Source organism: Trachurus japonicus, chromosome 19 (genome assembly GCF_045865225.1).
Source record: "Trachurus japonicus isolate A0001 chromosome 19, Traja_1.0".
NCBI classification, from domain to species: Eukaryota; Metazoa; Chordata; class Actinopteri; order Carangiformes; family Carangidae; genus Trachurus; species Trachurus japonicus.
The window spans coordinates 24,873,671-25,161,933 of NC_140925.1; the positions used below are offsets into that span (position 1 = coordinate 24,873,671).

General features: G+C 41.0%; 1 protein-coding gene and 1 pseudogene across 3 annotated transcripts; one reads left to right on the forward strand and one right to left on the reverse strand.

Annotated features, from left to right (window-relative positions):
• Positions 1-12,070: 12,070 nt before the first annotated feature.
• LOC146968168 (uncharacterized) lies at positions 12,071-16,043 on the forward strand (annotated as a pseudogene).
• An 11,883-nt stretch (positions 16,044-27,926) lies between these two features.
• Positions 27,927-215,511, reverse strand: nrg3b (neuregulin 3b). Of its 3 annotated transcripts, none has more exons than XM_085761445.1 (9): positions 213,806-215,511; positions 120,776-120,908; positions 59,742-59,815; positions 53,010-53,036; positions 47,401-47,503; positions 44,913-45,039; positions 39,208-39,317; positions 32,629-32,811; positions 27,927-29,285 (listed from the first exon to the last, which is right to left on the reverse strand). In XM_085761445.1, exons 1-9 carry the CDS (start codon positions 214,635-214,637, stop codon positions 28,526-28,528), a joined length of 2,349 nt encoding a protein of 782 aa, XP_085617571.1. In that variant the 5' UTR covers positions 214,638-215,511; the 3' UTR covers positions 27,927-28,525. The 3 variants fall into 3 exon arrangements, with proteins under 3 accessions (XP_085617571.1, XP_085617570.1, XP_085617572.1); XM_085761444.1 differs by having other exon boundaries at positions 120,776-120,911; XM_085761446.1 differs by lacking the exon at positions 53,010-53,036 and having other exon boundaries at positions 120,776-120,911.
• Positions 215,512-288,263: the final 72,752 nt, after the last annotated feature.

Here is a 288,263-nt window from a genome sequence, read left to right on the forward strand (position 1 = left end):
CGCGCTCAGCAAGTCTCAACAACACTGGTTTAAACGCTGATGTTTAAACCAACGATTCTTAGACATAGCAATCAGAAAAAACAGAAAATAGAACAGTTTCTGCAAATATTAGATTCATGGCAGTGATTTCCAACCAGAACTAATTGTTTCCCAGGGGGTACCTCTGCAGCTGCCAGGGGGTATATGGAAAGATTGAAGTAAGAAAAAATAATTTTGAAAAAAAAAAAAAAAAAAAAAAATCATTAATACTGAGTCATCTGTAACACAACTGACTGCCAAGCTAGCAGAGAGGTGTAAACAGTAAGCTAAAAGCAGTAAGAGATAGGTGAAATATACCATGTTCTTATGGTATTTCTGGAGTGTCAAAAAAAAATAAAAAATCAATACTATAGTGAACTGAACTTAAAACTGTGACCCCAAAATCAAGCAAACCGTGCATGAACCGTTCCGTCCATGGTAACAATTTCCCACCTAACAGAGTGACAAATAATGTGTGGCTTCAAAGTGCTTTAAATGAATATATTTGTAATGTGATGTGTGTTGTGGATGAGGGAGCTGAGAAAAACTGGGAATGACTAATTGATGGCATCTGCAATGGTACATTACCTGTGTTGTGAGGAGTAAAGGGGGATGTTCACACTCATGAAATTCAAACCTCTTGATGTGTATTCAGCCAATCAAAATCAAAGCTGCTACGTGCTGCCCATGAATACATCAGGACTCTGCTCCGTGGTTGCCGCTTCTCCTCAACGGTTCTGCAGAATGTCTAATGAGCAGAAAATGTGAAGCTGAGAATAGCAAGTGTGATCAACAGTCCTGCCAGCAGTCAGAAAAGAGGGGTGTACATTGATACAATTGGCTTGCCCTTACCACTAAGAAATGTGCACTTGGTTCAGCCTTGCAGAGACTCTTCGCTCACACAAATTGGAGTTAAATAGAAATATGACAAAAGACCAAAGATCAAATATTAAGCAAAACATTTTGCTCATAATGTTTTCCCATCACCTCCAAATTTCATTTAGTGCTATTTTCTTCTCTCTTTCTCTGATGGGAATCAACTTACATCATCTGAAAGCTCTGTGAAGTGGACCCCAGCGATTTCTTCATTTCCTCTTCCTGTCTTTTGAACAACTTGCCTCAAAATCTTTATGTTTTTCATCTTTGCAAACTCATGGTGGATAATCTTATATGGTATGAATGGTGATCTATCTTAGGAACTCTCTGAGGCAAAGTTTCTTCTCGCATAAGAGGATGAAAGATTACTGCATGATTCCTGCCATAGTCAAGAGAGAGCTTAGGCTGTTGACATCATTAGTGTAAAGAATGAACAACATCTACGTCACAATGCCACGCCTGGTGAGTCTTTCCCTTCCCCTCTGCAATCACTGAAGCCTCTGAGCTCTCATTTCTGGCAACCCCCCCCCACACACACACACACTTTGAACACTGCAGTGAAAATGTTGGTCGTCCATTTGGTTGCGAACCTCTGTATCTATTGAGAAAGGCACAAACACCTATGATAATGAACATTTAACACATGCCCACACCTGTTGTGCAAATGAAGTTGTTGCAGTTTTGATGCTCTCTGGGGCTGGATAGAGATCGCAACACCTCATTAAGCAGCAGGATTAAGGAGTATCATCAGGAAAACAGAACGAAACACACAAAGAAAAGCTTAGTCCACGTATGAATACATTTCAGGATTATGTCATGTCTATTTTATCCTGGAGGCATATATATTTTACACATGGTTTCATCTTTGTCATCTTCCAGGCGTACATGCGATGTCGGCTCGTAGAAACCACGCATAGAGGTAACAATGAGGTGTATGATGATATAAAAATGTACGGAGATTTTTTTTTCTCTTACTGTACAACAAGACAAACTAGATTCATTGCAGCCACTCTGCAGCTATTGTAATTTTTATTTTGTTTACTTCACTGCCTCTAATCTGATTTAACCTTAGGGGCAGGCGGTAAATTACCTGATGTCTCATCGACTCACTGTTATGGAAATGAGCATATAGTTATAAGTTAAGCTCTCTATCTTGCACTAGGCCAGCTGAATTTGTGATGAGGGTAAATCTTTGTAACCTTGAGTATTAGTTACATTCGGGGTGTGTGTGCGCATGTGTTGACTTACCATTACTAATTGAGCAGCTGCCAAGAATGTACAGTCCAGCTGCAGAGTGAATATGTGTTGTTGCTTTAGGCACTGCAGGCTTTATGACCAAATATGAAAATAATAAATCTAATATGAGTAATAAAGTCTACTATATGACTTTTGTTCATGCACTCACCAGATGTGTAAAGCTGCATCCTATTGCTCACTTATTGATGAGACTCGGGTGAACTGAGTCAGAGTAGCTGCTTAATGTTGCATTTATAAATCTAGCACATCTTCCATTAACACAGCCTGGCTTGTCGGCCCTGCAGCTTGACTGAAGCACTGCAGTACAGACATACAGCTTCACTGAATGTGCACGAAAGGAATGGCAAAAACATATTTTACTCGCTCTCTCCCCCTCTGTTCCTCATCAGCTCTCGTGTTCTCTGGTTGAAACTCCAATTTCAGTACTCCAGGATTAAATGTTTATGGTTTTTGCATCCCTGTTGTCAAATTCATTCATGTATCTTATGTGTAGAAAAATGAATTTGGAAAAGGTTAGCTTTCCTGATAGCTCCATAAAAGAACCAGCAGGTGTGGGACCAAACAAACACAACAGTGTGTATAGTTTGTAACTCTAGCTTTAAGAGCAAGAAGAAGGGAAAACAATTCTTTCAAATGTGTTCATTGTATTGCTCAGCAATCCGAAACCTAAAGCTGCTTGACATCCACTTCACCGTGGATATTTGATTTTTAGGAGGCAGAGTAGTGGATGTGGATTTGAACTTGTCCATTAAATTTGGCAGCTCAATCACAACAAACATCACAACAACACAACTACATTTTTATGAACTTTTGTTTGAATTTCAATTATACAACTTTTAGAGCTGTGGGCAGCAACCACACTGTTTGCATCTAAACACCATTTGACATGTCATCCAATTTACTGTACATAGCAACAAGCAGCTGTCAGCATTAATACAGTCAGCAGTAGTAAAAAGCTGAATCGTATTCAAATTTTAGACAAAAATTACTTTTAGACCAGTAAAGAACATATTTGCTATTGTATTGTAAAGCACAGTGGCTCTTAGACTCTGGGGGCAGCAACTCTATTTCCATGATCAATTATCCACGAGCTGGTTATTTTTCCAGTTAACTGATTGCTGTATTTATTAGTTGCTAAAAAGTGAAAAAAGAATGAAAATGCCAATTAGAAGTTCCAACAGATTGTTTTGTTCAATCAAATCCTGAAACCCACAGACATCCAATTTATTGTAGAGTGATAAACAGACCAAAGCAGCACGTCCTCGTACTTGAAAAAAAAAAACACTAATGTTTGGCATTTTTGCTTGATTAATAAATTAAATGTTCAAATTGAAATTATTCATTTTCTGTCCACTGACTCAGCACAACTTTAAATCATTTGGTGTCTACTGGATCACATGGACATACGGTTGGGGAAAACTTCCTACACCTATGTTGCATCTATTCCTGCAGACATTAATCGCTGTGTTCTCATCACCATCTTGAGCTTGGTTGATAACATCCTTTCTAAGTTTTCTCTGCCTAAATCAACTTTTTTTCCCCCACCAGTTTAATCCTGAACTAAACATATGGTGAGACTCCTCTGATTACACACCTGATTTGCCGTGATGAGTGAGCAGCATGACTCAAAAGTTGTAATATCTAATCACTTGCTACTAGCGCATTTCTGATGCTCTATAATCATAATCTACATCTATGATTTAAACTGTATGGTTCATTCCTCTTCCTGGGATTTAATGATTGAGTCTATAGTAGAATCTTCCAAGAAGCTATAAAAAGTCTCCTATGGATTAAATGTCTAATTATAATACTCACACATTCAAAATCATATCCTCTTATGTGAAACGCTCGACACATTCTGCAGAAAAAAAAACAAAGTGCGGAAAAGGTGAAGAAACTAGTTAAGGAGTCGTTACTTGGCAGAACAAGACTTGAGAATTTTACATTCTCTCAGAGAACATGTTGTTAAATTGTGTCTAACTACAGGATATACCAGTGTTATCTCTGATCCGGGGAAACAGCGTGAAATCGTGAGCGAGGTAAGGCTCCGCTCATCAGGAACCCTGCTCACGTTCCTGATGGCCTAGTCCTCATCAGCATGACTTTTCTGTCCCTTCAGTATCAATTTTAAATTCCTGTTTGTCAATGCTGAACCTTGTCAGGATTGGAAAGAGATCAGAGAGATTAACGCCACAGAGCTGCTGAGAACAATTCTTGTTGTGATCACAAAAATCAGATATTTTTGAGACTGATGGACGAGTTTTCACCCAGAATATTTGTTAATATTTCTTGTCTTGTACTGGAGGCCTCATTCCAGCTGGGGTGGAAAAACAGAGTGAAAGAAAAGGAGGTCACTGGCATCATAATTACTCAACCGAAGCACTGAATAAAAATCGTATTGGTTCTTTTAAATGCTGGACGTGGTTTGTAATGACTGCTGTTTTGAAACTCAGTAATAGGCTCCCATGTGGTACCTGTTCCACAGGCCTTTCAGTTTCCATGCAATAAATGAGTTTAAATTTATATTCATTGTTTCCTGTTACATTTTTCAAAAACGTAGGCTACTTCGAAGAACTTAATTCACAAATTTCAAGCAAATATGTGGTGTGTATTCAAGACCCCGTTTCAGGAAGCAGGCTCAACAAACTCAAATCCCGAGCTCCGGGCTGACAGAGCCTGAGCTGGAAAACTTTTTGGTTTCAGAACAGGTGATCAGAGGGGTATTCCAGAAGGTTCAACAAACTCTAAGCCTAACTTTGAACTCTGAATTGACTTACTCTGTGAAGTGAAACTCTGAGTTTTTCAGTTCCAAAACAGCTGATCTGAGCTAGGTAAGTCGACTCAGTATCCACACTGGATCACACGTTCATGGCTTTACTGTAAGTGTGCAAGTGTGTGTCCCAGTTCTCCAATAACCAAAAGTGCAGTGCTCTTGATTTGCACTTTACCCACACTTACGTTAAGACTGCATTGGACCTCTCTTTCTGGAACGGATAACTCAGAGTTTCCCTCATCTCAATGGTAACTTACTCTGAGTTTTCATATAACCCGCTTTCTGAAATACCCCCATGCTTTCACTGTTGCTTTTGATGCCCTCTGCCTCAATAATATCTGCAGTGACCACACCTATATTACTGCAAATGACTGATGGTTGTTAAGGTTAGTTTAGCCTTGCATCACCAGGCTCTTCTCCTCTGAAGAGCCTGGTGTCTGTTAAAGCAGAAGTAAGTGATACGGTCGTTTTGGCTAACTTCTTGTCAGCCGATGGAGTTAGCAGTCCCCGCCCTCGTCATGGATCTATTGGTCCTTGTCCCCACGTCACCACATTCACGCGCATCCCTTGGCTGCACACACAGCCCTTCATGCCGTTCTCTCTCCTCATTGGATAAAGGTTGTAGGATACAAGGAAGTATACAAGAAGTTTTCTCCTCGGCATACAGCAGAGCAGAGTGACTGACAGACCCGTGTTTCAGACCAAACACTCTATGTAAGTGATTGCTGTCGGAAGATAGAACTATTTAAGACTTATATTAACACAAATATTCCACTTACTTCTGCTTTAACTCTGAACCAGAAATCACCAAATTCAGCAAAATGTTAACTTAATGACTCTGGGACTTTCTTGTAAATTATATTCCTTAAAATAAAGAGTTTCACCGCATTTTATTAGCTTAGTGCTTTTATTTTGACGGAAAGGCCTGTCTCTCTCGCCCTGGATCTGGTTCTTTACCAAAACAACAAGTCAACGGCCCCAGACTAGGTTAGTTAGGGTTAAACTTGGCTTTTTTGCAAACTGTTTTATGGCTTGTTTGCATTGCATGCACCCAAGTGACATATAGCTGAATAAACAAACAAACACAAACAGAAAATATTACATTAAAGGGATAGTTCAACCTTTTGGCAAATTGGCCCATTGCCATAATCGCTATAGTCATAGCAGTACTGTAGGTTTGTTACCTTTATTTGTAGGTGTAAGCTATTTTTAGAACGGTGGAGCAGAGCCGCGAGCTTCTCAGGGCCACACTACGGAAGCTAAAGGAATTTCTTGGTTTCCCTCATCAAACTCATCAAATACAAAATCCCAAAACTCCAAAGCGCTTTCGTGGACAAGTTGTGACCTGCACAATCACCACGCTATGAGATAATAATGGAACGTTACGAAACGGAGCCGTTTTCGAGGTAAATACAGGGTAAATACAGAGACTGCTTGCTGAAAAACTGTCCCTGAACGCAACGCGCATCAGCGGTTTTGCATAAATCTACCTCTAAAACAGCTCTGTCTTGTAACGTTCCGTTATTATCTCATAGCGTGGTGATTGTGCAGCTCACAACTTGTCCACAAAAGCGTTTTGGAGTTGTTGGGTTGTGTATTGATGAGTTTGATGAGGGAAACCAAGAAATTCCCTTGGCCTCCATAGTATAGCCCTGAGCAGCCTGCTCCGCCGTTCTAAAAATAGCTTACACCGACAATTAAAGGTAATGAACCTACTGCTATGACTATAGCGATCATGGCAATGGGCCAATTTGCCAAAATGTTGAACTATCCCTTTAACAGATGATCATATCCATTATGGAGGAAAGGTATAGGAGTCATAAACATTAAATAGTACACAAACACACACATATATTTTACATAGAAAATATATTGTGCAGCATTCAGCTAAGAAGGCTTGGATTTGATGAAATAAAACACATGAATGTTCACAACTGGCTGAGTATGACACAAAGTCGTTTCTTTTAATAGTGTCCTTATTTTCTGGAAATGAGAACAAAAATACCCTGAAACAAAATGAAATTGGTATCTGCTGTCAAAAGGCAGCCAATAATTTTAACTTGCCCATGTAAAGCTCAATTCAGTCAAATCAAACAAGAGGGGCACAGGCTCCACATTAATGAATACTGAACATGTCACGTCACTCTCAATTTCTCTCAACAACTTTATCTAAGAGCACAGTTCTACAGTTTTACCACCAAGAGGCACTATCTCGGTGTAGCCTTTAGTCATTAGTACCCACATGTGGTCAGTGGCGTGTGGGAAAGCATGCATTCACTCCAGATAGAGGCGGACATGCAGGCTCTTTTATATAGGGGATTCTCACCACCAGCTCCTCTCTCATCTTCTCATCCCTCCTGCCCAGATTCCTGCCCTACCTTGGCAGGCCTTTTCCTGTAGAAGATTCTGTGTGAAAAATGACCAGCAAGAGGAAATTAAAGAGAAAACCAAATGACAGAAAGAGGTGAGACGAGTGCCTGAGGGGAGCAGATTCATTTGAATTGAAGATTAAGCTGACCAGAGTTTAAGCAAGCAAAGCACACCTGAATTGTGAAGCAGGGACCATGTGCAAGTATCAATGCACGCGGCTACACATACACACATGCTATTCAACCCCAAACCCTGCTGTCTTTCTCGCCAATTTTCTAGTTAAGTACCTTCCTATCTGAACACTTTCTCCTTTTATATCTAAGATGAAAAGATTTTTATATTTCCCTTTGGACGTCTTCATAAACCATTCAATCATGCAATGGAATAATTCCTATGAGTCCAGTTAAAAGAACAGTGCGCTAACGCTAGAGAAAACACACCAACGGAAAATTGCACAGTGCTAAGATTGATATGGTTAAGCTCCTGTGCGTTGCGGTGTGCTCAGGCCTGATTCCCCTTTACAGTTAATGTAGCACATGAGTCAGAAGCCAGCCTGAGTTCCTGTGCTGCCCTTGAAGACTTGTTCCTCCCGCCGTCCTTCCACAGGTGACTTTCTGCGTATCAGCCCCCAGCTGACTTGACAGGAAGCAGACAATGTCATTAAAAACACACTGCATCTGCCGAGGGGGGTGGGGAGGAATGTTAAGTGTCCTGAGAGCTGCCACTTAATGTGACAAGGGCATTTCATCACCTGACACAGAGAAAGAGACTTCTTCCTAAATAAAGATGCCTCACTACAGGCCATGCTGTGAGCTGTACCTACAAATGATCTTCAGCCTTTTCATCGTTTTTCCTTCAACCATTTGTAAACATCAAAGCCTCATTTTCTAAGTACCCTCACAGCCTTTCATTAGGCAGAAAACCAATGTAGCCACAAACTCATGGCCAATAGATCTACCGTATATGAGGAATGCAAAATTCTAGCTGTGTTTCAGTTCATCTTTCCATCATCTTCTCTGGTGACATCATCTATTTGACAACATAATGCAGTCTTTCACAAGACTACAAACCGTGACCCAAATGGGAATCATATTTGTAGCACGACAACCTCTGTGTGGAATCAGGAATAACACACACAGACACAGACACACTCACACTCACACAGACACACACACAAAAACCCTAAATAAATAAGAAAACGTCATTGTCACCACTGTTAAGCTTCCCTGTCACTTGAAATGTCCTGCAGTGGTAAAGCCAATTCTCTCCGGCCTCTGTCTTCAAATACTCTGTAAACATGCCAGAAATTTGGGAAATTTGGGTGTCATTTTTGACTTGCCGTAAAAATTTGACAGACAAATAAATTCTGTCTTTGTACAGCAGTTGATTTTCTGCTGTTGGATTGACAGTGAAAATAAAACATTTTCATTCTTATCAATTTGATTCCTCACCTTTTTCTTCAGAGTCAATAGGAAAAAAGCAAATAAGTGTATTCCTACATTTTTAGTTGCTAGAGAATGTATTATAGTTATGGGGTTGAAGCCAATGCCAGCTGACATTGGGCAATGACAAGGTCTCGATACAAGCAATGATTCACTCCCACATTCACACCTATGGGCATTTTGAAGTTGCCAATTAACCTGTGCATGTCTTTGGATTGAGAGAGGAAATCAGAGTAACCAGAGAGAACAAAGGCAGAAAGAGAACATGCAAACTCGACACAGAAGAGCCCCAGAAGGCCAGCATGAATCAAGCATTAAAAATGAAAATTCTCATTTCTGAAAATGCACCACTGTGAAAATATAAAGTATTGACAAAGTGATGTGTGAGCCATTTTTGTAGTAGCTGGTCCACATGGAAATACACTATTCTAGATATAAAATGTACAATGTAGTCCAGTGTCATGTCCTAATGAAATATGGTATTAAGCTTAAAAAAGAATTGAGGTATATTGCTGAGTAGACAAATCTAACACCTCTCCCTGGGTGTTTATTTCTTTATACCATCCCCTTGATGCTGTAATGATGTGTGTGCAGCAGCAGCACTACTTCTGAAAAGGCATTTCAGTCAGACGTCTCTCACAAACAGATTCACTGAATGAATGGCTCCATGCACAATACTATCATTTAGGCACTGAGTATGTGAACATATCATTCCTTAACAAACATATAATTTAAAGGAAGCTCTCATGGCACGCCAGTCTATCTATAAATTCACTGGAGTAAATGCTAATAAGTACTTTGCGTTAAAAGTACTTAACGAATCATTTCATGAGATTATGCATGTAAATTGATGGCTGGAGTGGTTATTTGAACCATGCAGACTGTACATTCATGGAGAAATCTGATGTTATTTCTGTGGACTTTGGCGGCATTTTGAGAGAATATTGACGATAAACTCGCCCACAGAAGCTGCATCAGCTGTATATTTTCTTGGAGCATCCACCATGTGGCTGTGCTGATATCCCAAATGCAATCCATGCATGAAGGATAAGGCAAGGTCACTTTAACGTCACATGGAATTTTCTATGTGTGGGCCATCATGTGGCCATTACCCTGCTGTGCCATTTAAGTGTGACATATCAAGAGAAATCTATTTGTCGCCGTTCCTCTGATAAGCACTGTCCTGGTGGATACAGCATACACATGTTTAAATTGCACAGCAGTCCTAGGAGAAAATAAAGTAACATATGAAGGCCATTTAATTGAGTCACATCGGTGCAGCAAGAAGCAATTGCTGTTGTATACGAGCTGCTGTCAGATAACACAGCTTGGCATGACTTGTTGTTTTGCAACTCACTCAGTATCTTTTGCATCCTCCCGATTTCTCCCTGAACCTGAGTTAACCACGCTACCTAAGTGAAACAGCATTGGCAGTCATTTTGCATACGGCACATGCTTTGATGCCCTTCTCATCTGTGTCACTGCAGGACAGGAATTGAGTTTCCTCTGGAAAATAGACACATGCTGGTTGCTTTCATGTTTGTCAACAGCCCCTACGGATATCACAATGGCAGGCTGCTGCCAGTGTTGGACAGAATACTTGGGAGAATGATTTGGTGTCTGAGTACTGAAGGCTTCATTCGAAATTTGATCAGTAACTTATTCTGTCACAAAAGTAAAAAAAAAAAAAAAAAAGTATAATATATTCAGAATACATTTAACATCAGCCTCAACAGGTTTGGTCTGATGCGTTTGAGAAAAGATGAAAAAAAAAATTTCAATATGTAAGCACTGGTATAGAAATTCACAAATGGAAGAAAGGTACAGTACGTATGTTAAAAGCATTATGCACATATCTTTTTCATACCTGCCTCCTCTCTCCCGCTGCATCTTCAGACTTTTGAGCATTTGTTTAAAATAGCATCAGTCTGAATGCACTTTAACTTAACCCTAACGACAGTGTGTCCAGAGATTAAACTTCACCACTTAAATTTAATGAGCAAGTTTCTTATGTCACATGTCTCCGCATTGAACTAGACTAGAGAGACTTTAAAGCCGCAATACTGACTCTTGTCAACTAGGAATTGATTCTGATGGAATATCTTTAAAAGTTTCTCTCCCCCCTGTGTTATCCATTTATTTATTTCAAAGTCTGAGCCAGTAGCCAGACGACTTCAAAGAAAGCAGAACGTCTCTTGTGAATTCACTTTATCCAGAACATAAAATGTGAATCTTACAAGGGTGCATTTCCTGCTGCATCATCACTTTAGCTGGAATAAAACAGCCTTGTTTCTAATTACTGAATGACATGAATAATATATATTTGGTACAGTATTTCTCCTCTTAGGCGAAGAGGAGGCTTCCTTCTGCATCTAATCTGATTTCAGTGTGGGATCTGGACTCCTCAATGTGAGTCCAGTGTGACAGCTGGACTGAATCACTGTTGGGTTTGTCGATTAAACTTCAAATCTTTGGCTGTATTATTCAAATTTTCTCCATGACAACTGAGCAACTCCATCTGCTGAGGACAGTGATGACATGTGGCTGAAAGCTACAGGAGCAAGGACGAGTCATACTAAAAAAAACCATCTAATTACCAAAAATGTAAGTAATATGAAAAAGAAATGGCCCGTTTCCAAATAATATTTATGATATTAGTGGATTATGATTGTTGTTGATGAATTAACATGAATCACTTACTACATGAGGCTAATAAATATCTTATTTTAAAAAAATGTGTTTGTGCATTACATTTTGTATAATCAACCTGAATTGGAAAAATAACTGTTGGATAAATGTAATTTAGTATTTGTCTCTGATCTGCAGTGGAGTTGAAGTATAAAGCAGCAGAAAATGGAAATAATAAGATGATTTACCACAAAAATGTTAATGTACTTTTCTCCACTGGCCACATGCTTGTTAGCAGTAAGTATCTTGAACTGTACTGACTCGACTCTTCTCTGTGAGAATAATGGATGATGGCAAAGATCATATGTGTCGACTCAAACCTTTAAAAATTAATATAGATCATGAAACTGTCACATTTACTTGACATTCTTACATCTCATGTGTCTAATATTCACTTTTATCATATTTCACATGTTCAGAGAGGCGCAAGATCATTGAAAATGGGACATTTTGAGGAATACGTATGTAGAACATAAAGATTTTTTATGTAAAAAAACAACTGTGTGTTCTAGTGAGGTGAGTTTTAGTTTTGCAGAACTGATTCAGTCTCCTCCCTGAACACACATTTACTCCTGAAGTATTGACTGTGTCTGAGTAATCTTGGGTTTGACGGTTCAGCCAATTGTTTTAAATCTTCTGTCATTGCTTTGACACTTTGGCTTGTTCTGTATTGAGATATACGGCAACATGTTATTCATGGAGTTCATCAAAGGTAAGCCGATCCATTTACAGGCCCACCAGGGTGTTGTTTGGCACACCTATATATGAATGCACCCTCCAACACTGCTGGAACATCAGCTCATACAAGGCTCAGACTGCACTGGTGGCACAACTTATCAGGCTTCAGCAGGAAAGCAGGATCCCACCTGAGGTGACTGTTGAGGATATGACAGACCTGCTGGTGGAGCAGAGCGAAAGCACTCGGAGCGTGCGGCTCCGGCAGTTTGAACTCGAAGACTTTGATGATGCTGTTGCCAAACCTCTTCTCACGCTGATGTGGGAGGTGAACACCAGCATGAAGATGAGAGATGTTGGATTTGAAGCCAGGATATTTGTCAACGCACCAGAGGCCAGTCCTCCGTGTTTTCAACATCCTAAGATCATTAGAAGGGGAGGAGAGTTTCTGCCAACAGTATCCTGATGGAGCAGCGACAGGAGGAACCCGGCTACAAGCTGCTTATCCCACAGGATGGGACGATCAAGGTGGTTCCTCTAAGTCCTGCAGAGCCTCTGGGTGCCTCTTCCACGCACCGACTTAAACATTCTCCAAGACAACTTAGTGAAATAGCTGACAGGATCACAAAGGCCTTATAGTCCAGGTCGTCCCTGCTTTATCCACAGTGTTTCTCAACCAGGGCTGGTCAGACCAGAGTGGTACTTGGTGATAATGTAAGTGGTACTTAAAACGATGAAACCTTTACAGACATTTATCATTTTACTAAAATAGTGACTGGAGCTATTCTTGTCTAAACATAACTGGGCTTTTATTGTGAAATATCGCACAGGAAGATGGTGTAAAACTCACTAATGTGTAATGTTCAGTGCACAGCTACTTTTTGAAATTGCATATTTGCCTTCAGAACCGTTAATAATTATGACATGATGCAATTAAAGCAGAAGTAAGCGGAATGTTTGTGTTAATATAAGTCTTAAATAGTTCTATCTTCTGACAGCAATCACTTATATAGAGTGTTTGGTCTGAAACACGGGTCTGTCAGTCACTCTGCTCTGCTGTAAGCCGAGGAGAAAACTTTCCTTGTATCCTACAACCTTTATCCAATGAGGAGAGAGAACGGCATAAAGGGGCGGTCCTCTCTGTGGCCCTCATTTATGAAACTTGCGTACACCAAAAAAATGGGTGTAGCCTACACCAAATTCACCGCAAGGATCGGCATTTATTAATCTGAGCGTGAGCGTACAGTACGCACAAATCTCACGCCAGCTCTGACCAGGTGTACGCACATTTGGAACCAGCGTAGAACATGCAGGAAGGAGTGCTGCTGTGTCAGAATGATTATTAAACCATAGTCTAATAACGCAGCGATGTGGACCACATGTTGTTGTTGTTTATATTGATAAAAAGTTAAAAAGTAGCCAAAAAAGAGAAACGCTGTCCGTGTTGAAAATTTAACTCGACTTTTATTTTGAGCAACTGAGATGAATTAAAAACCACGACGTGACAGATGCTCATTAATCAGCTGTGTAAACAGAAACAGTCAATGACAGACAGACCTGTTATTGTTAGATCACACACACACAAACTTCCAACATCTCCTGCACCAGAGCATGACCGGATGGCTCCTCAGTCTCTCTCTCTGCCGGACACCGGAGCCGGCGGGGGGGGGGGGGGGCGCTACCTGTCCAGGTGCAGCTGATCTCCGCGGCGGAGTGTTTTTTTTTTTTTCCCCAGTCTTCGGGACCTGTCAGCGGGACATCGGGCCGGTGTTTCACATCCCTCCATCAGCCGAACCATGCCAGCGGTGCTGATGGTCATAAAGTCGCGTTCGCAGCAGTAATATGCCTATGATTTCTGCTCAGTCACTTGTGTTTAGTAAACTGCAGGAGCGTTTCATGAGATCGCTGGGTTTCCTGACGTGGTCGGTGACACGTGCGTCTGCAGCCTCCATCCACCGGGATGACGCTTATCAATCACAAAAACTATCAATCTATCAATGTCCAGATATTTAATGTTGCCGCCCTCTCCCTGTTCAACGCGGTAACGCCAGTAAAGTCCCTCTTCTTGGCCGTCTTCCGTGTCTCCATGTCGTAAAAGGGGCAGGGCGACGCCTCTAAAGCAGGAATATATCGGGGTGTGACGTTTAAATTACGCTCGTTTTCAGCCGCCGGATTTATCACCACCACGCCGGTTCTACGCCGAAATCAGCAGCGTACACACTTTTAGTAAATCACACGTGACACTTGGCGTACACTGATATTTACACCAGAATCTACACCAGATCCTGCGCAAGTTTGATAAATGAGGGCCTGTGTGTGCAGCCAAGGGATGCGTGTGAATGTGGTGACGTAGGGACGAGGGCGGGGACTGCTAACTCCATCTGCTGACAGGAAGTTAGCCAAAACCAGGCTTCAGGCTGCACTTGAAAATACGAATTTTGTTCTTAATTTGCTCGCCTGGTTAAATAAAGGTTAAAGGGATAGTTCACCCTAGAATGATATTTCGCTCATTATCTACTCACCCTCATGTGGACTAAGGGCTGGAAGAAGTTTCAGAGTCCTCCGTCCCTTCTCTGAGTTACAGGGGGTCTTGGTGTAGCAGTGCATGTCCATATAACGGTTGTAAAGGGACACCAGAGCTCTTCGTAAAAAAACACACACAAAAAAACATCCAAATACCTCCATGCTGCTCGTATGTAATGTCCGTCTTGTGCTGAAGCCCCAAATTGCGTAATTGTCCCGAAAAAAATTAAATAAGTCTATATTTTAAGCTTGTTTGTAGCGGAAGCTTCTCAAAGCTCCTCTTCCTGGTCCGTCCAAATCTCGCGTGATTTGCGCCGGCGTCAGTGCGGTTACTGCGAATCACGCGAGATTTGGACGGACCAGGAAGAGGAGCTTTGAGAAGCTTCCGCTACAAACAAGCTTAAAATATAGACTTATTTAATTTTTTTCGGGACAATTACGCAATTTGGGGCTTCAGCACAAGACGGACATTACATACGAGCAGCATGGAGGTATTTGGATGTTTTTTTGTGTGTGTTTTTTTACGAAGAGCTCTGGTGTCCCTTTACAACCGTTATATGGACATGCACTGCTACGCTGAGACCCCCTGTAACTCAGAGAAGGGATGGAGGACTCTGAACCTTCTTCCAGCCCTTAGTCCACATGAGGGTGAGTAGATAATGAGCGAAATATCATTCTAGGGTGAACTATCCCTTTAAATAATTTTTTTTTTTTTAAAACACCGGATCGCTTACTTCTGCTTTAAAGAGGCTATTTCTATTTCTGTTAAATTAGTTTGGGACTTTTTGCCCCCCACCACTATCCTGGCATGAGGTGGGCGTCTTCAGGGTTGCTAAAAAAATATGCAGGGGTCTAGTGCCCCAAAAAGGTTGAGAACCACTGCACTACATATACATATCAGATCACTCAAACAGATCCACCAGAGAGCTGGTACTGTCAGAAAAGGTAAGAAAGTGTTACAGTGAAGACGCCCTGCTCAAAGGCTCAAAGAAAAGTAACAGGTTGACCTCAGTAATGTGACTGGACTCATCCTCTATGACAATGTCCAGTCTGGTTTGGATTAAAACACAGACTCAACTAGTGAACCCAACTGCTGCTGTTTTGCGTCCAGAGACTCCTCTAACCCCAACAGCTAAAGCTCCAGTCAACACTGCAATCCAACATGGCACAGACCACAGCCTGTATGAAGCAGAGGAAGAGCCAGCAGAATCTGGCTCTTAGCTGAGCCAGATTCTGCTGTTGGTCCACCATCTCTTCAGATCCCCCCTTATGAGCCTCCTGTCATCACTCCAATGCAGCATGACATGACCACCAGCCGGCCAGACACAGACACAGAGCAGCGGGAAGAGGTGGAACAAACCTCTGACACCAGAACAGAGGTCAAAACAAGGAGCAGGATCAGACAAACCATTCCAGCATGAGAGAGGAAGACCCAGAGAATAAACTGAAATTAATTTTGATTGTTTTCAATTTAGATTTTTTTGTGCATTTCCATTCAAAAGAAATTGCATTGCAAAAATGATTTGTTTTTTATTCTTAGAATGTTCTGCACGATGATGATAATACCAGAATATCTGGATATCCCAAAGTGCAGAAAACTTATATGGAGGACTATTAAGAAACAAAGAAATTAATAAATAAATATATATATTTCCTAAACTTTATGGTAATGAGGGGATGTGTCTGGATTGTGTCACTTAACAGCAATTGGTTAATCCAATTGAGAGTTCATAGATCAGTTGTGTTGGTCAGTTGTGGAACTTGTGGTATATTATATTCATATTATAAAAGTTTTAATTTGTAGCATGCAGTAAAAAACAAACAAACAGCCGAATACCTGCAACACATAGCAAAAAATGAATTTCTTATAGTCCAGATGTTTAAAGAGGAGCCAGATGGACAGAAGAAGAGAGCAGAGAAAGAAGAAGGTGGTTAGACTTGATTGTTGCTGCTTATACACTATCCAAATTATTTCTTAATGCACAAAAGGTCAAAAAGGTTGAAAAACAAAAGACAGGCATAGAAAAAATTCTGATAAAATTAGAGAAATAAAAACGGAAACACCCAAATGCTCAACACAGCCAAAACACCCTGGGTTACAAAAGAAACAATTGTAATTTGGATGTTGTGCGTCATTATTCCAGCATGACTATAAAATTGAACCAATTTTCGACTACAGGTAAAATATAGTCACAGGCTTTTTCCTCTAGAGTCTTAGAAATTACAACTATTGTTATAATTAAAATCTTCAAGTTCAGCTTAGTAGGCTAATGGATTTTAAAACAACGGTTGCTATGTGCGGCGCATGTCACCTTATCAACCACACAACAAAAGGTGTGACTTGTGCTGCTGTGTCATAGGGTGTGTGCTTCATCCTGCAGTAAAGGAGGGGTCTCCATGGGGAGACAGTCCTGCAGCTCATATTCCATTGTGCCATCTGGGTTACATCTGATTGCCCTCACTTCATGCACAGTAGCATCCCCTGTTTCCTCTCCTGGACTGATTGATTTGCTGTGGCGGTGATTTTTGTAGGGTGAAAAAAACCCCCAAAAAACAGCTACAGGATCTAGGTTTGGCTCGTGCTTTCTTTACGGATGCAACACATCCAGCCTGGTACATGAACACCTTGATTTCTTTTTCCTCCTCTGTATGGGGGAGGGTCACGGTCCATTTGCATGTCACTTCAACCCAAGAGTGCTGTGGCTATTTGAGGACTTGATGATCCAGATGATGCAGGCTTGAGTGACACAGGCAAGTAATTTCCCATGCTGCCAAAAGAGCAATTTCCTCTATTTCATACATGTGACATCACTGTCAATGTAATGAAACTTGAGTTTTCTCACCGGGGCCTTTGTTTTACACCTATACATAGGTCCTATATCATCTATGGTGAGGGTCTGGAGTCCAGGGAACGCCATATGATTTTACAGCCATCGATATGGCGATGGGTCACTTAAGCTCTTCTCTTGATTTCTATATTCTTCCACTGTGGTTGGTGATTATGAAGTGATCCCCCCATTCATCTTCACTAATATCACCCCCTGTAAAAAGAGCAACATCTCTCACATTGATCCCTAAGTGAGAGGTTCGTCTGATAGAGTTCTTTCACAGAGACTCCTCAAAGAGAGGAGATGTGCTGACACACTCATGGAGTGTATCGAGACAGTAGAAAAGTGGTTACGCACTACCCCCCACACCCTGGTTGACCTATAGTATCAAAAATGCGAAGCTTTCAATGCATCTTGAGGCTTTTTTCTCTCTACAAACGGATGCTGCATGGTTTTGCTTCTCAGACTTCTCAGGCTCGGTACAGGTCACTCCACCAAACCACAAAGTGCCAGAGACATCATCTTGCGCACACTTCTTCCTTTTTTCAACGTCTGCATAGTGGGAATGAGATGATCCCTCTCTAGACCTTTGTCTGACCTACATTAAGTGTCTGAGTATAATCGACCACCCAGCCACATAAAACCCATTTTCAGCCAAGAACATATTTTTCTAAAAGTGCTTGAAAATCTGTCCATCTCTGCTGAACTCGGTGCAGTATCTTTTTTTTTCTCCAGCAAAGGAAAAGCCTCATTCAAAAATTCAGAATTTAATGTGATAATGGCCTAATGCAATAAAAGTGGAACACTCTGAAAGGATTTATTTCCACATAATGATTACTTTTACCACCGATATCTCACTACATTTCACTTACTTCTGTACACATCTATGTTTCAAAGAAACAGACATCTCTGCTATTGCTCTATTGTGCCTATACATTATATTCATTCACATCTGGTCATTGATGAAGAATTATTGACCATATTTATCACTTAAGTTCATGCAATACATTTTCTTACAATTTAAAAACATGCAGAAAACTTGAACTTTTTAATGCTACATCCTCACTTCACTGCTATAATACAAGACTGACAACATTTCAAAGGCAATCGATTTAATTGAAATTATTGATTATAGTACATTTATTTTGGAACAAGACTTGTTAAAGCTGTTGCAGTCCATCTGTTGCCCTGAGACTATGGACGGATTAGAAGACAACAGGCCTCTGGGCACAGACATGTCAAAGTCCCCCCACCCCCTCTACCACATTATACAGAAAGACACCCATTGAAAGAGACAGAAACCATTTTGCATCTAATTTTGGTTGTTTTGTCCCTCTCTTTTTTTGTCATTTTTTGCAGTATTTCCCCCCAATTTTGTGTCTCTTTATGGTCCCTTTACATCCCTTTGTAGTAATTCCTTGTCTGTCACACTTGTTTTTTTTATTATCTCTTTTTAGAGGTCCTGTGTCTCTTTTGGCTCTTCTTATGTGGCAATTTTGCATCTATTTTTACTCATTTTGTAGCTCTTTGTAGTCATCGTGGGGCAAGTCACGCTCGTTTTCTGTGCCTTTGCATGTCTTTATACTTGTTTTGTGTCTATTTTTACTATGTGTGTCTTTGTAGTTGTTTCACTGACTTTCCAACAAGAAAAAAAAATATTAACAGGGGGCCTTTCTGACCCTTTTTGCCCGCTACACCTGCTCAGTAATCCGTCCATGCTTAAAAATGTTCATTCGCAAGGTCCTCAGGTCAGATCAGAGGGAGGGGTAGCAGCGTGAATTGTGAATCACCAGAGTCAGAGATGTTCTGCACAAGCAAATAAGCAAGGTGGATGATTCAAGACTGACAGGAAGCAGACAAACGTAGACTGAAGGGATTGGACGCACTGGTTCAGGGAAACAGACCACCTTAACAAAGAACTGGGTAAAACTGCTAAATAGTGGCTTGAAAGAGTTTAGATTGCAAGACAGAGCAGCAGAGTCTTGTTTTAGAGCCTCCAGCTAGAATGACAGGCAGCTCTGACAAACCAACAAGAGCAACAGGAGAGTCTGCCTTACACTGCAGCAATTACATGCAGCTGGTGGGGACTGAGGACAATGCAGGGCAGGTGGGGTTAAGGTAATCCAGGTAGACGCAGCTTCGGCTGTGACCCAGCATTAATCACAATAAGTCATTTTCAGTTGTGGTGAAATGTTTGATTTAAAACTTCAAATGAGTTTCCTCTTTTTGCAGTTTTATTTTACATATTTATTGATTGATAAGGTAATTGAAAATCTATTTACAGGTGTCAGAGAGCACAGGCTGAATTTGTGGAGCATTCTTAGTTGAAAAACAGTAACATATGATGTTGTTGTTACTTCAGTGTTGATATATTTTGGAGAATTTTAGATGCCAGAATTGATTAGGGAGTCTTCAGGGAGAAGATCATATACCAACAGCTGTTGTGCAACATATAAACTACGGATTATATGTATTGTGTTGAATTAGATGTGGATTTGCAATCTTCATTGTTTTTACTTATTTATTATTCATAAAATAGAGAAGAAATATCAGAATTTTGAAGAACAGATTCTTTGCTTTCCTCCTACTGGTCATCTGAATTTCTCCCACAGTCTTTCTGAACACAGCAGAATAACAAAGTGTGCATCTTGACAGCCTGTGCATACAGGGCATTCTGATTATAGCGGGGACCACAACAGGGTCTGAGGTCAGGACCACAATCTTGCCTCGCAGGCTGAGTTGGTCCTGAAGGCTGACTTGGGAGTCCCAGAGGATCAGAGAGCCTTGGCCTGTCGATGCCCCAGCAATCATAGCCACCCTTAAGGTTTATATGTGCTGTGGGAGATTCATATAAAAACGTGCTGCAGTGCATGCTTGTCTTCCCTGCATGTCAGCGCTTTAGCTGAGTTTAGAAGATTGTTCTGTGAGGAGGCAATATTTTAGTAGGCATCCTGAAGGATTCGAGAGGAGGAGATTTGCTATTGGTTAGTTATTTGTGGTAAGGACATGTAGTCTATACTTAAAGTCCCACTCCCGCAACCCTTTTCGGCCATTTTAAAAGCAGCTCATTAGCCATGCACATTAGCAATGCACCTCTGGAGGGTGGGCGGAGACTGCGCTGCTCTGCACCCGCCCAGCCACCTCCTCGCACCCCACCCCCCGCTTGCTGACAGCTGGACATTGTACAATTACAGATTCAGCGCGTTTAGCGTAAAACTCCACACTGGGATTTGATCCCAGACTGGAACATAGTCCTTGCACACAGTGCAAGCTGCTCTACCAGGTGAGCTATACCTGTTATACCTTGACAGCTACACCGAGCTATGAAACCTTTCACCTCTGAGCCAGATGCAGAGCAGGGCGGGAGCTTGTAGCACTAGTGCCCTCCCCTGGAGCTGTGACACCCTCAACTCCAGTCTCCCTGAAACTGCCAGTTTGCGTCTGCCATTGGTTCACAGCAGTTTGAAGGCAGAAAAACTCAGAAATGCAATTTTGCACTTCCTTTTCTGCTGATATGTGCTCTAACACAAGAGAAATGCCACAGGAACATGTGAAAAGCTCAAAAAACACGATTTTCACGGGAGTGGGTCTTTAAAGGGATAGTTAAACATTTTGGCAAATTGGCCCATTGCCATAATCGCTATAGTCATAGCAGTAGGTTCATTACCTTTAATTGTAGGTGTAAGCTATTTTCAGTACGGCGGAGCGCAGCAGCTGGCTGCTCAGAGCTACGCTATGGAGGCTAACGGAATTTCTTGGTTTCCCTCATTAAACTCATCAAATTCAACATCCCAAAACTCCACAGCGCTTTTGTAGACAAGTTGTGACCTGCACAACCACCACGCTATGAGATAATGACGGAACGATACGAAACGGAGCCGTTTTCGAGGTAAATACAGGGTAAATACGGAGACTGCTTGCTGAAAAACTGTCCCTGAACGCAACGCGCATCAGCGGTTTTGTATGAATTTACCTCGAAAACGGCTCCGTTTCGTATCGTTCCGTCATTATCTCATAGCGTGGTGGTTGTGCAGGTCACAACTTGTCTACAAAAGCGCTGTGGAGTTTTGGGATGTTGAATTTGATGAGTTTAATGAGGGAAACCAAGAAATTCCGTTAGCCTCCATAGCGTAGCTCTGAGCAGCCAGCTGCTGCGCTCCGCCGTACTGAAAATAGCTTACACCTACAATTAAAGGTAATGAACCTACTGCTATGACTATAGCGATTATGGCAATGGGCCAATTTGCCAAAATGTTGAACTATCCCTTTAACCTTTATTTAGTCACTCAGGGGTGGTGTAACAGAGCTAACGGGGCATACTACTACTACTACTGCATTTTAGATTTTTTGAAGATGGAGAAATTGTTGAAAGGAAAAAAAAACAGCACCAACACAGTAGCATTAACCTCAATTCATTGTGTCAAGTGGTGTGGCATTATTTGGTGATCATTTGGGTCAAAGTCATAGAGCCACAGGCCACAGACCTTTGACCAATACCAGCCTATACACGCTTGTGATTGTTGTGATGGCGGCAGTTAGCATGGAGCAAGCGGATTATTTACTTTCTTGTTCATTTTCTTCAATACTTGGAGAAGACATTATCCCAATGATCAACAAACACGTTTTTCAATCTTTGTCAATAAAAGGAAGGTTTCCCTTGCTTACCTGTTTGAAGAGACACGGCTTAGACCCAACAAGAAATTCCAGAGACAGACAGACATTTATCTAACAAAATTATAAAACCTGTAACCGTTTTGTTGTAGGACATTTAAATAGTGAGGTTTATAGTGTTGAAGCTAGATCTTGGTATCTTGGATGTGATGCTGTTGTTGATTTAACACGGACACCTTGAGGCATCACTGATGCCATAAGTACTATATAGCATTTAAATGCCATAAATCACATATATTTAATTTCTAAAGAGTGGAACAGGAGTAAAATGAAAAATGAACCAAACATGTGCATTATCTTCATTATCAAACATCTAAATCAGAATCCATTGTGTCCTCCATGTCATAGCTGACCTACAGATCAAATGTACATGATCTCAACTGTTTTTCCTGCCCTCTACTCTGTAAACACGATGTAATTTGTTGAAGGGGACATGACCTTTGACATATTCGATCCGCCAGTAGACTATTCCAGTATTATTTCTCTGTACAGAGCCCGTTTACTGCAGTCTTTGCAATAGGTACCTAATGCTCATTATATTCTATGACTTTGGCCTGTTGGGTTGAAGGTCAGATGTTTCTGAATGCCATTAAGCCTAGAATACATGCAACAGCAAACATGACAGTAAGGGCAACATTGTTATCCCACAAACTGTGATTTCACTGTTTTTTTTTTTTGCCCTTTCATGTAAGCCGAGTGAGAAGCCTGTATGTTTTTATTTTTCGATAAACACTATACTAAGATACACAAAGTGTGTTTTTCTTGAAACATTGCATTTCATTGCACTATAGTCCGGCTTATTCCTGTAACCAAATGAGACGTAAAACATGGGGTAAGTTTAGCCACAAGCCAAGCAGTTACATAACTTGAGAACTGATTAATACATGAGCTGCCTGCTATATCACTTGATGATGTTTGTGTCAGTGAGACCTAATGATTCAGAAATCGCCTAAAACACACTGGACATTACTCTTGATGTGAGTGTTTGAGGTTCTGCGTTTTGCTAAACCCAAAGGAAGGAGCTCTGTCCAATCAAATCGCTTAAGATGTTCCCCCACATAAACACGTCTGAGTCGGTCATTAAGCGATTGTGATGTCAAAGTTTGTTTAAAAAAAAAATATGTGAAAAGATGATTCCCACTGGTGTGCTTAATGAGTTGAGTGTGTTTCAAGATGCTTGTTGCTTTTGCACTGTGGATTTCAGAAACCTCATAAAAAAACATGCCTGCTGGTTCTTTACAGAAATGCCAGAGCTTGTGAAAATGTTTGACTGACCACTGTTTGCCACCAATGAAGCCATGAAGCCTGAAGTCAGACATTTGTGTGCATTTCTGACTGTAAGTCATAGATGTTTCTTGTTTTATCAGAGTTTTCTCATGGAGTTTGTTCTGCTCAACATGACTAAATGATCAGACACGTTTAAAAAACATTCTATTCTTTTGCCGTGTCACACTAGAGAATATGTCTGCAATGATGAGGCCTGTAATTAATTAACATTATTTGCTGTTACCAACCATTAGTTTACTGAAACTATTGTCAGAGCAGATGGACTATCCTTGCGTTGAAAATAATAAAACTACCCATTAACTATTGTACATTACTCTGTCAGTCTATTCAAATCCAAATACACCGCTACATCTGGTCATATAGTGCAAAAGATCGTAATGGAAAAATGAGCCCTTGTCTAATTCACATAGATAACAGACTATGTGTACAATGGGATCATCATGAGATATTTTCAGAACAGCTATATTAGAATTAATAAGGAAGAAAATTAGCTGTCAAAAAGACCCATCTTGACCTTATTCTGTAAAGAGCATTGAGATAATGTATATTATGATTGGGCGCTGTACAAATATAATTGAATTGAATTCTTCTTCCCGCTCCACATTTTGCACAATTGTTCAGATGTCACTCAGAGAGCAGCCTCTTATGTTAAACAGTTATGTTAACAGTGGCCTCAGAAGATCTGAAAATGCAGACACAAAATTGGTAACGCTGTGTCACCCTTTGACAGAGATATAGTGGATTTTCTTTTCTCGCACAATCACACAAGATCAAAGGTCTACAATCAAGTTACTAGCTATATCAGGACAGTGCGCTGAGCTAAATGCAGATGTCAAGATGCTAACATCTTCATATCCAGGATCACAAGTCAACTCCTTATCACATCCAGACCTCTATTCTCTTTATCCCACCACCAGAGTCTAGACCTCCGGGGTTTGTAGTTTGCATAGTTGTTAATTTGTTTACCGAGAATGAAGTCACTCCTGATTGAACTGAAATTGCCAAGTAGATCCCACCAAGATAGCTGAAACCAGTTTTATTTGAAGCCTATTGTAAGAGCCTCAGCTTTGATCCAGACCCAGCCTGTGTGTTACTATTAAGTGAAATGTTCCACCACAGTGACCTTTGACCCCGCTGTGTTTGGACCTCACTGCCGAGGAGGGTTGTGATTGGGCGGTGTGCAGTGCACTGTCCTGATGATGATGATCTGCTCTGGGATGGCAGCAGCTACAGATGCTCTAGCGGAGCATGGAGGGCTATGTCTGAGTTGATGGTCTCCTCCTGGTCCGTGTCACCATGGTCACCAGGGCAGTGGTGGTGAGTGGGCTCCGGTTTGAAACCCTGGATGATGGAAGCAGCTGTGGCAGCATCAGTGTTGGCTTGAAATAATTGGACATTAATCAGCTTCATAAGAGAATAATTACACAAATATCCTGTGCAGCGCATCCACACTTTTCCTCACACTGTGGTGCAGCTGGTGGAGTTGTTGTAACTTTACATTTTCAATATATATATATATATATATATATATATATATATATTTGTTAAAGATTAGGCATATGGCAGACTAAGCAGATGGCATGACAAACAAAATAACAAACTTTATTACTTCTATTACATTAAACATTCATAAGTGTTACAAAGAAGCGACACTGATGCATCGTGCTATGACAGACGTGCCTATTTTACCATTTCAGTTTTTATTTGGTGGCTGGTTGCTAAAAACAAGAAAATCAGTCAGTATTTGATTTTGAGGGAGATAAATTGTCACTGGTGTTAATACAGTTGGATGTGTTAAATATTACCTGATACCACATGGAAGAGCTGGTGAGGGATGATAGCAGACATCCACTCTGGTGCTGCTGCATTACACATGCCGGCCTGCTGTCCTCATAATCTCCATGCCATCTGCCGGGGAACCTCACTGTCCCCCCGCACCCCTGCTACATTAGTATTCCTCTCACACTGAGCGAGGGAGGCCAGTGGTGTGTGTGACATTCCTTAGTAACATAAAAGAGTCAGCACCAGGGAGGATTAATGGAAGGGCTACAGGGCCCACCTCCGACAAACCTGGCTCATTTCAGGTAATGAGAACACTTACTTTTTAATCTTCCTCGTTGTTGTCCTTGCTTGGGTGCATTACAGCCCCTTCGCAAAGTCGGCATCCTCTCATGTTGTCCACAAATAGAAACTAAGAATTTTTGACTTCACGCTTTTGCAAAAAAAAAGTGTGGGCTAAGATGTTTTATTGACACTGGTAAAAATGTAATCCCTTTGATGTTCTTGAAAAAATGCCATCTTTTGGAAAGTGACTAATATAATCCTTAATGAAGACCTAAACGAGATATATATATACGTATATATATATATTTATATACAAGCGTGGTATCAAAGTTATATTCATTTCCATTCACTGAACCTTAGCTGCTTCTTATTCACAGCACTCTCATTTCCAGCCTTGATTACAGTAACAGCTACAGTTCACCAAGTCACGTAGCCTCGGGCGTGTATCGCCTGGTGCCACAGCTCAGACTACTCATTTATTTATTTTTTTAAGTTGGAGAACCCGGTCAGCAAACAGAGACTGGGACTCTTTCGAGTGGTACTTCAAAGAGTGTTTCCAGTGTTCGGTATGAGCGCTGATCAAAGACCAATCCTTTCCTTTTCAAATCCACATGGCCTCTCATTAGTGCCACACTGGGAGGAGACTTCTCAGACAGGAACTGATGGTAGTATCATTATCTTCAGCTTTACATTGGAGTACAATGCTGGATTTTTTAAAAAGGTGTTGCACTTTAGGGAGTGCTTTCAAATTGGCAGTTATCTGAATTTATTATTAAAGGAGGGTGAGCAATAACTTATGATGTCACTATTGGCTCTTCTCTATGAAAAGGGATTAGTGATTTCTGGACTAGCCACTGTGAGGATGTGGTGACCTGCTGGATGAAGCCACTTGTAAGTATATTTAATTTCATTATCAGAGTCAGCAGAAGAGTCAAATGTGACACAGCAGAAGCAGCATTTTCAAATTAAACATTACAGAGTAATTCTGATGGTTGCCTAGGATTTCTTTGCACCCTTCACATCTGAATCATGATGCTGTGACTGGACAGTGATGTGTAGAGAGGGCAGTTTCAGGCTGCAAGGAGCCTCTGGGACATCCTAAGTACTCCTTGGAATATGTTCAGTCTTCAGACAGCTTTCTGGAGGGATGAATACCATTCTTCCAAAATGTTTGAGGTCTTGAGATTCAGTCAAAAATCCCCCATAGGTGTCCTGTTGACAATGCATATCACTCACATCAGGAAAAGCTATCAGCAGTGAATGTGAGAGCATCCATATTCATTTAGTTTCTCCTCTTATTTGTTCAGGTTTTTCCTTTAATTTGGCACTTGTCTAGGTCTGCAACCTTGCCTTTGTGGTCTTGCACTGCAGGGTAAATACAGTATGTAAATCCGTAAACATCAGAAAATTCAGTGAAATGCGGTGAGTTCTGTCTAGCCAACAGTCTCTCTGTGTGTTTAGACTCCTAAATATTTTCTATTTATGGTAATTTTATCTTTACTTTGCAGCTGCCTTGGCTCAATTTCCCCTCAGGGGATCAATGAAGTTCATTTTAATCTTCAGAAGAACCTTCTTATAGACTCCAGATAGTTTTATTCTGCAGAGCAGTGATGAAGAAATCTTAATAATACCCATTTGTAAGTCCTGTACAACTTAACTTGGCGGCGGCGTCGCAAACCTGAAAGGGCAGAAACTCAGATATAGTGAATTTGACTTAAATGAGGCATAAATGAAGAATCTTGCTCTGCTTGTGTGCGGCTCTGCTTCATTTCCAGCAACAAACCTCATGGCCATTGCTGTAATTCAGAACAGTAAAGTGGTTCTTCCTTTGTGTTTGTAGCCTATGGGCATGGTGTAAAGTGCATCATGGGAAATAATGAACATGCTGCCTCCGCAAGAAAAATTTCCGAAGCGTTCTAATCATTCACAGCATCTCAGACTTTTGACTTGCTCATGCTCCAATACCAAACCTTTACCCATGATCCTCTGCTCATTTGGTACCACCATTATTAAACACACATGGAAACTTTTTTTTTTTCTTTTTTTGCCTAAATCTGAGAATAGGAGAGAAGATCATTTCAGGGAAGAACTTCCTCCTTTCTGTTGCACATTCTTTATCCTCATTAATTCCAATGGACCTCCCGCCGACACACACACAGACACACACACACACACACACACACACACACACACACACACCTGAAGATCATCAACCACAAAAAAACACCTGGTAAAAATCTAAAGCAAAAATAATGAGCTATACTTAATTAGTGCGGCTGTTTATAGGGTCAGGATATGGAGGGATAACTAAGCATGATTAAATCCACTCTAAAAGAAAAAAAAGGAAGAAGAAGAATGTGCCTGCTACAGGTGTCTGTTGCCAAGGAGATAAAGCCATTTGTCCAAATATTGTCATATTTTAAGTTTGATGTGATTTGACCATCTTTGGTATTTATATTGTTTATTTTACACTGTATATTATTGACAACAATTAGCAAACACAAGCAGAGACTTGCTTCAGATCAGTGTGGTGAGGATGGATTGAGATGAACAAAGCCCTTAATTAACACTGTTATCTTAGTCTTTATTTTGTCACAACTGTATGTCAAATATATATACGTCTATATGACATATATTATATGACATATATAATTTCATTTCTTTACATTAGAGAAACAACATAGAGATGACACACTATTTTGGTTTCTAAGTAGAAGCTCCTTTTAAATAGTGGCATTATTTTTTCAATACACTGTTAAAGTCAAGCTCCCACTCAGGTCACGGTTTTTGTTTTTGTAATTGAGTCACATTTATTCACAATGTGTGTTTGTCTGTCTCTTGTTCGTTTATAACTTTGTCTTTTGTCATGTCAGAGTTTGTTTTTTTTTGCTCCGCAGTTCAATCTGTTCGTGTTCCTTCAAAATGGACGGCCATCTGTCATTGGTCCGTGTGGCCACACAGATGCTCACACCTGCTAACCATCCTGTGCCACTAGCAAAAGGTATACAGTTATTGGGAACGGTGTCTTTTGAAGCTTTACAGAGTTAATCCAATCAGCTTGCAGACGGCTTGGCATGAGCGTTTCCAGTTCCTCTGCAGCTGGGTCCTTTGGTGGCCAAGGAGTAGTCTGCGCCTCCGTACACGAGGGATGTCTGACCTTGGCACCGTCCCTGGGCTTCTCTTTGGCCTGCTGCCTTCAAACCTCTGGTCCCAGCGCCTGTGTGCTGAACTCTGGCTGGATATTGGATGCTTCTGCGTTCCGACTCCTGCGCAGTTCCAGCCTCGAGAGTGTTTGTGCCACCGCTGTGGATCTCGCTGTGAGACCCAGACATTTTCACGGAGCTGGAAAGGCTTTTCTGTTTTAATTCCTGCGCGAGTTCCACTGTAATTTCAACGGAGCAGGGTGTTTGTGCGGAGCAAGGATTCTTCTCTGTCCCCGGCGGAGCGGTGGAGGTGGCAGAGGGAGGTCTAACACTGCCGGGCATAACACCACCAGGCGCCAGCACTGCAGTCTCACATCGGGGAGATGGAGAATTGCTAATGGGCACCGTTGCCTTTCCAGCCAGCGCAGGGTGCCACTTGAGGAGCGCTCCCTGCTTCCGCTCGCCCGTGTCCACGTGTGGCGCTTCCAGGTCGCTGGCTTGGAGCGAGGGGATGATGGGCACGGAGCGGGTGCGCAGAGAGGCCGGAAGGAAGGTTGTTCCCTTATCCAGGCGGGTGCAGGGGACCTCGGTCCATCCTTTTCTGGCCGCAAAGTGAGTGAGCGAGGTCCTGCTGAGGAGGGCGCCGACCCGGCCGCTAGTAGAATCACACCTTTAGGCAGAGGAAAGAATAGAAATGGCAGGGTGAGAATGAGAGAGAGAGTGATTTATATTGTGACCTTTTCGTCCTAGACACTCATTTCCTAAGAGGAATAAAAAAGCATGAGTAATAACAGAATATGGAGATAAAGCCTCCATCCTCTTTAGCTTTTCACCATTTCGCCTCAATTCCACAAAAAATCCCATTTTGCACCAATAATATTACTATTTTTTGAATGATTAATAATTGTTTAGGTATTGTTCTTTCATAATCTTTGTGTAATTATTTATAATCCTCAGCATGAGCAGCCTGCATTGTTGCTGTATGAATGTTTAACTGAGAAATCCCTTCTCTCATGACTGCCTTTTCTAGAGATTTAAGGCTGTAGCAACACAGCTGCAGGATTCTTGACCCTGACGGGGTGGACATGTGGAAAAATGATATACTGCCTCCTTGGATTGGTGCATTTGTGTTCTAATTTTTGTGCTCAAAAACAAGACTCATTATATAGCGTTGCTGCGCGCCTCGTCTGGCAGGCTTGTGATGTGACATTGGGGGTGAATGTGGGTGTGAGAATCTCAGCGTCTACGTTTGCATCGCCGTGGCGTCTCCTGCAATCACATATTTCAAAAACATTTGGTGATGAGCTTGAGAAGCATCATGTTCAGTGTGAAAATAATGCTGCAGAGCTGGAGAACTTATTCACAGTCAAGTGGATAAGTGTGTATATACAATGGATGTGCACAAGAGTTAATATTGTTACTGAAGACTCAATTCATATTTAGAATCACCCCGGCGCAGCCTTAGGAGACAGCCAGTGTTATTGTCGGCTTTCAGAGACTGTTTGTAGCATAACCAAGTTTTAATAATTGAATTACTTTCCCACTCCTCCCTCAGTATTAGAGGGGCGAATGAGAGCTGGAGGTAAATCCGGCAGATCAAAACATATCTAAAAATAACTCCCGTGGCAAATTTGCCTTCAATTCTGTCCTTATCTGCAATGGGTAAATATATGTTTTGACACTGGATAATTAAACTGACAGTATTCTGCGGGGATTTGTTGTCACAAAATGGAAAACATGGAGAGCATTCTCATGTTTGTTTGCTGTCTCTCGCCTCTTTTTCCTTTTTTTTTTCTTATTCCCGTCGAAAACACTTTCTACCACACTACACTCCGTGCCTCCATCTTTCCTTCGCTGCACTCTCATCATCTCGACACAATCTTCCTCCTTTCCTCACTTTCCGACTCGCGTTCTCTCACTCTCCTTTCCACCTCCCGTTTCTCATTTCCAGAGAGGAGAGGGTGTATCCATGGCAACAGTATAGAGGTGGGGGATGGAGGAGGAGGAAGAGGAGGAGGAGGAGGAGGCTGTATAAGCTTGGTAGCTTGGTGTTACATGGCTGGTAAGTTGAGAAATAGGTCATTTCAACCTCCTGAAGGCCAGTGAACGCCACATTCTGCTGACAGATCTGCGAGAGGGAATCATCAATGGCTAATCACATCTAAACTGTTCAACTGCACAAATGTGAAGCTTATTCCCAGGAAGGTGAGAATCCCTCTCATTCTAGCTCCTCTCCTAAACACTTGAAAAAGCTGTGTTAGAGTTAATTGCCTATAGCTTACAGATTTTACCTTTGTGACTTTAAAAAAGAAACCTCATTAGTTTCTTTATTAGTTAGTTTGTTTCTTGTTCCCTGTGTGTGTGCTTGTGCACATATGTGTGTGCGTGTGGTGAAGGGGAGACTGTTGTGGTCCTGCCGGATCTCTCCGCACAACCACTGGAAAAGAACTGCTGAGCTCCATGGAGCTTTGTTTAAAAATGTAAATTATGGAAATAGGTCACATAAAGAGTTTGGCAGCATGCAGTGTATCTTACAAGTCACTGTAACACGCAGGCAGGTTGGCATGCTAATAGGAACATTGCGAGGCACTTTTAAGTGTGTGCAATGCACGAGGGTGCGGCGACTGCTTCAATGACAGACGTTTCTGATAACAGTGCCATCACTCAAGTTTGCACACACAGACAGCAAATTAGGCTGTTTCTGAGTAATATGCTAAATAGGTCTGCCTTGCTCAGGCTTTAAGACGTTCTCCTCTGCATCTGTAAATAAAACCTAAAATTATTCAGTGTTTTCGGCGTCACTTGTTTAAGAGGAAATGTCAGTGGAGCTGCTTGACTTTCTGCATTATTCTACTGTGGGAAACAAGCACCTCAATGAAGAGTGTAAGATACATATTTCCCAGCTTTGGTAGCTGTTACACAACAATCACTCTTATTTATAATCTCTTAAACTTGGAGAAAAGTTTCAACTGGTTTGTGAAACTTTGTCTCTACATGGACGTAATCTTTTCCCTTCTCGAGGAGACCAGAGGAAAGAGAGAAAAAACGTACATCTTCTATTGACAACAAACGTGTCGGAGAGGATTTCTCATCAGGTCACCTTTTTTAAACCCATGCCAGTGAGGATCATCAGACTGTACTTGTAAAATGTAAGTTTTTTCAGGCTTCAGATAGCCAACTGGTGAGAGGTGGCTCTGCCAGGAGTCCTTCCTGCTTTTTAAGCTCCCTGAATCAGCGCCAGTAGCTGTGCTTCACTTCTGATAGCCATGGAAATGGGGGCAACTTGCTGTCCTTACTTGACACCAGGATGAGCAAGAGGAGAATTCAAGAAGTGTAAACGCCTGAAATGAATCCTTTGCAATTTGTAGTCTTGTTCTAGTGGGCTGCATTCACCCAGTATGGCTCCACTTTCAGCTTGTAAACGACAGAAAATTAAATTATTTCTTTGATATGTGGACCATGAAGCTTTCACGTAATGCTCAAGCATTAGCCAAAATCACACCATTCAGGAGATCTCGAAATTCGTGTTAACTCGGGTATCAGCTGATAATTAGCTTAGGCACAGTTGTTGTATTTTTAACCACGATGAAACCATGCAGATAAAACAGATTCCCATTCACAGCAGCAGCCTGGTGGCAAGTGAGGGGAGGATAACACACAGACTCATATCTTGGACTTCCCCAGCACCATGATACTGTTGAGCGGTTGGGATCAAGTGCCTCCTCCAAATTAATTGTGACAGTCCCAGTTGAAGGAGGGCACAGCAGATTTCATTTATTTCCCTGGATCAGATTTCATAAACTAGTTCACAGATTTCAACTGAGAGCATTTCAGCCATAAACTCATTTCTCACAAAATTATCTTCTGCCACTCCAACTTAACCTCAGTTAGTCCGGGGGTCTGCATCGCTGAACCGGCAGTTTGACCTCGGTGTGGAGAGAAGCAGACAGAATTTCCTCTTTGAGGACTGAGCAAACATGAGAAAACTAACAAAACACCAGAAGAGGTTTCACCTTCTTATGGACTCCATGTCTGTTGACTCGTCTTCCTGCAAATGTTTGTAGACATGTCCAGCCACTCTAGATCCATCGATGAGATTGGTCGATATCTTGTGTTTCCCTCTGGAGATGGGCGGAGTCCTGAAGTAATTAGTCTCCCTGCGTTGTTGGGCAGGACTGAGTGAGAGGGAGCTGCTTCTGCAAACCAGAGGAGAAACAAATAGAGAGTGGGGGAGGGGGGAGAGGTAAATATCACTCATTTAACACACTATTTCACAAAAGCTGCATCACATCACACAGTGCCCACTAATTCATTTATTGCATCAAATTTGTATCATCTTCTCTGTTCATTGATGTAAAATGGACTGAGATGAACTGACCTTTCTGTTTGATGTTTTAGAGGAAGAAAAAAAAACAGAATATTCCACATTGAGTTGACTCTGTGCATTAATTAATTTGGGTATTGAAGTCTTAAGTTGCAGACTGGGGTATCAGATAGATGAGTATAAGAATAGTAATTTACCAGTAAGCAATGCAATTTACATGAACATTAAATCATTTGTTATGGCTCAATGGAGCTGTTGTAGAACAAGTGTGAGACTGCAGCCATGCTGGCAGCTCTGTGAGCCTGTACTTAGCCACTTACTTATACATTCTGTGCTGATGATAATGCTGGATTAAAAGTCAGGGGATCACCAAAGTCAAGATTTTTTTTGTACCCATCCATCTCAGGGAGCTAATTCAGGGTCCGCTTAGAGAAAATTAGCTTCCTTTTTTCTTCTTCTTCATCTTTTTTTTTTTTTTTTACATTGAGAGATATTTCCCTGAATAAGCAGGAGTGATGTTAGAGAAAAATTGAGATCACTAAAGTCATTAGGATTTACCCTCTAGGGACCTTGAATATGTGCAGCAAATTTCATAGCAATCCATACAACAGCTGTCAAGATGTGGAGCAGAGTGCTGGGCTGGCCGGCTGATACCAGACTAGCATATGTAAAACACCAAATGTTAAAAAGTTCTCTGTTTGTGGACTTAAAGATGCACTAGGTTTGTGTTTAACGATATGTTTGAAAACAATATTTCATACGCCCATGACCATGAAATGACCAGCGTGTATCCACACCCTGCTGCAGTTAACGATCAGAGCAGCTCTTTAGAGACCGTGCTCTCTCTCCCTGGGAAGACTGTTTTTAAATTGTTCTGTGGCCAGTAGGTGGTCGATTTCAAAGCAGATCCCTGCACGTCTGCTGCAATAAAGCAATGACATCAAATGTGAATCAAAGTTATATTGCACTATACAACAAGCTGATGTGCAAGTATATGGCACAAGAACAAACAGCTCAAACGGCATGCGTGAAACACAGCCCTGAATTATTTGTTATTAGATGTATTTGAAACCATTCTTCATGTGTCCCTGCTTCTGAGCAGTCGGTCACTTGATTGTGTCGAGTCAAACTGGACCACAAAAACTACTTATTGACTGCTGGGTGGAAAAATGTGTTTGTATTGTAACACACTAACACAAATCACTGACGCTGACAAGCCATTCTCACAGCTTGCCTCTAGCTCTTGGTTGGAGAGTGTGGACTGACGTCTTCTTGGTGTTTAAATAGTGATCAGTCTGTTCAAACTTTCCCAGCTTGTCCTTAAACTGAACTCCCAGTCACATAGGCAGTCAACTAAACAGTCCTGTGGATATGTGCTTATTAATTGATAGCTGAATGGAACACTGTGTAAATAAAATAAAATAATAATAAAAAATTCAGCTGTAATAATTTCAAAATGGCCGTGGCTGTGCAACAATAAGCATGGCTAATGTGGGCTCTAGTCTTTGCCAGCATTAGCTTTTGAATCGACTGATGTTGTAAAAAGTTGATATGAATAAAGCCGAATTATGTCAATTTTGTTGCCTATTAGCATGCTGATATTTCAATTAAGATTAAGCAAAAGCTGGAAAAATTAAAGTCTGTTTCTGTGGACAAACTCACCAGGCTATAGTGACTAATGAATGTTAAATGGTACTGTCTTAAAAAAAAAACCCAACTGAACAGCAGCTGCTTATCTCTACAATTCACCAAAAATGTACAAATGTACAGCCTCCTGATGCTGAATGGGTAAGAGTGGCCAGGAGTGTAATCCTGCACATGTTTTAATCAGTTCCTCTCTTTTCATGCATTTTTTTGGACATGTTGGAAAGAGAGAGAGAGGAAGAGGGGCGGTGATATGTAACGGTATGTGGAAACGCTCTCGCTCACTGACAGCATTATTGATCAGACCACAATTTCCACATATTTCCCTCCAATTGTGACAAAGGACTCTTAGTGATTGATCAAATTCTACAATAGTACAAATGAAAACAATGATTGACCAGTGGCAGTGTGATGATTACATATTGACTCAGAAGGTGTTATTTCCGTCTCATTTTGCTGGCAAAGCATCCGTAGGAAATAGTGTGTGTGTGTGTGTGTGTGTGTGTGTGTGTGTGTGTGTGTGTGTGTGTGTGTGCTGGTCAGCTCCTTTAGGATGTAGTGAAACTGTAAATGATCTGTGCTAAGTGAATGATTTGTTCATTTTCCCCGGCTACGCAACACAGGTCAGGTGTGACTCTGACTATTTAAAGTGTAAATGCAGCAATAGAATTGTTTTTAGCCATATTAACCATATGGCTCTATCAGTCTGTCAGCTAGACTGTTGCCATGGCATTTTCTTCAGATATTCACAGTCCCCAGATGATACATCATACTGACTTTGACAATCCCCCTGATCCTCTAAAGTATCTCTGTAGCTGTTGGATGGATTGGGAGGATATCTTGTTCAAGTCCACCTCAGTCACCTGCCTTGTAATTTTGGTGATCCATGTTTTTGTTTTTGTTTGGCACCATTGTCACATATCAGGGAGCACCAGTATATTTCCTAGTGGCTTAATAGTTTATCTGGCCTTGAACAGTCAACTTCACCCATGAAAATACAGAAAGTAACGTACATTTATCCTCTTATCTGGCAGCAATGTGCTCACGCCTCTTGGTGATGCACAGTAATCCAAAATATCAAAGCTCTAATGTTTTAAATATGCTAATGCAGCCATGTGTTTACATCCAGTTGCAGGAAATGGGAGGTCACAATAGGAAATGTATGAAAGATGGAGCACAGAGGGAGACAAAACAAAAAGCCCTTGCCACAGATACAGCTTTACTGCAACACAATGATAAGATCAGATATGAATGACACCAAATATAGTTCATGTTATAAAAATTCTGAATAATTGATAATAATTCTGATAACTCTCCTCCTTAATTAGCATGGTGGCAAAATGTATAATTGTTATATCAACAAGCCTTATACTGAGCCTACAATTTCAGAGGCCTGATGGTCTGCGTGCAAAGGGCTGTCTGGAATGAAGTCAGAGTCTCAGCTTGAATTATTGTCCCAGTCTGCCACTGGGCATCATCAAGTCTAAACACTGGTCATATTCCGAGCAGCCTGTATGTGTTTAGGGCTAATTAGCAAAGGTTTGCATGCTAAGACATTATACAAAGATGGTGAATGTGGTAAACATGACACACATTAGCATGTGAGCATGATAGGATGCTAAATTTAGCATTTATCTCAAAGCAGTATTCAGAGTTCAGGACTCACCATTGCACTCTATACACACTTGCTGGTTTTATCTCCCTTAACACCCGGAGGTTACAGCACTGGTATATTCTAATATATAAGGCTATTTTAGGCAAACTGCCTCCGTACGTCTGCTCAAAGTTTACTGCTGTTCAAATTACACATGATGTTAGAGCTTAGCTGGTTGCGATTTAAGGTTCCCTTAATGAGGACAGAGTTAGGGATGAGGACCCTCTCCTACTTTGGGCCTTGGTCTTGGAATGACCTGCATGTCAAGATGAGGATGGGATCTCTCATCCCTCTTTCTAGCTTTAAAAAATCTCTCTCTGAACTATTAGTCACCAGTTGCACCTGTGACTCTTAGCTTTCAAATTGTACTGCACTTTTGGGGTCTCTTTTATTGTAAAATTTGTATTGTTTTATTATCATTGTCTGCTATATTATCATTGTCTGCTACCTTGCTCCTGCTATGTATTTTCTCGCTTGTTGTTGATTGTTTGTTTTGTAATGCTTCCTGACCAGGACATCCTTGGAAAAGAGATTGTCGAATCTCAATGGATCCTTCCTGGATAAATAAAGGTTAAATAAAAAATAAAAAATAAAAAGAGAAGACTGTTCCTCTTGTTGAGTATACATTAGGCTACGTGTGTGTCTGTGCTGTGAAGTCTATATTTTCAGTGATTTATGTGATGTCTTCACCGTCCTGAACAGAAATTGCACTTCAACAGATATAGTCTGCATTCAAGCAGGTGAATCAATCTGCACATGGTCATACGCCGTGATAAAGCCGATGATGCACAGGTAACCTTTTGCAGCAATATTGATGGGCCATATTGACATGTTTTTATGGGGCATTTCTCCTGATAGCTCACAATGTGGTCTAGTTTCTCAGGTCAATAGCTGAAAGCATCTCGACATCATCCATCACAGTCTAGTTCTCCCCTGCCTCCTCCGACTCTGAGAACATGCTGAACAGATGATTGACTGTCAGCCGCCCTCCATGAAGCACCTGCATGACACCGTGGAGAATAAAAAAGCCAGGACAGGTTGGCAACATCCCTGTGGCCACACATGACAACCTTTTAAAAAAAAATAAACCTAACTTTCCTCTGTGACACAGTTCGGGTCCATTAAAACAGAGAACAACTGGCACCTCCGCTGGGTTTTCACTGAAGTTTTCAACGTAGTCATCTAGGCATCTAAAACTCCCTCTGTATGAACACACAACCTCCATTATGTCCCCAAACACAGCTCCCTTTACTGTACATCCTGTGCTATATGTTCTCATGGCGTTACGCTTAAAGGGATAGTAGCATTTTTTAAAGTGGGGTTGTGTGATCTACAAATAGCCCCTAAGTACTTTAATTGCAGTAGAAGACTCTCTGCACTCCTCCCGTTAGCAACGCCAGCCCATAGCCCTGCCCAGAGATTTACAACATACAGTGTTGTGAACAGACCCAAAGAAACGGCCTATTTGTGCGGCCTAAAATAGGTTTTACCTGAAAAAAAATACACAGTTCCATTGTTCGCTATAATATAATTTCTCCCAGCCCCTCAAAGTGCATGAAAAACGCAGTTTTTATTTGGACCTAACCAACTGCTGATCGGCGGGCGCTAACCCTGGGCGGAGGGATACGTGAGTTGGTTAACACAGATGGTTAAAACTGCGTTTTTCCTGCACTTTGAAGGGCTGGAAAAAATTATATTATAGCGAACGATGGAACTGTGTATTTTTTTTCAGGTAAAACCTCTTTTAGGCTGCGAAAATAGGCCATTTCTTTGGGTCCATTCACAACAATGTATGTTGTAAATCTTTGGCCGGGCTATGGGCTGGCGTTGCTAACGGGAGGAGTGCAGAGAGTCTTCTACTGCAATTAAAGTACTTAGGGGCTATTTGTAGATCATACAACCCCACTTAAAAAAAATGCTACTATCCCTTTAAGGCTTGTCTATTGCACAAAGTAATTAAAGCTGGAAATGAGTATTTGGAGCCTTATGCATTAGGCTGTTCTTTTGCATTTATGACACTTTGATCTAGAGTTCCTCCCAGCTCTGCTCGACACAATCACAATCAGGTGAAATGTAGATTTACCAGCAATCAAACACTTTGCTAGTGATTTGCCAACAACGACTGTAGAAGGCACAAAGAGAAATAAAGTTTTTGTGAGATTGGTTCTTTCACGTTGTGTGGCTGAATGTCATTAATTGTCACAGTGTCCTGCACCCATATCATCAAGGCAAATGAAGCCTCTCTGTAAGGATTCCAGCGTAGCACACTCCATAGACGCATCCCTATGTTCTTCTGAGGATTTGGGAATGGCTATGGCTTTTGATACTGACTGCTGTGATCACAAAGCACAACTGCCTCTGCGATCCCTTGTAGCACAGTGTTGTTAATTTTGTTGAATCTTCTGTCATTTGAAGGATGGCATGAAAGGCATTTGGTTGAATCAATGTTTAACTCTGCACATTAAAATTAGCTTCTCCTCACAGGAGGTCTGCTCCCCCCTCCTCTGTATGCTCTTCCCTATCAGTGTGCAAGTAGTCATTTCAGAATCTGCCTGAGTACACATTTAATCACTTTGCACAATTTACTGGACACGACATGTAAATAAAGACATCTACTTTTTTTCAACCATTCGGAGAGGATCTAATTTTCATTCTGTGGAGTTAGCCAAACCAATAATCCTCCTATAAAAGGCCTGAATCTGATTAAGGGTATGCACAGAGGCAAAGCTTTTGGTGTTTGGCAGTGTATACAAAATGTATATTAACGCTGGTTATAATCACCATAAATCTGTCTGAAAATGTTTACAAATGATCTGTTTATTACTTCAAGGTCTGTATTTTCCAACATATTGCAGGGTGATTAGATTTCTCCCTTGGCTGCCTCCTGTATCGGACTATATTGGCTGACAGAGAGAAAGACGCTGTGTATATGAAAGAGAGGCTTGGAATAAGAGGATGCCACATTTTTACCTGAAGCGTTTCCCTTTAGACAGCGCTCTGCTGAGAATAGGCGGGGCTACGGTTGATGTGCCTGCTGCCACGCTGCCGCCCTTGATAGACGATCCATGAGAACCACAGCCCTGCAGAGCAAAAAATACAAGATAAGCAGCACATAGAGGAAGTGGTAAAACACTATAATTGTGGCTTTGGGATGTAGCTTCATTATTATACTCATGTTGTGTAGTGCACCCTTAAACGGAATATTCTTTATTATAGCTTAGCTTGGATTCTTTTGTTATATGATGAACCAAAACAAAAACACAGTGTTGAGGTGTACTGTAAATGATTATGTGAGTCAACACAGGAGAAAGCTCAGAGTATAATGTATAATGCTGCTGATACTATATATGGATTAGCACCAAGTCTCTACTCAGGTTACTTGAGTTCCCAGTCAGGCTGAGGATGTTGTCTCACTAATGCAACCCCATAATAATAATAGTGATAATAATCTTTATTTACAGAGCCCGTTTCTAAACCCACGTTGCAAAGTCAATGACTTCCAAACGAGCAGATCACAAAAACAATTTCTGATAGAGTAAGAAGCAAATCATCAGGCTTAGTGTCTGCGGCAGAGTGTCTTTAATTACACTTTACATTTTAAACTGGAGATTAGACGGGGATGCTTTGTGAATAAACTTCGCACTGGCCCTTACAGCACTCCCGCTGCACTCAAGAATTAATCCAACACAAGATTACATTAATGGGTTCCTAAAGTACCCCCCCTCCCCTCCACCACCCTGCCACCCCAATTCTTCCCCTTTATTCTTATCAAAATGAACACCATTATCTTACAACAGGCCCCAGACAGAGCTGTGGTAGCAGCCACCACCAATGCTCCGAGAACCAGAACCCCCCTGTGAAACACTACGTCAGGAGATAATTCTGTTATTCCAGCTGCAGTACTTCCTGTCCTGCCTTCTCTCTGTCTGATTGTACATCATTAAAGCAATTGCATGTGACTTAGAGCTGGTTCAAGGTCCTCATGCCTGATAAGCCACTCTCTCTCTCTCCTTTACACCCTGACTCCCAGAGGGAGCTGTTACTGCTGTTCACTAGTTGTGCAAGAAAACAGGATCATTTTTGGCCACTCTCTCGTATGCCCCTGCGGGTGGAGAGTGCTGCGCTTTCTGGAACAATTGATGTGGCAAACTTTCCTGGAGGACACTATCTGTGCCAGGGGACTGTGGCAGACAATGGTGAACCAGCATGGCGCAACCAGTTTCACTCATTCCCTCCGATCACACTTTTGCCTTGTTTTTATGCCACTTGTGAAAGCCTTGGACAAACACAAAGCATGGGGACTTCATTTCAAAGATAGGCAGCAGGAAAATGCATGAGCCTGACAAAATAATAGAAGAATCCACCAATCAGTTGACAATCAACCACATAATTCAGTCAGAGCTGCGTTAGTCCTACTTTGATTATCATGAAATCACAGGTCCTGAACTGTGAATAATGGGATATTTGATCATTCTTCAACAAGAACAGGGTCACAAAACACCAGCAGACATTCTGAGTTAATACTAAAACTGAGCAATGTGTCAACTCGGTGAACCAAGACGTGACAGCTTCTAGTGGTAAACACAATTTTGGCTGTCTGATATCAAAATGTTAATCATTTGTTTGCGAATTATCCACAGGTATTCACATTAGCATGGAGTTTGTAACTGTTGACAACATTATTAATTTCCTAGCTGCACTGGCCTGTTTGTTATATTAATCATGGAGATACATAAAGACACTTTAATATCGTCCCCACCGCTGTCACAACACCTGCTGAACATGTGGATAATAGTCTTCTGCTGTTTTCTGCACCGTGTCTTCAGTTTTTTTTATTATAATAAAAAACAGAACTTGATAAAACACATAGCTCTTCCATCCATATGAAGTCCACATATTTCTTCAATTCAATAAGGAAAGAAGACACCCACTTCACTCAATACATGTTGCAAGCCTCCAGTATGTAGCAATTCCAACTAACACAATCAGCTGGATTTGACTGAAATTAGCCACAATAAGCCACTAGTCACACCAGACCAAGGAAGGCTGTAGCTGGAAAAACCCAGAGTGTTATTATATCAAGATCCGTTTAACTTAACACCTGTCAAAGAATGTATGCACTGTTTCCTCTTTACAGACTCGCAGTGTCGCTGTAAATCTTTTTGGTTGATGTTTCTGATATTTTTATTCCACAAACTGCTCTCAAACATAGTCTTTCTGCTTTTGAAGCTCCTTCTTTTGCTTTTTGGTATCTCTGTCAACACACTTTGAAAATATACTTTTGGTGTTTAGAAATTGGTGCAGTATTGACTCTTGGAAAGAAGACACAGTGTCTTACAACCTCAGAATTTTATAAAATTGACTGTGGTGTAACAGAACACAGCCTTGTGGCACATTAGAGGGTGTTTTTTTTTTTTAGGTACACTGTGCTCTGGTCTGTGGCCCGACTCGTTCCCTTTCCCCATGCAAAATTCATGCAGTATGCTCACCCATAGCTTTGCATCACTCCTGAGGGTGACTCAGTTTCTTCTTGGAGTAAGACTAGAATAGTTAGTTACCACCACTCATGCTTCCAGCATCTGGGAATTGACTTTCTGTGTCTACTCTTCCCAGCCTGTGTGCCCCTATTCCTTCACGTTAGTGCATGTCTTGTTTCAGTGGAGAGAGTCTTGTGGGTGCATACTCTCATTACTTTTTATTTAGACAGAGTGTTGCTCCCACAAACGTGTTGATTCAGATCTCAGATGAGGTGAGAGGCGTTTAACTATGCAATTACATTCCCATTTCTCTTTCCCCCTTTTTGCCTTAGAATGTGTTTTGAAAGGAGTCACACAATCATACATGACTGAACCGTTTGCAAAATCTGTGCATTTATATTGAAGTGTGGGATTGTACTGTATGCCTTCCACACCGCTTTTCTCACTCAGAGTTGCAGATGGAGGGAGCATATGCACAGGAATGTTACCAGATGTGCAAATATGTATAGGTATTTGAGATGGCAGATGGAACACATAAAGAAATATCTAACACATGCTGCATATGCCAGAGCTGGTGCACAAAGAAGTCAAGATTCAGGAGTTCAGGGATGGAAAATACAGACAGTGTAGAGACACTGCAGGTGCCTGTTGAAAAAAAGATAATAAAGGTCTCTAACTTATTCTCTTAGTTGGATTTGACTTGAAGCATTGCTGCAGAAATCATTGTTTAACAATGATGTCAGAAAATACTGTAAAAGGCTTTGCACTGCTTCTCCACACACCTTCCGCTCCGGGAGTTGACACGCTGGTTTAAAGATACTAGAGCGGTGCTTCGGTTTATCATAGAGATGCTGTGCAAGGCACTGACCAAAATGGACTTGTGTTTCATCCTCCCCTCTGCACCTGTCTCAACAGAGCTTTTGTTTCCAGCTCATTGTGCTCATCCTCCACCTTGCTGCCTCAAATGCACACGGTTGAAACCCACTGTGTTGTGATGCCGAGCAGTTATGCAGCACGCACAAAATGTTTTTGAACCTCTGTGAGAACACTCTGCTCTGTTCTTCCCTTCCGTTGCTCAGTCAGTTTAACTTTAAAGACGAGCTGGAGGAACTTGTAGGACGGCACCACCCACAGAACACGTTCCCTTCTGTAGATGGCTGCAAGCTGAGGGAGTGGGTGGAGAGAAGCTGTGGTCTGGGGTCAGCCTGTCAAATGTGTGGAAAAATAGGTTTCACTTGTTAATCTTCCTTTTCTGACCCCCCTCCTGGGTGCTTATAGTCAGTGATCTTTCACACACCCAACCTTAAGCTTCACTCACACTGCTCCTTTATAGCTTCTGTCTCTGTGCTCTTGTGTTATTACTGTCTTTTAGTTTCATCTTTGCCCGGTTGGTTTGATCTGTGTGTCCAGCTCGGAGAAGAGTTTTGTGGCAGAATTCGAGGCTTCACATATTCCTGTTGGCACATTCTCATCACCGTATATAATAACCTGCCATTGTGCTATGGGACAATAGTGCCTGCGTCTGACTGAAACACATTACACTGGGCTCTGATGTGCTGAGAATGGTTTGGTGTCACTGGAACTTTTGGAGCTCTTCACAGCTACAAGGTTCCTCTGTAGTGTTACAACGCATCTGTGCAGTTGTGAAATCCTAAGCTGTGCTCTGGCTTATTTGAATTTTTTTTCATTTTTTCCCCCATGTCACTTAAACACAGCTACTTAACAGCTACAAAATTTACATCAAATGTTGTATCACTTCTCAGCTGTCAACCGCTCAGAGCCATAATTTTAAATGACACCCTCGAAAAGCTTTCAGATTGTGCCAACTGCAGTTCCGTGGGTGGGGCTAGCTTCAGGGGTGTTTGTTTCAGTGGGTGACACTAGACACTGTTGCATTATTAAACAGCCTCAGCACAGGCTACACTTGGCAAAAGCTGAGATGACAGAACAAGGCTGAACCTGAATGAAGAATTTCAGATGACAACAAATACAACTGTGTCTAAAACAAATGCGTTGGAAGATACATTTCCATGTCATCCGCCGCGCGGCTTGTTTGTTATCACTACTCAAATTACCAACCTTTAAACACACACATATTTCCAGTCTTGTAAATCGCTGGAGGAAGGAGTGACAGATTTATCTATGTACCTGCAATTAGTGAGAGTGAGCAACACCTAGATATTCCCGCTTGTTAGCACAAGTATGTGATAGGAAAGGAGTAACAGGACAGAACAAATAACTCAAAAATGAAAATTTAAAAAAAAGTGCAGGTGCAAATAACACGTGAACAGAATACGTGACCATTTTAGGGTACATCCAGGGAAGTGCTAATGCGTTATGGCAATTGCACTCTTTATGAGACCTTTACATGGGTGCATTAGGCTGCAATTACCTCGGGAGTCAGTGAGACATCAGCCTCATCAGGGCCATCTACATCCTCCACCTGCTCCGCTGTCAATGCCTGGGTCACTTCTCTCTCCCGCCACTGCTTTTATCTCAACCGGGAGTTCCTCTTTGTAATTTTTTATTGTGAGGTGAGATTTTTTTTTATCCCTTGGCCCCCTGTGCTTTTTCATTTGAAAATGTCTTGGTTTGTGGTTCTATGCAAATCACCAATTTGATCTCATCACTTGAAGAGCTGGAAACTTCTCTTTTTTTTCACCTCTGCTTTAAAATATACAAAAAAATAACTACAAAGGTATCTCTATTTGTAAAATCAAAATGTCTCATACAGCATAATACACTCTTGGTATTCTTAGTAGCAGAACACCCTTACAGTAGCAAGGTGCCGTTTGACATTACTTGTCCACAGTACAGTATTGTTGCTGCGTTTGCATGGTGACTTCAAGATCCCTGACACGCCACAGATTAGAATTTCCAATCTGCAGTTTGTCACTTGAATCTGTCATTTTGAACATGACAAGCAGATTTTTCCTGTATAACACACGAGGCATTTATTTTAAACTATAATTCCCAACTGTATCTCAGCTGGTGTCAGCCGTGAGTATGAACAAAAGGCTTCAGCCAGTAGAGAGATTATTAGGACATGTATCATACATCATCCTGTCAAACACTCTATAAACTCACTTTTCTATTGTTTTCTTAGAGAAAAGCTGTATTATATTAAGATGAAAATGGTGATAGTAATTGTGGAGCCATGGAGTAGAAATGTAATATTGTTGTGTAAAAAAGGCTTACCTTCTGGATTTGAAGGCAGTATTGAAGCCTGGGAGCAGATTTGGACATGAGGCCAGAGGCGTTGACACTGCAGTCCCTCAGGCTGCGACTGTCAGAGAAATGAGCCTGGAGTTTCTCTCTGTGTCTCCTGTGGAGAAAAAGGAAGTGTACAGAGAAACAGAGGTGGTAACATTATGACTAAAATAAAGATCAGAACAAGAGAGGGTTTCTCGACAAACACAGTGGTACATTTCACCCTAACCACTATAAAATGTCTGTTTGCTTTACTGTGTGTGTGTGTATATGTGTGCAAAACCAACACATATACTGTGCATAAATCATGAGATAAGCTTTGCACATAAACTGTCACATCTCTTCATTACAGACAGGAATGCTTGTTAGAAATGTGACAGCGAACACGTATACATTTTTATAACTTCTCTGAAAAACATCTCTGACAGTTCAGGACTTGTGATTTGCCTTACAGCGAAACGACGAGATCAGACAGACGTTTGTCAAACGTTTTACACTTTGAAAAGTAAAGGTGACAAAATGAGCACCAGTCAATTTGCATTTTTTTTTTTTTTTTAGCCTGAGCTGTAACTGAAGGTTTGCCGGTAGTGAAAGGTTCCCAGAAAGGCTACAAAAAATAGTGTTGGAGAGAAGATGTCTTGCACAAGTGAAAATTTAATCAAGGCAATGTTCCGTGAAACGTCAATTTCATGCCTTTGTGATAATATTCTGGCAATAGAAAGTAAGAAAGATTTTCCAGAAATACCAACACAGAGTCTAGAGTTTTGGATTCTCACTTTACAAAGAAACTGGTTGGTATCATGTTTGGGTGTTATGGATGATGCACAAGTATGTATAATCAATTGGGCATTTCACATCCCTGATGCTGGTACAATGGTTTATAATCTATTAGTACAGTTGGTGACTTCAGCAGATATTCAGTCCATAAAATATCTTCATTTTGTCACTTAAATATATACATTCAATAATTTCCTACTAGCAAAAACAAAAACAAAAACCACTTCTGAACAAACAGCAAGGTGAAAGAAAAGTAAAATGTCATCTTTTAGCTACACCAAACATAAAATTTGGGAATGTTCTCTCACTTTGGATTAAACTTTGATTGGATTAAAATTTAATTGATGCTTAAAACTTTTGGATTAAATGTTAATTCACCATTAAATGTTCATTTTTAAATACTGGGTTGCTGAACTCTCTCTGCAGCTTGGGCCCTTGTTTCATGTTTGCTGCGCAAAGGACACGGCAGGGAGTTCAAATCTGGAGAGCAAAAGTCTAAACTGTGATTAACCATACGACTTTTCTAAAATGAAACAGTGTGTAACAGATCAGGCAAAACGTTAAAAACCATCAGTTTATATATATTCACTGACTATTTCTGTTTTAATTCAGCCGTGCTCAATTATTATAGAGAAGCTTACTACATCATCTACTGTACTATAGTATAATATAGTACGGTACTTATTAGATAATCAACTTCATTACAGTCCAGCCAATGATAATCAGCAACTGACGGTGCACATTTTGCAAGCGTCAGCACTTTTGGTGATATGTAGTCCCACTCCTACGTCCTTCCTAATTACTAAACTTTATAACCACATATAATTAACTTGACTTTGATTTCCATTTCTTCTGGTCTTTAAAAATGTACAAGTACATCTCTTATCTCCGACTCCTCGCCGTAGTCTTCAAACCAAATCAAGTATGCAGCCGTGCTAATCTTCTGTGTGAGGCACTGATATGATACAAATAGAATTTTAGGTCTTTGCTGAAGAGCAGAATGAACGTTAAGTATTAGCGGGAGAAGCGTTTCTATCTGAGCTGCATTGTCAAACAACATTTGGGGATTGGGGGAAAGAGATTCAATTTAGCAAGGTTTCTGCTTTGGATCATTTGCGCTACATTAACTCTACCGTTGCGCGGGGGCTCTTGGGTCGTGCTGACCGATTGGAGCTGCACTATTCACAGCTCTACAGTGCTGAAAATAAAACCCATTTTTGTTTATCACGTCCAATTCAATCAACTGAACCTACATTAGCTCCCCTCTTTACACTCTGCCATTACTTTTCTTTGTCTACATTCCTTTTCTTTCCTCTGCCCTGCAGTGAGTAACTGATTTTGACGGGTTGCTTTTCGTGCTGCCTGCTTCTCACACACATAGTGTATATATACACACACATACACTCAGGGTCTAATGTTTTTGAACCTGATCTAGCTCTTTGCCTTGTCTGTGTGTTTTGTTTTGTGTGGAGTATTTTGCCGCACACCTGCTCGCTAAAAGCACTTTACAAATAAATCTTACATGAGAGTATCTGTCGCAAATGTATCCTACACAATTTAGGTCTGATGCCTTGCTAAAACATCCACTAGCTGACTCACACTTAGATTTTCATTGGGCTCCACGCCATGATAGTAAAGTGCTCTCTCTGCACAGCCGGGGGCATACTCTACTAATGTGGTGCAGGCTGGCATCACTCACTTGTTGCGGCGGTAGAGAGCCATACACGCCACTCCAAGAAGACAGATCCCTGAGGCGATGCTGAAGATGGACAGCACCTGCCTCTGGTAGGTGTCACCGCTCTCTGTGGACGACACAAGACAGTTCAGGCCATTGCATTTCTACTGTGACACAAAGGATACAGGGTGTGATTGAGCCGGGGAAAGGAAGGAGTTGTATTGCGAATTAACATACCAAACACACACGAACGACGGGCGGACGTACACACAGCCACACACAGACATCCACCCACAATCTGTATTAGCATAAAGCGACCAATGCTGCTGTCAGTAAATGTCAGTGTTTGAGCATGGGATAGGGACATGGCAGACACAAGCAGGGCTCAGTGACATGTGCTAACTGAAGTGCGATAATCATTTCGTTCAGACAAACCCAGCAGGCAACACCGATGGACTGTCTCAGCACAGCGGGGGCCACACCAAGTGAGTGTGTGTGTGAGCGTGTGAGTTCTTTATGTGTGTCAGTATTCAGAGACTGATGGCGACAGGGAATTAGCAGCAAATGAATGCTCCCGGAGCTTCTTGTCAGACCCCTGCACATCAGCAACAGAGGCTTAAGGTCACAAGCAGCTGGGACAAGTAGCAGTTGATCCCAGCAGAGATCTGTCTGTCTGAGCAGCACCGCCTGCTGGGGTGCACAGAGCAGGGAGCAAAACCTTCACCTGACACCATTTCCGGTGGTCCAAAAAAAAAAAAAAAGAGTCAATAAATAAAAGTGTCCGTCTTAAAGGGATAGTTCACCCAAAATTGAAATTTCACTCATTATCTACTCACCCTCATGTGGACTAAGGGCTGGGAGAAGTTTCAGAGTCCTCCGTGGCTTCTCTGAGTTACAGGGGGTCTCGGCGTAGCAGTGCATGTCCATATAACGGTTGCAAATGGATACCTGTCTTCGTAACAAAAAGACACACCTTCCGCTACAAACAAGCTTGAAATATAGACTTATTTAATTTTTTTTCGGGACAATTTCGCATTTCGGGGCTTCAATACAAGACAGACATTACATACGAGCAGCATGGAGGTATCTGGATGTTTTTTGGTGTGTCTTTTTGTTACGAAGACAGTTGGTATCCATTTGCAACCGTTATATGGACATGCACTGCTACGCCGAGACCCCCTGTAACTCAGAGAAGCCACGGAGGACTCTGAAACTTCTCCCAGCCCTTAGTCCACATGAGGGTGAGTAGATAATGAGTGAAATTTCAATTTTGGGTGAACTATCCCTTTAAAGCGGTTACTCGGTACACAACTAATGCTGACATCCACTGTCAAGAGTTGGAGTGACTTCTCTTTCCTGCCCTCGCTAACGACCTTGAACACAACATCCTGTGACATCACTCCGTCTCTCAGCAACAATAAATCCTCCTGTGGTTGATCTCACCACCTTGACAGCTGCAGGGAAAAGTGCAGAAAACATCAGCGTAACCTGTTCATGACCTTTGAGGGCTTGTTCATGGCTTTTGATGCTGTCAACAGAGAAGTGTCCTGGGAGGTCTTCTTCATCCCTGCCTGTCTGCCCAGGTCTGTCAACTTCCCCCAAATTCTTCTAAGGGCACAGTGACTGTTGGAGAGCTTCCCGTGTTCAAAGCTTACAGTATAGCACAACTACGCTGTCCGTTTGCCCCATTTTTTTTTTTATGTTATCCACTCTCCTCCAGTGCTGCATCAACATATACTGTATATATATTGGGGGGGGGGGTACGGAGGAGCTGAGTTCAAACCGGAGGGAAACCTTTTTAATATAAGAATGCTTCTGGCAAAAGTTAAAGATAACATCTGAACACATCCTGGAGTTATAAAATGCGGATGTACTGTACACACACACACACACACACACACACACACACATATATATATATATATATACATCACAGGTCCAAACTGCCCACTCAGCTGCTGCCAAAGGTAGAACTGGAGTTGAATTAACCCTTAAATGGGCAAGCATACAGTATATAAAAATTTTGGAAAAATAAAAAAATGTTATTTCTAATGTTTCTGGGGTAGAATAACACAATTTTATGATTTTTTTCAAAATATGACCTTTATTTTTCATTTTAGAGTTTGTATCTCCCAAGATACATTGCCCGTTTAGGGTATAAATTTGCCATTTACCAATTTATCAAATATTTCATTTATGAACTTTTAAAACATATTATAAGCAATTAATTAGCCAGTCTCTGTGGCTCTGTGTGTGTGCAAGTGTGTGTGTGGAGGATAGGACCACTTGGTGCGGGATTCAAACCAGGGTCGCCTGCAATTAGGACTATAGCCTCAACACTGAGCTAAACACCACCCCACAACACATCATGTTTTGTTGCAGACAGATGCTGTATCCATCACTGGATCTTTTACATAAGAATTCACTATACTACTCTAATCATGACCTGAACATCCTCCCTCTTTTACTGTCGTTCGCGCCCTTTTCTAATTATTTGTTGCCTGTCTTGATCAATAGATGGTGGTATTCTAGTAATATTCCATTTTCAACCTTTAACACCTTTATATTATTGATTATCTGTAGAGTTTAGGCTTCCAAACATAAGTATATCTGAGAGTGATTATGCCAGTTTATATACCCCTGTCTGGACAACGTATCCCCCAGGATACAGACATTCAATGCCTGTTTATCAAAGTTGTGTTAATGGTATTCATTATTTTTCAACAAGAATACATAAAATTATCCTTAAAGAGCAATCATTTCAAAAACAAATCCCCCCATAATGTAATTAACAAGAAAAACCAAAACACTTTACTTATGTCCGGTGTCTCTGTCCACATAGGTGGCCATTTTGGAGTTTGACATAAAAGTATCAATTTAGTTTTGAATGCTGCCATAAAGTCACATGACCTGGGTACTTGACCCATCCCCCCTTAAGACTTTCTCACGATATTAAGTTCAGATACTTAATGCCCCCCCCCCACAGCCTGCCAAATGTCTGTATACCCCAGGATACAGAAACTGTTAAAGGGTTAAAATAGAGCAAGTCCAAAGAAATGCTGCAGGGTTAGATGTGACACTTGCTATTTCTTATTTAACACCGGCAAACAGACAGATTGCTACATGGCTAATTCTGCTTGCGAATCAAAAAATGTCTAAGATACATGATGCATGATATTATGAGGCTTTGCTTTATTATGACAAATGAATAAAAGGTTTGAAATTGGGATGAATGTTACAGCTTAGCCATTTTTGCTGGCATAATGTTTTTTTAAAGAGCAATCTGGTGTGTGGTGCTGGATCTGTGATGTTGACATCAATATTGACATTTGAGGACAATAAAAATGGAATAATACCTAAAGCCACTCAAATGTACAACAAATATTTTTGACCAGAATCCAATTGATACGGTTGTAGCAAGAGCTGTGATGGAGTTTTTAGTGGCAGTATATGTTTCAACAGAAAAATCAACAAAATTAGTTAATTTCATAAGCTATAGACATATTAATGTCATCCAATGAAAAATGTTGAAATTTAAAACATAAATAAGACATAAAAAATACATAATTAGAATTATAATCACTTGAATAAGAAGAAGTGAAGAAAGCACATAAACAAACACTATTTCAGTCCACTAAAATATTTATGTATATGGTAATATATACAAGTATAATGAGCCAAAAATGGTTTATAATTTCAGCTCTGAAATCAGTCTGTCAGGTTCTATCTCACACGTGTGACACTGTTATTGTAAAAGTGGCGGAACAAGTTGTTGACTTGCAGATGCTGGACCCGTCCTGACGTCTGTTTGAAGGCAACAGTGAATGTCCTCGAGCCGCGATTTGCAAATGAACAACAGAAGTTGCCTCTGGTCTTTGTAATATAATATTCCACGTGTTTATCTGTGTCACTGTAAACCCTCCAGCCTTTACTTTTCATTAGTGAAATGACCTCTTGGTTGAGAAGTAAACATGGGAGAAGTCCTTCCATGCTGCCCAATCATCGCTGCTCATGTGGAGCTACACCTGAGACAAGCCTCTGCCTTTTTTTCTGGGATAGATGCAATAAGCTTTTCTAAAAAATCTGAACATAAAAACAGCTGTTGACAAAGCTCTGCTGAATGGCTGCAAGGAAAAGCCAACATGCAGTCTGTACATAAAACCATTACAGGCCTTTCATGCCTGATGCCTACGAGGCATTCTTGAAATTAGATGCGAGCGCACATTGGGAGAGGGAACAAACTGAACAGCCTCAGCTATACTGACTAAGCCATGTCATATTAAAACAAGGACAAGACAATCCCATATGGCCAGCTGTGCCATAGCAACCACTCTATACAATGCTAGAATGAAGACCATGCTAAAGTATCCATGACAAGCTGGGGTATTGAGCCTGAAATACATCTGAGCAAACTAGTGAGACACACAGAGCCGCAGCTGCTGGGGTAAAGAATGCAAGAAAATTAAAAGACAAGATCATGTTTAGAGCATTCAATCCCACTTCAAACACAGACTGACGGTCTCAGACTCTGACTGTCACACCCTGGACTTATATAACTATCAAAAGACTCTTTGCTAAAGGAAAAGTGGAAATCATAGCCGAGCACAATGAACAAGCGAGCGAGCATGCACAGAGTGTACCTGCATAATATATATCAGTGCTTCTGTCTGTCGTCTGTCCGGCTATCTATCGATCAATCCACTTCTCATTTGCCCTCTAATGCATCCGCCCACCTGCAGTAGCATTCTCAACTAATTTAGACCCCAGATTAAAATCACTGAACTGAGGAATGTTATGTGCAGCAGGGCCCGGCTTCCCTTTCAGACCGTCCTCTCTTTTCCTTCTATTTCCTGGAGCAGGCGTGTGATGTGACGGCTGTGTATGAAGCCATGTTAATGGAAAACTTCACAGCATGCAGTGTTGGTTTTTATGTATGCACAAAAGGCAGTCAGAGAGCGAGGACGAGACGGCAAGGAGAGAAAATGAAAAACAGTGCAAGTGTGACAGAGAGAGATGTATATGTGTGTGTGTGTGTGTGTGTGGCGGGCTGAGATTGTGTATTCCCTCTGGACAAAGAACAGTGTGTCACTATTAAAGGAAGAGGGCGAGATAATTTGGTTCTTAAAGATTTGTTAACCACCTGGAAGGTGGAAAGGTACGTTAAGTAAGATCAAGGGAATTCCAAAGAGGTTTAAATTGTATTTCCACCACCTCCTACTCTATTGGAAGAATTTTCTCTATTAGTGTTTGGCTTAAAATGATTTTATTTGCAAATCCAGATGAAGTATGTGTGATTCAAAACACAAGAATATTATTTTCACACTCTGATGTAACAGCCTCAGCTTCCACATACATGTAAGGAGGCAGACACATTCATACATGAACTGCAGCTGTCTGACTTTATTGCTTTATTCTCATTACACAACTCCTCTCTCACAGTACTGCTCCTCATGCAGACAGAATACACCTAATTCACCACCACGGTGTTTCCATGGAGACTGGCCCACATTAATTTTCCAAGGTGAGCGGCCTTGTTGTGCTGGATTGTGTGTTTTGTGTGTGGTATTCCATAGACATGAGGCACATTAAAGATTGAGCACTCACACAGCACAGTCAATGAAAAGTTGTCTTACCCATGAACTCGATCCCAAGTTCATCCGCTGTTCCATTCAAGGCCGGGTAGCATGAGGAAGGGAGGGAATAGGTAAGCAGAGGGAGGGAGAGAGAGAAGGAGAGAGAGAGGGAGAGAATGAAACAGTTACAACATGATGCGCCTCCATCTTACTTAGAATTCACCTTAGGGAGACACACATGCTGCAACACGACCATAAAGTTGGTTTGACGGCTTCCTCTGACATGGCTCTCCCTTGTGCAGCAGGTAATGAACCAGCCATGCTTTTCCATGATACACTGTGAATTCACACAGTCTGCAGAAGCTTTGGATGAAGAAAGAAAACAACAAAGATACGGGGGCTGAGAGGATTAGAGGAAGGATCATGAAAATAAAAGTTGAAAATGACATATCATATGGCTTTATGTCACTGACACTGCTTTTCACAGGCCTTTTATATTGACTTGAGCCCGAGGCATTGCAGTAATTGTTCTCCACTGTCTCTAAGCATAGCTTTTCAATATTCACACCCTGGTGACATTAGGATGCATCACACCGACACACACGTTCACACGCACACACACCCAAAGGCATACAGTACAGCACGTCGTTGCACTCGTCTGCGCACACACACTGTGACACAGATCTTCCCTTCGCTCCGTCTTTCTTCACACAGCTCAAGACTTTCCCCCTCAATGCCAGAGCTGGGGAAACAGATAAAAAATAAATAAAAGAGGAGCACTCGTGTACTTTCCATCCCGACAGTGCCCCCTTTTCATGTCACTGTAATGTAATCTCATTTAAATTAAAATGAAACCCTCACTAGTAATTGCTTTTCTGACAGAGGTGGCCTGAGTTTTAAATAGAAAACGGCCCGCCAAACCCCTGACAGATTATACGGTGGACACCCTATAAAAAACACAGGAAATAAAACATGTAATTAATAAATAATAATAATAAAAATATCTGTTCAGGGATGCGTTTGATTGTACTATGGGGAAATCTGTCAGTGCAGTGGCTTTACACATTTGAGGAAATAACAACCACGGAACCGGAGTGAGGTTAAGAAAGGAAAAAGACTAATGAACATTGGGATGAATGGATTATAATAACAGAGTTATCTCGCTCTATTAAGGGGGTGTGATTTGAGGAAATATGTCGGTTTTTTATTGTGTAATATGAAATCTCGTGCAAACTTACGACACCTCCAGAAAGTTTCAGAGAATGCAAATGATATTATTAAATACAAAGCCAAGTTTGTCATTTTCCTCTCAGACTGCCTGACAGATTCTTAATGAGGCGAGGGGGTTTTCATGATTACGGTGATAACAGGAGAGAAATGAGGGGGAAAAAGCCTGAAAGGCAGAGTCTGCAATTCCCAAATTAATCAATCAATTAACAAATTAATTCATCTTTGTATTAAAACAGGAAGGAATTGTCATTGTGTCTGTACTGAACACAACATAAGTTTATCATTTCCCAATTTATCTCCTGTAGCCTGGAGGATTATTTAACAAATGCAGGCATTTATCATTCACTCCTACTGAATCACAGTCAGTCTGAAGCAACTCACAAGCTAATGATTAAAACAGTTAAGAGTCTATCAATTCTGGCCTGTAGACATAATACGTTTTTTTGCCATAAGGTGTTTTGCATGATTAAGATACGGTCCAGACTTTTGTGACTAAGTGCTTCTACTGTCACTGTGGCACAAACACTTGCCAAGGCCAGAGAGGTGAATGCAGCTTCTTAGTGATGTTGCCTGATCTGTGTTATCCATTCAAGCCTTTCCCTATGATTGCCCATGGCAACAGCGAACACTTTTCCACTCCAAACCGCCCTGACTGTCACAGCCTGTGCAGATGATGTCATTACAACACTGATACACATCCCTTCCTCTGGCACTGACTTGTCTGGAGACATTCACCAATCATAATATGTGCAGGCTCCCAATCCCTCACACTGGCAACACAAAGCACCCCGGGGAATCATTTACGGCGTCTTGTGGGAGGCCTTGAGGAAGCTCGGAGAATACCTGCTCATGTCAGATGCTTTAAAAGGCAGGAATCTGGCAGGTGGGAGAGACAATGGCAGGAGTGAATCAAATCCTTAATCCCCTCCTTCACTTGGGTGAGCAGGGAACTGGGAAGCCAATGTGTATGTGAGTGTTTGTTTGTCTGCCTGTGTGTTATTGAACCCAATATCCTGTGTAGCTACTTAACTCCAGGCATAATATCTACCAGAGATAAATAGTTCAAATTAGCCTTGCCTCCTTCCTCTTTGTAACTCAGCTGGGTAAAACCAAAGGCTGGCTCACCTCCCTCCACCATTCTTCAATCTCCCACCAAACATCAGCCTGTGGTCTCCAAGGTGCCACTGGCCCAACAGATCATCATTAGTGGCCTGATCTCAGCTCTCTCACAGTTGAGGAAGAGAAGGGTTGCAGCTGTTTATCTGGTATAAGCTAAACTGCAGCCTTCCCACACTCCCATGCTTCCAATTAAAGCCCCCCCCCACCCCCCACCCCCCCTGCTGCCACTGTACACCGATATGCAAGACCCCCAAGCTCCGTCTCCCTTCCTCATTTCCAAAGCTGAGCACACAGCAGTATCGCTGCAGCACCTGGCAGGGAGCCTCTTCTCCCCTTTGTCCCTGGGCTTTTGAGATGTGCACAACAGTGTGTTTGTCTTTCTACCTCTGTAAAGATGTGAGTATGACAGAGTGGCACTGCGTGCAAGCCAATCCAAACTGCTCTTCTGAGTGGCTGTTTTGTGGCCAGTCAATATCAAAACAAAGGATGAGGGACGATGGATGATTTGTGACTGTAAGGTGCACAGAGATTGACTACAGAAAAGAAAGAGGGGGGAAAAAATAGGTGAAAGGAGAAGATTGTGCATGGAAGATCAAACTTTCCTCACCACGGGGTGTGATTTGTGACTCAAGCTGCCACATCAATTTCTGAGAATGTAAAATTAAATGGTGCATGGAAACATGAATGTAAAAACAAACACACAAACGCAGCCAATCGGATTTCACCACAGTTCGTCCCAGTTGTAGTTGTGGCCGTTGTTAGTGCGCGCATGTATGTGTGTGTGTTATTACATGACTTGGCTTTTGAAAGCAGGATAATCCTCCAAACCCCTGGTAATCTGGGTAAATTTTAGATTACTCTGTATCAACAGAGATCAAAATAGGCTTCATTCCTCTTTCAAATCTTCCAGGGTACACTTATCTCTTATGGCGGCTCAGCGACTGTGGCCACAGCACAGCCGTCTGTGGGCAGCAGGTGCTTGGCCATACAAAACAATTTGGATACAGTTCTGTATTAGAGATGTCAATATTTTATTTTCCTCTCCTAAAAAAGGTTTAGGTCACGATGAGGTAATGGCTCAAAATTACTTAGAAAAAAATTACTAGACAAAAAAATCTATTTCCATGGTAGATATTTGATGGAAGTCATCGCTATAGACATAGCGATCCTTCTAGTATTTAAAATCCATTTTACGTACCAACTTATTCTAATGAAACATTAAATGATATTTAGTATGCGTAACCATCATATACTTTAAACTGACAGGGCCAGTCATATTTCCATGGTGGCTCTTAGGAACATAGCATAAAAAAGAAAACAAGGCAAAAGTGCAAATGGAACTTTTAACTCAACGGAAGTGAAGAGCGGGCACGTACACAACCTTGGTGTGTGGCCTTTAAGCTCCCAAATCCTTCCGTTAGATGAAAGCAAAAGCTTATATAACCATGAAAGATGGTCTATCCTCACTTTCCTTGTGATTTTTATATTCATGACAGGTCTGGCAAAGCTGCGGTTTAGATCATATCATAGGGACAGCTGTATATCTGTATACTGTATAGATATGTACACTATGTGTAGTATATTGGCCATGGGTGGATGGCTCCTCGCTTTGGAGCCCTCTGGAAACAAGCCTACTTTAACATCTGCGATGGGCGGTGTTTTGCATTCAGTACTCTACATATGACATATAGCACTCATCCACCTTCTTCCTGTACTACAGCAGCTTTTCCACCTACAGCAAACACTCCGTCTCTGTGCTAGAACACCGTATCCATGTGTACATTCAGCACCATCTGCCACATGTGGAGACATCATTTAATATATGAATTATTTAGGACTCTAAATACATTTTGCATTTTCACCTGGAGGAAAGTGTCCACATGAAAGTATTCAGAAACTTTTAAAGTTTTTCTTTCATCTTCTGTCATTGGGTACAGAAATTATAAATAATAAAACTTACGTTTCTCCTACTCAAAATTCTGTTTTTTATTCTCATGCTCTAATCTTTGGTTTTCTGTGCATATTAATGAGTCATTTTGTGTCAACACACGTCTAGAAATGATGCGAAATTAATCAATTTGAGAAGAAAACATGACTCTGACTAATTGACTAATCATATGGAGTCTATGAGCTCAGAGATACGATGGTTGTTTGGGGTCACAAGATGAGAAAATCACTGTAAATCACCAACTTAAACAGCACTGCAGCAGTATCTCACTATAACAGCAGCCACTGTGCAAATAAAGCTCTTTACCTTGGGAGACACTGCTGCTGTCTGAGATTTCTGCTCTGACGTGTTGCGTTTCCCAACATGCTGATCAAACTGCTTCACAGGCTTACCTTCAGCTACTGTCAAACATGCATGTCCCTGATGCACAGTTTTAACCCTCTGGAAGGTATATTGTATGTTTTATCCAATACTTCAGTCCTTTTGAAATTAGGCATTCACGCGAATAGAATAATAGTAGGAAATATATATAGCATATTTTACTGCCGAGTTTTAAAAATTTACAACATGCATAAAATAACATAAAAAATGCATTCTCACATTAAGCAAACCCTCTTCATATTTTACCTTCTGAGGCTTATTGTCTCTTATATTTTAGGTATTTGAAAAATGTGGTATAGATGCATGGTAATCTATTTGTTTCTGTTTGTGTCCATTGTTGTTGCAAAACACAATACGGTGCAGCTTATCTCTAAAAGAATACCATAAAAATCTTCTGATCTGGGCACGAAGGAAAATTGATGTCTGCCGGTAGAAGATAAAATAAATCCCATCGTGAAAACGGGGCGTCATAAGGGAGCATGAAACATACTTCCTGACACTGGCTTGTGACCCCATTAATGGACTCTCAGTGGACCTGGTGGCATCAAACAGAAGGCAATAGGAGTTAAGTTTTCACTCTGACTCTTGCTGCAGAGGAGCCAAGTCACTCCATAAAACAGTGTGAATTGGTAAAGCCGCAGTCTCATGGGAAAGGCTCGGGGGCCTCCAATTTCTCTTCCTTGTACCTCTGACTTTTGCTTTATTTTTTAACTACACTACACAGCTGTCATGGGGATTCAAAGACTTCAGGGGAATTTTTCATGAACAATAGGAAACTGAAGACTTTCCTTCCTTTTATCTAGACTAAAGCAAAAGGAAGATTAAAGACTATAATAAAAGATACAGGAGGGTTTATGCGCAGGATTTAATTCTAATATCTTCACTGTAGCAAAGGGCTAAAAAAAACACAGGATCATGATTTTCATTTTGACTGTGTTTAGTAACTTAATAATGTTTCATATTGTATGATAATTGCTCTTCCACACACACCACAACAATATTGATGTGTGGCCACCATATAAGCAATGGTAGAAAATCCAGCAGCTGAAAACATCTACTGTATATTCTTATGAATTAAACACTCCAATAAATGTATTATAACACTTCCTCTTATATTAGTAAACTGTAGCTATGTAGAGAACTATGTGTCGGGTTTTTTTCCCCCCTCGCCATCAAAACACAAGTAAAAGCATTTTAAAGGGACAACAAGGAGTTTCTATTTGGTTATAAAAAAGTCTCACGTTAACGTGGATGAATCTACGCTACCCACACTTGTTAATGGGCCCATTTTCGATAAATATATCGTTTTGTCTCTATCGTTATTTTGTTATTATTAGTGGTGGTGGAAATGCTGGGCGAGCCGACCAGCGTTTCTTTACTTTCGGTTTCGTGGCGAGTCATGAGAATAACGCCGCTGAATCGCCGTTTATGGTCGGAACTACGACGGTATCTGAACCTCTTTGAACCTCTGACTTTAATTCTTGATGAATGAAAACATGAGTCCGTCTTGCGCCGGTCAAATAATTTCACAGTGCGCGGAGGCTCATAAATGTAATGTGAAAACGCTTCGCTTTTCCAAAACTCCTCGTTGTCCCGTTAACATTTTAATGAACCTGATCAAAACTTTTTATTTAGGCAGTTTTCAAGTTAGTTTGTCCATGAGTTTGGAACCACTTTGTATTTATTTACCTGACAGTGTTTTAACCAATATGCCTGAGTAAATAAAAGACTTTAATCTAACATCTCTGTGGCCAAGAGTGCCAGAATGTTTTGTGTCCTTAATGTTCCTAGGACTTACTATAGGTGAAACGATGCTTTTTATTGTGCACCAAGAATGAGAACTACCACACTATAACTACCATATATGCACTGGGAACCTTAAAAAAATACCCAAATGACTGTTAAGATTTCTCTTTACTAGAAACTAGATGTTATTCAGTGTTGTGTGCTGCAACTGTTATCTAAGACTTATCTCACTGGATTTATATTTATGGTACTATAGAGATTCACTCGAGGCCATGCAACATGCACTGGCTATGGACTTGTTTTCATGTTGCAGATCAATACAACACTACTGTACGATGAAAAACAAACAGACAGAAAAAAGAGCGTACTTGGATCTGACAAGATAGCATCTGTCTTGGGTACAAACTGGTCACAGCGTAGTCCATGGTAACCTTCCTTACACCTGAAGGAGAGAGAGAGAGAGAGAGAGAGAGAGAGAGAGAGAGAGAGAGAGAGAGAGAGACAGAGAAAAAAGACAGATTTGAGATTAGAAGTAAGACAAACCAAGCAAAAAGTGCTGAGGTACAACAAGAAGACTTTCAGATAAGGAAAGTAAAGAACAGGAAAACCGAGACGCAGAAGTGAATGGACGGTTGAAGAAAAAAAAAGAAAAAGAAAGTGAAGTGCTCACTGAGGACTGAGGTGGCGGTGGAAGATACACAGAAACTGTGGAGAGGGGTGGGGTGAGAAGAAAGAGAGGAAGGGGAGGATAGCTGGGCAGGCCTAAGCAGCGCCTGCAGCCTCACTGATAGCACATGACTGACAGGAATGCCAGGTCCCAGTGGAAGACATGGGCTACTGGGATGAAGAGTGTTTGGCGTGATGCAGACGACGCAAAGATCTACAGCGGACGGGAAGCTGCCATAGTTGGAACAGCCATATAAACAAAGTTCTGGCAGAGTCCAGATATTTGCCTTCATCACCAAATAAATATCCCTCTACTGTCGATGCCTGCAGATCCCCCAGCACCTGTCATAAATATACCCACTCAAATGATGTCATTTAAAGTCTGGGCTGTCTATGTTGCAATATTTTATAAAAATCCTTAAATATACAAGAGCTGTGAGATTTGGTTGTACATTATAATTAACCTATAATTCCTCTTAATTAAGGATTTCATTTTCATTTCTTTTACTTTTGGTTGTTGAAAGACTTGAAGAACAAATTGTACTTTGAAAATGAAAAAAAAAAAAGTTACAAAAGACAAAAATTAGAAAGTTTGAAGCGAGTTCCTCAGGACGCAGCCCCACTTTGGCACAATGCTCAGTAGTTTTTCTTTTTCTTTTTCTCAAAGAGGACTTAAGCATTTTTCATTCCTGTCCTCAACATGGCCATACTGCGAGCACATCCAGTGGGCTGATCCATCCCTCTGCTCGTTCACAGCTTAGGGGAGACAATTGAGGGATTTGCTTTGATGTGTCTGTTTCAACATAAACTTGTACATGAGTGAGCGACGTGTCAGAATTGTCCGCATTTTCTTTATTCCATCAGTCAGTGACATATTGTTGGTAAACTGGGGGGATTTGCGCTCTCACACATGTGCTCCATCAATATCTGTCCACCACATTTCCACCTGCGTCACAGATCCTGCATACAGTGTAATGCTCTGGGTGACAGGCAAGAAGTGGACCATTCGCAGTCTCACTCAGCTCGGCTTGACCTGATAAATGAAGACAAAACAACACGGCCGACAACAAGTGAGCTATGTAAAACGAAAAGAGCAGCGGTGGAGATCACAAGTTAATGGTTAGGGCTGAGATCACAGTGAAAACTGTGATAGATTGTCATCTTTCTTTTACTTCCTTTCATTTTTTTTTTTTTTTTTTTTTTACACCTCGAGCTGTAGTTTCAGCTCCATTTGTTCAGTGTGCCTCAGCAATATGTGCTGTTTGTTATCTTTTTCTGTTTATGCTGTGATGCAGGATGGAACTGCAAAAATGATGAAAATAAATAGAATACATGGTCCTCTAATTTCACGCTGGCTCAAAGCTGATGATTGTGCTAATGCAACTGCATCAACACTTTCACTTTGTCAGTTTTCCTTTTCAGTTTGTCTGTTTACTGTTTTTTATTTTTCTATTGCTGCTCCAAAGGAACCTGCTCCTGCCAAAGAAGGCGGAGCAGCAGAGGTGAGGCGAGGTGAGCACTAGAGTTGTGCCTTAGTGCTCGGGTGATTCAGTGCAATTTTGGCAACAAATGTATTTCTACTTACACAGAGCACTGCATAACAAGAGATTGAAAAATAATTCAGTGGGGTATCCAGCATTTTTGATTTGTATCAGCTGACTTTTCGTTAGTACTATTGCACTGTTTTTCACAAAAGAACTGTGAAATAAAGATGTAAAAGTGAAGGGCGTGCTCCCGAGTGAATGTGGAAAGCTTTTCAAAAACACGGTGCCATTCACAGTGATCAGCGGCCCCGTCAAGCTGCAGGGCGTGATCGTTGAAACGGTCATTCTGTATTATGTGGCAGTAAAAATCTCTCTAACAGCACCTTTAAATAGTGGCTCTCATTACTCTTCAACCGATGTGTGAAAAATATCCTTGAATTAAGCCCTATAAATCTTCTATCGCAAACTGTCATTTCATTTCCAAAGTAATAAGCAAAACACACAAAACCTCCACAGTGCTCTGCTCAGGCAAAGGAGGGGATAAAGAACTGGATTCTCCGCTGTGACCGTCTCTCCTGCAGACATCTACCTCTTAATTAAACAGAAAAAAATTACTACTTCAAACATCCAAGCGTCCTCCAAACTCTGTCTCTCATCCTCCTCTCTCATAGACAGAATATGTTGCGTTGTGTTGTGTTGTGTTGTGTGTGTTGTCCTACAGAGCTGCACACAGAGCTATATGAAGTCATTTTGTTGGGATCATTACTGCTGGAGAAATTTTTAGGAAACAATTATGATATGATGAAATGAGGGATTACAGAAAAAAAAACTGTTGTCATAAGTCAGATGATAGCTCCATTTAAAGTATTCATGGTATTTATATATTGGCCATGCTGCATAATTACATTCATAATACAGCATCTAGCATAACAATTTCTAGCCTCAGTTGGATTCCTATGGTCATTGTGATGCATTCAGTATGCATTTTGGAGAGCAAATAGGCGAATGGCAACATGATTTAAGTGATCTGAAGATGGCTCGTCGATGAAATAGAAAGGGAGTATCCATTTAAAACGTTATCATTAATCACCAGCAGAGATAGTCTATTAAAACAGAGCAAACATTGAGCTACAGTGAAATTGAATATGCAAAAAGAACATGCCATATGATGCGTAAAGCACCAGTCCAAATGACTAATGCAATGATATCAGATTAATTACCCAATGGAAACTGCTTTTGTATGGTGGAAATTAAGTCAGGGCCACAGTGGAAGAGGAGTGGAGTATTGACACGTGCATTCATCTTGCATTGGATGTGAAAATTGAATGTTTGCGTTGAACTTAAGTTTCCACATGCATATCAAAGGGAAGAGGGAAGCTTTTGAGTTGAGTAATGTTCTTGTTGCTGGAGCTGAAAAAAATCTTTGGGCATCCCCATGTTTTTCGCTGAATCCTTGATTAGATACAAAACACACGCACTGTCCCTTCAGCACCCTTCTTTATTGTCAGTGTGCCAGTCTCAGTCAAACAGCCAATGATGCATCACAAAATCCAGGGAGGCACCCAAGGCAGCCAGTCAGATTTCAAGGGTACATCATTCCTCCCCTTGCATCACTTGCCTCTGCCCTACCTCACACCTTTTATCCCTGAGAGTGAGCTGAGAAGCCTTGTTAGTATTCTGAATCACAAACCCAAAGGCAGAAAGCCTGTCTGGCTATCTGTTTACGTCTGGGCCTGCTCTCTGTTTGTCTATGTCTCCATCTCTCCCCTCCTACCATCTTTGTAGCACTGTGAAACAAGCTCAGCCATCCCTCAATGAGATGCAAACAATGCTTTGTAATGTGTTTGTGTGAACATGGCGTTGAAAGCTTGAATAGATGATAAACAATATGAGATAATGACACGCTTTGAGTGAGTGTTTGGGTGTGTATCTCCAACACACAGGGAAAATGGAAGAATAAGAGCTTGTAGTATATTTATGTATGTGTGTGTTAGTGGGGGAAATATCTCACTGTGAACCCTGATGTTTGTGTATCTATGTGGGCTGGGACATACTGTATGTGACTGCTTCCTTGTGCGTGTGCGTTTCTATCCTGCAGTCACTGTGTGTATGAACAGCAACTATAGACTGGGAGCATGTTTTCCCCCACTGCTCCAGAGCTGTCTGTGACTACCCAGCTGCTTTTAACACATGTTCCAGTCACAGGGAAAACACACCTCTAAATCTGGAGGATGACAGAGGGGTGGGGAGCACTGCCTCATGACTAATTACCATCCTCCCTGTTAATTAGCGTGAAGAAGAAGGAAAAAAAGCGGATAGTCTGAGTGCAAGGGGAGGGAAACGAGGTTCAAGGAGGAGAGAAGGGATGGGGATGTGATCAAGTCAACCAAACTTTTCATTTAGCTTCTGACATCCATCCATATTAGCCTCCACATGTTCTATATAATAAGCCTATAGGAGCTACAACTGTTGAGGCATCATAGCTCACTGTTAATTAAAACTGCCTCCAGAGTGTTGAGGACTTGATGACAAGACTGCATCAGGCGTGTAGTTCGTAGTTTTAACAGGATCAATTGTGAGATGCAGGATTTAAAAGCAGCTTAAACCCTACATTTTACCAGAAAATTGCAGTGACACAGCTTATTGTGGTTCTACAGTTAAGTGCTATAACGCAGTTAAGGTTTGACAAAAGACTTGAGTCATTTGAGGTAAAGTTCAAAGTTCATTCTTGGCTTTGAACACAACAGTTTCCACCCCACCCCCCCCCCCAAACACTTTGAACACTTTTTCTCTTTCTGCTGAAACTAAGATGGGAAGATCAGTCCTGCTCACATCACAAAGACTGGAAACAGGGAGAAATTGTGTCCTGCAGCCAAGAAACAGTCACACACACAGTATGCCATTGCCAACCAGAACCGGTGAGCTTTAGAGATGCTGCAGCGCAAGTTTTGCTCCCTTAAACAAACTGAGGTGAGACGTTTGCTCTCATTTCCAGTCTTTATGCTAAGCTAAGCTAAGCTAACCAGCTCTTGGCTGCAGCTTGAAGCAGCAGCAGAGAGCTGTCCACATTCTGTTTCCAAGTGGTATTAATGTTGTTCCGCAAGGAAGCATTGCAAAGAAAAATATAGTACATTTCAGCACTTTTAGAAAGGTCACAGCCAAAATATATGCTCATTGTCTAGATTATCAAACAGACAATGAATCATTTGTTTCTGGCTGCTGGAGCCTCAGCAAAATGGATATCATGATCAGCCTGGCTACTGTCTAATGCAAGAAACTCAAATTACTCAAGAAATCCCTGATCGCACAGCTCTGATGAAGGGCAAATAAAACACTTGGTGGGCTGCCACAGACCACCACATTGGCAGAAGAAAATAAAAATCTATAAATTCAGTCCCAGCTGATCCTCAGTTTCTGTCACAGCTGCAGCTGTCCGTCATTTCCTTTTCGTTGGGGAAAGCCACCAATAGTTGCACCCTGTGCTGTACAGTAAATTAGGCATTGATTTTTCTGCAAAATTTCATTGTTGATCTCTAGACATTACATTGTGCAATCAACATTTACTTCAAAATTATTAGTTAGCCTACAAAAAATGTTGTTTATTGGCTCCCTAATATCACCTCTACAGCCACAAGGCTGGTAAGTCTTGAGTAAAATTGCCTTGTTCAGTTTCTTTTTGCAGTAAAATTTGGGTAAATTGATACATAATGTATGTGTATTCATTTGTATTTTACTATGGCAATAGCAAAAAGAAATTGAATATTTCATTACATTACATAATTTAGTACACACTGTATAGCTTTATACATAATGTATGCACCTGTCTTATATGGAATTATAAAGTTTCTTTTTTATTGGTTTCTATATTTCTGGGCTTTCTAGTCTGATTGAAGGGAAATGGTTTTCAATGGGGATATACTGTAAAGCTGCATTGAAAAGCCCATCCCTATTTAGAGCATTAGGCATCCTGCAGCCTTCATTAATAGCTATGGTTATCTCATTTTAAAAAAGAGAGGGTCAAGCACAGCCAAACTTTAGCAAAGTGAAAAGCTCTCTAGCAGCATCTCAATTTATTTGGATGACATACGTACAACTAAAGCTGGTGAAAGCCCTGAACAGCGGGACTTAACCATCACCAGCTTATACGTGTTGGCTGTTAGTGCCAAAATGAAATGAATAACTTTTTCTGGTGGTATAAATACACGACACAGAAGCTTTAAGTAAACCAACGAGGGAACACACACTGCATGCCTTTGAAATGTTGGCACTTGAGCTAATCTATGCTTGATGGTGATTAGGTTAAGTTAGCAGAAAGTATCTACAAATAATCTGAAACACAGCTAATGTTGGACTGAATCCGTTTTCTCTTAATTATCCGACTTCTTGGAAATCTCAGTCTCACTATCTAAGGCAATCATTATTTGGCAGCAGGGGTTCTCACCACACACTAGACACATTTATTTCACTGCACCAAGTATTTTGACTCACTGCCACATTTCGTATGGCACACCAACTGGTGCAGTTGATGCTCTTGAGTATTTCTAAGTTGGGCGTTACCCCTAATTTCCATAACTTGACCTATAAGTCATGCATAGTAAAATCAAGATTAGCATATGCATGGGGATCACAGATGCAGTATGGCATTATGTTAATTGGTAAATATTGAAATAAATTATTCAAATTTCTTTCACTGTTGTAGGTTGGCCTATACTGTAGTATTCTAATTTGCCCATTTGTGAGATATGGCATGTGCTGCCACCCATGATATACACCTATTTCATCAAGTGTATAAATACAGCATTGGAGAAGGCTGAGGGCATGCCGCTGATTTAAGCTGCACTTGCTTTCTACCGCAGCCTAATTTTTACCACTGGGAAGGTCTGAATGACTGACTAAAATCCATTTTTTATGAGGAGGAAAAAAGTAGATCTCCAGTGGTCTAATTTCTTTTATAATAAGAAACACACACATACACATATCACGCCCACCACATGCCGGCATGCATGCACACAGGCATACACTGCTTCACTCTCAATATCACGGCCTAATCAGCGGCTGACACTTCTCTCATTGTTATTGATGGGCTGCGAGGGAAGAATAGGCTATGAGTTGGCTGCAATCTGGCCAGATTGTTCTATGGGTCCCAAAAAAAACATACACACAAATCAAGGCCAAAATGCCTGCAATAGACGGTTTTCTTCCTTTATCGCATAAGCCATACATATTGCTATCTGTCTTGTGCAGCAGTGCAGCGGGGAAGGTAGGCTGGACATGATTTATACCTTGAGTGAATTTGATGGATGTCTATTACTATGTGTGAGCTGTTTACATACAAGAGTGATATGCAGCTGCCAGGATGTGTCTGTTGAAAACTTAAATGCCTTAGCAAGAAGAGGCCAAAAAGATGTAGCGCTTGAAGGCTGGCTGTCACTGAGGAACTTTTCTTACTGTGATGCGACCATAGCGGTTACATAATTGGCATCATAAATTTGAATGCATTTAATTACTTTGATGACAAAACAGCACAATAATGAAGAGATTTCATTTGCTGTGGACATGGAGAGTATGATGTGTGATATAAAGCTCTATAATATTGTGATTAAAATCTGGCCTGTCAGTCACACATCTGTAGTCTCATACATGCAAATACAACTACAACTAATTAGAATTTCATTTTGGTTCGTACTAATGAGTCTCTTTACTGTAGCAATAAATACACTGTATAAACCCAAGAAAGGTTATATTGTCCTCATTTCTTTCAGAAGGTTTCACTACTTTTCAGTTCTTGAATACATTTAGCAGCTCTTGTAACTAGTGTCTACAGTATGCTGCCTTTTCTTGGGCTGTACCCTGGTGTAATTGCTGCTGCAATGTCCCCATTTTGCTGCAGGGATCATTACATTTTCATCAGCTAAGACAGTAAACAAGATGACTGCAGCCATTTCATTCATCAAGATAAACAAACACACTTACGCAGTCTGACTATCAAATGTCATCTGAGCTAACTAGTGAAATTAAATACAAAAAAAAAAAAGAAAAGTACTTCAATAGGTGCATGGCACAATGAGAGACGCAAGGCACACGGTGTTCTGGTCTAGTGTGCTCAATCTACAATGCTCCAAGAAGTCATTAAGCTGGTGGAGGATGAAGATGTCCCGGCTTGTTTGTGTGTCAGCGGTGCTGAACATGGAAACCGGGAGCTGGCACTGTATCACGCAGGAGTGCACACTGCATCATGACGGAGCTCCCAAGCTGCGACTCTGTAACAGGTGCTGTTTCAAAGGACTAGAGATAACAGAGGGGAAAAAAGGGGCGAAGGGAGACGGACACAGTCAGAGAGAGGGAGAGGGTGGGGTGGGGGTGCTGCTAAAGGGGATGTATTCCTCTTCATCTTCAGAGATTCCTCTCTGCTCTCTCTTTCGGGGTGTATGAGTGTGTGCGTGCGTGCATGCTTGTGCACACGTGAACACAATAGCAGAGACACAAATAAATATATAAATGAAAAATACTGGCAGACTGGGAAATTCTATTCTGTTTTTGAAGGGAATAATACTTTAAGCTCCGCTCTTGAAGATTAAGGATGAATTTCTACCAGCAGTCCATACAGGTTAAATATTCATAAGATTTGCACTTCTAACCTGGTATAATACCAGACACCTGCATTGTGTACTGTTACGTACTACCTGCAAGTAACCTTCCACTGACACATTTTTATCATTTTAGCCTCTCCACTTCTCCTGATCCATAATTTAGAGGTTTACTGGAAAAAAATGCTTGTGTGCTTCTGCTTCCACACTGGACTGAAAGAAAAACAAAAAGAGATTCTCTTTGCTGTGGGGAACAAAAGACCTTTTTTTCCTGATGTATTTTCTAATGTCTCTTGTCTCCTTATCTCTAAATATAGGCACAGAGCAAGCCTAACACAGGCACACTGGAGGGAGGGGGGTGGATAACTTTATCATCCATCAAGTCTATTTATGATGATCATCTGGTGTGTTTGCAGAGGGCTTGCTAAACATCATCAATTAATATATTCTGTGGAGAGTGGGAGCAAAAACAATCGACGGCTCTTATTCTATAGAGTGAAAACAATATAGATAACCAGCTACAGCAGATACATGCTGCTGTTTGCTCCTGTGCTCCACTAGTTAGATGTCCAGTATTAAAGTTATGGCCTTTTTAATGTGTTATTTGAAATCTTTCAGCAAATGTACAGAAGAAGTTTGACTATGGGGATGCGGAACTGAGATTACAACCTTGCACTCTCTTTGTGAAGCAATTAGGTAAAGTTTATAGTTGTGGCCCTTTGCATTCTAATCTAATCACTTCAACTATTGCCAACACTGATGATTGTATTCGTCATTCAGGTAATTTGGGACTTCCCAGATGATAAGAGAGCTGAATGTTTGGACTAAACCCATCCTGTCTATTTTTAAAGACACCAAAGAAGCTATGAGAGCCATCACAACACATCTTCCTGAATCACCAGAGACATTCCTGTGACTTTTATTATTCATTAGACTTCTCCTTTTGCCAGACAGCCACAAAAGCAGACTTGGCTTCCTTTGCTATGATGCACCGCATTACGAATTTAGCAGGGGTGTTTGAACTGTACCTTGAGAGGACATAATGCGATTATTAAACAGTAATAAAGGAAGATGGCACAAGACAGAGAGGGGGGAAAACACCACTAGAGCCCCCGTTTGTCAAGAAGGTGTGTAAACGTTTATCCTCTTTGGTATCATTCACAAAGCCCCTTCACGACTGACGCTATGAAAAAGTAATTAAGTTCATCTGTGTTGCCTGGATCTACAATAACAGATTGAAAAATGCATTTGTGACATAACTCATTTCTTGCGCGTGATTGAGTTGCATATTTATTTGTAAACAGATCTGTATGACTTTACCAAAGGTGCCAAGAATTGTAGTAGGCGCGGCAGATTACATCACCACAGCAGGAGCTGAGTGACCTGAATAATTCACCTCCTTCTGGTAAGTAAAGCTGTGTGTATCATCGCATCATTGTCTTGTATGCACACATTGTACAAAATGGGGGGGGGGGCTTGTCTCTGAGCCAGTGATCCGCTCAGAATAATGCAGATTCACTTGCATGTTCCATACTGGAAACATGACTTGAGTGCCTTTGAATCTTGAATGGATTTTAATGTGTAACAGCTTACAGAGCAGGAAGAGAACTCCTGTTCATTTGACACGCATATTGCTTTACACGCTTTCAAATGTACAGTACATGTATGTTGAATCATTTGAGGAGGTAATTTGAAAAATTGAATAAAAGTGTCCTTTGTATGATGGGGCGCATTATTTACTAAGTCTGAGTAAGAAATATCTTTTTCCCTTCACTCTTTTGGAAAAGAACAGTAGACAGTGAGAAATGACCTTTACCCAAACAAGTGCTCTGGTTTGTAAATAAGCGAGGCATTAAATGCAGAGATCTCTTTATAATCATGAGGTGAGATGGATGCTTTGCTGTAAACTGGTAATTTAGTCTTAAAGGAAAGGGCACTGATTATAGGTGGCAAGCTGAGATCTTTTGACATGTAGTATCAGTGTCTCCTGGAGAACTGTCATTTTCTATCTTCTCTGGAGCAAAAACATCAACCTTACCTTACTTTTGAGTTGACTATTATTTCATATGCAACTCACTGTAATAAAAAAAAGGAAAAAAAAAGACTACTTTGTGAGATAATGGGTATTGTATCGCACTGTTTTTGCCTCTGTAAATTTACTATTAGTTGGAAAAAACTAATGTTTTGCGGAAACCTCCTCAGGCTCTGAAAATTAAAATTCCTCCCTATTTTCTGATATTCTATAAACCAAACAACTGTGAACAATTAATCAGGAGAGTAATCAGCAGATTAGTTGATAATAAAAATACTTTGTCACAGCATGAACAGAAGTCTTTATTATTATTATGTTAAAAAGGGGGATCCCTTTGAGTTTCCTCTCCATGACTGGATCAATATCATCGTGTTCATAAATCCAGTTTAAGACGACATTTGTTTTGCGACGTTTGAATTTTTGATCAAATACAAAATATTAAAACAGCTGTTTAGCACATGTGTCCCGCTGTTATGAAATACATCAGCCTCATTTTTTATGTGTCAAACCAAAACTCATTTTTGGTGAACGCAAACATGATAAGATCATGTCATCATGGTACGATCTCGCTGAAATTTGATAAACCATGACATTGAATTATCACCCTGTCAAAACCAGAGTGCTCCATAGTTTGGCCCTTTAATGATGAGGCAGTGAGGGACAGACAGAGAGCGTGGGGGTGGATGTTGTGATCACAGGATATGAGAACTGCCATGGAAATACATTATTTGACCAATCAGTGATTAATAATTTAAAAATGAAATGTTTTCACTGCATGTAGCAAAATCAATATGAACATTTTACATAGAATAATAAAGGCCAAGGTTGAAAAAAATCTAATACCAACAACAAACTGAAAGAGATACAGTAAATAAAATACCAGTGCACAGATAAATATGAATGCACACACATGCATCTATTTGTATGCATACATTTCATCGAGTTCAGATTCTATTTCAAGAACAAGACAAAACTATAAAAAACACTTCGGGTTGTATTTGTAGCTGAATATCGGCGTTAAATATGGTTAAATCTAGCATGCTTAAGTTTCCTGTTGATGGTTGTACCACTTGAACGTTGACACTTATGTTCACACTTTTTGTCAATGGCGTAAACAGGATGGTCGGTCTATGACGTGCTGCCATATACAAAGATTTTTACACCAGAAATGGGTGTGAAACACTGAATGCCCCCAAGAGCTGTGAATAAATACTACTATCATGTGCACAGGATTATGCTGTGGTTTTCTCCACGAACGTCAATGATATTAGTTGTGGCCGTATCCTTGCTTCTCGTCTTGCCCTACATTGTACAAATCTGACTCTGGTGTTTATGTATCAGAGGGATCATTCTGCTCTGTGATGCATAACCGAGTGCAAAACCCCCGACGCCACGTGGCTCCAGGTGTTTCCTCTGCTCTGTATTCATATTAGGAACTCATCAAGGAGGTCGAGCTGAGCTAACTTTCCTTCTTCCCACAGCTGATCTGCTCTGTATTCTTTTGTATTCTTTTGTATTTTGTATTCAGGCCCACTCACCTGTTCACGGGGTCACTGCATGTTCTTTTTTTTTTTTTTTTTCGTTTTTTGAAAATGATTTTCTGTAAAGAAAGAGGACAGCGCTGCCTTTTGTGTCCGATGTTTTGGATGCTGCTGACATCTGCTGCTACAACCTTAATCCTGTTGGCTACATTCAGCATGATTGAGTTCAGATCATTGCAAATGCTAATGGACTCCAAAGCACCTATACATAAACACTTGCAAATATACACACAAACAATTACAAATACCCAAACACACACAAAAAGTCTAGGCAGAGCTTTGTCTGTAGATGAACTGACTTGAAGCCAAACCCTCTGGCTCAGCTACAGTATCTGCTGTAAAAGATGGATTAGGGTCCTGTATAACTACTCTCACACTGAGGCACAATGTAATAAGTTGTGTGTGCGTGTGTGTGTGTCTGCCTCTGTGTGTGTGGGGATGTGCTGGTGAAGAGAGGCTACATCTTAAAGTGGCTGGCTACACACAGCTACACACTGTGCCTCCTCTGAGTTGAATGTGGTATGTTTACTCCTGCAAGCTGCCTACAAGTGCAAGAGGTTTAGAGGAGTGTGCTCTGATAGAGACGGCTGGAACAGCTTACACTGCTCTCTAACAGAACCCAAACAAGTGTCTGGGGGAAAGAAGAGATTGCTCCCATTGTGATCAATCTGACTGCCTTAGCCAACCAGCCTTGAATAGATGGTCACATTTCTTTACTCTGCAGGCAGACGCTGCCATGCAGCACACTGTCATACACAATGAATGGCATCTTAGCCCAGCTTAGAATCTGTCATTAAACTCATATTGTGCCTAGTGTCTTTATAATTACGTCTACACAGTATCTCGCAGTGTAATACCGGCTGAATGCATCCTAAATGTTTCCAGTCACAAATGTGTATGAGTAAAGAAAACGCAGTTTAAAAGACCTGGATGTTGTTTGGTTCCTATATCACAATTTCAGTGATGTATTATGTTCATACTGCTGGGTGCAAATGGAAAAATAATTGATTCCTACAGTGAAAACTGTGCTTATTTCAAACTGAGACCTTTCAAGCTTGTCGCAGAAGCTTTAAGAGCTTTAGAATCAGAAACAACCACAGCATTTTATCTGACAAACAGGGACAGGCTGCTGGTTTTATACATTTTAACCTGTTAATCATCTATTTTGCATATTCCCTTTTCCACCAGAATTCTTATTGGGCATTAATTTCTTCAGACTTTAGTTTTTGCAGCTGTCTCATTTAGAGGCAAACATCTAAATGTGCTTATTCTACTCTAGCATTATGTGGGTAATATTCTGACTTACTGATGATTTTACAAATGATACCACAGCTCTGTGCATACATCGACTGCCTTAAAGAAGTCATTTGCTTTATTTCATGCTGCTATGAACCTGCAGTTAAGTCATTTAAGTCAAGTCAATATGGCCACACTCGCCCTGTGCACAAGAGGAAGACTGCATACTTGAGCAATATAGTGTAATGAGTTCTTTTACTACTCCTATGTCTATATTTGTAATACTAGACCCAAGATAAATAGTATATAAGCTTTGATATTAACTCTTGAGAGTTAAGAATTCATCTCCCTAAGCAGGTCAATGCTTTGACACAACACAAATCTGAGCCCTGGGATCCAGCTGGAACACAAAACAAATACAGTCCTTAGGCAGTGAGAAAACAAAATCCCCCCCCTAAAAGATTTAAGGAATGGATTTCACATTTAGAAATGAAAAATGAGGCAGCAAGGCAAAGTTATAGCTGCGATGCTAATTGGAAGAGAATTGAGCCAGAGAAATAACCTCACAGTCTCACTGCAGATGTCAACCCTATAGATTTTTTCTGTGTGGACAGTGATCTATATTTACTATAGACTCTCTAAATACACCAATATTTTATGATTTACCTATCAGTGAGTTTTTCATGTAAGCAAAGGCTATTTTTTAACTCGTGGACAGCTATGAATTGGTATTGATTAAATTCTTATTCAATCCCCCCAGTTTTGCTGTTATTTCTGGCAGAAGCTGAGATATACTGCCTGTCTAGGTAAATGTGGCCAGAGTACAGAAATAGATGACCTCTGTTGCTTTAATTACCCTTGATCCCATGCAGTTTGGTCAGTCTGCTCTTTCTAATTTGCTGGACTATATTATTTGCATTCATTATACTGAAAAAAAAAAAAACAGAATTTCAAAGCAAAACTATCCTCAGTAGAGATGCTGCACATGCACCTGGTGGATATTTCACGGCTGATCTGGGGCTAGTTTTCAGGGAAATGACAACGTTTTAAAGGAATGCAAAAAAATACAGCAGAGAGATCCACATGATTTTGCTATAATTTGTTTCACTGGGCACATAAAAAATAAACTCAGATCATGGATCCGTCTGAGGCGAGCAGCGCTCCAGCTATGCAGTTGTCAGTGGATATGCTTCCACGTTTAGCCTTTGGTTAAATTCACTATATCTATCTGTGTCACACTTCAGAATCATGGCTAAAAGGATGAACATGAAAGTGATGGGCAAAAGAAATGAAAATGAAGGGTGGGTGAGCCTGGGAATTATAAGAGGCAAACCGTCAACGTGGAGTGCATCAGTGTCAGTCAAGCTCCAACCCCAATGATGGTGGCTAATTATATTTTCCTATGCTCAACAAATCATGCTGATAGGGAGAAACATTTTGCAACTCAATAGCCAGCTGACATCCACTGATAGCATTGTCAACAGAGTCAGCTGGGCTGCCTGCTAACATGGTTCGAGTGGAAAATTATGGTTGATCCCACAGATCCATGTTCTGTTTACATGCAGCGACGGGTACTGAGGAGGAGAAAATGAAGTGAAATGAATGAAAGAGGAATGAACGGACAACCTGAAAATAAATGATAGGAATAAAGGAATAAAAAAAGAATAAAGAAATAGAGAAATAAATAAACATGCCAAGGCATTGTATTGTGTATAGACTCTTATATACTTCAAGGGAAAGTGGTCTGAGGCTTTTGGACTCCACTGTATATATCCACGGGTAATGCAGCATGCACTCCAGCACAATTTTATCTCATTGGTAACAGCCTCAATGTTTAGTGTTCACACTGTGCTGGAGCTCTATTGAGTTAATGCTAATTGAACATTTCCTGCTGTTGCTGTTTTTGTATTAAAAGCATTCAACTGGAGAAAAAAATAGGTGACTTTTATTGTGAAGCAGTCACAGGAAACACAGTGTGTTTGTCTGATGATCTCCTCTGTACGTAGGAACCATCCACTCAGTTTGTTTGGCTTGGACAAACACAGGAGCTGCGCATGTCGTGATTGCTGCAGTATTAAAGTCCACTTCCATTTGTAAGCGCATGTGCTGCAAAATGAACCAGAACTGAAATGACGAAGCTTTCCCTGCTTGGAAAATAGACCTTTCACATTCAGTAATGTGTTATTTAATTGCTGATTAGTGATATCAAGACTTTTTTTCCCCCTCTGAAACAAACTGCAGCGGAATCAACACTGCAAAGGACGACAGTGCTTCCCCTGCTTCTCAGTGTAGAGCGTCTGAACCCCTTGTTTTCATTGTTGTGCTTGTTATGTGCCGAATGTCAGCACATAACACCCACATACAGTGAAATTATTTAGCGTTTTGTGCCATCTATCTGAACCTCCAACCCATCTGCTACATGAGTGATGTTTGTCCTAAATTATTCATTTCCATCTCCTCACTAATCACAGCCTTGTTTGACCTTGATACCGCAGACAGTGTTTTAAATGTTTTAAAGGAATTTAGTTAAAAACGAGCTCTAAAGCCTTTAATAATCTGTCAGCCTGGATGCCCTACATGCTGTTGCTCGGAGCCTCTCTTACAGTCTTCCACCCAGTCACTACTGCTGCATTGTTGAGGGGTAAAAATCTTCCAATTGTAGTCGTCTTGGCAGGGGCGTAATACTCATCTGGAAACGAAGATGCCGGAATTCACAGCAGGTGCTTGGCTTGCTCTTTAGAATTACAATAATGAGAAGAAATAAAAATAACAAAGAGACTAAAGCAGTACAATTCAAACTAGCCAAATAAAACAAGAAATTATGGAAGCCTGCGATACACTGTATATTCAAACATAGACGTTTGTTTGATGGCTTGTAGTATTTTACAGTGGTGGAAATTTGCAGCTTTCCTCTTTCTTTCTTTTTTCACCTGTAACTGTCAATATTATGCACAAATTCTCTCCTCCAACTGGCTCATCTTGCATGTGAGTGCTGCTGTAGCTTTTAATTACTTTCTTACACACTGCTGATTAGCTTTGCCAGCAGCCCAAAGCTCCTAGTGTGCGTACGTGTGTGTGGTTGTGGCATGTGTGTACCTGTGCAAGGATCCTAATCACGTCTGTTGCCACTAACATAACAACACATCTGCAAAATCAGTTTCATTGCACCCATTAAATAGCCATTTTTAAACAAAGATGAAGAAGAAGAAAAAAAGGATCTGCTATAAAACCAACGATCCCTGATGCATGACCGCGTGTGATTTCAGGATAACTGATCAGGCGTCTGCTGAATTAGCAAGAGGGTGGCTCAAGATCTCTCACTCTATCCTTCTGCTTTGAAGTGGTGGTGATGACGAGATTACATCGTGGGGGTAATGAAGGATAACCTTCAGTGTTTTATCTCTACACATTCGCCCGTTTGTCCGCATCTCTGGCACGGACATATTCACCTGGAACGTAGCAGCGCCAGATGTCTGAGCTTATTAGCACTCCAACCATTTCAAGCGAGGAGTCATTTCTGTTGTTTGGTTTGTGTGTTGAATGATCATTTAACTCATATATTATTTCACGATAAAGTGCTTTGTGTGCTTTTTAATTCAATTTCAAGTTTGAGAAAAAAGAAATCATACTACGACCCTCATTGGTAGAGATGCTTATTTGGAGTTTGGCCGAATAACATTTATGTTAAAGTCAAATCACTGACATACTGTAGGTGATGTGAAATTAAAACTTGATCAAATAGCAGAAAGGACACATTCATTTGTGATTGGCGGTGGGTTGGGCACCAGCTGCTGCAGCTCTGTCCGCTAAGTGGACGCACAACATGAAGAGACCAGTTTCTCAGCTTTTCATTTTGCTTTCATATTTTCACTTTCATGTGTATATCTAGATGAAAACAATGCAATCACCTTTACAATCATTTAGATGTAACCCTCCTGTTTGTTTGAAATTGTGTTTATATTACTTTTATTTCCCTTCGTTTGTTTTCTTTTGTTATGACCATAAGTCACTGTTATTACACCAATAAGCAGCTATCCAAAGTTTTATATGGTGTATTACTTATTGCTTTGTTTACTTGTTTTGGTGGTACTTATGATGGGACCTCATAGAAATAAACAGTTATCACACCGGAAATCTAAATGTGTGGTACAGTATGGTTGTGTTAATGAGCAACCACTTACATATATGGGGGCATCCCTATCTATCTTTAACTTGACAGCTCATTTACACCTCTGACACCGTAACACACCTAAGTCACACTTGCTATGTGCCACTTTACCCGATCTCCTTGCAGTCAGATTTAGCACAACATGTTTACCCCCAAGGTATGAGGAACCCCAGGGGTCCCTGAGGGGGTTCCTGGAGGTCCTCAGGAAAAAGTTAGAATCATTTATCATCACTGTAATTCCATCCAGCAACAGCAGCACAATGACATGCATGCAGTGCATGACTATTTTGGTTGAGTGTTTCAACACGTTCTGTAATAAAACATCTAAAAGCCTAAATCTAAGTAGGTCTTTGTGGTCTCATTTTTGCCAGTCTAGGGGTACTTGTTGTGGATAAGTTTCAGAACGACTGTCCTGTTGTACTGAATCTCAAATGAAAGTATCAAGAGTCAGTGCCAAGTGAGTAAATGTGAATTAAAAGATTATGGACATATGAAAAACCATTTTATCTAACCATATTTACAGCTTCTGTTCTGTCTATGAAAACTAATGCATTATTCCCTGTAGAGAACCTCTGAAAAAATGTTAACAATAAAATCTCATAAACCTACAGACAGTCACGATGTATAAACCTGATAAAATACTGATGGTGAAGTATATTTTTGAATCAACATGGCACCAAACAGAGAATTAGATTTTAAGTAAGTATTAGTGTGGAAAGTATAAAGCAAGGCCAACAAAAATGTTTATCACTGAAATGCGTGATTATCTCTCGAGAGTATCCAACCATATTATTCCTTGCATGACAGCCTCAGTTAAACAGGTAAGCAAAAATAACAAAGAATAGGTTTTATCAAGGCAATTATCTGAGCAGAGCTGCGGCTGTGAATGTATTCCACTCTTGACTTCTCTTTGATGAAAGCAGCAGGAGCCTTCTCACTCCCTCCTTCTTATCACACTGTCAAGCCAGCTTGCTTGCTCCCACACTGCGTTTGCCAGCAGAAAGGGCACCGCTCGTTAATGCCAGCGAGCTGGAAATGAGTCACAGCACCTTGTCACGTGGCTGATCTCTACCCCGATGGCGCCCTCTGCTCAGAAACTAAAGAACACGGTTTTCCCCGCTCGTTGACATTCAGCGCTGCTATCATGACTACTGTTCTCATCAAATTGAGGGAAAAGAGCAAACGCACATATTGAGTAGGATGTGCTGAGCTGAACTGAACTTGCCTTGTGGATACTAGATCATCTGCTGGTTGTACGGTTTGATGTTTATTTCGCATTTTATATTCTCCTCTATGGATTTACAGCTTACTGATTAACTTCAAGCTCATGGCAGATTTCAAATGACTATAATTAACAACACAGCCATGAAAACTAGAATTACCACCTTGTGGTTGTATGCCTCTGTTAACCAGTCAAGTTGCAGGAATTATGATCACAATCTCCCCTTTGTTGCTGAATCGCAGCATTAAATAATAATATTGGGGTTTTTCCAGAGGATGAATTGACCTTTGACCATTTGGATATCAAATGTCATCTCTCATCTCTGGTTGGACATTTGTGCGAAAATAATTTGCATATGAATTCTTGAGTTATGGACAAAAACATGTTTTGTGAGGTCACAGCAACCGAGACCTTTGACCTCTGACCACCACATTTTAATCAGTTCGTCTTTAAGTTGAAGCGAAACATTTGAAGGAATTCCCTCAAGACTTTCCTGAGGATGGGATGGACGGATGGACAACTTGAAAGCCTAATGCTTTCACAGCTGTCGCCATGGCAGTGACATAAAAATTCTTGGATTCTCTTTGACACTTCTAAGTATTGGGTAATAGCTGCTAATCAATTAATGTCTACTCACACTGTTGTACAGTGCATCACCAATGTGTGACTTGTATTCACTGCTTTCCAGAAGTTCATTTGTGGTAAAGTGTGTAATCATGTAGTCAGTGTTTTGGCGTACGCACTTGCGTCTAACTGATCTCTGTCTACTTCATTAGGTCTCTGTTGGAATGGGAGGTAAGCACTCGAGCTGAGTCAGTGCACTAAAGCTGTTGTTAAGCAGTACTCAAGCAGATATGTATAGGGCTGGAGATTACCCAAAGGAGCTGACATCACTGAGGTTCAGACTTCAACAAAATTTCTTTTCTATTGTGCAGTGTCTGCTCTGGGGAATATCTGGCCTAAATATAAAGTGGCAGTGTCATACACAGCTGAGTGTACAGTGTTATTTCAGTAATTTATTAAAAGTATCATTATGTAATTATCAGGAGAACATATGCATAGTCAATCTTGCTGGGAGGATTGTGCAAAATTTGAACAACTAGCATAGTGAAGTTATAGTCCTATACACATACACTGTATTTCTATTTTTCTTGATGCGCTTGAAAGTAAAATACTTAAACGTACCACATTTAAAACAGGGCAATGGGCCAGAAAATACCATCATCGTTCTGATAGAGCAGGAAATGAGAGGTACATGGTTACCTCCTCGAATTTGCTGTGTGTGTATCTATTTAGCAGACATCCACCACCAGATGTCCCTGATTGTCGGGTGTAATTAGGTTATCAGCGGATGCCTCCCTTTATCCTGCTTACATGAACATACATATGGGAAGGCACTGTGAAGGCCGTCCTCAGAGAGCAGCCCAGACTGCTGCTGCCTTCCTGCTCTCAACGCTCCGCGAATTAAAATAGAGAAGATGTGTCACAGATATCTGACAGAATGAGTGAAAGGCAGGACTGATGGTGGCGCTAGAGAAAGAGTCACAGACCTACCAACATCATTAGGATTAATCCTCTGGGGGCCACAGAGGTCTTTTTTAATCCACTCAGTAGTTAATACTGAGATACCTCAGTCTGGACTGACTGACTGACTAGCAGAAAAACATTGTTATCCCCAGAGCCTTGCCACCCAGCATGGGTAAAAACCAGAGCCAAGTTCAAACCATCACTTTCACAGCTCCTTGGTGGTCCATCTCGCCTTACTCTTCAGAAAAGTACACCGAGCACTGACTGTGTTTCCTTTTCTCAAGGCTGACTTCATCTATGATCTTTCCCTTTTGTTTTCCTTTGAAATCACCCACATGCAGCAGATGAAATATAGAGAGAACAGTGGGCTTTCTGAAAGTGAATTGTTAAGAAGACTACTACTTGAAGAGCTTATTCTTCACGGCCAAGGAAGTGTAATTTTTTAGATATAAGATGGAGAACTGGCTCTAAGACACTGGGTAATGCTCAGGTTAAAAACAAGGAAAGATATTCATGTAAATATAAGTTTACTATTTCTGAACATCCACACAGGGAGCTCAACTACATCCTGTAAGATGTTGAACCAAAAGCAATCTGTAAGCACTCAGAGGCTCTTGAGAAATCTTTCATCTGTTTTCTTTATGTCCAGTTTAAATAACACCAAGCGCTGTTTAAAGGATAAGCCAAAAAGAGGTAATTTAGCATGCCTTGTCCTGCAAATTGATTTTACATAGTGGCATTACTCAAAGCAGCAGTCCTAATGAAGTTGTGTGTCCTCAGCCAGGTCTAATGGAATGATTGAGGGAGGAAGACTTTGAAGTGTGAAAGGGCTGTTTGTTGGAAAACGGAAAAATCAGTGTTCATGGTCAAAGCGAATTACACGGGTAATGTATTCAGTCTAAAATACATACCAGCTTCAGGAAACCAGCATGCACTAAAAGCTCGAAAAGTTTACTGTGATTGGTTGCATTGAAATACATAGGCAAGCGGCAAATACTGTATTCAGCAGCATCGCTTTGAGAACTGCTGTCAAGAAAATTAAAGCCATCACACTTGGGCTAGTGCCTGGTAGTCTGAGCCCTTTCAGTGATTCATTCATTTTGCGTCAGAACCTCTAAATGACTCAACCTTTTCCTGTTGTTGAGGGTTTTTTTTCCGGAGATCTCTGGTCGCCTCGGAGTCTGTTCACTGTCCCTGCATCCTGTGGATTATTTTTTATTTTAATTTACATACGTCACATCTATTTCATGTGTCCTATCAGCTGTAATGCATGGCCTAGAAAATGGGGTAGTGTGTTTAGATCCGTCTGAGTTTAAAGCTGTGTGTAAGCAGCAGGATGAATAGCATTCTTCTGCCAAGACCACTGACCAGTCTCCAGTAATTGCAGCAGATGGGAATATATGTTTTACTCAGGCTGGTGTCTGAGGCACAAAAGGAACCTCACATACTTCACTTCCTCCACATACAATACATTTCCCAACATGTACAACTGCAGGCTGCTGGCTCACAGTGTGAACACACACATTAAATGACCGTATTTCTAGTCAAGAGGTTTGAAAAGTGGGAAAGGAGAAGGAAAGCTCAAGCAGGAACATAACCAGTGTGGCTCTCTCTTTCCTGACCAGAGTCTACTGACCAAGCAGGCCAAAGAATTGAGATTTAACTTATTAAATATCTACTTTATATGCTTCTCTGCATAAAAAATTACACACTTGTTTATGCTGCAATGATTTATCGCTGCTTTAGGTGTAATCCAACAAAGTCAGAAAAACAATACACACACGCCACACGTATCATTAACACTGCTGGGCTGCTAATACATAGCCCGCAACACTGTTTACCCAGCTAATACGTAAATCCCTCAGGCACGTAAACCTGCCTTCACTGTCCAACAGAAACTGTTTCGAAGCCTAATTGGTCAGTGAACACAAATAGATCTGTGCTGAGTAATGAAAGCGGGTACCCTTCTTTTGCTGTGCCACCGTAATAAATATAGACAAGTTAATTAATACAGTTTTAGCCTTTACGTCGTGGTGAGAAAAAATGATTAACTGCAATGACAATTTAAAGATGCCATGGCCCAACTTATAATGGATGGTAATTAAATGGGTCAGTGGTAATTGCATGATGATTACTGATGATTAAATTAATCAATATTTCAATTAATTCTCTTTTACACAACTTAATTAAACAATTTATTTAACAATTGGCCAAACCGATCGGATAAATGATTCTGTATTGATATGTGGTTTGTGTGGGTCTGTGTTGTCAACAATGCGACTAATATTTGTTATTTTGCAATTGCAAATCGAGCTGCTGGAAGTCGACTTCAAATGAAAAGCAGTTACATCTGATTTATATCAGAGAGACATCAGAGATGACCAGGTTAGCCACGGGAAAGAGTTAAGCGCTTGATCAACACTACATGTCAGTAAATGGAAATGAGCTTTGTGCAAATTAGTGATGTTAAGTTTTCGGAGCTGCTAATGATCAGATTAATAGATGCAAAACTGGGGATCCCTCTGGCATGGTTTGAAACCTAGGGACTGGTGGTGTGAAAGTAGATTAAACCTAATTTAAGCATTGAGGCGATTATTCATGGGTTAACTTAGCTTAATGTAATGCAAGCAAATAATGCGTTTACTTTCAGCTAATTCGGGTGGCCCAAAAAATATCCCCCCTATATACACAGAAGAATAACACAGTTCAAACAAACCTGATTAACACCACACACCACACTGCCAATAAGAAACAAGACACAGCAGAGCAGCTTTATTTTGTGGGTATCAAGACTTTACACAAAAAAACCCAACAACAGTATTTTATCTCAGCACTTCCTTTCTTTAGTCGAAGGCCTTGTTTTGGTCTGCATGTTTGTTAAAGGCAATTGTCTCTCTCAGAACCTTAGGAGTCTCATTTTATCAGAAAAAACAGAATAAAATGCAGGTTTATTTAGATGTTGTTCACGACAGATTTTTAATTAAATTAAATTGAATATGTGGTCGTATATGAACGGTAAAAATGCTGCCATCTTGACCTCACATATTTCAAAGAGAATAATTTGGTCTCTTCTAAGCAATTCTAAGCCTGTAGACTTAATTTTGGTGGTACTGGATGAGGCCGTGGCGTGAAGCAGTCTGATTAATGACATTCCTCCTGTGTTTAATGAACCTGTACGGCAAACACAGACACAGCCTTTGAAACAGTTACTAAGAATACTGTGTGTGTGTGTGTGTGTGTGTGTGTGTGTGTGGACTGGAAATAATAAGGGCAGCTGCCTTGATGTGTGTTTTAGGACAGTAGATACACATGCAAACTCTCAAATTTCCATTTTACCAACAAGACTGACTTTTTTGGTTATTTCATTATCATTTTTAAAAGCTACACTTGTGGCCAGTCCCCAAACTGCTGTGTCATGTAAAAGTGTCACGATTAGCAACAAACTCACAGAGGATAAACACACCTGACTGCATTTCCTGTTATCTTTAGAGTGCGTTTTAGCATCTTTCAGCACTTTTGTTAACTTTGCAATTTTGGTTCACTCTTACTTCTTTCATTAATTGCAATCAAACCAGGTCACAGTGTTAAAAGATAAGACTATACATCAGGGTGTCAAACGTATGGCCTGTGAGCCAAACCAGCACCACAGGGTCCAATTGGCCTATGGGATGAATTTGCCAAGTGTGAAAATGACATAGAAGACAGAAGAGGCATAATGTTGTTGAATATGCATGTTGTATTTTCCTCAAGAAATTTTAGGTTGTTCATAATGTTTTGTAGGGCGATAGTTCATTAAATGTAAACATCTTAATAATGTACTTTTTTGCACTCGAACAAAGGGAATCATTTATAGTTCTCTTTATGTATGGTTATACTGTAATGCTATTATTTTACTGGTCCAGCCCACTTGAGATCAAATTGTGCTGTATGTTGAGTTTGATACCCCTGCTATACTGTACACTATACACTATAATTTATCACTTTGGAATTGAGGTGATGTTTAACATGCATTTCTTACTTCACCTGCACATTCTATCCTTTAAAGGGACAACGAGGAGTTTCTATTCGGTTATAAAAAAGTCTCACGTTAATGTGGATGAATCTCCGCTACCCACACTTGTTAATGGGCCCATTTTCGATAAATATATTGTTCTGTCTCTATCGTTATTTTGTTATTATAAGTGGTGGCGGAAATGCTGGTCGAGCCGACCAGCGTTTCCTTCGTGGTGAGTCATGAGAATAACGCAGCCGTATTGCCGTTTATAGTCGGAACTACGACGGTATGTGAACCTCTTTGAACCTCTGACTTTAATTATTGATGAATGAAAACATGAATCTGTCTTGCGCCGGTCAAATAATTTTACGGTGCGCGCGGAGGCTCATAAATGTAGTGTGAAAACGCTTCGCTTTTCCAAAACTCCTCGTTGTCCCTTTAAAAACAATATACAATGTACTTTTAAAGTTTTATGTATGCAAATACATTCAAGAAAAATTAGTAATTCAACACCAGACAGAATAGAAAAAAAATATCAGCCTGCAGTGAAACATTGCAAGTAAAAGACTGATATTTTTTCAGTAGGAGGAGAAGAAACTAACTGTAATGGATAATGGACAAGATTCAGATTCACAAGAAATGTCTGTACAGTAGGTATATAAATGTATGTATATATTCATATACATTATCATACAGGTCTCTATGGGCGAGCATATTATTTTGTTTATTCCATCTCAAAGTAAGAAAAAAGCCATTATGTTGACAACAATGGCTGACAACTATAACGATATCCTATCCTGCAAAATCTGTGACCTCCAATTAGCACTGATTTGTGAGGTTACCATGGCAACACCATGAGCCGCATCAGGTATCTCTATTCAGAGCCACAGAACAGGTGATAGCCAATGAAATAATTATGTAAATCCATTGCTGCATATTGAATAGCTGCTCAACTGATTGCCTATGCACCTGACTAAGTCAAGCAATGCGTGGCCCTGACAAGACAAATAGAAAAAGAAAGAAAACATCTTGCCTAGAAAGTCATTTCCGAGAACAGGTGTCAGGGAAATTGTTAGAAAATGGTCTTGGAAATTGAAATGGAGTATAAAAGGTTATATTGTTTGACCATCCCCCAAAAAAGTTATTAAGTATATGAAACAAACAAAAAAAGAAATAGTTGAACAGGGTCTGTGTTTGGATGGGCAAGTTGAAGGAAAATGTTGAAAATGAATGTTTCCAGCTATCAAGACTCCCTCCCATATATAGGCTAGAGGATGTGAAAGGAAATTAATGAGATAAGAAGACACCTTATTAAGTACAACAGCAGTGGAGAGTGTCAAGGGATTGTGTGATATCTTTGCAAAAAAAAAAAAAAAAAAGTTCCACGTCTTCAGGTGAAAGCTGGTTTTATCCTGCTATAGTAACAGCACTATGTCCATAATTTCTAACAGTGTTTATTTTATTAATTTTTTCATGCAGTGAGAACACAAGCAGGTCCAGAGATAACCTCTTTTATCCTGCCGGCGACACAGATGCCCCCTCCACCACACCGGTGTGCAGAGGGCGCCCCAGGTAGCTCTTATCAGCACTCTAACACTTCCCTCTGCCAGCCCCAGTCACTTCAACACGCATGGCACACAGCCTGCAGTGACAGCACAGCAACCTGAGGAGCGTTCAGCCCAGAGAGGAAACCAACAGCCAAACAGCAGGACGCAATCATTTGTTGAACTGACTGATTAGGAGATGGAAAAATGTCAGATTGGTGTTGTGATTTTAATGATTAATGGGCAAACTGTGATAATCCATTCCCACACACGGGCTCAAAACACAACAGAGCTGAAACAGAAAAAGAATCAAACAATTTCTTTAAAGCAGATATCAGTGGCAAGGCCGTTTCGGCTAATGCTGTGTTCAAGGCAGGCTTTTGAAACCGTAAGTTACAGCTTCAAGTCACAACTACGACTTGGTAGCGTTCCAGGTAACCCGTAGCTCGTGTTTTTACCGTCCTGTTGTCTGTGAAAGTTCCCTATAACGGCCACTCGTAACTTCCGACCCGTGAACTCGTACCAGATCGAACTGGTATGACTTCACAGGAAGGAAAAACACAAAGTACGAGTTTCCTTGAACGCACCATGAGTTAGCAGCCCCCGCCCTTGTCAGGCATCAATTGGTCCTCGTGCTACGTCACCACATTCACGCGCATCCCTTGGCTGCACACACAGCCCTTCATGCCGTTCTCTCCCCTCATTGGATAACACTTGTATCCCACAAGGAAAATTTTCTCCTCGGGTTACAGCAGAGCAGAGTGACGGAGAGACTCGTGTTTAGGCTGAAATACTTCATGTAAGTGATTGCTGACGGAAAATAGGACTATTTAGGACTTATATTAACAAAAACATTCCACTGATATCTGCTTTAATTGATGCCTTATCATTTGTTGGAATGTTGATTAATTTGAAGGTTATGCTAAATTCCAAAGTTTCCAGATATTTTTTCATGGGAAGTGTATTAGAATGAATTGAATTGAATTTATATTTATTTACGTGTCGTGCACCAATTAAGGCGCCCAGCCTATAAGGGCTTACAAGACACATTTAGACACCAAACAAAATCATCAAAGCACAGACAAAACCAAACAAAAACAAAAACCACATGGAATTCACATAAATAATTCACTTTTTCTTTTTGACCAGGCACTTTTTATGAAAGTAGCTATAGTAAAGACTTATTTTCTGAAGAACCATTCCAACTTTACCTCATCATCAACCCAAAACAACTCAGGTTTCACATTTTGCATTTTCTGAAACAAAAACTGCCTGGCTTTGTCATATAACGGACAATGAAACACAAAATGCAGTTCATCCTCAATTACATTTAAATTACATAATGTGCATAGTCTTTCATCCTCAGGTACTGAGTTAAACCTACCAACTTCTACTGCCAGAGGGAGAATCCCAGCCCTCAACTTGGATTGTTTTGGAAGACCATTTGTGTATGTGTGTGTACTGTATATAAATATACTTCAACAGCTTATTAGAATTTGCACTATGATATGTGCAACCACAAACTACATTCATTCTCAGTATAATGTTGGAGGTGCAAATATGTACAACTTCTGGCTCTCAGTGATCTATTTGTAGAAGTATGTGCAAATGTGTAGATCAACTGAAAATTACACAGTGAGCAATGTGTCAAACAAATATTTCTGAAACACTGAACACTGTCTGCTGATATTCTATATTTTCTCATTGCAGACGCACCCTGATGACAAGTCATCACTGCTGCTGCTATAAATGCTCACCAGAGTTGTACATGTACAGTCTATTAATCCGCCAGTGAAAATAATATAATAAATGCACTGTTTTCTGCTGCCTGAGAACATGCTAGAAAATGCAGCGGCCTGATGTTTTGGGGAATAACTTACAATGTTTTGAAACAAAACTATGTACAGTATTTTTTCAGCTGCTTTTAAAGATTTATGTTTTTGGTGAGATCACTTGATTTAGGGTCAAGTGCAGGGCAGGGAAAGTACTGCAAGGAGGAAAACAGATTGTTGACTATTGAAAAATCAAAACTGCACAATAGCACTGAGCTTGTTCTTGAAGCCCTGGTATTAAAAAAACAACAACAACAACCTGAAATTAATAAATCATATTGGCATGAGAGGGATAATTACAACAAACTGCATGAGGCTTATAATTTATCAAAGGCACAAGTAGCAAAAAATAAGTAAATATTTTGCATTGACTGATTGATTGATTAATTTATAATTCAGTCATCTCTCAATATGTTCAGGCAAACCACAAGAAATGCACACATCAGATATCATCCAGATAATATCACCCTGCCATCTATGTTGCATCTCTGAATTCCAGCTTTGACATTGATCTGGTTCTGCTCAGCTTGAACTGTATGCATAGGAGTTACTTTCTGCATGTTTATTACTATGTGCTAATGTGCCCATGCCCATCATGATTGATCTCTTCCCCTTTTCACAACCTCCCTTTCACTGGCAGACAACCTGCTGATGAATAATTTACGCCGCAGCTAACGTCCTCAGATTAGACAGAGAAAATTGTTTCGGGAACACATGAATGTTTAAAGACGAGCCACTGAACCTCTGTGGCGTCTGAAGGGGCCTCGCTGGTGTCATTAATTTGTGCCCAAACTGCTATCAGAGGGTTGAAATGACAGCATGAGGCTCCATGCAAATTCAGCGGAAAGAAAAAAAACAACAACTTCGATTTGATGCAGGGAATCATTTGTTCCTGTGCTGATACCTTCCCAGACTGATACAAATGAGTGAGAAGCTTTACATTTCAGTGCAAAGTGCCAGGCCGCTGTCATCTTTGGAGGGGGGAGGGTGGGTAGGCGAGCAAATTTTAAGCCACCTCTTAGCATTGTTGGCAGTGTATCTGCATGTTTTGGCAACGTTCCCTATAAGCTCTGCATACAAGGATTCACTGTGCATGTCCGTACGCTGTGCATGTGCACACAAACTCCAACTCTTATCTCTGTCCCAGTCCTGTGCAGGGTATTTACATTAAAATCAAACGAAATGAGAAATGAAATTAGAATATAAATGTCCCTCCGAATGTTTGCATGCCTCGTGCGTGCACAAGATTCCCTGAAGAGGTATCGGAACGTTTTTTTTTCCCCCATACATGATGCTGTTTGTCCGTCGTTGGCTGCCTTGTAGAGCAAAACTGAAGTTTTATACAAATCAGATGTTTCCTTTGTGCTTCAAATCACGTTAGACGTCTGCTTGGTTTGTATTTTCCGACCAACATCTGTAAACATGGTATTTCAAGTCCATGACTATAATTTAATACCTGTTTTTAGGTGTATTGCAGCCAACCTTAAACTTAGATGGGTCCACTGGGAAATCTGTGGAAGAGATCTGCTCTGATCCTTTTTTGATTATTTCCAAATATTTGAATTCAGAAGCCTTTTTTTTTTTTTTTTTTGCAATTTTCTTGCTAAGCACCAAAAGAACATCACAGTCCAATGTTCTGACACATCTTACAGTAAACATGATTGTAAATCCACATAAAGTAGGAATGTTCTTAGATTCCTACGGTTGCCGCCTGCCCACTCACACAAGGTTAGGAGCATCTTACAAAGCCAAAACACCTACAGGAACAACTCTGAACTAAATATTCTTTGTAGAATCTTTATTGCTCGACTCTTACATGTAATATGTTGGGAAGTCATACAGTATGTCTTACATAACACAAGAAACTAATAAAACTTTTTGTTTTCAATTCTTTTTAAATAGAAATTCTTCACCACTCTTGTCTACAATCTTAAGCTGCTACAGGCAGTGTTGATGTACAGCAGAGTTCTCACAGTAATAACTAAACTGCACTTTAATTGAAAGAGGAAAAAGAAACTGGATTTTGGGTAAAGTTGTGATATACTTTCATTTCATCTTTATTACTGCAGCCTTTGATTAAAGGCTCTTCCTCAAGAATGAGTCTCCCAGCTCCTGATACGTGGCTTCTCCTCATCTTCTGTTTGCGATTTCGTTGTTATTTCTCTCACTAAATTCATCCCTCAGCCTGCTTCATAGAAAGGTTCTCAGGGAACGTTATTTTGCCATTTAAACACTCCTAACCTCACGGGTCAACCTTCATTGGTCTAATATATCAGGCTACAAAGCACTGCTGCCCAGGTGTGTTCCTCCAGCTCATCCACACCCACTGCTTTTCCTTTGTGTGCACAAATGAAACTCTGTGGAAATTCATTTCATATGCATGATTCCTGGCAAACCCATTCAACAGCATTAATCGTACAGTTTCTCTCTGAGCTGCTGCATTTTTCACTCGCCAGGTCAACATGCCTCCGCTGAGAGTTTCTATTATCTTCAAGGAAGAAGAGGCGAGACAAGAGATGAGTGTTAATTTTTGTTCATATTGTAGTAAATCTTATTCACAATTGTATTTAATATCATATTATTGTGAGATGCAAGAATGAATGCAAACTGAGTCCCTGCATATTAGACCATTGTGAGAGTCCAAGGACTAAATTCACAATGATTATAAAAACCTATTTTCCTTCCTTTGCTTACTCCACTGCTTTTGGTCATGCACCAGTAGTTTCTGATACACTCTAATGGCTGCACATCTATTTTTTCTGTTTGCTAGTTTATATTATATTGCTGAATTTTAAAAGTAAATATATAGCCACTGATCTTGTTGTGCCGTAATTATACATTATTATTATTACAAAGTATTTTCCCTCTTTGTACAAAAGATTATTAAATTCCTGGCTCTAACATTGTGCAGTGTGCTGCTGTCCAGTCCAGACAATAATGGAAAGTGATTCCATCTGACTATGGTCGCCTTCTAAAAAAATGTATTTCTTCTTGATACTCTCTTTGGTTTCAATTATTGGCTTTGATTTTGTTGGAGGAGTGAGCTGTGATAATTCATTTAAGTAGCAACTTCCTCTGTAAAATACATAATCATTCAGTGCTATGCATATGTATACTCTGCATGTACTGTATGTATGAAAGCACTACAATTGTCAAATGGAAATCAAGTTTTAAACCATAACATGTCCATATGGTGTTTTTGATGTGATACATAGAAATAACATGTGTGAAATAATCAACCAGCTCCATGGCTTACATGTAGTATCTACAGCATGAAACTGCAACAAATGAAGACACAATGACATCAGAAAGGCTGGGTTTCATGTCACAAACCTAAGGAGCCAATCCCATAAGCTTTCTACTGTATATGGTAACTTTATGTCTGCTCTTCATAACATGACTTAAACAAAGCTAAACAGAACCAATGTGTTTGTGCACCATACAGTAAGTTAAAGAAACACATATTCTCATGAGAAACCTCCTGGTGGTAAAGTGAGGAACGATGACATGGGCTGTCAGCTGAGGTATTTACAGTTAGCAGTACTGTCAGTGTAAAAGCTTTCTGAGCCGACTACTCAGAGCAAATTGATATACGATTACAGCTCGTCCACCCTCTGCAAGCTCGATTCATAAAGATCCAAAAATACAAACCCATTTATACAGTAAACAACCCAAAATAGCACATAACTGCACTGATTCATCGGAGTGGGGTCACAATGCACCGCCTGATAATCCAAAAAAACAGTGGTATTAGTGGAATTCATTTTTTGGGAAAAAACAATATTTAACTGATAAGTTTCTGGTAAAAGGATTTCATTCAGTATGAGAATTAACGTTTAGCATAATCGGACCTTCTATGTTTATCAATCCACCATTTAGACAAACTCAGTGGTTTCAAATTTAAAAGCCATTCACTAAATAAACTGATGAGAGCCTAGAGCTTCAAGTGACACTTAAACTGCAATTATCACATCAGCGCAATACTATACTCATCTGTGGTCATGACTTATTAAAGTCCTTTTGTTCTTAACACTGTCTGTTCATTCTGATGGTGTTTGCATCTGACTGCAGTGCTGCAGATGGCTTGGGAGAAGAGCTTATTTAATGAAGAAAATCAGCATCATTGTCTCAACAGAATCATCTATCAAGTACGAGGATAAACTGATTGCTCAGACGGCGTTCCGTATTTTGCAAGAAGGCTGGAAAACTTTCGATGATCAGTTGGAAGTTTGTTTAGAGAGCGCGGATTAAATCATAACAACATTTGTTGCATCTTTAACACAAGAGAGACTGTTAACAGATTATTATACAGTTGATTAATGTGGCTGCTTCTCTGTGTGTGTGTCACTGTTTTTACACAAATATTGTGCACAAGCGGCCCACTGCTCAACACTTTGGTCTGTTTGTTTGCAATCAACTCCAAGTTTTCTCTCAGATAAACACGGCTCTTTGAATTTGAACAGATAGAGAAGTTTAGTGGGAACACTGCAGGAACACACACGGGGCAATTACTAATGAGTGTTAATGAGTGTATCCATGTATTGTTTGTATATGACAACAGAAAGAACAGAGCTGCAAAATTGAATTGAAGTTTGAACATGAAACTAACTCTACTGCTATGTCCGGTTCAATGCAGTATTTACAGGAAATATGAACTGTACTCCTAATGATTTGAGAACTTTTTGGATTGGTTCATTGTAAACTTCTATACAGTAGAATTTTGGAATTCACCTCAAAATGTGGCAACCAAACTGCAGTCGTTGTGAAAGTACTCAACATATTAACAACTGTTCATATTCACATGCTGTTAAAAGTGAAGAGAGGGGAAAAAATAAAAAATAAAACTAGCTACTTCCAACTTTCCAGAAAAAACAGCTTTCCAAATGTTTTCTCTTCTGGTTTTGTTCATACACCTTTGAAGGAAAATTGAGCACAAATCAGCCTCCAATCAACAGTGTGCATCTCGCCTAACCCATATACACTAGGCTGGAAAGTGAAGAGACGACCATCTGCTACCCACTAGATAGTCCAAAAACATGTTTTGGTGGTCTCAGAGAAGGGCCAACAAGCTGTTAACTGAAGGGGGGAGCTATAATTAGAAGTACTATTGTGTCATTTTGGAAAATCTAGCTACTCTTCAGAAAGTGGGACTTCATGAGGGGACATTTTGAAAAGATGAGATATTTGATAGAATCCAGAGACAGCTTGTGGCCTCCAGCTAGACAGCAAGAGGCAAACTGCACAGTAACAGTGAATTAAGATCCATACTTTGAATAGAGCACAGTCAAGCTTCTAAATCACTGTGATGTTGAGATGACTGCGATGCCACAATTAGCCGTGATAATACTTCTAGAAAGGACAGCATCCTAGTGAAACTCCATTTCTTTTTCAGAAGACTCTTTTACTTGAATATAGCAGTTCTGTAGCAGCTGCAGTCTGTGCTTCATATTATATTAAAAGCAGAATGTCTTGTCAGTGCCATTCCCAGGCAAGAGACTCAGAGACAGACAGAAGGTAGGTTCCTGCCAGATTACATAACAATGGAGGGTGAACTCCAAGGCGGGGATATGAAGATATACCCATGCTGAATACTTCTCTTCTACACGTGCAGAAGATCTCTTGTTTCCTAAGATCACCCTCAAGCACAACTTTGGTGTCTCGGTCCCTGTGATCCATCTCGTGTCATTACCAGTCACAGGAACTAAGTGGAGCATCATTGTTGCAGTGATGTGTCACCCAGTAATTCTGCTCAGTTGTACTACAAAGGGTTCCTGTCACAAATGTGACTTTGGTGCTATAGATTTTTAGGTCAATTTCCAATGCAGTCGGAAACTCTGCTCTACTTTAATATTTCCTCGGAGCAGATTAAGATAAGCATCTCCCTTCCTGTCCTAAATTCAATGAAATGACAACCCCTAGTGTGCCCCTGATTCTGACAAGAGAGAACAGAGTCGGGCTGTGCCATGTCTTGCTTAAGCAAACTGGCACTGGATTTTCAACAAATTTGACCTGGGTCAGATATAGCTGTGCCTAACCTCAATCCCAGACTTTCAAGCACATTGAACAGAATTTCGCTGAATAACCTCACAAAGGGGGAGGATAATTAGGATGACTGGAAGTGTTTTCAAAAACACTGCAGTTCTTTTCATTATGACTTTCCTCTCACAGTCACGCCGGGCCGGATACGTTCACTGACAAATCCACATACATGAGAATCTGACTGAACTTGCAGTTTTTACAGCATCGTCAATATCAAAAATGAACGTGGTGTCCTTGCTTTGTGATTAGAAAATTTAATTTTCTGTCTGCGTCATTCCTGGATTTTTTTTCTTTCTTTCTTTCTTTCTTTTTTTTTTTTTTTTTTTTACAGATATTTGTCAAGAAGACATTGTGAAGGAGAGCAGGAAAATAAAGAAATACAGGCACAGATCTAAAGGCAGCCTTTCTTATTGACAACAATAGCAGCCATTGGCAGGCATTTGCATACATAATGTACAATGCGTACTCACAGTATCTTATCTCCAGAGTGAGTTACATAAAATCACACATGGATGATGATAACAAACAGAAGCCTGAACAGCATTCAGTAGGAATAAAAAAAGAAAATACACCCCAGTGTGATCCAAATTTTATTTTCCGTTTACAATAGCGATCTATTGTGAGCACAGAGGGACAGCAGGTTACTGTTTGGTTGCTCATCTTGGGCCTGAAATATTATTCAGTGGTTTTAGTGGCCACAGTGAGCAACACAGTGTCAACCTTTCCACGTCACACAAATTTTATAGGGAGAATCAAGCAGCTCTCGGTGGCCACTTGGAACTCCCCTGCATCGTATTGATCTGTCACTGACATGGCTGTAATGCAGGACACTGGTGCTAATGGAGGGCGATAAAGTAACTATAAACCCACTGGAGCTCGCTAGTGCATCACTGTAAAGACTGATCGTAGCAGACAAGAGCCACAGAGGCAAGAAGACTAACAAATAGGATTTCTACTATTTATTTATTTTTTATATGTACTCCCTCCATAAACACAAAGAGACCTTTTATGGATTCTTTGTGAGGATGACAATAAGAAAGCATTTCACCGCAGAGAGCAACAAATGTAAAGTGTACAATTTATACTTTTATAGACGCCTGAGACTGTGAGCTCAACGTAGTGGTTGCTTTCCACTCGTGCCTTAAATATGCATGCGCTGAGAGCACGGTGGGGGAAAATAGTTGGCCTTTTTGTTTGTTTACCATGTCTCAGGGGAATTTTTCTAAAATGGCTGAAGAAAGCTAATTGCCTTTTTTGTTACTCCTAACCTTTCACATTTGGATGCATGTAACTTCCTGCAATTACACTGTGTGCCAAAGGATATGTGATTTTTCCCATTTGGTTTCAGTAATCTGTTCCCTTTGGAGTAAATCTGCAGTTATGTGCAGTACACAAGGCCAGCAGGATTAAGCGACACTATAATCTGAAAGGTTTCTTTGTCCTTACCAAATCTTATTTCTGTCAAGGCTCAGTTACCATCACCCGTCAAACACGTCACCTGTGAAATGACTGTGTGATAATTATTGATCGCCGGGGAGGAAGTCAAATTTCACATTTGATTTCTTGCTGCAGGGTCATACTAAGCTCTGCTTTGTCCAGCTGAATGATCATCTGCCTAGCCCTCAGGCTATCCTATATAAATGTGACCACATATTTACTGCTTGTGATGATGGTGGAAGGAGAGAGGCAGAGCTGTCCGACTCTCCCTGCCTCCTCACCGCTCACCCACCACCCTCAGTTTGAAAATGCAGGCTTCTTGTTAAATATTTGACGTCTCTGTAGCTCAAGCCATAACCCTGATAACATCATTAGCATTATGTTTTATTAACTTTGGAGAGCTCCCTTCAGAGCCAAAGAAGACATTACTAAATGGTTTTTGCAGGCTGAATAATATTCTTCATTATGAATAAACTGAACTTTGCACGATCAAACAGCGGCACTGCCTCTTTAAAGCCTAGCAAATGTATTGAAACAGTCTTTACAGAGTAACACAACAATTGTGCGAAAACTGACATGGGGGTTATGACTCAGGGGTAATTACATCACATCAGCAGGTGCACATTCATTATGTGTTGGGAGACTCACAAGCAAAAGCCTCATCACAGCTACAGATATCTTTTAGAAAGACTGGAAAATGATTTTAAAGGGGGGTGGAGATGCATCAGCTCTTTCGGTAATGTAGAGTATGGTCTGAATATGACAGGTGTTTTCTGGATAAAGTGCAAATGGAAAGTCAAATAATTATTCAAAGCAGGCCGTAGTGGACATGATCAGAGTGTTGGTTTTTACAGTATCCACCTAAAAGAAGCTGAGAGTCAGGGCGAGGGAAAAAAAGACAGAATTCTTGAGGAATCAGGATTTATAAGCTGCTTTTTAACCTTATACAGGGCTGTATTTCATTTAACAAGAGCTTTAATTTGACTGAGGTTACCTCCAATTATTCAAAGGCTACAGCTGTCCACATAGTATTTATGCAACAAAAAAACCCAATGGCGTCCTTGAAGGGTAGCACTTAACAGAAAGGGTCCAGCGGAACATGCATTTCATCATGTTGACTGACAGCTGAGTTAGAAGCAGCGGTGTCATTGGCTGCATAGAGTCACAGTGGATGCTCCAGAGCTTCCAATCCAGTCTGTTAGATTTGAAGTGGCTCACGGAAGGAGAAGACAACAGCTGATTGCGACATATGTCTGGGATGCATAAAACACATATGTTAATGTACAGCGAATAAACAGTGCATGGGCGTGTACAACAAGCCTGTCACCGAAGCACTGGAGTGACACAGGCAGATTTGATTCACGAGCAGTTTTAAATCAATTTAAATGCATTGGGTAAATCAAACTGATATACTATAGAGTATTTGAGCCTTATTCAACCCAACAGACACCTCCATACCCTCAGTCTCAGAATATTAGCGGCACAGCAGATAACACCGGCTGAAAAAGCTTTTGAAACTCAACCCATTAATTGAGCTTTACTTGAGCATAGAAGTAACATACCAATCCTTAAATTGACTGCGACCAACCCTCCTATTTTCCGTGCTGCCATCGATAGCTCTCATTTCTCAAAGACCTTCTGCAGTTTTAAATGGATGGCTGATATAGATTTCTATTAAGATGGTGGAGCAAATTTTATTTTTCCTCTAAACCGTTCTGTCAGACGCTTTCACACCATAGTAACATTCGATATAGTGTCTATTTTTTGCTCCATTTAACTCCCAAGATGCTTAGGTTCAATATACATCATGCTTCACACTATCACCACCTGGCAAAATAGTCATTGGCATCTTTCCATCCTCCTTGTCCACCTTAATCTCACTTCCTCCACTTCACACCCCCGTCTCTGTGATCTGACTACAGTAAATCCATATTTCTATCTGCCCCCTCTTCTCCTTTGACCTTCTCTGTTCACTTTCTTCTGGACTTCCCTGTCAATCCGACTGCCTCTTTGCTGTCTGAAGCCTTTGCAAATTGAGTGAACAAGGGTTCAGGTTACCGAGAGAAAGTGGCTCAAATCCGCCTTGTCTGATGACCTCTCTCGCTCTCGAACGCTGCTCACCTGCTTATCGACATTTATTTCAGCCGCTACCTCAACCCTCTCCGTCTAATTCCAATCCTGTGCTTCTAACCTCAGCAAATAATTCTCTGTGTATCTCTCGTCACCCCCGTGGGCTCATGCCTTCCTGCCCTCCTCCCTCTGAGGGTTGTGTCACCTGTCTTGACAGGAAGTTAGACGGTGTTCAAAGCTCTTTCTCTTAACTACCCAGTGGTCCTGTCCTCAATTCCCCCCAAACTACTTCCTCTGCTGACCTTACTGACTTTGGTTTAAATGATCTGTCTCTCTTTCTCCACAGATGAGGCCCTGAAACAGATCCACTGTCTTGCCACTTTTTCCTGATTGCTATCATCAGCACCTATGTGACTGCACAGTGATTACTACATCTCTCCTCAAGTCATGATAAGTGCTGCTATGGGAACACTTCACAATAATTGAACTTTACAAAGTTTAATTTACTTAACTAGATTAAATAAATTAATATCAGTAATACTATACTTATGACACTGTAACATTTGTAAATTTCTATATGGGACAGAAAAACCTGATGTTTTCACCTTGTCTGACTCTTAAATATGATGGGACCTACATATACAGTACAGTATATAGGAAGATACTGATTTTGAAATATTTTTTAATAAATATTCATCACACACATCTGCCTTGCCACACACCATTTCATAACTCTTTGATTCAGGTATGGTGGTAGGTATGGGAGTGACGTAAGACACTGTTTACATCTGCATGCCGTTTCTAGCCAACTGCATCAGTTTGCTATCTCTAAGTGAACGGCAGTGATATACAGAAATTAGGCCTCTATTCACAATCTCACTTTGTTTACAGTTGCCCATCTACAGTGCTGCAAGCATGCAAAAAATAACTACATTCTCCCCTGTGCTATGACAAGACTGTCATATGATGCCACATGATAATGAAATGTATTAAGCTCAGCTTGTAACATAAATCAGCATCAGGCTGTATTGATGCTTAGCCATTTGCTCTACATGTGTGTATTGGGGGCCTGAGCTACGTTGGCCATGCTCCATCAGGCAGGGGGACTGCCAACGGAAATTAGCCTTTTGGCTATAATTGGGTGCATTTACATTTTATTTTTTTAAAATGTTCATTGATGTACACTGTCCCTCTTAAACAAATAAAGGAAATTAAATTAAATTAAATTAAATGTGCAGCAGACCAGGTGAGGCCATGATAACATGAGTATGGAGATCCAAATCTGTATAAATGACCACTAGATATAACATAACCATGATGAGTATTGTATATCTTACTATACAGTAGTAAAAGAAAAGTATAATACAATGAGATTACTAGATCTGTACTGACCAATATATAAACAATGGCTCTAAGGACTATGTATGAACCCGCACATTATTATCATGCAACTGAATTGGCTATAGCCCAGGCAGGACACAACTGCATTGATAATGAATAATTATTATAATTAATTAATTATTATTATGAATAAATATAATAATGATAATGATAATCAAAATACAGATTTTGAATTTTGACATTGATTCTCAGAATGAATCCAAACTTCTAAATATTTCAATCTTATTGTACAAGATTGCCGCTCTATCTTTTGAATGTATCCACAGATATAAATGTTTTCGGAAAAAAAAAAAAGTAATAGGATCCTTTTGTGCAACATTCCTATCATCATAACAAAGGATCCCCCATCCATCGGCTATACTGTTTCTCTGTGCAGGATTGTGGGCCACAAAAGATCAGCAATTTATAAAACAATCGTGTAATAGGGACTTCATTTTCCAAAGGACATTGATATAAATTTGAGGAACAGAAAGAATACCAGGAAACCTACAAAAGCACCAAAGGCAGATAAAGGTGGAGCGGTAACAGCGGTTCTTGTCAAACATAAACAAGTTATTTCAGCAGCGAGACGCCTTAGAGAGAGAGAGCGGGGGAGAGGGAAAGAAACACAGCTTATATAAGACATAGCAAGCAAATCATACACCCATCCAAGCAGAAGTCTACAGGCCTACGGTACCAACTCTAGCAGTGAAGACCAGGAGCAACTGATATCAGGTTGTCTGACCTGTGTACAAACAGCATCCTAAAAACACATTCCAACAAAACTTTACTACATTTACTGGAAATTAAACAAAGGCATACAGTAGTTCAAAGATGAGGATGCTTGACAAATCTGACTCAATCAAGTTAATAACATTTACGACTAATCTTCTGATCAACTGAATGTTTCCTGTTAAGGAGAAAATGTTGTAATGTCCCCAGAAGTCATTAGACATCTGAAGCACTTTGCTAATCCATCTGAATACAAGAGGTATAAACCTGGTATGTACAAATTCCAGATATAATGGACAAGAAAAGTAATTAAACAGGGGAATTGATAAAAGAAAAGGTTAATAAATACAGTGAGTGAATTTATTAAGGTAGTTTGTGTCACATTTTCTATTTACTGAAAATAATGCCTATATTTATTTTAAACATTGTTTTTTGGTGCATATAGCATATTAATTTATTTATTGTGTCAGCCATATGTTTCTTTATTTCATCCATACACACAGTAATTATATCAGCGTGCGTCACCGCCTGTGCAACGTGCATCACTGGTCATGTGAAACTGATTCTCGGTCAGTGTTTTCGGCAGCTTGGTAGCCAGATAAAAGCACTGCTCAGCCTAAAGTGGACTGTAAGGTCACATGAGCTCACCTTGTTAAAAACAGCATTAAGTGATTTTCCACTTTATTCTTATTTCCCCCTCTCCTCTCCTTCCTGCCTCATCTCCTCTCAGACAGACTACACTTTCTTAAAAGGCATAACAGCGGTCAGTTTAGTGTCTTGAATGTCTTCTCTGCTGGTGAGTCACTTCTTTCAGGATCTTTTTGATAAATCTTTATTTCTATGTGCATTTGAAGCATCAGAACATTATGTTAGCCATCCAGAAGGACCTTGAGAACGTACGTACCTTAAGTTTTACCCTGCCTGATGTGTTTAGCCATTCACAGACATGAAACATCCTCCACACGACCTGCACACATTCCTGCACTGAAGGATGAATTTGGTTTTCATCACTACACACTCTTTACTTGTGCAACAGTTTTAACTTCCATTAACACCGCTTGTTTCATATTGCAATCATGTTAAGTTGATTTTTATTTCACTCACATTACTAATCACATGCTGTTATCAAATGTGACAGTGTCCTCTCTTGCTTGTTATTAGAATTAAGAGTGAGATACTTTCACCATTGGGTTTTTCCTATCTCACCTGCAGTTACTGTTAATTTGTTTCCCATTCCTGTCTCCTCACCAGCATCTGTGACGACACAGATCCCAAATGTCTTTTCTTCACTTTAGTTCGCATTTGCACAGTTATTTGATGCTAAACTGCAAGTTACTAAACTGGTGTCAGGGAACAGGCAGTCGTTTGTTCCTCATTTCCCAAACTCTTCAGAGTGAGTTTAACTTTATCTCATAACAAGCATCGATGTCACATGTGCATTTAAGAGATATAGCAAATGTAACAGGCTCAGATGCACTGGTTCAGAGCAAGTATCTGTGCATATAACCATGGTAACTGTATATGTGTGCACTGCTCTGTGTAATACGGACACCATCTGTAGAGGGAAGTGAAAGATACACTGCATGGCAGTAGATAAAAGAGACTGACTGACAAGGTGGGAGTTAAGGTGGGTTGTATGCTGAGCCAAATAAATGGAGTCTGGACTTAAGTACTGAGACAGTGTCTGGTTCTAACTATTGTGGGAAGCTTGTCCTCATAGAGGGGTTCCTATTGTCAAAGGGTTTTGTTCCCTAGCTGTCTGTTCTTTTGGATGCAGGCATGAGCCGAGGCCATAATCGATATGTGCATTTCCAGAAAGTCAGTGAAGAGAGACTGTGGATTGTGTTTGTGTAGATGTTAGGGCGGCAAATATGTGGATGGCTGATTTCTGGTGTGTGTGCATATACGTGTGTGTGTGTGTGTGTGTGTGTGTGTGTGTGTGTTTGTGTGTATGTAGAGGAGGCCTTTGTATTGCAGGGGTTGGTTCTCTGGGAATCTCCTTTTCTCAGCTGCCGAGGAAAAAGACGGAATGAGTAATCCACACATAATTTAAGATGTGTTGTTTGGCGAACTGCTGCCAATAATAATAATCAATGTAATGTTACATGCCATGTTCATTCAAGTGAAAACCAATACTGTAATCATTTAGAGCAGTGTTTCCAAACCTTTTCCAATTCTTGAAAATCTCCAGAATGCAGGCAGCCCACATCTGCCCCAATAACAATATTGAGGCTAAATAATGTGTGGGCCTTTTTTTTTTTTTTTTTTTTTTTAATTTCATGAACTTCTCACTAGAATTAAACTGTTTTGTCAGCCCACCTACAATTCGTGCAGCCAAAAGTTTGGGAACCATTAACATAGTGTAGGCTATCATATACAGTAGTGCTGGACTTGTTGGAAAGAATCCTAACACTGAGTCCTCGAACTGGAATTTATCGATTTATTAGTCACTACTTGGCAAAACCACTTGAGAACAGGAGGGAGGACGCCCACAAACCAACAGCATCAAAGGCTACAGTACACCTGAGCCTAAAGCAAAGGCCTGGTCAACACAGCAGCTTGTTTGTCTCTTTCATTAAAGCTGTCTCAGCCTATCACTGCTCTCAGAGGTGACAGATACTGAACGTAAGTGGTCTCTCTCATTTTTCAGACTTCAGTGTTGCTGATGAGCTTTTTTAATTGTGTCTTGAAAACTGTGATTTTGTCAAATAAGGAACAAAATACACAATGAAAAGAGAAACATTTAGAAAGATTATCAAGAGTTTTGCCCAGGGAGGGGAATCGTTCCTCTACTGAGTTTCTGGGGAGTTGTCAATTCAGCAGTGCAATACAAGAAAAGACCGCCAACTTAATAACAGTGTTATTTTCTTAATCCACTGCTGTCCCCAAATTATTGTTTGCTTGAATTTGTATTTTCCTGGCAATTAGTAGCTAAGAGCGCATTCAGTCCACAACATGAGGCAGTCAATATTGGACTTTTAAAAGACACTGACCTGGTCAGCAGAGACACTTGTATTTATTCAGTCGTGCATAAAAGTGTGAACAAGCGACAAAAATCTCCAAAATCAAACTCTCACTATTCTAAGAGTCCATTCAAAGCAGGACGGTGACCTTTATGATGGACACTGGTTCTCAACTAGCATGTCAAGCTGAGAGCACTTTGTTTTCCGTCAGGCATGATGAAGAAGCTGATGAAGAAGCATCTGTAATAGATGAGTGTTAAAATGATGGTTTGACGCAGTTTTGTGTATTTGTTTTGGATTTTCTGTAAAAACAGTCGCAGCATGTGGTGACATTTAGATTTTTTCTCTTAGAAACACTGACAGACTATCTCTAAGAACTAAATCACAAAGCATTTAAGCATTAAATAGACTCTTAATATCAACAGCGTTCTTCCTACACCTGGCAAAGGCAAACGTTTTTTTATCTTCTAAGTCTAAGATAACATATTTAACATTACCATGAGGTCATGTGTGGGAAAGTTGCTCCTCTTCCTGCTGAGAATCAAACTCCACTTCTGTGGATGTTTGACTTTTGGATTTTTGGTGTTGAATTTCAGCTCATTGTTTCCACTGATTCCCAGCAGTTCTCACCAACACCCTCATGTATTCTGTGTGTAGCGTTATCCTACAACACACACAGTGAGTGGACTACTGCTCCTTGTGTGTGTGCAAGCACACACATACACACACATGCATGACATGCTACTTGTACAGCTTGAAAGTTTAAAAGAAGTGAGCAGACAGATAACTTTGAAAGAGTTCCGTGGTTGTTGACTTGCACTCAGCAGATGTAAAGAAAGAAGATTCCAGTGCAAGTCACTGAATAAAAAACTTGATTTAAACTAACCTTAAATTAAAGCAGATAACAGCGGCACGGCCGTTTCGGCTAATGCTGTGTTCAAGGCAGGCTTTTGAAACCGTAAGTTACAGCTTCAAGTCACAACTACGACTTGGTAGCGTTCCAGGTAACCCGTAGCTCGTGTTTTTACCGTCCTGTTGTCTGTGAAAGTTCCCTATAACGGCCACTCGTAACTTCCGACCCGTGAACTCGTACCAGATCGAACTGGTATGACTTCACAGGAAGGAAAAACACAAAGTACGAGTTTCCTTGAACGCACCATGAGTTAGCAGCCCCCGCCCTTGTCAGGCATCAATTGGTCCTCGTGCTACCTCACCACATTCACTCGCATCCCTTGGCTGCACACACAGCCCTTCATGCCGTTCTCTCTCCTCATTGGATAACACTTGTATCCCACAAGGAAAATTTTCTCCTCGGGTTACAGCAGAGCAGAGTGACGGAGAGACTCGTGTTTAGGCTGAAATACTTCATGTAAGTGATTGCTGACGGAAAATAGGACTATTTAGGACTTATATTAACAAAAACATTCCACTGATATCTGCTTTAATTTGAAATATATGAGCATTTTCCAAAGACAGTCCTCCAGTTTCGGCACTAAATATAGTGTTGAACTGAACAGAGACATCTTTGAGTTTATTTCTCAGAGTAGCTTGTTAAACTGTAACCATGCTAGGCATCTCCTCACAACTAGTTTCTGCCGAGGCGACGCACACTGCAGGAGCTTCTTTTGTCTCCCCCGGTCCTCGCACTACATTTTGGTTATAGAGGCCATGCTACCACGAAAGACACATCCATCCCAACAATCGAATGTGAAATCCTCATTAGAGGCTTGGTCGGGAGTGACGGTCAGGGCATATTTTTACAGATTTATCCATCTGTCGTCTCTAATTGACCTGTGGACTGTTCTGAGCCGCACCGATAAACGGGGAACTGCCGCGTATCGGCAAAGTGCGTGAGACTTTAAAAGGGGATCAATGTTTCTCACCTGCCGCCGCAAATTCTATTTTCTAACGCCGCGTATTAATTCATTGTGGCATCAGTATGCATATTAATGCCTATGTGCTGGAGCAGGATGCTGTGAGATTACAGGTCTTGACGTCAGTGACATATCAGGAGTCAGGGGGATTATCTCAGATACATCATTGTGTGTGTGTTGCCGTTTTTTTCCCCCTAGTCGTCTGGTGTGTAAAGAGTCCCAAAAAAAAAGTATTCTCATGTGGCCCTTTGTATTTGAAAAGCAGCTGCTGTTCTCAGTCTAACATGATGTTATATGTTTTCCCTCTGGTCTGAAACCATCGTTCATCTTTGTGTTGTGCAGTTGCTAATTGTTTTGTTTTACAAGCAAACTTTTATTAAAGTTGTTAAGTGCCACCAAATGGATTAGTTTGCCATCTTCCACACCGGCCATGGATTGTGGTGTCAGCTAAGGTAATTGGATCATTGATCTGTTCATTGGTCCATTTATTTGTCTTGTCATATGTAGTAAAACCGCTCTCTCTTGAAAGTTTCGCTGCATTATACAGTTGGTGTTTTGTGTAATTAAGTTCAGCCTCATCAAGTTCAACCACAAGGCCCCTCCCCCTATATACATAGACAGATTATCACTATCAGTATGAAAGCGCTACTTTATTTCTTGAGCTAAATTACTTTTAATTTGATTTATAAATGTATACATTAGACTTGTCACCAAATACATATTGATCACAAAAACATTTGACTAATTTAGAATTACATTAATTTGAATGTGGAAAGAGACACTGTCCTGGTTGGTTTCCAGTGATCTGGACTACTGCTAATAAAGTTAAAAACACTCCAACTTCCTCAAACTTCCGCTATTTATAGACAAACACCAGCGAGCGAAGAATTTCACTCAGCTTCAAGTGTTCGGAAAGAGTTTTAGGGGGTGGGTGCACACTCATTTGCACACATTTGCATGTCATTAGCACTTCAAACCTACAAACTTGAAAGGCTTTGCTTGTCAAGACACTCTAATCTTCCTCTCTCTCTCTCTCTTGCTCTCTCTCTCTCTCTCTCTCTCTCTCTCCATCACACTCTTTCCCAGGTCTCTGCTCTCTCACACAGGCAGTGATTAAGGAAGCTTGGGACATCAATTAGAAAGTTTAACCTTCTGTTCAGACTTATGACAAGTTCGTGGATGATTGAAATCTAATGATGTGCTTTTGTTACGCCTGTGACTTTGTGCGAGTTTACAGCTTGTGCCACACGTTTGTCAAACATGACACACAATGCCTTGATAAACCCAAGCATATCAAGTTTCATACAAAAAAATAAAACAAAACATGTTTGAATATCAAATCAGACCAAGTTGGAGATTTCTGGGAAATTAACCTATGATTAGCTCAATAAAAGCTTCTATAATGTGATTAAATTAACTGTGTGACTTAAGTTTTTTTTTTATGGTCTCTCGAATTCCATATGTATGTAGATAAGACAGTGGCTTTAATGTATCCTTTAATCAAAAATCCCCAGTGTTGTAGCTTCAGTGTGTGTGTGTGTCTTGCCTTCCTGTGAAACTTAATTTTCTCTTTACTAGTATTAATAACCTACCAGGCGAATTAACTCAAAAGACTGGATTTAATGATTTTTTTTGAAGATTACTTTTAAATAATCTCTTCCTCGCCCCCTGTATGTGTGTGTGTGTGTGTGTGTGTGTGTGTGTGTGTGTGTGTGTGTTAGAGAGAGCAGTGTAGTATTACTTTACAATCAATCATTCAAAGCAACCTAATTATTTTTAATTTGTTGCATCCGGCAGGCTTTGCAACTCTGATTAACTCTTTCAACAAAGTTAATACAATACTAATTGAATTTAGACACGCTAGTATTAAATATAAAATGAGAAAATCAATGATCATGAGTTAAAAACACAGTGGCAACTATGGACCTCATCAAAGATTAAATCAGCTATACTGTACTTTTGATTATACAACTTATGATTATATGAGTGTACTTGTATTAATTTATTAAGTTTGACATGTAAAAGCCCTGCTGTTCTGCAATGCACCTATTTTCAAAATATTGTATGAGCTTTGGTTTGCGACACAATGACAACACCTAATTAGAGGTAGGACCTTTCATAAGCCCAGATCTGCTGAGATCCATAGAAACAAGCGGGAGACTGGCACGCGTTGCAAAAAATATCAACAAAGCTTTGACGACATCAACATCCAAAAGCCCAAAGGCGTTTCAAAACATGTAATCACTGTCATGATTCCCCGTAAAATGTTCATATCCACTGAACTGTTTGGAAAAGTTTAGACAGCTCCACTGGAAGGAACTTCTTGGAGCAGACAAAAAGGGAATGCAGTAGTGATATGAGTGGTGCATTATCAAGGACTTCCTGTGGCTTGAGCAAAAAAAAACCTTTTCATGTTGACGCATGTTGTGATTTATTAATTACACTTACATTTATCCCTTTGTAAACGTTAAGTCAATTGAAGTATTTTATTGACGTTATAATCGCATCTTTATTATTTTTTTATATGCACTTTGATTTTACTTCTGAGTTTAATGATGTCAGCAAGCAATTTAATCAAGGTAAATTTTAATGTAAAATGACAATCCTCGCATAGCGTCTGATTTATTAAAACATGATGAGATTATATTTCACACTTAAGTTACTGGGAATTCTAATACTTATGTACTTTGTAGAGTGAAAAAAGCAGGAGATATCTTAGTTTACATTTGGATCATAACACGAGGCATTCAGCCACACACTGGGAGACGGACACAGCGATGTTTTCTATGACATGAAACAAAGCTTGTGGCTGACCGCAGGTTCAAATATAAGCAGAAATAGCACAATCACCAATAAAACCTTAAGACCTACTGACCAATACAGTCCTGATCAGCCCCTCAGATTCCAAGCCAACTCCTCATGCCAGTATTTACTGTGCCAAAGGTTGTGCAGCGGTCAAGCCGAGCATGGAGCATTAGCTGCCATGTCCATTCATCAGAGATAATTTAAACAGGCCTGGATTTAATCCCAGTTTCTTTATCCTGATGAGGTCAGGCTCAGTCAAACTAAAATAAAACCTCACTTTAAAATGTGATTCCATCAGAATGGGAGGGTTTAATCAATTCCCAGTAAACAATACAATCACCAGACATCATGTCATACATACCTGTCATACCTGAAAATGCACAACACATGCCCATGCAGGAACACGTGCCGGTGTAAACAGGAACCAGACTGTTCACTCTGCAGTTAGTTGCAGAAAACACCATGAACGAGGATGAGCAACAGCAGTTTACAATGCAGAATTTAACAGCACAACAGCTGCTAGCAAAGACAACAGTGTCAGACGCACTTAATGTAATGTTATCCATGGTGCATTCACCACTGGTAAATCATGACTAATAAGATCCCATCAGTAGTCTAGACTGCAACGCAACCCTGGAGTTTTCAAAGTAAAACGGGGTCAGGAGCGTCTCCCAAAGTCTCTGTTTTAGAGTCGAGTGGGAGCCAGGCGTTAAAATACAAAAACCAAACTAAAACGTATTAGTGTGGATGTTGCCTAAGAGGTTTCTGGTTGACATAAGCTGCCAAAATAAACAACTGACCTGATTTGCTAAAATCCCAGTGACGGGGTTAGTTTACCAACAACATCAATTAGTCCTCATGCCTGACTATATTTACACAGCTTTTTCTCTTCCTATGTTAAAAGTGCTGGTTCTTTATTTAGTGCTACATGTGGATCAGCTGCATTTTTTTGATGGGTACTTTCACCCTAAGCTGCAGCCTTTTAGTTATAAAGTGCATATTTAAGACCTCTGCTTATAGCTGCAGTGATATAGAGAGGCGGGGCTTTGCAAACCATCAATGAATCACTGCCATTGTTGTTCTCCCTCCATTAGTAGCTCCACAGAGTTACAGTGTGACCTATTCACTTTTCACCTCCCATAATAATTCGCCAATACAACCTGACATGCCTGCTCAAGAACTCACTACACAGCAGCATTTCCGCCAAGTACTCTGTCACAAAGAGAAAACACATACATTGTGTAGCTTTCTAAAAAAGGTCCCTGAACTGAGATTTGCATATAGATAAGATGGCTTAGCCTCGAGCCGAGTGCACACACGACACACTCACTGCGGTTACGTCACACGTGTGAATCACCAGACCTGGCTGCCGGTGGGAACGGCCGTTAAAATCACCATCACATAATTACTGTATATGGAAAAAGTGAACATTACAAGTTTCAATAATAGTTACATACTCAATTAATTGTTGTATTTTTTTTTTAACTTTGGTGTCATTTGGAGTTGTTTTGACGAAAATTAGCCCCAGTGGAGCGGCGCGTATATCCGTATAATGCAAGAGCACGGGGCATGCAATGCAGCCTCTAAATAACACATCATCCGCCGCAAAACTCATTCATTTCACCAATATTTTGTTATGATACACTAGTGCTATTCCCCTCCGAGCCCGTGGTGGCATGTTATCAACATCCGGGGTCTCTAGGTTGACTACTAACCTCTGACCTGGATGATGTCATCTCCGACCGCTGCCCGGCTCATTCTGATAATAATCTTTCCGCTTCGGCATTCAGGTCCATTTTTATCTCAACTAGCCGGAGCTTTAGTGAGTCCAGGTTGCGGAGAGGAAGCCTGTGGAAGCTGAACTTCATCCAGCTGCTCATTTTGTTCTGACAAGTCGGAAACACGCAGAAACGAACCATAGCATTAGCGGTAGCAAGTTAGCCGCGCCGCGGTCAGAGATGACATCATCCAGGTCAGAGGTTAGTAGTCAACCTACAGGCGCCGGATGTTGATAACATGCCACCACGGGCTCGGAGGGGAATAGCACTAGTGTATCATAACAAAATATTGGCAAAATGAATGAGTTTTGCGGCGGATAATGTGTTATTTAGAGGCTGCATTGCGCTGCTCTGTGTACTCACATTATACGGATATACGTGCCGCTCCACTGGGGCTAATTTCGTCAAAACAACTCCAAATGACACCAAAGTTGTCTGGGTGAGTAAAATGATCTTATTTTATGCTAGAAATAAGGTCCAGGTTGTAAAAAACGGAAATTATCCTTTAAGAAATGTTCCTTGCATTTAGACTGAGTGTGCACATCCATTGATACATCCAGCTCAGTTGGCTACGGTATATAAGTAGTGCTGCATTACTACTATTAGTATTACTAAAGAAGCCTTTGTAAGACCTGGCCAGGGACAACAGATGGAAACCAGCCTTTTCGCTAAATCTGGCATAAGTGTTTATTGATATGCTCTGTTCCTGTCAAATAAACAAGTAAATAGATACTACTAAAAGACATTAATCAAGTTTCTTTTTCTAACTTCTAAATGCTGTGCTACCTCAAGGTCTCATTTGTTATAAAAGTCTTAGATGGCAAGGGAAAACACCTGCATATAAATGGGTGGTGATATAATTTAATTTTGTTGACTTATGCTCCACAAGGATTTGGAGACCTATGATTAGTGCTGCTTGGCTGGTCATTTTCCATATTGATCAGTATTTCATTAGTACCGTTATTATTATCATTAGTTCTAGCATTTTTCAAGTAAAAATAAAATCATTTCTTTTTTTAAGGAGTAATTCAAATGAGTGTTTTTCTCTGCAGCGAGAGCTTCCTCCTTCTGCCCCTGCTCGGTTAGTTAACATCTTTCTGTATTGACAAACAAATATTTATCCCCAGTTTGCTTGTTGTTTCCAGATAACATGGATTAAACTGGTCTGTTGCTTGATAATTGTTCTCAGCCTGAGACAGGTTGAGGTGGAACAAAGGGATTTCTTTCAGCCTCTCCCTGTCTCTTTCCATTTGCTACTTTACTTAATTACATTTAAATTCATTTCAGGAGCATTCTATCAATAAACATGGACAGTTCTCCCAATGCAACAGCAAAGCAAAACCCTCCTGTGAAAACATGCAGAGTGCAGCACCAACATATCAGGGAAAATATAGAATCGCCTCAGATCATTTGATGATGACACATCACCTTGGTTAAGCTCCACCAGCTGCTCCTATCTCTTCTCTTTTTTTTCCTGTTGTGTTTCCTATTGCTTGTTCTAGTGCTCTCTTCTTATCTGTTTTTGCTCCATCCTCTCTCTGCCTTGTGTTTCCCAACTAACTGATCTGGTTATCTTATTTGACACCACTCCGAAGATAAAAATGTACAAGCTACAGCTCAGGTAAAGCCAGTAAAGATCCAAAAACAGAGGGTGCAAGTCTTACTGTACAGAGCTGACAGAGAGCGAGGGAAAAACGAGGAAGACAAAAGACTATTTGAGCATCTACCCCACTGAATTCTGCAATTTTTTATCTTTATTTACAGCAAGTATATAGAAAAGGGAAAACACACACAGACATCTAAACACCTTTGCATTCTTGACAGATAAAGAATCCTAAGCAGAACAAAAGGAAAGGCGAGGAGGAAAGGAGCTGCATTCAAAATGTCTCTTCTCATGAAGTTTCTACCTGTAATGATGAAATCAGCAGAGCTCCCTCTGGTGGAGGACAGGCGACAATCCTTACAACAGTTGAGGAGTGCATTTCAACTCTGAACTGTACCTGATCCTCATCTGAGAGATTCCAGCAACTGATACTCTTGAGATGAGAGGAAGCTACATTCTCCTCACCCCGTTGTTTGCCTATTAAACAAAATATCACATGTAATTATCACATACCAACTAGCACCTGTCCCCCCTCCTCATCCTCCTCCAGTCTGGTCATCTAATGATGGAGTAACAGACACCGTGGGCGGTCCTCCAGAAAAGGAAAACTCCCCCAGAGGAACCATCTGCATGTGGTAGCTACCGAGTTATCACAATCAGTTGTCAGTGTTGTCTGGGCTGAGACATGATAATGTAGCTGTTTGGTCTCTATTCTGTGTCCACCGGTGAAAATCATTGAGTCTAAACGTCAGTAATGAGAAGCAGCTGTTATTCTTTGCCAGCTGAGCTCACAACCAAATGACAAGTAAAGTGCAGCAGGAAACTAACGGGGGCTGCACCGCTGCTTTCAAATCCAATGCAGCCTCTTTGTGGTGGTTACATTCAAATGCTCTGTCATTACTTTATCGAAAGTCTTAGTGTGCAATTGATGAGGGCCAGAGGGAGCGGCGAGAGAGGTGGTGTGTTCGCGTCTGTGTCGGTTTGTCTCTCATCTCATCTGTGATGTGAGGTTTTTCAAATGTATTTGTGCACAGCTCCCTGTGAGTGGCTTTGTAATTGGGAGTATACTGTAGAGTGATAAAAAGAAGGGCAGTCCATGGTGGTTGTAAGAGGACTACATTTTCATCCGTCTGTTGGGGAGGGTGAAGTGAATTGAAAGATTTTTTTTTTTTTTTTTTTTGTCTGATTTCAGATTCAAAGGCATCTCAGCAGTGACAAAGGCGCATGTGTTTGTGCTTAGACCTTGGGTGAGATGTCTTCAAATCCAACTGAGTTCTCACTTTTATGTGAGGAAATATTGATATAGCAGCAGTTGTGCATATTTTTCAGAGTTTGTGGTAAGACCAAAAGCATTTTCTAAAACACACTTCTGAGCCTGGGGGCGTTTTGCATCATAGCGTTTGACCAATCTGTCAATATTCCCTGGTGGGCATTCAGCAAGAGAGCAATGAAAAATATCCCCAATGGCCCCAAAAAAGCATTTTCTACAGACCGCCATTATCAAAGTAATGTCTAAAACAGTGTTGGCAGGACACCTGGAACTGCAAATGAGGTCAATAATCACTTCATAATTACACAGAGGATTTCCTGGCAACAATTAATTTAATTTCAGTTTCACTTTAAAAAGGGTTTTATCACCTTGGGGCAATTGACATTCCGCTACCTCCTATTACGCTGTTACACAAGCTTGCATGGCTTACTGCTGAAATCAAAAAAGCAATTTAATGTACTTTTTTTTTTTTTACAACTAAGCTGATATGTTAAAAAGTAAATCATAGACCAACAGCGTTTGAAGGCTTTAATTGTATGCAGCCATGGTGGATTTCCTGACAGCATGTCTGTCCAATGCTTATTAAGTCTTGTAGCTTGGAAAAACAAGGCAGCCTTTGTTAGCTCAACATGGACACGTGAGTCTTTCATCTGCAGTGTTTGTGACGGGCCTGCAGAATGTAAAATACAATGCTAGAAGAAGCAAGAACGGAAGGGTGGACGGTGAAATCACATGTATATATTAATGTAGTATGCATGTAGTAGTGAGTAGGTGTACTGTAGGAGGAGTAACAGTGTTGATTTGCAGAAGCGCATTAATAACTCATATTAAGATATGCTGAGAGATATTAAGTGTCTATTTGTTGGTGGTCAGGAAAGGAAAGGAGGAGACAATGTGCAACTATTTACCATTTGGGGCAGCAGCTTTTTTTTCAATTAATTAACTTGAATCAGAAACTTAATCTGCCAACTGTACTCAGTTCCAAGGCAAGATGATGGGTCTGTCATGGTATGTTGCCAGCAGGTAAGTCTGCTCCCACGTTTATAATTGTGTTGCTTTCATACAGCAGCTGGGTGGGGTAGTGGGGGACATGGCCCATTGGCTTTTAGCCTGGAGAACGTCCTCCCTAGCAGGATGGATCAGCAGAGGAGCGACAGCATCGTGGATTAGTGCAGCCTGTCAAGGTCTGACGGTGCAGTGACAATTTAATCGCTGAACTGGCTCCCCGTAGAAAAGGGAAGATGAGGGGAAGAAAAACAGGAAGGGAAAGTTAAGAGGCTGTGGTCTTCATTTATGTGATTCATTTTGTCATATCAGATTCTGTTAATACTGCTGTCAACGTCCCCTGGGTCCTGGGAAAACACCAAAAAAATAAAAACAAGCTCATAGAGACACAGACAAACACACATAGTCGCTCTCAGCCCATCCTTAAGCTTTAGGGACTTGAGAAGAGCAGAGGTTTTTTTTATTGCTTTTGTGTGATTTCATGTGCTTCTTCATCAGGATAGATGAACATGTCCCCCAAGGCATTCGGATGCATGCGCGCGCACGCAAACACAGCATGTGCACTTATGAGACACTGGTTTCACTAGTTATCCATCTGCACAGATGGGTTTTGAAGGAAGGAACATAAAACAAATCAATGTTCGTTTAAATATGAGCTAATATGTCAGCAAAGCTTTTGTTGAAGCAATCAAATGTGCAAATTTTTCGATGAATTATTCACGACAGCAGTCATTCATACCATTAGCTGACAGTTATTCTAATGTCTGATCAATCTGAATAAATGCACAGAATGGAAAGCAATAGCCAAGTGATGATAGAACATTTGAATGTAACTGCCTTTGCAGGCGCACCATGAGTGAGTCAACAACTATTTTTTTTCTTCTCCTTCTGGCTTCATACTAATGAGGGAAGAAGTTACCATGGTAATAGTAGACACGAGCTACCTTGAGCTTTGCCAGGCTTTTAATGCACATACGCACAAAGAGACACACACGATAGTGATTTCATCCTTCATGCTGAGGTGAATAAAACTGAAACCATTAAATACGTACGGATATTTAAAGGCACGGTAAAAGAAACCATCAGACAAGTCTCACTTATTCCCCTATGATCATCATTATTAAAGGCAGCAACAAATCTCAATGTCAAACGAACGAGGCAGGGTAATTCCATTTGCTTTGACTTAAACTAAACCTATAATTGGTGCAAGAATCAAATTGACATAATCTATAATGCAAACATCCGTTATCATGGGATCATTAAATCTGTATTTAACTCTTTGTATACTTGTTGCACACCTTCTTTAATATGGTCTGTAACCAGCCAATAAGTCTTTGATAATAGAAATATCATGCAAGAACAGATGCATTTCAAAATCTTAGCAGTTATTAATTTACTAAACCAGTGTTTTTCAACATGGGGTCACCTGGAATGTCTAGTAATTGATAAAAATAATTGTTTTAACTTATTATTATTATTTCAAAATTATGATTAAATACACCACACACAATCTTAAACAACTGTATCTATATTCAAGTTCAAATAAAATGCAGCATATAGAAATATCTGAGCTGGCGCATCTTGATTGATGGCTGCAATCACATGACTGCACGTGACCGCGGGGTTGCCAGAAATTTGTGATGTCAAAGTGGGGTCACAAGCAAAAAATGGTTGGGAACCACTGTACTAAACTTAAATATAATGAACCCTGTTTGATCTGTGTAACCATCTTCCCAACTTTGGTTTAACACAATAATTTAGCTTATTTTGTATGGTTATCAGGGCTTTTAATCAGTTAGTTAAAATTTTCCATGATATTGGTTCACTAGATGTGTAGAAAAACCCAGAATATCCATACACAAGTTGTATTTCTTCCTCATGTTTCTCCTTTGGCAAGGTGGCAGCATTAAGCTGCTTCAACTACACAGCTAACTTGCAGCAGCTTTGCATCATCTGCACACAACTGAGCCTCTGTGTTATGGGTTGTTGATACAATGCACATACAAGTTAGGAAGCATTATGTTGAAAGCAGGCGGGGGAAGAGAGACTATTTTTCCGACTGATATTTGCAATGTTTTCCATTTTATAAGCTGAGAAAAAATGACTTTGCAGCATGAGATGATGTTATTTCAGGAAAAAAAACCCATGGTCTGAGGAAGCTGAAACTCTGTATGCGAGTAGCTATTATTTGTTTATGTCTGTCTGAACAATCAAGAATTCACTTCTTTGCTGGATATTGCGACCGCTGAGCACGGCATGCACAGCTTCTCAATGTCTGAATGTCATGACCACTGCTGTGTGTCACCAAAGCAACAACATGATACTGCAGGTGGCGGCCACTGCTGCACTGCACCCTCAATTCCACCTAATATATTCCACAGCGCCCTCCATCCATGGCTAACTGCATGCTGTTGGTTTGCTGAGCACATGTCAGACTGACACTGCCGAGCCTTCACTTCAAAGTGGAAACCTGCATCACTGAACAGGTCCAATATTTTTTAACTAGAACCTGCTAGGAGTGATTGTACTGAAAAAAGAAACGCAGAAAGAAGGGTACCCAGGTTGGGGCGAATCATCGAGAAGAGCTAAGCTGAATGAAGAAGCGTCCATGCGGAATGATCAATTACAACACAGTTATTTCCAAAAGATATTATCAGAGGCCATAAGGTCCTATTTTGTCTCGTGCCCAGGGAAGACTTTAAGTGGCTCTGGCAGGCTCTGCTTCACTGAATTACACACATGCTCTCCTGTAACTCATGGACCTTGCATACAGACTGAGCCAGTGCTTTACTCTTTCTACCACCAATTAACCTCCCAGTAAATCTACTTGGACCTTGTTCTTTTTTTTTCTTCTTTTAAAGGGACAACGAGGAGTTTCTATTTGGTTATAAAAAAGTTTCACGTTAATGTGGAGGAATCTACTGTACGCTACCCACACTTGTTAATGGGACCATTTTCGATAAATATATTGTTTTGTCTCTATCGTTATTTTGTTATTATTAGCGGTGGCGGAAATGCTGGGCGAGCCGACCAGCGTTTCCTTACTTTTGGTTTTGTGGCGAGTCATGAGAATAACGCCGCCGAATCACCGTTTATGGTCGGAACTACGACGGTATGTGATCGTCTTCAAACCTCTGACTTTAATTCTTGATGAATGAAAACATGAGTCTGTCTTGCGCCGGTCAAAGAATTTCACGGTGCGCGCGGAGGCTCATAAATGTAGTGTGAAAACGCTTCGCTTTTCCAAAACTCCTCGTTGTCCCTTTAATGTAAAAATTAAACTGAAAAAACAAATTTGATATTTTGCTACACCTTTGTGGAAGCACTGCAACAACATGGTTCTGCAGCACTGAAATCCTGCTGCCATTAATTACCATAATCACCCTTATTCCACCCACCTATATAGATCACAGCAAGTGCACTGTACAGTTATATGCTGGTCTTTTAAATACATGAATACAGCCTCATTGTGGCTGATATGCGAAAGCAATTTCAACTTGAATCCCTCATCTAGGGGGGAAAAAATATAGGAAATGATTTTGGTCATAACTAAATACACTTGTGGAGGTGTGGTATGATTGTTATTTAGAGCTGTTGGTATGCACCATTATGCACAGAGTGACAGTTGTGGAGGTAGCTGTTATACTCTATGGCTCTGTGGAGCACTAGGACTCTGCTGCTCTGTTACAGCTAAAGTGTCTCAACAGTCGGCTGCAGGTTCCTGTTTGACTCTGAACATTCACACCGGGCCCTGGTTCTTGTAGGATCACAGGAACATGTTTTAACATTACCAATGTTGATTTAATTTAGTGCTGCGCGTATAGAAATGCCTGTGGTGATTGGCTCCCTCTGGCATGAAGAGATATTTTCTACTTGGGGGGAAGAGGCTTTAGAGCTGGTTTTATTCCATACTTGCTATGAAATGAAAAAAAAAAAGTGTGAGTGCTGTGGTGCCAAACACTAGAATAGAAAAACAGCTGACATGATTGGGTATGACGGCCAGCTCCACTACACCTCCTGATAATGTATTCCTCCACCTTTGGCTTTTTTTATATTTTCATGGAATATGTGCATTCTACTTTTGTGCCCTCAGCGAGTCTGACATCTCTCCCAAAGAAAAGTGTGTCATCATCTTATCGTCTCGCCTTCACTATCAGAGGTGCACGTCAAAATCGTGTTTCTCCTCCTCCTGAAGGCGGATTTGATACCCCTAGATCTACACCAGGACAACGCTGAGATTTACAAGTCCTCTTTGATTCGTGCCGTGTTTGACAGCTGATGCTTGACATTTCAAGTTCTTTATTTTTAGATTTTCTATGAAGTAAACAGATGCTGCATTGACACAGCACTTCAAATTGCATGAGTACATTTTAACAATTTATTTTGGAAACATGAAATTTGTTTAAATCTTTTTCTTTTTTTTTTACATAGTGCAGTGTGTTTGGCATGTGGCATGTCACAGCACAAGTTTATGTTGTGATCCAAAAATGTAGAAAAAGGACAATATATTGGGATCTACTTATAAAAGACCTTGAATAAACCTTGATTGAGAATGGTTTAACTTCTAGTGATAAGTGTGTTTGTGACTGGATCTGAATCATCATGTGCGGAGCCACCGCATATCACAGGCTCTTTAAATCATTGTACATTTATTGTACTTAGTGTATAAGAAGCCACTGCACTGATGTGGAAGTAGGTCTTAAACTCACATTTGCATGTTTATTTTGGGATCCTTATTAGCATTGGCAAACATGAACATCCGGCAGAGAGGGAGGGGTTGAGAGAGGGAAGGGGGCGCAACAGTGAAGGAGGAGAGCAGGGGAAATGTTTCATAACAAAATAAATTGATTCCCACAAGTTGGAAAGTGTGTTCTTATCCAATGATTCAAGTGTTTAAAGATTGTTCTGACATCTTCACTCGTCTCATGTTGGAAAACATCCAACCATCCATTATGCACTTTGCACTGTAGCATGAAGGAGAGGATGACATCGGTATTGTTCAATCTTTTTTTTTTTACTTTATTGTCATGAGGGATGGGAACAGCAGTACCTCCTGCACCCTAACCCTTTCTGTTTTAGCTGCATCCTGGAATCTGGATGGACAATATCTGGGTTTATCCGCTCACAGTGTCTCTGACAGGGAGAGGGAACAGAGGATAACACAGTGTACAGCGTAGCACCAATACAGTAATGGCACAGCAGCACCTCCACAGCCATTTGCAGCCTTCAGCTCACTGTTTCTGTTTGTCAGTCCATGGTTGAAGAACCCCACAAAAACAAAAACAAAAAAAATCAAAATAAATAAATAAAACGTGGCCAGCCATTTTTAGCAAACACAAGTTGACTGTACGTGTAACTGCTCAGCGTGAAATGGCGAAGATCTGCAGTAAACAAACCACTGGTGAAGAAAGTCAACATTTCACAAGCCAGAAAGACACAGATACAGTAGTTTACTGAGGAGTTGGTGAACCAAAGAAAAGAAAATAGATGAGGAGGACAATTTTATGTCACGAAAAAGGCAAGTTTTAGAGGTATTAAAAAGCTTGATAGTATAAGTTGAACTGTTTTATAGAAGTAGGGCCCTGCTTCTCTGAAGTTCTAGTGGTCATAAATAATTTAATGCACCTTTAATAACAGAATGTTCGATTTTCAAATTACTCACTGCAAGGTGCCATCAAAATAATTCAATCCAGTGATTACTGTCTTGCAAAAGCACGTCTTCAAAAACAGAGGCCCACCTGGAGTTCGAACCACGTGGCAACGACATTAACTCTGCAGAGATTTTTGAATAAAACAATAATGTTCCTCTGAGTTACTGCTGGGACTTCTATCTGGCAAAAGAAACAACCTTTCAATAAAAGATCTCACAAACCTGTAATCATTCTTTCACACAACAGGCACTCAGCTCAAGAGAACTGGGCCGACAGCAGCCGCTGCAGGTCAGACCCTCCAGTCTGTCCTAAGTCCAATCACATCCAGTCACTGAGCCGCTGCTAATTATAACCCAGGGTAGCTGCTACAGGTCTTCAGGGTTTCTTGATGCTGCTGCTGAACAGGTGGCACATTGGAAATAGTTGAGCCGGCCACTGTAACATGACAGGAAACACTCGCCTCCTTTCATTTCAATATTCCTCACCGTCTCACAGTGAAAATATCATATTATTAAATACACAAGTGTCATGGAGATTTCCTCTTATGTCTTCTATGTCTTCTATAAAATGTTGTATATGTAGTGAAATCTCGGTCAGTGGGTTTTATTTTCAAAGCACAATACATTGATTATTTTCAGCTTTGCTTTTCTGAGCAACTTGGCTCATCTTAATGTGTTATTTATGCTGCACCTTTTTATTTTTAAAAGATAAAGATTTGGACCCTTTAATTCCAGGTACACAGTAAATTTGCCAGTGTCAAATATGCAGTGTCAAAGTATTTTAATTCTTTCAGAGTTATTCCAACAATGGACAGAGTAAAATTGAACAAGAAAACCTCCAGTGTTGGTGAAAATAACTGGAGTACACAAAGCTTTTACACTGTCAGTGTCACATGTTGAGTGAGAGTTAATTTTACACCTATGAGAGTAAAATAATTTCCAGTGTAAAAAAAAATTGACTCTGAATAGCCCCGCCCACCAACCTCCCCGGTCAAACTGAGAACGTTGACTCTGGCACTGCCATCTTCCTCGCATCGCAAGACTGAGACAAGACAAGAATCATTTTGCCTAAAATGTGCTCAGCCTGTACTGGTTCGTTGTTTCCTGATGATGGCAAAGTTTGTTCTAGGTTGAAAGTTGCTGAAATCAATCTGTGTAGCTTTTTAAATGCACTTTAAACACATTTTCATGAGAAATGTCAAGATTATGCAATTTAACATGTACCAAGAGATTTTCTTGATCATTCAAACTGAAAATATAATTTTATAACAGAGACTTTGAAAATGTACATGCTGTTTTATGTTAATGCTGATATTTTAATTTGAATAAATATTGGTATTGAGGTATGGATATAATTGTGTTCTTGTTTTTCCCTCTGCAAACATTTTAAGTTTTGTGTAACACTGTTAGGAGTCAGTTCAAAATCAACACTCTTTGGAGTTAATGTAGTGTTAAGTAGGTTTAACACTGGAAAATTATTATTAACACTTAACTCTTCAGTGTTGAATGTGAATAACACTATTCGTGTTACTTCTTACCTAGTGTAAAACTTGATTAACACTTCTCAGTGTAGTGTAGTGTAAAATATTAACTCTTACCAGAGTAAAATTAACTCTGGAAATTTAACTCTATGTTCAGTGTACATTTAACACTCTGTAGATAGGGACCATATGTTCACTGAGGTAGTGTTAAAATTAACTCTTTAAGTGTTATATTGGTGTGCTAATGAACCGTTTGTCAATTCAGCACCATTCAGTGCAAGTCTTCAATCGGAGAGTTTCTTATCATGTATTTTTCACAGTGATACATCAGAGTGATTGCAGAGTGGAAGCGGTGGTAGTGTGCTGTGGGCTGCAGGCTGGGCTGGGCGGGGTGGGGTGGGGGAGGGGCAGAAATGCAGGAATATACTGTATCAAGATGAGAGGGGTTGAAGTTCTAAGCAAGGACTTGCAGCGACAATAATTAATGGCAAATGCATGTAGAGAAATCTTGTAATATACAGTCACATATGAATTAGTTATAAGAATGCTTCCTACAGTAGCACGCCTTTTTAACTTTGAAAACACAACTAGGTGGCCTGACAGGTAAACAGTGCAGGCTTGCTAACGTAGGCAAATAAGTTGTCAAAGGAATACTTTGTTGTGCTTAGAGTTGTTTATTTTTTGGCATTTTAATTATCCCTGCCACATTATACAATGTGTCAAAGTGTGTCAAGGGTATATTAACAGGAGTAACCTGTATGTATTCACATGGGCAGTCAGGGTTTGAGTGACTGCCTGCGGCAAACAAAAGGGAAAAGAAAGAAAGGAAAACTGAGAAAAAAAAATCAGCTGCTTTTAAGTATGATCAAAGAAGGCGCTCGCAAGAGCCCCCGTCTTTACACCTATCATTAAAATGCACCTTATACCAAAGAGGTCATATCAAACAACATTCATGCAAGGTTAATACACGAGGAAAAAGCCTTTTTAGAACACTGCTACCGCTATTAAAACTTTTGTCAGACCAAATTGAAGACAGAGGTTTGATCACATTTAGTCCCCATGTGTGTCCTGTAGCTGAATCTGCATGGAAGCTTTTACTTTCCCATTTGCGTCGCTTGGGTTGTGCAGATCAGAGAATCCGCTGCATCTAATGCAGCCAAAGCACCTCTGATCCCCGGGTTAATGCTTTGGGTGATTATAGATCCTCGGTGCATTTTAGGTGCATTCACACAACGATTTTCCTTTGTTTCATCACTCTAAGAACACAGTCTGTCAGACTGGAGACAAAAAAAGCAACTTGAATGAAAATGACCCCAAGGTTAGTGATTGGAGGGGAAGGGCAAAGAGAGGAAACATCAATGCTCAGAAAGTAACCAAATGCCTCTCTCACACACACATACACACACACACACACACACACACACACACACACACACACACACACACACACACACACACACACACACACACACACACACTTACCTGCAGTGTCTGTGAACCCCAGCCACGGTTTCAATGATGGAGCACTCTCCCTCGTTGAGACAGAAGGCCAGATCCTTGTCTTCCACACACGGCTTGAAGACTTCTGAACGTAGACTTGGAAGTGTGGGAGCCACTGCTGGAGACAGAGGGAGACGGATTTAGTTACAGTTGGACAGAAAAACTAAGAAGAAAGGGGGGGGGGGGAGTCTCTTTCCCACAGCTTTGCATCTTGAACATTTCTCATTTCTTTAATCTTTTTGATGTGCTGCCTACTGCAGATGGTCGTCATGGTTGTCGTTGTTCTACTGCAGTGATGTCTTTTTTTCTTTTTTACTAATATGACCATTCTCCTCAGACTGAAAGAGAAGACATTATTCCTTCCTCCTTGATTTCTGAGACTCAGCGGGCTCGGGGCAGGATAGCCCAGGGAACTGCTCTCTTCATTACAGCCGGAGTCAAATTTGCATTTTCTGTCTCAAGATTTGTGACTTTGACCTGATGCAAGAGAGAAAGTGAAATACAGTAATGATGTAGGACCTGTTAGTATTTAATACTTTAGTGTCATTATCAGTGCTGCTAGTTTACAGTATATGTTGATGCTTTTATATGCAGTTTAACCCCAACTCCTCAGTCCATTTCGCAGTCTGCTGCCTGAGTAAGAAAGATGTAAGAGAAGGGAGACGATAATAATGTCACACTGCACAAAGGAGAGATGGGCCTGCCTGGCGATGTAGCTTTAATTCTCTTCTTCTTACTCTGACCCTGAGCTGCTCTCGCATCAAGAGCATGGCTGCCATGTTCCAGCACTGCAATGCAGGGTTCTCCACCCTGTGAAATATGCACAGCTGTCAGGCATGTGGTCAGAGCCACGTATAAATAATGTGTGCTAGCATGTGCAGCCACACGCTAATGTATGCAGATATTCTATCAAACTCATTCACGCACGGGTACACACGCGCATGCGAGTGAGCGCGCCCGCACACACGAGTACAGTACAGTGACACAGAACTTATCACCAGGAGCTCTTTCACTCCATCATGTAGTCAAGCATAGAAAATTGGATTGACTGGTATTACGCTCAATACCTTGCCAATACAATTGGATTACACATCTGATTTCTGCTTTCATCCATTTATACTGTTGCATGCAGACACATCATTTAAATGCACAAACATGCGCCTCACACGCCATATTCTTCAACTTGTCATTCACGGCCTATTTCCATCATCCTTTTTCAGCCAGTCTGCCAAGTCTTTGTTGCTTTCTGCTGGCCATTGGCCTTTTTTTTTTCTTCCAGCCCAAGCTTTCGCCACCATTCGCACGTCGGTAGAATAAAAAGTTGGTAATCCGTTTGTTGTGCCCCAGCGCCCAGTTCAATCTGTGTTTTGTTTATGGTCATTGATTGATAAATCTGGGGCTCTTGATGTAAGGCCCAGGAGATGATGAGAGATCAGAGGGAACACAAAAAAAAGATATGTGGCTCTCCTGGGGCCAACCAAGACTCCACTCTGTCAGAGCAAAAAAACTTTGGAAGATATCATTTAAAGCACTTACTGTAGCAGCTCAGATCATATCTTCAGACACATTTGAGGTCACTGTCTCATTCTTTAACCTCATGTAAGAGGATGTACTAAGACAGATAAGACAGGTAATACGTTCAAGTCCCGTATCTTTTGCGCGTTTTGCATTTTGATTGCTTCTTAGAATTATTCCTGGATCAGATCTTATTTATCTGTCCCTCGAGTGTGATGCATATGAAAGTAGGCCTCGACCCCACGCTGACTCCCTTACTCTCTAGGCTTTAAAAGACACTGCATTACATCTTGTAATATTAATTCCGCAAATTCCCTGAGTGGATTGTTCAAAAGGTTATCTATTCCAAGATGCAACTTTAATAATAGAAAATAGAACACAACATCCCCCTGTGGTACGCATGTCCGTGGCAATAATTGTCACAGTGTTTAAAGGAGCTCGTAGCTTTTTCCTTAGACAGCAGCAGTGACCACACATGAAGAATATCACATTCGATATACAAAGACAGTGCATGCCATGTTGGGTCAGTGGTTCAGGTTTAAGCGCAGGGCCAGAGCTTTTCTGACAACAGAGAAAATTGATTTTGTGCTGTAAGCCTACACATTGATATATTTACATTAGAAAAGCCAAGGTCAGGCTGATACCAAACACCTTTTTAGTACCTGTATCACAGGTAATCTTATCTGTGCTCAAGCGTTTCAAAATCTTCATTTTTTATAACTTATCATCTTTTTGTTTTCTTTTTTGAGCCAAAGGAGCTGAAAAGAAGCTTTTGCTGGAGCTTTGCTGCTGCAAAATTGTTCATTTCATTTGTCACATGTTGTTGACAGAGCAGAGAGGTAGGATCTGAAATACACAAGGTCACCGAGCTATCCGTGACGCAGCACTGCGAGAATCAATGATGATGTATGATGTCTGCATACGTTTTTATTTTTCATGTGGGACAAAGCTCTCACAAAACTGCACAGCCCATTATAGCAGCACCTTTTTGTATATTGGTTTCCTTCTCCATGGAGTGAACAGTAAATGTGCCCGTTTCATAGCCAGAGGCAGGCAGGCTGACATGAGTGGCTTAAATTAAACATATTATGGCATACTTTGAATGTGCAAAGGGTTTCCAGAATGGCTGATCTTTCAAATTTCCTGTGGTTTTTAATATTCCACCTATAGCACTACCCAGTGATTCATGTGACTTGTATAACATGTGAAAGTAAATGCACACATTACAGCATTATGTCCTCCATAAATCAGAACAAAAGCTGCTAAGGTTCTCACCTGTCGACAAAATAAAGGCTGCTATTCTTTACAAGATTTCTACTAAAAAAGGGGCTCCACTGATTAGCCCCTTAGAAATCTGCTAAAAGACCTCTTAAGCCTTAAAGGATTATCTCCACTCTTTTAGGCCTCTTGGCTACATCGAGGAACAAGCCATCTTCAGATATGTTTGGCCTCCAGCAATAGAGCCTGTCAATTTCTTACGGGTTCCCTCTTCATCACTTGTGACAGGCAAGAAATGGTAACAAAAAATCGGCGGCGTAGCAAGTGCAACTTGGGCACTTTTGAACGAGCATCTGTCAAACAGGATCCTGTCCAAACGCTGCGTTCTTTAAATATTCCACTGCTGAGAAATAAAGCGAGTTAAGAAAGTAATTAATCAGTTTCATCAGCTTGTCAGAGCAAAGCGGTGATAATGCAGACTTGTATGTTTTGATGTGATTTTTCTCTCTCTGCGCTGTCATTTGTAAACTACCAAGGGACTGACCCTGAACAAATCAGTGTAAAGTCTGTAATTGATCCGAGCATGCAGACCAATTAAAGCAAATTTTGAAAAAGATTTTTGATATGAAATCAGTAGTGAAAGTGAATCCCACTTGTCCAATTTGAATCTTCATCTTCATTATTGAGGTAATAGCTGATAAATGATGTGTCCCTTGCCTTTAGTTAATATTAAGATGCGGTGTCAAGACTAATTATGACAAACATACAAGTTGCCATGCGGTTCATACATTAACGCTTACAATGGAGCCCCTTTGCAAAATAAAATCCTCTCAATGAGAGCAGACTCAGGCGGTTTTAAAAACACCATTAGTTATCTTTAAGAAAAAAAACAAAATGGTGGAGAATGTGCTAATAAATGATAGCTGCACTGGAGGCATGATTCATCCTGGACTCTTTGAAATCATCTTCACGTCTCTCGCTCTCCCCGTTGCACAAAGGCAATCCAGATTGCCAATTCCCTTGGTAACTTTCAAGGAATCTACTGGCTGGGGATCACAGATCCGGATGATGCTTGAGAGATCAGAGTTATCTGAGAGGAATACTGAGGCTAGAAGTTCTCCTCAGTCGTTACTATTGAATCACTTTCAATCAATAGCTTGAGAAAGTCTCTAACAGCTTAAACCTAAATATAGGATTTTGTTCATTCTGAAAATTATCATCATTTCTGATTAGGGGGTGGGGGTAGTGGCAACATGAAGGTTTCAGTAACTCCACAGTAAAAGCAAAGTCCCATGAGAGTTCAAACAGCAACTACACAATCTGAATACAGGTGAATGTTAAAGACACACGATACTGACACTGTTTTTGTACAGTAAAATAGAAAAAGGATGTCACAGTGCTACATGTTCCTCTCTGCATTCACATAGAGCTAATCAAAGTGCACAGAAAGTGGGCCAGATAGTGTGTGCAGATGTGATGCTGCACAGTGCAGCGTAGATCTGAGTTCCCGTGCTACTTTCCTGCCATTCAGACATTTGTCAGTGTTTTCCTACAAACTTTGATGGTTTGGTAGTGCACTATAACAATCGCATCATTTGGAACAAACATCATTTCTATCCGATGCACACGCCTTGACATGATAGCCATGAAAATTTTGGGTAGGATTGTGATGCATCACTTCTTCATGCCCCGTGATTCGCTTGAATGGAATAAATGGGGAACGCTCCATTCATAATGCTTTGCTCCTGTTATTGTCAGCGGCATATGTCACCTCTGTTTCACAGTTTCACTTTCCAACTTCAGTGCTTGATTACTTTCAACTGTTAATTATGGTGCAGTGGTATTATTACAGGTTTTTTTCAGCCCTGATTAAAATCCAATTTAAGATTTCACATTATACTTCCATGAAGTTGAAAAAGAACCCAAAAAAAGCTTTTTAGTAATTGTCCTAAGAAGGCCTGTTTTTTGTTTCTACTCATATTAAATGTATATAGACATGCACTCTTACTGTAGACAGAATGTGCCTTGGTACAGACAACACAAGAGACAATTCCATTTACAACCAGCATTTTCCCTCTATGGCTTCCTTCTAATGTGCTCATTAGTGTTCTTGTGCTGAGCCTTATCCCCCAGGAGACTGTGGTCGGGCAAGAACTGCCTGTGTTTACTGCAGCACACATCAAAGAGGGCCTTACTACGTAAAGGGAGAGTCCTAAGAGAGCCTTGCTGATTGCTTACCCATCATGCAACGCTGCCTTTCGGACACAATCAGGTTCAGAGAAATATAGGACACATAGTATTGTGGTGCATATAGAAGAAACATTAGCCTGGGCAAAAACGCAAAGCATGTTTGCTTAGTTATGTAAATATGCACCTGTTGATGTAGTTTAGCTCTTTCCAGCCTATGAAAAAAAGAAATATATTGTTTGTGTCATTTCTGTGTTGACATAAAACATGACGCCAGTTTAGCCTCCTAAATGTGAAGAAAACAGCAGCAGCTGTCAAGTCGTGCTTGACTGAATTACTGACCCCCATCACACCACTCATTCAATTACAGGGAACTACTACAGAGTGCAAAGACTCAAAAGTATGAATCGATATGTCTAATATTTCACAGGTAAAACATATGGCAACAAACAGAAGCTGATCTACAGGAAATCTGCGTTAACCATGTTTCCCTATGTAAATGAAAAACAGTCAAAGTCAATACTAGATTGTGAGTCAAAGCACTGTAAGCTGGCCTTTTTAGTCTAACTTGTGAAAGTAATCTATTCCACCTACAGCGGGACAAATGGCAGAACCCTATGTGCTATATAGTGTGTTATGTGTTACATAAGCTTCACAGAAATCAACTGTGGTGTGAATGCCATACATGATCATTTCAAGTGAGAAAGAAAATGCACAGAGGGAGCGTGAATGACTAGAGGACCTTGGAAAATAAAGCTAAGGGCAAAACATACAGCAGAGAGCGGAAAAATAGGAGATGTAAGGACTTCTCTTAGCTGCCTGGCATAGTACTTACACAGCCATGGTCAATATTATGTAAACTTACAGGTCAGTGGACACACATGTCAGATGTCACATGCACACACACACATGAACACTAGACACAGGTACGTGCGCATACATTCTGTCGTGTACGTCTTGCATGTTTATCGAGACGAAGCCATGGGAGACCTCCTGTCCCTGTCCCTGACCTGACACAAACAAATGGCTGTTGACCCTCGGGACATTTGGTTAAAGGTGGCAGTCGCTGCTGGGTTAAAGAGCATGCGGCCTTGGTAGCCATGACAGCCCTGTGATAGGCATCCGGGAGGACATTTGTCACAGTTACTCTGTTTGTCCTTCACTTCATTCCCACTGGTGGTAGTGGGTTTAAAGCCCAGAGCTGTGACGTGGTCTATTTACTGTACATGAATTGCCTAATTATTTTGCATATGTTCAAATAAACAAGCCGATTGCGATGTTTATTCTATCTATGGGGAAGCAGACTAAAATGTGCCTGAAAGGTTCACAAGGGAACAAACAGATATGCAATTCAATTCCCTTCTTCATTGCAGGGTGCGTTGAGGAGTTCAGAGTACTCTTTGTCCTCTTGGGTCACTGTGACACCTTTGAGTCTGGTCATTATCTAATTGTGTCATTACTGGACAAACTGACAAAGATTTTCAGTGTGTTCACAATGACAAGCCCAAAGCAGCAAGTTAATAAAGTTGACCCCAGAAGACATCAAACATGCATTAAACCTGAAGGGAACGGTTCAAACAATAATGACAAGTTTTAATTATCTACATTATATTTTGACCTGGTGTCAGCTGAATCTTGATTAAAGTTTGGAGGATCTGTCCACACAACAACCCCTCCTCCTCCTCCTCCTCTTCCTCCTCCAGAACCAGCTCCAAAAACAGATTATAAAGTGACCATGAAATTTCTCCTCACAACCCACGCAACATAGTGCAAGGGTTTCGCAGCCAAGACACAGCACTGTATGTCCAAACCGTACTGCGTTCTATCACTAGGCTCAGCTTGCTTGTTGTCTGATGTGCACTATACATCTCTGTCGGAGGTGCAATGTGTCTACGCTGTCAGACACAACCTGCATCTCCAATTGGAGAAGCTGAGCAGACATCAAGTGTTGGGGGCGGGGGGGCGGGGGAGGGAGTAGGTAATTTTGAGTCAAACTGTTACTTGGGGAAAAACACAGAAAGTCGAGGCACTGGTCTTCTTTCTGTAGAAGAGAGAAAAGACCTGAAGCTTTTTCTCCTCACAACAGCTTTAATGACGCTGACGTCACGTTAGTTCTGATCATGTATTCACTGAGAAACTCTTGTTGAACAGATGTGAGTAATGCTTGACAGACCTTGGACCAATGTATACGCTGTAGTTAAAGTCATCATAAAAGTACACTTGAGAACATACAAAGAACAGAGTTCTATATGAATTAACAACAATACTGCCAGGATATTATCAGTACCCCCAGATAAATACTTCCTTTAAGTCGCCTTTAGGGCTTTCAGAAACAGTTACATTTTTCTGACTCAGTGGTGGTGACGAAGCCACAATGCCGACCAGCTTCAAACGGGGATCATAACAGCGGCCCTGTGACAAGACGCAGCGGTGACTCCTTTTACTTTCAACCTGCAGCATCCCACTGTGCCTGCTTCTTGGCAATCAGGGTCAGAACGTAATCCGTCAGATACACACTTCCTGTTTAAAACCAGAATCTGTATAAAAGGTTTAGAAAAATGCTCAAACCAAGAACAATATTATTAGATGTAATTTCTGCAGTGATAATGTGTCTTCACAACCCATTTGCAGTAATATGGAACCAGACAGATAATTTATCCTGATTCATTGATTGTAATTTGTGGTGTAATTATCATAATATAGCACCAGGAGGGGTAAAATTACATTACTGATTATCGTCTCAGAAATGACACAAACATGCAATTAACTGCATTGTATGTAGTTCTTATTACTTTTCCCATATTTCTTTATTTTGTGTCCGTATGTTTTTGGATAGCTGTTAATGGAGATTAGCTACATGACAAAACTACAAAACGTTACTGCTGCCGCTATGAAAATTAAAGATGTTATGAATGGGATGAGAGCTTCCACCGCTTATTCAACAATGGGCGATGTACTTTACCGCCATTATCTCCATTACTTATAGTGCAAATAACAGGATAACCAGCAACCGGAGAAATAAATCTGAACCTATCAAATGTATATTTAATGAGTGAGGTTGCTTTAGTGCTTTTGCCACAGCAATGATATTAAATTTAGATTTGGATTCCAGGACAGGACGCGCGAAAAATGAGACGCAAATTAAAGCTTGCTGGAGTTTTGTTGAAATATACATACCTGTGGTGTTGCTTGAGGAAAGACTTGGAAATTAATAATTCAGCACTATTTACAAATGGGACATCATGAAAGAAGCTTGAAAACTAATGAAAAACACACAACTCATGCACATAAATGTGCAAGAAGGCATGAAAGCGATCTAGAGCACCCATGGCCAGACAGGCTTACAAATTAAATGCAGTGTGTGTTTGATGTTTTGTTTTTTGTTTTTTTTTGACATTTTAAGTAAAACACGTGACCTACAGCAGTCTATGTTAGAGGCAACTGATCAACTATTAACAAACATCATTATTGTTATTCTTGTGTTAGTGTGTGTGTACGTGCACAGCATGTGTCCGTCAAAATATGTTATTTATTACCATGAAGAGTCTTTTGTTCTCCATTACAATTTATTAACACTGCTAACAAGCCATTTATCAAATGTGGCATATTTGGCTTGTTAATGTGCCTCTAACTGTTGCCACACTGCTGATACCACACTTGGTCTTGTCTTGGCAATGTCTGTCTCCATCTGCCTTTTTTCTTCTTCTTTTTTTTTAAAGACTATATTTAAAAAGATGGCATAAAATTTTTATCCTAGAGGTTCTAGAGGATTATGCTGTGCCAGCAGAACCTGGCAGAGAGACACAGAGGTGTAGTCGAACGAGCACCTGATTGTGTCTTCATTTACTTACTGTAACTTCACTGTCATAATGGTTGAAAAAAAATGCAGATTTCTTAACACTGATTAGATGGGATGCAGTGTTATCAGCTGTGTGTCACCCCACAGTCGCGTTAAAAAAAGCTCCCTCTTTATGCTTGAAAAAAGTATTTGAATTGGAAATTACTCAGAAATCTGTTTTATGCAGCACTTGTCTTGAGATGTGAGTTTGCACATGCAAACAGATCAAACAGTCACAAAGAGGGGAAGAAAGGCGGAAAAGGAAAAGTTAAGACGCCTAATTTGCCTCGACCACGCTGTGTAAACCAATAAAGCCTGAGAAGCCGTTTTGATCGCCAGTTATTGATGCTGTTTATCTCCCTTGTTTTCCTGTGTCTCTGATTTTCTCTCTTTGGTTAATCCAACAGGACGCGGACAATTATTCACACCTGAGAGACACTGACAACAACAACAACAACAACTGGGACGGGATGGCACGCAAAGCAGAAGGAGCTGACGAGAAAAGACAACCAAACGGCACTGGACACATTCCTATTTTTAAGGCGCAGTGGTCTTTCTTTTCTCTTCTGCCTCATCTTCCTCAGGGCTCAGATTCCACTCCTTCTCTGCCACTCTCCATCTCCCTCAAGGGAACTCCGAGATGGTGCAGGAATGCAACATGCATCCCCATGTCAGCTGGAGCGAGAGTAAGAGGAGAAGAGTTGAATGATTCACCTACGTGGAGCAGAGAGTAGCTTCCTGTCAGCCCGCTTGATTAAAATTCCTGGGACCGAGAACGCGGGGTGTGATGTACGACGAGCAGGTGGTGTGGGTTTAATATGCATGAGCGGACGGCTCCTGCATCTGCAGACTGGCAGTCACTGAGCTTGCCTGTCCACTCCCTTGGCAGCTCTCTTGGCATATGGAGCTACTGAGGGCATACATGAGCATAGCAGGGGGCCTGGTCTGAGCACCCACTGATACCATTTACTCTCTTTGTGACTCCTGAGATGAGTGGGATGGCAGCTAGTTCCTTTTGGTGGCTTTGGTCTGCTCAAAGTAGCCAAGATGAAGGTTAGAGGAGAGCATTTTTTTTTTTTTTTGCTGTATATTTTATTGATTTTATACAAACAGCAGGAAACATCAAAAGGGAGAGGGATTAGAGGAGCCGGTGTAAAAATTGACTGAGATGGGGTTTGGGACTTAGGCTTACCGGAGGGAAGCTGTGATTAGCCCCTACACCATCTCAACTGGTGATTCTATTGATATGAAAAAAGCAAGCACAGTCCTACTCTAGATATTGAAGGAGTGCGATGCGAGCCTAGCTAACAGTGCCTCGCACTGCGTTTGACACATAAACGCTGCCTCGAAATGGTTTCGCTGTGTAAGTATTTCAGGAGACTGCACAGAGTCAGATTCTAAGGTTCATGCGGGTGCATTGCAAAGTAATATTTTTCAGTGAGTTGTGTTTTTTTATTTATTTCATGCCAGGGCCTGTTTGTTATTATGGTGATTCAATGTGCGTATGTGTGCTGCAATGGGAGGAGAGGCTCAGTAGGGGGTCCATCACTGGCATTCCTGCACTGCACTGTAATTTCACTGTCAAGTTTGCCCAAGTTTGTATCATCTGTGGCCCACCTGCAGGTCAACAGGGAGCTACACATGGCACATCCATGTTTTCATTACATCAGTTGGTTACACACTGACACACAAACCCCCTTTTCTCAGTTCGTGTCTGCTTCTTTCTCCACTTCAAAGCTAAACAATGTGGATAACTTAGACAAGTTAAATTACAATTACGGCACTAACACCAGGAAAGATTAATACCTACTACTGTGGTGTTTGAGCCAGGATTGTCTGGAAGGAGATCAAACGGGCTCAGCAGTACTTTTCGGATCACTACTCCATCCAAGGAGGGTGATAAACAACAGTACAAGAACTGTACACCCAACGAGAGCTGCAAAATGATACTTTAAGGAACGAAAATTTAGTGTTTGGATTATCATTTTAGACACAACTTTGTTTTGCTTCGGTTATTCTGAAGGAGATCGACCACACAGCCTTTTTAACACGCATAAACAGATCTATCAAATCATTATTTTTTTAAATTCTGCTGTACCTAAAAACTGATTTATTTGTAGGTAGTATTTATTGATAATAGCAACACTGGTGTGTTATCTTTAAAAAGTGGAATTCTACTATATTTGTGCGTAGTTGTTTGGTTAGTATATCATTTAGTTGTTCTTACATTATCCGAGCAGCTGCTACCTACCAACTACCTAGCAGCTGTTATGCTCCAATGCACAGGGTAGGATTATGATTATTCACAGGTAGCTGATAAAAAGATTACTGACTCACAAACAGTGACTCTGATGTTTTTTTCCCCTCACTTATTAATAAACTATCTATAATTAGCAAATAATGTTGTAGAAGCTAACTGTGTTCAGTTAACTGGGTGTCCTGACTTAGCTATGTATAGAGGTAACTCATGTTAGCTCCAAATTATGGGTTAGGGTTACGGTTAGTGTTAGGTAAAGCCAACTTTCAGCTCTTAAATGTTATCCAAGTAGAGCTATCTTAACATATTAAAAAAAGTAGAGTTGCTGCTTGTTCAGTCCAAATATTAAAGCCCTGCTAGCAGCTCTGATTCTGCATGATTTGGGACAGCTGCCTGGGCACAAAAAGGTTACACTGGTGGGTTTTTGTCACAATGATAAAGTCTAACTCAAAAATTATGCTCTACAGCTAAAAAGCTGTGTTCAGCCTTTCCATCCAGCAGAGCAACTATTTTTGGTTAGCAAGTGTGTTTCATCTGCACTCTCTAATTTGAGTGATGCACATTGTCAAAGCATGATTGTGTGCGCCAAATCCATTATGGATATTGTAGTCAGGCCTGTGCAACCAGCTCCAGACTTCTGCAGTGCAGCTACACAAACCCAACGACAAACAAACAAAAACAGCTGTTTCCAGAAATCTTCCAAAAGATAGGCTATTCGTTGATTTCAAGGTCTCAGAAACAATTCATATCCATGTGTTGTTGCTGAATTGGAGCATACTGTATGATCACACACAATTTAAAAGAACGATGAACCAAAAATTAATTATTAACATTACACTAATCTGAGCATAAATGTGGAATGAAGTATATCAAGTGCATCTGTTTACTGAAGGTTGATAATTGAGTCTACACCTGCACTGAGTCATTTAGAGACAAATCTGTAAACACAATGAATGTACTAATTGGATTACATTAATGATAACCAGCTTGGAAAAACTCACTAGGGGACATCAGTTAATCCCAATTATAAATCCCACTAACTGTGCAGCTCATGGACAAAGCAAAGCCCTGATGAGTTGTGCTTTCCTTTAAACAAGGCAGATTTCCCCTGTCACACCATACAACTCAATATAGCCATCCATATCTTGGAGGTGGTTGACTACCTCCCTCTTTCTCTCTCTCTTTCTCTCTCTCTTACACACACAAACACATGCACACACACACACACACACACAAAAAGTTTCTTCAAATTCGCCCTGGCATTACCACCCCAAAGTTCTACAGAAATAAACACAGGTAGATACACAAAACTACACACAGCAGCAAACGCCTGCTGCTCTCCATGGAGCAGTGGGAACAGGATTAAACTCCTTTCACACTGCTCACTCCCAGCAGAAAGACACAGCTCTGATCCAATCACGGTGACACATGCAGAAAACGAGGAGAAGGTGAACCCCCACGGGAGCCAGACTGTCGTCAGCGTTACTTGACAAGACGCGGAGAACGCCGACGTGACAGCGATGATGTGACCATGTAAAACAAATGTAACCATGACGATGAGTGAGGAGTGCACTGCGACAACAAGTTTGGAAAAAAGTTTTATGAGTACATATGTACCCACAGGCTTTACCCTGAGCAAAGCTGCCAAACGCACACTGTGCTGTATGTCCAACTGCACAGAAGTATCAGAGTGGTTAATGCAGTGGGACTGGCAGCATGGCCCCCAATGCTCCATCAGTGGAACCCCCCGCCTTCAGGGAGTGTCTGCCGTCTGATTCAAGCCAAATCATGGCCTGTTTAACACCTCGCCACCTGCCTTGTTTACGTGCATGCGTGTGAGTGTGAGTGTGCGGGAGAGAAAGAGAGGCACAATTGTGTATATGTGAGTGTTTGTGTGCTCAGTGCTAAGCCGAGAAAAGTATGGTGATTGTTCAGGAGTGACCTCGTTCTCTCAGATCAAGCACGACAGCAGGACACACACAAACACACACACACACACACACACACACACACACACACACACACACACACACACACACACACACACACACACACACACACACACACACAATGGCAACTCCTACACTTATTCTTCTACTTTCCCATAAAGCACATGATGTAATTGTTACTTTTCTTATTATATGTGTGTGTAGCTATGTTTACTTTCTATCTTGAATTATTTCATAATTGTCTCTCACTTGTTCCAGTGTGCTTTTATTGCCTTTGTAAATGCCCTTGGGTGTCTTGAAAGCTTATGAATCAAATTGATTAGTATTATAATTATTATTCTAATACCATCATGCATACACATATGTAGTGTTAACAACATGTAGTTCTTTCAATATCGTCAATTAATTGCATGGCTTCAGAATGAGCAGCACGGTCAGTGGAGTTTAATTTTAATGTATGAGTCACCCAGCATGAGTACATGAAGTGATTAATGGTGATGATTTCTCCTGACACATAGGAGCTGTTAAAATCCCTGTACAACATATTGCTTCCCCAAAATATTCTTCTCCATTCTCCTCTACGGCCTCCATCAAAGGACGTACCAAAACATTAAACCTGACGGACAAAAATGGTGTGTGTGAATGATGGTTGTGTTTTCATAAAGTGGTTCTCCCCGGTGCATAGCGTTCTCTAACAGAGATATTAATCAAAGAAGTTTTTGCTCAGAGCCATTTGGGGATGAATACAATGCAGTCCCCTTCATTTCTCCACACAACAATGCTACCTCTGCTTGATATGTCACTCTCAATGAACGCTGCAGGCGTTATATATTTTACCGACTGGATGTGTGCCTTAAAATTACTGCACACACAAAAAAAACTTTCTCTGTAGGAAACAAAGTAGAAAAGTCTGGCTTCATGGACAAAGTGTGAAATGCTGGTGTGTCTGTTTTTTGTTTTTTTTTTGTTTCTGTGGAATTTGGCACGTTAGGAGCAGAAGATACTGCACGTTGCTCAAAGCTGGGAACAGAAAATTCCCAAGCTGAAGCACAAGATAAAGTGCTTTGAATGGCAAATAAACAGAGCTTCACTGGAGAGTGGCTGGGGATGAATCATTGCAGGAAATGACAGCAAATTGCGGCGACAATTGCCGCTGACATTCACGGTCACCTTAAACTATGACCATGTTACAAGACAAATGATTCATTACCGAAGCGAAAAAAACAAACAAACACTGTACGATTACGGCGCCGTAATTTACGATTTTCCCAATGCGATTAAAACATTTATACTTGCATGAGAAAAAAAAATGCAGCTATCAATAAAATCATTCAGACATTAGAATAGGTATAACGGCCAAAGCATCATGACATTAACAAAGTGATTAACCTCATTGTCATTATTATTTTAATTGTGACAAAACAGCCATACCAACGATTTTATTACTGTAGAGAAACTGGTCTTACTTGTTGCATGTGCTATGGGAGGAATTATGAACCATATGATGATGATAGAGAGAGAAAAACGAAAAATAGCGTATTATTTGGAGTATTTTAAAACCTAACTTTTAGCATCACAAAGAACTGAATTAATCAGACCACAGCATATTGTGTTTCCATGTCATTATTATTCTAACAACAATGCAAGTGCTACATTATTCAGGTAAAAGCTGGAAATGGCAATCTCACATTGTCACTATTGACAAATAAGGGAGTAGAGCTTAAGAAATGACAAAGTGTGCTGCATACCTTAATCCAGTTATACCACAACAGCAGCTGACACTGCCGCCCTCACTGCAATACTATAAAGTGGCAGCTCACTGATCTTTCCTTTGTGCCTCCAGACCAAAAACAACAATTGTCATGAGAAGGGGGAAAAAAAAGCTCTGGTAAATAAGCTGTCAGAACTGATGCTGATTTTAGTTAATGGTTAATGTGGCCTTTGTGACTTGACAGGACGACTGCTCTGCTGTGACACCCCGACCAGCCTGCAGTCTTTATTCCTGTCAGACGGGTGGGTGTTTTAGCAAAAAAAATGGGAACTTCGGCCAGAACCTCAGCTTGTCATGTTCACTATTTTCATTCCGGTGAGAGGAAAGGTCAAGTACGACTGCGACATGTTCAGATTACGAGTATACGGCTGGGCACTGGCTGGGAGCAACTATCTGCAATCGCTTACATAGCTGACACTGATGTTTTTCTTATTGGAACTCTACTAGTGATGGATGGGGAAGATAAAATTGAACATAAAAGGAAAAAAAGAGAAAAAAAAACAAGCTGACTTTCAAGCAGTATTTATGCATCATGTCTAAGTAAAAATACCTCCACTTTGTATAGAGGATAGAGATTCATTTGTAGACACAATTCAGCAGAATGTATCCCCCAGCAAACAAGAGCTGGGGGAAGTCGATCCTCATACTCCACTGGTCCAAAACCTGACTGGGTGGAGGCGTCAGAGAACTTGACACTTTTGTGTATAGAGCGGAGTGAGCATTTAGTGAGCAGGCAGGAGCTTAGTGGCTCGCTTTGATAGGACAAATGTCTGCTGATGGACACAGAGGCTGCTACGCTGCTTGAATCGACACTCCCCTGGGACAGACACTGGGACCGCAGGAAAATTATTAAGACAGAACTTCCTGTACACAGCTGTTATAGATGAAGTAATCGAAGACTTAAGCCGAATGACAGAAGGGGGAAAAGGCACTAAATTCATGCTGTATGTGTCATATTATCATTCTGCATATATGCAGAATGATAATATGACATGATGTGCCATTCATTGCTATATATAGCAATGAATGGCACATCCCTTAATGAATTGTTATTTATACAATATATAACCCTCTATAGGGTATACGGTATATCAAAAAATATATGGATTCCCTTGAAGCTGTCTGGGGCATGCAAAAAGATATATAGTGCTCTTGTAGTACCAACCAGTGCTGCCATCTATGACAGCAATCCACAGCCAGGCATAAGTAAGATAGAGGAGCTGGTGGAGGATTTCTAACAAAGCCAATGACACCTGTCACCACAAAGCATGAGAGAGGGGTGATGGTATACATAAATAAGAAACTGGTCAGACTGACTGGACTGATAACATGGAAGCATTAGAAGAGAGAGGGCAGAGAGGGATGTTGTGCTGAGGAAGAGTCACAACACAACAAGTCTGTCAATCATTGGAAGCCCGCGCCCCATTGTCTGCAGTCGCATTCCGCAGGCTGTGGCATGAAATCTGAGGCCGTAGGAGCGATGTGCAGACAGCCGGGAAAGCTATGACGCACTGCAGGTAGGATTAATGAACCATTAAAAAAAAAGTGTAGGAACAAGTATATTTACTATTCTAAAAAAAAACAGTCTGAATAAGTTGTGGAACTCCAGAGTGTCTAGCTGATCATTAAACGTATAACACAGAGTGTATAAGGTGCTCATTTGTGTTGACAGCATTCAGACCATCTGCAATGGTTCCAACCCAAACAGTCCCAGACTCAGCCAATTAACAGGGAGCTGAGGCAGGATGCTTTCACTGCCCTTCTGAACTATTCAAGATTATTTTTGTAGTTCATATTTTTCCTTTTTCTCTCTCTCTGTATGCATGGCATCTGTTGACACAGAAATCCAAACTCATGTGGCTTGCAAGATCACATATTTCTTTCACATTTTGATTTCATACAATTCTTTTTCGTCCTCCAATGAAACCAGCGTGTGCAGTGGCGGGAGCCTTGCTAGCACACTGTTGGGGCGTGGACGCTTCACAGTGTGAAAAGTTTCCGTCATCACTCACATTTCCTGAATTCAGCTTAACTTGGCTTGGAGTATGTCAGCAAAATGTTTATGTCCTATAGAAACTAGCTCATGCCTCTTTCATTTGGTCCATGTGAGTGAGCTAATAAAAGACTGTGGGAGTGCTACATGATAAGCCCTGCAGCAGACGCTGTAAATGACATATCATATTAGATTTATAAAGCAGGTGGCTGACCAATCAGTGCAGGCAAAAAAGTGCCACCATGCATAAATGTCATTACATCAGCCTCGCTACATAATTGAAGATGTTAACATAAAACCTCTGCCTAACAGGATTCCTGCGCATGCTGTTGCAGAAATGTCAGTAGGACGGGTGCTCAAAACAACCAGAGGCTGTGAGCATCTGGAGCTCAACGTAACCTCAATAAATATTAGCTTATCTCTATCACATCATTCTGTCGCTCGATGCCTCTGTGATGTGGAAAATCCAACATGCATGGCCGTTGGTTTTGTCCTTTAAAGCCAGAATCTTATCTTCAACCTTTAAATTTGTCTAAATGTAGTATTCATGATCAAGTTTTCTCTGAGTAAGAGCTGCCACCTTCACTTGTCAACACCTCAGACGCTCCTATATCCATCTAGTTAGCTGCTTCGGGGAGTAAATGCTTACAGCCTAAAACTGTCACACTGAGACAACATTCGCAGCATGCCGTCGGATGATATGCATTTCTTTGACCACCAGCTGGTTTTTCTGAAATAAACAGGGCTAATGAATGTGCACTGTTCAGCCAGGAAAGAAAAGAAGCCCATGCACACGAATGGCAGTGAATCAACACAACATTGCTTACATCTTGCTTATGGCTGCTGTTATAATTCAGCACGTATCTGTCAGAGCGACGCACAGTTTCTAAATCACAAAGAATACACCCTACAGTAAAGCTGTGTGTAGCTTAAAGTGATCCAGAAGCCTGTGCATACACACACACACACACACACACACACACACACACACACACACACACACACACACACACATACAGCAGCCTGGCCCTCTGCAGCCATCAATTCACAGCAGTGAAGCTGACTGCAGCCTACCCCTTCCTCTCTTCCTCTCTCTCTCTCTCTTCCCCTGTACCAGAATTAATTTTTCCCCAGAGCTGATAGGCTACGCTCTACTGCAGCCAATCCATATAATTAGGCCGTCAGCAATGTAAACCCCTGGCTCAGACTTCAAGTCCATTTCAATATTAGGTGCAGACATGACAATGGCTTCATTAAATGCAAGTTTTTCCTGTATTAATTTGATAAATAGTTTGTTCTTAGCCTTCTACGTGGCTTATCACCACACACAACTGGCTAATGTTTCCGTGCTGTACACCAGTTCCTCTTTTGGGGGTGAAGGGGAGGGAATATTTTCCCCACTTCTATGGCACAGAGTCCTAGATGCGACCCCGCCTTCCTCCGGGTTCGATGATGCATTTAGTTTCTTATTACTAATGAATCATTTGCAAGTGTTTTAATGAGCATTTAATATTGGCGAATGCAGAGACCAAGGTGTCCGCCCTCGCTGAGCTCGCCCTCCCTCTTTTTTGAGCCCGGTTACCTAAGTATTCTTCCTCCCTTAGCCAATTATGTCGGGTTTTGACGACTGATCTCACTCCATATGGCGACAGCTCTGTTAATCGCAACCTCCCAGAGAACTGCTGCATGACAGCCTGTGTGTCAAAATCACTATCAAAACGGTGAGGCGTGGAGAGAGGAGGGTGGCAGCTGAATGGGATACGTGTCTATGCATGTGCATGTGCATGTGAGCGTGTGTGTGTGTGTGTGTGTGTGTGTGTTTTTGAGGGGGTGTGGTGGGGGGGGAATTAGCCAGAGAAAACAAAGTCAATGAGGCATGAAGGAGGCTTTCCCTCTCCTGTGTTTGGTAGAGGTAGTCGTGCCTCCTCATCCACTGGTGCTACCACTCCAGGGGGAGAGGAAGAAAACGACAGCTGAGGGGTGTGAGTGAGTGAGGAGGGGCGGGTGGGGTGGGGTGGGGGGGTTTATTGGAGAACAGCGAGGCTGTAACAGGATTCTTGGTGTTTACTTGGTCTGGTTGTGGTTGTTGACTGAGGCATCACAGGCCTCCAATCCTCTGCCCACATGCAGACGTTAAACTGAAGGATGCATTTGCATTTTTCATCTTCCCCTTCCTCTCCCCACATCATCCAACCAACTGCATCTCCTCGGATTGAAACAGACCTTTGGGATGGGGGTGTCAACAGGGCACATTGTGTACAATACAAAAAATATCAAGGTACGAAGCTATTACGCTCACAATGACTTGCTTTGTGCGTTGACTGATTACCACTGGGGTAGAGGGAAATAGCCTGCATCGGCCTAAATCCCCTTGTTGGACGTGTTTACTTGTAGAAATTTATGATAATAGCTGTGTGATCCTTCCAGACAAAGAAACACAGACATGTCAATTTGTTGTTAAAGAGATACCACATGTTTGCATTAAGGACAAAACAATGCTTAATCTGAGATTACACTAACATCTGGCTGCAGATGTGTAGAATATAATTCCTAGTCGATTGCAGCTGCACAATGTTTGAAATGTTGTTTTTCCAATGTCATCAGTTAATCTTTTGGCGATTTCAGTCTGATATAGGCTGTATTTAAAGAGATTAAGCCATCAATACTTTCCTGCAGTCACATCCCTCCCTCGTCCCTGGTAAGCTTTCCAAATCACGACATCATTATCCATATCACACAGGTATCGCCTTAGTATCATTAAGCAGGAATAAAAAAAACATATGCGGAATTAGTTTAACGGGAAGTCGATTGGTTGGTTGTTGCTCCTTTGTGAGCTACGTGTCACAGTGATTTGGGCGCCTCATATACAAACCACTATGGTAATTTATCTTCCTTCTAATCATCATTACTGTTTTGATAAGTCTAACCTTTAGAGGCAGGTGGGGAGAGACAAGCTTAATTATACCTCCTGACACAGCAGGGTTTTGCTATTCCCACTTTTGAAATTTGAAGGTAATTCAAGGAGGAAATTATTTTAAAAATAACGTGATTTTTTGTTTCACCTTTTTTGTGTAAATACTGGAAACGGGTGAGAGATAATAAGGATGAGGAAGATCAGCAGCATCAAGATGAGGGCGCATTTTGGTGGAATGGCAACATAAAGTTGAGTCAAACCTATAAATCTTCTATTTTTACTCTAGCAGTGGAACACTTCACTGCACGCACACTGTACACATCCTTACAGTTACTTCCTACCTTGCCAGCTGCTTGCGGCGTTTCCATCTTTGGATTGCTTGAACATGAATAATCATTGAATTCTCTGAACCATGTCCAGCGTAACCTTTCTAATTCCATAAGTGAAGCTTACTGGAAAAATAAATCACGAGCTGCTCAGTGGTGTGGGCATGGTCAATGCTGGGTAAGCAAAAAAGTACATAGCACAGTTTAGTCAGTGTGCAGCATGGGTTAAAGGGATAGTTCACCCAAAATTCAAATTTCACTCATTATCTACTCACCCTCATGTGGACTTAGAGCTGTGAGAATTTTCAGAGTCCTCCGTTCCTTCTCTGAGTTACAGGGGGGTCTGTGCAGCAGTATTTGTCCATATAATGGTTGTCAATGGATACCAACTTTCTTCGTCCAAAAAGATACACCAAAAAACATCCAAATACCTCCATACTGCTCGTCTGTAATGTCCCTCTGGTATTGAAGCCCCAACATGAGAAATTGTTCCAAAAAAAATTAAATAAGTCTATATTTTAAGCTTGTTTGTAGCAGAAGCTCCCAGTGTCTCAGTTCACTGCTCTTCCTGTGCACTGACCGACGGAACAATTTCTCATGTTGGGGCTTCAATACAAGAGGGACATTACAGACAAGCAGTATGGAGGTATTTGGATGTTTTTTGGTGTGTCTTTTTGGACGAAGAAAGTTGGTATCCATTGACAACCATTATATGGACAAATACTGCTGCACGGACCCCCTCCCCGTAACTCAGAGAAGGGATGGAGGTCTCTGAAAATTCTCACAGCTCTTAGTCGACATGAGGGTGAGTAGATAATGAGTGAAATTTGAATTTTGGGTGAACTATCCCTTTAAAGCCTGACTGAGTCACTATGGCTCATGTCAGAAGGCCTTAGACTTTGCCACCTCACGACACACACGCCTAAGGTCAGTGTCACCGCCCTGCCAAGTGTTGACCTTTGATCAGTTAGAGGAGTGCTAAAAATTGCCCAAAGGTCTCTCTGGGTGTATCTCAGAGCAGTGTGTGGGGGGGCAGGTGGTGGTGAAAGGACAACTACAACAGCCTTTAACGAGCCCAGCAAGACATTTCCCTTTGAGTGTAAAAACATTAGCATGCTTTGTCAACATGCAGTAGTGCTCTGCAGCAAAGCACAACATGAGCCAAATCTTTGGAGGTAGTGCAGCGATCTGTTGGTGGAACCACTCCAACAGTGAAGTGACAACAGGATGTTTTCATTCAGTAGCCTGTATGCGGAAAACACTGAAATTCAGTGAGCTACAGTTTCGGCCACAGTCATATCACAGACTGTACGTAAAGCAAAACCATTTCCTGTGATGTCTTTGAACCGCTATGAATTTTACAAAGGAAAAATGATGCATGGCAGCTATACTGAAGATAACATTTCTGTGTTTTTTTTTTCCTCGAAGAATTGGGGGAAAAAAAGCATGTTTTACTCCCTTGGCCCCAACACAGCCGTGCTTAAAATCACTTGGTTAAAAATATACTGGCCCCTACAAAGGGACTGCTGGCAGAAAACGGAAAGGTATCTGTTTCACATCAAATGCTGTTTGAATCCCCATTGCACACAATCAGGCCAGCAGATATCCCTTGTTCAGCAACAAGGAGGAAGGTAAGGTACTGCTCCCTCACACATTATAAAGTAGCTTTTTCACCTTCATGTCTCCATCTTAGACTTTCTTGAACAGCCTCACAAACAAAGCCACGAAAGCAGACACCTACGACTCTGAAGAACATTAGAATATTTGGCCAAGGCTATAATCTCATGGATAGATTTATTTCAGGAGGGGAGAGGTCAACAACAATTAACAGGAATAAAACATCCAAATTGTTTTTGAAAGAGCCTGTCTTATATTAAGTATTACAGCCTGTGTGCCAAGTGGTAAATACAATCACCAGATCTGCCTCATCTCTCATGCTAATTATTGTTTCGCGGCTTCAAAGTGTTTCTGTGTTGTGCTTTTGCTGTTTACTGCTGCTGACTAGACACCAATCAAGCTCAACTCTCCTGTGCTGCTATCAGAAGCCTGTCTTGACCAATCAAAATGTCTCGTTGTTTACACTAAAGTGTTGTGGGAAGCAAAACTCAGCATTTCCTACTGTGAAGGTTATTTTTAGAGTCCATCGGAGGGGGAGGAAAAAAGAAAGACCAGAAATGCATGTGATATTACATTTCCGACTTGCACCCAGAGCGGAGGGTGTGGGTGAGGGGGGGCAGGGTGAAAAAGAGACAAGGAGGAGAGATATTGATGTTCAAGAGAGGCATGTGGAGAAAGATGGGGAAAATGGAGAGAAAAAGGAAGAGATGAGAGAGAAAGAAAGCAGGAGGGAGAGACAGTCACACTTGGTTTGCCTCATCTCTGGGCGTATCATCTGGCTTGCAGGGGGAAAATTACTGTACCAGTCCCCCAAGGGCCAGAGTGACTTCCTTAACCACTTTAATAAACTGGAAGAGTGTGATTGCCCAGACAGTGCTGCTGTCAGCGTGTTAATTAGACACAGTGCTTTATCAGAGCTGGCCACTCATGAACCGACCAAGCATATTGCCATAAATGGTTTACTATCAGCCTGCATGGGAAAGCAAACTTAAAGCATATAATCTAAATCAATTGTCATTTGGCAAAATTATATGTTCTGTGCTGCATGAAACAGTATTCGAATCGTATATTCTAGTCTACCTCAGCTCCGCTGCAGACGTTTTAAACAATAAATAAACATGCTATATCAAAACTGCATTTGTTTTGAAGAATGAATTTCAAATTAAAAGTAGTCTTTGAACCATTCCATATTTTGCTTTCCTCATTTCCAAACCAGCTCTCTTTCTCATTATCCAGTATATCCTAATTACGTACATGTTCACGAACTCTGTTTACTCTATGCAAGTGCTTTTTTTCCACCAACTATGTCCTTATCAGAATATGTTTAATCCTCAAATTATCACCTTTCTAATTTAAGCCTGTGTTTCAGAATTTTTTATTGGCTGTAAAGCACAGTTTGCTCACAGGGCTTGCATGCATTTGTTCACAATCACAATTAAATGTGATAGACAGCTAATTAGGATGTGTGAACCTGATAACAATTAAAAAAAGATTCAAAAACCAGAATGTATCGGGTGGAGACGACTGTAAAAGTTAATTGAAGCCTCTCTGCATAATGTTTAGGCAGCGATCAGCTCTGTAAGATCCTAATTTAAATTTAGGTCTTCCGTTTGCAGATAGGAAAACAGGATAATGCCTAGGATCATTGCAAATGAGATAAGATCATACAAATTAGTCACTGTATAGGTCCATATGTTCTCACTCAATAAACAATCCCACATTAGGCAGATGTGCAAAGAGACAACCTACCACCTAAAGAAACCTCACCTGCACAGTCAGTTCTTCCATTTCACACATTTAAAACCAACTCACCATACAGCAGCTAGCCACAGCTCGCAGCCACTTCATATTGTAGCTGATATATTCATCCTCGGCACGCCCAGGAATATACAATAGGGGGTGAGCAAAAACAGTGTTTATTCACCCTGAAGACAGTGGATATAATAATCACCTCCAGCCCAAGTTTTTTTTTCCCCGCAAAAAATGAAACTAGGCTATTGCATTATTCATGAGCTCTGAGTGTGTGTCACAAACTCAGCATTTAGCTTGAGGAAACCGTGGGCAAACTCTGAGAGGGATACTATTGTTCCCCTTTCATCTCTTGTGTGTAACTCTGCTCGGTATATTTAAAATTCACATCTTCATAATGAGAGAAAAAAAAGCTGCATCCATCCCAAAGGATATGTGTTTCACTTGGAAACTGCATGTCACTGACATAACAACAAATGTTACAAAAAAAATCTAGGTTTTGCATCTAGTTTATATATATATATATATATATGAGTGAAATGCGAGCTACTTGATGTTCACAGGAAAACATGCTTACACTGAAGCTATAATCCTTAAGGTTTTCATGAAATGAAATCCACCATTGCTAATACTATTTATCGTCGGCACGTCCTCCTTCAATAGCCATTTGATGTATTTACACTGAAATTATCTCTCTAGACAGTAGTTTTCATTGTTAGTGGCAAAAAGTGCTTTCTGCCCCAGAATTCTGGGACCTGAAGTATTAAATGCATCTGCTTAAATTTAATTCCAAGGGCTGTCACTAAGGTAACCAGGAGTGAAATCTGAGAAGGATTACAACTTTAACAGTACGAGGCACAATAATAAAAAAAAAAAAAGCCACATACTATATCATTAATACCTAACTATGAACACATTGATCCTGATGATGATGATAAGTACAAATATGTGCTGGGATAAAAAGTTTTACAGTTTGGGAAGCAGTGGTGTTGTTGTCTATGTATATTGAGTGATTACCAGATTGAAGCATACAAACAAGAGAGTCTGTGTATTTGTGGAAGAGATTATGAGGCTTAGAGATGGCAAACTTGTCCAGCGTTGAGGACACTACCTCACAGTTTGAGAGGAGCTTCGTACCGTCATACTTTCGTACGTCCTCGAGGTTGCAGAGTCACCTAAGACAAACCACATGACTGTTTATTTTCCTCTCAGATTCAGAAGATCTTTATCCATCCCCTCTGCTTGCCTTTTGTTCTGAAATCTATTTGCTGTTAGATATTGACTGAGACGCTTCACAAACAAGCAGAAGAATGCCCACAAATGCTAAGTGTGTACCTTTCCAACAAGCACTGGTCCAAAGGTGGAGAAGGAGGAGTGGACCGGTGGGTCACAGAGGTAAATGCACTCAATTAACCCTTCTTCAAACCTGGCCTGGTCTCAGGAGGTGCTGCCAAATGAGCTATGGAGATAGGATGTGATTTGATTAAATGTGAAGCAGCAAAAAAAAGGACTGCGGAAGTACAGCTATATAAGAGTACTGTGTTGAGTGTTTGAGTTCTTCCTTCAAGCTCAGAATTTCATTTTATTGGTGAATGAAAGGCAGCGGACAGAACAAGAAGCAAATCTCCCGTGTCTTTGATTCTGTGAAGCTTGAGCAGCTTTCAGTGAGCTGCTGTTAATGGCGGAAGGCTTCTGAACTCCAAAATGTTTCGCTATAGTGTCCACATTAAAGTGGACTGAATGACTTTGGAATTTATTTGGAATTTACGAGATTATGCTCAAGTCTGTTTTGTAAGATTGAATGTTATTCTGGTGTGTTGGGAGTTGAGTAACACTATTTCCAACACAAGACTGAAAGAAAAAAAAGTTCAGACAATAGCATCTGTGGAGGTTATATCTTGAATAAAACAATTTTAACCAACAAACTAACACAATGACATGCTTTATTGAAGAGAACAGAACAGCACTAGATAATGTAATTGGACATAGTGCACACAGGGGTTAAACTAATTTTGAAGCCATGTTTGGGACCTGTGCCTGTCTTACTGCTTTGCCGCCTGCCTGACTGACAGCATCACCTGGCAAATTGTTCAGTACTAAGCAAAATTGGTGTCTGGCTGAAAGATGCCTCCTCTGATTTCTGATTCCCTCCTGCTGTTGAAATTACTGCGGGCTTTTGCAAAAAAATTGTGCTTTTGGAAACCAGAAATTCCTGCCCAGAGGGTCTGGAGCCACTGCTAAGGAGGGGGGCAGTCTGGTGGGGGAGCATGTGTCAGCATAACACAGCAAGCCATGTTAGCGGTGCATAACTCCATAGATTCCCCCAACTCATCAGGGTTATGTAAGCTAACTGGATCAAGTGGGGGCACCAGTCGGTGGAACAAGCTCCATCCTCGGCTCACAGGTGCAACGGAGCATATTCGAGGATTCTAGCTAGGCAGAGCTGCTAGCGTTACTACAAGTGTCCAGCAAGCTAGAGATGTTAACCGCAGGGGAGCTTACCATGCCAATCGGCCACAGCTCCAGCCTTTATGGGAAAAGATTTGAACCGTTAATGTCAGATGCAACTTCAAACGGCAGTGAGGATCGCCCAGGGTGGCCCAGGGTGGCCCGGGGTGAGGAATAATGTCACAAATATGACAAAGAGCAGCACAAGGCCGATTGTGGGTCTAATGCGGCTCATATGGGTAAAAGGTCAACCAGTCAGCAGCACTTGGCCGTGAGCACAGTCCTCTGCTCCTTGGCGACTCCACAAACTGTCAATGCAACTGGGGCTGACATGAGAGAGTTAATTCTGTCAGAGTACAAAGCGATCAGTCAGATTACTGTGGCTGTTGACAAGAATGACATGAAGAGGAAGCAACAGGAATTCTTAAAGAAAGATTTCCCTCTACTACTCAACACACTCAGCACATTTAAAGGACAGATATTCATTAGTGGCCCACTGCCAGCCGCAGGGAGCACTATGTTCTCTTGTTCACTCAGCTTGGATGCATGGGCTCCAGAAAACATGTTTTCAATTAAACCTACATTTTATTGACAACTTTAATGTATTCTAGGGGAGGGGGGGGGGGCTGAGCTTTCTAGATCAAATGGCTTGCTCCCAAACGGAACTGGAGCAAAAACTCATGTTTCACACCATGTGCCAGGGATTCAGGTGCCCACCGAAATACCGCAAGGGGGGAGGGGACTCTCTACTTGCAACCAAACAAAAACAGGACGACAAACTACAGCCAGCACACTTATTGCCCAAGGAGATGAACCTGACTAGGCCGCCACCTAATGGCGCCATCAGTGATTATATGGCTGTGTTTGAGGAACACAGTGGTAAACAACAGCCTCTATATTGTCTGCCCAGAAACGTGACTCAGGCTGGATCACACCTCAGGGTGAGAGCTGTGATATACCCCGGTCACCTGCAACAGCCCTCTCTCTCTCTCTCTCTCTCTCTATCTCTCTCTCTCCACATCCCTGCACTGGAGGTTTTAAGAGAAAATGGAAGAAATGGTTTGCAATGGCAAGTCCACAGTTTCTCCCACATTATGACCTTTTCACTCTCTGCAAACAGAATGATCTTTATGCGTTTATGTCGGAATTAACAGCAATTAATGACAAAATTCTTACAGACATAATGCGGCATCTTAAACCATCTACATGCTCAACCTTTTTTAAAAAGGGTTTGTAGCTCCTTGGCAGTGGGATTGCTGCATATTGTAAATGGCTTGCTAGTCTCAGGAATCTTTCCAGCATCACTAAAAACAGCACTTGTCTGGTTCCTCCTGGAAAAGACAAACCTGAATGCTTCAACACTAAACTCAAAATATTCCCTTCATGAGATGGTAGTTGTTAAACAAATCAATAATTTCCTGCAGAGGAATGACACCCTTCACAGTTTTCAATCAGGTTTCCTCCCACATCATAGCTCTGCAACTGCTCTCAAAGACTTTAAATGACATTTGCCTGAAAAATGATTCAGCGAGTCTAACACTCCTGGTGTTATTGGATCTCAGTGTAGCATTTGACACTGTGTATCATAAAATACTTCTAAATAGACTGGAAAATTTGGTTGGGCCCCCGGGAACCTTTCTCAGGTTATTCAAGTAATATCAAGAGAGCGGCGGATATAGTCAACATTGGAAATAATGAATGTGAAATAATCTGATCTCAGGCTCTTTGTATTCAAACTTTAGATGTTTGAATTCTGCAAGGTTGTATCTATATATCGATATCTATGCAGATGACACTCAGATCTATCCATCTCTTGCCAATTGACTATGGTCCCATTGACTCACCAAGTCTGTGCTTTAAGACTTTAAACTATTTGATACAACACTGAAATAACTTCTCAGCAATAAAGACAGGAAGCTGGCGCTCCACACTTACCTTTATTCTAGAGTACTAAAACACACCAAAACACCCACATGAAGAATCCTGGTCTAGTCATTGATGAGGGTTTAAAATTTCAGTGGCCACATCCAAGCTGTAACAAAATCACCATTCATAGCTAAAATGGGAACCTTTCCAAGAAAGATTTGGAAATTGAAAAATATATTTCTTGGGTGGACTACTGTAAAGCACTTGTTATTGGCCTCCCCAATAAAACACTCAGACAGCTGCAATTCATTCAGAAGGCTGCCGCTAGAATATTGACAAATACAAAGAAGAAGAAAAAAAAGAGGAAACACATTTCACAAATTCTTAAGTTTAATATATCCTAATTGATTTCAAGGCTCTACTGACTGTCTACAAGTCACGTAATGGCCTAAGGCCAAAATATATCACAGATACAGTATGTTTGCTGAGTACAAGCCGAGTAGGTCTTTCAGATTTGCAGGGATCAGTAAGTGATGCCCAGAGTCCAAACCAAATGAAGTGAATCGGCTTTTAGCCATTCTCCTGCCCACTGCTGGAATCAGCTCCAGATATGCCAGAGCTGTAGCCAAAACTAAACTAAAGACTGTCTTCTTTTCCACTGCAATTAATCACTCGTTATGGTATTTCTTTTTAAATATATTTTATGATTCACTTTTAAACTCTTCTATGCTATGAAACGTATCCATACTTTTATTCATCTTTTTTATGCTTAAAGGGACAACGAGGAGTTTCTATTCGGTTATAAAAAAGTCTCACATGATGAATCTCCGCTACCCACACTTGTTAATGGGCCCATTTTCGATAAATATATCGTTCTGTCTCTATCGTTATTTTGTTATTATTAGTGGTGGCGGAAATGCTGGTCGAGCCGACCAGCGTTTCCTTCGTGGCGAGTTATGAGAATAACGCCGCAGAATCGCCGTTTATGGTCGGAACTACGACGGTATGTGAACCTCTTTGAACCTCTGACTTTAATTATTGATGAATGAAAACATGAGTCCGTCTTGCGCCGGTCAAAGAAATGTACGGTGCGCGCAGAGGCTCATAAATGTAGTGTGAAAACGCTTCGCTTTTCCAAAACTCCTCGTTGTCCCTTTAAATCTTTTACGTATTTTTGTTTTTCTTATCTTTCGCCTGTAAAGCACTTTGAATATCCTCTGATAAAGGCGCTGTACAAATACACTTGCCCTGCCTTGCCTTGCCTCACCTCGCCTGTGGTGAGGACAAGCATAATTTAATTTGTTTGTGAACTACATACAATGTTCTACATACAATAAATTTGTCTTCAAGACACTCATTCAAGCAAGACATTCATTTCACTAAATCCCACTCTCTATTACAGCCTCTGAAAAGACAAAAGGCATTATCATCAGTGCACAGGCATAAAATGTATTGCAGGGTCTCGAGCTGTGATGAATTTCTCTAATTAATGAAGTGTGATGGCACCAATACTCACAAATATGGTATCTTGATAGTGAATATGACAGTCTGCTTTCATGGATGGCCTTATACAATTTCAAGACTCTTAGAACTGAGCTGCTTTTGACAAATAATCAGATGGCAGACTCTTTATTTGGTGCACAAGTTCACATGACCTTCCTTTAATCTATGCAAAATGTCCTTCACAACATAATCAAACAATCACGCAATAATTAAAATGTACGACAATGGCAAGACAATGCTTTGTCTTTACAGCCCTTAAACAAACATCAAGCTCAATGCGCCATGAAACAATAACCCACACTTCAATACTTAATCAGTCATAAACATTAATTGTGGCATCTTTCATTTGACATAAACTGTAATTGAGCATAGAAATGAGTTTATGCAAAGGGGCTTGTAGAGAAGGTTATGAATCTTCTGTTTTCTGATGGGTCTGTTTTCAGTTTGTGCTCTCACGACCATGAATATGTAAAGATCATCATTGTGGTGCACCTCCTGTTTTCAGATCAGCCTCAGTGTTTTCTTTGATTTTCTGAGTGACAGAATCAGTGGTGGCTCGTCACACCAGCTAGGCCGACTACCCTGGATCCAAGCCGCCGTTTCTGCCCTTTGGATTGTGAGAGTGTCTCTCCCCAGCACTCCCACACTCCTCTCAAGTGAGATTGTCTGCTCGCGGGGTGGGTGGATGAGACATGATCTCAGTCTGGTAGGTGATGACATTGACAGGAGCAGCCAGTCACTCGGATTTGTTTAAACAGAGTTGAAGCGCAAGATATCTGTGGCCGGGGGTGGGGGTGGGGGTGGCTGAGAGGGGGGAAGGTGGGGGGCGTGAGAGGTTGATGATCCACTGGACCAGTCAGAACAAACATGTCCACTTATGGGTAGATGATGCGATGTGATGTCTCCGCTGGCCATGGAGACTGAACATGCAGAGTCATGACCTGGATTCATATCCCTTGGCGACATGGAGCTCTGCAGTGTTTATCATGAATTTCCATTGTTTGCGGGGTCCTCCTCAATGAAACTGTACTTGCTTATACTTGCCACTGCCAACATTTGACTTGATTTAAATTGACTTGTAGTTTGAATAGATTTTAATTTCAGATTTTTGCTACAGGGCATAAAAGGGGAACAGTCCGTTGATAACTTACTCCAAAACGGGAACGGTACCTTTTCTCATCCAATTTCAATTAATCTTTTCTATATGGGTAGAAGTAACATATTTCAAATTTAATCGAAGTAATAAGGATTAGAGAGAACAAAGTCTACATTGATGACTGCAGGCACACTTGAAATATCCTTAAGAGAAAACATAAGTAAAGATCCAGTATCTTTTTTTCCCTCAAGTGATTAAAAGAGACATTTTGTTGGGCCTAGACGTAGCTATATGTTCTTCATTAACCTTATACCTGTTAATATTCATTCAAAGCTGTGCTATGCAGATCAGCTCATGAATGTGTTTTCACTGGTGCACTACAGAACATTGCATCACATTTGTTTCTCTTCTTTTTTTTTGTTATTGTTTTCTTTTAACGACTGCTAAAAAACCACTGTTAAAAAGAGAATGCTGAACATTACTGAGTGACTGCATTTGGAAACATTTCTGCAGGCCTGAGAAACTTACTGTGAAGAGGCTTGTTTCTGCCTTGGGGATCAGATGGAAACACCACCGGGGTTGTTTTGGCACGATTTTGAAATTGGAGTAATCATAATCCTGAGGGCTAATAAAAGAAAGACAAATTTGAGGAGCACAGGCTGAATATGAAATGCATTTGGACGGAGGAGAGAGTGTGTTCTTTCACAGGAGCTATTTTTAAACCATGACGTCTAATGGTGAGCAGGGGGTAGCTTTCTTTTCTGACGGTGCTCGCTGCTTTTTGACTGGAGTCAGCACCTCTGTTTCAGATCACATGGATTAGAGGCCAAGAATGAACAATGTGCGCTGGGCTCTGGCACAGACAAGCGTCAGTACTGCCAGCACACTTCATCCATCCATGCTGGCAGCCCGTCTATCATTCATACTCTGCAGTGGGGCCCACACCTTCTAAACACATCACCAAAGCAAAGATTACTTTTTGGAGACACAATCCTGCAACTGATGCCATACACCAAACGCCCTGGCCACGCGGAGGATCTACATACACAAACATGCTGCTGCAACATCTGGTTTCAGCACCATGGTCAGCGCTCTGCTTTTCTGGTCACTTACGTGTTTTATTCTATCTAGTCTATTGGCGGCATAATTCACAGTTACAGAGACATTTTGACAGCCCACCTGCCAGCTAGCCGTTGTGCTCTTACCAATAACCACTTCAGACCTCACTGTTCTCGGGTGAAGTGTCTCTCGACTGCTTTAAGCATCTACCGCTGCTTTTTTTTTTCCTTCTCTCTCCCTTGTTTGCTTAAGCTGCAATTTTTTAAATGGAATCAACACAAAGGTTGGCAAACACGCAAGCCAAATGAGCGCACAATCTCTACAATCTTATTTGACCATTACCATCTCCTTCACATCAGTGCTACATAATTTGGTGCCTACATTTCCTGTGTTCCCCTGTGTTCTCATTATCTGCCTTTTATAGGATGCAACGCTGCTGCTCAGCACCAAACAAATTCACTGAGCTTGTACTAAATACAGGCGACTTTGCTTTTGATACTAAAGAGGGAAGTGTTCTGTGGTTTTGGCATATTCCTCACAACTATTTCATGGTTAACAAGGTTTTTTCTCCCAGAATGTAGGAGTTTGTCTGTTTGCCAATTAGTGAGATGTCTTTGGTATTGCGCAGTGTAAATATTTAGTGTATCTTTAGCAGGTGAGACACACAAAAAATCTTTACTGGTGTCAGAATATAGTAACTGGGTATACTTCTTTAATTCCCAAAGGCACTTTCCACATAATAATGTTTTCAGGTTTGTTTTTGGAGGTACAAAGATGATTCTGTTTATGGCATGAGTACTTACATTTACTCTGTACACACATGACTGTCTCTTATTACCGTTGTTCCAAGATACACAGATTTTTGAGGAGGAGCAGATTGGTATAAAATGGCTGTGCTTTCTACTAAGATGCTGACTGCTGTAGTTTACAGTAAATGAGATCCTCTTGTCAGCTCAGAGAATCTTCAGGTATAGAGAGCTTAGAGAGAAAATGGAAGGAAAATGCAAATGAGTTGTTGATTGTGTGCTGAGTTCCTTTAAGTGGGCAAGAAAGATAAATTTAAAATGAGATTTTCAAACATATTTCTTCATCCAATTCAAAATAAACACCAGTTGCCAGACTTAACCTTAAACTTAAACTGAAAATATTGAGCCCTATCTGCAGGCAGGCTCTTACTCATACAGCACATGGCAGTATGTTTCATATTCTCTTGTAAATGTATTAGTCAGTGCCCAAAATGTTGGATATCTGAGTGAATCTAAAAGTGGTGAGTGAGTAAATTCAGTGTTTCCTATTGTATCAGTCATGTCCTACTTGACACTTTGATTTCTGTCCAGAAATGGCACTCAAGAACTGCACTCCAAACCTTTTCTCTTCATCAACACTGCCTGCCCACTGCTTATGACACCTCATTTCTTGTAGCAGCTCATCTGCCCTCTCGGAGCACCGACTCCTACATATCATATGAGATGAAAAGATCACTGGAGGAGCAGAACACCCGTTCAACTTGCACCAAAACACAGATCAGTAGCTGCAGTCGTAACCATGGCGTTTGATTTTTTTCAGACTCTCCTCCGCTCCACTGTTCAGCAACTGATCCTTGATGATGGATGATTATTATTTACACGAAAAAACCTGACATTTATCTTGTGTGGCTTCATCACATGTGTCCACTCCCATTATTCACTCCATGCACCTTCATTTACATTGTGACAGTGTGAATTGAGTGTGATATTGTTATGGGTTACATGCAAGGGAGTGTGCGCGCGGCGTGCAATAGCTTTAAGGGTTAGCAGCACCCATTATGAATAGCCATGGGGACAGCCATTAAAAATGGAACCAGTGAGTTTCTTGATGTAAGTCTATAAAATATACATTCAAGCAGTGTGCCATTTCTGTAGGAGATATAGGCTACATACTATATAGGCTAGGGCAAGAAAAGCCCTTAACCTTCATGTATAGTCTGTCTTAGAAGCTTAAATAAAGACTCTGTGTTGTAGTAAAATGTTGAAAATGCAACTCTCCAGAAGAATTTTACTCTTGTTTTGTTTTAATGAGCAGAATAACTCACAATAAAATAAATTTTGGATGTTCATTGAAGAAAAGAATATTGGTACTGGGCTGAACTGAGGTCTGAAATAAGTAATTCTTTCATGACAAAGGTTTTGTATTAAAATATTTAGTAATGATTTATTCAGCTATCCCCTCAGTGAAATGCAACTGCATCTTCCTCCATCCTTGAGTATTTCTTATCAGTGTTTGGTGAATAGCACTGAGCAGAAATGGCTCCTTCAGTAGACACTTTTTTCATCTTGGAGAGCATACAGGGATATGTCTAAGCACTCTCCCAGGCCCTGACTGACGCCCGTGATTAATTGACACGTTGATTGACAACTCAAACACCAGAGACTGTCATTAAATTCAGCATTCACCTCCAAGCTGGGAGAAATCTCGCCTCGCCTTTCGCTGGACAGACACACACTTGATAGAGTGGTTTCGTCTGTCAATTTCAGACATCATGATCATCTCATTTGTCCTCAAATGGGTACAAATCCAGTCAAATTTGCCACAGCAAATTAACAAGACTGTCACAAACACATCATAAAAGTATTGTGGCTCAAAGGAATTTAGGAAGTAGTTAGCGAGCCAAAGGCTATATGCCTTTTCTGAAACCTGTTTTTTCAAGATATAACTTGACAGGTTAAAGTAGCCAAAAGTTAACGGTGAAGATGCGACTTATACTGAAAATAATACATGTAGGTAGAGACAGAAGGCTTAGGCTATCTTAAAGACTGAATGCAGGAAGAAACTGTTTGCTTGACTACTTTTAACCTAAATAACCTCATAATTCAGAATAGTATATTTCATTCATTTATCATCATTTAGCAGCATACATTATGTATACATATATGCATTACTACCGCATATAGAAGGAGAAGCTGGTTAGCTTGGCTTAAAAACTGAATGCAGAAGGACATAGTTAGCTTTTTTACCAGTCACCTTGACAGCTCACAACTAAACATATAATTCATTGATTTAGCAGCTCCCATCATGAATAGCCAAGGGAGCTCATGCCTGCAGTGTAAATACATAGCTAGAGATAGAAACTGATTAGCATAGGTTAGCTTCAAGACAAGAAGAAATAGTAAGCTTGGCTACCAGGCCAGCTAATGTGAAAACTCAACTCAACACATGTATTAAATGTTTTGCATTTGACTCCCAGCTTTGGAAAATTAATTTAATTTTACAAAAAACATAAATTGCATAATGAAAAGGCAATCCAAAAACGTAATGTGATTGGAATTGGAAGAGCTGCAGAGGCAAACTAATGCCTGTCAGAAATATTATGAGATTCCACATTATTACAGAGTATCAGATACACATAGGCTACACATAATTTTAGATTTTCCTGAAATAGATATGACAAGCATTTTAAGATCACCTCTTGTTTGCTTTTTAGAGGAGCATCACTGGGGAGGGGAGGCTCAGACAGTAGTACATTTACCCTGCAGGCCAGATTTCAGATGTCATTTTCAAAAGCTATGATTGTCGAATTGATGTTTGTTTTGTTTCAACACTGACATAAAAAAGTCTAAATAAATATACCAATGATTGTGTCATGAGCCTGCAATGAAAGCAGACGTATTGCTCAATGCTTCATTTCGGAGTATCACTTCAAAGTCCCTGAACATGCGTTTTATACAGTCGCTGATATAAAGATAGGAAAAAGGGTTGAAACTCAAAAGCAGAGAAACACAAAGGCTCGTTTAAAGGTATACCATGGGACCCTGGGTCGTACTATGGAAGTGCCCGTTCTACACAGAGTCCTGATTGCTGCTGCATTTTTTAAAGATCAAACTCTCCGTGACCCCGTATGTCGACCACAGAAGAAAGCTGCCATGATTGAAAGACTGAGTGAGAGCAATGGATGATGAAGAGCAGGACACCAAACTGACAGCAGAGAGCCAGATTAAAAATTGGGGAGAAAGGAAGCCAGGGGCTTACTCTGTTTTTAATAAGCGGATGCAGGTTTAATTTTTGCATTCGAACATTGCTGCACCCCCTGCCGTCTTCCCATACCTAATTTCATGTGGGATGTTTTGTAGTTTTTCTTTAACTGTTGTGTTTGCTCATTACTGAATTGCTCACATGGAGCCATCCAGGAGCAAAGTGCCCCATATTAGTCACCAAAGGGAGGTTTTTTGTTGGTTAAGAGCTTTTGACTGGTATCAACTTGTCCTACGACACTGCATTGCTGTCCCATTAGTCGAGGGCAGGTTGGCACAACATCCAACTACGGAGATGGCGTACAAATCCATCCGTGTTCTCCAGACAGTGATAATCCCCACTGATCTCCTCTCTGCCTCTCCCCCCATCCTCCCCAACCATCAGACAATGGAGAGGGAGGGAATGAGGGGAAGGAGGGAGGGAGAGAAGTCAGAAAGAGACTGACAGTAAGGAAATAATGTCAGAGAGTAAGAGAGGGGGAGGGAGGTGAGGAGAGACAGCATGGGAGAGACAGAGGGAAATATGGACTAAGCAGCCCCACACCAGCCTCCCCCGTTATGTTACAAAGGCTCACTGCGCTGCCATGATGCACATGATATGCTGGAGAGGATTAAGCAGTAATCGCAGGGGTTTGGCTGTCCTCACAAGGGAGTATCTAAATCCCTGCTCTCCCACCAGCAGTTGAGCCCTCTGCTGGCTTCTCTGACGTATGTACCAGGGCAAATAGTCAGTGTTGTTGCAAAGGATTTAAAAGCACTTCTAGGAAGAATTTAGAGGCCCCTTAATAGCAAACAACATAAGTGGTTTGTCCTCAAAAGAGAAAACACCTACAATGAATGTAAAAAAAAAAGAAGACAAAGACGACATAAAAGACTGTTTGTTTGTTTTTTTAAACAACTAGGGTCTATTATCCCTACTTATTCAGAAGAACAAATACACTATGTCCACTAGACCTATTTCTTTTATAGTTTTTGAAGCATAACAAATTTTGCCTAACAAGGTGAGTTGCTCTTCAAAAATGTTGGACATTTTCACATGCTTCAACCTCATCGCAAACCATATTTTAACCACATTATCTAAAATCAGTTATTTGGAAGTGGAAATGAGGGTGAAGGTCAAAAAGGCACTTGTTTAAAACCTGTCCCTTGACATAATGGAGTCTATTGTGCAGCTGTGTTGAGTAGAGTCAACACGTCCTCGCATTTCAACAACTGCTGGATAAAATGTCGATGAGTCAGTGATCTCAATCAATACAGTAAGAACAAAAGTAGGAAAATGAAAGTTAGTGGTTTAAATGCTTCATCTACAGTGTCCTTTGTACTGTCATATTAATAACAATGTTTTCACTGAGAAATATATCAGAAATGCTTGTCCTGTGTGTTGGTGGATTATATGGAACCTTTAGGAGTTATTTGTTTAATACTATACATACATACATGAAGTTTTTGCATTGTTTAATGACTGAACTTGGTGCCTCATTTTGAAACTGTTCAAAGGCACATTGATCTATGACAACAAAGGCCTATTCATGACGCCTTATATTATACTGTCAGTCATCATAGATGGAGTTATATAATTGATGATTAAGTTGATGTAAACCATTATGATCAAAGGCCAATCACTGCTTTATATTATACATAAACTAAGGAGTTCTGGTTGTCAAAATAACTTTTCCTATCCTCTTCTGTAGCTGTCATACTCATATGTATGAATAATAAATTAAAAGAAACATTGTCATGGACATAATCCAGGGTTTTGTCCAAAACCGATGTCCTCCTTGGCAAGTGGGCAGCAGTTGCTCGAATGCCCATCACAGCTGCTTGGTCATTTTGTCTGTTGCCAAGTGCATTTCTTTGTCTTTGTCTTTGAACAGCACGGAATATCTGGGCTCGGATGGGTTGAAATTAACACCATCCATCCTACAAAATGTGGACCAGATTCGACAGTAGGGAGTGACTGTGTTGTTTCTATTCTCAGTTTTGGTTAGTTGTGTTTTCTCTACCGTTGTTCCCAAACAATTTCCTGTACAGGGAGTTTTACTAGTGTGATACAAGCTCTCAGGTTTCCCTTAGTAGTCTGTTTGGTGTCTTTCTACAAACCGACCACATCCATTGTTTATTATTCGCCATGGGAATAGTTAAGGTGTCCACAGACAACCCAATCTGTTCACTTTTGTTTGACATCCAGCCAGAGCACACAGCAGCACAGCAAACTGCAAAAAACGGCAAGAAGAGATTGTGAGGATAGCCACATTCTGATAAAAGAAATAGTCTTATTTGCCCTATTTCTCACCAAGCTGCATGGAGCGGATCAGCTATAAGGAAGCTCCCATACTCTGGAGAAGTGAACATAAACTATTGAACAATGAGCCTCCCCACATCTCAGCCGCTGTCACATCATTACCTCACAGTTATTCCTGCAAACACTGCACAGTTGTGATATGTGTACAATGCTTTCACTCTTGCACTGCAAGCCTGAACTTATGTAGACATTAAAATGTATGTGAGAACGTAAATGACGGAATCAGTTGGATGGGACATTAAACAGACTTTACCCCCGTCAGCCACCTAGTGCAAAGTCAGCGGAACGTGGATTGAACTGATGTGGGAGCAGAGCAGTCGATGGCGTCTCTGCCCTGCCTCCTGTTGACTCTACCCAGAGCTCAGCTAAACCCACATGACACCAGTAGCCAGTGGTGGACAGTAACAGAGTAAATTTACTTGAGTACTGTACTTAAGTACATATCCAGAGGATTTGTACTTTACTTGAGTATTAGATTTCTTTGGTACTTATTACTCTTACTTGAATACATTTCCAAGACAAATATTTTTACTTTTACTCAAGTTAATTTCTAGGCAGGCTGAAAAGTACTCGTTACTTTCAGGTCTGCTCTTTTTTTTCTAAAATCCTATTGGACACAAGCTGTGTTTGTCAAAGAAGGAAACCCTAACCCCTAAAAGCAGCACATCAGTGCAGGTGGTTTCAAAGGGTTAATTCTCAGAAACAAGAGTTAAAAGCTCCTTAAATTCATTCAGAAAAAATATAGTAATTCATTGATGTGAAAAATAAAAAATGTACTCTTACTCTTACTTTTACTTAAAGTAAATTTAAAAGCATGTACTTTTGGATACTTAAGTACCTTTAAAAGCAAGTACTTTTTTACTCTTACTTGAGTAACATGTCGACTGAGCTACTTGTAACGGAGTAAAACATTTTTACCAGTAGTATTTGTGCTCTTACTCAAGTACTGGGGTCGAGTACTCTGTCCATCTCTGCCAGTAGCTGAGAATGCATCCGACATGGACACTCTGCTACTTAATTCAACATGTACTCCTGACAGCCCACGCTATACGTTTCTTTGATGCAAGCTCCTGTTTTACTTTCTTTCCTTGAAAATTGCTTGACATTTGTCTGAACCTTTATGGGGATGAGAGGTCACCCTTCCTAAGCCACTGAGTAAAGAATGTCTGGAGGAAGACAGCTGGTGGAACCCACCCCAACGTCATTGGCTTAATCTCTGATCCCTGGTAGCTAACATGCCTTCCCCACCACCCCGCCTCCCCCCCTCACTCAACTTTCAATCATGCACTGTCTGCCTCACCCCACCCCACCCCACCCCCAACTCCCTCTGCCCTGATAACCCTCCTTCTGTTGAATTTAGAGCTTCATACAAACCTTATTGCAGTCTCCCCCCAGACTGGGCCACAGCGGCACTTAAGCCCTTACCTTATACTGCAGAAACCAAACTCCTCTATTAACAGTCTTCTCAGGAATACTGTCCATGTGCTGAACTGTGAAAATTATGTGTCAATATACAGTATACTGCTAAGATCAGAACTTTGAACTGATCACAGTGTCACAGATTAGACAGGAGACACAGTGGTAGTGAAAAGAAAGATAGAAATGGAAAAAAAGAAAGGTGTTGAAGTAAAACATAAAGGGGTAAGAATACAATATGTAAATGAACCACATTGTTTTTCAAACTACTGAAGCAGAAGCAATCAGTACAAAAAGGCGACGAGTTGTTCCCAGATGGAAGTTTGGAAGGATATTCCCCCTTTGGTATGCTATGAATATTTTTGATCTTGATGCAATTGCAGATACACCACACTGCCATTGCATTTAAAACAGTGCTGCTACCTTTTATTATGTGATAAAGATGAATTATTGTCAGCACAAATCAGACTGGGCTCTGTTGTATTTTTCCTTAATGAGGTGACTGGTAAAGAATGCATATATATAATTATTATGTTGTACATTTGAAGGCAGAAAAAACATGATACACAGCAACACTGATCTTTTGTTTCCCTGTATGATTTGTTTGTTTCCATATATAACATGGCACTTGTGAATTTCACTGTAGCGGCCATTTAGTAGTTGTTGTCACATTTAAAGAAACGACTTCTCCAATAATGGCAGCCTCTCTTCTGTCTGTCCCTGTTAGTAAAAGTAAAAAAAAAAAAAACCCAAAAAACCTGTGTATCCTTTGCTGTTTTCCTGTTTGAATGATTCTAAATGTATTTTTAATGCCACCTCATTCCATCTAAAATGGAAGAAAGTGGGAGTCCATCCCGCATAATCAGATCAGGCAGATGACTTTGGTCTTCAGTTCATGCTCCCTTCCATCACATTCACTGTTACAGACGCCTGTGAGTGGATTTTGATAACTTGGGAGAATTGACACTTTTCACAACAGCACTGTGCCATTTTCAAAATTACACCAGAATAACAGGACAAAGAAAGGTCTGAGCGGCTGTGAGGCATGGTGCATCCTTTGTGGAAAGGGAAAGTTTACATGTACCGTTCTGTGCTACTCCTTTCCCTTCTCTGATACGGTCACTGGTAAAGGTGCAGGGGAAAAAAAACAACAACACAAAAACAAACCTGAAATGAGAGAGCACGGAAACAACATTTGGGAGTGGTGCAGCCCAAAAGTAAACAGCAGATCTGATAATGGAGGTGCAACACGAACGGGCATCTGGTGCAAGTCACAGGATGAAAACGTCATTCTTTTTTATTTTTGAATACATTTTTATCTCTGGCCCTGAGAGAGTGTTGCGGTTCATTTTATCACATCATTAAAGGTGCAGGACAGGCAAGCACCGAGGGGTTAAGGTGAGAGCTGAGGGAAGAGGACTCAACTTTTATCTTCCATCTATCATTATAGGCGAAATGAGAACACTGTTGAAATAGAGGGGTGAACTTGCCGTCCTTTTTGGTCAGTACTCGCGGGGAATAATGAGTGAGACTAGGGAAGAATAGCGAGGCTTAATGTGCCTCACGATGACATAGCTACACAGAAATACATCAGACTCTGCAGCTCATGGAAGCCCTCCAGAGCTGTTGCAGAGTGCAGGCTGACAGAAAGAATGAGACTGGCGAGGGAAAAGCAATGTGGTTCTGCCTTTTTTTTTTCTGTGACAACAACAGATGTTGTAATCCCGGCTGTATAGCAGCAAAGGCACATATCGGTGGCTGGAATGTTGAACCGCTGGCCACAGGTTTAAAGCAACACTACTTTCACGAGCCATTGCTCTCATTGTTACCCTTCTGCTGTCAGCGCATGCAGATGCTCTGCGTAATGTCGTGCACTCTGTAATCGCGGGATTACAACTACTGTAACCAGGCGCCATCATGGTTTCAATCATGCCTCCCACTCCTCCATTTTCACAACTTTCCTGGACACATGGCTGTCGATTGTTTAAATGTAGAAACCATATCAAATGCACTTTTTTACTCCAGATCTGTGCTTATTGGTGTAAAAATCAGTAATTATTACGTTTATGACATCTGCTCTATTTTTTTCTGTCCTATTTTTCTGCTGCAATGGCCACACTCTCCTGTTGCTCACTCGAGCTCACTCTAATTTTAATCTTGCTAAATTTCCAACATTTCTTTTCCAACGGTGAAGTTAAATAAGGAGCAGCAGAGATGAATAAGGAAAGAGAGGTACACCAAAATGCAGCATGACAGAGACGTGGAGAGAGCAAAAGAAAACACAAAACATTATTTCTGGCAGCCTCTCCAAGCGTCCCCGTCAGTCACTCTCATTACCATTCAATGGTGAGAGCAGGGCTACTCCATCCCACATAGTGGAACACATCTTGGCAGCTGTAGCACTGCAGGACAAGCCAGGACTCCTCCACTGAAGCCAGGTCTGCGCCTTTGGCCCTCTCTGTTCTTGTACCTATGCGACTGTATCGCCTAAAAATGTCATTTCACGGCTACCGGTGTTCACAATTCTCATCATCTGTGACTTGATTTGCGTGAAGTGACAGCTGCCCTTTTCCATTTCCAGTTCAGCTCTATTATATGCTATGATATCATGTACAGGCTGGCGAGGAATTAAAGGAAAAAAAGATGAGTAAATGAGTGGGGAAACATAACGAATGCAGATGACCCCATGGACTCACACTGCCTGGTACAAGGAAGCAATAATCATCCCAGCATCCTCTGCGGCCTGTGGATGGAAATGCTGACCAGGCACAGTTGATTGTGATTTTGTATCAAGTTGGCAAGAGGAAAAGATCCAAGAGACTTTGAAAGAGGGTTCATTGTCAGGGCATGGACGGCAGGAGCTTCAGTCACAAAGACTGCTCAACTGTTTCATGCTTCTGTGGAGAGAGTGACGTGACATCTCCATTTAGATCTTTGGGGAAGACGTCAGTAAATAGGTTCAGAAATTGTGGTCGACAGCTTCACATTTGATGAGCGCCATGCTCAAACAATGGTGCAATATTTAAAGACAGACGCAGGAGCAACTCTTCCTCAGGTAACTGAGAATGCCAATGTAGGATGTGATCAGACTGCAAGAGTAGACCGTCGAGAATATTATATAAAAGGGACATTATAACTGGGTTTCAGTGCATAAATGCCTCATTAGAAAGATTAATTCACATATGAGTGTTCAATATGCAATAACCATACTGGTCAGAGCAATTATATCTGATGAGTCCTTGACCAGTCGATGAGCACATGTGTGGCGTCCACCATGAGAGCAGAACACGGCCTGAATACACAACTGTGCCTATGGATCTGTTAGTTGTGTTATACTATGGATATGGTTACTGTAGATTCCTTTTGCATCACTGCAAGTCAGTGCCAAGTTGTTCTGAGTGTTCACCTTTGCCCTACTGTATGATGAAACATTTCTAGCTTGATGGGAGTTGTCAACCCAACCCAAGTGAACACCAATTGGAGATTTTGGACCAATCATCATCTTTTCTTGACAGTGGTGTTCACTTTCCCCAGCAGTTTTGAACAATCAATACCAAGGAGCAGTGAAGCTGTTCTGGTGGCATTTGGTGGCCCAACACTTTACTAAGACAACGCTGACTAAACAAAGGTGAGGAGATGATACACAAACAGTGCTGCAGGACAAAGTTGACTCATCTCGATTACACTACTTTTGTTCTGGCCATATCAACAAACCTGCAGACGTTTTGGCCTTGTGGCCTTCAACATCTATCTATATACAAGAGTTGGTACATAATGGGTTTAAAGGATCATGTGGTAATTGACTTCCTAAGGTCAGAGAGCATCATGGATTGCCTCTTCTGGCTTGTGGAAGTACATAAAGTAAAGGGCGGCTGGAGAACAGAGTTCGCCCTCATGATAGAGCTTGACTATAGCATAGTTCATATTCCCTGTGAAAATGGCTGTTTTATGTTCTGAGATTGGTTGTTTTGAGTGCTCTCTTTGTTTGTTGAGTATATGCCTGTCCACATTAGTGATGCTGTGTCACCGTTTATGAATTGTTTTTTTGTCAGAGACACTTACAGACTCTTATGTTGTTTTTCTCCATTTGCCACCTTTCTGTATATACATATATAAAAACAATGCCACAGCTTTCAAATTGACCAGCTCATAATTACACAGTTTTTCTCAAAGAAGCATATTAAATAAATAAATGGATATTATTTAATTATTAGATCACTTTGAAAGTATTTGAAAGGGCCTACCAGTGACTAATTGACCATGGCTGATTTGTTTTTCTGTAAAACTAAAGGACGTTATTTTGCAGAAAATGTCTCAACTTGAACTAGACAATGGTGTAATTCAACTATGACGCTGGTTCGGCGTACATGAATTATAGCTTTAAAACCGCTACAGTTCAGAACGTCATCTGTGTATGAAAAGTGAACCATTTTCATTGTGTAAAGCCTTGGATTTTTCCATTCATGTTCAATAAAGAGAAAAGAAAAACCTTGATCAGGCCCGCATGTGATCACTCGAAACACACAGCAGGGCTCTTGCTGAAAGTCAAATGAATAAAAAGCTTGAGTCCAAAAATCAGTCACAAAAGATGATGTGACCATGGCATTGTGCGAGTCAAAAGCTTACTTTCCCCCTGTTATTTAGAGCATCATTATACATCGTCTCTTATCCTTGTGTTCTGAGCCTAAGAGATACTGCACAGCTTTGGCTTTTCATCGCCCCCTGCATTACTGATGCCCAACGAGACATCAACTGTCTGCGCTTGTTATATCTTCACCGGTAATAGCAGTGAGAGGCAGAGGAAAACATGAATAGAGAAGGTGACATGTGGAGAGAGAAGCCCATAAAGTGTGCTTTTGCATCTACAAGTGCTACAAATAACCAGAAACCATGCAAGCTCAATTGGTAGTGGTGCCACCTGCTGTCAAAAGAGTCATTCAAGCCATCGCAAAGATGATAAAAAAATATATAACCTACATCTACACACAGTTTGGTTACATTGACTTAGATGTAATAAGCTGCAACCTCACATGCCATCTAACCTGAGAATGTGGTTGTGATGGCAGTGAAAAAAATTCACTGCCAGATTTTCTTTTTGGTACGAATGTGAAAATCTACCTTGTATTTCAGGTTTTCAGATTTGAAATTCTAATGATATTTGAACCATTTAAGAAACCCGGCGGCGCGCTCTATGTGCGAGCGCTGCTGGCAAAACCGCGATTTGAGAAACAAGTCTTCATGTTCATGACTGTCACTTCATCCTATCTCATGGAAACAAGTGAGAGGAGAACGTGGCACCCGCTGCGTTCGCTGTCACATCTCACACAGGCTTATTTTAATTTCCACTGCCTTTTGAATCCTCGGCAAGATGCATTACGGATTTTAAAAAAAATAATATACCAACCACTTTTTTATCAAAGGTCTCTAATTGATGTTTTCTGAAAGAGCGCATCTCTGTCTATATGAAAGGCTCCTGCTAGGGCGAGTAGTGCGAGAAATGAACTAATTTGAGCATTACTGAAATATTAATAGTTTTAACTTTATACATTTTCACTAGAATTATGTCTCTGTTCTGTATCTGGGGGATTTGGACCAGTGCCTCGTAACGAAAACACTTTTTCCCACAACCCAAAGCAAGCTCTGTTTTGAGCTGTTCGTTTATGTCTTACACTAACAGGATTACTGCCCTGTGACACAACTCCAGAAATCAAGGCAAATAGTATCCAAGGATATCTGACTCAGTCTGAACTAATGATAGCTGAAGAAGTAGCGTGTTAACAAAGCAACATTCTGCTCCAGAGGCTTGTAACCTAATAAATAAAGAAATTGGTGTGAATGCCAATTCCAATGCAGAGGAAGGTCATTGTGTGGGTGTGCTCTTTTTTTTAATTTGCTTTTCTTTCCACATGGTGCTCATCCCTACCTGGAATTCCTTCTCTGTATCTGTTTTGCATATCTGTGCATGAGCCATTCATATGAAAGGATTGGGTTTTGAATTAGATGTATTGTGTACATTTCCATATATATCAAATGTCAAATGTAGAGAATGTGAAGCCATGTATTTGAAAATAAGCAACAAAGGAGCTTAACAAGGCAATTCGTGCAGACACCAGAAATAAAGTAGGTCCTCAACAGAACATTTAACAATAGTTTCCAAGAAATCACACAGCTTTAAATCAGTTGTAGCTACTGCATTGGCCATAGAAGGAAAACACTCAGGGAAAATTTATATGGTTAAGCAGAGCACCGCTGATTTCACAGCATAGTTTAGACCTGGATGTGGACAACTAAGCAACTGTTTTTGATTCACAGAGGTTACCTTCTCTAAAATCAACCACTAAGATATTTCTTTTCCTCTTGTTCTTCACAGTCAACAGCTGACATTATGTGAAATGCATGAGGTGAATTTGCAAATGCTGCAATTGAATGAAGTGAAATGTAATCATTGTGAGCCAATCCTCGCTTATTTCCATTTCTGAGATGTTTTCCTAAAACATCAGTGTATTGTTGTGATCAGTTTCAGGCATGATTGGAGGGCCAAGACTTTGGAACAAAACAAAAAGAGGCGTTTAGTGTCCTGCAGTAGAAGCATAAAAAAGATCCAGAGATGTGTTTTACAATCCATTTCACAAACTATATGAGAAATTCTCTGGGCTGCATTGTTTCTCCAATTGCTGGGTGGATGAGGCGCCGAAACATCCTATCATTCATCCCACAACTGAGGGTGACCTTGGTTAGAGCAAAAGATTTATTTTTGACTTGCTACAGGGTAATGTTCAAGGGTGCTAATCTTCATTTCTGCAAAACTGTGAAACTGTCATACCAATCCATCTGTGATCAGCTGATTTATTTTATTTTATCCTCCTGAGCATACACTATATCTGATCACCGACGCCTCTGCTGCCTGACATCTAAAAAAGACGATGATTTCATCCTCGAGAATCAAGTTGGAACAAAAGAGAGCCATTGACATCCTGCTGTGCACTGTAAAATAGTCACTTTTAAGTGTTTTATGTCTAACAGCCAGAGATGTACGCGGTTCTCTCTGTAACAAAGCATGGCTAATCCTGTATTAGTTATGCTGTGTGACTGACCAGGTCATAGAAGATTCTGATGAATAAGGTAATAACCTGTCTTTAAATCAATGACTGCTATAATTAAAGTGGACTGATTTAATCAGATGAAAGAGGGTGCATGCAGCCAAGTATGCAGAGTCATTATTCAGCTAGTTAAACTGTAAGGCAACATGTATTTTACATCAACTCTCTCTGCCTGAGAAGGTGTTCGACTTTAACCTCCAAATGAGATGCACTTACATTTATTTTATTTATTTTTTTACACACAAATAACCAAACAGTGCGGCAAATAAACCCACTGTTATAGATCCTCTTCAGTCCACTCAGTTTCTAAAATGCATGGTTCTCCAGCTGGATTCAACCGGATTTACTGTTCTGTTCTGCATGCCAAGCGTGTTCTAACTGTGTGGTGGAGCCTATGAGACAGGTAAAGAGATCTTGTAGTGGTAATACTGTGCATGCTCTGCATTTAAACAAGCATTGACAAGGCCTTCTCCAGCTCTGTATTATCCTGGGTGGCGCATAATGATATTGCATTCGCATCGACCTTTTTGACAGCCTTCAAAAATCGCATAAAGACCAAGGAACACATCCCATATTGCACACAGATGGTATGGACTTGACCACAAATGCTTTCAAGGTCCTCAGATGTTCATCATCTCCACTTAACACATCACTGAGCCATACAGTGATACCTTTGTAAATGTTTACAATGAAAATGTTTCTTTACCGTAAATTGTGGATTAAAGGGACAACGAGGAGTTTCTATTTGGTTATAAAAAAGTCTCATATTAATGTGGATGAATCTACGTTACCCACACTTGCTAATGGGCCCATTTTTGATAAATATATAAATATATATATAAATATATATTGTTTTGTCTCTATCGTTATTTTGTTATTATTAGTGGTGGTGGAGATGCTGGGCGAGCCGACCAGCTTTCTTTACTTTCGGTTTCGTGGTGAGTCATGAGAATAACGCCGCCAAATCACCGTTTATGATCGGAACTACGACGGTAACTGAACCTCTTTGAACCTCTGACTTTAATTCTTGATGAATGAAAACATGAGTCTGTCTTGCGCCGGTCAAAGAATTTCATGGTGCGCGCGGAGGCTCATAAATGTAGTGTGAAAACGCTTCGCTTTTCTAAAACTCCTCGTTGTCCCTTTAACTCAGGTGAAGCTATGTGAGATATAAAGTTATTCCAGTTGTGCAAATATGCAGTGTACAGCACGCAGTACATTTGTGTACTCACTCTCTTGTTTTTGAATGCAAAATATAAAGCTATAGCACCAGCAGATTTAGCTTAGCATAAAAAACATAAAACAGCTAGTATATACAATAAACCCCTATCAAACACTGTGGTTTTAAACACTGAACAAACCAGCGCTAGTTTCTAGTGCTGTAAGCTGATTTTGATCATGTTGGACAAAGCCAGGTGAGCTCATTCCTCCTGTTTCCAGTGTTTATGTTAATCTAAGCAGCTGCTACCTTCTCATCTTCTGGCAAGTAAAGGAAGGACGTGTGTTTCCTAAACTTATTAAGGAGATTATTCTTCTCCTGAGATACTGTATACTGTGTTTGTACAGAAACTAATAGTATCTGACAACATGAGGTTTGTTATGGTCAGTGCTAAAGAAACCTGTGAGTCGTAAAAGATTTTATGAATGAGGCCGAGTCGGGAGGGAAAACAGAACACGAGGAGGAAAAGCAGCTTGAAGGCAGCAAGGAAATGGTGAGAAAGAGAAGATGGAGAGAGAGTTGGGTACACTGCAGTGTTGTTGAAATGGTGTGTATGCAGCTGCTGCTCCAGGCGCTGTCTAGGCTACTCTACAAAGCAGGTACATGTAATGAGTCTACTCCCTAATTTACTCACCTCGAGCACATCTTAACAATTTATGAGATGGCCTCGATGTTTGCCTACAGAGCATGGACAAAATTCACCTTGTATTTACAACAAGGATTGTGCTTCATGGTTTGTTTGGATTTTTTTTTTTTTTTTTTCCGCCTTCACGGGCAAAAATGGGTTCGGTGAGAAAGGGGTTGTAGTTGTTGTGAGCCAGTGAGCCAGTGTGCCACCATGCAGAGTGAATGCACATTGAGTGTAAGTGTGTGAGCGTGTCGTGTCTGTGTGTACTTTAAAGTTTAAAAGGTGCCTGCTGGATCGGTTATGTGCAGGGAAGGAAATACATGGAGTCTTCTGGCATACATAAAGCTGTGAGAACATTGTGGTTTTACAAACAGAAAAAGGTGCCTCCACCAGGAAAAACATTTTGATTTACAAATACCATCCAGTGTAACGCCTTAATACAACATGCATCACATATTCTGACATGTTCCCCGAGGTTTAAATGTGATGGAAAGAAGTGGCTTATAATACATTCTATATTATCTGTTACATAAAGAGCCTGTGGATGTATTTACGTTCAGTGCACCCCAGTCCAGGACTCTCTGTAAGTAATGTGGTCAAATATTCTCACGCAGAATTTGAATATGCACAGGCAAGAGGATGAGCAAAGACATTTTCCAAACTTTGACCATTTGTCTTGCTACAAAAGACAAATGCCCTGCATTTAAATACGAATTTCATTTCAACATATTCTTCATAATAAATCTATAATGTTCTCTTTCTTCTCCATGAATCATTAATTCCTCATATACAGTGGGATTTGTCAGGATGTTGCCCTGTACTACTGTTTCTACAGCTACATGGAGTCATCTGCAGTGTGGACTTCTTCCAGGCAAAGCAAAACCAGTGTGCAAACATGGAGGAGATGCTTCCTATAAACCGCTGTTGGACATTCTGGTAATAAGCTTTGGCTGTACACCCAGGGGCGGAGTGGGACGATGGAGAGTGGCCTAAAGAGGCACAGTAGAGAGGTGTGTGTGTGTGTGTGTGTGTGTGTGTGTGTGTGTGTGTGTTTGTGTGTGTGTGCGGCTTAGTCAAAAGTTATTTTTGAAGATGTAACTGACCAGCTCCATTTAGTTAAAGGGTAGTTCACCCAAAATTCAAATTTCACTCATTACTCACCCTCACGTTGACTAATAGTTGTGAGAATTTTCAGAATCCTCCGTGCCTTCTCTGAGTTACGGGGGGGTCTGCGTAGCAGTATTTGTCTTCGTAACAAAAAGACACACCAAAAAACATCCAAATACCTCCATGCTGCTCCTTTGTAATGTCCGTCTTGTATTGAAGCCCCGAAATGTGAAATTGTCCAGAAAAAATTAAATAAGTCTATATTTCAAGCTTGTTTGTAGCAGAAGCTCAGAGCTTCGAGAAGCTTCCGCTACAAAACAAGCTTGAAATATGGACTTATTTAATTTTTTTCGGGACAATTTCACATTTCAGGGCTTCAATACAAGACGGACATGAGGTATTTGGATGTTTTTTGGTGTGTCTTTTTGTTACGAAGACAGTTGGTATCCATTTGCAACCATTATATGGACATGCACTTCTACGCCGAGACCCCCTGTAACTCAGAGAAGCCACGGAGGACTCTGAAACTTCTCCCAGCCCCTTAGTCCACATGAAATTTCAATTTTGGGTGAACTATCCCTTTAAGTCATGCTGCTTTTATGCTGTAACTTTGAGATCACTCATGAAAATGATTCCTCAGACTTAATGGGTTGTGGAATTCTTGCGGCCCTCCAGACTGTGGAATGAACCAAATACCTGTGTACCCAGCAGACTCACTTCTTATCAATATGCAAGGATCTCCTGTCACCAAATAAAGGCCTGTTGGAGTGGAAGTGCTTGATCTGAGATTCAAGGTAAAATAAATACTCCAGTCTGTGCAGTAGTTACTTGTAAGGGTGAGCTTTTTGGTCTAAGGCCATCTTCAAGCATTAACAGAAGAAGAGGTGCCATGAAACAAAGCCTTATTACCATGCCAACTGTACATGCATGGCCGCCGCTAGGCGCTACGCCAGCACTGTTCGCCCAAGCATGTCAAAGACTGGCTGTGATGTAATTAAGACCGGCTGGATGGGGCTTTCACCTGCCGCCTCACTGATATTATGTTATATGTTTATTATGGTGCCACTGGGAACGTAGACCGAGGAAACTCACGTGTTCTGTTCCTCATCCCACATGTGTGTGGAGTACAGTCACTGTGCGTAAGTATGCACACACCAACACAAACAAAAGCTCCAAATACACGATCTCAGCACCTACACAAAATAATTTCCTATAATATACCCAGACGTAACACAAATGCGCAAACACGACCACAAAGCAGGCAACCTACACACACAGCGCTCCAGCCGCGGGCTCCGTACACCCTGGGACTCCAGCTGCGCTCAGAAGATTCCTCCCTCCCTCTCAATCATGCCACACTGATTTTAAGGACCTGCCGCTTGGCAGCCTTTTTACTTCATGCAATTACGTCTGAAAGCAGCGCTTATTTCTTCTAAACCTCGACTCACAACTGGGTAAACATTTCCCTCCTGCTGTACGATTATCATCATATGCTACAGGAAAACATATGGTGGCATATACTCTACATAGATCATGCATGATGTCAAGAGCAGCTACTGTACAAGGAAGTTTCTGCAAACCTCCCCACTGTGGCACTAATAAAGCACTATTATTATTATCACTATTATGTTACCCTGAATGGCCCTGCCATTAACAGATACATTAACTGCACAGTTCAGCTCCAACTAGGATTTAGGTTCACTGGTTTAAGAAGAGTCTCCTAGGGTCTGTCTAATTCCCAATGTGTTATTTAATCCAAAGTATGATTGCAGCAATTACCCTGTGATGGTACCCTTTGTTCCACAATGAAAGAATGTCCTGCAACATGAAAACTGATTGGGACTTCCTGTTGAACTTTAGAGCCTTTAAAGCCCTTTCCTAACACGACATTAAAAGTTGAACTGTGCGTAACTTTCTACAGTTGTATGACAACATGCATGGCTTTCATCGTCGCCCAGAGCTTAGATATGTTAATCGCCAAACGTCACGCCACATGGCGAAAAACCTTGGGGCTGACATTTATGCTCTGCTTTGACAAACAGACCGACTCAGTTGTGAAATCTTGCGTCTCCCAATTCAGGATTATCTCCACAATCAAACCCCTCCCACATCGTCTGTCAGTTATAGCACCTTTATCCTCCTGGCTACAGGGTTTTTTTTTGTTTGTTTTTTTCTCATTTTCACATGAATTGAATATTGATTATTTTTCAAATATAAAAAAGCACCACATTACAGCCAATACCAGCCTCTTTGCACTCGTTCCAAACTCTAAAATTCGACTGTTTGTCTTCACACCTCTGCATGGTCTCTGAAAACTTCCCTCGCAGCAAAGTCCAATCCCCCGCAGCACTGCTAGGCCCCTCAGATCCTCCCACCAAGGATTGCTGGCTATCCTGTCTCAGCAGAAAAAGTCTGCTGATAGGGCTTTCACCAGAGCAGCACAGAGAATGAGATAGTCTCCCTGAACACATAAGGTTGGTTCTCTTGTGTATTTAAATAATCATCTTTACGCCCGTTTGGACTCCCTTGCAGTTTGTACTGCTTGACCTGATTGTTCCAGTTCTTTTGCACATAGAAAAGGAATGGGCATGATACCTCACACAAATATAGCTACAGTTCATATTTTATTTAAAAAGAAAGCAGCAATTGCAGATAGGAAAAACTGTGAAAAAAAAAAAAAAAAAATCTTAATGCCAGTCGATTCCTGTTTGTCCCTAACCTTCAATTCCCTCTGCTCTTCTTCTATGTGCTCTGAAACTCTGAAAACAGGATGTTTAGACGTCCATGGCTCAAGCTTTACTGCTGTGATGTGTGTCCAACACACAAAGCGCCCCCTCACCAGCACACACAGTGCTTGCACTTGACCTTTCAGCTGCCTCAGAAAAACACTTTTTTTCCCGTTCTCCTTCTGGTTTACAGACGGCTAGAGGTGATGGTGCCGGTAAGCTGGTATCCTCTATGTAGATACATGCACAGCAGTAGAGTACTTTCAGATTGGAAGGAGACTGCAGTCAACTCGCTGAAAGTTATGTCTGTGAGACCTCATTTGACATTTGGGTGAGTTTTACTAGTCCGCTCCCCAACTAAAACCTTGGGCAATCCTGATTTCCTGCCTTTTAAGTTAACTTATGAAGCAACACTGGCTCGGAGGAAGTGAAATACACATTTTCTTTCCCTGTCCTCAAGTTTTCCTTTCTACTAGTCAATGCAAAAAGAGCAAATTTTACCCCGAACCATCTCCCATTTGTCTTGGTATAAGAATGTATTCACAGCAAGGAGATTACAGTCAAGGCTTTCAGAAGCAGCCAAAAGAAAAGCTTGCCATGTGATGCAAATGGATTCCATAGGAGGTAAACACATTTTAATAATTCAGCTGTTTTTTATTAACCACTCTTCCCATTTTGTCTTTTTTGGGGGTGAAAAACACAACACTAACTGTCTTCCCCTGTGTCTGTAACAACCTGAGCATAATGCACTGCATCCTGACTCATCTTTGGCATGGGTATTTGTGTCAATAATTCTAAAAATGCACTGTCAAACCTATTTTTGCTTCACAGTATTAAAATATTTGAGGCTGCATCCCCCTAAACTAAAGGATTAAGATCCTAATGATGAACTCTTGTATTTTTCTTGTATTCCATCCTCCCAAAAGGCAAAAATGTTAAAATCTAGTCCTCTCTATTGCCTTTATCTTTCAGCTTCAGATTTGGGGGTATGGCACCATTTCTTTTAGGAATAAATAGGAAACAGGAAACAGGAAAAAATTACCAAAACAGAAAAAAAAAACAAATACATGAAAACGACAGGCTATTTTTTACTTAACATTTTAACAGCCTCTTCTCTCATTAAGAAAAATGGAGAAGCAAGCAACACATTTTATGTGCAGATGTTACTTAGTCATTTAAAACTAAAGGAGGGGTTACAAGCTCATTTTGCTTGTTAGAGCCGGGGGCTAATTAGATGTTGACTGACAGCAGGATGCACGTCACGTAATCTGTTTGTGTACAAGCCTCTCTTAAACGATATCTGGAGCAGCAGCTCCCACTGGGACTGACAGGGTTAAGGTGGCTAAGGATTCATTACCATATAGATACAGAGAGCTGAGCTGCAGTCATCTTATATAGTATTAGATATGGACTATACAATAATGCAGACTGTGGTACGTTTAAGCTAACAGACAATGCTATACCAGTGCTCAGCGGCACATCTGAGCTTCCTGCTCTACAATGTAGAACCCTGCCATTGTGCAAATGCCTGGGATTGGTGGAGAGCTGGGTGTGGCTGCTTTGAAAGCATTCAAAAGGCTCAATCTTGAGGAGCTACAGTGAAATTCGATAGTAAGACTTTTTTTAACATAAAGCCAAGTGGTACACATGTTGAGTGTCACACGCTGCAGGTGAGATCATTTCAAAAAATGTCTTTAAGCGAACAGTTCCATTTACCCGGTGCCATGGTGATTCACACAGCATGTGAATCACCACATGGCACATTAATGAAATAAGCTCTTTGATTACAAACTGGTCAATGACCCTTGAGAGAAGCCTCAGACACACTGCCCCCTCAGTGCTGTGGTGACAAACGACGCAGCCACCAACCAAGGCCGGCCGGACTCAACATTCATTTAGGCTTGTCCACAGGCAAATGGGGGACATGACACTTTCTGATTACTTTATATTGACTCCTCTCTCTGCCTGGAGAGCTGGGAGTCCACAGAGGCCACTCTACCAAAAAGCTACTCTCCAGGGCTTACTGCTATAGACACAGCATTTTATAGGTGAAACTGTTAAAACCCTCTGAAAGGTAACTCTCTTAATGTTTTTTTTTCTTCATATGTATCTGGGAGGGACTTTGTGATTTGCAGCCAGCTAGGTCTTCACTATGCAGCAGTACAGACACCAGTGTGGCAAAACTGTCCAGCCTGGCCATCATTCAGTATTAAAACAATTCCTCAGGCTGTACAGCATGAGTAACATGAGCATGAGACAATTTCATACTGAAAAATCTGTTTTATATAATTTCTTATAACATCTATTTATAATTGATCTGCAATGCAAGGGTTATACTTTTCAGATGTATATTGGAAGTTGCTATGGAGACCCCTCACAGCCAGAGATTCCTGGGGATTAGTTAAGTGGCAGCAGCATCTCGGTATTCCCCCATATATTGTGTCAGATATCTTATTCTCAGGTCTCACAGTGAGCTAGCTCTCTCAGCTGACAGCTACACATGTGCCATAATAAAAACATTAAAAATCTATATCTACTCCACCAGGCTTAATGCGCTACTACCACTGTGAGCTCTGAATACATGGTGGCCCACCGGGGCCTCTAGACTCTAGATGCCTTCTCCTCATACCACCTTTGATTACTGCATATCTAACCTTGTGACCTGATGACACTTTGATCAGGCCGTGCTCCGAGATGCTACGTGTGTGTGTGTGTGTGTGTGTGTGTGTACCCTCGCCTGCTGATACACATTCCCTCCTTCACACTCTGACACTAAATTATAGATTACTGCATGTTGTTGAGGGTGCAGAGTTCTTTCAGTAGTGGTTAAAGCTGCGAGGGAACATGCTCTAAGAACATTTTTTTACACTTCTCAGCATAGTAATTACCTCCACCTCAGAATTTATTGGCTGGCTGGAGATTTTCTATGAAATGTTATGATCAGGCTGTGCTTTTACATACTGTACGCTTTACACTGTGTGTCGATTTCATACATCTTGCCTACTAAAGTTCAGCAGTGCTGTTTTGTTTATCCCAGTACATTTCACTGCAGCTCTGCCAGCCCGTAAACTGCGAAGGACACATTATACGGATGTGCCAGCTGTAAGATGCACCTCTCATCAGCCTCTGTAAACCCTGCAAATGGCTGGCTGAGTCGCAGCAAAAAAATATATAAAATGAAATAAAAAATTCAAACAGAATTCACTAGATTTCGCTGAGACTTTAATGGCTGCACACTCAAATAAGCACAAATGAATAATCAAGAGGCTATGAAAAATACATCTGAATACATATGAGATACATGCTCTGTATCCACAGATTTATATAGAAGAACTCAACAGATATACACAGACACAACACACACACACAAATATGGGCTCGAGCAGTCTGTCACTTGTTAACGTCAATGTCAGAGAGGCACAAAAAGCAAAAGAACAAAAAATGTAACAAGCTTAGGAAAAATATATTTCAGTGCAGTTAACAGAAAAGGGACAACACAGAGAGAGCAGCAGAACATCTTCTAACATCTGGATTACATAACGCTGCAAGTTAATCTTACCTCGGGCAGCCTTTTGCCATACACTGTACAAATTGTGGCAGTAATCCTTGAGTGATTGCAGCAATGCTACATTCAAAATGTTACTTAAAGGGCTTTTCTCTGTTTTTAGAGGGCATTCTAATTAACCATGAGCTGGGATTCCCTTTGGTTCGTGTTAAAAGCACTTGAGCTCAGCTTTGGTATGACAGAGGAGGGAGGGAGGGAGAGAAAGAGAGAGAGAAAGAGAGTACAAGTGGAAATCAGCAAATCTGAGATGAATGTCTCAAACTGATCCGGGTACATACATTTCATGTAAAATCAATTATGCTACAGACAGATTGACCAACTAAACAACCTCGGAGACAACAGTCCAGAGTTCAACATCCTCAAGAGGATCCAGACTTCAAAATCAGACTACCGTGAGAACATCCACTGTTCCAGCGTTTCAGAGATTCATTATCTTATCAGATGCATATATTATGTGTCACGGTGCCTCTCTGAGTCATGAAGCCAATGTGTGGGCAGTTAGGCTAAATTAAAGAGATTTAATAAAGAGAAACACAATTTCAACACGAAGCGGCAGGATTATTCACAGTGGTCCACCTCACAGCTCGGTTTCACTCAAGTGCAGCAGTAATACTCCTTGGAAATGTATTTATTGTGCTGTTTGCAGGGAGACATACACTGGGCATGAAATAAAAACTAAAAAAAAAATATTTTTTTAATTGAAGACCGCTGGTAATTCTTCAGTTCATACTCGTTACAGTTTGGTATCTTAAGATTTAGCTAGAACAATTAGTCAACAGAACAGCTTTGACATCAATTTCATCCACAAGAGCCACAATCTCTGAGTCTTTAGTGATAATAAACTAAATATCTTTATGTTATGATCTGACAAAATCTTAATGATATCATCCTGGGCAAACATTGACCGATAAAGAAATCATTAGATAAAATAATTATGAAAATAATCTTTAGTTTGTAATTTTCTATATAAAGTTGATTCAATTCCACAGCAAGTGAATGTACAATGGTCTTTCTGTATGTACTGTGTTTTGTTTTGTTTTGTTTTGGTCATGATATTTCACTAACTCTATTATACTGTTCCAGCTTCGTCCACAGTTCTTGAGGTTATTTCTTTCCTAAAATATTTTTTTCAGTTTTTCATTGGCTCCAACTGTCTTTAACATGCATTATGCAAAACTCATGTTTAACAGCCCACTGCTTTGTTCCAGTATTACTCTCCATGCAGCTTACATGACAGGACATTCATATCATGGCATTATATGCTTGTTTTTCAATCCGACAACCCCTTCTCCTATTCACGCCGCAAATGCACATTTTATTACACTTTATTATATGAATAGTAACTGTAAGCTGTGAGTAAATCTGACAAATAAAATGGAAATACAACCACTATTTATTATGAAGGAATTCCCATGAGAGGGCCTTTATATTGTTACTCAGTGTAGCTTTATATTTTAAGCTATTGTAGCCTTGTAGCTGTGACCTGTAAATAAAAAGCCATACAACAGAGGGTACAGAGGAAGCACACACACTTACACACAAGATATTTGAACTCCAAAATACCTGTAGTGTTTAGTATTGTTATATACTGTAGTTACTTTTGCACACCATAGTATGGTGGGTTTAATGAGGGTAATATGTGCTACTTTCATGGTACATGGTGCATGAATAAATATAACATTTTATACTTGTTTTCCCTCCATACAGTATCTCTTACTCATTAAACATGGATGAGATTTTCCAATGAACTCTGGAGCAAAACATAAATTTAACCAGTCCATTAAAATTTCTGATATTAAAGAATAATCATAATATACAAATTTAAGACACTGATTCAACTCTCTTGTTTATTATATGTACAGATTGTGCCATTTGCAATGAATTGTAATAATGTGTAAGGAAGATGGAGGCATGTGTCGGCCTTTATCGTCAATTCTAACTGTGACAAAAGCACAGGGGGATGTGCTAGGTTTTAGCATTGAAAAAGACCTTATGAATAATTAATTCTGGATCATGCAGATGAAGGCCTGACTGCTTGATGACTGCTAGCAAAGTGAACAGATTATTCTCTGAGTCACCCACTGTGAATTCAACAGCCTGAGCTTCCTCTCTCATTCAAGGTCAGTGTGGGCTCAACACAGCCAAAATCTAAAATTCCTCAGATGTCTTCAAAGCATTGACCCTGACCTCTACATTCCGCATCCACGGCACTGTCCTAAACAGGTCCAATGATTTTTTTTTTTTTTATGGGTACAATTCCTGATGAAAAGCATAAACAGAACCTTTGAAACAGAAATCCTATGACCTTGAAGATTGAATAATCTAAAAACTGGGAATAGGAGAGCCAAGACTGACCTCAGACCTCACACTGAGAATCTACCTCGTGCCAACTAAAAAAGTAATGAATAAAAAAATATTCATATTCATAACAAGAGAAAGTCTCCAGGTGCAAAGCTGTTAGCGCAGAGTCAAATCAACACAAATCTTTCTACTCTGTCCATGTTTGTCAAAATTTAATCAGATTTTATTAAACTGTTGTATTTTATTTGGCAGTAATCCCTCCTTTATCAGTGCCCTGTAATCTAGTATCGTTGTCAATCATTACTGTAACACTGTTGTTGGTGCATGGCAGCCATTTTGAGAGTAGGTCGGGCATCTGTTGCGCAGAGATTAAGGAAGATCAGAAGATCACAAATGCTTTCAATCTAGGTTTCATGAGGGGATGAAACGGCCTCCCTCTGTGGAACTTTTAGCTCAGTCACACATGAAGTCTTTATACTAGTGGCCCCATGCATGGCATCCCATCCCCTCTCTGCCGCTCTCCTCCCCAGACCTCATTTGTTTTAGTGCCGGTGGAGGACTTAACCCAGTCTCCAAAAAAAACCCAAAGACGCCTCTGAGGGAGATTGTGAATACAACAGGTTTAGCTCTGCAGTCCCCACACATGACTGCCTACCTGTGAATTCTTGTTTTTCTAGCCGGAGAAGCAGCCAGTGTGCCAGAGCTGTTGGCCCATGAAAAACACAAACAAGCCACATTCTCAACACTTGTTGCATGCAGTGTATTTTCCACACTTTATCTGTGCTGCATACTGTATTATACCAGAACAATAGCAATACTAGTCACTTTAGTGCGACTACAGCAGACATCACCACTTACAACCTTTTTGGCTGCCAGTTTTGTATCCTTGCAAAATGCTTTACCCAATTCCAGTTAAGATGACCATTTCTAATAAGGTAATAATGACAAATAAGAGAATTTATCTACAAAAACAAGCTCTCTTTCCTGCTTTCTACCCCGCAGAAGAAGGTCAGCTACAGAGTAGCTACTATAAAGCTGGCAGGGATCAGTGTCTTGCTCAAGGATGCTTAAGCAGGGTGAATGCTTACCAACACAGAAGCTTAAACCTCCCCCCGATCCTCCAGCATGAGGGAGGGTGTCCCTGTCACTGTGGCATCCTGCCACCACCAAACACCATGCATCAGTGCTGGCAGCAGTGGCTCCGGCCTTACAGATAATTCTGCTGGTGCATTCACATGGGAAGGTTGCAGTGAAGTTACAGCGTGTTATACTTTTGCATAGTCCTAATAAGTGAGGGTGTTTCATAATGCTAATTCAATTCCATCCTCCTTTCTCTTGGATCTGTCACTGGGAGCAGAGAGCAGCTCTACACAAAGTGCAGTATATAGTAGTGAGGTAGTGTAAGGTGAGCTGGATGGTAAAATGATCTACCTGCACTTTTACTGAAATGGAAACCCTGAAATGTACCCTACCACTACTACTAATGCTTTAATTAATCCTAAGCCAGTGTTGAGGGTCCTTTGTGTGGGGCATTTATCTGAATATATGGTATAGTAAATTCCCTAATCAAAGGAATTGCATAGTGGAAATAAAACATAAGACTAAGACTGTGTTTCTATTATTTAACTTTCTGTGAAGTTCTGTGGTGCTGAACTGGCAGCTCTTTTAAAGTGCACTTTACGTACATCTTCAATTTGCTGCGGTGTTCTTTGTAATTATTGTTGAAGTGATTTTCATTAACATAGTATTACAGCTATTAAATGTTGATTGCACAAAGCCAAAGTTGTCTAATATCATCTCTCTCGGTCTCTCTTAGAGGATCACTACTGATTACCTCCTCACTCTTTACTGGTTGAATGACATCCACTGCTAATGCCAGTGATTCTGTGGGGAAAGCTAGGGCTCTGATTGGCTGTTTGGCAGTGACAGTAGTATGGACTGTGGAATAATCTTGTCTCTGTGTCACTTTGAGTTGTGCATGAAATACAAAACAGCCTCTGAGTCCTGTTGTCAAATCAGCACTTCATTTCTGACAGTCTACATGACATTTCATTTTCTTTTCACTTCCCACTACAAGCAAAATAAAAAATTGACCCAAAGTATAACAAGAAAAAATAGTTTTGGTCCAAGTGCTGTAGTTTTTGTAGTGTTTATTCGAGGAGGATTCCACTTGACACATTTGTCTAAACCTGCAACTCATGTTTTAACACTCATGGTCTTTCACCAAGTACATTATTAATAAACTAGAGCACTTTTATTCTTTTTAGAGGGATTTCAGACTTCTTACAACCCTGAACTCCAAGTTACGATAATTAATATGTACTTTCTGTTCCCACACATGCTTCCTTTCTTTAAAAAAAATCATACCGTTCTGCTGGTGTAATTTGGCTTCCACTGTTCATATAAATGAGTTGTGGGATGCCCTTGAGGTTAGTGGGATCATCACCCACCAGGAGGGTGAGCTTAGTGCCAGGGAAAGTGATTTTAAACAAGAAAGGAGGACGCCACACAGGGGGTTCTTTCCAATTAGCTACTCCAGCCAGAAACACGCTCATCAGACTGTAGTTAATATTACAGCACATACACAATCCAAATGAGTGTGATGGCCCTGTTTAAAATAAGTCAAGTAATGTAAATGTGACTGTAGCCACTGTGATATTTATGCACATTTTGACACCACGATAGGTATTTGGCATAGACTGTAAAAAACATGGACGTAGCATCCGTGACGTCCCCCACTGGTTTTGAGGAGTCGTTTTTGTGACTCAAATATGGCGGCCTGAACAGCGCAATGTTGGATTGGCCGGCCGAGGGCCCGCCCACTGGCCTCGAAGCAGCTGTCCACGGAGCTGCTCGGACCTGTCACTCAACGTTTCTGCGCCCTAATTGGCAGTAGAGTTAAAAAAAAATTCACCCCCCTCAGAGTGTGTGCGGGGGTAGAAACTATCGATTGAGACCAAAAAACGTCATGACACCAGGCTTTGATCATGTTTATTGAGGATGTACATTTTTAACATGGGGGTCTATGGAGAATGCTGCTTTCTGACACCAGCCCCCAGAGGAAGCCGAGGGGATTGCAGTTTTTTGAACGCGGAAGTGAGCTTCACTTCTCAGACCGACAACTGCCCCCTTGGTATTAGGCTAAATATAACATGGCGCATGGGTTAGCTTCACTGTATGCTGTTAGCATAGCAACAGAAGTCAGTAGCAGCTTGTTGTAAGCAGATGGAGAAGGACATTGAAGATGCTGTACAGCAACACAGGTGCTATCGGTTATTCTGGCTGATTAGAGCTCTGCTCAGGCTGAAGTTGACTGCAGCTATGTTGGGAATAGATATTATGACACAGACATTGTGGTATGTACTCGGAGAAAGACGCAGGTGGATCTAATGCCATTATAGATAGCTCCAGTCAATTTACCAATGGGCCGGCAGGCAGGAGCATGGCGCTGGTAGTGGTAAAAGACTTTCAATCAAACACAGTCGGTGCACTGACTCAGTCAGTCACTCTGTCACACGCTGCCATGAGGACGTCTAATGAGCCAAAACAACACCTGTGTGGGTGATCCATAGGTGTGTTGGGCCTTTAAATAGATTACATAGGTGCATGTGTGTGTAGGAGGAAAGGTGGTATTTAGGGAGATCAGCAGAAGCTCAGGGGATACGGATGGCGTCAGTGGCCGAGCCTACACCATGAGCTCCATTTGTGCTTTCTCATCCGCTCTCTCTCCTCCTTTGCTCTCCACTCTGTGACCTACGTATCAATCAGGGTCTGCAATCCAGGCTGTTCCAATCAGCCAGATGCAGGTGAGAGGAAATGAGGAGCTGAGAGAAACGGCTTCCCAAAGAGAGGGTAGATACACAGGTTATTTCCTGTGTATCTTCTTTGTTTTTCTTTTCTCCTTCTCTGAGAGTAAGACCACTTCACTTCGAATCTGCTTATTGATTGCAAGGCTGCCCGTGGCGACGGGGCGAACAACAGCACCGACCGTGGGTGTTGCATCAATCTCAGTCCTCCATTATCAAGTCAAAAGTAAGACGTATGTTAATATGAATCTCAAATGAATCATAAACACACTTTTACCTCCTTTCTACCTCTTTTTTTTTAATTGAGCAGCTTTCATTAGTGCTACAATATCAAAGCTTTAAGTGATGCTTACTGCACCTGTTGTGCTTTGGAAAACCAGACAAGACTTCATTGAGAGCTTTTATCGCTGCTCTGAGAGCTGCCTTGTGTCGCTTCCTTTCTTCCCGCAGTGAAAAGATATTTATTTTCCATCCGTGTTATTTTCATGTAGTCAAAGTCTCTGACTCTGGCAATCAATCTATCATCAAGTATTGGTGCAGAAAGCCAAATCAATCACAGCCAGGTTGAAACACTTTTGATATCATTTCCCTATCCTCTATTTGTTTTTCTGCAGACTAAATCATTCTTTGTGTCTATTGACCACCATTAGTGTATGTATACACAGGATTAATGAGATTTTTTTTACAGAACAAATAAAGAGTAGCTGCAAATTCACATGTAGGTTTATACATTTTACTGATAAATGTGATTGGAAATTGACAGACATGATAGTCAAAGACACAATTCTAAGTTATGTGTTGATGGATGGCCCCTCTACACAAGATAAAATATACAAAACCTTGGTATGACTGATTTTATTTACTTCCTGTTTTGATGGTTTATTGTGCATGTGTGGGGCAATTTCAATGTAAAACAAGAATAATAGCTCACATGGTAGTTCCATATCTGCCATACTGTAAGGGAAAACGACTGAAAGAATAAGAGAGAGAGTAATAACATGATGGTCACAGAAATCAGTCAGTGCAGCTGCATCGCATTAGTTCAGCAAAGGCAAGCTCGGGGACAACCGAACAGGTGACAGGTGATGCAGCTGTGCACCATGGGTAACTGATGCTGGTGAGAGCGAGGGTGCCCCATTTTGTCAATAAGATTCATCCATACATCTTTTTTGTATTTGCATTTCTCCCTCAGTTCCTGGCTGTGCTGCATAGAAGTGAAAACTGTGGGAATGAGAGGGATATTACTGTGGTGAGATCCCACATCACAAAGGGCGTTTTTTTATCAAAGTAAAAATAGAAAAGAAGATGTAAGGGGCTTTCAGGTGCATATTACCAGACAAACAAGTGTCTAGTGCTGTTGTGAGAGATGAATTCCAGTGATTTAGAAGTATAGATATGGCTGTTTGCTGGCTCTGCGGTCAAGAGGAAAAATACAAGCTGTTGACAGTCTTTCAGGAGTAAAGGCCATGGGCTATTAAGACCTTGCCTGCAGAAATGGTGTGCCCCAATCTGATCACTTTCAGTCTCTCTTGCTGAGCAGACCATTATGGATCGCCTTCTAAAAGGTCAAGCCATCACTAGTATAAGAACAAACATTCAGCAAAGCACTGCACAGCATCATAGGTTTTATGCAAAGTTATTGTGCTCAGAGATCCTTGACTCTTTGACCCATTTGATGTATTTATTTGTCTTCCGAACTGCAGCTGAAAGATAAATAGGACAGAGTTGTGTGTAATAGCATCGGCCAGTGTCCTCTTCTCAAAAGAATAGCCAGACATGGCTGCTGCTAATGTGGCTAATTAATGAAAGTGGCATAAAACCCCTGGCAATGTTATGGCTGATCTGGCAGGGGCAGAGGGAGAGCTGCCCGCTTCTTTACTCCACATTAGTCAGGAGCGTGACAACGGCAATAGATCTGGAAAACCTGCAGCTGCCCTACGCAGGTGCGTTTGAAGCAGTTCTTCATCTTATCCCCGCAGAGCACTCCTGGTTTGTATTCTAACTTCTAAACTGCAGGGATTAGATTACACCTGAGACGCCAACCAAGTGCAATTAACTACGTGCCAGGAGAGAAACTTCACGAGGTGTGTATGAATATCAGTCATTTCTCATTCTTTTTATGGATTGAATCTGCTCCTGACTGTTTTCAGATGGATAGTGGCTTCTTCACCAAAGGCAATATAGCTTAGTGCTAATTAGTGAATTTTAGCAGGCCAGCAAAATGAACAATTCAATTTGACCTAAAAGTTTGTGGCATTGCCATTGTCAGTATGTTGATGTTGTTGTAGAGGGAGATTTTCTTCCTCCAGTGTCCTCTTGTTTAGCAGTAACCATCCATGGTTCAGGTTCAGGCCATAACAACCTTCACATTGTGAGACACTGTTTAGTGTTTATTATGACTGTTTGTGTCTGGATGGAGCCACTGCTATTATCCGTTGCTTGGGTATCCAGGGTCTTATAGATAAGAGGGTGCAAGGAAAACACAGACTTACTGTAGAAAGTAGTGCTGAAATCTGGCTGGAGCAGACTCATTTTTTAGTAGCAATGATAAACAGTATGTCTCTTTTTTAAAAATTACAGCTGGAATTATAAAGAAAACCTTGTTAAATTTGTGAACTTCTTCGTTTAAACTATATTGGCTCTTCAGACTCTTATTCCACTACATTATGTTGATGCTATAAAAAATGTTACAACACAAACTCACTGCAGTCTTCATCAGCTTCTGCACAAACAATCCACTGTTGCGTCTTAAGTATTATACCATAAGCAGGCATGCAAAAAAAAAAAAAAAGCCAATTTACATAAGCTACATTCACATGAAACTCTCTGACATATTTCTAAAGGACTGTATGAATTAGATCCATTACAGTGAGTCCTCCACTGCAGGTGCAGTCTAAAACGGTGATGCAGAGCAGCTCCATCAACACCATCATCCCAGACAGTCATGCATTTAAAAACAAAAAACGCTCTTTCAAAGCGGTGATAGATTAATCCCTCGCATTTCTACACAAAGCTTTGAAGTCAATGAGACAATCCAGCTCCTAAAGTCACCATGTATTATCCATAAAATAAAAAATAAAAAAATAGAAAGAAAGAAACGAAAGCAAGCACACACACACACATTTTTTTTAATAGTTGTGAAGAGCCTCCAATCTCTCTAAGATTATGTGCTGGCTTTATTTTCTCACGAACACACAATATCTTTTTGATAAATGTCCTGCAGGATGACAGTATGGAGCATGACCGCCTACACAATATCTTGACTGTAAAATACTGCACTGCATTGTATTGTACTGTCTGGAACTGTAATATATATGATCTAATACTGATTAAATTTTCCCTCTTGTTTTCATTAAGGAAAATTGATAGGAAAGTGCTTTGGAGTATGTCATTTAAAACATGGTCTTCATTTAGTGGTCTGCCTATATTCTAATATTGAGAAATGGAGACAAATGAACGGTGACAGAGGGACAATTACCACTGTTACGCCAAATGGCCATATTAAAATGATAACTAGTTATAATCGAGACATCAGGAAAACTGTGACTGCATGACAGAAATGCATTGATCATTTCCCCACATCTCTGTGTTAATAAGATCAAAGATATTGACACTGCGCTCAAGAGCCTCAGAGATTCTCACCACCCAGAATCTGTCCACGGCGACAGCGGCAATTTGTCTTCAGATCCGCGGCGCAGTAATAGCAGGAAAACCAGGGATGGCAAAAGCTCAGAGACGATGTGTTCACCGTCCCTGGAGGTGCGAGAGGATAAATGACCATGTGTGCTCTCCAATTAAGACGCGCAGGCCTACTTCAGAATGGAAATGAGGCATAATTGATATGATTTGTAGGGCCACTCCCCATCTGCGGGGCGAGCTGAGAGCACGTCGTACAGACACAGCAATCAAAGGGGAAGTGGAAAAAAAATAATTTTAAGAAATCTACATTACAGGCACCCACCCCCCTCATAAACCTCAGGAAGATATTGTTAAGATGCTTTTGCTACGGAGGTGAGAGGAAATCTAATCAGAGGTGCACCGGATTTGGAGCTGTGGCAGATAAAAATTAACACTGTTAGACAAGGTTACAACTGATTTAAAATGGCAGGGCTGAGTGGCGACAGGTTATATAAAATGTCAGGAGCGTTACAGCTCATCATTTCGTGGAAACTTCCTAAAGGAGAAGTGTGAATGGAGATTTTCACAACTTCATGTGCTCTCACTTTTCATCACAGCAGCAGATTGTAAAGCTCTTTACACACTCACCTATATGCTAATTCTAAGCCATTATATCATTTGTTAGACAGCACTTCTCCTTTTACTGTATGTGATGTTACACCTTCAATTCTTTTTTTCCCCACTTGCCAGGAACAACAAAATCACTCTCACATGGAGGCTGAGGAAGTTACTCATGCTCCATGGATGCTCCCATACATGGCCCTAAGTAAAACCTCCTTTATGGTATAATTAGAGACACTGTATCACAACTGTGTCACCAGCACAAACTAACTAAGTAACTAAGTAACTTGGACCACTGTGGCATTTTACTTATTCAGAGGTAGATATCTTCAAACTTTTATTTTGAATATTTACATTATTTATGACTAACTTACATTAGGTTTGAGTATCTTCATTAAGTATGATGATTAAATCAATAATAATCAACTTTTCATGCTGCAATCTTTCAGTGTTGCATTTGTGTTGCTTGTGTGCAATATGGTGCCCAAGGTCCCCACTCCATCAACACCCCAGTGTTACTTAGCAACGGTGTCCCCAGATGTGGAGACTTTACACTATTTTAGCTTTTTTTTTTTTAAATCATTATTACTATTCACAAAAGAATCTGGGGAACCATCTAGCAAGTTTCTGGGCAGATATTAGCCATGGCTCAGCTGTGCTCACTGAGCCAGAGAGAGACCCATATTCAATCAGCAAATGGAAAATGGATTTATATGTTATTTCTGTTTGTTTATTTAGCATATCATATGGTAAAACATTTACTGTTTGTCCCTAAAGAGTGATTTTCTGTTATGTTTACCTCATCTTATCTGTTTTTTTGTTGTTATTATTATTACAGGGACCATTTCAGTTGCATAGTGGCACATCCTGCAAGATTTTATTGCTGTTTGTTTTCCCAGTGCAGTCTGTGCATCCTGTCCACAGGTGGAATATTAATAACACAGCTAAAGACCTTTGATGTTTGTAACGTGTATCCCTCAGCACTTTTGCACGTGAACAGTTTTGTTTTCCGCCCATTTAGGAGGTGTGTATTGCCGTTATTTGAACAGTTTGGGGCCAACCTGAGGGATGCAAACACATACCAAGGTACAGCCATTCTTGTGAGCATATACAGCGAGGGACGGAAAAAAAACACAGGAAAGCCATTAGGAGACTCTGCCAGCTACTGAAATGGGCTGATGTAATGTCTTGGCTATACAGGCTGCCTTATAGCCGATGTTACGTGCTGTCACGGCTGGATCCCACAGTGTCTGGTGGCGTCTATTCCAATCCACCTCCTGGAATATGTGACTGGCTAAAACGCTGTCCAGAATGATGAGTCTGGTTGCCGAGAAGCATGGCTAATATTTTATCACCCACATCCCTCTGGAATATTAATCCCATCCAAATGGGGTAGCTCAGAGCATATGAATACAATAGGATCCCAGTGATTTAAGACTCTGAGGAATGGGCTGGCACACGCGTTCAAAGGAACAACAGACTGAAATAAAAAACGCTATTTAAGACATTAACAATGCAAAGAGTGGATAGTTTTCTCCCATAAGTGTAGAGGTTTTTATTCCATCTGTCACAGAGAGCGGAGAAACATTAGGAGGAGAAGCAAATGCTGCAGACAACAACACATGAAGCATGCATGTGTTAAATTGCCTCCCATTCAGATTTAAGTGAATCCGCTTTCAATTCTTAACTGCTCTGTAATGATGAAGCCTGAATGGACTCATAACCTCTGTAAGCACCTGCTGCAATCGCCCAACTATTACCATTACTACACCACAACCCTAATGGCTGCCACTCTACATCATTATGAAATTGCCCCCAAATGCACCAATGAATGCAGCTAATGTGGTCGCTACTTCCTCATACAAAATCTGTAGCCCACTGTCATTGTGGAGAGCCAATGAGGGATTTAGTGGACAGAGGTAATTGTGGTCCAGCCCATCATGTCCACTGCAGTGCACAGTTCAGTGTGTGTATGCTGCAAACAGCCTATAGGACTCGGAGAGCCTTTTGTTTCTTGGGGAGCCCATTGCTCTTTGTCATCCCGTCTTGTTAAAGACTCATCATTGTGTTCCCCAGACGTTTGGCCCAGGCGTATCAGGTGGCATCCCTTCACTGAAGAGCAATTTAACAGTTAACTCACTCCATGCAGGCCCAATTACAGGTGAATCTAATCCTGGATTAGACAATATGCAACTAGTCTTTGTTTACAAGGCTCAGGCAAAAAGTGAGGCCTGATCTGGAAAGATTCAATTTAAAGGCCCCAGCCTGGGCTGCCCCGACTCACCGCTCCGATCGACATCATTCGTTTTGCATTTACTTTGTGAAATTGGAATATTATTGACTTGCTGGGAAAGTGGCAGAAACAGAGAAATAGATGCAATGCATTTTTTTCTACTTGGCTTCCCCTGGGCTTGGCAATAAGGACATGTAACTGATGCATTAGAGCGACTTGATTTGACTTGTGAAATCCAGTTGGTCCACTGCACTGATCTGTTTGGCGATCTTACAGTCGCTCCTCTGAATGTCACATTACAGCATGACAGTGACATAAGGCACTTATAGGTATTAACTGTTTTCCTAACATATGGACACATAAACTCTGTGAACTGAGTGTCTGCTCTTCAGCTCTGTGCTTCATTTTCACTCTCTGAATTATACAGTAATCACACTTCCAAATATTGACTGATATTCACATCACTGTCGGAATATTTTGAAAGAAAATCACTTGATTTAATGGAGAAAAAAATTTAAATTCAAACATTTTGATATTTGTCACTGACAACGTTGTTAACATACAGTAAGTAGGGGATAAATTATCTATCTATCTATCTATCTATCTATCTATCTATCTATCTATCTATCTATCTATCTATCTATCTATCTATCTATCTATCTATCTATCTATCTATCTATCTATCTATCTATCTATCCATCCATCCATCCATCCATCCATCCATCCATCCATCCATCCATCCATCCATCCATCCATCCATCCATCCATCCATCATCCACCATCCATCCATCCATCCATCCATCCATCCATCCATCGAATGATTGTGAATGATAAATCACAAAAATATATACATTCTACTGTACTGAGAGAGTTATGTAAACACCAGACTTATCACTCCCACTTCCTGGGTGACAACTTGTCAGTTAATTGTAGCCCGTATTTTCAGGACGTGTGACTGTTCCTGGTGCGTCTCTTGTATTCTGTTGTCTGTCTGTATTTTCTCCCTAGTGCCTCCGTTGTTGTGCCTGTGCACTCAAAAGTCTTGTCAACTTGTCAGTTGAGTGAAAGGCGGCAACATCAACATATTACACACCCCTCTGGTGGAACTTGCGATCTAGTTCACATACATATGCACATACGTGTTTACTCAGCGTACAAGGTCACACCAAGTACACAAGCACAGACAGGGGTGAACAGGACCAGACAGGCCTGATGGGTGAAAAAAAAAAAAGTGCGATAGAAAAAGGGATCATCAGGAATTAGCAGAAAAATGCATTTAGTATCAGCAAAAATAAGACAAAAATGTGAACAGTCAGTGCAATGTATGTGCACACCTACCTCAAACAAAGACATGGCCTTTTCTAATATTTGTAGAAGCCGGAATGTTTTGGGAGGAGTCCATTTTGGCAGCGCTAACCTCTCTCAATCTTGGACTAGCTCGCTATATCTCTCCACATGCAATGCATTTGTATCATTTTAAATCACAATCTTGGCAGGTTGTTGGGTGTGAAAACAGCTTCTCCTCCACCTCCATCATACCTCTCCCTCCACTCCCCTTGTGAGTACACACATACAGGCACATGCACACACACATGCACACATGAGCAGGGTACTAATGCAGCAGCAACAGTAGCAGCAGCAGTGTCATCTGGTCCTTTCAGCATGACTACACTCAAGGATCTTTAGTTGAGGCCAGCAAAGGCCACAAGGGATGGGAATGGGTGCTGTCACGCACATCTAAAAATCTTTGATCCCATCCATATGTGTTTAAACATTCATACGCAACCATTAGCTTGTGGTAAGTTGGCTTTTAAAGGGAACCACAGAGTTGGGAACCATTAAAGTCAGTCTGGGAGGTCAGGGAATTCTGTCTTGTGCTTTAAGCCTGGCCTAGTTTATATTCCAGCAACAATCAAATTAGACTCAATTCTGACAGTTTTGATGTTTGAAAATCTTTCCTGTCAAGAAACACAAACAGGAAGCTGCACGTTTATTTATGTATGCTGCAGCATTCTCCTTCATCATGAGCGATGCCGGTCTATTGTTGTAAACATCAGTGTAGTCTATTAAGAGTGGAGTATTCTTTCAGATGGCCAGCTACTGGAAGGTTTGTCTGTCAGTTGGTAAATCAGCTCCAACACCCAGAGCCTTTTTATAATTGGCTGTGCTAAGCCTAAGGGGTTATTCTTAGATCATCGCTGCTCCACATCTTTTGATGCCAAATTGCTTGAGACTTGAGTGACAGACTGTCAAGATTGCTCACTGGACTCAGGAGCGTTAAGTGTAGGTTAAGTTTGTCGCACCTTCCTGATTAGATGTTTCATGATGTGGCCCATCATTCCCTCATAAAGATCTATGGGCCGTTTGGTAACGCTCGCTCTGTTGATATCGCTGTCACATTGACATGAGTGATGGGTGATTCTGTTCTGAAAATATACTGACAGGAATTAGTCTGCAAGTCATGTTTTTGAATGAAAAGAGGCCTTTTTTTCCTCCAGTTGTTCATGTGTACAGTTATTCGAAAATGTTAATGCAAACTAATAACAACTTTCATGTACATATTCATATGATGTTATTCCTACATTATGTTTATATACGTAGTACATTGTCTTATTTTCTGTTGATGTTAGCTGCCTCCATCCCCTGATTGGCTGTCTTTAGTGATTAATATCTTATTATTCCATATTCACATCATGTATGATGGCTTAGAAGATTCAAGGTCCTCTCTCTGTTAATGTCTAAATTAATAGTGCAGGTATTGGACAGAATTAGACACATTCTGTAGCGATAATCTTTTCATCACCAGGCTGGGTTACAGTGGCGTTGTATAGCACCTTAAATCCTCTCAGTCCTCTCCATTTACACTTTAAGCGTGGCTGAGATCCTTCTTCAAAGTGATGGGAATGTATGAAAATAACTAATTAGTATAGGATATAGTCTATGTAAAGGCAAGGTGGCTCCATGTCGGATACGCATGACAGCAGGCACCGGAAAAGGAGCCGGAAAAATAAATATATAAAAGTCACAAAGACATAAAAAGGATTTCAGTGTGGGCACATGTGAGCATGATGGTTCCATGAGGAGCATTCATCATGGCTGTCAATTAATGGCTGCTAACGTCTTTTATTTTTTCTCTTTTTTCTGGAAAAAAAAAAAAGAAATTGAATTCACTTTAAATAAGATCCCTTTAATACAGAAACTAACTGCAGGGGCGGTGCGTGGCGCAGTGGGTAGAGCGGCCGCCCCATGTAGAGGCTACAGTCCTCGACGCAGGCGTCCCCGGTTCGAATCCCGTGTCGGGCAGACCTTTCCTGCGTGTCATTCCCCCTCTCTCTGCCTCCCCATTTCCTGTCTATCTCTACTGTCATCACTATCGAATAAAGGCAAAAAAAAAGCCGAAAAATATACTTAAAAAAAAAAAAGAAAAGAAACTAACTGCAACAAATAGAGAAAAAAATCCAATTGACTTGGTTGGATGTGATTATCAGTGAATTCAGTCTGGCCTTTGGTATTGTCTCACAGGCAGCTGTATTGAACTGTATCAGGAAGGTGCACATCATTTATCTGGGGTGAGGCTTGTTTCAATCACAGGCATGTTAGCACACACACGGACACAACTGAAGAATGCTTGTAGAGCTTGTAGTGCCTGAAGGTCACATTCAATAATGAATTCAGTGGACTAGTGACAATTATACACACAATCTGTTCAGCAGCTAGACACATATACAAACCCCACACACACACACATTTATATATATATATATATATATATATATATATGTGTGTGTGTGTGTGTGTGTGTGTGTGTGTGGGTGCGTGTGTCCCTTGACTCCCTTCACTCCAGTGCAATGATGATTGGGTCTCTCCACTGCACTGACTCCACTCCTGCTCTGCCATTCCACTCAGCACAGTGAGAAATCACCTAGTCAGTCTAGGACTATTACAGAGTAATTGGCCTTTTAAAGAGGGGCTCCACCATGTGAAACAGTGTAACTGAGAATGATACTCTCATTGCTCCCCGTTCCCCATTTTGTCCTCCATCTCCCCAGCTCTCCCTTTTCCTGGCCTCACCTCTCGCTCTCCCCCGCTCCTTTTTCCTCAAACCAGCTGCTCTCAGTGTGTCTCTGCCTCTCAACATCGTGTTCCTCATGTTGCTCTTGCGCCCTGTCTTCTGCTGACTGGCGCTGACCTCTAAAAGCTCAGCGCTGTTAGCCGCCCGTGTTACAGCTTTTCAGCGCCGGACAGCTCCTCGACCGGACAGACGGAACTTTATTTTCAAGAAAAGAGCAAGATCGCACTGTGGAGCGGCGATTCTGTTAGCAGTGCTGTGTCAGAGGGAGCAGCTGCCGCGCTGCTATTAAAGGTGGAGCTGTCCACACAAGACTACTACACAAAACGACACACAGCAGGAATACAGACAGCTACACACCATCAGTGTCTGAGAGTAATATATCTCTCTCTGTGCTGCGGGACATTCATCTTCACCATTTTTCAATATTTGACTGCTATTTTCCACTTTTGATTATCTTTTATTAGTGATGTTTGGGACTGTCCTATCAAGAAAAACAGACGCATCCATCCATGCAGTGAAGGCTCCAAAACAAAACAACTTTCACTGTTTACTTTTTTTAACAGTGATTTATAACACTTTGGGATGGCACTGACGAATGATGTTGTCCAACCGCCTGCACTATCAGATCAGAAAAACACTTTGTATTGTTCAAAAGGGCAGCTACAAACCACATGTTAAGTCCCTCAATTTGCTCGTTTGCTTGACTCGCTGTGATATTTAATTTTTTTGACATTTGTTTGAAAATGTCTCATGCAATTAGGTCTTTTGATTTTTTTATGGCATACACAACGTTGAATTGATTTATTTAATAAACCAACACTACAACTAACACATCTTTTTTGTTTGTTTATTTCTGACTAATCACTTCCCGTCAACATTCCCGTATATGGAAAACAGGTAAAGTTAATCATATTTGAGAAGCTGGAATCAGTGTGAGTCATATCGTGAATGCGGCCTGTATGTGTGCACCTCCATTTGGCTGTAGCCACTATGGCTGAAACCATCACAGTCAATCTCTAAATGCAATAAAGGCTAAAAAGGAACAGTGGTGGTTTTAGTCATTTTGGATTTATATTCAATGTTAACATTTTGACTGAGCTGAAGATTGGACTGTGATGGATGGATACCATATAGCTGAGTCTACATAAATAAATCAGTGGATAAGCTTGTGGTGTGGAAAACACTTAGAATAAACATTTAAGTTTTTCTACCTTCACATTCAAAGCACTATGAAGACAAACTACTTTGCAGCTGAGCATCTATATAACATCTGGTATCTCTTTACAAATCGGAGCCCACTCTACACATCCTCTAAATCTTGAATGCAATGAAATCACTGGCAATTAAGATTGCACCTTCCACTCAGGTTCCACTCACCGGTAAATGTATCTTCATTACTTTTTTCATTATGTTCATTAAGTCAATTGTTGTGGCAAACATTTAATTATAGAAAATATCAGCATCAGACTTCTGCTTTGGCACAGCGGCGCAATGTGTGTGTGTCTGTGTGTGCAAAGGTCTTTCAAGCATGTGTGTTGAGACGGGAGGGGTTGTGGATGTTAAAACAGTGATAAGGGGAGAAGGAGAGAAGAAATGGGGGAAACAAGGGGGAGGGCCAGTGTCAAACACGTCAGCACATTAGCACAGTGTTTGGCTTGGAGAGAGGCAGGAAGCCGCTGGGGAGATGAACTATAAAGGTGTGTGTGTGTGTGTGTGTGTGTGTGTGTGTATGAATGTGTGTGTGAGGAAGGGGAGAGAAAAAAATTGAGAGATTGAGAGAAACAGAAGAGCAGGGGAGAGGATGTGTCATGAGGGTGAGAGCGTGTCTTCCAGTCTGCCTTGGTGGGCACATGTGAGCTTGTGCGCGAGTGACATGTGCAGCTCTGGAAGTGAGGAAGTGTGGGGGGGGGGGGCGGGGGGGGAGTCGGAAGGAAGAGGACTTCATTCTCCGACAAACAGCCCGAGGCTCCGACAGCAGAGGTAGATGAAGAATGACATCTTAAATAGCGTGCACAACTGAAAACCACGAGAATGATCATAATAAAGAAAAAAAAAACAGAATGAACCTGCCAGCACAAGCTCCTGATTGAAAAAGCAGTGCAGAGGCAGAGGGGACGGCCTGGGCTCCTGTTCCAACTCCCTCTGGAGGTTCACCGGGCCAGGAGGAGACGCTGCCTGGGAGGAGAACCATGCTCTGACCCAAGGCTCACTGAAGGGAATACATTCCCCAGCAGGACCACAGTCTACACACCCTCCCCTCCCACAGCTCTCCTCATTGCCATGTCATCATGCTGACCCCAACCTGCACAAAGACTAAGGTAACCATAAATGCTTTCTGTGGGGTTAAATGATCAGAATAGCTTGGTTTGAATAGCACAGCCTGGGCTCCAACTACAGTTAGTCTAAGGGAGACGAAAAAAGCACAAGGCTTGCTTCAGGCACTCACACGCAGGAGACAAGGTGATGCGTAAAAATCAGGGCATGGATACAAAAGAACGCCGACCGGTTTCGACCGACACGGTCTTCTTCAGGGCGTGGGTCAAGGATCAGAATCACAGGTGGGAGTCTCTTATATAGACTCTGTGGGTGGGCCAATGGCTGGCTGCTAATCAAAAACAATAAATGATCAATTAATACAGATAAACAATTGCAATGTGCGTATCAACCAAAGAATATATAATCAAAGAATAATAATAAGGGCTATGTTTATAAACAATGAGGACATGCCAAACAAATAAGAAAAATATATCCACACTAAATAATCTAGAACAAAGAAAATGTGGGAAAGAAAGAAGAAAAAGCAAAGAAACTTAGTAAACCCAGCTAGGGCAGGTCGTGACAATATCAAATGAATATATTAAAAATTGATGTATCGGAAAGACATGATTACAGTAAATCACAAGAGAATTATCACAGGTGATGTAAAGAGAGTTATCACATCACATCAGAGTTATCATATCATCGTATATCTACAAAAATAATCTGAAAAAAAGGAAATATAAAAAACACTGTAAAGTGTCAATGTCAGAAGAATATATTATAGATGGGCGTATCACAAAAACATGATTAAATCGCAACATGGTTATCACAGGCGAGAACCATGCTCTGACCCAAGGCTCACTGAAGGGAATACCTTCCCCAGCAGGACCACAGTCTACACCCCCTCCCCTCCCACGGCTCTCCTTATTGCCATGTCGTCATGTTGACCCCGACCTATAGCCATAAATGCTTTCTGTGGGGTTCAATGGTCAGAACAGCTTGGTTTGAATAGCACAGCCTGGGCTCCAGCTACAGTTAGTCTCAGTTTGGTATCAGTGCTGGGCTCTGCAGCTATTTGGCTCGGTGGCCGCAGATGGAACTGCAGCGAGTGAGATAGAGAATTTATGTCTGCAACAACCCATTACAAAGGAAAACACTGTTCAGCAAGTTTCTCATTCAGGCATTATTTGCACCATTAGTGTCTGTATAAATGTCACATCCTGCAGGTGCTGACTGTTTTAGTGAATCTGGGAGATCTAGTTTTTCTTTCTGTGCAGCTGCAACATGAGACTTGCAGAATACTCTCAAACTGATCTGTACACCCTTGATATTTGATCAGAAATATTGTTGTTAATGTTTTTATTTATTCTTTAAGTTTTGGAGGCTTTATTATGTTTCTATTTCATGACACATTTTCATTTCTACCCTATTGTGTTTGTGCTTTACATTTATGTATAATGCAAACATTGTTGTTTCTGACACTTTTCTTTTGTTGTAGTGAAATCAAGGTCTCTATTTCAATGTTTTCCTGTGATGAAATAAAGGTTGAATGAAAGAAAGAAAGAAAGAAAAAAAGAATGTATGAACATATGAATGAATGTCAAAGCAGTTACGCACCTCACTTTGTAAATAACATTCATTGTCAGTACAGGAAGTGTTGTGTTTTGTCTTATTTTTTCTTTAAATAATCATTTGTTTGTATTGTTTAGTTTTTTTTTCCTATAACCACAATAGTTTTCCATAAACCTATTAAAATAATACTACTTTGATCATTGATTTGATTATTGATCATGTTTCAAGAACATTTGACAAATTCACTAGTTCCAATGTGAGGATTTGCACTGTTTTTTGTACCATGGTAATCTGAATATGACTGGGTTTTAAGACACCACTTTGGACTTTGGTAACTTGTGATTGGCATTGGCACCATTTGATCACATTTAATAGATGAATTGATTTAATAAGGAAATACTCAGGAGAAGAGTTACAGCCACTTCACCATATCTACTCTGTTCCCCTGACCTTATCTGTGCCATTGCTGCCACACCCTGTTATTGTTGAGATTATATTAAATAGTAAACATGTTGCCATCGACCTTTAAAAAAAGGAAAACCAGACTAGTTATAAGATGCTGCCTCCTCTGTATTGGCTCTTTTAACACATCCGTGCATCAATCTCCCTTTCCTGCATCTGTTCTGACAGAACTGTAATGGACTATTGCATTAGAAAAAGATTGGAGTATCCATGAACATTACAGTCATTAAATAAGGCAATAAGTTGCTATAGATTTTTCCCATCACTCTCTAAAAGCTCTGTGCAAAGTCCAAGAGTCCCCTAGGAGCTGCCCTATGACACATCCTGTAAGCCTACGTTGACGGCACTCCTTTATTTGGCCTGATCACACACATGTGGAGTGGGTTTGTCTGTTCTAATCTTCTTAGGCTGGATTTACTTGGGAGCAGACATGTTGGAAACCTATGCATGCTGTAATATACGATGGGTTGAATCTTTAGTCTTAAGCCAGGATAGATGTCACCGGATCAGATGAAAAATGTGATCACAATGGATTTGTCTTGACACTTGAAGACGGTGGCTGTCTGGCTGATGAGCCGGTGCTGGCAGCGGTGTCGCTCAGAGAGGTTTTACGTGGCGGAGAGACATAAGTGGACAGAACTACAGTATATCTCATCCAAGGTGACATATAGATATGGCATATTACCAAAGATAGACAGCGAAGGGGCTGGTCGCAAGGTCGAGAGCTTTCAGCGCGGGCGTAGCGGCATTCAGAGCGACAGACGGAGAGATGGATGAAGTCCCACCCACACAAAAACACACCCTCCACTATGAATTTAGGTGTGTCTCTTGCTGATCTACCACTTCCTGTCACAATGAGTAGACAGAGGAGCTCTGGATGGAGGAATACACCCCTCAGCAAAATGCATTCATGCTTCCAGGCAGAGGAGAAGACATAAGAGAGAGGGAGAGAGCGAGGAGCAAAATTCAGGGCCCACTTCTCTGAGCCAGGGAGAGAAGGAGAGAAGAAAGAGCAAGAGAGCAGTAATACGTTTTCATCTGAAATATTAAAGCCTCTGCATTAATCTGTCTTGCCTCTCCCTGGGGTGCTGGTGAAGGCTCTGGCTGTCCTAGAGTTCCCTGGAAAAGGACAGAGAGCGTCTAGCTCACCTCCTCCTTCTCTCCCGGCCAGCACCGGCTCTCCACCTCTCCCTTCATAATGGCCATTTAAGTGTTTGTGTGGGAGTGGGCCATGTGCTGAGGTTTTCTGAAATGGTTGCTATGGGCTGCACGTACCATCTGGGCAAATCTGAAAATAACACTTTTACATCTCCTTCTCCTCCTCGTTTTAAAATGTAAGAGCGCCGACATGATTGGTTGATTAATCGACTTGTTGTCGGGCGGAAAATGAACCGACACAAAATCTCACCTGATTAATCTGTAGCCATTCATCAAGGAAACGTTTGATGATTATCTGCATTATCCATAGCTGTCAATTCATTGATTAATTGATAAGCAGCGCAAAAATAAATACCCTGTCAAGTCTCTGTTTCGGTTTCAGTCCTTTTCATGTGATGCATTTTCTCTCCAGCAAAAATTAATTGACAAAATAACTGATAATTGATCATCTTGACTTCTGGGGAAATATGATGGTCATTTTTCCTTTTTTTTTGGAAAAGTTATAGATTAAATCATTAATGAATAATTCAGAGAAACTGTTAATCAATAACAAAAATGACTTGACGCACTAGTTGAGCAGAGAAGTGGTTATATCTGGTTTCCTGATTGATGCATCAAGGCTGTAATGGTCATTTGAACATTAAATGGACACAGATGCTGCAGTCAGATGGTCAATTTTTAACATTCTTCATTATAGACTTCATGCAGAAGCAACTCTTAATGAGCTGTCTCTCTGTCTGTCTCTCTCTCTCTCTATTGGATGTTTGGGCCCATCAAAGCCTTGGAGCTTTTAACACCTACTCTAAATGTTCTGCTGGCACCTCATGAAGGTGGTGGCACCCATCTAGGCTTTATCTAGGCCACCAGACCCACAGCTGGACCCATCTGGCCCCGCTATCTCTGCACATACACACGTGCACTTGTGGACACGCATGATATCCATCATGTACACACACAGACACACACACACACACGCCAGCTGTTGTGGATTACCAAAGAACAAGTGCAGGTCTATTTTCTGACTTACGCCCAGTGTTCGCTGGCCTTGCCCTGGATGCGACCCAGGACAAAAGCACAGGCCTGCTTATTATTACAAACTATAATACGCCATGATTTGCTTTAGAAGTGCACAAGTGGAATGACAATAAAATGCCCTTAGAGTGCACTTTGATGACTGATAATTCATAGTTCGTGGTCACTGTTTTCTATACTTAAAAAAAAAAAAAAAGAATCTGGCCCTAGGTTTAAAGAGGCACATGATGATTGTGTAGAGAGGTGCTGCTGTTCATGGTCCAAAATCCAGAAACTTTAAACTCTCCTAAACCCTCTGCCAAGAAGAAAACCATGAATTATGCCTTGTGCTTTATTTCCTTATCTGATCAGACCTTGATGTGGCCACTCAGAGGAATGCGGCCTGTTTTAATCAAGACGGTTTCCACTTCTGAGAAATAGGAAATGTGTCTGTCCCCACCTTCATCCATCTTAACTTCCCTCCATACATTGATCTCACACAACTGACCCTCCCATTTTCCCCACTAGCCCATCTCAGCTTAATCTTCATTATTCTCTGTAATGCCACACACTCTTTCTGGCTGAACTGTCAAGCCTCTTCTTTAGTAACCCTCCCAGCCTCTGCCAGCCCTATGCCACCCCTTATTTAACACACACAGACACACTCACACACCCACACGTTGAAATTTCAGAGGGAACACAGTCCTTTTGTAAAACAGACGGTTTAGGAGTAACAACATGCAAAATAGTCACTTGGGTACTCAGCTGAGGCTTTAAAGCTTAACTTACTATGAGGGGGAGAGGGTGAAACCGTCGGACTGAGGCAACCCCATCACTGCTTTCCCACAACTGCAATAAAATATTCCATCATATCCCTGAAGCATCCCTGACTCCGGCTGAGATCAAAGAGTATACTTGATGACTGAGAGAGGAGAGCATATTAGTGTCTACGACGGCAGTGTCTCACTTGCACCGAGCCCTTCATTCCATCCGTCATGGAAAAATACATGTCAGGGTTTGGTGTTTCCATTTCCTCAGTAAGTATAGACACAGGACAGACGAGGACTCCTGGAGTGTCCACTGCAGAGAGAGATTCATGAAAATATGATGATGATGAGAAATTGTAATGCTGATTTTTTTTTTTTTTTAGTTCACTGTGGACAAAAACACTTGTGTGACTTTTAAGAAGTCATATCAGGTACACAAGTAAACAGTGCTATCTCCCTATTATTTGTATACAAGGCCGAGTATGCATCATTTTGCTGCATACTCACTCTTTTAAAAGGATCAAAACAGATTCCACATCTCGCTCCAGTTACATTCCTTTCAGGCTGTCTGTGACAGGTGTTTTATAGGGAGGAGCGCTGTTGTTGTGGATGTCCTATCAATGATTCAATGCAGCACATCAGATGGAAGGGAGAGACAGAGAGAAAGATGTCTCTGCCTGGATGTTGGGGGGGGGGACTTTCAATATATAATTCACTGAGTTGTCTGACGGGTTGGGTGTGAATGTGATGGATGCTCTTTCAGTCTGCTGAAGATTCAGTGTTCTTAAACCTTGGATCTCTTAGGCCACTTTCAGCATGAACTACACTGCCAAATGTCCTTTTATAATCTTTTGATCCTCGTGCCGAGCTGCTGAAGAACTACGGTGCCTCACACACACACACACTCTCAAAGACACGCACATGCCAAAAAAAAGTCACACTCGTCCAAAGATAATTGACAACTTCCTCCTCCATTAAACTTAGAAGTGCAGAGGGCCACGTACAGTAACTCTGCACTTAAGCCTGCTCAATCAACTTGCCATGGGTAATCCACCAGGGCCACGCATAATAAAAACATCTGCTACTGTCAAATCCAAGGCTAAAATAATATTTAATAATGACAACCATGAAGGATGATCTATGTGTTTACTCCCCATTGATTGCCTCTTATTAATGATGAACAGTGCCATAACAGCTGACGATGCACTGTTCCCATTCAGCCTTTGTGCTTCGGCCAGCCGACGGAAAAGGGAGCTTAATGTAGTGAAATGAAACAAATGTCATTTCTGTCCACCATCTTTTGTGATAAAAGCACCCGGCAAAGCTACACAGTCCAAAGTATGTGTGTATGTATGTGTGTGTGTGTGTGTGTGTGTGTGTGTGTGTGTGTGTGTGTGTGTGTGTGTGTGTGTGTGTGTGCGTGTGTTTGTGTTAATCGGCAAGCTCGGGCAACAAATCCATAGAACAGAGCCATGTAAGATGGCAGATTAGGGGAATATGAAACACACTCTGGAGTGAGCGCTAGGCAAGGGCTTTTGTCTTGTTATCTTCGGGAGTGAGTTGACATTATCCCCATGGATAAGGTTTTACCATGCATGGATTACCGCATGAGACAAGCTGTGCACACCCCTAGGAAAATAACATGAGAGGACCTTAGTCAATCCCAGCCTTCATCTCCCTCTCCACTCGGGCTTCCCTCTCCTACTGCTCATCAATGTCCTGATGGCTCCACCTGTGGCTCCAAACACTGGGAATAATGGCGTCTGCTGGAACTCCACCTGGTCTGTCTGGGAATAATCCAGCATGTAAATACCTCAACAACCCAAACAATGTGTTGCTCAATATTTGACAGCTGTGGGTTGAATTTATATTCCCATATTCCTCGGACACAGCTACTGTATGGGTCTGTAGCGTTTAAACGTGTTTATAAAGCAAGTGGCCGATTCTAGTTTCAGTTATCATAACATGATACTGAGAAGATGTACCGCAACATGAGTGTGTTGCGAGTTAAAAGACTTGATGAAAGTGGACAAAAAACGGACATCTTTCCAGCCGCCTCGCTGAAGCTGCCTCTCTAACATCCTCCGGGATATCATTCCACAGTTTGGGAGCAGAGTTCTGCATCTCCAATTTTCTTTCCCTGCTTCTCAAGATCTAACAAATCCACAGAGGAGGGATCTGACTGATAGTGGACAAATGTAGAACAACTCTGAGGCTGCCATGCAAGCTCAACCTCAACTACTTAAAGCTTTATGTACAATCTAGAGTACTTTAAAGTTCGGGCCTCATGATACTTGATACATGAAGCCAGTGTTATCGCTGCACTTCAGCTGCTTTGATAGGCTCTCTCTTATTAATTTTGATCAGGAGTCTTGCGGCAGAATGTTGAATATAGTGGAGCTGCGTTACTAAGGCATTTTCTTTTACGCAAAATGACCTCAATGAAACGCAGCCATGACTAGCAGACTTCCAACAGAACCACAGCTTAGACAAGACTTGGCAGCAAAGTCTCAGATAATATTTTAATCACAAAGTTATTAATCCTTTTATATGCAACGTTTGCTAGTATCACAGTCATGAAAGGAGAATTTGAAAAAATGGAAAGTAACTTTGGATCTGGCTGTCTAGGTTAGGTTTTCTTAGGAGGCTTACCACGCACTGCACGGAACGAGGCTGGGACGGTCCCGTTCTCAAGGGACGTGTTTTTAATTTCAGGGACATTATCTGAGACACTGTTCAGTCACGCTTAAAAACCTAGGAGGAAGACGAGTAAAGAAGTGACTGTTTTTTAAAAGGAGTGAGTACGAAAGTCTTTGTTTTAGTAAAAGGAGGTATAATATCATTGTTTATTGATTATTTTGCCATCCCTTCACCTGTCGATCTGAGGCGTTACATATTACCGTTATGTAATGCTTGACAAAATAACAGATGCGACAATCTATTTGTAATTCCATTTGACATCTAGAGTAAGGTGCAAAAAAACATGAATGGGGATGATTATGTAAGGCACCGAGCTGTCATGGAAAGCGGTGACTAAGCACGTTACACCTGTGCAGCTTTAAGGCTCAGTAACATGTGAAGGGCTGAAGAATTTCAGGGGTCTATGTAAAATCTGCAGTGCTGATAATAATAATGAAATACTGTCGGCTCCTTGTCATAATTTCCCTGGGAATTCTTTGCAGGAAGTGGCGACAGAAGCTAATATGGAATGATGAATGATACTCTTATCTCTTCCGGTACACTTATAGATAAGAGCTCTCATTGGTTGACGTTCATATTGTCAGTGATGTGAGGTGAATGAAAAAAGCCGACAGAGAGAGAGAGGAAGAGACAGAGGCAAGCGGGTGCCTTAAAATAGAGGACAGGAGGATGAGAATAAAAAAGGAGAAACTAAGTATAGAGTCATGAATGATAGTGGGAGGGAGAAGAGAGGGAGACAGAGGTGACCTCCATCTCCACCTCCACCTCCACACACCACAACAAGCCTCTCCATCTCAACCGGGGCACCATGGCACATTTCCCGTCACTGGGGGTGGCAGCAGGCCACACATTGCAGTGAATCAATCCAAATGCTGCAACCTCCGCAATCCACACTTTCCTGCAGGCTCGTCATGTACCCAGATGCTACGTGCGAAGCAGGGCTAGTGAGAACTCGTGTTCCACATGCCGCGCAAATCTCCGATTGAAGTCGTGACTTAAATGTCCCTCCGTGCTGCCACACTCGCTTGGACGCAGACGAGTTTGGAGGAATTGATGCAACACCGTCTGAACTGCACTTTAACAACTGGAGCTTTTATTCTCATGCCTACAAGATAAGTGCAAGTTTTAAATTCAAAATGCGGCAGACCATATAATATTATTTCTATATGAATTGTCACTTGAGTATCTATTAAAAGGGAATCATATTTGAACATTAATAAAACTCAAAAACATCATATATATGTCTTTTATAACCCTTCATGCAGCTTTTAAAATGTTGCTTTAAAGGGTATGCGGGCCATAAATATGTTTTTAATGGTTAATGAAGGCTTTATGTAGCCATGACAGCTGTAATCCCTGAAAAATGGGACCATATATCCAACTGAACAGGGAGGAATGCAAGCTCCATAATACCTACATCACACACGGTGCTGCAGCAGTGTTGCCACTTGCAGTCCCCTGGACACTAAAAAAGTAAATAAAAAATTGTCTGTTATTAGATTCATTGCATCCCACCAAAACCTGCCTCAAAGCCACACACCCTCACACCCACCTCCACCTCCCACCCCCCACTACCCCACCATCCTCTTCCTTTTCCGCGTTACTCGTTTGCAAATTGATAACAGAACCAGAGACCCCGCAGGGTCCGTAATTCAATATTGGGATCTAACAGTCTCAGATCAGATATGATGGACTGTAATCCTCTGCACTGCTACAGTCACATGCACCGCCATATCTCAGTGCCCCTTGAGCTATCAGCAAGCCACTGTGTTCTCAGCAACATGAATGAGTGAATGAGTGAGTGAACGAGTGAATGAATGGATGCCGGGGTTTTTGTGGATTAGAACCAGGCTAATTACTGAATACCTAATTCCTAAGAAGCAAAAAAAAAAAAGGCACTGTGGCAGACTTGTGGGTAAGTAGGCATGACAGCATGTGATTAAAATGAGTGAGTTGGTGAGTACTCCCCCAGCACGCACACATCACCACCACCACTAAACCCAGTCTTTAAAATTGTTCTCTACTCTCCATTTCTTCCAATTTGAAAAGATATAAAGTGGGGGAGTCATGTTCAGAGACAATAATGATCCCACTGTTTACTTTCAATTAGGATTATTTCTTTCCTTAGGCGAAGAACACCTTTATTTCTCTGTGGAAACATTAGTAACCATTAACTCAGCAAGGGGGGGGCTTTTTTTGCCACATTTATGAAAAGAGATTAGAGAAGAAAAAAACGAATTTGAATTTGAATCAAGACTTTACTGATTTTGTATTCAGGGGATTTTAATAATATGAGAGGTCACTTAGGTCGCTGCCTTGGCCCGTGAAGACCTGAATGCTGTAAAATCCTATACCATGTTTCTGCCATTAGACCATCAAGTATGGGACATCTCAAGCACTTTATAAAGGGAAGCTTCATCAATTATTCACACATCCGGCAACACACATTCCACATGTTTGTCTTCCCATACATTAATATTTCAGCCTGCAACCACCCCGCCCTACCTCTCCGTCTTTCCACCACCTCCCGGTGGACATTTTGTCTACATAAATCACACCGTGACATTAAGAATCCCTAAGATGGCCACGGTCAGTGCTTACACTAGACAACCCTTTCCACCTCTGGCCAAACCTAGCAGTCCCCTGACTGCGGCCTGAGAGCAGCAGCATCAGGTGAACTTGAGAAGATATCCGTTACAGCAGTGATAGCCTGTTAGTTTTGCTACTGGGCTTGTAAATGCATGCAGGATGGGGGAACATTACTTAGTGATAAGAAACACAGGGCCAGAGAGAAGCTGGGAAGTTTTGTTTCATCATGACCCAAAATTCCCACGGGACGCATGTGGTCTCAGGCCTTTTAACACCCCACCCTAAAAGGTTATGTGGAGGGGGAGAGTGAAGGCCATGGCTGCGGTTGGGGTCAGGCTAATTCCAGTGAGAGGAGGTGGGATGTGTACACACCCTGAGAGGAAGTGTAGCCCGACAGGCTCAAGTCGTGGATCAAATGTCCCTTCTGTGACAGAGGCTGGCTCCGGTCTGGGATGTTTCACGGTAGACTCTGCACTGGACCGCGAGGCCGACATGACATATTTCTGTAGCCGTTTCACCTTTGTGTGTCCAAACCATTCGCACACTGCTTATGTGTACCTGTCTGCAGAATTTGTTGCTCTCCCATGCTCCCAACCATGTTATGCAATGTAAGAAGACCTATTGGATAAACAGAGGAAAGCTACAACGACTGCTGCAACTAACATTATATTTACTCTTGATTACTTTGACCTTTATTTTCACAATTAATCAATTCATCGTTTGATATAAAAAATGTCAGAGGCAAAGGTGATGTCCTCAGATTGCTTGTAGCCTGCAGCGAAAACCTAAATTGACTATCAAATATGCAAAAAACAAAAATAATAATTCCCGACATTAAAGACTGTGCAGTCAGAATGTTGCCATTTCTGCTCAAGAAATAATTTAATGATTATTGAAATAGTTGCTGATTAATTCCCTGTTGAGAGTCTAATCAATTCATCCTTACACAATCAGGAATGTTTGTGTAATACAGGATTTAGCCATTATCTTTATGCCCAAAGCATAGCACAATATTCTGCAGGCACGCACACACACACACATACACGCAGACATTCTCTGGTACAACAAAATGTATAATACACTACCCCGATAACCTCTACTGATTTGCATAACCTGCTGATTTAGTTCTGTACAGGATACATCCTGCAAACATTGGGGTGACAGGATTGAAGTGAAATATTTAAAAAATTCAAATATGGATAATACCTTACAGGCAATCTGCATAAAAATGAGAGCTAATAATAGACCCGAGCAGAACGGACGACGTCTATATGCTTTTACCTTGCAGCCTGATCCTTACTTCAGGCACATGCTCTCCTGGTTTTTGACAGTCTTTGCCCTTATAAATTCTTTTTTTCTTTTCTATCCAACACACCGGTTTCTGTCCTTCTATCGCTCTCTCTTTCTCTGTCACACACACATACACACACAGGCCTCCCTACTCAAGGCTTTCTCCCTCCCTTTCCTATTGATTCTGTGAGGTTCAGTGGGTAGAGCACAGCACTAGCAATGGAAAGGGCATGGGATCAATTCCCGCAAAATTTCAAGCGTTCACTGGGCTGTCACTCTAGGATAATTTGTCTGCAGGCTTACCCCCACTGAATACACTGATGTATTCTGCTTTGTAATTGGTGCCCATCAGTGTCAAGTGTCTCTGCTAGCTAGATGTTCAGGGTCATCACTGCAGAATACTGCACAGTTTCATTAATTGGAGAGTGCAAAGAATGTGCTCATCTCTTGCTTTTACTTTACGGATAAATCTCAGCTATGCCACTTCAATAAGGATACATCATGATGTTTTTAAAGGAAATCTGTCGGGTTAATTGGAAAAGTAAAAAGCTTTTTTAATTGATTTTAGCTTGTCTATGTACATTTGCACATTTGCACAATGTAAACACTAAAGGAAGCCAGTTGGCACACTGTCAGGAAAAGTCCATGCACTGTATGTCTGAAGGCATGGTTTTTGCTAATGCGTCCCCCAGTAATGCTAATATGAATAATTTCTATTTCTGGTATCTTCGCATTCATGCAAGCCCTTAATGAATACGGAAATAACTCCCCATTTACTTTAAATAATTAAGCTTCTTTAAACCACTTAAATGAGAAATTGATGTGCAGTGGCCACTATGGACAGAACATTTCATATTAGGTGTTTCCCAGGAGCAAAACGCGAATAAACATTGTGACCAGCATCAACAAGAAGCACAAGAAAGTCAATGAAAGTGTTGGTTGGTTCGTTGACTGCAACATCACACTGCTCCTCTGAGATGTACAGCATTGATGCAGCTGTGCGACTACTGTAGATCTGCCAATCACATGCTGAGACCAAAACCAAGACCAAAAAAAAAACAGTTTGGGCTTGAATATTCCTTAATAACTTTAAGCATAAAATGATGGCAGCTGAAGCATATGAGCTCACTTTCACTTCCCGAGTAGGCAGATATCTGTAAATTGGTGCAGCTGCACAGTCACGCTGTGCAGGAGTGGCCCCTGCTCGGCTCGGCTCGGCTCGGCCTCCACCAACACGAAGAGCAGAGCAGAGCAGAGCAGAGCAGAGCATGTCTCAGGAGAGACGAGGGGCCTCAGAGGCAGCCTGGCAAATCTGAGCCTGACCTCCCTGGAGAGAGACAGAAAGGCAAACTGGATTTATATCTTTGTTTTTAATCCCCCTTACACGCTCCACTGGTCCTACAGTAGTATGTTGTGCAGGCTTCATGTATAGTCAGGAAAAAGGAAAAAAAAAAAAATACAGGGGCTTGCGTGTCAGGAAAAACATCCATTTCTGTTCTTTTTTTCCTGTGACATCAGAGACATTGTCTGTGTCACTCTCTTGTGTTTTCCTGTCTGCAAGCAAAATCAGCTGTGCCACAATATCTTACTGGGCTTTTGAATTCATAACTGTATGATGGCAGCGTTTTATTCAGACTCAAATGCCATTTCGTTACCAGCCCAGTATTCAGTTTGACATTGTTAAGCTGTTTTCGGTTTAGGAGGGAGTTTATTTTTTGCACTAACCAATCTCGCTGACTATTTATCCATCTGCCAACATCATTTTCAGGCAACACAGACTCGGCATTCACAGTGGCTACAGAAAAAGTCAGCTTGCCATTCATCATGCTAATCAAAGCTGTTTATGCTGAATTATTATATAGAAGAAGAAGTGATGGCAAACTTAAGAATTCAGCCGCCTGTAGACCGTGAAGAAAACCCTCTGAACAGACAGTTCCAGTGTGCTGGCCTGACTATAAGCACTGCATCCTCCAGTTTCATTTCTTCAAGTGCCAAAGGAGCCAGCTGATAAATTAAACCCATTGGGAGAACTGCAACAACACTTTCTCATCTTTTTTTTTCTTCCTTCTAATGCTGTTAGAGCACAGCTGTTCTGATTTAATAGCTGTTGTTTCAGTCAGTTGATTTACAGCAGCCTTGATCGCTGTGTCACTTTCCTTGTATTCTGTTTAGGTGACATTCCCAAAGTGAGTGCCACCCGTAAAAAAAAAAAAAAGGCGCCGCCTGACTGGGTTGTACCCCTCATACCACTACTACCTACACCACAGGACCGAGGAAACTGCCACTGAATCAGTTGACAAGCAGCACCAGACCTTTGAATTTAAATGTGGCCAGCGATTCACAAGTCTGGAATCAGGCTAGTGAGATGTGCAGAGAATTACAACCACGCTTTACTAAGGAAGATTTCTTACAGCTGAGGAGAGAGTGCGATGGGCCCGGAGCCAACACAGAGTCCCATGGTTTCCCAACAGGCATTCATTGTGCACCGCTCCATTCGTCTGTTATTTCCCTACTTCTGAGCCAATGGGGCTTGTATGTGGAGAGTAGAGTCGGATACATAATAGCCTCAAATACAGAAAAACAGATGATAGATTCATGAGTAGGGGCCCACATACGTTACATGCTTGTCTTTGTGCTCATGAGTGTGCCAGTTTCTCCTGCGTCTGCCCATATGCTCATGAATGTGAGCTGAGAAGGCTATCGTGTAAAAGAGGACCAACAGCACAAAAGCAAAGCAAAAATAGATGGAGGAATACAATGACACCGAGAGCCGACACAATAACCATGGGGAAAGGGAGGGAGGGGGAAAAAAAAGAAGACAAAAGGACTAGGTAAAATATGTCATTATCCCCAAAGGACAGAGCTTGTCTTTCTTCCAGGACACAGAGATTCATTTAGCTCCTCACCAAGAAGCAGAAGCAATAGCAATGAGTAGAGAGGGAGGGGGAAAAAACGGTGTTACTGCCTCCTATACGCAGTCCAGATTATGTGAAACTCAAGACCGCACCTGAAGCCATGTTTTGCAGAGCGTTTCATCATCAGCCGAGACGTTTTCTGTGTATCATTACACTTCAAATACGCTGCATTGCTCAACCCCACGTTGTATTACAGTAAGCTCGATACAACCGAGCTTTGGAAGAGGCTGCACTCCCGAAACTCCGAGGTTAGCTTCATAAAAGGCTGAGTGTTGCCCTTAAGAATACCGTGTTAGTGTTGTGCATACAATATAAATGCTGTGCACAGGGGTTATGTATACAAATATTAGCAGCACAGGAGCGGTGAGAAAGTAATATCCAGTAAAGAGAAGGCTTTAATATTCTAACCCATAGCAACAGTGTCAAAACTAGGCACAGGGCAGAATTACACAGCAACGTGAGGCCATTTAACACACAGCGTAGCCTTGATTTGACAGAATAAGCAATAACGGCGGAAGGACTCTGTGATCTCAGGGCCAGCAGCAAAGCCCAGTGATAAGTATTCAGTTGTAGCCATAGAGAGTTTGGTGTTGTTTGAATTGAAAATTGTGTGATAGGTTCATGATCTGTTTCATAAAGAAAAGGATTTAGAGATCTGGCGTTGCACAAGAATGACAATTCACAATTTTAAAATAGACAGGAACACAGATGTTGAGACCCATGCCTCTTCTGTGTTGGCTGTTAAATCCACAGAGTAAAGAGTATAGTTTATCTGGAAAAATAACAGTAGTTTTTGTCATAAATGTCTATTCTATTGAAACAATAAACACAGTCAACAATGAATAAAATGCATTCATGCATAGAAGCTAGGTCAAGACAACAGATCAAAGTATAGAACTACAAAGAGCTGCTTCAACAAAACAGCAAAAACATTGTTATTGATATTTATCAAGTACAGACATGATATTCTCTGTAAACAGGGAGATTTTCTTCCTTAAAGATCTTACAGCTTCTGACCTGTCATATGTCATAATGGTTGTCAACATCGTTTATATATTGTAGTAAACAATGGCTGTTAAACTGCTTTTGAGTGTAGTGGACACACCTGACCTGGCATCAGTCACAGGCCATGAGAAAGGTTCAAAGAAAGAACGTCCAGAGCGATGCACCCAAAAAAAATGGACTCTTCAGATCATAAAACTATCAAAGAGATAGGAGGCAGAAACAAAATATGGATCACTCTCTCACAAACCATGGGTCAAACGGTCAGCTCCAGAGGATCAATGAATAGACACCAGGCAAATTGGATGAAACTATTTAAATCTCCGTTTTGTAATAAAACTGCCTCTGTGCTGGTATTTGATTGTTACTGATACAGGAGTGATAACAACAACAGGGCTGTTTGTGAATCCCACTCTCTCCTTTTCCCACTTTAGATAAAAGATTCATAAATCACAAGCCATGTTGCAGCCCTAACTAGTAAGCAGCAGTCTTCACAGATACAGATCTGTGGAAAATACCAAATTCAATATCCAACTATGTAACCTATTTGACTTTTCCATGTGGAATGAATATATTTATGAAAACTCAGATCCCTGTTTTCTTCTTTTGCATTAGATACTGCAGATCTACAAGTCACAGCCAATCACATTGATCAATAAATAAATTATTTCCTCTCTCAATCAGTGAGGATTTGAATGAAAGAACTGTAGTATTCATGCTGTTTACAATATTACTCATTGCTTTGAAGGCGTCAGTGGTCTTTTCATAAGGAGTTACAGCCAGGTAGAGAATCACAGAATTGTTTTGAACAGATATCTGTTTTTGCAGGACGGTAACACTGACGTCATCAATTACTGCCACTGCTTACCGCAGGGCATTCATAGTTCCAGCTGCTATGGTGATGTTGTGACAAACAGGAAAAGGGACGAGGGGGTTACAGCTTTCATTAGTGTTCCTATATTCTTGGTTCACTGGGTTTGAGGATTTTTTTTTTGCAAAGGTTTCATTTAAACTTGGCAACACACAGTTTACTGCAAAAATGTGCCCATTCATTTAAAAGCCAGCGAGCGTGGCAGAGATGTGTTGTCGTGCCTGTGAAATACCTGAGAGATATTTATTAGACACAGGGATAAGGATTCAACAAGTGGGCCAAAATGTCAGGCCAGTCTGCATGGTGTCAACATAGAGGCTGGAGACCTACGTATCAAAAACATCAGCTGCCCATGAGCAGCATTTGTCCATCTGAAAGCTTTTATTAACTGAGGGGCAGCTTTGCTAAGTATGCGGTAGCTTTTTAGGCCAGTGGCCTTTCATAGCATACAGTACAAACAGATGCCTCCTGATGGTCACACAAGGGGGCAGCCCCGTTTGGCCGCTTTCAGCTGTTTAGCAGCTCTTTGTCCAGTGACGTCACTGACTCTGGAGCAGTGGATTATGCTGCAGGAGGAGTCTGAAGACTATCCATGGCCATGTCTATGTATAATCCGTCACCACCATTGTCAGTGCTGGCTGAATTCAGGCTACGCATGTAACCCATGTTCTCCTTCAGCTGAGGGAACTAGAAAGTTATTTTCTCCACAAATATGAAGCTGCCAACAGAGTACAGACGGTTCAATATCTAATGTCCAGCAACCTGCTGAAAATATTTCTGCCCTGAGGTAAAGAAGAAGAAAATTATGTCACTTGACACTGTTTGCTCGTGGAATCGATGCCATTGACGCAACCAGCAGATAAATGAGAGGATGTAGGCAACCGGAACCATTGTCCAAACATATGATACACACCAGAAATATGAGGAAACGGTGTCAGTTTTCATTTTAATGTTTTGCCACTGGACTGGAGCACTTTGATGAAAAAAACAAACAGGAAACTAACTGAAACCGTTTCATAATTCGCTCCCATGGCAAATCCGTTTAGCCCATATTTTAGCTGTGATATGTTGATCACAGCACTTGTTTGTCAGTGGGGCTTTTGCCTTGTTACAAACCTAAGGTGAATATGAAACGTAACTGAGATGACTGAGCCATAAGCCAAAGCCGCAAATGAAATATAATGTTTCCAACACAACAGAGCATCCCGGGTTTGAGGAAGAAAAGAAAAAATCCACCTTGTCATATCCAGTCATTGCTCATGATTACACTTGCATATCCTGCCCCGCCCACATCGGCAAAAAAAATACCTTGTGATGTTAAAAACATGTCTCCTGTGGAATGAATAATCAGGAAGCCTTCCTTCTTTTCACAATGCAAAATTTGCAAAATTCACAGCTCCCCTGCTTGATACCCTCTATCTCCCTCAAGCCTTTCCCTCACTTAGCCCACTCCATCTGCCATCTCTCTCCTCACAGCTCCCACTCTTCATTCTCCTGCTTTGTTATGCTTCCTGCATTCTCTCCCTCCCCTCGCCGTCCTCTTCAGCTCGATGTTGTTTTTCAAAGCGCTTCCCTCCTTTTTTTCCCCCCATTTCCCACCTCGTCTATTTCCACTTGTCCTATCCAACCCCATGCTCATCCCTATATCTATTTTCCCCCTCTGAGCCTCCTCGTTTTCTCTCTCCCCCTCTGTACCTCCCCGCAGTGTAAAAGCTGTACCTGCGACACTCTGCTCCAAGTATCCTCTCATCTAAATGGGATGTGTGGCCTTGCTATATCTGATTCCTCTAGACAGGAGGTGAGAGCTAACCTTTCTCCTACTTCCGACACCTTACCAGCGTCTGTTATTTGTTTTCATAACACAAACATGTCATTCTTGGTCAAAGCACACATCACAAAGCTTTAACATCCCAGCTCCAACTGACAAAACAAACTCATTTCTACTAGATGGAGCAGCTGCCTTTAATGGTACTTAGACTAGTGCACAAAAAAAACTCCTCTGGAGGTAAGATTCATATCGGATTAATGCACGAGTAAAAGATAAAGACGAGAGGGGTGAAAATACTGAGAATATCCCTTGATATCTCTCTGTGCTAATGAATACGATTAATGTTAAGCTGCCGGAGTATCCACTTTCCATGTAGATATAAAGAGAAATAATTTATATTCTCAGACCATGAGTCATATCAAAGCATTTTTTTTAACCCAAGCAAGGAGGCAGTTATACATGATAGCTGGTAGCTATAGTGACATACTATTATTACTGACATGAAGGCCCAGAAAAGAGCTCTTGTGATGCACTCACCTCAAGTTCCACGGATAACCTCACACAACTGCACACACTCATACAACCTCACATCTTCAACTCCAACCAGGAAAGTAAACTTACGTGTTCTGAAGCGGTGATGTGGGCGTGTCGCTGGGCCTTTGCCTGGACGCCCGTGGTTCCAGCGTGACGTGGGTTTGACCGGAGCCGCTGGCTGGGAGGTGGTCGGCTGCAGCTTGGCGCTTGTCTTTACAGTAGCAGTAGTTGAAGTGGACGTCGTGGTAGTGACGACAGCAGAAGTCTGTCCTGGCTTTGAGTTTCCGGCTCCGTTAGGTCCATTTCCTTTTCTGACAGTGCTGCGAGGCGTGACCTCTTTACCGTTGGGTGGCGGGGTGAGTCGGGCGGCGCGGGTGGTGGAGGTGGTAACCACGGTACCGCTGGTGCGACCGCTAACACGATTGTGAAGGTGCGGGGCACGGTTGCCGTCTCCGTTGGCAGTGCTGCCGTTGGCCGAGTGGTTTGCCGGCGGCCCTGATCGAGTTCTTGGTGCCGGGGCGGTTCCGTCCGCAGCTAGCGGCGTGGTGGTGGACACCATGGCTGTGGTAGAGGCAGCTGACGTGGTGGTGGAGGTGGAGATGTCGGGCCCCTTGGGCATGGCACTGGGTTTGGAGAGAAATATAGGGTCCTGTCCGATGCTACCTTTAGGATCCACCAGATCGGTGGGCACATAGTCTTGGACAGATCCCACCACAATCCATTTCAGCAGCATGAGACTGAGTCCCAGTCCCACAAAGCCCATTACCAGGGGCACGGCACACAGCCAGGTCTGCTGGCGAGGCCACACAGCACAAGGGCCACAGCGCAGAGGGCCCGGGGCTCGGGGAGATGCCTGTTCAGCCCCCGGCTCTTCCAGCGTCATCGCTGCTAGAGTGCTCGCACCGGAGCGCTCACTCATCCTGCCGGAGCTTTTTGGTCTCTTAAGGTGTTGGGGAGGTCAAACAGGTGGCCAGATGACACAAGGGCATGTACGAGGAAGGGGATGTGGTGCAAAAGAAACGCTGGGCATCTTAAGTAAGTACCTGCACAATGCCTAGCCTATATACCTACATGCACAAATGTAAAACATGTACTTACGCACAAGCACCCACAAGTACAAGCAGACACAATCACTCACAGTCACGTATTACTAATTAAAAGCTGGCACAGCACTCAGATGCATACACAAGCCATATAACCTACACTCCCTCTGGCGGACAACAAACCAAGCATACCCATGCACACACACACACACACACACACACACACAGTCATGCACACACACAAATATGCACAAGAATATACACACTTCCACAGGAGCACACGAGCACGCAGGTTACGGACAGGTGAGAGAGCGGAGCGAGGGGGCGCCTCACTGTAGTTCAGCACTAACGAAGCGATGATAAATCCCAGGATGCTTCAGTCCCTTGTTAAAAAAATAGCCGACGCAAAAAAAAAAAAAAAGGGGGGGAAGAAAAGAACGGAGAAGGATATCGATCCGATGCGTGGTGAGCTTCAGACTGGAGCTGTAAATCCATGTGCGTGTGAGCGTGCGTACATCAACAACCCAGGCTAAGGCAGCACCCTTCACCACTCTCAATTTCTTGATTATCGGCCGCATAAGGTCCTTAAAACATCAAACCACTGGTTGGCCCTTAATTCCTTTATTCTCCCAGGCTTCAGTTGAGTTCCTCTGACCTTTTCTACACGCGCCAGAGGGCTTCCTGCCCCCCTCTTGCAGGTGTCTTTGTCGGCTACTTCAAGTTTTGCCTCCTCAGCCCCTTAGTTCTCCATGCCCGCTCGGCTCCAGCTGTCGGTAATCCAGTGGCGACAGAAAAGCCGGTGGAAGCCGCCGAAACGAGGCAGGGCAGAGAGGCGCGTGCGGTTGGAAGAGGGGGGGCAGCAGAGGGAGGAGGGGGGACTTCTGGTCTGATGTGCCAGTGAGACAGGGTGGCGTTGGTGTCCGGAGAAGCGGGGCTAAAATCCAACTGATCCAGGTCCGACCACCCCCAGACTCTTGATTTCTCGGAGTGACAGACAGCCGCGTGCGTCTCCGGAGCCGTCTGCCTGCAGTCCGTCACCGGGGTGACAGATCCGCCGTGTGATGGGAGGAAGAAGAAGAAGAACAAGAAAGAAGAAAGAAGAAAAAAGAGGGAGCCTCTGGATTCGTTTACCTTCGCTGCATTCCCACAGTGGTGCAAGCAGCAGAGAGGGAGATGGAGAGAAGAGAGAGGATGGAGGGAGGAGGGGCAGGGAGGGGGCTGCTGCTCTGAAAAAATGATGCGGCGGCTGTTCTTGGAGGCTGCAGACTAGGGAGAGACAGAGAGAGAGAGAGAGGGGGGGGGGGGGGTGGAGAGGGAGGAGGTAGAGGAGGTAGAGAGGGAGGGGGTCTTGCTCAATCCGCGGTGACTGATGTGGGTTTCACGGCTCCTATCCCATCCGGCTCTCTCCTCCGGTTCACCGCCGTCCTCAATACTCCAAAGTGATGACTAGTGACTGCCCCATGTCTCCCCCTCACCCGCCAACATCCAGACCCCACAGCTGGAAGGTGCACGCGCGCTCACTCCCTCGTCAGCAGCAACGAGAGAAGACAGGACATTTTCTGGTGGGCAGGAATGGGAAAGGTGGTGAGAAAACAGGATAGAGGCTTATATGCGTGTTGGCTAAGCTCTGCAGCAGATGCAGATAGGAGGCAGAGGGAGGAGGAGGAGGAGGAGGAGGCGGCAGCAACAGCAGCGCACGCCACACAAACACACACAACACACACAAATGGGCTACACGGCGTGGAGATGAGAGGCGCTGCCATAGACACACCCCAGGGAGCGATGAGATGGGAGGGTGGGATGGAGGCAGAGGAGGAGGAGGAGAGGGAGGCGCCACCCCGATGTCTTCCACCAGCGGCACACAAGAGCAAACAAACCAAACACCAGGCTCATAATTTATGGGTGAGTTAGAGCACTACTTCAACTTGATACCTCCGTGGGCAGTGGATGAATCCCTTATTCTACAGTTCACAAGGGACAGTAGTGCTTTAGGCACCGGGCCAGCCTGGTGTTATGGGAAGCACCACTCACTGATATCAGAATATGAGTGAAAAACACTCTCCAGGTACACTGTAATCACCTCATTTAATTTGCCAGATTTGGCATTTGGTTTGTATTTATAAAAATAAAAAAACAGAAAGCCGGCAACATAGCAACCAAGCACAGATAAGGTCACAATATGATGTAAATCCAGGTTAAAGCCATTATTGCTTATTGGTTTTCCCGTTTTATATTCATCACAAATGAGATTTGATGTGTGCTAAATATGGAACAATACAGCGACTCATATTTCCTATATGCCTGCATCACTGCTACAGCTTTGATCATGCAGGGGGGAAGGAAACAGCAATAGCTGTATCTTGAAACATCAGTTTCCTACTTGCAGTCCCTTTTTTTTTTTTTTTTTTTTTTTTACATGAGAGACACATCAATGCTGTTACATTATTAAAGGGGGACTTCCCAGTTTTCCCACAATTAAATTGTTGTAATTCTGTTTAAGTGGCTGTTTTTAAACACGTCAGAGTTATTAAAGGGCTAATCACACATTTAGACGTCTCTTGAACTGACAAGTGTATCCAATTTTCTCAAAGTGGCGCTCAGTTCAGTTCAGCCGTTTTCTGCTCCATGTAGAGGATGGCCCACAAGTTTACAAATGCAGACACACACTCTGGTTTCTTATTCAGCTGCTTCAGGATAAGGAGGGTTGTGGCATTATTTAAGGCAGCCATCTACTTCCCTCGAACACGATTGATTCTTCTTAACAATACAAACCAGAGAAGTCGACAAGTTCAAAAAGGAAAAAAAAAAAAATCAGTCGTCATTGAAAATGTGTGTGGATATATAGTGTAATGATAATCCTTGAAAATTGATGTCTATGTCTATTATGTGTGTGGCTCAGTGTGAAGATGAAAGGAAAGTAAGGGAGAGTGAGAACGAAGTGGAAGTTAAGGGGGGAGGAGGGGGAGTTACCGTTGGAAAGGGTAAGGAAAGTGTGTGTGTTTTTCCATGCTACTTATATAAGCATCTGCAACACATAGTTCAATCCAAAAAATCTCACAATCGCTCCTACAAAATCCCAAACAACATCATTCATTACTGTCTAAACTGTTCATGGCTCATGGCAAAAATTTAGACCCATTTCAAACTCCTCACATTCCCCAAATGGCTCCATAATTATGCCATTTTGAATGCATTGTTTTCACAATAACAATTTGCATCACCCTGAGGTTGGTTTCTCAATTGATTTTCATAAATAATAGAAAATGACTGACACAACTGCAGCACTGTGATATCTCGGTGCTTATTCATATTTCTGTATAGATCACATCTTTTATTATCGCCTTTGCTAATGCGTATGATGAGTCTGACTGCATTGTTTACTGCTTAGGAATAGAGGTAATGTCCTGCTCTGAAGATGCCTTTGAACCTGACAGGCTGTCAACAGTCATTCCCTCCCAGGAATTCACTGTGCTCCTTTTACCCCGCCGCGAGCATTTGAAGATTCTCAAGAAAAGAACTATATTTGAGGACTTCCAGCGGAGGAAGTTATTCAGATCATTCAAATGTTAGTATCAATTGTGCAACTCTGTTTTTCTCCATAAGGGGTTAGGATGAAAAGTTTTTAGGAGATTCACTCTAGAGAATAAATGCTTCCTAAATAATAAGATAAAAAGGCAATGGAATTGCAGATTACATTCAGCAAGGGGGAATGTTTTAAAATCCTCTTTACAGGTTTTGTTGTTTGTTTCTAACTAAATCAGTCTTGTTTAAAAATGAATACATGTAAAACGGCATTGGTAGCAACAGTAACTACAAACATCCTCGAATTACGCTACACATACAGAATAACATGGAAATAAATCCTCATGTGAGGTAAAAAAGGGATTTTTTTTTTTTTGCTGGTGAGGCAGGTGATTCAAACACCAAACCTATTGACACAGTAAGTTGTTCTGGTCCAAACCCCCTTAATATATGGTCTGTGACTGGGTTAGATACCCATAACATCCCATATTCCCAAGTGAGGAGTGGGGAATTCACTTGTGTTGCCTATAGGGAGCCATTAAAGTCACTGCTCTTGATCAATGTCCATTGGTGTCAGTTAAAGTTCATCTCATTGCGATCTCACTTATCCTGGTCCTGGAGGGTTGTCACCAGAAGGAGATCTCATTTCATCTCTCCATTCCCCTGGGCGTCTCCTGGTCCGAGGATATTTACGGCTTCATGGACTGTTGGGCAGCTGCAGCAGTGTCCATAGTGCCAGTATTTGTCTAAAACCTCTCCAGGAGCCCTCCCATGGTTTCTGCTTTCCACGCCAAGGTTGTCAGCTAGACCAGCGTGCCTCCAGAGCATGAAGAAGTCTGGGAGGTCTTCAGGAGGTAATGAGTGATTTCTCACCCTCTGAATCATCTTCGTGACTGCGCTGTCATCCTGTCTCCACTGTGAAGGGAGCAAAAATTGAAGAACATATCTGAAAACTTGCCTTACTTTGTGGGCATGCATGATGGCAACCGTCCCCTATCGCTGCATTGATCATTACCCTCTGCATAATATTAAAAATCAATGTCTTCTCCCACAGCTGGCGTCTGAATTTGACGATCTCCGGAGAGACACTATTTACCAAGACAGATCAGCACAGCTCCTCTGGATTTGTACCCTTGTGCACATCCAGGGAGAGACACGTCACTCCTGTTGTCAGCATGGCAAACTTGAGTGTTTGTATTCCTGGTTCTCATCCAGGCATATTCCCAGAACAAGCACAAGCATGTTCAGCATCTGTCCAGTGCTCAAAGACTTTTGGGCAACAACTATCCCTCAAGCCAAAATACAGGAAATGATGGATTTCTGCTGTGTCTGCTTCCTGCAATACATCCTAGAGGGTTCCTGTATGTGTGTGTGCAACTATAAAAGGTGAACGATGTCCTGGAATGGCCCAAATCCAACTCTGTCAAAGCGGATTAGTGCATAATGGGGTTCACTAGTTTCTACCACTTTCTAAGATCCCTGCATTAACTCTCCCTCACTGAGTCAATGAAAATGACTTAGGGAATTCTTCGTCGATTTCCCATCGCTTCTGGTCTTCCTTTGGAAAATACCATGCTGTTAATTGTAGATAGCTAGAGTTATCATTCTCTGTGTCATTCCCCAGTTCATCTGATTCCCGGGGTCTCTGTATTTTCTAGGTGACACTGCATTTTGGCCTTCAATTCTCAGTTAAATGAGGAGATGGAGAGGGTTAATCAGGAGAAACGACATTGGTTGTACCGCCTGGCTGCATCCGATCCGTCCATTAGGAAATCCAAGCTCGAGTGGGATCAATGCACCTGCAAATACCTTGCAGGTCTTGTTCACAGGGCAGTCTCCATTTGAATGTCAGATGGGATACCTGCCAGAGCAGAACCTAGGGGCGGGGGTGCCTGCTGCACAGGAGAGCAGAGAGGGGATCTTGTTAGGCAATGTCGACATCTGAGGAAGGGGCCAGAGCTGTTCCACTGAAATGTCAGATCCACGTATGCTTTACAGACTAACCAGTAAGGCAGACAAGGCAGTTACTGTATGATAATTGACTTCACTTTTGTGTCAATATAATGACAATGAGCAAGCAAGACCAGAACTGAATCCTTTCTCTAGACCTTTAAGTGAGATGTTCTTCTGACCTTAAGAACATCAGGGATTGCCGAGGGGCAGTACAGGGGATGATCATGAGTACAGGAGTTCTGAAACAGGTTGAATTACTGCTGTGAAATGTAAAGTACCTTCAACAAGTGATTTTTTTTCATTTGTTCTCAAACTACATGTAATGTACAGCAGTTTCATTGCAGTCCTACAGTATACTATGACACAAAGCGCTGTCCATGGTGCTGATTCTGGTTTAACCCTAGCAAAAGCCAAAGGTGTGCAAAAATGTTTTCCTCCTTGGACTATGGCCTACTCGTGAGATATTCTGTGAACTATCGGACAGACAAAATGGATAAAAAACTTCACCACGCAAGCTAACATGATAATACTCAAAGTCAAATTGGGAAACTTTCTAAACAGAAAGACAAGTGTGACCTCAAGACTCTTTTCGCTCAAAAGCAAGGCAGACAGGTTAACAGAGACAAAAAATCCATCAGAGAAAATCATGCAATGTCAAATTGCACTGACTACCACAAAATGAATAACACAAGTCATTGCTAATGAACACCTCCATAGAGAAATGTGCACCCTAAAGTAATATATTTCTTAATTAGACTAATTATATTGCATTTTAATGACGCATGAATGTTTTCATATAGTGATTAAAAACAATATCAACATGATCATGCCACCATAACAACAATGGAATTGCTTTGGGCATCAAAGTTTTTTACAAATGCATTTTAGAAAGTTCGTCTGGAGCCATCTTATCACGGGGGTGCAGCAGGCGGACGATATTACAGATGCAGCGGTAATTAAATCATCAGTCCCCAACTAGAAACATAACTGAAATTAGCCATGTCTACTCCATATTGTTGAGGCAGCCAAGTCATAAGCTTACAAATGGGATCAGCTGTTCTCAGCTGTTGTTGCCAAAAGCAGTGGACTTCCAGCATGGCCGCCAGAGGGCACATTGCATCAATCAGCTATTAGGCTTCTTCTTCCACTCCTGAGCTGGGGGGTGTGGGGGGTTTGGATCATTTGGTTACCCCAGCTGGGGACAGTCTCGCTCATGCACTACAACCTATGCTTTCAATTTGCCTGTGTCAACTGTGATATGTTTTGCTCATATTGAAATCCAACTCTGTCTACACAGCAGCTATTTGGCTTTTGCCAGAGAGGATGGATCTTTATTCAAGCTGGACATGTCTGTATTACCAGCATAGCAATGACTGGATGGCCTGACATATGGGACTCATACTCCCTTATGTTTGGTGTGTGTCTGACCATGCATCAATGATGACATCTTCCTACAAAGGGTCAAAACAACAACATTGTTCTGCTCTGAATGAGTCACGTCATTAATGTTCCATCCATGAACATTACAAAAGAAAACCAGATCAATAATGGTTTCATTGATGTAGAAAAGGGACAGAAAGTGTGTTTCCATGCAGAATTTCATGTGCTTTACATGCTTCTGCAATTTAAAATCGATTCTTCGGTTTGCTTGATTCAGTTCAGTTGCCAATGTCAAACAGAATACGTCACTTATAGTGAAAAGCCTCTCATACATTTTTAAAGACAGTTTAAGTACAGACACATGTGATTACTTCTCACATCTGTGATGTTCATCACAGTGTCCTTCACAGATCATTTGTTTGCCTTAACACCTTAAACAGCCAATACTTTAACTCTATTTACTTGATTAGCCACCAGTTTCACACCCACAAACAGTAAGCTGACCTCCAATGACTTATTGATGAGCGCTCTATCTTGCACCATTTTGTGTCTTATTCAAAGGGTGGTCCTGTCTCTGGGGAACATAATCATTGGACGGTAAATCTCTGTTAAACCGTGAAACAGCTATATTTCCTAGAGGTAGTATTAGCCTCTGTCCTCTGCTGTTTTCCTACTGCCTTTATCTTACCCTGTGGTTAATGGAAAGAGCAATTTCCAACACAATATTTTACTTTGATACCAAGGGGCTTTAAATCAAATGTTTCCAAATCTCCTGAGTCACAGTTACAAATAAATACCCAACGTTAAAGAGCAACTTCTCTGGTGGTCTATGTGATATCTTTCACCTTTTTTTGGAACAAGAACAAAAATCTGATACATTATGTTAATGTAGATGAGATGTCCTGATAATCAGTACCTGATCACAAAATTATGAAAACTGCTCATAGAGAGGGAGAGAATATACATTGATAGTTAAAGTATCAATAACAAAAGGCGGCAACACCAGATGCAGAAACCAATCCACCACAACTTGTGGAAGAGAAAACTAGCAGATGAGTCTATACTGATATTTTGTTTTTGAGGTAAATCATCAGCAACAAGCTATAGGCTGTAACTGTAGTAGTATTTATACATCATTGATCTGTCACCATACAGGTCAATTTAAACTACTGTTTGTGCATTGCCTATGTGGAGGGGTGTGTGTGTGTGTGTGTGTGTGTGTGTGTGTGTGTGTGTGTGTGTGTGTGTGTGTGTGTGTGTGTGTGTGTGTGTGTGTCTTAGGGTTAGACTGCATGTGCAGAAGACTTTTTCCAAATTGGACTCAAGAGTTGTTGAATTTCAATGGTTAATTTGGTACCAAGCACATCAGTACAGATGACCAGTAGAAAAGAAAAAGGAAAAAAAACTGGTTTACTGTTGAAAGCACGTAGCACAGACATTAAAGCACAAACATTAAAGTCCCATTAATTCAAGCTGCAGGACAGCACCATACAAATATGTTCAGTCTTTCTTCCCCTTTTTTCCCTCTGAGAATAATTTGGGAAAACACTAACCTTTATGTTTTATTCAAACCCCTGCTTAATAATGCATGGTATATTGCGTGATTAGATAGTGTGTTTGGTGTGTGTGTGTGTGTGTGTGTGTGTGTGTGTGTGTGTGTGTGTGTGTGTGTGTGTGTGTGTTTCATGGATTTTTTTTTTAATTGGCTTGAGATAGTAGCCCCCTGACCAGTGTCACATCCTGAGGAAATAATGAGAAAAACACATTGACTGAAGGGAAGAACAGAGGTCTGTTGCATATAACTGGCCTAATACAGTATATTTAAAATGTTAGCTTTGACCCTGTACAGTCAAAGTGTGGAAACACTGGACAACAGGACAGAAGACACTGACAGAAATCATTCGTTAATTCAGACTTTATCATGGATGGATGGACATTCAAAGTATTAAAACCAGGAAGTGACTGAACATGTCATGCTGCTCCAGATCAGATTTGTGTTTTAAGGCAACTCTTTTTATTCTGATTGAGTATGTTGTTAAAGCAGAACTGCAATAGATGCCCTTATGCAGAGAACTAAATGTGACTATGAAGGCAACAACAGGCATTCCCATTTGAATTTAACATGTTAGATTGAGTCACGTAATGTTTTTCATTACATTTCTGTGTTAAAATGTCCCCCTGAAGTAAATTAAGCATCATGGGGAGGTAGACCTAATTATGATTATGCCAAGATAATACCAACAGAAAAGAATGCTTTTCGACATAAAAAGTAAAAAAAAAAAAAAAAGGTATGAATGAATTATTATCTAGATATCTAGATATGCATTTTAAATGTCTTCATGTTTTCCATCTTGTACTGTTCTACAGCCATAGTGGCTCTGTTAGACTGTCAAGGGATCATCAAACTGAGTAAGAGTAAGATACGTCCTTTGAGATTGATGAATGTCTGCACCAAATTTCACGGCAATCCAGCCAATCATTACTGAGATATTATCAGTCTGGGCCAAGTAGATTCTAAAATGCCATCTGTAAATTGCTGGGAAAATGTAGACAAGTTACAGTAGGGTCTGATTCCTCACAGACTTGTCTGAGGGAAATTCTTACCATCCTCCAGTATATTTATTGTCCTGCGATTTCAAACTTTATAAAACTTTTTCTTTATAAAGTTAATTATATTCCTGTGCTTTAATAAATAATGACATTTTTTTCAATTAGCAATGAGCAATGTGAAAGTAATACTGTATAATTAACACAATTAGCACTGGAAGTATGGTAAAGGAAAAATGTACAATACAAATTTAAAGCTTTGTTCTAGCATTCTTTATAAGTATTTCACTGTCACAACCTAATAGGTAAAGATATTTGTTTTGTGACTGAGAAAAGTTATACTGAATAATTTAAAAAAACACTCTGAGAGAACGAGGCTTCATTTTTGAATGAACACATGTATTTGTATCAGTTTAGTAACAGTACATGTCGCTAACTTTCCGACACCTCACGCTGTCAAACACACCTCTCCCACAGTGACACACACACAAAGAATTTGTCCTCGTAATCTTCCCGTACATATCTCCACACAGCGAGGCTGCGTTACGTTGCCTCTGAAGGTCTTCCGATTTGCTGATTCAAAATGACATTTCACACATACAATCTCCTACCTGGTTCACAGTGTGTCTCAAGGGAAGCCTCCCCCCTCTGTGCGTCACCTGTCCTCTTACATTACAGCCTGTCATGTCACTTGTGCTGCAGCATTGATACACACCGTGGCAATAACCTGGAGCGATATGGACTTCAGCTAACTATGTGGGAGCAAAAATTAAGTAGCACACAACTAGAAACCAGAAGACGACTGGCACTGCTGTCTAAAAACTACTGTAACGACCAACCAATTATCAAAAATAACTGCTGGTAATTTTTTTGTGATGGACAAAGTGATCAATTAGTTATTTTAACTTTGTGCTATCAGAAAAAAATACATGTAAAATAAAAACATGAGAAATTCACTGATCTGGATCCAGTCACACAACAAGTTGATTAAAAAATGACACCGAGTTATTTTCCAGCCCTAAATTACCTCTTTTAAGACAAAAACAAAAACATTGTATCATGTTTTATGTATGAGCTGAGGCAGCAAGAGAAACTTGAACCACCCTTTTAATCAGTCGAACGGTTTTAGACCATCTGAGCCCTCACTTGTCTGATGCTCATCATTAGTTGATTGGCACATCTCCGCGTAACATCTGCAGTTCATTGGCAGCATCGGCTGAATACGTAGTCTATGTCGATTTTGCAGCGCAATAATGTGTGATTAACACGTGCTGCGAATCTCCAACACATCCTGACAAGCGTCAGTTTGACATAAAAGCAACTTTCAGAGGAAAGAAAGTGAGATGTGAGTCTTTTTTTTTCTCCCTGCAGCTCCATTATATCTGAAGTTGTGTGTATTAGCAGGATTACACGCTGACAGCATAGAGAAATATTAAACAGGCAGCTTTGTAATGAATAAGATAAACATATTAATATGCTAATATTATATGTTAAAAAAAAACAATGGTGTATTGGCACCATTATACAGCATGGATGCTTGCTTGCTTGGTCAACTATGTCCCTTGATCTCAGTTGTCATCACATGAGAAAAGCCAGTGGCCCTCGAGCTTTGATTATTTTTGTAAAAGTAAGATTTTAAGTAAGCTTAAAAAACAAAAGGAAGCCAAAGACTAAATCATCTGAAAAAAGAACAAAAAGATTACAGTATAAACCCAATCAAGTTCCGTGGACATCAGGGCAATGTAATTTCCTGCTGAAACCCCTTTTACCCTGTGTTTGCCTTCCTTTTGCTTTACTGCACTCAAGTGGAAACATAATCAATGCAAAGTACATGATGCTGATGGCGAGAAAAAAAAAAACCAACTGGAGGACAATAGTGCAGACGGAAAGGAAAAGCAGCACCCCGCTAATAGCATTTTCTGCTGTCAAACTGTCACATACAACATAAGTGACACAGGGCTGATACCTTTGATACCTGATGGGGCCCAGATGACAGGGAGCAAGCTCATTTGTTCAACACTCTGTGTCTGAGGAGTGTGGAATCGCAGGGAAATGGCCGAGTGAATCAAATTTCAAAAAGGCGCTTGTCATAAGTTGGATTTGAACATTGCTGCATCTCCATTCAAAAGGAGTGGAATCCCTCAGATCAGTCAGCCATCGAGATGTGTTCAGGGAAACAAAAGATGCATCAAGCTAAAAAAAAAAAAAAAAAAAAGAGATAAAACTCAAACTTATGATGCTTGAAAAAAATCAGGCTACTCTCCTCCCCCCACACACACACAGCCACACATTTTAATGAGCTCTTTTCTTCTTCTTCCTCCTCTTCATCTTCTCCTTTTTTTTCCCTCAGTAGTGATCAAACAGCTTCCTGCAGAGACTTCTCACATGGAAAGAAATTCAAAATCGTCATGTCAGGTGGACCTGCAAACTGGAAGGTGTGATAGCCGTTCTGCACGTCTCTTGTTGGCCTTGATGTTCAGCGTTGGTCAGTGTGAGAGGCTTTTCCTGCTCACTTTCACCTCTGATGGTTATGCAGGGAGGCAATGGACGGCTCATCAGTGCATGATCTATGACATGGGAAACTGTTGAGTCATTTCATCATGGTGACATACTGCAGGGTAATAATTTGAGAGCAGTCAAGATGTCAATTTCCTCCTGATGCACACAGAGTTCCTCCGAGGTAACCCTCGGCGACGGCACGACCCGGGTTTAGCTTAACTTAGCCTGATGCTGAACAGAGAACGCCTGTGTTTGTATATTGCAACAGTTTGTGGTGGAATAGCATTTCTTTTTCCAGTTCAGGGAACAGAGGGGCCTTTTGATAGATGGCACATGTGTGTGGGCAAAAAGAAAAGGCACGAATGTGCACGAGCACACACACACACACACACACACACACACACTGACACATGCAGAGCGGCAGAAACACACAGGAGCTTTTAGTGACTGAGGCACTTTGCTTTTCCAGGAATGTGCAGATGAAAACAGCACTTCAGTGTTAACCTTGAAGCATTGAGCAGAGCTGCCTTTAGAGTACGCCAGAACCCAGAAGGACCACAAAACAAATTATTGGACCTGCAGGCTGCGACTAAAATGACCTCCCTTTCTGCCTCTTTATTTCCATGAGTAACCCTTCATAGTTTTTGTTGACAGAATATCAAAGAGGATGGTGAAAGGAGAGAAAGGGGGGGGGGGGCATAGTCAGAATCCACTCCCCTCGCTCTGTGGACCACTGCTTTCATGAATGACATCCAGGTAAACAGACTCACACTTAGATTTCTTGATCTCAACACAGTGTACGTGCTGAGCGTGAGAAATCTTGCCTCGGAGAGTATAATCTTTCACAATAATATGTTTTCCTCTATCGGGTTTATCAGTGGAAAAACACACTGGCATTTCCCATTGTTGCTGCAATCACTTCAGCATTTCATTCAAATCTAATTTTCTGAGTTACTGTGAACATAACGATCCAGCTGATACCGCTAGATAAAGAAAAATAAAGTCTTACCAGCATCCAGCAAAAAAATCACAACCACGCTCACACGCTACAAAGAAGCATGAGCTGTGATGTCCGACAATACAAAAGTTCTATCCTGCCTTAATACATTTTTTTATTACAGAGATAAGAACGTGAGGTGGTCCCGAGGTAAAGTATTACCACTAAGTTGGAAAGTTGAGTTGACAACCGGGGCACAAAACACAGAAGAGGAATGAGATATTCAGCTAATTTCACCTCAAGCGATCCAAATTAAGCAGCTGCTGATATTTATGTCACAGAATATGCCATCAATCTGCTAGACTGAATTTAATAAGAATACCTGAAATTAAACAATTCAGCTCCTTGAAGTGTTGAGGGAGGAAAGTCAAATGCAAATATCTTAGCGGTGAAAGTAATCACAGTCTTAATTATTCTGTTTAAGCATTTTCTGCGTCTGATGGATTCTCTTATATCCCTCGTCATTGTTGGCTCAGATTTATGATGTACTGTTTCAAATTGGTTTCATTTCCTTTTTAACTTAGGGGCGTTCAAACCTTAAAATCTCAGTTTATCATATTCCCTCAAAACTCGACCTATCAAAAAGCCTGGCTTATCTTGCAAGTGTCCCACATCTCCTCGCCAGGAGTTGTCACTCTGGGCCTGCTAGTTGACCCCGGGTTTACGCTCGCCTCTCCGCTCCTCAAGCCTCCCCAAGGTATCTCTTGTCTGTGATTCACGTTCTTATCTCCTCGGTGCATACAGTGAGGCAGACCGCACAGACACAGGTCGCAGGACCAATCGGCTCCACACATCTGGGTGAATTATTCAAATTGTCAAGAGCCGAGAGGTGCGCTCGACCTTTTTCCTCTCACGTGAGAGGCTGGCCGGTCAGGCAGCAGTCACTGCAGATCAGACGTCATTAAGATTGGACAAAAAATGTAATTTGTTCTGATATCTGATTTCATTGTAATGGCTGTAATAGTGAGTTGGTAATGACCCGGTGTCCGCGCGGAGCTTTAAGTTAATGAAATCACAATGAGCAGCAGCTCATGTGTCCTAAATGAATTACATAGATCATATTTATTCCTATGATTGTAATAAAGTGCATGTACGTGTGGAGGTGTTGACACAAGGCAGCAGAAAAAGACAGGCAACAGTAGCGCTGTCTGAACATCACAAATACCAGAGCTCAAGGTAACAGGGTGGAAATCAATTACATGGTTGGCTCACCTAATTGATATCCACCTCAGCATGAAGATAGATAGCACCCTGAGCAATATTAAGGCGGAAGCTTTAGCTGACTAGAGCGAACTATTGTACTAGTACTGCAAAATGGAACTAAATTATCTGTGAAAATGTAAGAAAAAAAAACAAAAAAAAGGGAAAATAATTCTAATTTAAATTCATTTTACATTAAAACATATCCTCTGATTTAAACTCATGCTGTCCAACGAGGCAAATATTAACAAGCTCCAAAAAATTTCACTGTCTTATTTTTCATAGTATTTAATAGCGTACAGTGGACCCTTCATCCTCGGTTGATGAATTGCGCTGCTGCTGCGGTTACTATAAATGGTTTGAGGTTGTCACTCTGCCAAGTGTAGCAGAGAACAACGCAAACACTGCACAGTCACAGAAACGATAAATTTGCCTTAAATGAGGTAGATGTTTCCTCAGATTGGACAAGGGGGGCGTTGATGCCAGCAGCATTTTTCTTTTTACTGCTGATAGACAATCCTCACAATGAACTACACAAACATCATTTTCTGAAGCCACAATTGTCTGAGTTACAACTACACTGAAGTCTCACCCATCTGCTTTTGCCTGCACAATGTAAAAATGTCATTTACAATTTTTACACAAAGCACTACAAAATTTTGAGAGTGAAGCTTCGTTTTTCTTTTTTCCATTGGAGGTCAATAATAAGTGCATTAACTCCAAATGTAGACATCTATTTACAGGTATTCTGTTGTCAGAGAGATATAAGAGCAATACCAATTAAGCAGTACATTTAATTTTGCACACCTTAGGCCACTTGCTTTGCTGTTCTGTAAGTGTTGTCAAAGACATGTCATTCACAGCATGAAGTCAGGGGAGCAGTTTGTGAAATCATGCATCACTAACAGATGATCAAAACACTTGCACAACTCGTCTTTCATACTTACATTCCACCCACTAGTTTATCTGGAGAAGAGTCTAACCCATTACTGCAATTCAAGCATAAAGGTATAATTTTGTTATTTTCTTCATGCAGAGAATTCAAAAGTGCAATCATCAAGGTGGGATTCTAAAGGCGAGCCCTCATTCACCCTCAAATTATGTAAGTGCTCAGACTTTGACAGAGAGAGGAAGAAGAAAACAGACAGCGAGATGGTATCTCCAGCTTTTCTTACAGATAAGCACTTTCTTTGCTGTAAAGCTAAAAGTTGCCTCAAAACCTCTCCTTTACCGTAGGTGACGGGGTGATACTGTCTCATTAGGTTTCAAATGACACTTTACAGCAGCTGTTGACAGAAAGACACAAAGGGGGAAGAGTAGTAAGACTTTGATTAATACATGCTAATGTGGTTTTACACCTTTAAAACTAAGCTAAGGTGAGTTTCAGCCTCAGTGCTAATGAAATACCAGGCACAAGCAAAGATATTTTGATTTATTCATTCTTTGTTTCCAGCTGATCGGTTTGAAAATTACAATCCTGTGTAAAACAAAAATCTTAAATAGGTGAGTACGTATATGATTAAAAAGTAACACTAGTTTGTCACGTTATTACAGTAAAGCAGCTTTAACCCCTTCCTACCCTTGTTCTTAAGACAGCAACCTTGAAACTCTTGACATCAACCATGCTTCTATTGTGCACGGTCGTTGCTTAGCAATAGGATAAATGAGTCACATTTCCAGATTACGCCCTCCTTTGCAGAGACTCTCTTCCACGCCTTCATTACAACCCAACCTGATTACTCTAATGTCCGTCTCCTTGGTGTAATCACGCGGGGGGTTTAATAGAGTACAGTATGTCTCCCCCCCCCTCCCCCCTTCAGTCACACTACCTGCTCCTGGCTAAACACTGCATCCATTTCCAGGTACTTCTCCTTGTTTACAAATCTGTCAATGGCTTGGCACCTCCCTGCCTATCTAATCTTCTCCATCCGTACACACCGACTCCATCTCCACGTAGCTCCGATGCACATCCACTCTTCACTTCCCCCCTCTGGGCTCTGCAGCGTGGATGACAGGGCCTTCAGAGGAGCTGGCCTAACCTTTACACAGCTCTCCCTCAGGGCCTGTGGCACTGCACATCTGTTGAATCTTTTAAGTCACACCTGAAAACCCACCCATTTAGACTATTTAGAATTCACCTAAGGCATTTTCTGGCACTTTGTGAAGTGCACACTATGATTTTATTCAAATATTTATATATTTCATTGTTGCTGCTTAAGGTTTTATCTCATCTTGTCTTATTGGATTTGTGAAGTGTCCCTGGGTGTCTCGACAGGAGTTTATGAGGGAAATCTATTATCATCACTATCATTAGGGCAAGTGTTAGTAAACTGTCAGCTATAGACAGAAAACATTATGGATGTACAGCTCTGAAACAACAATCTGACCTATTCACTGGTGATCGCATCATGCTGGACATGGCAAAAGAATCTGACATGATGCTCATGCATTCACAATGCAAGAAGAATATTCTGTGTTGGCCCTTTGGTATTATACGCATGGGTAAAAGATGTTATGCATCTGAACTGATGTTGCAGCATCACTCTTCCCTGACATTTCAGTGACTCAAAAGTCTCATTTCATCCTTCATCATATTGTTAACGTCACTGTTTATGTTGGTGCATCAGATTTTAGTCATCAAACTTTCACTCTGGCCAGTTCTCTGTGGTAGGTCGACTCAGAGTCAGATTGATACCTGTACCTCTGGCCTCTTTCTATTCTGGGCTAATTGATGAGGCATAAAGCTGACTTGGGGCATACCTTTTTGGATTTGCAACAAGACACATCTATATCTTTTTATCCACTGATCCAAAATTTACCAACTAAGTCAGTACTTGCTTAATAGAAACATGGCACTCATTTTGTGTCATTCAATCCAAAAATGAAGCATGTAATGTTTTTAAAAAGGACTATTTGTCCAGTGAAACATTTAATGCTTCTATTAAGGGCTATTTGTCAAATGAAAAATGTAATGTTTTTTTTTTTAACTTTGTCCCATTTCATTCAAAAACATGTTTTGCTCTTTGTTACTTCAATTGGAAGTAAAATGCATTTTGTTCAGTGGTTTATCTTTGTAAATGAGGAATATTTGCATATTCATAGACTTGGATTTTCCTCCGAGGGGTAAGGTGCACAATAGATGTAATTTTAAGAATTCTTAACCAGATAATTGAAGTTTTTGGGACAGGGGTTCTGTGTCCCAGTGTGTACTGAGTGTTTTATGTAAAAAAATAAAAAATAAAAAAAAAAACTTAGGCAGTCTATCTCAGGGCTAACACATAATAATCAAGCAAACTTACATGATTCAAATTCTGAATTCTGATGTCACTTCAATTAGATTCAGATAATTACAATGGAAATCAAGTGTGTATGGTGTCCTGTCCACAAAACATGCAGAGAAATAAAAAAAAAAACACAGGAGTGTGCTAACCTCAACAGATGGAAACACATGATGGAGGTGAGTTATTACTGGCTGTGCTGTTGTGCTGTTCCACTCCACAATTCTTCTAGACCAACATGTGAACAGCTCTTAACATTACCTACAGTATGTAGCAAAAGCAACGTTTGCAAACAACACCTTTGAAAACCTGAGCACAAATGATCAGGTAGCTGAAATTAAGACAGTAATGAAAATAAGTTAGATGACATCCAACACTAATTATCTTCTAATCTATAAATAGTGTGGAGCAGGATCACCATGGTGAGGTGTACAGTTATCTATGGCAGTTGAAGAGGAGGCCAAACCATGATCCATAATTAACCCACCAACATCAGGTCCAATTTAAACTTTAAATGTTTTTTTAATTTCAAAACTTAATATTAAACACACCCCAAGGATTGGTTCATTTTCACAGATGGCCTCCCAATATTTAAACAGTTTTTGGAGCCAGCGTCCCCACTCTGTGTGAGTCCAAAAAAATAAGCCTTTAATTTGCGGGGGGCATTCTCTAGGACCACAGGCTAATCCCCTGGTTCCTGCCTTTTGATGTGGAGATATCCAATGATGCAGCAATCGGAATCATTTTAATGACCACACAACTGAGGCTGGTGGAATTGGCTTTTAGTACAGCATGGTGGGTGGGGAAGCTCAATTCAACAGTTTCAGTACTAATATCAAACCATGACTGCAATTCAGAATATTCAGGGTGATGCTGAGGTGTGATTTCACAATTTACTTAGCTTTAAAATAATGAGACATTCATAGTCATCAAATCCCTTTGAGTGATTATTTATGATTCATTTAAATTAATAATTTGGTGTTCTTCAAAACAAGCTTCTTATGTGTTCTTATGTAAGATTACCAGGAAGTCAAATTAAAAGCATATCTTAAATGATGTAATCTCACTCATACCAGGTATTTACTTGGCAATGGAGGAAAAGTGAAAGATATCCATCTTTTAAGTTGTGGTTTATACCAGCAATTCCCTTTAAGGCAGATAACTGGGTCTCCTCAGCCAAGAGACACCCACACACAAAGCAGACAGCGTTCAGACAAGTCTCAGAAGCACCACTGTCATCACACATACTCTGCAGCAACCTTGCTTTAAGATTTAATTGAGAGCTCTGGATTCCCACAAAAATCCCGGACCTCATGGACTGCAGGCTCATCACAGTGGCCTAGCAGCAGCGAGCGTCTATGGGGATTTGTGGTTTGGGATTACAGCAGAACACAGACGTTCCTCTGAAGCCAAGGAGAGCAGCCAGTGACTGATTGAAAAGAAAAGACACCAGCTGGAGTGTAAAATATGAAAATCTATCTCATGACTATTCAGGGAACCATATGATGGCAAGGCTAAGCTACCACAACTTAACAGTCATATAGCCTACTTTATAAGCACTTTGTGCAAATATTCCTACTGTACGTCGCTAATATGACTTGATTTCTAAGGAAAAATTCCAGTGGGTCTTGTGTTTCTTTCACTTGGTTTGAAATCAGCCCGAGCTTCCTGTATAAACTACATGAATAGGTTTCTTAGTCAGCGGAGTAAACAATTTATGTAATTTAATTATGTACATGCCTGTGTCAGTGCACTGCAGCATTGCCAAGTGTTTTAGTTGCCTAACTATGGAAAACAGCTTAATCATATCTGCCTTCATGAACCATGTCAAACCTTAATTATACTGGGAATGGTAAGAAAGCTTTCTTAAACACTGGTACTAAATTTTTAACAACAGTCACCAGATCACTAGCAGCTCTGTGATGCTAGACTTAGCATTTAACTCAAAGTAGCCTACTATGATTCCTAGCCTACAGTACACCAGAATGCTAACTTGCTCAGAGTGTCTATCTACATGATGATTTTAAGTAATTGTGATGTTTACTGTACCATGTTCACCATGTGATGTCACATGTTAGCATGGTAGCATTTCCTAATTAGCCATGAACTAATATTGATCAAATGATTTGACAAAGTGAAAATTTAGCCAGATGGTGGCAGCAGATGAAAAATCACGAGGGAAAACAGAGTTATTATAATTTGTCTTGAGGGAGGCATCATTGTCCATACTTAATATGATGCCAATCTGCTAGTCGCTACCAGTACAGTGGTTTCTAGTGCTACATTGAACATGGCTTCAGACAACAGCATTCAGAATAACAGAACAGAATCACTTCCTTGCAATAATGCTTTAACTGTCCAATATGAGTTCACAGCGGATATGATTACACTGTACTGTAGGTCAATTCATGCTAAGTGGGTAATATTTCTATAGAACTGCTGAAACGTTTGAAAAAAAGCTTTGAACATTTTTAATAAATCCAAAAGATACAAAGTAAGATATAGGACAAACAAGTGCAGTAAAGACAGGCAGAGCTCATTTGCATTAGAGGGAGACAGAGCGAGAGTGTGTGTATTTGTGGTTGTGCATGTGTGCAATATATCACTGCCTGTGTGTGTGGGCACACACAACAGCACATCCACTAATCACATCCAGGCCACCAACAATACCAGCACAGTCTGCAGGAAAAGACAGTCAAGCACATGCTGCAGGTTGCAAGCCATGCTGAATTTCAGGTCTGCAGCGTGGATGTGAAAACTGTCAAGTCCGAACCACTGACAAGGACAAGAGGTTCCTGAGGTAGGAGGCCCTACAGGGAAAGACTGCCCCCCACCTGGTTCCTTTTCTGATATATAGATTTCCTTGCAGTCCTGCAACCTGACAGCAAACAGTGCAGTTGGGCTTTGCAGGGAGTGAGTCAATAAGTCACACAGTGTATTGAGGAGCGGGGACGAGTAATATTTTGAAAACACACGGACACAGACAGAAGGCGTAGGTTTCATTTTCTGGTTTGCATACATACTGTGTCTGCTAAGATTTGATTATATTGGATATTGTATGTGTGGCGTTGGGGTGGGTGTCTGCATAACAAGAGCCAATTCTAGAGGCAGGCAGATCAATTTTTCTAGATTGATAAATTACATGGCATACAGCGCCTTATCATGGAGATGGCACTGTTGCATATTACCTACTTTAACAACTTGAGTCTCCAATGCAAGTATTGTTTTGAGGGATTTCTGTCTGTTTTCACTATGAAATGTGAGGAAAATCACAGCTGATTTGCACGGTGCTAAAGAAGTGGTAAAATGCTATTTGGTAAGATTTGTAATGGTACGGATAAGGAAAATAGAGTTGTTTATGTTTACCACAATCACGTTAGTATGGTAGGTATTATATGCTGAAATAGTGATATTTAGATATTGAATTGTCATTTGTTTATTTCACACTTAATTGCTCACTCTTGAAGTATTTACAGTCTGACCAATTAAATCAGAGGCATTGCTGCAGGCTTCCAAACACTGCATCTTTGGGGACTGATGCTGACATTGCTGAGGAAGACTAAAAGATTTAGGATGACAACTACACTAGCAAAGTAAATTTACTGTATAGTATATAAGTAAGTATAACAACCTATTTAAAAAGCAGTTATAATTTCGGTCCCAGCATTAGAACAACACAAACAGCCAGATCCTTTCCACACAGACAGTATAGTTCTGGGTGCAGACAGGTCAGAATTTTTATTCCAAAATGAAAATCTTGAAGGCTTGAAGGTATCTACCTCGATTTGTTCAAAACCTTCAGCTGCCCTCTGTTTCAAACAAGGACAAATTCCACTATCATTGTTGGGCGTTTTTTACTGTAACATGCACTCGCGGACCTAAATGGAGTCCTCGTCGCTGAAAACGGCCAACACAGGAAGCAGGTCTAGACTAGCCTCGTAAACCAGCCTCTCGCAGAAGTGCATTTCATTTCATTCCGAGGGAGAGTCTGGCCTCATCCCCATTCTAAGCGTTTGGACTGAAACCCTCAGAAGGCCGAGCCAATCAGCGTCGCCCGCTGTGATTGACACAGCACGTTGGCCAATCAGGGACCGACTGGTGCAAAGCCCCATCACTACACCAACTTGCTGATTGGCTGAATGGGGTTGTCTGTCAACGCTACTACCAAAGATATTAAACCGTCTTTGCTACTACTCCCACCCAGCTCCCGCCCACCCCAAACGCTTGCAGGGGGGATGAGGCCAGACTCTCCCGAGAAATTAAATGAAATGCATTTCGGCAAGAGGCTGGTTTACGAGGCTAGGTCTAGACACTCAATTGAAAAAATTAATTCCTGGATTGTCAATAGTGGTTCGGAGGCTGCTTCGAGGCGAGGATTTAGCTAAAGTTCTTCTGCATTCTGGGAAGACTGGCCCTCCAGGCAAGCTCATGGATGACTAGCTTAGCGTGAACAGCCTTTACTACAGTATATCCTCAGTAATGGCTTAATGGTTTAAGTGCCTGTATTTGACACCAATTACCAATAACTCAAATATTTTGGGGTATTTTTAATCAGGGGGGCAAAATTCAGAGTGTAATATGGTGCTCATATTTCAAACCATTTCTTAAATCAGAACATCAGATGGTGTCAGGGAGAACACCTATATAAGTTTGAATAGAGGTGACAAGGGGAGGTACACTATGATAAAAATGGTTAGGAAAAAGTAAATTGCAGCAGATTATGAAGTTTCTAACATCACCACCTTTGGAGTGGATTAACTATCGGGTGTGATATGAACAATAACCCAGAACAAGACTTTAAAGTGAAATAAGCAGACCTACTTGAGTCTGCTAATGATACAAGGCCTCTTGAAATAAGCTGTCAGGGCGGCTGACATGTAAAAACCCCCAAAGAAACAGTCTGATATCAAAACTGGTCACCAAATCTGCCTAGAAAGTAGCACATTCTTGACAAAAATAGACGTACGGGCACAATTAATAATTAATGACTGTCAGCACTCTCCTAATAGAGTTTGGAAGCAGTGTTTATGTCACAGGCCACACTATCATCTTTCTCTTGATTCCAATATCTCTGATTAAATCTTTTGTGTTGCATGAGCAAACGGCCACAGATTATATACAGCAGGGTAATCATTGTAATTCATACACAAGCAACTCCGTGAGTCACAGACTACAATTCAGTGTATGGGACTGAAAAGTATAATTACTGTGTGAGTGAATCTGAGTGTATGCCGTACATGTTACAGCTGAGCTGAGTGAAATTAGAACTTTGGGTATGAAGAAGTAAATAGAGTGGGCTATATTTCCTTAGGCAGTTACAGCCTTGAACACTGCCTGTAACCATAGCAATGTGAAAGTGCGGAGTAAAGACGGCGACTTCAGAAGCTTCTGAAGGTATTTAAAGGAGTGAATTTACCCATCAGGCTGAGATAAACTGACACTGACAGCGACTTCAGATGTTTCTCCTCTTTACACACATACAGGACTCTGCACATCCAGACCATATCACTGGACAACATGACAGGTATAGGAAGGGCTGAAATCATGCATTATTTCATTGAATGGTTACTGATAGATAAATAGTTCATATTTGATGAAGATTGTGCTGTGATTAGTGGCAAAGAATGATTCGTATATTCTGCTTAATGTGAAGATTTTTAAACGTGGCTTTCACTTTCTTGTTTTGAATCTTTTGTATCCAAGTTATACATTTATACAAATATCATCTTAAATTTATACAAATATCATCTTAAATATAAAGATTATTAGTAACACTGCTAACAATAGTAATTCCATATCACTAAGCACCTATGAATGTACTGATTTAAATTACCAACTAATTTAATAATTAATTTCTCGTTTCAGTTATTTTTTTAAGTCATTTGCAGTTTCTCCAGAGAATTGTCTCCTTTTCTTTGTTTTGCATATTTTTGTGTTTGTAGATGTTGACTTTCTACCATTTTCTGACATTTTGTAGACAAAGGATTATTTGAAGCCCTTAAAAAAAGAAATCAAAGGGAAATGTGAGTTTGTGCTCGTTGCACCCTGAGTTAAAATGTTTCTGTCTCTAAGCGACTGGCCTGTTAGTTACCCATACTTCCCGGCATTGGGCAGCTCATCAGATGCAGATTTATCAGCATTTTGAATCATTTAGTATGTGTTAATTAAAATTAAGTTGTAGAATTCTCTTCTTAACCAAACTGTGTCTTAATTTGACATGAGTTAGCACTTCCAGAGGTCTGTCTCTTCACAGAGTCACACTGCACACCCTTTCCAACATTATCAGTGTGGGAAGCAGAAGGAGCCTTCAGGATGTGTGACGGGCCTAATTCACTACAACATCTAATTTAAAGTAGTTCCTTGGGAAGAGTAAAAAAAAAGGTGAAGGTCTTTCTTTAAGAATAAGGAATAAGTGTTCATTAATGTAATTAGTATAACTTGTTTGAATGTTCATTTGTGTCGTTTACTGTTGTAAATACCTGCAGTAAATATCCTTGGTTTAAAATCCCTTTCAGGTGCTGTCCTAGTTCGTGATTTATCTTAAAGTAAACTCACTCTCTTTCATTTTTAATAAGTTCACAAAGGTATTTAGAGCCATGGGGTGCAGAACACCCACTGTGTCAACACAGCAAACGGCCACCCATATTTATTGTTTATTTTCCAGACAACAAAAGATTTTTTTTGTAAAGCAAGGGGAGGACGGCCTTTGAGATGATTATATGCTTTTATTTCCTCCTTCTAGCAACAAATTGGAATGAAATGATCCCTTGTGATAGATGAGAAAATCATTGCTCGATGCCTGCTGGGTGATTTCCTTGTTTTATCTCTCATTTCAAACACCGTACCTACAGTAGTAACCAAGCTGGGTACAAAAGACAACATTCAATTTCACTCTAAATCCCACAGTAGAGTTATGGGGTCTTTTTCCCCACATTGCAGGAAACTCCAGGACAATGTCTCATGGCTGCTGGAGATGAAGGCCTGATGACATGCAGCCATCACGTTAACACCCCAATGCTCCTGTCTTCACGTTTAAAACCCAGAAGCCCTTTTTCTCTAATCTTTGTTTCTTTGTGTAAAGTGCTGAGATTTCTGTCCCCATCTCTGTTTCTTCTCATCCATCTATCATGAAATCTCTGCTTCACATTCATGATTCATGTTCTCCCATCCCAAATCTCACTGTAATTTAACATACATTCTCCAAACATTATCCTTTATCCCACGTTGACTACATTCCAATCTTTGTTTGTGCATGTGTGTATTTCTACACCGTATATAATGCTGAATTGTACTGTAGCTATATATCTGTAGAGAAGCTCTCATTATCACTTGGCAAGTGAAATGCCTCAGTAGGCTCACTATTTTCTGTTATTGTTCTCTGACAGCCTTTGTGATTTCTGCCACTGAGGCTTTTAAACCAAAAGGAAGGTGCACGCTCTCTCTGATGTGGTTAAATTTTTAACATAGCCACTTGTACTGTGTTATCTGCTGCAGTGCATTCCTGTTCATTCATCCCTCTTGTTTTTAAATGGGAAAACATGCAGGTGCCCCAAAAATGGATGTCAGGCATTCGAGCACATGCCCTGTTGAAGATGTTAATGTGTTGCTGTGTTCGCTTCGTAAGAATAAGAGGAGATTTAGCAGCTTCATGCCTTCCTTTGTAATTCTCTTTCAGAGGGGAGCAAGTCATTCGCAATGCGATCTTTCTTGACAAGCCCTTAATTTAAAATTAAGATCATCCCCTGTGTACTTTCAGATGCATAAAGACAATCAAGCCTCTATCTAATCACTGCCAGTGATGCACACTGCTTAGCTGTGACCTCATAAACATAGTGTAGCTCATAGAGGGACCGGTGGGAAAGCATCAAAAACATCACTACAGATGTAATATACACATGCACTAAATAGATGTATCTAATGAGGTTTAAGCAGCAACTCAGTGTAATTTAGGAAGTTGTAACAGAACTGGCTCAAAGTTCACAAGGTAGTCATGTTTACCTCATCACTTTTTAGGCACAACCCTCTTTCTCTGCATCTACATAACTAATGTTACACATTGTGGAAAAAGGTCTTATGCACCAAGAGAGTAGTGAACCATCACAATACAGTGTGCATGAATTTCCAGCAGTAAAACTGATAGCAGAGAGCAGAACAGACAAAAATCACACAAAAATAACCGGATTTATCAAAAGACCCATCCATCCTAACACTATTTCACAAGCTAAAAGCAACAGTTCATACCACCTCAATGCTAACATTCCCAAACAGTGGCTTACATGTGTATCGGTGAAATTGTAGCTCCATCAACAAGTTTCAGAAATAAAGCAGAAAAGACGCAAGCCCACTTCATCAATGGTATTTACCAGATTCCATGAAAAACAATATTGTTTTGGCAGACAGAAAAAAACCTCCTGGGATAAATTACTGCCTCAACAATAAAGAAACAAAAATCAAATGCCTCTCACTTATGTTTCATCTTAGACTTCAACCATTGCTTTGACAACACTGACATCCACTCCAGGCAGAAACAATGCTTGATGAAGTAACCAAGTTCTCCCCACTCTTTTCTGTGCGATGTGCATCAAACATGAAGGATGCGGCTCCTTTGAGAAGCCTGAAAGCCATAACAACCTCAGGTCTGCCCAATGCCACCATATAACAGAGTGTAAATACTTCAATCTCCATCTCACCACTTATAAAATGTGCAGTTCAGTCAATGTTATCAAAGTGCTGCCCTGTCTCCTTCGAAAATGTGCATTGGTCAAACAAAAACTGAATTTGAGCCACAACCAAAAACACTGATTTATCTACAAACATATAAATACATGCACGTTATCCACATCAAACAGTTATTATGCCTGTAACATACTATTATTGAGAGGCTTTTTCATAAAGGATGCTGATATTGTCAGGAGGACTTGAGATGCCTTAACAGTTTCAGATTGTATGTCTCCTTAAATAAAGTGCTCCCTTATACCATGTAATTTAGTTGGAAAGTATCATTATTTCATGATTTTCCTCACTATTACTTCTGATTTTCTTTTCTATTTTGTCTCGGGGAAAGTAGAGCATCATCCTGCCAAACTGTCAAGTAGCTACTTGGAGTTGTTAACCAAGAATGCACCAGTGGTTCAGAAATGTCAGAAACCTTAGACAGCAGATTTCTCTAATTCATAATATCACATTCAGAGCACATTTACAGTACATTAATATTCACACCCATATGTCACGTTATTCAAATCCACTCCTCCAATCCCCCATCCCTGGAATCACACACAAAACAGGATGTGAGAATTAAAATTGGTGCTAAAAATATTAACGTGGGATAGAAAATGTTGTACAAGATAAGAGGCGGCTTTGCAAAGTAGAAAAAAAATTAACAAAAACAAGAAAAAAAAGCTAGACTGATTTTAACATGAACATTATCTCAGCAGGCAGTGTAAGTGGGAAAAATCAACAGAGCAGATAAATAATGTCAAAGTTTGCTACGTAAACATGAACACGCGCACTTATGCAAGGAGATGTACTGTCCTGTTTTGTACATTTCAAATTTCAGGAATATTGGTTAGAGAAAGTCACTAGCTGTTTGAATGAAAGACTGAATATTCATATGTCTTCATCTCTGTCTCACCTAGCTAGATAACAATCTATTTATCTGTCTTGTTTCACACCGCGAGTGTATTGACTAATGACTGTTCACTGGAAAATGGTGCAGAAGCAGCACACTGACTCAGAGCTTTCTTAATTGCTCGTGGCAATTCTCTCTAGTTTCTTGGCCCTCTCCAGCAAACCAATCATACATTTAACTCAGCCTTTCACACACACACAGTGAAGTAAGATGTGTCCACGTGCCAAACTGAAGCGCAGACCTTCCAATCGCCAAATTCAGTTTTTTCCCAGCCCCTCGAGGGACCTGCTGGGCTCCAGTGGAGCTGCAACAGTCAGTATTCCTCACAAGGATCTGATCTGAGTTTTTAAAATGCAAGGCCTCACATGAACCCGGATGAATGAGACACTGCATTGCAGAGCTGAGCTTACAACACAGAGCGCGTTTGTCATTCTGGTGCGTGCCTGAGTTGAAAGAAATGAAATAATCAAGCGCCTTCACAATTAAATGGGACAACTGTTGCCTGTTAGATACAGTGAATTGTGGATTGTGAGACTGCGGGCTGTCTATTCTGCTATGTTGCAACACTGAACATAGAATAGAGCTCTCACTTTCAAGGTGAGGTTTATAGTTAACTTTTACCACCAGCCGGTTGCATTAGTAGCTTCGGCACAACTCTGAAATACAAGCAGAGCAATGATGGGAGATCAAGTGTGATTTGAATTTCATCTCGGTGCTAAGGCAGAGTTCTCGCTTTCAGAGTTCCTGACCTCAGACTTGTCCTCAGGTTTTGTGCTGGAAGTGGTCTGGTGGAGGAGGGCCAGGGGGGGAGCTGAGCCATGCTTCAAACCGCCAGCATGAAAAGAGGCCAAGCTTGAGGATGGCTGCGGGTGAGACGGACGGGCAGCTGCAGGGGACATCTAAAGCTCCTGGGAGAGAGACACTGGCTAGAGATGTGGCAATGCTGATGATAGCATCAGAAAAAGAGGCATCTGCCCAAGCCTACACAGAAGTGGCTGGAGGCTTGACTATTTTACTTCTATCATGTCATAACATCATGTGGGAAATGCTGGGGTACTGAATTATTCAAAAAAGTAAACAAAAATGAAGCCGCAAAGTACAGTTCAGTCGGATTTAGCAGCATAATTACATCCCAGATCACCAGTGATTAATTTGATCTAGTGTTCAAATACCTGTATTTATAGTGCAAAAAAATACCTTTCAGCTGTGAATCTAGTGGTGACTATAATATTGGCAATAACTTTGAGGCAGGTATTACTCAGATTCACTAGTGTTACCAAGGGAACAAGTGAAGAGTTGACAAAGTTTTAACCCTGAATAACAGAAGGCTGTCTCAAGCAGGAACATAGATAATGGATGGATTCTGAGAAGAACCCATTCTGGTTAAATAACACAGAGGAGAACACAAACAAAACCGATACTTAAAGTTCATATATGAAGTTCTCAGGTCAGCAGAGAGGGTTTTTTTTCTCCGTTTCAGTTTTCTGACAGCTCTTAAAGATGGTTTTTGATCTTAAATTGGACCGTTCTTGGCTTCATATTAAAAGCTTCCAAAGGCCTGTCTCTTTCCCTAATTTGACAAACAAGGCGCCAATCAAAGAAAACACGGATGAGTCTGGACATCCAAACCCAAGATGGAGTCTATTATCTTGGCAACTGAGAAGACTGAGCCAGCTAAACCCTGTCAGTGGATCTCTGAATCATTTAATCCATTTCTAGAAATGCACAGAAATTAAAATACACATTGGGAGAGGATTAATTTAGTTTCAGGGGGAGGTTATGTTTTCAGCCTTTTTGTTAAACCAAGTTTTGTCTATTTCAATTTAAAAAGAGTTCACTGAAATTTGGTGGGCAGAATCCCAGTGTAGGTGCAGATTTAGTTTTTAAGGATATCTTAATGCCGCTTTATATGTTTTCCTCCCTTGTGTTCAGCTGTCAGCATCTATATTACCTTTGAAAAGTTTGTTATCTTCAGGACTAACAGTTGGGTGCATTAAGCACTGACAAGTGGGTATATACTCTCAGGCCAGCTGTGCTTTAATGTATCTTGCATCAACTGTTATGGTGGGAAGCAGCGATCTGCATACAGGTTGAAGCTGTTTCAATAAAAACTGCAAAAAATAAATTTAACAAATCTGTGTGAGGCTAGAATTTATCGAAGGAACTGAATAAATTGGCAGCTGAATGTACAGTATAGCAGCTCCTTTCTAAGTCTGTTTCTGTCCTCACACTTTTATCTGCTCACCTGTGCTCTGTTGTTCTTTTATGAATTTATTCAGCTTTACTTTATTCCATGACTGAACCTGAGGCTGCTGTCTTGGTTAAGACTAGTTTTTTTTTGTTTGTTTGTTTTTTAATCTTTTATCTTGGTTGGATTAACAAGGATAAAAAACAGGTGACCCAAAACAATAGCAGAAATACCCTCTGCTCCTTGTTCACACTGCCACTCTTGTATTTTAAGCATATCTAGATTGTACCTAGTTTGATTTTTTGGACAGTGTGAACAGCCAAAAACCATACGCAGATTACAGTAGATCTAATCACTTGCAGTATGTAATGTGGACTGTCAGTCAGTAAGATCGGACTCTGATCAGATTTGTAAAAAAAAAAAAAAAAAAAATTGGATCAGGGCTGCAGTCTGAACAAGGCCTTCGTTGACAACATTCAGGAGGCAGTGGAGCTTTCTTCCTCAGTATCTCATTGCAGAAGGTTCATCCAAGGTCCACAAGTGGCAACTTTTTGAAATCTGAAAGGATTTTATTATAAAGCATGTAATTTCTAAGCCATTCTACTCTTCTTATCAGCAGTCTCCACCTTTCCTTTGCTCTTAAAGGGAATGCTGTTAACTTTGATACGCTTACTTATACAGAAATTAAAAGGGGGTGGTGATGTCAGAGGGATTCAATTTGTTAATCATTTGATCCAAGGTTACAGAGGGTGTTCTGCATGGTGTCAAATCAACAGTCACAGGGCCGTCTCCTGCTATACAGCAAAGCCTCCACTGTCGTTATATTGAAAGTTGGGTTTACAATCTCCAGTTTATAGGCATCAGTGACACTACTATCTTCTATGTAGTGATGGTCTGCCAAGCTGCACTGCTGCCATCTTCCCTTCTTTCTTGCTTCAGGGGCCTGCTTTGTGCGTTAAGTCCAATCCACTGCAAATTGAACCCATGATCACTGATTACACCAGTCAAACTATTCAATTGTCTGTGGCTGTTGTTATCTATATGTTTATGGTGTCTACCCTGTTGCTCTGCTCCCTTACACAGGCCCTACAGCTGATAGTCCACAACACAACAGCCACCCAAAATTGAAATTTCACTCATTATCTACTCACCCTCATGTGGACTAAGGGCTGGGAGAAGTCCTCCGTGGCTTCTCTGAGTTACAGGGGGTCTCGGCGTAGCAGTGCATGTCCATATAACGGTTGCAAATGGATACCAACTGTCTTCGTAACAAAAAGACACACCAAAAAACATCCAAATACCTCCATGCTGCTCGTATGTAATGTCCGTCTTGTATTAAAGCCCCGACATGCGAAATTGTCCCGAAAAAAATCAAATAAGTCTATATTTCAAGCTTGTTTTGTAGCAGAAGCTTCTCGAAGCTCCTCTTCCCAGTTCGTCAAATTTGGACGAACCAGGGTCTGTCCTCTTCCCAGTTCGTCCAAATTTGACGGACGGACATTACATACGAGCAGTAGATAATGAGTGAAATTTCGATTTTGAGTGAACTATCCCTTTAATAATTATTATGAAAAAGTCTAAAAATCCTGTTTCACATTTTCAAAATTCAACTGAGCTTTAATTCAGCTTGGAATCTGACCTGAAAATTCAACTTAGCTTCAAACTCGCTTTGGTGTTCTTTCGCAACTTTTTCTAAATTCTTATTTTGAAAAGTCTCACTATAGCTTCCTGTTCTACCAGATGCACATACAAACCTATGTAGATAGACACAGAAACCATATACAGGACACTTTTACTGATCGTCTACGAACGTCTTTAACAGCAGTCGCTCAGCAATCAGTAAAATCACCAGGTGTAGAAAATGCTACCTACTAGAAAAGATGCAGGCTTTAGGGCCATGACACCACATTAAGGATGTCTGAGAAGCAGCGATGAGAGGGATGCAGCTCACCCACCGAGACCGATTAAATTCACATCTCAACACACACAGCAATCCGATGCATCTAGATACATTTAGAAATGGCTGACAGATCAATAGGACTCAATCTAGCCCTGTCTCAATACAATCTAATGCGGAGACATGATTCTAAACAACGTGAGACACACATTTCCACTAATATTATAGTTCAGTAACTTGAAGGAAGAATCTATAAGCTACAGTCTACTCACTATAGAAATGGGGTAAAGATAAAATACTGAGATCCCATTTATATTTGGATTCTTATGTTTTGTAATTATATAGGACTTACATATGAAGGGGGTGCTTTTCCTCAGTGGCTGAATGTTTGCCATGTTTAAATAGAAAGCGGAAATTGTTATAATTATAGCAGAAGCGGGAGCCTCAACTCTCCATCACCTTTTGAGAAATCTGGTAGCAATAATGTCATCAGCGCAGAGGAGGGCAGGCTGATGGTCAAAGGGTGATCCTGTTAAATTGTTATCAAGGGGCTTAATAAGCTTAGCCTTGGGCCCCAGAGATTAGCAGAGGAACAGCGAGAGTAATCACAGGTCTGATACAATCACGCTGGAAACTTACTATAATAAGCAGAACAACAGAGGCAGCAAGTTTTGCTGAGCAGAATCTGTGATGCAAAGTAAAAACCCTAGAATCACATTAGAGGTGGCATGTTCAGAAAATGTTTACAGTCTGCATAATTACATACTGTATTCTTTATGTGTAGGTGGACGGCATCCACACTTGACTTGACTTGACATTTCATACTGGTGTTAGGATTCTTTTCATTTTGTGTACATTGTTTTAAGCAGGATGGAAGCATGCAATGTCCATGTGTAAACTGGCAAGAAAACATCTACTTTGTTGAGGTGTCCTTGAAGGAGAAGTGCTTTTCAATTATGCTTTTGATGTTTTGGTGATAAGAGTTTTTGGAGTGTTATTTGTAGAAGCAAGTGGCATTTTATGATGAAGCTCAAACACATGATTGCTGTACAGTGCCCCATTAGCCACCTGTCACATCATGGCTGTACATAGTTCTCATTACGCTGTGGAAATAGACTTCTGTCTACATTGAAATGCAATCACCATTACTTGCTTTGTTGAGTCTGCAACCATTGAATTACATTGTCAACAAGGTGAAGATTTTTTTTCACGAGATGTTCGTGGGCACAAAGAGGCAGGCCTTCCATTTAAGGTGCACACCTCAGCTTACTGAGACACCTGAAAGCCCCTTTGATGATAATAAAAACGGCGTTATGAATACAAGGCAGCTGGGGGAGACGCCATTACAGAAAGCAGGAAACGCTGAATCCCCAAGGTCAGGGGAAATCTAAGCAGGGGCACGGAGATGAGGCAGAGAGCAACCATGCAAACCAAAACAGCAGATGTGGTTCCTCTGAGTCTGATCAATGACTGTGGCTGTTTGCTCTGCCCACCAGCCAATAACACTGCTGTGAGGAGCATTTATTACTCGCTGCAATGTGCGATTAATGAAGTCTGAAAAATGGCTACCACTCATTAGCGTCCACTGACCCCTGCAGATCGCAATGATTGGTAATGCTTCCTATTTGTCACCCTCGGTCAAAACAAACGTCTCAACAAATCGAGTGACACGATCCTGCGAATCCACTGCCAGCGCACACTCAGTAAAACCTGCGCGAAGGTCCGTGCGCGGGGTGAAGTACAGTGTGGTATGTGAGCGGTAACTGCAGGAGGTAAATACACGGCATGAATGAGCGTATTAAGAGTTGCAAGAATTAAAACATGAAAGTGTTTCTCCATCTTCAAAGCCGTACTTGAGTTTCAAACAGTTCTCATGTTCGATCTGAGTGGATTCTACAGACAGACGTTTTAATTGCTCTCTAATTTCTCAGTGTGGCTGCTCCAGAGACAGAGTTTGACAACCCTGACCTACACTGTTTGACAGAAACATACACTTAAATGACTTCAGCCAGTTCAAACATGCAGGTTTTACTTTAAATGTCATCCAACTTTCTCTTCTAATGCAACGTCAAAACTCCTGAAACTTGGTCATGGTGAGTTTACACGTTAAAGCCAGCATTACTGATGATTCCATATTGATGTAGAAGGGAGAGAAGCTACTATACCCAGATATGGAGCACACATACACACAGAGAGACACACACGTACACGCTGCTTAAGCGGTTAACCTGTGGTAATAATTAGCAATTCTTCCAACTGGCCTGCTGCCAAAATGAAAGAGCTCCTCCGCAATCAGGCATGAGTAGTTAAACTGTCACAAACTGAATGGTGCATTAAAAAAAACCAAGATAATTCAACGAGATTCCAGGTAATTACAAAACAGAAATACTTTACAGTCGAGTGATTTTTTTTTCTCCTTAAACGATAAGTGACACACAAACCAAACCCTTTCTACTTAATGGAGAAGGGCTCCTGAAATAATTCTCCATAATGTCTCTTTCTCTTCCACCAGTGTGCTGGGACACCACAGCACCCCAACCTCCACTTCTACTTTCCATTTCCATTTATCATCTATTTGTCATACCATCTGTTTATGTAGACTTCACAGTTTAACCCTCCCACCGCTCCCCTCCTCTCGCACACAGAGAAAAACACACAGCTGATGGATTGACTAACCCCGGCCAATGCTCTTCTCTCCGTTGGTACAGTACACAGGCAGGAATGGATAATGCTTCTGATATCATCAACATCGAAGCGAAACGTGGTGTGAAATGAGCTTGGTATTTATTAGCGCCACTGTGAATGACATGATTGCACCCTGGAGACACAGCGTGATGAAGGGCTAATCCACAAATCTGCATCGCGGCGCAGATGATTCATGTCTGTTTTGAGCTTTTATACATGAACATTTGCTGATGCAACATAGAAATATATCAGGTATATATGTGCACGTGTGGAAGTTGTGTAGTTTAGTGGTGGAAGGAGATACTGACACGTTTGCAACAGTGAAGAAACGTGGCAGGAAAATGACTCGTCAATCCATGCAGGCTTTGTGAGCAGGGGCTTTGACACACAGATACAAACAGAGATCCCACTTGATTTTGTTGTTAAATTATGTAAAATCCCAACTTCAACAGATGTTTGAAATGACTTGAAAGAGCTGAAAATTGCATCTGAACATTGCTAATGTGATTCCTTCATAATTCAACTACAAAAGCATTTATCTTAGTTGATGTTCAATGACATTTTTTGAAACTGATAAGTGAATATATTAGATGCTCCATAAAAGTGTCCCAGAGAAGCAAGGCCTCAATATTTCAGTCTGAATGTGTCTAGCAGTGATCTGATTTCCATGCGTATGCATACTTTTTTCTTTCATATAAATGCATGAGATAGATCCATATGCAGTACATGGTGTTTATACATCATCTTTAGATTCGGCCTCATATAAAGCACACACACAGCTCCATATCTCATGGTGTTATTATATCTATATGACATATGACTGTATGACTGTAGTTATGTAAGAACTGTGGATGTTCAACATCTCTATTTTTCAGGAACTAAGGAGAAACCAAGCATTTATACATTTTTCAGCTGATCCAACTGGGTTTCAAAAAGGTTTCAAAGCCAGCAAAGGATCCGATGAATTATAAAATTGTCTGAACTAATACAAGGGCAGACAAAACTAAAATATGAAAATCTCTTAACATTTCAATGGACAGTGACAAAACACATTATTCAAATTAGATGCAGCCCTGTAAAATTCTTCTGTCGTCCTCTAAAATATTACTGTATCCTTCTTGGATTTACACCATCAATTTTCAATGGCTGCCTGTTTCTGTTTTAAGTCGTGGGGGAAATGGAAGCCCCAGCATGCACCGAGTGAACAGCAGGAGAAAAAAAGTTAAAATACATAGACAACAAGTTTACACTTGTGGACGATTTGGAGATCCGTGTTGACCTGAGCTGTGTGTGTTCAGATGGTGGGAGGACAGCAGGACAAACCCACACAGACAGGAGGGGAACCGGCCACGACTCAAACCCACAAACATCTCACAGTGAGTCCGCGGTGGTAACTGCTGAGCCAGCACAACACCCTCGTCAGTTCACTTATAGCCCAAGCGTGTCTCCGGTGTGTGAACAGGTGGGAGCTATAGCGCTGCAGAAGATAGGCACGCCGTTTTACAAAAAAATGACCATTCCATGCGTGTCCCCAGCGACCATCATTTAAATAGATACATGTTCTGTACAGGCCGATAGGATAGACTGATACAGCTCACTGGGTATAAGCCATGTGTTAACTCTGTGTGAGTGTGAGACCAAAAAAAAAAAAAAAGGGGCAAGTGTAGCCAACTGTTAAAAACCACGCTGTGTGTTCAGTGGCTATAACTCTGATTATCATCGGGAGCCACACTCTCCTCTACTGACCAGCTCTGGATGCAGTAACAAGCTGGAGCAAGTCAGTGTGGGAGATCTCCACTAAGTATTACTCAACCAGCTACAGAGGAGCTGCTGTGGGTTCTTATATGTGAATGTCAATGTTTTTACCCTACAGTCATATGGCTGTATGTGCCATATGAAAAACAGACGGCCAATCACATACAGAGTGCCTGATATCAGTTGGCATGGTTCAACATTTTGGGAAATGCACTTATTTGCTTTCTTCCCCAGGGGGACGAGGGGATCAATAGCAATCTCGTGTCTGTACATTAAGCGTAGAGCTAAAGCCAGGAGGATATTAGCTTAGCATAAACCCTGCAAATGGGGAAACAGCTCGTCAGTCTCTCTATAGACCACAAACACACTAACCAATACATGCAAAGCTTATTAACTAAAACATTATATCTTATTTATTTTCTTCCTTTTCTTCACTTTGAATGGCTGTGAACAATGTGATTATTTTAGGGGAATTTATGGGCTGGAACTAACAACTTGACAAAGATGCTTGTCACAGACACGCTGAAAGCTCCACAGGAAGTCTAGTAAATGGTGCTGGTGGAGGTGTTGGCAGGCATATTTCCGTCTGTGTCAGGTCTTCACGTCCTGCATGCCTCCAGCTCCATTTTTAATGCACAGTCGGAAGATTGGACCCAATCTTTTCATCTAAAATCACAGACAATATATATGTGCATTTTGCAAAACATTATTTAATGGAGTAGAAACTGGAATAGCACATCCATGAAAGAGAAAAGATGAACCACACTTGTTCTGCGCTGATTTCATGAAATGCCTGTCGACTGGATTTGTATTTGTAAGATTTAAAATGAGGACATGCAATCAGTGCAGAGCCTCACCTTAGGATCTGAGGGCGCAGCCTCTCATTATCTGCGCTATACACCAACAGGATGAAACAAGATTTTTCAGGGAAACCCATCTCTCCGCTACCTGCTTATTTCCCCACAAAACATCCTGGCTGACCTGCTTCCTCTCACACTGTTAAGGTGGCTGCGGCTCCTCATTAATTTCTTGCATCTTTCGTCTTCAATGCATATGAAAATGATTAAAGAAGAAAAGAAATTAAACATTGGTTGTACTTGTGAAAAACTACTCATGGTGCTGGGCCAAATGTGCACAGGATTTAGGGAAGGGGTGGAGACCAACTTAAGCAATCAGATCATAGAGTGGAAACAGGTAGCAGTTGCTATGGCAGCAACAGTGCCTCTCACAGAAGGGCCATTATGCTTTGACTTCCTTTTTTCTCTCTCAGCAGATCTATATTACCTCCAAATAAGTTATTAATGCACCAGCCCCCATCATGGCAGGATGAACTGCAATACCAGTCTTACGATTATATTAAACTAAGTACAAATGGCTCTGTGTTCTTTTTGATTGGGGGAATCATTAGGAATTAGACACACTATAAAGCTAAGCTCACCTTGACTGTTTCTTGGAGAACCATTTCAAGGCTTCTTACTAATTTAAGCCAGGCAAAAACTCACACACGCGAGTCACTGAGCTGCTCCCTTTTCCCTTTTGTTTCTCCAAACCTCAGCACTGCGCTGTCTGCCTTCAGTCACCACTCAATCTCTGCTTCCTCCCTGTTGAAATCATAGAGAACGCTTGATTGTTTTCGGGAAGAATAAAAGGAAAGCAAGATGTGTTGACTGCCTCAACGGTAGCATGTGGCAGTCAAGTGGGAAGTCAGCCAACAACTAAAACTTTGAATAAAAAGACTGTTCGTGTTTGGCTGGATGAATAGCAAATGGAGCCGCTAACTCATTTCCGTCAGTCACAGGCAGTGAAATGTGGGATATTTCAGGTGTGTAGTTATTACTTGGAGCACTGAATACATAAATCCATGGGTGTAGACGTGTTCATGCTGTGCTCATGTGTGTAGGCATTACTGTCGCCCCAGAAGGGCAAATATTTACTCGGGTATCCGTTTTGGCCATTTTTAATTTGAGATAGGCCTCTCTCCAGTGTCCTTCCATCTGTCTCTCCATCATGTCTACCTCCGTCTCTCTTTTGTGACTCAGAAACTGATGTGTACCCACCATCAAGCTGAATGTCCCAATATTTTGACATCTGTCACAACAGTTTTGTCAGAGGATACACGAGAGTCACTTTTTTTTAGTATAGTACCACTATCTTCATATGCACTGTCCCCCATCACATACAAGCTCCTTGACCTACATACAGTGCAATGTGTTTTAATGGGACAGTGTAACATTCACGTTCAAAGCTGCAACATGACATCTGCTTATATATATATTTGAATTCTGCATGAATCTGTCCTAGAAAACATATGTGGGTTTATGTTTTGACTTAATCCTAAAACTCCTTGAAATTTCTGCAGCCTACTTAACAGTACCAGCTGTTTGCCCCTGCAACAGCGCTCGCAAAATGACAAGTCAGATTTGATTTAATGACGCTCTGTTTAAAAATCAGTTGCCTTCTGCAATTTAAATCAGCTGGGCATGATTAAACATGATTAAGCCTGGCGACTGGCTCACCACTAGAGCCACTTGATATGTAATCGACACCGATATTCATGATGATCAAATTTTTAAGAAAGTCTCATCCTGGTTCTGCACACATGCCCTCCATCTGTAATATATCTGTCCTCATTAGAGCTGGACTTCCTGGTACGAGATGAGTGGTTGGCTGTATTCGAAACCGCATACTATACTGCTAGTACGTACTGATTTGGCCAAAATGCAGTATGCAGTATGTAGTATGCAAACAACAGCAAAATCTGCAGTATGCGAAAAATTCCCGGATGTCATACTGATTCCGGAAATATCTCCAGTATCTGACCAGTCTACATGGCATACTGTATCCCACAATGCAATGCGCCCCTGACGTCTAACCGGCGTAGAAGTTATCTGCCGTAACCAAAGCCGTGTTAAAAAAAGCAACAACAACAAAGCTGTGTACCGTAACTATGTTATAAAGTTTAATTAATAAAATAAAACTTAATGCAGACTGATCGGTTCATTGTAAAACACTTATTTATTGATGTAAATGTGGTGATTTCTGGAAGCTTCACTTTTAATTCAAACAAACTAATGTTACTGCCACAATTGTTAGATTTCATCAATGAGACCAACATTTACCTCCTAAAAATAATTTAACCAGCCGGTGGTAAACCTCTAAAAAACTGTGGGTAAGTTAATTAGCGATCGTTTTCTCCCCTGGGATGACGACGTAGTGCTGGTCGGCCGAGCAGCTCCGCAGAGCGGCTGCTGCCTCTGTGATGTCACGGTCGCTGCAGAGCTTCACTTCTCTGAAAAACATTGGAGCAAATTTCTAAACAGCCGTCATTTGGATAAACTGGCCGTATATTTGGGATCTCAATAGTTACTTTCTCGCATGAAAAAATATTAAAACTTTATAAAGTTACATAATAACAGCGCTAGAGCGGGAAATAAAACAGCTTTTCGCCCGTTTTACAGCTACTGCTACCGGTTGCCGTGAAATGCATTCTGGGAAACTTGTATACTGTATACTATATTATATACTTGCATACTGCGGTGTGAACGGCGTCGGTCTCCTGAAGTAGCAGACTGAATCCCACATTCAGTATGCAGTATACAGTATATACTAACACAGTATGCAGTAGGCAGTACGGTAGCAGTGGCGGCCGGTCAATAGGGGGCGCTAGGGCGCCGCCCCCATCAAAATTTCAGGAAAAAAGTGTAGACACAGTAAACATAAATAACATAATAAAAAGTAATTACCATATCTGTTCAGTGTTCACTCATACAATGGGTTGTACTTTGAAATTTGTAAGCCTTTCCATTCCATATTGGGTTTATTCTGGGTTGTTTCATACATTTCAATAGCGAGGGGTGCCGGCCAAATGAGTGTGTATGTGGGCTCTTAAACTTTTGGCTTCCACGTGACTTCATGCTGGTCTCTAATTAGTTACTTCAAGATTTTCCCCCGGGCGCAGCTCTCTGCGCCCGTGGCCAATCAGCGCATTTGGGTTATTTTTTCATCCAATCGGATTGATTCATGATAGGCTACCTGTCAATCAAAGTCACTCCCCTGGCAGCGGAGACGCGCCTGTCACTCAAACAGCTACAGACGCACCCGTGTGCACACGGAGCAGACAGACAACAACAAGACAGGAGACAATGGCGGCCGCAGCAAAAGAAAAATCAGTTGTTTCTTTACGAAATAATCCTTTCACGAGGCGTTCGCTGGAGTAAAAAAAAAAGAATAAAGGAGCTTGGACCGGAGCAACCTGACTTAAAAATCCTGCAGCAGGCAAGTGGCTGTGGACGGAGTTACACGACGCTTCTCCCGTCTGTGTCATGCCAAACTCAGCTGAGGGCTGTACTGCGAAGCCAGTTTAGTGAGTTAGCGAGGTATGTTGAGTCTAAAGCCAGGCTCTCCTGTAAAGGTGGCTCTCTTTTAACCCGGCTAGATCACCACGGTAGCTTATGCTTAGCTCATAACCTGGTCCCGACCAGGTTATGTTCAGAGTTTCATCCTAAAATTGGCTATAAAAGCGCCGCTCTGTTTCACTATTTAACTAATTTTCAGCTGGCGTCACCTTTAGCTATGAAAGTCCAGTGGAGCTGGATCAGAATGGAGCGTTTGTACGGAGGGAGAGATGACGCTGATCCACTGCTGTTTGTAGTACAGGAGAGCCTGGCTTTAGACTCAACATACCTCGCTAACACACTAACCTGGCTTCGCAGTACACCCCTCTGGCTGGATGTGACGTTAGCAATGCTCTTTATTTATCTTATTTATCTGACGCCCCCCCAATTTATTTTAGCACCAGCCGCCACTGTACGGTAGTATGCGGTTTCGAAAGCAGCCGTTATGTAGGAGCAGAGCGATGGAGCCGTGCACATGGACGGGGCCGTGTAATGCGGTGGATGGCGACGCATGACACAGGCAGCCACCTGAAGCAGCCACTTTCTACAGGGGAACAATCTCCACTGACCTGTGTTCAGGGACAGTCTGCAGCTGTCTCAGAAAGGCCCCGGTCTAGTTAGCCTGGAGACATGTCAGCAGCAGCGCCTCACCTCTCTGTCTTCCTGTGTCTATACATTTCACTGCTTCGCTAACTCAAAAAGCTCCAGGGGCAGAAATAATCTCATTTGTTTAGTCAAATCGCAGTAGATGAAGCTACAGAACCATTGTTGTGTCTAAGTTCTGCTGGGCATACAGCAGTCTTGGATGGGGATCATAAGGCTTTAATGCCATTATCTCTCTACAAAAGGTAATGACATCCAAATGATTATTTTGCCGCCACATTGCACACGAGATGCAACCATTGAAAGGATCCTCATGAAACCATTCGAATTGTATTACAACAATAGTGCAGACAACTGGGCAGCAAGGGATTGTCGGAGAAATTGACTCTGTACGTCAAGGCGTAGTCGTTTAATGAAGTATATTCTGCTTCTGCAACCGTGAGCAAGAGCAAATACGAGAGTGAAGTCTTTATATCAGCTTAGCTAGGAGATGGGCTTACTCCTGCCAATGACAAATATCTTTGAGGTCTCTCATTGGTATTCCTTGTACTGCTCTCATGTTATCAAGCTTTATTATTTTTTTCTTCACACCCGGATTCATCGGATTCACCTTTCATAGGCCCTGAAGCAATGTCTGTTCTTTCTTTTAAACTGCACATTGCAGCGGTTGAGCCTTGCACAAAGTTTGTCCGACACACAAACATTTTTTTTTTTTTAAATTGTTGACCATGTAACTTTAAATATCTTCTATCCATAGGATTTAGCCAGGATCCAGTTGGATCCAGCATTGTGAAAGATGTTTGACAGATACTGCTGCTCAGAAGGTGAGTTTGAGGGGGAAAAAAACATCAATTTGAAGTATCTCGGTGTTCCACATCTATCAGACCTGATTCATATCTGGATAAGAGCCATATCGTAAGAACTGGGGCAAAAACTAACTTGTCAACGTGTCAACAGTCCCATTTACACCTCTTGTTACGAGTGCCTCGTATCCAAATAAAATCCACATGCAATTCCACACAGTTCTGTCTCGCCACATAACTCGATCTCCGTTTGCCAAATCACAAATCTGATTGCAGCCCGTCTTGCTCTTTGGGCTGCATGCAAATGCAAATCATGTGCCCTTTAGCAATTTAATTAAGTTTAGCCGTCTAGCTGGAAACTATCAAACACATGGCAGACTCAAGAGGGAGAAACAAGTTTTTATCTTCTTCGCTGGCATCGTTCACAGCAGCCTTTCACCCATCACAGACTGTTTACAACAGCAGTCTTATCTGAATGAATCCTGTCACTTCAGTCAAACATACACAATGGTGGTGAATTTCTGTGCCAGTGGTCATACAAGTAAAGTTTTATGTACATCTGCATCTACATCTTTTCAATCACTCGGCTAAAATATGTCTCAGTAATCAGATTTTAAAATTTCAATGCAGCAAACAAAGCTACCATGACATCTAAACGGCCTAAAATGTCATAATGGGATTGGTTTGACCTTAGAGTAATAATCTTATTGATGTTTAGCAGAAATCTATCACCTTTTATCCTGCTGCCAGATAACCTATTGGATACTACTGTGTTGTCATCAGCAAACCCAAGGACATGTAAGGAAAGATATTCATTTACTACTGAAGTATTGAAGAAAGTGGTAAGAGCACAACTCTCATACCCATGGCATGAAGACAAAAATAAAACAACTGAGAGCTTGTACTGCTATGAGATACTTTCAGTTATAGGTGCCGAGAGGCTGCAAAGTGTTTTCCTTCACCGGGTGGCTCATGAAAATTGTTTATTCAACGGTGTCACCATTACCTTTGGCCAGGGGCATGTTTCCTGTCAGCGGAGGCCAAACAACCCTTTGAGTTGAAAAATAAAATAAAAATGCTTTAATTCAAAGGGTATATTTTTTCAGAGTCAAGCTTTTAACTTAAATTGTAGCATTTGAATTTCTGAATCATATTCCCAAGCTTCATTTCAAACACATCTACTGCAGATCAAATGTAAAAGTGCAACAGTTTTAAAACACTGTGCATCATTTGTTGTCAGTAAACTACACTGTTGTGTTCATGTAAAAAAAAAAAAAAAAAGGTTTCCAGCTGAAACATCCTTAAACCCTACACTGGATGGATATGATGTTCTCCAATTATGGATTAGTCAGTCCTGGATGGAATACATACTGTACATCTTTCAGCATAACAGGAGAGTTGCAGTCAGCTGCTGCACACAGAGCCGTGAATTCTTGGCCTGAACCTGTTTTCCAGGTCAGGAAGTTGTGTTAAATATAACCTACTGTCTATTTTCTGGAATTTAAAAGAAAACAGGGAGTGGGGTGTGGACGGGGTCTATAGGAAGAATCTGCCCCTCTGCAGCATCCTAAAGGCCAGGCTGAGGCTGAGGCTCACAAGTTGGCAAATAAGAGGATGGGTGGGGATGGGGAAAACACAATCTGGCTCAACATTTATGGAGGGAAGTGAAGGTGTTTAGTATGCACGGAGGTAAAGAGTCTGTAGCCTGTTAATTTAGGACAGGGAATGGGATGGATTAATGGGGATGTGTTGTGTCCGGCACGTGGGGCTGAAAAATCTACACATGTATAGTCGTTGTTGTATTGAACCAGAATGGATGTGTTTGTTTGTTGCTCTGCAGTGAATACTTTACATAAAGACATCCTGTTTCTTGAAATGCTAGATAACATCACATAAACAATGAGATTAAAGCACTTTACAGCAAACACTGTCAGAGTTTATACAGTATAAAACTATTTATTAGTATTCCAATGTTTCCACATGTTTTGGTAATTTCACACTGAAATATAAACAGACTACCTCATGAAGGTTCTCTGTGGAGTGAAGCTGGAAGTTGAATCACTACTCGATAACGAGTGATCCATGCCAGACCTACTATATACACTATACAGGCTGAACAAAGTGTAGTAGACTTTGAGTCTATGGCTGCCAGCTGTGGTCATGTCTTTGAAACTAAAAATCTTAAACCTGCTCTAGATGTTTTGCTCACACTGGTCACATTCACATGGAAGACAAAACGTTAATGAATCCAACAATATTTTTATCCTTCATGTGACACATGACTCATGTCCGTTTAAATCTGACATTTCACTTTGACATTTTGATTTGGGCCACTTTAATGTATGACATACATTTACTGTATGACTTGTAGCAATGGGACTTCCATCTGAAAATTTGATTTCATTCAGCTTCTATAATGAAGGAGTTGTGGAGGTGCAAAGAAAGCAATTAACTAGTACAGTACATAGTACATGCCTGCCTGAGTTCCTTGAGTGGCTGATATTGTTCTTTAGAAGCATTCAATCAGAACTGAGAATTAAGACTTGCATTATGAGTGTGGCCTTTATTGCCTGGATCCTCTTGTCAAACAATTTACATCGAGATGGTATTTCATCACATTTTCTTATTTCAGTGTGCGTCTCAACAAGGAAATTAAGTATGGGAGCCGGCAAGATGAAGAGGAGAGGCAGAGAAAAAGACTAATGATAGTTTAGGTTTGTTTGCAATGTCTACAGAAAAAACAAATCACCTTCTACCTTTCCATATGCCCGGCTGCTCGTCCCCTCTCAGAGATTCATGACTGGACACTAATAGGAATCTGCAGGTACCTGTGTATGGAACTCACATTTCTTTGCCACTCATTCTGAGATCTTCCACTGTCCCGTGGGCGTGGGACACAGTTAAAGACCTAATCACTCTTCTCAACGGGACGTGCTGTGTCCTGGCCGACAGCGCGGCTGCAAACTACCACACCGGACGATGCACATGCCACCAAGGGTTAACACATCTCCAAGACACCATTACCCAGAGAAGACAGGAGCACACAGCTCACACACGGCAAAGTGCTGCAGGGTCCACATATCTGTCACTGATGGCATCTGCTCCTCAGCAGCACAGCCCCTGATGGCTTGTTGTTGTGGCTGCACGCTGTCCAAACTGGACAATCCTGCTACAACCCACATCAATAGTAATAAGCATGAAGGTGAGTGTGTCAAACGCACCAAGAGATTCAGGAAAAGCTTTTTCATTTGAGTGCTGCGAACTGTTAATTAGATGGTGTCCTATATGTGGGTATTTACAGTAACTATCTATTACATGTCCAGCAGCAGCAGTATCCAGCAGCCATAACAATTATAAGAGACAAACCGAGTGCAATGAGAAACATGGGCATTAAAAGGCTTTGACCAATTAAAGGTGACTAGAGGTTAAGAAGACAGGTCAGGAAATTATGCTAATATCATGACTTGGATTAAATGTCGCACAATAACAGCAAATGACTTGTAACGTTTTGACAAGAGGGGCTTATACTGCCGAGGCAAGACATAGACTCTGGCCTTTTAATTTGATCCAGAGTGATGGTGGAGAGCAGGAGTGGGTCAAAGCGCAGATGATTTTTTTTTTCCCCCACCGGCCATGGAGTCATAGGTGCCCCCGTCATCACCACCCAAATTAATGTCAAGTTAATTTTGCAACAATTACAACCCAGTGGTTCTGGTCCCTTTTACTACAGACAATGGATGGCAAAACTTGATGATTCAAATTAGCTTTTTATTTTTTATTTTTTGAAAGAAATAAATGGAAGGGATAATACTCCCATGTCTTTCATCACAGAAATATGAGGTGAAGAGTTAAAGAGTGCCAGACGCATCCCAGACGGATCCCAAACGGTGCGATTAAGTGGCATTCTCACAATCTTTACCTCCGCCTCTCCACCATTTCTCTTGCAACCTCTGCTCTGTTAGACCAAACTAATGCGAGCTACATCTGTCAACTGCTCCCAGCTTGTCCCATATTTATGCGTGCACATGTCTGGCAACAGCATCACCTAGCACACCATGTCACTGGTCACTCCGGCAGATGCTCAAACAGTTTAATAATACAATAACATGGAGCCGGGCCAGTTTTTTCTCTGCATCAGAGCACTGTCGCCTAGTTTAGTTATTCTCTCCTGTCATGTAGGTCAGGCCTCATGCAAAAATCATTCTGTCTCATTTCTTGTCCGTCCGAAATCAGGGCTAATACAAGAGGATTAAAGAAGTCATGGTGGAGAACTCGTAAATAGGTAGCTTCGCCTTGAACTGTTAATGAGAACAAAGTCAGTTTTACCAAGCAGATCACAGTAACCCAAATCTACAAGGACTTTCATTTGACAACTAACCAGCCTATTTTACATTATTCATCCCTTCAGAGGGTATGTGTACACCCAATAACCTATTTTAAATCCCACTGTTTGAGTCCTGGATGTCTTGTTTCTTGTTTTTCCATTCGGTATTCATATCAAAACCCCTTCACCCTCCCAGTGGATACTGCAGTGTCAGTAAAAAGTCATTTGTGTCTTGGGTCGGACTTTCCTCAGACTTGTTGACACCAATTCAGATGTCCACGTGGAGTGGGGTGTCTTTGCTGTCCTCAACATTATGCCACTGTGGGTTGAACAACATGCCCCTTTATTATGGCATATGTGTAAGATATTCAGAATCAGCATAGTTGAGTTTTTCAAGGCAGAAAAGTTTGTGCATCTAAACCCTCACTGCTGCCTTATTTGTTTTCACTGAGATTTTGGTTTCTGCATGAGACAATGCACATTTCAAGGGATTTAATTATATTCATTGTAAACGCCATCTTCCGTTTTCAACAGTTTACAAGAAGGATTCGAGGAGTAATTTGTTCTCATTTGTTTTGCAGAAAGACATATTTGAGACTCTTTGTGCTTTACTTTGAAATGCATTTCAGTTAAATTCAAGGTGATGTGTCTTGTGTACTGGATGGAACATTGTTTATACTGTAAACAATATTAAATCACTATGGTTTAAAGTTATTTAGAAATTTCAGTGTGAAGTGGTCCACTAAAAAACACTGAACAAGCATTTTAGCAAGGGCACTTAGTTTGATTTGGAATTTGTTGTGGAAATAAAAGTCCTCCATTAAAGGTCAAGTTAAATGCAGCTCGTACCCATGAAACACAGTAAAACTTGTGTTTTCCTCTCTTCTGGTGTGATCAGTCCGTGTTGCACACACTAACCCTCCTGTCACTCTCACCCTGCCTTTCCACACCTGTCCACCAGCCATCAGCAGCTCGTCCCCTGACCTTCACAGTCAGCCTCGGTCAAAGACAACAGCCGCCTGTCACTTGTAAAGGATCACATGTACTGGTATCACTCTGCTTCACACCCTTTGTATTCTGATCTGCTTGCCCCTTCACTGCTGTCTGTCTGTGTCCTCCATGTTTGCTTCCTCAGCCTACTGTGGGTTATAAGATGAGACAATAGTAAAGAGAAAAACAGTCCACATTTACAAATCAAAAACCGCAGCTAATTTTGGTTTTGTAATTGAGAACTTTGTAATAATAGCAACTGGAGCAAAACATTACTGTATACCTGTAATGAAGCGTGATATGAATGAGTGACTTGGAAGTTCAAGGCCTGAATGGCCTCTTGACAGTGTTTACCTTCATCAGTGGTAAAAATACAACCTCACTGGAGTTTACTTTTTTTCTTGCAACTCCTTGTTATTTCTGTGTCTGTGATATACATTAGTATTCCTGCTCACCAATGGCCTATTGTGCTCAATTGCTGAGCAAATTGCTCAATCAGTTGGCTGCAGATTGAATTTGCTCATGACAGTGTGCGGTGTAAATATCCTGCTGGTACATTTCCCACAGAGCGAAAAGTGGGAAACATATAATGTGCATACACCACTAAAGACAAAATATGGAAGCAACATTGTAGTGACAAGAAATGATCAGGGGAGAAGATTTAAATAGGTAAGGTAACGTTTTTAACAACTTAAGGCCGCAGAGTGCTGAACACACAACAAACTGGTGTTGTAGGGAACCTCACGGTCACTCACTACACACTTTCTATAATTCTTTGCATTTGTCTTTTTTAGATGCAGTATTGCACGTCCACAAATAGTGGTTTCAGCTTTACAGCTTGAAACCAATCTCCTGTAAATCTGTCAACCATGGTTGTCCCTACAGTGAGATATACTCTACGCCCCTCTGACTCCCTTTGCTGCTGTGAACCCAACACATCGGAAACACACAACCAGAGGCATCTCATCCGCTGATGCGCATTCAAAAGATATGAAGGCTGCATCTCTGGCATAAAACACCAGAGACAATCACAGGCGTGACATTTCTGAGTGGAGCGTCTTCCTCCCCCACACCGCCAAAACCCCCATCACCACGAAGAAGGCCCCCTATGGCTCTTTGTTATCTAACACTCAGCGGGTACAGATGCCTCTGTGCAGACAAAAGATGGCCTCTTCTCCACTTGTTCAATGGTTATTTCATTTAAAGTGTCAATCCAAGAGTGGAAGTACAGGCAGTTGTTTGGAGCCAGGAGGGGGGTGGGGGGCTTGTCATGATGCTCTTTGAAGCACCAGAGACTGTAATCTATGACGGAGGTTGTCAGAGGCCAAGTGTAGAAGGGAATACTGATGACGGTGACCTCACTGGCCCAGATCACGTGGTTTGATCTACAGAGAATGGGTAACACTTTACTTTAATAGGTATTCATAAGATTGACATAAAACTGTCATAACCATGACATAACAGCTGTCATAAACATCAATGAATACTTATGACAGCTGTCGTTAAGTGTCATTCGGTAAGTTATGTCAATTTGATGCAAAGTTGACATTATTTGAGATGTTATTGTTATGAGAACTTGACATAATTTTTAAAGTTTGGCAATTAGGTCTGCTATGACAGTTTAAATTGTCTTTATGTCAAGTTGTCAGAACAAAAACATCTCAAATAATGTCAACTTTGCATCAAAAGTGACATAACTTACCGAATGACACTTAACGCCAGCTGTCATAAGTATTCATTGATGTTTATGACAGCTGCTATGTCATGGTTATGACAGTGTTATGTCAATCTTATGAATACCTATTCAAGTAAAGTGTTACCAGAGAAGGTAAATGCAACTGATCAAACTGTTTTTAATGGCGCCACAGTCGTATCACAGGTTGGGCTCTACGGTTCTCACAGAAACTGCAGGTTGATTGTTTTCACGCAGCTTTCAATTTGATGTGCTTTCACAGTAATATGATAATGATATCTATATTTGCTGGTACCTGTGACGGGCAGGTTCAGGACCGAGGTGCGCCCGCTCTCGTTCTATCAGCAGTATATGTTTCACTGGCTCCTGCCAGATGAGATACAGTACTAATCCTGAGCGGGAATCACAACAACAGCTAAACAGTTGGGTGCCAGCACGATAAAGGCGTTTATCAATTTACAGACTGCAGGACTTATCTCACAACGCAGGGAACATTTGAGCACCTTTGGTCCACATTACGCTGTAAGCTGTGCAGCTCCAAGTCCCCCAGCCACAGCCCCGTCTCCTGTAGCATGTTGGACCACTGTGCAGAGACGGCTGAGATAGGGCAAAATGAGAAATCATTTTTATCCATTTTTGTTTAATATATTTCCACTAATCTGAATTACCTGGTTTTTATTGAGGAGCACATACTGTACCGCACCGTGAACTCCCACTGAGGAATGTTATTAACTGTTTTTGTTGAGAGGATTGATGGTGTTAGATGTAAAAATCTCTTCTCTTGTGTCTCTTGCCAGTACTCTCTGCTGCACTCTTCACATTTAAACCTGCTAATGCACACAGCCACACCTTGTTCTGCATGTAAGTAAGTATACAGACTGAAATGACTGGGCTGCCTCTGGTTCCTTCATGTAGGTGACAACCTGTAGTTATATCACTGATTAATTAGGACGCATGCTTGAGGCTGCTTCTCTCCATCATGTCAAAACAACTATTTCTGATTTAAAGCAAATTTTAAAGGGATAGTTCACCCAAAATTGAAATTTCACTAATTATCTACTCACCCTCATGTGGACTAAGGGCTGGGAGAAGTTTCAGAGTCCTCCGTGGCTTCTCTGAGTTACAGGGGGTCTCGGCGTAGCAGTGCATGTCCATATAACGGTTGCAAATGGATACCAACTGTCTTCGTAACAAAAAGACACACCAAAAAACATTGAAATACCTCCATGCTGCTCGTATGTAATGTCCGTCTTGTATTGAAGCCCCGAAATGCAAAATTGTTCTGAAAAAAATTAAATAAGTCTATATTTCAAGCTTGTTTTGTAGCGGAAGCTTCTCAAAGCTCCTCTTCCCGGTTCGTCAAATTTGGACGAACCGGGAAGAGGAGCTTCCGCTACAAACAAGCTTGAAATATAGACTTATTTAATTTTTTTCAGAACAATTTTGCATTTCGGGGCTTCAATACAAGACGGACATTACATACGAGCAGCATGGAGGTATTTCAATGTTTTTTGGTGTGTCTTTTTGTTACGAAGACAGTTGGTATCCATTTGCAACCGTTATATGGACATGCACTGCTACGCCGAGACCCCCTGTAACTCCACGGAGGACTCTGAAACTTCTCCCAGCCCTTAGTCCACATGAGGGTGAGTAGATAAATAAGTGAAATTTCAATTTTGGGTGAACTATCCCTTTAAAATTTGCTTTAAATCAGAAATTTTACATCTGAAACAATGTTTTTTTTATAGTGCTAAAGGTAGATCAATTTGGCAGATATCATGATGACTGCACGACCTCCACAGGCTACATCATCTTGCCAGATCTCCACACAGAAGGGTACTGTAACACTGACAGAATTAATACTCAAACCCACTAAATACAAAAGAAGCTACCTGGAGCTATCTAGAGCTGAGCTGATCTGTTTAAAAGGGAGATAGAGAGGACAAAAGGGCTTATTGTGGTTGAAATGTATGACGTCACTAATGTGCTGACGTTGACAGAGCCGCTGTTCAATCGATTAATTAGCTATCGGCGTTTGCCTCCTCCAAATTATCGTTATTATACCAGCCTTTAAAAATCCACTATCAGCCTCGACACTGCTGTTTTATAATCCTCTCTCTTCCCACTTGAAACACAGACAAAAACCTCCCTCCAATTTTTAGTTTTTGGCCTTTTCAAATGAGAAATCGACTGAGCCGACGTGCATGGAACAGATCATTATGTGAATGTTGACTGTACAGCGCTGATATTTGTCATCCAGGCTCTGACCTTGTCACTCCTCCCTCAGAAGCAGCAAAGCTCAGCACAGCGGGTTGTTGGGGAGTGACGACAATGACTTTCTCTCCGGAGGCTCGGAGCCCACAGGTGGGAGCGGGGAGGGTGGAGGTGGAGCTTTTGAAATATTATATGTACAGCAGCAGCATGAGAAGGCCAGTGACAGCCGAGCTTTCAGGTGAGCAGCGCGGCAGACGGAAGGAAGGCGTGTAGCACCAGACGTCTTGACAGCTTAGCCAACATTAATGAATGCTGTGGAGCCCAGTAAAACAACCTCACCTTTTTGTAATCTTTTAGAGATTATACCGTTATATTACTTATCCCGGAACGCTAATGCACTCACTGATATAATTAACACACTTCACAGATTTACTTCAGTGGCTGCCTGACAGATGGCCCTCCCTTTGTCTCCACTGGCTGCTGCAGTATGTGTGTGGGTCACTCTCAGTCTGTGTCTGTGCTGTTCTCAGTCTGTTTGTCTGCACACATTGCTCTCATCGTCTCCTACTGTGTGCATCTCTTTACTCTGTCCTGCATCCTCCCTCAATGGATACAGATTGTTTCAGAAATCCCAAATGACATGTTGGGGTCATTTTAAGATCGTGAACTCCCCACTTGACAGACTCTCGTCAAGTGAAATAATACTTCCTAACGCTTCAAGATAACAAGGAGAAGAGAAGACCCAGTGGTGCGAAATTGTAACTTGTGATTGTTGGGGGTGATTATGAGTGGAATGCATGTGCCAGATCCCAGGATAAACATTATTTGAATTCAAGCAGTCTGCTCATTGTTGAGAACAGTATTTGATGTGTGGCAGGCTTAGCTGCAGGATTGTAGCAGTTGTCAAAAACTCTAAGCATCCTGACAAACAGGCTGGAGTTAGAGAGGCTGAAGATTAATGGAGTGTCTCATCTTCAGCCTTTGAAAAGTTCACACTTTTAACTTAAAATGCAGTTTTTCACGTTTAATTTGCTGCAGTTTTTGGTGGGAGGGGATCTCACAAATTGAGAGTTTTTGAATTTTGGTTGATATGATACACAGGGAAGTTTTTGTTGTGTGGTGACATAATAGAAACACACCTGAAAAGCACCGCAGTTCACTTTAGTTCGTTTCCTGGTGTTTTTGGCAACAACGGTACTCTATCGAGTGCTGAATTAGGGTTATTAATGTCTTTCAATCTCAAGGTTTTTTTTTTCTGCAGCACAATAATTACATCACAGATCTGTTCAGGAGGAGCAGAGTAGAGGAGCAGTATCCTAGCCTATCTGGAAATCAGTTGCAGCTGCTGGCCTTTCATAGGGGGGAAGCTCATTTTCAGTATACATCATAAATCTGAATTAAATGTCTTAGAGTTGAACGTGTTCCAACACATTTTAAGTCAATTAAATGTAAACACAACAGGGCATAGTATTTATATTTTGACATTCTAGAGAAAGCAGAGCTTTCCTTGCAGTCTTACAGCAGTCACTTCTGCTGCAAATGGCATGTTCTTCCTCCATTGTGCCAAGCAAGTCACTGGAGAATCTAAACTGCCTTTCTGTGTTTGTGTTGTGTTTGTCCCCCTCTGACCAGTGTACGCAGACCAAGGTCCACCATAACCCAGAATAGGAATACACAACAAGATGCATCAATTATTAAGAGCTGTCTTCCTTTTAAGAATGGGTGTTGATCATTCGTGGAACTGCATGAAATCTTAAACATAGCTGGGATTACTGCTACTTAGCTTTCCACTCATTTCCTGAAGCTAAGCTAGTGTAACTGCTGCAGAAGGGAATCCCACTGTTAAAGATGTAATAGATGATGACATATCCAGCCGCATTTTATCAGCGCCTTCACTTAAGGCATCCCTGTATGAATATAGCACAGAGGAGATGCTCTAAAGAAGGATCTGCTTCTTCGAGTCGAGCAGCTTCCCCGGGGAAAGATAGAGCTGGGGCGGATGGAGAGACAATGATTGGTGAACCATGTGCAAATGCCGCACAGAGATTGAAATTAAGAGTGTACTGTATAGTGCAGCATGTAAGATACTTGCTTGAATCTATGGCTGAATGAGAAATGCTCAACAGGCCCCTCAGACTTTGTCTATAGGAGAAATGAGCTCTTACCCTGTCTGAACTATGGCTGTGTGATATAACCCAACGTGCTACTCCACTGTGACTTTGATCTCAAGGTGCGTCTCATGTTCAGAGCAGTGGGAAACAGAATAGCTTACATTTTATATTACGCTGTTTTTTTACCATCTTTCCAGGGAACACTAGCAGAAAGCAGCTCTCATGTGAAGGAGTAATGTCTGTCAACTGTGTTTGTTATAGTGCAATGGTACCGAAATGAAATGATTAAAGTTGCTCTGTTTCTTTTTCTCTCATGTAATGTATTGCTAATGCTGTAATGACGCATGTTCCTTCTTCACTAAGCCATTCTTGCCCTGGGTCAGTAAACATTCCCCCATATTACCATTACACTGGAACAAATACAATGTACACTCAAGTATTACATTCATCACAACTTATAACAATCAGTTGCCCTCGTTTTTAAGAGTTGCTGCTTTGGTTTTTCTGTTATCCAAAATGCAGAAAATTTGACATAAAATGTTACAAAACAGCAGTTTATGCTTTGGAATACAGAAAACTGCCATCGACAGACATGCCTGTGAAGCCAAATTGCTTCAAAATTAACCAAATGTTCCATCCGCACTGAACAGGTGTGTGGGAACCATCGAGCTTTGCTTGGCAATGGTCTTTGTTTAATTTAATTAGCATAATTTAAATATAATGCCAATGCTTTGAAGCAGCTTATCCTCGAGGTATGAGAGCCAATTTTTTTTTAGTCCCACATTTTTGGTAGAAGCCCAGTGTGTGAACGATGTAAGAATGCATGCAAATATTCCACATGCCGCCCTTTAACAATATTGTATCTGGCATAGTGCACTCTAAACAAGTAGCAAGTGTCCTCTGCTGAACTGGCAGGATCTCACAGCGTTTATCAGTCTTTTGATTCTTGGATCCACCACGCCACTGCACCATGGCTCTGTACCTTTTATCAAAAGCACATCACTGACTTCCTGCAGGCGGCACATCCGCAGGTATTCAAACCTTCCCCAGCAACTGTTCATTGTACATTTTGGAGAAAGTCTAACCTGATTTTCACTCCAAAATGTCACTTTACTTCATTTCATTAGTCAGACTGGAAGTGTTGAGGTGTTGTCCCTGTTGCTTTCAATAATGCCAAAACAAAAGAGACTGTTCTAATAGAATTAATCAGTGTTTGTGAACTCCTCAGGGATTACAGATTGCAGGGGGGTGGGGGTGACATTTATGGTGCTAGACACGTTAATTAGAATTTTGTGCTGAGTGAAATTAAATGATGGATCTGAATTTTTAAAAGTATTATTAATCAAAAAACAACAACAAAAACAACAAATACAATGGTTCAAAAAATAACTGTTATATCTAACAACACAAATTTACACAGGCTTTCAAGGTCCTTATTTCACCCTGAAACATATCTATAATAATCCCTATGATTATTTACACGTTGGCACTGTAGTGATCTGATGCAACGCTTAAATTATGGAGCAATTAGTCATCAGGGTACCTACTATTATTTTACTTAGTAGACCAGTTTGCTTTTGAAAATTAAGGCAACATGCAGCAGAAAGGTTTCTGTGTTACAAAAGTGAAAACAAACAACACAAGCTCTCAGTTATGGTTATTTGGAGGTGAATAATGCCGTAAAGAAAAACATGGACAAACACATTATGCAGAGAAGCCCACTCGTGATTGGATTCTTGTTTCAGACGGCATTTAGATTCAAAATGTGAAACATTTTGCTTTTAGGAGATGTAAAATTCTTCCCGAGCCAAAGACAGAACGATGACGAACAAGGGAAAGTACTCCACATGCTGTTGTTCCAGCCTGCAGGAAAGCTTGTCAGGAAAGACGGAAATGTGCAGAGGCAGGGAATCCCTCCACAGTACTGTAGAGTCAACAACTGTCTCTTGCTGCAAACAAAAGTGTGAGATACTATCACTGACTCGCAGCCCCCAAAAACAAGAAGCACTCTAATCTAGCCAGAGAAGACAGAAGTTGCTGCACATCCTACAACTGTCTGCTTTCAGCCTCTTCATTTCCTCCTCAGCAGTTAAAAGTTCCCCATCCAACACTGTCAGTCATTTTGATGAGCCATCTCTTGAGACAGTGCATGTTGCCTGAGGCTGATCTAACTGCCATTCATATAGCCACCATAGGCATATGCATAGGTAAGTGTGCAAGACAAGCAAAAAGCAACACTTTCACCTACAGTGTGAGTGTGTCTAGTGGTCCTTATCTGCTGCACGCTGAGCCTCGCTGTCCTTTTTCCCCTCTTACCTCCTCCCATTACTGTTGATTGGCTACAATGTCCCTGCTGTTCCCAGCTACAACCCAGTTTTGTGCTTACTATCAGCGGAAAGAAAATGCCCAAAAGCTTTACACGGCCACGATTTGCTGATTGCATGCAAATGAATGATTTAAGTGCATTTAGGGCCTAGATGTATAAATGTCTGCTGTGTGGCTTTTTTTCTTCTTTCTGCACGTTTATACTGTAGTCGATATTTCAGCATCAGTGCAATTGGAAGATAATGTTATTTTTCCTCTTATGCCTGTTTTATTTTTTTTTAAATGAAAAGAGCAGAACATCCATCTCTGCTGTGTCTCTGTTTCTGCTGTGGTGACATCTATAACTGCAAATGGTCAGCATGTACACAGTAAACATATTGATGGAGATGCTGTTAATTGATTTATAATTATAGAGGCATACACATTGGCGTGCTTTCTCACTGTATATGCAGAGCAGATACACAGAATACAGCACCTAAATCCCAGATGTATTTACACAACAAATGAGGAGATGTGGATTAAGACAAAAGGGATTGTTCAGTATTAACATTATTTATATAGGGGATCTTTAGGGTATCATCATGGAGGGTTCACACAGAGATGAGGTCGTAGTCAGAGGAAGGGTGTTTGAATGTTGAATGAGTCTGTGGAGTCGCCCTGAGCATTTTCACCGTGTGATCACAAAACACATTACATCACATCCACTGGGATGGATTCAGCTATTGTGTGATAGTATAAGCTTGATTGATGAGTATTGTATTACATGTGAAAAGACATCAGTTTAATCAGACAGTGTCTGATGTCCGGGGGAATATTGTTTGTGACTGACACCTTGTCACAGTCTGAGTATCATGATTAAAATCAACCCACAGTGACTCCATTCAGGCAATCATGTCACTGAGATTCCTGCTGCTTGGTGCTCCACTGCTGGGCCAGCATGTTGGATCTACATATTTTGGTTTAAAACTGGCTTGAGAGTTACATATTTTTCACTCCATTTTCCCATGTGAAATTATTGAGTCATAAAAATGTATGATTAGGGTGAAGAAAAAGATTTAAATGCTGAAAAAGTCAAGGATGAGAACAAACTACTCCACCTAGTCAAAGCTGTTTTGATCTTCCAACATTTTAGTTTGTTAAACCACATAAATCAGGCTGTAGCTATATCCAATTATAATAGAGCGGAGCCTCCAACTCCAGTGGAAACACAATTTGATGAGGTTAAAATACCTTTAAATCGCATACTAATATGTTTTCAATTAAAGGTTACTTTGTGAAACTAGCTTATTAGTGCAAATGGATAGGATGAAGACGAGACTTGGTTTATTTGTAGTTTGTGTCCTTCACATTTTACAAACAGACTGCAATATCTAAATGATTTTTTTTTTTAGATTTTACATAAACCCTAACAGTGGTTAATAATCATCCACACACAAATTGATTTTGTCAAAGTTTGACCTACAAATTAAACGCAGCTTGTTTCTGTAGTTACTCTTCTCTGACTGTGTAAAACAGCAGAGATTATGACAAAACCTATAGAACTATCATTTTACCAAGAAAAGAAGAAACAACGACCAACGACCAGTTGTATACTTCTATCACCAACATTTACCCAGAGTCATATTAAAGCAGAAGTAAGCGATCCGGTGGTTTTGGCTAACTTCTTGTCAGCTGATGGGAGTTAGCAGTCTCCGCCCTTGTCCCTACGTCACCACATCCACACGCATCCCTTGGCTGCACACACAGAGAGGACCGCCCCTTTATGCCGTTCTCTTTCCTCATTGGATAAAGGCTGTAGGATACAAGGAAAGTTTTCTCCTCGGCTTACAGCAGAGCAGAGTGACTGACAGACCCGTGTTTCAGACCAAACACTCTATATAAGTGATTGCTGTTGGAAGATATAACTACCATAATTTCCGGACTATTAAGCGCACCTGAATATAAGCCGCATCAGCTAAATTTGAAAAGAAAATAGATTTTGTACATATAAGCCGCACTTGAATATAAGCCGCAGGTTTTTCATGTTGTAACATGAGATATTTTTTACACAGAAAGACAGTGCACGGAAGATGTGTGGAACTACAGTATGCAAGTCTGCTCGCTTTTCCGCTGTTTTGCTTACGCTCCTCTCAGCCATGTGCATTTGTTGACAACGAAGCCAGCGAAAAATCAATACGGAGCGGTGGATAACGTTACATAACATATAAGATGCTACGCCGTGTGTGTTTGTGTAGTCTTAACTGTCATGAACAAAACATTACGGAGCGCATTTGTGTTGCGGTGTGCAGAGACGAGAGCTGGGACACCAGGGTGGCAGTGGCAGCCAGGTAGGCTACTTTGTTGCAAGGTTGGTTTCCAGCCATGAGATGCCAGGTGAAGACAGAGAGCCTCCGTTGTCACTCATAACAAGTCACAAGTCATGTACGATCACAATTACTCCGGAGCTTTTTAAATAGCCACGGGAGAAATCCTGCTTAGTTCCTCTTGCTTTTTTTTTCAAACTGTACCTGAACAGCACCAACACAGCATCAACACAGCACCAACAAGACAGTAACATGCCTGGTTAGAAAATAAAACATTGCACCAAAACTCAAAACTAGTGTCTTCTTCGGCGCATAATCTTTCTCCACATGTCTGTCTCACTTGCGCTTCCTGCTAGAGCGCCCCCTGGAGGCCGTTAGCCAGTAAAAATCTATAAATTAGGTGCATTGATGTATAGGCTGCAGGGTTCAAAGCGTGTGAAAAAAGTAGCGGCTTATAGTCCAGAAATTACGGTATTTAAGACTTATATTAACACAAACATTCCACTTACTTCTGCTTTAACTATTAACCATGTATGGAATTTTTCATAATTGCTGTGTCACATCCTGAGTAATGACTTAAATGTGCTTTTAGTGACCTTGACCTTTATCCAACTAAATCAAATCCATTATCCCTCAGTCCAGGTGAATGTATATTTCAGATTTAAAGTAATTTCCTTAAAGCAGAAGTAAGCGATCCGGTCGTTTTGGCTAAGCTGCGTTCCAGGCAGGCTTTTGAAACCGTAAATTACAGCTTCAAGTCACAACTTACGACTTTGTAGCGTTCCAGGCACCTGTTTTACCTGTGAAAATCACTATAACGGCCACTCGTAACTTCCGACCCGTGAACTCGTACCAGATCGAACTGGTCCTACGACTTCACAGGTCGGAAAAACACGAGTTACGAGTTGCCTTGAACGCACCATAACAGTCCTCGTCCCTACGTCACCACATTCACTGCGTCCCTTGGCTGCACACACAGCCCTGCATGCCGTTCTCTCTCCTCATTGGATAAAAACTGTAGGATACGATAAATGTTTTCTCCTCGGCTCAGAGCAGAGCAGAGGGACTGACAGACCCGTGTTTCGGTCCAAACACTCTATGTAAGTGATTGCTGTCGGAAGATATAACTATTTAAGACTTATATTAACACAAATATATCACTTACTTCTGCTTTAAGGTGTTACAGAAATAGTGTAGTCACAAGACTAAAAACATGTTTTGTGAGGTCACTGTGATCTTGACCTTTAACTGCTAGCCATAATAGTTCATCCATGAATCCATGTTAATGTTTGTACTGATTTTGTAAAAAAACTTGCAAGGAATTACTCAGATATCATGTTCACTTGGCGAAAACCATATTTTGTGAGGTCACCAAAGCCTTGACCTTTGACCACCACAACGTAAACTAAACTGCTCATCCTCAAGTCCAAATAAATGTTTGTGCCAAAAAGTTCCTGTTACTTTGCTGACACTGGATGGTTTTTCTTCTATTTCTCAGTTTTTTCTTGTTTATCACCTGATATGAAAGTATCAAGAAGCCTCTGGTACCCATCACATGACTGTATGATGGGTTTTTTATGTTATGTCATGTTACTGTTACCATAGCATGCTTGTGCACACATTTTTCTCTTTTCTTTTCATATTGTGTGTTCTATAATGATGTAACTTTTTTTTTAATATTGTGCACTAACATGTATATTTTGTCACATGATCAATCAGGTGACTCATCATGTGGGTATATTAGAGGTTTGCTTTCCCACCTGTTTTAGTCTGAGGAAGGGTTTTCAACAGGAATCGTCACTCCCCTTTTGGGTGATGATAAATTATTGGTCTGGAGCTTTTCGTTGGTGTGCGGACTTTCCTTTTTCTTGTGCCAAAAATTTCCATCAAAGCCTGAGATCTCTATGACCCACGTCACGTCGAAATATTGGCTGTTTTTAGAGTCTAGAGACTTCCTAAATTATGCACATGCATGTAGCCCTCATCCAAATACATACAAGTTGAACATAAGCATTGACACAACTGTTTAATAAAAGATAAGTGTTGTGTAAACTCATGACAGCCCACAGAGTATATAAGCCAGCTGTAATGTATAATGTACAGCGGGCCTGAAGAGAAGACCATGTGGACAAGTGTGATAAGACACGAGAATCTGAAATTCATCGCTCCAAAAACACCATGAACAATCTGTCATTTATAGGATACCGAGTTGTGTTTTGCAGCTGTATACAGCATGACATGCAAACAGCACTCATGGCAGGGAGCATGTTTACCCCTCTAGCATTCACTTCGGCAATGGTGCTTATCACAGGGCATCAAAGTATGTGGAGAGGTGGGCTACCTGAGTATGAATGCTTTAATAGATGCAGTGCTAACAACTGGTTGCTGCCCAAGAATGATGTATGACCTCGTACGTCTGAAATTCAGTTTATAGAAACTGAAGTCCAGGATAACTAATGAAAACTGATTACATCAATAAAAACTGGACATCAGCTGATGTCATATCAGTCATGTCATCAACAAAAAAGGAAAGAAGATTCTCCTCAAGTCCGTAACAACTAACTCAACCGCTAGAGGAAATAGATCCTGATGCTGAAGAGGAAGTCGGCTCTTACTGAATGAGAGGCTGGCAGGAGTTTCCATAATAATCATAGCAATAACTGCAGAAGCATCGGTGACAACAGCAACACTATAATTATGACGATTATTATTTCTTAATTTTTTCAAAGGGGCACTTCAACCATGCAATTTAAAAGAGCAGGGGCTTGAGCTTCTTTAACCAATTAAACGCTGCACATCCCTGGACGAAGGCAGCATGTGCAGAGCGGTTACACCTTCCAGCCACAGTCACAGTTGTGCTAACTGTGCTGTGCTCTGCTGCTTTGATTAAGAGCTATACTACATAGCCAAATGGTTAACTCACAGGAAATGGCTATTTTCTTTCATCGTGTCTTTATATGGGAGAGATTGTGGCTCACAAGCTGAGCCCCAATTTCATGCTATATGGTAATTGTATCGAGGTGTTTGCACTAGAAAAGTGGCAGCCTACGGCCTGCTAAAAACACGCCTGTTTTCTATCAGTGTTGGCCAGTTTCCACAAACGTTTAAGAAAACAAGAATTAAACCAAGTACACAATGAATAAAAATACCTCTAATAAAAATATGGAAGAAGTAAAAGACTTCGCTTTTACAGGTCTTTTTATTCAGCTCTTTTTTGTAAACACCAAAACATGAATATGAATTATGAGCTCATACAAACACTGAATCTTTTGTGGCAAACATGATTACCCCTGCCACAACACACACACAAACACACAAACACACAAACACAAACAAACTGTTTACCAGCACTGAAGATGGCATAAATGGGAAAGGGCACACATGTCCATAGTGGATCAACTCAGAATAAGAAAAGTAATTTTCAACTGCAATTGCTTTTTTACAAACAAAATGAATCCTGAAGCACCTGAGGCCGGGATTTTATGTTTTCCTTCCCATAAATAAAGGCATTTCCGATATAAACTGATGCAGAAAAGGCATAAATTGGTGCATAAAAAATTCACCAGAACGCAGTAAAGTAATATTTAAAGTTCAAAATGTTTTGGGGTGGACCACCAGAGTCCTCTGTTTAATCTGCCAATGCTAGTGCTGGAAATGCATCATTGGGTATTTGTGAGCACAAAAGATGATGCACCAATACAACACAAAGTAATTCATCAGTCAAGTAAATCATTTCACACCAGGATAGAACTGTTGTTTTCCACTAATTATTTCTTTTGTCAGGGAAGTTGTGATGCGCAGCCACAGGCAACTAATGTTTTAGTGAAGGTGAGGAAGAATTGATTTCTATTAGTGTATAAAATGTAAAAGCCATTCCAGTTTTTTAATACAGGGGAAATGTTGGAATGGGTCCCATCAGTCACATGTACCAGACAGTGATGGATGCAACATGAATGGCCAACAATGATCACATCATCGATTTGTTTAATCACCTGGGACACATCACAAGCACCAAAAAATAATCACTCATTAATTGTGTTCATGGTAAAAAAAAATAGAGCCAGGTATTGATTAGAAGTCACATCGGTATGTTACAAAGTCCCACCAGTAAAACACAATGTGGACTTAAGGCTTCAATTTCAAGGGTTGACAATACTAGCATCAGGACTGAAACTGTAGTTTATTGCTATTTTTGATATATTTATCTTTTTTTATATCAATTTTGACTGATAGTCAAATTAGTCAAGTCAAAGCCAATTTTATTTTCAGTTCCCGGGGGAATCAAAGTAACATTTTGCTTGTCCCTCCACGATGCGACATACAATCCAATGGCAATTTTCATTCATGTTTTGCAAAGGGTTTTAGAATTAGTAGAATACAGTAATAGTATGCAGGTAAAACGATTTTGTTCAGCCATCAGATTCAGTATTGGGAAGGAAGAAGTGGTAGAGCTAGAATCCACATGAAAGTGCATGGAAGAAACCAAAAGGTTGAGAGGACAATGCCTTTGTGTAAAGCCCAAAAGCTCAAGAAAAACAGTTTAGCTGGGATGGCAGAGGGCACTTTTTTCAGTTTGGTCATTCCCTTTTTACAAGGGGTTTGTAGACACATACAAACAGTGTCAACCAGTTGGTTGTGAATGCTTTGAGCAGTGATAAAGAAGGTGGAGAGACCCTGAGGACAGAGACAAGTGGATGAAAGAGGCCTTTTTGGAAGTTTCACTCCATGAATAAGTACCAGAACAGCTGAAGCAGCAACACAAGCACAACAATCGAGCCCACACACAGACAGAGGGTCCAACTGCTCACTAATGGGAAGGAGAGCAAAAAGTCTGTTCATAGCCAGATTTAGGTCCATAGTATAAGGGTAGTGCCACGAAATGACTTTTTGCTGATTCTCCACTTTTGGTGCCTGCTCACCAAAGTCAATTGTGACATAATAACATGCACAAACCATGACTGAGAGCACTGTAAAATCTGTTTTGTCATACCTCTTTGGCTCATTCAATTCCTAAAGGCGAAAGAAAACAACTCCAGAGACATCTAATTCAGTCGGCCAAAGCAATCCATCAAAGTACTAGGGGCCACCAATCACATTCTTCAAAGTTGCGTCTGAGCAGAAATGGGAAGTAAACTTCGGTTCCACTCAGAGCTTCATATTAACACACAGGAGCACCACTATAATAGAAGTGAGATTTGGAGAAACTGGCTCTGTTCGTATCTTTTGCTTCAATGTTTTCTTCTTTTTCTTTTATTAATAAATGAATAAATTAAATTAATATTGTTAATTTCTAGTATTTAATCACATAATCCTAGGTCTTTCACTATAAGTGGCTATTTAAGGAGCCTCAACAAAGTCTAAACTGAAACTAAGCCTCATTCTAGACCTTGTAATATTCACACATTATTTGTTTTGAAATACTTACTTTGAGGAAAATATCCAAGACAAAGAAAATCTGTGAAGAGCTGTGCAGAAATACTGAGAACAAGCAGAACATTCTAACAGTTTAGAGCTGTCCTTTTTCATGGACTTTATAAAAAGGTGCAGTAGTGCCTTGAATAATGACATATTGTGCACATTGTACTGCAGAGTAGAGTTGCCACTGCTTTCCTCAGATAAACCCTGGAAACAGCCACCAGCAGCACACGGCAGTACAGGAAACCAGCACAACTTCTCATTACACTTCTACTTGACTTGTCAGTATGGCTGCTGATGAAAATTTGCCGCTGATTGGAGACATTTCCTGGTGGACACGATGACATTTTATTTGGTGGTGAAAGTGACGAGGAAAATGCTGCATTTTACAGTCATATAGTGAAATTAATAAACCACATTTAAAAAGGGTGAAGCACAGTTTGTTCAGATCAACCTGCCACAATCTGTCCATTCTAATGCCGATAAAGGTGTCTGTTGTCTAATACAACTTTTAAAAATGTTGCCTATTGTGCACATGGGTCTAATAAGCTGCAGTTTAAAACCCATAGTTAGTTCCAAAACACATCACTAGTAAAATTTAAAACTTAAGGATCCTATTTAGAGAGCCTCTTTTGGCTTGTGTTCTGCTCTTTCTACTTGCTGAACTTGCACTGCCGAAAACACCACATAAGCATATAGCAGTGAATCTGTTCTGCTCAGCTGGTAAGATCACAGCATTATCCCCCATTAGGGTTCAGAGTTCACATGCCTCCAACGTGTTAGTAAATTAAATACCCCATTAAAGTCCATTTAGAGGTAGAAAACCAGGAAAAGTAAGATACAATAGAGCTGTAGCTTGCTAATGCTCATTGTTCTAAGGTTACTGAATACACTCAGCCACTCGGCAAACAATAAAACATACCTTCCAATCGGCAGGCTTTCTGAAATGGAAAAATACCCCACAGTGAGTTGGGTGTGTCATCTGAAGTTCATTCAAATTATTGTTTCTGGTCTGTGCAAACACTTGTCACAAGTAGTACACAAACACCCTTAAATTAAGATTTTACTTAAAGTCTCACTTAAGGGGATAGTTCAACATTTTAGCAAATTGTCCCACCTCTGTCTGCAGTAGAGTTGAAATTGTTCCTCTATTGTGTGTCCATAAAACACCCCTTATATAACTACTACATCTTCCAAAATAAGAATCAAAAATGTTTTAAAAAAGACATTATCATTCAATGTAGTCTGCTCAGGTTTATGTCATTTTAAGTGAAGACTCCAGTCCTTTAGTATTACTGTTCGGAAGGTCCAAACACATAGACTTTTCCATTCAACCATACTTTATTTTGCAGAAATACAGATGAAATACATTCTTGAAATATTTCCAGCAGAAGTTCAGTAGAGCTGTAAGAGATGGAGTGCACAGTGGAAACTGGATGCTGGAGCGGGTACCAAAGCCAACAACTCTACCAGGTAAATCAGCGTGTTTGTTCATTTGTGGACATAGCTTAGAGCAAGCAGTAAAGGTTTGTCCAGCAGTTTGAACAGCAAGTCCCTGCGAATGTGTGCAGAAAAGCTGGCTGATACAGATCCAATATGTCATTGATATAAAAGATGCTTTTATTTCGATGTTAACTGCCATACATACGTATGATCTATCTTCAAGTTAGAGTCCTGACTGCCGTCTTGATGTGCAGTGATTTAGTGGTTTCTTGCAGTACAGAACAGTCACTGTTATTTGTCTTTAGTATGCAGGTGTGGTGGTTTGCTTCACTTTTCTGCCTTTAAATGGCATCAAATAGTCTGCCATAGGTTATTTTCAGAACTGCAGAAGCAGTCACTTTCTTGCTGTCCTGCAAAATACTTAATGAATGATATTTCAGTATTGTAGTGTATTGTGTGTAGACAATAATGATGCAGATATTGGAAGATCTTCTGGCTTAATGACAACTCGGACAGACTTTCAAGATACTTTCTTTTACCCAATAAGCAGAGGGAAGAGTTGGTCCGGGGGAGATCGTTTTCTAGACAGAGTAGCCGTTTGCCCTTGTGTGTCACATTATAGTGTGTTATCACGTCAAGGATAATTGGAAGTGTAGGAGGGAATACCAAGCGGGGATGCTGAGGACAAAATGATGGCGAAGGAAAATAGTGAAAGCCAAGAACAATATTCAAGCTGCCTCCACAGAAGTGACACAATGTGTTACATGATCACAATTCTAAATGCAGTATAATGCCAATATGTGATGCAATGTGTATTTCTATGACTGCTTGGAAGTGTTTTAACACTGAATTCATCTCAACAGTAGAGAGGTACACTGGAGAAAAAGAACAGACTATATTGAGGGATTTATGGACACCCATAGCTTTCTCTGGAGCATTTTTACAGTATAGCCATCTAACTCCGCCTACATTCTGGCTGATCCAAAAATGGGTGGGGTTTGGTTCCACCCGTTACTCAAAGCGGCATACTAAATGAGTGCCTCATATACAGTAAAAACTCAACTTATTTGCCAAGAAGGGGATTAATTGGCTATTTAGTCCAAAACTATTTTTTGCAGGCCCCAGCCTATAAAAATGTTCATTTCTGGGGCGGTGTTTAGCTCAGTTGGTAGAGCGCCCGCCCCATGTGTTGAGGCTGTAGTCCTCGCTGCAGGCGGCCCCGGTTCGAGTCCCGCGTCGGACGGCCCTATCCTGCATGTCATTCCCCCCATCTCTGCCTCCCATTTCCTGTCACATTCTCAACTGTCCTATCGAATAAAGGCATGAAAAGCCAAAAAATATACTTAAAAAAAAAAAAAAAAAAAAAAAAAGTTCATTTCTGCTAAGTTGGATTTTGATCCAAGTGGCCAATCAAGGAGTGGCAGTATTTGGCACTTTCGTGGTGGCTGTGTGTCACAGAGGTTGCAACTTGGAAAAGTTTATAAATATTTCATTTATTTTGGGTCTCTATATTTTTTTTTTTTTTCACAATATTTTTATTGAAATTTCAAATGTATTTCAAACTCAACATTAAGTGTACAAACATTTTCTCCCATATCCCCTCGAACAGACAAAAAAATAAAATAAAAAAGCAAATGGACAGTGACATCAGACTAATCGAGTAAATTAAATAAATAAATAAGAATAAAATGGGACAAAAATAAATAAATAAAATACAATTAAATTAAAATTAAATTAAATTAAATTAAAGGCAGGATCATTTCATAACCTGTTATTCAGACAGTGTTATCTGTTTCATTGGTCAGGAATGACATAAATGATTCCCAAATACAAGCAAACTCCTCCTGTTTACCTTTAACAATGTATGTCAATCTCTCCAGTCCAAGACAAGTTATCAACTCCTTCTTCCATATTGCCAGTGATGGTGGTTCTATATTTTTCCAACAAAGTGCAATCACTCTCCTTGCATGGAGAAGTCCAAAGTCAATCATTTTCGATTGTTTCGTTGTTCTGATTAAGTCCTTGGGGTATATTCCAAGTATACAAATTGTTGACGTCAAAGGAATGTTACACTTAACCATCCGTGATAAACATTTAACTACATTTTCCCAAAATACCAATATTTTAGAGCATTCCCATAGGCAGTGAATCAGAGTCCCCTTTTCAGTCAGACATTTAACACAAACATCAGGGATGTTAGGGGAGATATGGTGAAGTTTTGCAGGGGTTATATAAACTCTCATTAACCATTTATACTGAATTAATTTTAATCTTGTGTTAATTGAATTATTTTGCGCTTTTAAACACGCCCTTCGCCAATCTTCTTCACTAATATCTACTTATGTGTCTGTTCTCCAAGCATTTAATTTATCTGATGCTGATTCTGTTGAGTACTCCGCTAAAAGGTTATAGAATCTAGATATGTGTTTTTTACCATTCAAATTATTAATCACCGTTTCCTCTATAATCGATAGCGGAGGTGTGACCATGGGGTCTCTATATTCTTGACATTTTTATATTTCCCAGAGATTGTAATTTTGCAGTCACCAATAAAACCACAACTGGTCAGAAAGATTTGAATAACAATGAATGTCAACATGAAAGGACCCAGACTCATGTTAAGGTCGGGTTGAACTTAAGTGCTGACACTAAGTTTAATGTTTAAAATCTGCACTGCTCAGTGCTCACTGATTTTCACCAACAAACAGCTGCATCTTTAATCAGTCCCCACTAAGAAAATTAATGTATTCTGATATGTAATTACTACAGTATACTCTTGCTGTGCTTTTGGTGGCTGTTAAGCATCGTTATACATAAATTATTGTTTAAATGATGTGACCCAGCTCTTTAAATATTGCACTATCCTTGTGAAATTGTATGCAATCCCCAGAAAATACCATCTTATATAACCACTTTGGAAGCATCCCAAATGGGAGCAACTGCTAGCAGCTTGTTATAATTGCTCTACAAGAACGAAGCAAGTTTATAATGAACCTAAATATGTCTCACTCACTTAAAAGCTACTGGAGGCCAACACACCCAAGGCAACAGATAGGGAGGTAAAGCAGTGTTAGAAGCTCCTGTCCAAAGCCTCACACTGTAGATACAGACTCTGGCTCTGCCAGGATAAGACTGCAGGATATTTGTGGAGCATTAAAACAATAGCAGCATGGCTATGGTGCAGGAGCCACCTGGAACTGGACCATCTAAAATTAACATATACAGTCTGACAAAACTGAAATACCACTGAAGGCCTGTTCTACAATCATGAAGCTTGGTAGTGGTATTCCTCCAGGACTGTGACTCTGCCCACACACTGTCTCTGCGCATATGTGCTGAGTTAAAAAGGAATCCATAAATACGGAGCTTAGGTGGTTTATAAAAGGAGAGAGAGAAAGAGAATCAACTGTACCACAGGATCGACTGTTCTGACACCTCCACTGTTAATTTAGCTCAGTGTAACTCGGCAAGAGACAGCGCAGCTCAGAAAATGAAGCATGCAAGATGGTGGCGTGATGGCTAAATTCTCCCAGAGCGTTTGAGGCAATGACACAATGGCAGTGCAACACTCAGCACTATTTTTAAGATCATCTCCACCACGGTGTTATGAAATACAATGCTGTCTTCCCTTCAAGTCTTTGCATTGTTCCTACCAGTGTTACACCACTGCCCCCTGTTGGTTATGACCGTTTACAGCAGATCCCCTACAGCATCCATGCATGCTATGCTCGCTGAGCGAACAGATCCCTTTGCCTCATGAAAGTAATAAATAATAGAATGCACTTTATAACCAGCTGACACATGAGTAATTGCCAAAGCAGCATGGCCGTGCAATGAAGCTAGTTACTCAACATCCTCGCCTGTTGGATCTGTTTAATGCCAGCTGGCTGTACATACACTTTTGGGCGTCTTTGTGTGTGCACCCATATGTTGACTGCTCATATGGTAATTTGCTGTAAATCACAGACAATACTGCAACACTTCTCAAAAAAAAAGCGAAACAGCCTGACATCTTAAACAGATGCTGCAAAGCTGCATGTAATCAATGTCACGTGTTAAGCAAATTATTTAATGTGAGCATTTCATTTTTTTTTGCCTTTCTTTTTTAATCTTAGATGAATAAAATATTATCAAACATGTGGGGTACAAGTCGATAAGACAAAGGTCTACAAAGTGAATCGTGGCTTAAAAAACTCAGTGACTTTACACAGATTTTTTTTTGTGTGTGTATGTGTGATCAATTTTTTATTACCAATTTTATAAATAGAATTTCTCAATCTGGATTTTGGTCACATTTCCTTTCGATGTATGAAACAATAAGATATTCACATCAATATTTATTCTTTCCGCCTCTCACCATGAGTGGAACAATAAATCTCTGGACAAAGGAGACCTTGGTTGCGTCATACTGAAGTTTTGATCACTACTCCTCTTTTGCTGCCTTCCTTAAGAGCCACTCTTCTTCAACCTGAAAGTAACAAATGCAGGTGAAGAGGCAGGTAGCGAGGGAGAGTGGAGGCTGTTTTAGGTAGGCTACAGTAGTTTATTTACCACTTCATCAAAAATTGATGTCTGCTACTGAGGAGATGGGCTTGTGTCCTGTGACTATCCCAGAGTATGCTTTATAGGAGATCTAAACTTGGATTAAGGCCAAAATAAACACAGATTAACCTAAAACTGCTGACTGTAATGTCAACTATACTTACAAACTGACAGTTCTCTTGCCTGTGTTTTTTTTCCAGTTTTTTTCCAAGTTTTACCACTCATGTCATATTCTCCTTTTAGTCGGAAGTAACTGACACAAGTGCAACTTCTTCCATATCCTCCATTACCAGCTCAGCAAGAAACGTGGCAGCACAAACATGTTTTTTCTGGGTCACAGAGGAAGCGCAAGATGAGTTTTAGAGCTCTACTACGCACGTCTTGTCTGATTTTGTCCAGACAGTTGCTTTCACTGTTGCCGAACACCGGCCCCACTGCAAGTCTGTTGTTCCCATTACTTTGGCCTAATCAAAGTAACCTTTCCCCGGTGCTAATCACAACTAAACTGACCTTGTTCTTGCCTCAGGGAAGCTGCGAGTTACACATGAGGCATTTGAGCTGCTTAATGACCTGCCTTTTTTTTTCCCTGTGTGTACTGTATCTCTGATATGCAAATTAATGCAGCAAGGTGCTCCTAAAATCTAATCAGATCGTCAGTTCTCCAGGGGAAACCTGTGGTGAAGGTATGGAGTTTCTATTCTGAACCATACTTGAGTTATTTTGCATCTACAGTTTTAGAGAGTAATAATGAAATATGGAAATATTGTATCAGTTCTTAGACATTTTCTTTCCATATTCCTATTATGTGCAACAGTAATGTATATTTTATGCGATTCTAAATTTATTTTCTATTAGGTCTGGATAAGAACATTGAAAATATGGCAACCTCTTGTTAGGCAATGTGATGTGTTCATCTCTGAGTAGGAAGACAGGAGGGTAGGAAGGGTTCAGTGGGGTCACTGCACAGCAAGTGACCCACTACAGACAGATGTAGTGGGTCAGAGAAATGATCAGTGACACAGACAATACAGAGCAGAGCAGGAACAAGTAAAGAAGAAGATGATTTTGACAGCGAAGAGTGAGTGAGTGTGTTTCATAGTCTGTAAAGAATTTATATGTTGAAGGTGAGCTGTGGGACAGGACTGGAGGCAGTGACAGCAACAATACAGTGTCCAGCATACATTTTTGGTAACTTAATAATGTCCACTGTAATTTCATCATTTGATTTCACTGAAGTCACACAACATTTCTGTGGCCAGGTCTGTTTAATTGTCTCTTACCAGATGTCTCGAGCATAAAATGTACTGGTTTTATTTTGATAAAGAAAGAATTCCTGACAGTAGTGATACAAACCGTGGGGACACGCTCATTGTGCCTCAACCCAAAGAAAAGAGATTCAAATTCTTTGAGGATGCATTTGAAAAGTACCAACATGAGCTAAAATTGACATTTTTCAGTCATGTCAAGTTTTTAAAAGAGCAGATTATGATTCAGTACTGTTGTACAGGGTTCTTTTTTCCACTAGATGGTACTGTAGTCTCTTTATTTGACCAGGGGCTATCACACCTTCTCTTTCCAAAGTGAACAGGGCTGTTTACAATGGAATCCCTGCTTCACAAATCGATGCTCGTCTAGTATCATTTTCAAGGCGAAGCACAAACTATCTGTTGGTCCGTTTACCGATTGGTTTTAAATTGATTCTTATGTCACAGTATGAGGGGAAATATTATTACCAGGAATTTATGAACCAAAAACACATGAGGACAACACAAAAGACAGTGAATATAGAGCTATAGAGCAATTGCCCTATTGGGGTTGTGGGATAATACTGAGGGGGTGCAAGACAATAATAAAAATAGGAAATACAAAAAACATTGTGCTACAAAGACCCAAGATGTCCTCGCTTTTTTTTTCTTTTTTCTCAATTTTCTGCCATTTTATTGTAAAATACAAGACAGGTGTTCTTGCCCAGGCATCTAAAAACCATTCAAATGACACAATCTGAGGAGTGAAAGTGACTTCGGTTGAACTGCTGAATTCTATATACAGAGAAGTATAAGGCTGAACAACAGAAGTATGATGGCTGAGCTATATGGTAGAAGACAATATCGCAATATTAAAATAGATGTTTTTTGCTATATTGCATATAATAGCTGTGGTCACATTAAATGCTTGATGGTGAAAGGGCAAATATTCATACAAAGTTCTTAAACTGCTTGTGTAGCCTCTCTCCCGCCCATCTTTTTAGTTTGGCATATTTTGGCAAAACTGAATGAACACACATATTGTCCTACCATATGCTCAGTGTGTTCACAACAAGCATACTGGATATTTGGCACAAAAAATACAGCAGTTTGGACCATACTGTGCTGAAAACATGGCTAAATACACAGCTTCCACACTTCCATTTTTGTGTTTCTCATGCACATCCATGCCACTCACATATTTGGCATATGACAGCAGTGTATTTAACCATATTTTGGCACAACTGTGGGTGTTTGGAACATAGCGAGCGTACAGATGGACAGTGTAGTAGTGGGATATGCTGCTTGAGTGCTCTGAGAAGTTTATAGTGAGGTTTCCGTGTTTCTAGAACTCTTGCCAATCTGGGAGTCTGTTGTAATCAAGGTGACACACAGTTGTTCTCAGTGACAGTGTTAACAACCAGCTTGTACTGTACCAACTACTGCAAGTTTAAAGGGGTAAATTGATTTAAGTAATTGATGCTAGAAAGATAAAAAATTGTTTTGCACAAAGATGAACAATCGTGCTCATTTCAGAAACACAATGCAATTTTTTGGATGTACTTATAGAAATGATGTACAACATATTTTCACACACCTGCCAGTAATAGAGGAACAAAATGACTGACTGGGCCTTTAACAAGAAATTAATCCTTTTAACATGAAGTGAGTTATAACTTCCTGTCAGAGGTGCAGAGACTGGCCTAGGGACCCGGTAATTGGTTAGTGTTGATCTTGCGATATACACAGAACAATGATATCGATTACCCGCTAATAAATTTTATCCTGCAAGTGTTCTCGTGCAGTGAAGGCTTCAGTGTGCTTAGGGGACACATCAAATGAATGATCACCATAAAGGGGCGGAGATGGATAACGCTGAGAGGGAGCTTTTGCAAGGTAATAAAGAGTCCTGATGTGGATATGAGCGAGGTGCCTGGCAGCTTGATCCTCTTCCTGTTGCTGATTCTTTATAGATTTTCCATTTGTTTAAATAGGACGTATCATATGCAGGAAATACAACCGTAGCCACTGCCACTGGAAACTGATGCTGTCCTCACTCTTCCGTCTGGGCTTTAACCAACAGCAATCAATCACATGGTGAAGCTATAACACCCTTCCATGTTATGGTTATTTAGATCCGTTATGAAACAGATTTGCTTTCACTGGGTGGTAACGGCATGAGGTGGTGATACTGCAAGTTAACACTAAATGAATAGACCTATTGTTTGTATAATATTATATAAAAGATGTTGTTGACCTCAACTGCTTAAACAAGCGCAATCCTGTGTGTAGTAAATACATATCTAATAATTAGCACTGTCTATGAGCTGAGGCACTCGCACCGTGGAGCCCACACAGAGAGATATTGACTTATTGGTCGAACAGCCCAGTGCATTTACAAGCGTCATTCAATAGATAGCAAACACTTAATTAGAGATGGCAAATTGCCATGTTGTTAACAATACAACTGAAAATAAACTGCAGAAGAAAACATTCTATTATAACAAGCAGCATGAGAGCTGGTCAATGTACATTGCTGACACAGAATCCTCATCTTTGCATTAGTTTTTACACAGTACTGTAAATAGACAAATCAATGTCTTTAATGCATGCCTTAAACTTAATGTGACATGAGTTTTTATTATGATACTAATGTAATCTACTGGGCACTCACAACTGATTAATCAGTCCTGCTCCAATCGATTCAATTTGCTGGCAAACTCTCTCTACTTGCTATTCATATACAATATTAGATGTTTACATTTTTACTAAGCTAAAGGGGAAGAGATAAATCAATGATACACTTGTAACAATAATGACAACAATGACAACTTTTTTTCCTTTTAAAACCTTTCACTGAGATGAATAAAACAATCACTATCAATAAAGATTGCTTATAAATTATTATTTTGAATCTAATTATCAATTTGGTAAATAGGAAGTTCCCACAATCAGCCGGCTATGTGTTTGTCTTTGTGCCTATGCAGGCTCAGCAGTCTGGTGGTGATCTCTCCACAAGCTTATCCTGACTCTGTTTGTTTCCTTTTACATTCAAACAAGTTAAAGATGCTGCTGATCTTCAGTGTTTCTAAGCTAAAACAAATGAAACAGTGAACTTGATACACTGCACAGCTACTTTCACACAACGGTTCATTTTATTATTTCCACAGTTCCACATGTAAAAGAAAATGTGAGCACTGCTTTAGGGCACCAGTGGCCGAGAACAAAAAGGATAATGAACAAATGAGAGTGGTTTGGAACTGAAGGGGATTTGCTCTGTAAATTTGACAGAAGGCATGACATTGTTGTAGCAACTATTTTTTAAAGCATTCTTTGCAGCCTCTAGTGGAATTGTTCAGCGGACTTTGTAAGCCACACAGACCCTGATGGGCATCAGTAAACCCAGACAGGTGGCCAAGTTAATGTTTTATTTGTTTTGATGTTAGCAGGTGGAGGGGTTTTATTTCCACTGTAAAATACAGTGTGAAACAGCTGCAGAGGTGCCCTTAAGCAAGGCAGCATACATTATAGATGTCCTCATGCTGTGCAGTGTCTGGGCTTAAAGTCCA

Coding starts and splice junctions, on each gene's coding strand:
- nrg3b (XM_085761444.1), bottom strand. CDS start 214,637: ATGAGTGAGCGCTCCGGTGCGAGCACTCTAGCAGCGATGACGCTGGAA. Junction 47,504..53,009: donor ACTTGGGATCGAGTTCATGG/GTAAGACAACTT, acceptor TGTCGTCCACAG/AGAGCGGTGACACCTACCAG. Junction 39,318..44,912: donor ACTGCCTTCAAATCCAGAAG/GTAAGCCTTTTT, acceptor TTTGCTCTGCAG/GGCTGTGGTTCTCATGGATC.